We start from the raw sequence: 272,005 nt of genomic DNA on the forward strand, positions 1-272,005 counted from the left end.
CTGTTTTCCCTTGCCTTGAAGAAGCTCTTTAGTCTGATGAAGTCCCATTTGTTTATTCTTTCTATTGTTTCCCTCAACTGAGGAGTTACAGTGTCCGAAAAGATTCTTTTGAAACTGATGTCAAAGAGTGTACTGCCTATATTCTCTTCCAAAAGACTTATTGTCTCAGGCCTAATCTTTAGGTCTTTGATCCATTTTGAGTTTATTTTGGTGTGTGGTGAAAAAGAATGGTCAATTTTCAATCTTTTGCATGTGGCTGTCCAGTTTTCCCAGCACCATTTGTTGAAGAGACTTTCTTTTCTCCATTGTAGGCCCTCTGCTCCTTTGTCGAAGATTAGCTGTCCATAGATGTGTGGTTTTATCTCTGGGCTTTCAATTCTGTTCCATTGATCTGTGGACCTGTTTTTGTACCAGTACCATGCTGTTTTGATCACTGTAGCTTTGTAGTATGTTTTGAAATCGGGGATTGTGATTCCGCCGGCTTTGTTTTTCTTGCTCAAGATTGCTTTAGCAATTCGTGGTCTTTTGTTCCCCCATATGAATTTTAGGATTGTTTGTTCAATTTCTGTGAAGAATGTTCTGGGGATTCTGATTGGGATAGCATTGAATCTGTATATTGCTTTAGGTAGTATGGACATTTTAACTATGTTTATTCTTCCAATCCATGTGCAAGGAATGTCTTTCCATCTCTTTATGTCATCGTCAATTTCTTTCAAGAAAGTCTTGTAGTTTTCATTGTATAGATCCTTCACTTCCTTGGTTAAGTTTATCCCAAGGTATTTTATTCTTTTCGTTGCGATTGTGAATGGGATAGAGTTCTTGAGTTCTTTTTCTGTTAGTTTATTGTTAGTGTATAGAAATGCTACTGATTTATGCACGTTAATTTTATACCCTGCTACTTTGCTGTAGTTGTTGATTATTTCTAATAGTTTTTCTGTGGATTCTTTGGGGTTTTCTATGTATAAGATCATGTCGTCTGCAAACAACGCGAGTTTTACTTCTTCGTTACCTATTTGGATTCCTTTTATTTTTTTTTCCTGCCGAATTGCTCTGGCCAGCACCTCCAGTACTATGTTGAATAGGAGTGGTGAAAGTGGGCACCCTTGTCTTGTTCCTGTCCTCAGAGGGATGGCTTTCAGCTTTTGTCCATTGAGTATGATGTTGGCTGTGGGTCTATCATATATGGCCTTTATTATGTTGAGGTACTTTCCTTCTATACCCATTTTACTGAGGGTTTTTATCATAAATGGGTGTTGGATCTTGTCGAATGCTTTCTCTGCGTCTATTGAGATGATCATGTGGTTTTTGTTTTTCATTTTGTTGATGTAGTGTATCACGTTGATTGACTTGCGGATGTTGAACCATCCCTGTGTCCCTGGTATAAATCCCACTTGATCATGGTGTATAATCTTTTTGATGTATTGCTGTAATCGGTTTGCCAAAATTTTGTTGAGGATTTTTGCATCTATGTTCATCAGTGATATCGGCCTGTAGTTCTCCTTCTTTGTGTTGTCCTTGTCAGGTTTGGGGATCAGAGTGATGTTGGCTTCATAGAATGTGTTAGGGAGTTCTCCATCTTTCTCAATTTTCTGGAACAGTTTGAGGAGAATAGGTATTAAGTCTTCTTTGAATGTTTGGTAGAATTCTCCAGAGAAGCCGTCTGGTCCTGGACTCTTGTTTTTGGGGAGGTTTTTGATTACCGTTTCTATTTCCTTACTTGTGATTGGTCTATTCAGATTCTCCATTTCTTCCTGATTCAGTTTGGGGAGATTGTAGGAGTCTAGGAATTTGTCCATTTCTTCCAAGTTGTTCAATTTGTTGGCATATAGTTTTTCATAGTATTCTCTTATGATCTCTTGTATTTCATTGGTATCTGTTGTGATTTCTCCTCTGTCATTCCTGATTTTGTTAATTTGCGCTTTCTCTCTTCTTTTCTTGGTGAGTCTGGCTAGGGGTTTGTCAATTTTGTTAATTCTTTCGAAGAACCAACTCTTTGTTTCATTGATCCTTTCTATTGTCTTTTTTATTTCAATATCGTTTATTTCTGCTCTTATTTTTATTATTTCCCTCCTTCTACTGACTCTGGGCTTTGTTTGTTCTTCTTTTTCTAGTTCTGTTAGGTGTCGTTTGAGGTTGCTTACGTGAGCTTTTTCTTGTTTAGTGAGGTGAGCCTGTATTGCGATGAATTTCCCTCTTAGGACTGCTTTTGCTGCATCCCAAATGATTTGGTATGTCGTGTTCTCATTTTCATTTGTCTCCAGATAATATTTGATTTCTTCTTTAATTTCTTCAATGATCCATTGTTTGTTGAGAAGCGTGTTGTTTAGTCTCCACATTTTTGCACCTTTCTCTGCTTTTTTCTTGTAGTTGATTTCTAGTTTAATAGCGTTATGATCAGAAAAGATGCTTGATATTATTTCAACTCTCTTGTATTTATTGATGTTTGCTTTGGTTCCCAAAATATGGTCAATCCTTGAGAATGTTCCATGTGCACTTGAGAAGAATGTGTAACCTGCTGTTTTTGGATGAAGTGTTCTATATATATCTATTAAGTCCATCTGGTCTAATTTTTCATTTAATTCTATTATTTCCTTGTTGATTTTCTGTCTGGATGTTCTGTCCATTGGTGTTAATGGTGTGTTGAGGTCCCCTACTATTATTGTATTGTTGTTGATGTCTTCTTTTGGTTCTATTAAGAGTTGCTTTACAAATTTTGGTGCTCCTGTGTTGGGTGCGTATATATTTATAAGTGTTATGTCTTCTTGGTGGAGAGTCCCTTTTATCATTATATACTGTCCCTCTTTATCTTTCTTTATCTGTTTTGCTTTGAAATCTACCTTGTCTGATATTAGTATAGCGACACCTGCTTTCTTTTGTTCATTATTAGCTTGGAGTATTGTTCTCCATCCCTTCACTCTGAGTCTGTGTTTGTCTTTGGGGCTGAGGTGTGTTTCCTGGAGGCAGCATATTGTTGGATCTTGTTCTTTGATCCATCCTGCCACTCTGTGTCTTTTGATTGGGGAGTTCAATCCATTTACATTTAGAGTGATTATTGAGACGTGGGGGCCTACCACTCCCATTTTGTGTCTTGTTTTCCGGTTTTTTTCAGTTTCCTTTGTTTCTCGTCCCATGGTTTAATCTGTTCTGATGTAGAGCTGCTACTCTCTGTTGTTGTCCTTCTACTTATCTCCTCTGCTCTTGGTTTTGTAGCCCCTTTCCTTTTTTGGATTTTTCAGGAATGAGGGTTTTCCTGAGGATTTCCTGAAGAGGAGGTTTTGTGGCAATGAACTCCCTTAATTTTTGTTTATCTGGGAAAGTTTTTATTTCTCCATCGTATTTGAAGGATATTTTCGCTGGGTAGAGAATTCTCGGCTGTAGATTTTTGTCCTTCAGATTTTTGAATATATCATTCCACTCTCTTCTAGCCTGTAAAGTTTCTGCTGAGAAATCTGCTGATAGCCTGATGGGGGTTCCTTTGTAGGTTAGTTTCTTTTGCCTGGCTGTCCTTAATATTTTCTCCTTGTCGTTGACTTTTGCTAGCTTCACTACTATATGCCGTGGAGTTGGTCTTCTTGCATTGATAAAGTTTGGAGATCTATTGGCTTCTGTCACCTGAAGATCCATCTCCCTCACCAGATTTGGGAAGTTCTCAGCCATTATTTCTTTGAATAGGTTTTCTGCCCCTTTCTCCTTCTCTTCTCCCTCTGGTATACCTATAATCCTTACGTTGCATCTCCTAATTGTGTCTGATAATTCTCGGAGAGTTTCTTCATTTCTTTTAAGTCTTGCTTCTCTCTCCTCCTCTGCCTGCAACAATTCTATATTGCCATCTTCCAAATTGCTAATTCTTTCCTCCATATTATCGGCCCTACTGTTCAGAGCATCTAGATTTTTCTTAATCTCCTCTATTGTGTTCTTCATTTCCAATATTTCTGTTTGGTTCTTCTTTATCGTATCAAACTCTTTTGTGACATAGCTCCTGAACTCGTTGAGTTGTCGGTCAGAATTCTCTCTTAACTCATTGAGAATCTTAATGATGGCTGTTTTGAAGTCATCGTCATTTAGGTTATACATCTCATTTTCTTTGGGATTGTTTTCTGTATATTTGTTGCTTTCTTTCTGTTCTGGAGATTTAATGTATTTTTTCATATTGCTTGATGTTGTTGATTTGTGCCTCCGCATGGAAATAGAGTTTGGTTGCTCCTTTCACTTGTTTCAGCTGCTGCGGTGGGAGGAGCAGCTGTTTATATTTCACCAACCAGGAATCCTGTCCGTAGTTGCTAACTGGGCCTGGGCCCCTCTTCGTAGCCACAGTGGCCCTTTGGATTCCCTCCTCTGCCGTGGGGGCCGTCACAGGGGGGCTTCAGGCTGCAGGTGCCTACTGTTGCAGCCCACCTAGATGTGCTCTCTCCTTGGGGTCTGCAACGGTGTTATGGGCTTTTCCAGCAGCCGGGGTGGAATCACTTATATTTGTCGCTCCGTTGCTGTCGGCACCCACCAAATCTCACTTGTCCTCTATAGGTCGCAGGAGAGCTATTGGCATCTTCTACAGTCTGTGGTTAGTACACCTAGCTATGCTGCTTTTGCCCTGGGGTCTTCCAGCCTTGTGGCTGGCGGCTGGGTGCCTTCTACTGGTGCTGTGCAGAGGCTTTCCCTAAGGCTGCTGTGAGCCTGTAGGGTTTCCCCCTAGGCTACTAAGCTGGGTCTCTGGAACTCTCTCCAGCCCCAGTCCTCTCTGAGATCTCCAGCAATCCCTAGCTTCACGGGGTGGGCAACGGCAGCTGGGGGTCGCCCCGCCCTCAGGGATTCTCTCCGGGCCTCTCCCGGAGCCGTGAATGCTCAGCGTGGCCCCTCTGCTAACGGCAGACAGAGAGTTTTGTCTGCTGCCTGGGCGGAGCCCCGGCGCTTCCCCTCCGGGTCGCAGGACCGGCCTTTTGAAATTTCCCCCCGCCCCGGTCCTCTCCGAGATCTCCGGCAATCCCTAGCCCCACGGGGTGGGCAACGGCAGCTGGGGGTCGCCCCGCCCTCAGGGCTTCTCTCCCGGCCTCTGCCGGAGCCGTGAATGCTCAGCGTGGCCCCTCTGCTAACGGCAGGCAGAGAGTTTTGTCTGCTGCTCGGGCGGAGCTCCGGCGCTTCCCCTCCGGGTCGCAAAACCGGCCTTTGAAAATTCCCCCAGCCCCGGTCCTCTCCAAGATCTCCGGCAATCCCTAGCCCCACGGGGTGGGCAACGGCAGCTGGGGGTCGCCCCGCCCTCAGGGATTCTCTCCGGGCCTCTGCCGGAGCCGTGAATGCTCAGCGTGGCCCCTCTGCTAATGGCAGACAGAGAGTTTTGTCTGCTGCCTGGCGGAGCTCCGGCGCTTCCCCTCCGGGTCGCAGGACCGGCCTTTGAAAATTCCCCCCACCCCGGTCCTCTCTGAGATCTCCGGCAATCCCTAGTCCCACTGGGCGGGCAACGGCAGCTGGGAGATCTCCGTGCCCTCCGTGTCTCTCTCTGGGACCCTCCGGGCGCCCCGAGCACCAGGCTGGATCCCCCCGCCAATGGCGGGGAGAGACTCTCCCCGCGGGCTCAGGTGTGCAACTCCAAAGTTTCCCTCTGCGTTTAGGAGTAATTGCAGGGGGTTTAGGTAGGGTTCTGGTCACCTGTTTCCACCGTCGCTCCTCTGTTGTGTTCTCGCTCCTGCCCTAGACGTGCGTGGATCCTCTGGGGGCGTCCGTTGGAAGAAAGCCGCTTGCGGGTACCAGGCTGCCCGTCGGGGTCGGAGAGCCCTCACCTATTTCCACATCCTCCCGGAGGAAAGTCCATCCGCCTTCCGATGTATAGTCGCGTGGGTGTCTCAGACGTCCTGAGATGCTGTCTGGATATCCTTTGTCAAGCGATAAGTGTCCAAATAATTGTAGACTCGAAGGGCGAGAGACAAAGAGGACTACTCACGGCGCCATCTTGGCTCTTCTTCCATATGATTTTTGAGATGAGTTTCTCAAGTTCTATAAAAACCTCTGTTGGGATTTTTGTTGGAATTACATTGAATGCATAGATAAATTTTGGGAGAAGTGACATCCTACAATATTGGGTTTTTTCAAACATGAATATCATGTGTCTCTCCATTTATTTAATTCTTATTTTTTTCTTCAATTAAGACGTGTAATTTTCTTCATAAAGTTCTTATATGTTTTTGTTAAGTTATTCTTAAATAGCTTATAGTTTTCTTGCTATTGCTAAGGGAAATTTTTTAATTATTATCTTCTAAAACCTTTTTATTTTGAAATAATTATACACTCACAAGAAGTTGCAAAAATAACAGAGAGGTATTATTACTTTTTAAGTGGCTGTTGTGGGTATGTTATTGACTTATGTGTATTGATCTCATATCCAGCAACCTTGATGAGCTGTTTCCGGTTTTATTAGTGTTTCTAAGTATTACTTTCAAATATTCAATCATATTATATGCAAATAATAAACATTTTATTTTTTCTATTCCAGTCCTTATATCCCTTTTCCACTTGTTTCATGGTACTTTCTAGATCCTCCAGTATAATGCTAAATAGAAACAGTGAAAGCAAGCCTCCTTGCCTTGTTTCTTACTTTAAAGCAGAGTTTCTCAATCTCAGCACTATTGACTCTATATAGAAGGTTTAGCAGCATCCCTGGCCTCTATCCCCTAGATGCTAGATGCCATAGCACAGGGTCCCCACCTCTGCCTCCCCACCCCTGCAGCAAGAAATATCTCCAGGCATTGCCCAATGTCCCCTGGAGAGCGATATTGTCTCTGTTCCAGTTCAGAAACACTGCTTTAAAAGGTAGTGCTTCTAACATTTCATCATGAAGTTGGATTCTTGCTGTAAATTTTCCATAGATATCAATTAGGGTTTATGGTTACAAACAACAAAATCTGACTGAGGCTAACCTTATCACAACAGCAACAAAAGAGAGATATCAGGTTTCTAACAGAATCAATGAGAAGGCTGAAAAAGCAGGTTGAGAGAATGGGCATGAACCAAAGGAGACTATATGGGAACCCAGGGTCCAGGGAAAGTTCTAAGAACAGCCTGGTGAGGGTATTGGCTAGTTCCTTCTGCCCCTGCTACTGGAGAGAGCCCCAGACCAGGCCTGCTTCACTGTGAGACCCATTCCCCATCAGGGTCACTAGCAGTGCATCAATTGGCTAGGCTTAAGGCACAGAGTAGCTGGGAGGGGTGGGGAGAACAGAGGTAGGATCTGGCCTTTTGGGTCTTCTAGAGTGGGGGATGGGACTGGACACTCACTGAGACTCACAGAAAGATGGATTTCCCAAATGTAGGAAGAAGACGCAGATGCTGGGCAGCCTAAAAATATTCACAATTATTGAGATATAAAAGATAATCAGTACGCATTATAATGGCCTGTATCACCTTAAGGAAATACCTCTCAAATCCTACTTTGCTTGCTTGCTTTTTTTCATCATGAAGGGTGTGATGGTCAGTTTGATCTATCAAGTTGGCTAGGCTTGAGTCCCCAATTGTCCAATCCAACGCTAACTGAGGTCTGGCTGTGGAGATATTTTGTAGACGTGGTTAGCATCTACAGTCAGTTGACCTTAAGGAAAGCAGATGACCCTCCATAGTGTGGGCCAGGCCTCATCCAATCAGTTGAAGGTCTTAAAGCAAAACTGAGGCTTTCCAAGGAAGAGGAAATGCTTCCTCAAGACTACAGCACCAGCTCCTGCCTGAGAGTTTCCAATCTGCCAACCTGCCTACAGATTTCGGACTTGCCAGCCCCGCAGTCAGGTAAGCCAGTTGCTTGAAATAAATCTGTGTGCATGTGTTTTCTGTTGATAGACAGTCATGCGCTGCATAACGAAGTTTCATTCGACCACAAACCACATATATGACGATGGTCCCATAAGATTAATACCATGTAGCCTAGGTGTGTAGTAGGCTATGCCATCTAGATTTGTGTAAGTACACTCTCCGCACAATGACAAAATCGCCTAACAATGCATTTTTCAGAATATAACCTTATCGTTAAGCAACACATGACTGTGTAGTTTGAGTAGAAATACATACTGGTTCTAGTTCTGTGGAGAACCCTGACTGATACAAAAGGTGTCTAATATTATTAAATGTTTTATCTGCATTTAATGAGAGAATATTTTTTTCTCCCTTGGGGCAGAGACAGCTAGTCTTTCCCTATTATCTGTTCTCTTTTTCTTCCATAATAATAAACTTTCAGGGGACATATGGCCACTCAATACTTTCCTAAAATCCTTTGCACTGGATATGGTCATGTGACTAAGTTCTGGCCAATGAGCTGTAATTTGAAGAAATGTCTGCAGTTTCCGTGTCTTGCCCTTCAAGGTGCAGCTGGAAATAGGGGGTCATGCTCGTGGCTTGATCATTTCCTCCTTCTTGCTAGCTGGAATATATCATGAATGTAGAAGCTGGAGCAGCCATCTGGACCACAAGATGGAAGCCATGCGTTGAAGGGGGCAAGGTAATGATTGAGTCTAAGTCAATGTTGATCGAGAGTCACCATACCAGCTTTGGAATATGTGCCCAGAGTCTTGTGTGAGACATAAAGTTCTTCTCTGATTAACATGGCTATTATTTTAGATCTCCCTGTTCCAAGAGTCAAACTTACATCTAAATACAACTTGTTGATGTAAATTACACAACAGATTTTCTAATGTTAAACAACTCATATTTTTCAACGTACCGAAACATTCATTTCAGTAGTTGCTTACTTATGATTTTTACATCTATTTTCACAGGTGAGATTGGTCTGTAATTTTCCTTTCTTTTACTGTGCCTGTCCAAGTTTTAGTATTGAGGTCTCACTAGCCTCATACTGTTCTCTGGAAAATGATCTTCCTCCTTCTACTTTCTGGAATAAGATGTACACAATAGGAGTTATTGAATCTTGGAAGATAAAATATTTCCCATAATTGCTTGAGCTGGTGGCCCTTTATTGACCACTGATCCAATTTTTACAACTGAGTGATACATTTATGTATGGATGTAGTTCTGTTTCTTCTTGGGCCAATTTTGGTAATCGTTTTCCTAGAAAATTGTCTCAGTTCTTAGATGTTTTCAAGTATTTTGGCTCACACTTTCTCTTACAATTTTATATTTTCTACTCAGCTATAATTGAACTTCTTCTCTAAAATTCCTAATATTGTCTGTTGCTTCTCTCTTTTTTCTTAATCATTCATACCAAAACTATAGCTCTTTTTAAAAGTACTTTCAAAGAACAAGTTTTGGGGGTTTTTATTCTCTAAGTGTTTCATATTTATCTGTTTAATTTCAATTTTGTTGATTTCCGCTTTTATCATTGCTATTTTCTTCCCATAACTTCTTTTTTGCAATTATTGTATTGCCACTTTTGTATTAAGTATTTGGATCATTTTCAATCCCTCTTTTTAAATATATGCTTCTACGTTTACAATTTTCCTTCTCAGTACCCTTTTAACTTCATCCAGGAGTCTCCTAGCCCCTATGGCCCCTTTGTGAAAACTTTTTAAAGGTACTGTCTCTGGTGGTCTTAGCTTTCTGGATGTACAGCTTGGCAAGCAGCTGGTGCTAGAATAGAAAAGCTTCCCCTTCCTCTGGGCAGAGGCCACTCAGCACCATGGGGCATACTTGGTGACTGAATTTTCATGTCCCATCCCCTGCTCAGGTACCCTTGTGCTTTCAATAACCTGCACAACTGCATATTTTTGCCCCAGTCATATCCCCAAAACTATAATAGGCACATAAATTTGTATTCAATCCTACATATTTGTGACATCCATTTTGGCCTCTTTGACACATGAATTCTTTAAAGATAGGTTTTTCAGTTTCCATACACATGATAGTGAGGAAGGAAGAGTGGTTTTTTGGTTTTGTTTTTTGGGGTTGTTTGGGGGGAGGGCATTTATTTCTTTTTATATGTCACTGTGGTCAGAAAATGTGGTTCATCTGATAATCACCCTTTTGGTATTTGTTGATTCATGTCATGGGCTAAGCTGCGTCAGTGTTTATCAATGTTCCTTCTGTGCTAAAAGAAGAAAAAGAGACAGAGAGGGAGAGAGACTTAATTTTCTTTTTGTGTAGGGATTTGCAGATGTCAATTAGCATGAGTTATTAATTGTGTTAACTTTTCTGGCTTTAATTTTCTTTTTCCTGAAGTCCATCTCATAGCGATTTTTTTTCTTTAGATATATTAGTAGTAAAATCTCCATTTTTGACAGAAAATGCCTTTATTTCACCCTTATATGTTCAAAAACGTCTTTATTCTACTTCTACACTTAATGGATAGCTTAGCTAAGTAAAAAAGTCTAGGTTGGAAACCATAATCCCTGATAGAAAACTTCCTTCCTAGATACTGATACTGATGTTGAGAAATCCAATGCAATTCTAAAACCTGTTATTTCTTCTCTGCAAAGCTTTTAGGATCTACTCTTTGGCACAAATGTTTCAAAATGCCCCATTGGTTGGTGCGGCTCTATTGTCATCCAGTGTGCTTAGCACTTGATGGACCCATAAAATTTGGGAATTTATGTCCTTCAATTCTTGGGAATGTTCTTGAAGAATTTCTTCACTGGTATCTCCCCTTCCATTTCCCCCATTTTCATTTGTTTCTGGACCTTCGAGTTTAGGATGTGAACTGTCCTCTAATTTTATGATCTTTTCTTTCCTATTCCATCTTTATCCTTTTGCTCCGCTGACTAGGCGATCTCCTCAAATTTATCTTCCAACTCCCATTGAGAGTTTTCCTCTTCTGTTCTCATATTGTTAATTTCCAAGAGGTCTGTTTGGTTCTCTAACTGTTTATTTTTCAATAATCTCCTTCTTTTGTTTCTTCTTCTATCTCTGAGAACATTAACAATCGTTTTTGAACATCGACTCTCCTCCATTCTCTCTCAGTTCTCCTGAAGTTCCTGCTAGATATATTTGGGCTGCTAAAAGAGATCTTCATCTTCCTCGGATGAAGTCCAATTTTTTTTAACTTGGTTTGAATATTAGTTTCTTATTGCTGTGTAACAAATCACCAATACTATTTGTCCCATGATTCTGCAGGCTGAAAGACTGAATGTGCTGCTAAAGCCCTCACACAGTCACAAAGTGTCAGCCGAGCTCGGCCCTTATCTGAAAGCTTTGGGGAAGAATTCACTTCTGAGTTCATGCAGGTTGTTGGCAGACTTGGTTCCTTGAAGCTGTAGGATTGAAGCCCCACTTCCATGCTGGCTGTCTGCTAGAGACGCACACATTTCCTGACACACAGCCCCCTCCTTCTTTCAGCCAGCAACATGTTGCATCATTCTTAACACTGGCATCACTCTAACTTCTTCCTTCCACCAGCCAGAAAAAACTCTCTGCTTTTACAGGGCTCCTGGGATTAGACTGGACTCACCCAGATAAACTCCCTGTTCGTTAACTCAAAGACAACGGATAAGTAACCTAATTACATCTACAAAATCCGTTTTGCCATGAAATGTAACATAAAGAGGGCCATGAAGTCTCCTCATATTCACCATCCTGGGGATCAGGGCAGGAAATCTTGGGGGACCGTTTTAGAATTCTGGCTTACCACATCTCGTAAAGCCATTCATCATCTGACTCCAAATTATCTGGTCTTGTCTTGGTCAGCAACAGCTGCCATAATAAATACAATAGACTGGGTGGTTTAAATGACAAAAATCTATTTCTCACAGCTCTGGAGGCTGGAAGTCCAAGATCAAGGTGCTGGCCAATTCAATTCCTGATGAGACCTCTCTTCCTGGTTTTGAGACGGACGCCTTCTTGGCTTTCTTGCTGTGTCTTTACATGGCAGAGAGAGAGCCTCTATCTTGTATCTCTTCTCATAAGGGCATTAGTTCCATTCATGAGGGCGCCACTCTCACGACCTTACAACCTCTCAAAAGGCTCCGCCTCCTAATGCCATCACATTGGGGATGAGGGCTTCAATATGCTAATTTGGGAGAGACACAAACCTTCCATCCATTGCAAGTCTTATCCCTTTGGACTCTGCTGTATTGACCAATGTTTCCTTCACCAACTCATCATGCTTCTGCTCACATCCAGCCTCTCCACACACTACTTTCTCTCCCTGCAGCCCTCTTGCTCTTCCCATGTGGATAGGTCTTACACAGGATTCAGGTAGATTAGATTTCACTTTCTCTGGAGAGCTCTCCTGGTCCCTGAAGAATATGTTAGGTATCTCTTTTGCATGCACTCATTGCACCCAGCATGAAATTTATCCAAGCCCTTTTCACCCTGCACTGTGAGTGCCTGCCTACAAACCATTTTCTTTAATAGAAAATAAGTTCCAGAGGGCAGGAACTCTGGCACACAATAAGCATTCAACAAAAACTTGATGAATGAATATTAGCAATCATCAGTCAGTAAACTGTTGGAAATCTAAGCATACAATTACACCTTGCCTCCTTAGAAGATGTGTACCTTCAGTTCTAATTTGAATTCCAGGCTTTACTGCAGTGAAGTTGGAGTTAGGACTCCAGGGTCAACTTCCAGCTGTATGACTTTGCTATGCACTGAATGTTCGTGTCCCCCTCCCCCCAATTTCTTCTGTTGAAGCCTCTAATTCTCAACGTGACGGTATTAAGAGGTGAGCCCTTTGGGAGATAATTAGGTTTAGATGAGGTCATGAGGATGGAGCCCTCATGATGGGACTAGTGCCCTTATAAGAAGAGAGACCACAGAGATGAGCTCTCTCTCTACCAGGTAAAGCCATAACCAGGAACCAGGTCTCACCAGGAACCAAATCTGCTGGCACCTTGATCTTGGACCCAGCCTCCAGATCTGTGAGAAATAAATTTGTGTCATTTATGCCATCCAGTCTATGATTTTTGTTCTTGTTGTTACAGCAGCCTAAGCTGACTGAGACAGGCTTAGGCAAATTATTTAAACTTTCTGAGCCTCTGGGAAGGATGGTTTTAAATTTGGGGGTTTTGCTTACATATTGTTGTATTGGCAAATAATAAAGCTTTTTTTTTTTACGTATCGTAAGTGCTATGATTTAATGTAGCGTTCAAAATCCAAATTCAGCTAAAATTATAGAGAAATGAGTAAAAAGGCTTTGTTTCTGGTGTCTTTTGTTGGCAAGTCAGATCTAACTCAGTTTCTTCATCTCCAAAATAAGAAAGTTGGACCTGCTGACGTCCAAAGTCCCTCTCTTGTCTGACATTCTTGGCTTCTTCCCTGAGATGAGCAAACATTACTGAAAGCATTGCTGCCAAGGCACTAATAAAATATTATCTTAATTTAGGTGCAGCCAGATCCTCATCACCAAACAGGAATCTAATTGTTGAGTGCCAATTTCCATCTCTACTGACAAAGGGCATTATCCCCAAAGACTTCAGGGCCATAAGCCTTTTCAGACAATGAGAGAATAAGCAGAGGCATCTGTCGTCAAAACATTGGGAGTGGCCTTTCTCATACAACATTCCTGGTTGCAGGTGACTGGTGAGAAGAATGTTTTGTCATGGATCATAGACATTGGCCTTAACGTCTGAACGTACAAACTAGAATCACCTAGAATTCTGAAGATAGTCATAGGCATGGTTTTCCCACCTAAGTGATTCTCTTCTTACCTACCTTAGAGTTCTCTTCACAGGATAGTACACCTGAATACGGATTTCATCACAAGGGTAGAATGTTCCTTTGCTCAGTCACTCCTCTACGCGTAGAGAGAAAATCTTCAGGCCAATGAGAAGGGACTTGTTGATGTCACTGCTGATTTCTCCTTTGGCTTCCTAATAATCTAATGCAGGTCCCTTTGTCTGTTGTAAAGTGTGGATAATTCTAGTAGTTATCCAAATGGAAATTAAATGAAATAATGTACATAAATCAATTACTAACACACAGTAAATGAGTATTATTAGCTGACCATCTAAGCTATTCGGGATTAGTGGACTCACGAGCAGTAAAAGTAGACAGCTACTTGAGAAGTATGTTTTAAGAGGTATGCACAAGAGAGAATCTTCTCCCAAAGACATACACACACTGCTGTCTTTCGTTTTACCAGTACAGCTTTATTCCTTTTTATTTCAGAGCTTTGCCTAACAGTCTCTGTGGTTGGCCTCTATGACTTGGTCTAGGTAGCATTCTTTCCTTAGGACAAAGTATGCCCCTCTCTAATCCATGTGGTTCTGATGAGAGTGTATCAGTCTCCCTCTTTAACCCCTCAAGGCCACAGAGCCACAAGAATGGGCCATGACTCAGGCATGGCCAAGCTCAGCTCCTCCATCAGCAACATGAACTGATGTAAGGCATGAGCCTGTGACAGAAGCAGACCAATCAGAGAGCTTCATAGGGACTGAACCATAGAAGCTGGTACAGAGGCCCTCTTCTTTCACAGCCCCAGGGCCCACGGCCTCCATCACTGAGAGAGGACTTGATTCAGTAGGACACAATGAGATTATCTGCAAACAAAAGCAGGGGTGAGACTGACTGCCAGGGAGTCCTGGGGCCCTCTCCATTTATAACCCAGCTCGCCCTTTGATCCTGTGGGGTCCCTGGGAGCCTGGACAGCCAGGTGAGCCAACCAATTGTCCCTTCAGTTAAGACTAATTGAGGTCAGTTTCTTTTACTTACCATTAAAAACACACTAACTCAAGCGATTTTTTTCAAATTGGTATTTATATGAAGATCTACGTTACATCTTTATTAACTAGTAATATCTGAATAGAGATTGCCATATCCAGGGTGGGTAAACGCAAAGTGGTAAGACAAGAGACATTTTTAATGGCCTTGTCAGAAAAACTGAAAATCTGATGACACTATGTCAGTCCCCCAAAATTCCAGGGGCCCAAATGAGATAGACCATATTCCCACAAGGTCTTTGATGATCCTTTCCTTCCTATCTGGTTTCATGAAAGAGGGGTGGGTGGTCTCAACCTGTCTTTGAGACAGCCATGTGCCCTCAGGCTGAGGCAGGGAGAGGAATTCAAGCCCACTTGCTAAGTGCGTGTCACGTCACCCAGGGGAGCACATTCAGAACCCAGGGCTCCACATTTGCTCTAAGTCGCTGGCTGCAGGAGGTTGGTGCCTCACGCCCTCTCCTGATTGGAGCCTCCACCCAGTGATCCCACTACCTTTTAGTCTTGACCATTAGAATCACAGGCCCACCCTCCTGCTCATAACATCAGGCACACTTCGGCTCAATTCCCGCAAATCACAGGCTCATTCATTTGGTTCGGAAAAATGGATTCCTGTGTGGGAGGCTCTGCTTAAAACACCAAGTCTGTGGAGGAGAGAGGCAGTAGACGTAAACGTATAAGATGGGATCTGGAGGAGATGAGTGATATAAGGAAAAACAGAGGAGGAAAGTGGAGGGGACTATTCGGAGCTGGACCGCAACCCCCCAAATTCCTATGTGATGTCCTCAGAATGTGACTGTTTCGAGACAGAGTCTTTAAGGCAAAACGAGGTCATGTGGGTGGGCCTTAATTCAATATGACTGATATGACTGGTGTCCTCATGAGAAGAGATCAGGATACAGACACACACAGAGGAGCGACCATGCAAGGACACAGGGAGAAGACAGCTATCTACACGCCAAGGAGAGAAACCTCAGAAGGAACCAACCCTGTCGACACCTTGATCTTGAACCTCCAGCCTCCTGAACTGAGAACAAATAAATGTCTGTTATTTAAGTCCCTCGGGCTGTGGCATTTTGTTACAGCAGCCTGGACAGACTAATGCACATGGACACAGGTCATTTGACTTAGAGCAAGTGTCAGCGGAGAGGAACAGAAGAGGTCTGAGGTCCAAACCTCAGAGTGCTCCAAAATGCTGGTTGGGAAATCTGGGAAGAGGAGGTGGAACCAGCAAAGGAAACCAGGAGTGGGGAGAGAGGAAACACAGCCATGTGGGGTGTCCTGGAAGCCAGGGAAGGAGAGCCTGAGGGAGGAGGCTGGGTTCAACAGTGTCAGATGGCACTAAGGGCTCCAGCAAGACATGACTGCCAGCCTGATGGAGAGCGCACGTGCCTCCACCAGAACTACTCCAGTGCAGTGGTGAGGTGAGGAGACAGTGGGAGCGGAGGATGGGCGGCAGCAGGAAGACGGTTCTTTAGAGAGGTTTTAGGATTAAGGAAAAAAAGAGAAAGGGGGCAGTGCTGGAAAAGGAGGGAGGTCTAGAAAGTTGTCTCTGCGTGGGAAGTGACAGCAGGTTTGTGTGCTGTGGGAATGTTCTAGAAGGGAGGGAGCAACTGGAGCTGCAGATGAGGGGGAGAGGGAATGGTGGAGTGGTGTCTGGGAGGGGAAGCGGGAATGGCACGTGGGGCAGGACAGGCCTTTGAGGGGACCACAGACAGCCCCACACTGTCACTGGAGGGCAGGGAAAGCCCGGCTGGAGGATAGAAAAGAGCTGGTCAAGCATCCTTTGAAGACGCTCCCTTCTCTGCCCATCTCCAGGCATCCCACACTCCCCAACACACAGCCCTGCCCCCCGCACCGGGTCCCCTCCAACTTCAGTTTTGTTTCTGGGACAGGCTAGGGATGCAGCCTGCAAAGAGCATGGGCGGACAAGGATGTCCAGGTCTGCGGCACCACAGGAACGGTCGCAAACACACGCTAAAGGAGAAGAAAAACACGTCTATTTCAACCATTTTATTTCCGTTTAACGACACTTTAAAAGGTCAAGGATCCCATCGACACATCAAAGATAAGTTACCGTGTAGATTCAAAAGGTACAATCGTATCAATTCACAAGGCTTGATTTCCGAAACGTAAATGATAGCTTTTAAGAAATATAAATATACCTGAGAGAAAGAAAATTCCAAAGGATGCCTGTCTCATAATGCCCTGGGATTAAAATTCCCGACAGGCCACCACACCCTCACACTCACCCAGACAGTGCCCTACAGGTCGTCCACGAGTTAGGGCCCTGTTGTTTGGCTTCCAAAATCCAAGGGAAACAAGAAATGCCCATCTCTTACAAAGATAAGCACGGCGAGGTTGTTCAACATAGTTTTCTAAACATATAAAATCAGAGCTGAATTTAAAAATAGTTTCCCGAACACAAAATAAATATAGAAAACATCAATGTGGAATAAAAAAAAGATTGTCCAGTTTAGGCCTTCCACTGCTGACATTTCAAGAAGAGGACAAGTTTATCACATCTATCCACACCTTCGAACCAACCAAATGAAGTGCACTATGCTATTTTAATAATTTAATTTTTATTCAAGACGAATACCACTATTAATAAATCATAAATAAATACCTATGCCACTCCCAAAATACAATGGCTTAAGAGTCTAGTAGATTCTCTCAAGACACAGGTAAACAACATTTTCAAATATTTTAAATATAAAGGCATTAAGTAATTTCCAGTCATGCTGGATTTCTCTTGATGTCTTATTTGACCAGGTGTAAAATAAATCAATTCTCTCCCATGTGATATTTTCCAAAGCAGAATTCAACTAAGGGTCTCTTCTTTGGTTTATCTCTTTGTTTGGGGACTAAAGGACTGGACCGTTGAGACAGCTGATCTTGCACTGACCTCCCAGGACCATGTGTGGGCAGGAGCTCGGGGCCAGGCTGTGTAAGTGTCACCCTGGCCATCTAAACTCTGGGTGCACCTGGCACTCATTTCTTAAACCAAAGAACAGAGGTATCAGAACCAACAGACAACGCAAAACAATGCAACATCAAAAACTAGATGTGGCTAGGGAATTAATTTTTCCACTGATATCTAGGGTTGATTATGTCTGATAAGGAAGGAATTGTTTTTTAAAATTAATTAGAAGCTAATTTTTTGTTTGTCACTAGTCCAATTGGCAGGCACCGGGATGCCTTCTCGCTTCCCCATCTCGTGTGCTCACCCAGCCCTTCCTGGCTCTTTGCCCCCCACACTGGGGGCGGGCAGCTTCACGGCTCAGTTTCAGGGCCAATTTGAGAGCCACGGGTCCTGTCCTGTCGTCACACTTGAAAAGCAGGACTCATGCTTCTAAGTTCCCAGTGGCCACAAGCTAGAAATCCTTCCACAGATTCAAAACAGAGAATGTAAATACATTTCATATCCCAGAGACATAATTGAGAGTTTATTTCAAATACATCTCCCCTCATGATAAAGTTTCCTGATGTTCACATACAGATTTTTGAATCATGTAGAACCAAACAGAAATAAAAATAAGTGGCAATAACAATCTATAAGAGGCTTCAGGAATTGCTGTTCAAAGGGACCTTACAATTCTCTTAATCCTGTGCTCTACTCCGCCATTCTGCCTGAATAACTCCTGTGTGCAATCGCCTTAAAACCCAAGAGATAATTATCGAGGCTCTCCTCTCCATCAGGCACCATGCCAGGAGAATCTCCTGGGAAATTGCTAAAATGCTAGTCCTGATATGACAAGTGCAGAAAATTCATTCTTAAAAAAAAAAAATATCATGAGAAAACAAATACCTTCAAATGGAAGACATGGAGAAAAGGTAAACATCATCTCATCTATTTTAAAACGAGGAGGCACAGCAGCTGCTATGTTAAATCAGACTAGTTAATTATTTAATCTCTCACAGAGCCATAGAATCTTGGCGTGGGGAGCCAGCGAGAGTCACCAAGGCCTGGCCTTTTTCCTCTCAGCTGTGTATCCGGGCTCAGGGGAGCAGACGGCTCTAAATACTAGTGCATGCACACTTCTTGCTTGTAAGAAATACACCCATACTCAATAGGCTGCTCCACCTCTTTCACTCTATTTCCCGCTTTCTGAATATTCTGCCTGAAAGTTGGAGTTCAGGAAGATTTCTGAACAGCATGACTGCGAACCATTCCTGCAGTTGGTGTTTCCAAGACACGGGGTGGCACGCGGCACATACTTGTCTTATATTAGTGTGTAACTGATTGTGCAAAGGTGAAAATAATCGAGAGCTCTCAAGCTCCACACTGTCCCCCTGACGGCTGAGGAGAACATCGAGGGCACCTGTTTTCTCACATCCCACATAAGCAAACATCGCCCCACTCTTCTTACTGCCCTTGGTTGACTCTTGGGGAAGGCAGATAACAGACACAAACCAGCTGCCACTGAGCATGGTGCCCTTATTTAGAGCCTCGGATCACACACACACACACACACACACAATCTGACAGAAGCCACATGTCTGGAGTGCTGAATCCACGCTCTTGTGAGAGTTGGCTTGTTTTGCAAGAGCTTTAGGTACAGAGAGGTGGAAGGTGGGTTGGACTCGACTGGAGGGGTTCATGTTCTGAAGCCAGACACTTGTTTGAGCCGTGAGATGAAGACTCAGGTAACCTCAAGACAGGGCTGGCTGGGACAGGAAAGGTCGGAGGACCTAGCTACACAGGAGATTCTTGGGAACACCACAGATGAGAAGGGGCCAAGTCCCAGAAGGTCAAATAGGACCAGGAAGGAGCAGATAGAGACGCATGTCAACACTTGAAGTGACAGCAAGTAGGAAAAGGGACAAGATGGAAGGCTCTTTGGGTGAGGCCAGGCATGATCTTCCCTCTGAGTGGAAGACTCAGGATGCCTTGGCCATCCGTAGGAGGACTCCCCAACAATGCCATGGTGAAGAGCGAGCCACTGAAGGCCAAGGAGCTGGGTCTCAGCCACATCTGAGCCCGGGACAAGTCACTGAGTCCCCGTGAACCTCAGTTTCCTCAGCTCAAAACCAGGGGTTGAATTATAATAAGAATAGCTAGCTCGAAGGGCTGCTGTGAGGACTCCAGGAGACGGCAGACTGGAAATGGTTTACAACGTCTGTCCACAGACAAGGTACTGAACAAAGGCTTCTTTTTTCAGCTGCCAAGAGAACAGATGCCCGGATCACCTTCTTAGCACTGTGTTTACCCAGCTAAAGCTCTGTGCACAAAACCGCAGCCGCGAACCTCAGCTTGACCCTCATTCCTGATGTCCTGTGAAAAACCCTGAGCAAATATGCCCGACGAATGAATAAAATGAAGGACCGAATGACTGACAGGAGCTTTCTGATGCTGGTTTCCAATCCCGGAGATGCCGCTAATTGAAGGACTTGGCGAAGTCACTCTATTTTCCTAAGCCTTGGTTTTCTCACTTGAAAAAGGAGGCTGTTTTTTAAACCACAGATAATCTATATGACACTTTCCAGCTCCACTTTTTCTTTTTAACCTGTTCAGATTTTCATACTTGCTGAATTAACAAAGTCTAGAACAATGTGGGTCAAGGTGATCCTGTTGGAGAAGGGGGTTAACCCCAGAGCATAACAGGAAGTAAAATAGATGCTTTTAAGAAATATAATATGTGGAAGACACTACAGGGTAGGTAAAGGTTTCTAAGAAAAAGTGAAACGACTGTGCTGCATGAAAGAAGAACGGTTAGGATAATTTGATTAGCGCAGACTACGAAAGGAAGTTGTGCTGTTAGGACTTCCACCCAAATCACTGATGGGACTCATCATACGTCTTTGAGACTGGACAGCAAGGGGACAATTTTCAGTAATTAAATACAAGGTAAGCATTGCAGATTGCAAAATTAAAAAGTTCTGCAATTTCTATTTGCTGTCATATTATAATGGTTTATTCCAGAGTCCAGTATACATACATAGATAGATAGATAGACAGATAGATAGATAGATAGATAGGTAGGTAGATAGGTAGGTAGATAGATAGGTAGGTAGATAGGTAAATGGATAGATAGATAGATAGGTAGGTAGGTAGGTAGATAGATAGACAGATAGATAGATTCTTAGCTCCACTAGGACACATTTAATTAAACTATAGTCTTCCATTATTAAATATAGTCCTTGAAATCTATACAACAGGCTTGCTTATCAAGGAAACTGCCTCCTAAACCAAGACCTACTTTTGCAACCAAATCCCTTCAGTGGGGTCAGAACAGCCTCATAAGGTGGGCCCTTCCTGGGTAACTCGTGGACGATCCACATTCCCCACATGTGGGCCGACCAGGTCCCCTAAGTCCAGAATTCACCGACACAGCTCACCTACACAGCTCAAGAGAGCTGACACTGCTTCGTAGTTCTGATCTTGAAAAATAAACTCGACTATCGGCATTGTGTGGTCTTTACCGCCCACCGATGAATGAGCATGTGGTTATTTCATCCAGAAGACAATTGGACTGAAGTCACTTTAATGATCCCACACATACTTCCTGACAACTTGGTTTGCTGTTGTTAGTCTCCTGGGACCAAAAGTTGGACGCAGTTGAGGAGAAGAGGTATATTTCTCTAATCAGCAAAACAGAAGGAGGTGGTGGATGCGACGATACTAGCCATGTGGAGGCTGGAGGACGGGCACATGGAGGCATTACAGGACCTCATCTCCTTCTCAGCGTGTGAGGTTTCCCATTACAGCAGAAGGGGGCCTGAGGTCAGGAAGCACTGCTGGGTAACATTTCTGGGTTTTCAGGTCACGGTTTTCAGTAAAAACACACCCATTTTCCCATTTACCGATTCATTTGGAACCATAGTGTTGGCTATGTTTTAGGAGCCCCTCACCTTTCAGTCTAGATTCACCTATTCCCCTCTAGAACCACCTTCCATAAAGGTCCTTTCAGTTCCACTCAACAAATATCTATTGAGATCCACTATGTTCCAGGAGCTGTGCTAAGAATTTGAGGCACATCGGTGAAGAAAACAAAGATCCATTCCTCCACAAAGCTTTTGTTCAAGTGGGATGAAATGTAAACAATAAACAAAAGAGATATTTATAATAAATAGATATTATATACTTTGTTAGAAATTGACATGTGCAATAGAAAAATGTAACAAGGTAAGGGGACGGGGGGTGGCACAAGTTGCAATTTCATATAGGGTGGTAGGGTATACCTCATTAAGAAGGCAATATCTAACCAAAGACTTGATGGAGGCCAGGAGTGGGCCGTGAGAGTATCTGAGAAAAGAGCAATTGTGGTAGAGGGAACAGCCAGTGCAAAGGCCCTGGGGAGGTGGAGCATGCCTGGGATGGTCCAGGAAGAGCAAGGAGGCGGGTGAGGCTGGAATAGTAGTATTGCTGTCGAGGGAGGCCAGAGTGAGGGATGGGAACGCGTGAAGGGATGAGGTTAGGAAGAACAGAGGCAGCTCATGATATTAAAGATGTGGCTTTTACTCGGAGATAGGAAGCCACTGGAGGGTTCTGAGCAGAGAAGTGAGATGCTTTGATCCGTATTTTCAAAGGAGCACTCTGGATGCTGTGTTAGGAACAGACCAAAGGGATGCAATGACGGAAGCCGAGAGACCAGGTAGAAGGCCACCGCAGGAAAACAGGTGAGAGGGGATGGGGGCTTGAACAAGGTGGCAGCTGTGGAGGTCGGGGGAAGTGGCTGGCTTCCAGACAGAACCGGAAGATAGAGCCAACAGTCTCTCCTGAGGCACCAGCTGAGACAAGGGAGTCAAGGATGGCTCTGAGGCATTTGGCTTGAGCCACAGGAAGGATGGCATGACCCTGACCTGAGGTAGTGAAGGCTGCAAGTGCAGTGGATTCGGAGCCGGGGGAGGGGTTCGTCACAAGTTCAGTTTTGGATTTGCTCATTATGTGAAGTCAAGGAGGTGGTGGAATACACGAGACAAGCGCAAGACAGTGTTCTGGGCTGGAGATAAACGGGGCGTCGTCAACATGATGGAGGATATTTAACACCATGAGGCTGGATGAGACCACCAGACCGCTGAGTAAAACTGGGAATAGAGGGGCTGAGACTGAGCCCTGGGTGCCCCAGCATGAGAAGTCAGAGCGAAGACACGGAACAAGCAAAGGAGGAGCAGCAAGCAGGAGGAGGACCAGGAGCGCCAAGCATCCGCAAGCCGGTGACAAGCGCTCGGCAGGGAAGTGGGCCAGGTGAGGACCGAGAACTGACCACAGACCCAGCAATGTGGGTCATCACCAGTGACCTCAATAAGAACCATCTGTGGAGTGGGGTGGGGGGGGGGACCAAAGTCTGATCAGAAGGGATTTCAGAAATAGGAGAGGAATTTAAATACATAAAACTCCCTTGTGGGGTTGAACTGCAGAGGGAATAGAAACAAGGAGACAGCTGGAGGGAAAGGGAGTGTCAAGGGAAGGCGGCTGATGGTTTCAAAAGATGGGAAATGAGAATAAGCTCGTGTGACACGTGCCAATGGGGCAATCGGCAGAGATGGGGAAATGGACATGGAGAGCGAGGCCCCATGCAGGAGTCTTGCTCTCAAAGAGGTAAGAAGAACTAGGAATCAACTCCAGAAGTGGAGGGGCTGAGGCCACAAGAGTCCCCATCGTTCTCTTCTCCAGTCCCAGTGGAGGGCAGGATACCGGGGTTCAGAAGCTGGAGGGTGGACACGGGTGGTGGTTGGAGGCTGAAGAAGTGCCCAGAAATACAGCCTGAGCAGCTGATGCTATGAGCTTCTGCATCTCCCTGAACACTGGGAGAGGGGCAGCTGACAGCCCGGGAGGATGCAGGGCTGACTGTCCCCAACACGCACGGGGGCCCCAACAGCCTGGGTGCACATCCTATTCCTGCTAATTGTCAGTTATGTCACCTTGAGCTTGCTGTTCACCCTCCCTGGCTGCCTCAGTTTCCTCATCTGTAAATCAGAGATATTGCTGGTAACCTGCCCCACAGAGTCGTTGTGAGCATTTAAGGAGATAATAAAGCCCTTATCTCAATTCCCCGGCAAAGAGCATTTGCTATCAAAATCATTGCTCTCCAGATGCCTGCGAGGGAAGCCACTGTCCCACCAGCCTGGCTCCTCTCTGGTCCCATTCGGAAACTAATGTTGGACATTCTTGGAAAAGCATCGCTTTGCCTCCCAATTCACGCTTTCGCAGAGTTTCTCACTCTCACCCACAGGCAAGGTGGCGTGATGGGACACAATCTGAGCTGGACTCTGCCTTCCACAATGGTCAAGCTGGAGGCCTGGGCAAGCCTCTGGGTCTCTCTGAGCTTTCTTTTCATGCTACGTAAAGGCAGGACTGCATGAGCTCTAAGGTCGCTTCAAGTTCTAGAGTCACAAAACAATTTTTCCCCAGAGGAAAAAAAGTCTTCATGACATAAAGAAATAGAGTGGTAAAAAATGTTTTGCAGAAAACCCTTTAAGAACAGCAGAAGCTGTAGGTGGAGCCACGCCTGTGTCATGGGCTCCTGTGGCGGAGGGCTGTCACCAATGCTGAGAAGGCCGGGTCCTGAGTAGCCACACCTCACCCACACAGCCCGGCGGCCACAAAGACACTCACACCAGACAAGGCAGCCTTACCGCCAGACAAAATCCTTCACTCTCAAAACCCACCATTACCTTCAGAATCAGGGGCAGCCCACCCTATGGGACGGAGGGATGTGACTCTGGAAAAATCTGGCCTTCAAAAACCAAGCTCAGTCCCCAATTTTCCCACCTGAGAAGGAGGCTTTCTGAATGTGACCCAGCATGTTCAGAGTGGCCAGGATAAGAAAACATGTCTGCGAAGAAGCAGCTCGATCCAGGTACGAGAGATGCTGTGCAAAACAGGATGCCAGGGCTCATTGTGCATTTTAACATTGCCGCAACCATTTGCAACAAATAGCGCTTCCTGAGTTCAAGTAAGAGCTTAGTCTGACATTTGTAAGTCACGCAGCCACAAGAGGCCTTTGCTTTCAGTGCTGGTAAAGTCAGGTCTGATAAAGCGAAAAATAAGAACCAACCATTCCTGCAATCAGGAGCAAGGGGACTTTGCATGTGACATAACAGTGGCTGGATGGGCCAAGACACTTGCAAAGAAGGGCCTCGTTTGCAGACAGCCCTGCAGAACAGGCTCATACAAACCTCCAGGGAGAAGAAAACTGAAGGTCACACTCCACACCACAAAACTTGGTTGTTCCTCGGCCATCTGAGAAGTTCAAAGAAGATGAGCTTGGGTGAGGCTTGCGAGGTGGCCGCCCCCCTCCCTGACCAGGGCTCACTTCAGTGCTCAGCATCCAAGGAGGTCCTTGAGAGCGTCTTGACTTAAATCCAACTGAATTCCCAGAGAAGCTCCCAGAATCCTTCACAGACCGAGCCTTGTGCCCAACTGCCCTTCAGTTTGAACTTGGAGACCTAAAATGCAGACCAAGGGCATCTGGGGGTGCCACAGACGTCTCGGAGGAGATGCCACGCTCTTGGGGAGGTCAGCGTGGCCAAGAAGTCGGTACAAGGGGCCAGGCTTTGCAATGATTTCTGAGCCACATCTATAAAAACCGATTTCTGTCTGGAGCTGGCGTTTCTCAGGGGCTGAGCTGCAGGGGTATCTTCTGGGAGCTGCTTGGTGATGAGGTGAGTGCCAAGCTGCTACCAGGGACTCCGTGTCCAGCCAGATCCATCCCAGTGAATGAAGGCAGCTGGGGGCGCATCTGTTCACCCCAGTCTTAGCACTAAAAAACCCCAAGGATTGGGTGTTGAGGAGGAGGGGTCTCTCCAAAGGGACTGAAGGATGCCAGCAGCACGGCTTCCCTCAGAGCCTCTTCACCACAGTTCTCCCCCAGGGGAGGCAACATGGAGGGGTGGACCAAGTCGGGGGCTGCCGACTAGATTCTGAGAATGCTCCATCTTCATCCCTGCTCCCATGTCTGTTGGCTGTGAGCCTTGGGATGAGTTCCCGCACCTCTCTAAGCTACGTTTCCTCCTGCATAAAATAGGGATGGTCACACTCACCCCTTCAGATGGAGACGGATCTCTGAAATGGAAAAAGGAAGGCATCCATCGAGCATTCAGTGCCACAGTGTCCTCAAGCGATGGTATCTATTATTGCTCAGGCATCAAGTGGGAATCATCCAGCGCTTCCAATGAAGCTTACGTCCTAGTTTAGATTTGGAATGCCACAGGGCATCACTCTCAATCTTCTCCCTCTTCCTTCCTCACTCTCTCCCTCCCCACTGATGATCCCCAGCGGTGCCATCCGACGATCTTTCAAAAACTATCACGCGTGGGTCGTGGAGTGTGTCCAGATGTGCCACTGGGCTCCCCTCAGACAGCTGGACACTCTTCTCCCAGGGAACTTTCCAGAGCATGCCAATAGATCAGCATATCGTTAGGCTTGACAAAATGGGAGGCCACGATCTTCCTAAAACGGCATGTGGAAAAGCTTAACCCACCTGGGAAAAAGGTCTGCTCAGAGTGGAGCTCCTCCGGTTTGATCTTCAGTTTTGCGAGGCAGAGCCCCACAAAGACATCTTCCAGTTTAAGGAACGGAACAGTCTCAGAAACTTCATACACCTGACGTGCAACATCGCCAGAAAACACGTAGGCGGTGCCCGAGCAAAAAGGTGGGTACCTGTCCCACGGATACTCGTATTTACTGACAAACCACTTACTCTGCTTCATCCTAATCGGGTAGTCGTGCATTTTTAAGAAGCCAGTAAAAAACCGAGTTGTTCTGTTTTTCTTCAGAAGCAGCTCAGTCAAATAGTAGATGTTGATAAACATGTCAGAGTCTGTTTTCATCACAAAAGCTGCCTGAGGACAGAAGCGGTGGATCCACTCTATACCCATCATGGTCTTCAGAGTTAAATTGAAATAAACATCCAGAAAGTCCTTCTGGATGATATCTCGATATTGCCGGCCTTCGTGGGCCACCGCTTTCGATGTGGCCTTACTGGTGGTGGTTCCCAAGAGGAAGAGCGACTTTATTCGTTTTCCTTTCACAATCTTTTCTTGTCCCCACGTGTTCCGGATGACCGTGCGAGCCAATGTCTGTTCCTGGGATGAAGTCACCAGGAGGACAAGGAAGGGAGGATTCTGCCCACAGTCCACATCTGGGAGCTGAAGGAAGTTCTCCTGCCTTCTCTTGAAAACAAACGGCCCTTCTTTAAAAGGAATCAGAGTGTACATGCTCAAATACAAACAGAGGGCTCCCAGAACCACCAGTGAAAGACACAGCAACATCATCTTCACGTTGGCCATCTGAAATGGAACAAAATCAGATGTGTAGCCCTCAAAAGCAGGAAGCCATGTTTAGCTTTACCTTGGGAGGCTGAGATGGGGAAGAGACCCAGGTTTCAGGGCTTATGTTTCAGAAACTCTGGAATCTCACTGCACACCGAAGTGAAGAGCTGTGGTTTAACGTGGAGGCAGAGACGACTGCCAGCACCATTCACCCTACAGTGTGAGATCAGGACCACAGAAAACAGGGCACTGGGCCCAGCTCCAAAGCTAGCCAGCCCTTCACCAGGGGAGTCTCAGATTCCTCATTTAAAAAGATATGGGACCACATCTCTCACTAGGTCCTTCCAGCTCCACCCTTCTCTGACTCCATAATTAACTCCAGCTCAAGAACCTGCAACACTGGAAACCGCATGTTCTAGGTCTAAATCTATGGAGCATTTGCATTCTCTGATCGAATCAAGCACCATTTTACTACTCAAATAAAAAGCAGGACCCGTAGTCTGATCTGCACAACCCCCTCGGAATTCCATTCCGCTGGCAGTGATGGTTATTTTTGGTTTTTTTGGTTTCTTTTGTAAACCTCCCAATTGATCCTTCCATCTTTTGCCCCATCCATCTCTGTCATCCTCAATGAATCCAGGAGCATCCATCCTAATGTAATTACATTAAGAAAGCAAATAACTCACTTTTTCCTTGGTAAGAGGAACCTCTGGTTTGAAAGCTAAGCCACAGGGTAGATTCCAAGAGGACGTTTGTTCCTAAGAGCTGTCAGCATATGACATTCAACACTTTCACATTCTGGGTTTGGTTTGTTTACCAAAAGTGATGGTTCCCTTCGTCAAGAATCACTATAAGGAAACAACAAAAAGAAAAGTGTCATTCAAGTCACCAAGCCTGACCGGCAGCTCTTCATCATTTGTGCCCGAGTGTTTTCTGGGGTGCTGCTTCTGCAGTCACCTACCCACGTGACCTTGGGGAAGCATCTGAGCCCCACCCCCAGCCTCACTTTTGTCATCTGTAAAATGGGTACGATCGAGACAAACCAATTCCACCACATGGTTCACCTGTTGACAACAATAACAGCATGCAAATATCTGAGAGTCTTTTCAGGTCTTTCCAAGGGGTTAGAACCCCACGGAGAGCTTTTTAAGCAGACATGGTCACTCAGAAGTCAGTTTTAGTCCAATTTCTCATGCAAATAATTTACCATCTCTACATAACAGAATCTGTGGCTGATGCTTAAAGACGTTAACACAGAGAAGAACTCCATCAATTCTCAACTCAGTGTCTGTGTCTTCAAAATGTCATCCTGGGTGAGAGGACAGAGGAGCCAGCAAGAAAAGAAACTGACTGAGTGACGTGAAGAAAGGGTTGGTTGTCTTGATGGCAAAAGAGGACCTCGGAATTTCATTGTGTTAAAATTCTGTTCCAAATATATTCACTATAAAAGAAAGGGAACAATGAGGCTGGCCTGGTGGCGAAGGGGTTAAGTTCGCACACTCCGCTTTGGTGGCAGGTTCGGATCCCGGGTGCAGACCTACAGTACCGCTCATCGTCACACTGTAGCAGCATCCCGCATACAAAGTAGAGGCAGATTGGCACAGATGGTAGCTCAGGGCCAATCTTCCTCATCAAAAAGCAAAAAAGGAGAGAGAGAGAGAGAAAGGGAACAAGGATGGAGATTTCCAGAACGAGCTAACTTTCTGGAGACCAACTTAGTCCAGCTCCTGTTCTTCTCGGCCCCCGTGGAGCCCCTGCTCAGCTGGAGTTCCTGCCAACTTCAGAGAAGTCACCTCAGGAGGCAAACAGACAGTGAGAACGTGTCTGAACTGGCATGCAGGATGCTGAGAATTCTATTCCCTTCTTTCTCTCTTTGTGAGGTTATTTATTTGCACAGTTAGGATGTATTGTTTATTCTGGTGGAAGAAGGGTGAGGGGGACCAAACCGCGTTCTCCCACAATGCATTTTAGAGAGAGACGTAAAACCCAAATGCAAGAGAAAGATGACATTTCTCTACTTTGCTTCCTTTCTCAGGTAAGTTTGCTCTTCTTCGGGGGTTGCCTCAATGGTAAACCTTCAGTTCTCATTCCCCTAGTGTGCTTTTTCTCAGGATCCTTTGCACGGATCTCCAGCCCCAGGGATGCTCGCTCAGCTCACTCCTGCATTGGTCTCTTGCTGGACTCCAAATGGCACCCAGGAGGCAGAGCAAGTGGCAGGGCCCTACTGGCCGAAGCACATAACCCATCATGTCCCCCGGGGCCCAAGCCAGCTGGAGGGGCCATGTGGAGGATGCCGTATTTGAGCTTGTCCCTGCAGGGCAGGTGTGATGGGACAGGTGGGACTCAGGAAGTGGGCAAGCAGTCCAGAGACCTGGCAGCCACCTTCAGGATACTTACTCCAGAGCTGTGGTCACATATCTGGGAAAACTCTCGCCATCCCGCAGCCCGTGGCCCATCCCAGGGAATGCAGAACAGATGACATTGGGAATCTCCACCCTGAACAGCTCAGAGATTCTCAAACTCAGGGCCTGTAACAGTCACCCGGGACCCGGGTAAACATGCAGGTTCAAAGGGTCAGTCCTACAAAGATCCTGATAAAGCGGGTCTGGAGCCCAGGAATATGCATTTTTACATGTCCCACATGATTCTACTCTAGGCGCCTTTGAAAACACCAGTGGGCACCACATCACAAACCAGTGGGGCCAAAGACCCCAGACCAGCATGCCTATCCTGATTTTTAAGTGGACTAGTTGTAGAGCTGAAAATATCCCTTCCCCTAGGGGAGAGGAGGAGAGCAGGAGGGGAGTGGACGAGTGTGATGGGGAGTGAATTCCTGGGTCACATGTGGCCTGGAGCCAGAGATGAGCCACGCCTCCCCGAAGTCCACCCCATGCCAACACCACCTGGCCCAGGGTCTGGAGGTTAGGCCTGGGCCTTCTCAAGGAAAGACGTTTTATGAGGAGGCTATTCCATGAGACTAATGACGCTCTGCTACAGGACTACTCACCTCCACTGTTTTCTTTCTGTTCTCAACCAAAACTGTAGAAGCTTCAAGCACCGTGAAACCTGGCTCTACTCTTGGGCTCCAGTAGAGGGGAGAGTGTCCCCAAGAGTGAGCAGGAGCTGGGTGACCCCAGGTGTCCCCAAGGAATCAAAGAACTGCCGTGTGGAGGGAGGATCCCCCAACTGCCCCAGACCCATGCTGGACCAGCAACTCTGAGCTCCTACCTGGTGTCCAGCACCCCGCCCACTGGAGGAGGACCGAGCATCAGCATCAGAAGCAGAGGGAGCAGCGCAGCTCTTGGAGTCTGATGGCTAATTGTATGTGTCAACACAACTGGGCCACAAGGTGCCCAGGTATCTGGTGGAACGTTATTCTGGGTATGTCTGTAAGGGTGTTTTGAATGAGGTAAAAATCTGAATCAGTAGACTAATTAAAGCATATGTGCCTCCCTAATGTGGGTGGGCCTCATCCAGTCAGTTGAAGTCCTGAATAGAACCAAAAAGCCCACCCTCTCCCCAAGGAAGGGGGAACTCCTCCTGCCTGACTGCTTGAACTGGGGCATCAGGGGTTTTTTTCCTCCTTTCAGACTTGAACTGAAACCTCGGCTCTTCCTAGGTCTCAAGTGTGTCAGTCTTTAGACTAGAACTACACCACAGGCTTTCCTGGGTCTCCAGCTCGCTGACTACAGATCACGGGGGTTCTCAGCCTCCATAACCATGTGGCCCAATTCCTTATAGCAAGCCTCTTCTACCTATATCTTTCTCATCTCCCGTTGGTTCTGTTAGTCTGGAGAATACTGACTACTGCATGTGGAGAGCCCCTGCATCTTATGAACAGCCTGTCACTGATCCCTCAAGAGCAATTTAGTCATGGAGGGAGCAAAGGGATTCTTCTGGAAGCATTCAGGAAGAGGAGTAAAGGCCACCTGAGGAAGACAGCAGGAGTAAGATCCTCAAGAATACACCCCATCACAGGTTTCTCAACAGGAGAAAACACTGGGTGTGGGGGCATGAGGCACACAATAACCACGTCATGCAATTCAGTTTGCACCCAGATGACTCCCCCAAGCTGGATGGTGGCCCGGGCAAACAGATATCTTATACAAAAGCTGAGGGAGTCTATCCAATCTTTTAACAAAGTTCACCAGTTTCCTTTCCCAGAGGAATAAGCTGATGTGCATTTTAACTGTGTAAGAAAACTGGCACAACAACAGACAAATAAATCAATGGAGCAGAATAGAGAGCCCAGAAATAGACCCACACGTATGGTAGATGATGAATGCATCATGAGAATTTAGCGGAGAAAGAGTGGCCTTTCAATCAAGAGTGCTGGGTCAATTTGATATCCACATGGGGAGAAAGAAGTACCTGACCCCAACCTCACACCATACATAAAAATCAAATCCAGATGCATTGCATATCCAAAGGTAAAAGGTATAGCAATAAAGCTTCTGGAAGAAAAGCTTTCTGATCTTGCACTAGGCAATTTTTTTTTTTGAGGAAGATTAGCCCTGAGCTAACCACCACCAATCCACCTCTTTTTGCTGAGGAAGACCAGCCCTGAGCTAACATCCATGCCCATCGTCCTCTACTTTATATGTGGGACACCTACCACAGCGTGGCTCTTTGCCAAGCGGTGCCATGTCCGCACCCGGGATGCGAACTGGCGAACCCCGGGCTGCAGAGAAGCAGAAAGTGCGAACTTAACTGCTGCACCACCAGGCTGGCCCCCAGGCAATTATTTTTATACAGGACACAAAAAGCACTCCATAAAAGAAAAGGATGATGAATGGAACTTGAAAAGATACCATCAGGACAGTTCAAAAGCAAGCCACAGACTGGGAGAACATATGTGCCAAACATATAACTGGCAAACAGACTATTATCCACAATATATCAATAACTTCTGTGAATCAGCAAGGAAATGGCAAAAAAAAAACTCACAATTTTTTAAAAAATGAATTGTGAACAAGTTATTTTGCAAAAGAAATATCCAAATACCAAAAATCCAAGAAAGGACAACATCATTAGTCATTAGGGAAATGCAAATAAAACCACAATAGAATACCACTGCAACCCATTAGAACGACTGGGCACATACTCAACAGAAATGATTACTTATGTCCACCAAGAATGATGGCCAAGAATGTTCAGAGTATGTTGCTCATAATAACCAAAAACTATGGTCTCAGGGTCTATGGGTCCAATCAGGAGAACGAAATTACTAGTAATTCAAAAAGAGAAAGTTTAATATAAAGAATCCTAGCAGATATAAGGAGCAGCCACAGCCCCCAGGGCTAAGGAGGAAACCTTGGGGAAAAGCCCCCAACTCAGGGCTGAGATCCAGACCTCCTTGATGAGGACAGCATGGCTCACGGAGAACAGAGAATCACTGTGGGTCCAGAGCCAGTTTCATGGGGTCCAGTCAAAAAGAGTGAATTTGGAGCCAAGAGGCAATAAATTGATATAAATGGCACAAATGTAAATAAGAAATTTCCATCAACAGCAGAATGATCAATGAAATGCTAAACAGCCATTAGAAAATACAAACTTTTGGGGCCGGCCTGGTGGTGCGGTGGTTAATTTCACACATTCCGATTCAGCAGCCCAGGGTTCACTGGTTCAGATCCTGGGTGCGGACATGGCACCACTTGACAAGCCGTGCTGTGGCAGCCTCCCACATATAAATTAGAGGAAGATGGGCATGGATGTTAGCTCAGGGCCAGTCTTCCTCAGCAAAAAGAGGAGGATTGGAAGTAGATGTTAGCTCAGGGCTAATCTTCCTCAAAAAAAAAAATTTTTTTAAATACGAATTTTTGACACACCCACTATGTATTCATCCGACAGACATTACAATGAGTGAAAAGAGCCAGACATGAAAGAGTACGTACTAAAGGATTCCATTTATATGAAGTTCAAAACCAGGTAAAACCTACCAATGACGACAGGAGTCAGAATGGCAGTTACCTTTGTGGTGGGATTACTGACTGGAAGTGGGCACAAGGTCCCTTCCGAAGAGCTGGATATATTCTATTCTTGATCAGGGTGGTGGTCACATGGGCAGAGACACCTGTAAAGATTGATGGAGTCTCACAGCTAAGATTTGTGCACTTTGCCTATGTAAGTTATACCACATTAATATTTTTTAAATGATTTTAATTAAAAATAAATCTCTGGGGGCCAGCCCTGGAGAGGTAGAGGTTAAGTTCACGGGCTCCACTTCTGCAGCCTGAGGTTCGCAGGTTCAGATCCTGGGCACTCATCAAGCCATGCTGCGGCAGCATCCCACATCCGAAATAGAGGAAGATAGGCACTGATCTTAGCTCAGTGCAAATCTCCCTCACCAAAAAAATTAATAATAAATAAATAAATAAATCTCTGAAAAGATGATATCTTCTGTAGAACAGCCCAAATTTATTTGACCACAAATCTGATTTTTTTTCCACAGGGCATTTCAATGGCCAGCGTATCACAGAAGAGACCCACTCTGTGTCCAGGTCTTACTTCACAAAGGGGACTTGGTGATGACCCCGACAGGTCAATGTCACTGAAAGAAAAGTTGAATGCTATTTATAGTTTTCTCAGAAACAAGAGGCACGGCTGGCCACGCAGGACCACAGGAAGGACACTAGGTTGGGTCAGGAAGCAGAAGCAGGAGCAGGAGACAGGTCCAGGCCACGGCCTTTACTGAGTATTTTTGTGGAAAAGGCAAGACAGGGCAGGGTGAACAGCTTAGGAGGGGCTACTGTGAGATACTGCGGCGGGCTCTGGGAGACAGGGGTGGCCCCTCGCCGCCTGGCACCCAGCCCTGGGATGATGAAGGCAGAGAAATATTGTATTCCGAGGTGGGAGAGCCAGAGAGACGGTGTGACTCTGGGCTGGTCAGTCTGCATGTCCTTTGGCTTTCTCTGATAATTGGTTAGCCCTGGGAGCGGCAGTCTCTCTCCAGCCAGAAAGGTCTTCTAACAGATCAAACATTGTAATATACAGAAAATTAAAAATAAGATTACTACAGCCCAGGAAATAAGGTCTGGGCTTGCCTCTTCTGTAAACCCGAAAGCACTGATGGCTGCTTTCACAGATCACCGGCCAGATACGGAAGGCAGGCTCCCTGACCCAAGGGTGAAGTTTCTATCACGATTCTACAATATTTCATTAATTGTCAAATCAGTCCCTACTGCATTTTCCATTACGAGTTAAGATGCTGCAGAGCAGATTTTAAAAGCCCCCGTTTGTTCAGTTCAGGTAGCCTGCTGGGATGGAAAGACGGAGGCATTTGGAAACAGACAATCTCGCCAACATCCGGCTCAGGCACAATGTGATACTACTTGGCACCTGGCACTTGGATGCTCCAGTCCTGTCTCCTTGTCTCCGACTAGGGAGAGAACGCCCGCTCACAGGGAGGCCGGAAAGCATGGCCTGCGTGGCAGTGATCATTTCGGTCACAACTTCTAATCAAAGTGTGCCTTCAGTGGCATGGATGGCACCTACTAATGTCAACCCAGTTCCCCCCTTCAAGTTCCACCTGGCTGGAGGTATGCTGCCCACACGCTCCTGGTTACAGACAAGCGGGTGTGCACTGTCCATGGGATGACCTGAACCAAAAGCAGAGTGGGAGGAGTGTCTACAGGGGACCGGGAGAATCTCACTCCTGGCTGGCTGCTCACACCCCAGGCCACCCTAGATGAGGCCCGAGGGCACCGGGAGAGAACACGGTCTGCAGGGCGCCTGCCCCTTGGAGCACGGTGACCTTCCCTGGGAGAGCCAGTGAGAGGAACAGAAGTGGGCCTCCTACAGTTCGCCCGGAAGGAAGTTCTTCCCAAAGCCAGTGAAGGAGCCCCAAACCCCCCACAAACGTTTTTCTATCATGGATCCTTCTAACACAGTTTATAAAACCAAACATACAGGATTACAAAGGAAGGCAACGATGTTGAAATAAATGCATCAAAACATTTTTTGAAGTGTGCCCAAGTAATACGTGCACTTCTTCATTATTACATCTAATAACGATTTCTAGCTCCAGGTCTAATAACCACCTTCATTTTGAAGGCAGCAAGAGCTTCGCCCGTATTCGGAAATGTCTACATCTACTGTAATGTGATGTGAAAATGCCGGAAATTTCTTTCAGAGGTGAAGTCTCAGGCTCCAGACTGTCGAGATCAGTGCCTGTCATGGGCTGAATGGTGTCCCCCTAAATTCATATGGTGGAGTCGTAACCCCCCGTACCTCAGACTACGCGACCCCATTTGGAGAGAGGAGCTTTATCAGGTCATGATGAGGTCTTTAGGGCCAGGTTACCAGCCCTGCTCTGGCACTCAGGGACTTCCACAGCCAGTGGTGGGCAGGCACACATACCCGAGCTGAGGAATGGGCACACTTCAAAACTAACAATGGCACCGATTCAAGGGGAGGGAGAGTGGCATAACGGATATCCGAGGCACTGGGTGAGACCACCCCAGATTTCCACTCACTCTAAGGTTTTTTGTTGTTCTTACTGTCACTTCTTTCTAGTCTCACCTTCTGGCTGGGCCAAGGCTGAGCTAGGGTCAGGTGAAATGGGACATTTGACAGCTGCATGTTTTTTACCACTTTTTTGGGTAAAATATATTGTTTAATTTTATGAAAAAAATGGTGACAGTGGCTGACGATTTTTAAAACTTTTCCTACTCAAAATAAACCATCAACTCTATTTCAACCACTCCCCCATTTAAAAAATGTTTTCCCATCTACTCTGGCTCCCTGTGGCAGGTCAACAGAGTCCCCCACAAGAGACATCCTTTGGCTGTGGCCATTCACACCAGCTGCCCTTCACCACAGTGGCTGGGGTTGGCACTCAGAGGTGTTCAGAGGACCCTTTGGTGAGAAGGGAATTCAAGTGTTCCAAACCAGTAAGGAATGGTTCCTTTGCCTTTGACATCCTCTCTACCTTTGACATCACCTCATCAGCTCAAGCAAGAACTGTGAACCAAAATCTCATTCACCACTCACCCTTCATGCCGCCGGTGGCTGTGGGAAGTTGTGTTAGTGACGTGCCCCCACTGGCACGGCCTCAAGGGCATCTTGCGCCCTTCTTTGGAGGCTGACCAGCTAAGACAGGAACACATCCTGTTGGAAGCCCACGGCTGTCACAAGGGAGGACAGTTCGTGCCCTCATCCCAGGCCCTTCTGCTGCCTCGGAAAACCTCTTCTGTGTGTCTCCTCGGTGGCAGCGAGGGGTCCAGGTGCTTGGGGTTCAATGAGAAAGAAGACAAACCTTTGAGCGGCTCACAACCCACGGGACCAGCAGAGCAATAACCATGGAGCGATGCAGTGATGTGAGGTGAGCCTGTCGTGGACTCCTCCTGACCCAACTTCAGTCAGGCTCCCCTGAATGCCCTTCTCAGCTGGGCCTCAACCTTTGGACTCCCGTATCCATCTGTGCATCGCCCAGTTTTAGCAAGAACCCTGCCTAGTGGGTTTAGCCAGAATCCCCCACCCTCAATCTGATCAACTTCCTCACCCCCGAGGCTAGGTATCTGACCACCTGGCCTGCCTTCAGCAAGATTCCCATCGAGTCAGTTTAGCCAGAATCCGCTCCCCGCCCCAACCCCTGATATTTCTTCTCAGTAACTTCCCATCCCCCAACCCCGCCCTGCTTGACTACAAACCCCTGCTTGTCCGGGCTGTATTCTGAGGTGAGCCCGGCTCTGAGCTCTCATTTCCCCGACTGCAAGAGTTCCAGAATGAAATCTGGTTTAGCCGCTCAGTCTGCTGTCCAGCTCCAGCTCTTCTCTGACACAGGGCAGAGGAGAGAATGGAGGTCCCGCCTGGGGGCCGTTCAGAGCTGCCCTTGGGAGGCCCCCCGGCAGAGGCAGGGGATCCGGAAGGGCCCGGTAGGTTCCAGGAACAGGACAGGGTGCAAAGGGAAAGCCTGGAGTTGAGGTTGGAGAGCAGGCAGGGCGGGTTCAGCGTGGCCTTGAAGCATGTGAGGAGCCTGGCTTCTTCTGAGGACGTCAGGGGTCCACAGGCCTCCTCTAGGTCTTCGAGACTGATAATCCAGGGTCCCATGGGGCCTCCCTCTCCCATCCATGACACAGCAGAGAAGACTCTGCTTACTTTGAAGATGGCAGCGCCAATGGAACCAAGCGACGAAGGAGAGAGCGCCCGGGAATTCATACTAACGATCACTGTTCTCAGAATCGACGAATTTAGAGCTTTAGGAAGGCAACTTAGGAACCGACATTTCAGGAAGCTGGGGCTGCCAAAACCAAAGAGCACAGACGGGGGCGCTTAAACCCTTTATTTTCTCACAGTTCCGGGGGCTGGAAGCTGGAGATCAGGCTGCCAGCCAGTCGGGTGCTGGTGAGAGCCCCCTCTTCCTGGCTCGCAGCAGCCACCTCTCACTGTGTCCTCACATGGCAGAGGTGGGGGGGTCGAGGGGGACTCGCACAAGGGCTCTTGTGTTCTGGGGTCTCTGCTTACAAGGGCACTAATCCGATCATGGGGGCCCCACCCTCATGACCTCATCTAACCCTAATCGCTCCCAAAGGCCCCACCTCCTAACTCCATCACACACGCATGAGTCTGGGGGGACATACTGCAGTCCTTTACTGAGTACCTGGTGCCGGTCACAGGGAGCAGTCCCGGGGCCTCCTCAGATTTCCCTCAATTACATGAACTTTCTCTCCAGAGGAAAGCATTGCTCTTTTCCAGGCTGTCAGCTGGGCTTCCTGCTGGTAAGCTCCATTTCTGGACCTTCTAGACTCTTATTCCCTTGGGAACGGGCAGAAGGGAACCCCACCCAGCCTCGTGCCTCAGACTCTGAGACGTCAGCCTGCCACAGGGGCTCTGGACTCATTCCGGTCCATTCCCTCGCTCTACAATCTATCCCCTGCTGAAGCTTTCTCTATTTAAAGAAAAAAAGTGCTTTTACTTGCAGCTCCAAAACCTTAAAAAACACAAGAGCACAACTCAAGGTTTTTGAAACCTCATTCTTTTAAACCTCCAGAGCATTCTTTTCTGAACAGCCCAAATAACACCGAACGATTTTACTGAACAGTTTTATCCACGATGTCAAAAGGAACAAAAAGAATGGTGTCCATAGATTTAGGAAGGCCAATCTACCATGGGATTTTTTAAAAATAAGCTTTTGAGGGGGCTGGCCCAGTGCTGCAGTGGTTAAGTTCACACATTCCACTTTGGTGGCCCGGGGTTCACCAATTTGGACCCTGGGTGCAGACCTATGCACCATCTGTCAAACCATGCTGTGGCAGGGGTCCCACACATAAAGTAGAGGAAGATGGGCATGGATGCTAGCTCAGGGCCAGTCTTTCTCAGCAAAAAAAAAAAAGAAAAAGAGGAAGATTGGCAGCAGATGGTAGCTCAGGGCTAATCTTCCCCCAAAAATAAATAAATAAATAAGCTTTGAGGGGCCAGCCCAGTAACTTAGCAGTTAAGTTCGAGCTCTCCTCTTCAGCAGCCTGGGGTTCGCTGGTTCAGATGCCAGGCACGGACCTAGGCACTGCTTCTCAAGCCATGTTGTGGCAGGCGTCCCACATACAAAGTAGAGGAAGATGGGCAGAAATGTTAGCTCAGTGCCACTCTTCCTCTGCAAAAAGAGGAGGCTTGGCTGTGGATGGTAGCTCAGGGCCAATCTTCCTCAAAAAAAAAAAAAAAAAAGCTTTTGATTACTTCAGTAAGCTAAGAGTTGGGGCCTTTCTTCTGACCAAAAACTAAACAAATTAATAACACAGCAAAAAAGTAGAATGTCATTAATGAGGTTGCTGATTATTCTGTGCAATTAACCACTTTAGAAAAATTTGGAAAAGCTCTTGGATTGCCTGGGTCTGGTGACATTAAGGAAGGATAGTATTCTTACCCCCATACAAAACACCTTGAAAACAAATAAAGAGATTTCTCCCAGAGAACACTTCCTGCTTATTCCGGATGCCTATGCCCAAACAAATCTAGAGCCAGAGAATCTAGGCTGCTTGAGTGACATCTCAATAAAGAATTCGAAAGTGACAGGAAGTCAGCATGCAAACCACATGTACGGGTGGAGAAAGAAGAAAGAAAATTAAAACAAGGAAATGTCATCTTTCTGTAAACTATGGCCTGCCCAGATTCCAAATCATATGAAATGCCTCTTAAACAAGAGGCAATGAAAACAATAGCCAGCAATTCAGGTTGGACTGTGCTGCACGCAATGTGCATCTTGACTCGTTGAGGCATGAAATTTCATTTCTTGACTAACAAGTTCAGCCGATCTTTAAGATGACGATCCACGGATCCACCAGGCCCCCATAAATCAGCTCACGTCCTGCCGCATCTGTTCCAGCTGATCTCCCTTGGCCTCTACCTTCAGGCCACACTTGTTCTCTTTCCACTCCTTGAACAGGCCCATGCGTTCCCTCCTGTGCAAATGTCCCATGCTGCGCGCCTTTCCCGGGGCCTCCTCCACCTTCCACCCTCACCCCACTTCTGCTCAGCAAACCCTACTCACCCCTCACGCCAAGTCCTCAGCAGAGCCGTTCCTTCATTTACTACTCGCGGAACCCACTGTCTGGTATTTTATCAGTTTCATTAACAGGACTGTGTTTTATTATTTCTTTGTGCCAACCTTGGACTTCTGCCCACCTTTCCCACTGGTTGATAACGCCAGGACAGAGCAAGGGTCCTTTTCTGTATCTTTCATCACTGTAGCATCTGCGGATGCCCAGTATTTGCCACATATAAGCCCAAAGGAAAGTTATTTTTAATTGAGGTCACACTGGTTTATAATATTATATAAATTTCAGGTGTACATCACTATATTTCAACTTCTGTATAGACGGCATCATGTCTACCACCAAAAAGCCAGTTGCCATTAGTCACCCTACGCTTGTGCCCCTTTACAAAGGAAAGTTTGGAATGAACCAATGAGAAGATGTCCATGTCTCCAAAAGCCAAATCATGCTTCTTTGCAACATTTTCTTACACAAAATCTCTCACTTTATATGGCATCTCCTAGGGACCAAACTGTTTTGCAAAACTTTTCAGTGCATTAGGTATTTTTGCTTTATGTGCATTTCATAAGACTTCAATTATTTCTCAGAAGAAACGGAATCTGGCTTATTTCAGTGGAAGAGGAAGCAACATCAAGCGTTTCACCCCCTACTGCTCACACTGAAGAGGCTCGTGGGTTATTAGAGGCAAAGAGTGGAGCGTCATTAGGACTGTTCAGAAACACAAGTCAGGATGCTTTAGCATGAAGAGGAATGAAAAGCTGTGCAGAGAAGAAAGACAGGGGAACCAATGGCACATACAGAGCATTAATTCCAGCATTTGCCTATTTGTGCCAGGAGGGAGGCATAGAATGATCATGCGGATGGAAGATAATCTTCGTTCAGCAAATAAGGCATACACAATAATAAAGAATGGCTGTCCAGACACAAAATTCAAAAGCACACGTGATTTGTCAACACAGCAGAAGTGACACTCTCAGAAGCAGTAAAACCTCTGTAGGGCAATCTCCTGACCTTCCCTCTCCACGTCCCATGTCGACCGCCCTCAAGCTGCTGCTTCCTGGACTGCAGGAAGTGTTCCTCTCCACAAACAAGGACACTTAGCCATGCCCCTTCTTGGTACCACCACAGCCCCTTGCACAGACCTTTACCAGATCGCTGTCAGAGCACAGTTATTTGCTTATACATTGCTCCCCCACTTTACTGCAAGTGGCTTGGAACAGGAAATACTTTATTCATGTTTATTTAAATCTCCACACCTCATACCATAGTTTCACATAAGAGATGTTCAGGAAACATTTACTGGGTGCGTGAATAAATATTTACTATTCTGAGCTGAACTGTGTTCCCCCTAAATTCATATGCTGCAGTCCCAACCCCCAGGATCTCAGAATGTGGCCTTACTTGGACATAGGGTCATTGTAGATGCAATTAGTTAAGATGAGGCCACACCGGAGGAGGGTGGGCCCCTAATCCATGACTGGAGAAGAAATTAGGACACACACACACACAGAGAACACCATGGGAAGACGGAGGCAGGGATTGGGGTGGTGCTTCTACAAGCCAGGGAACCTCAAAGACTGACATCAAACCCCCAAAAGCTGGGGGACAGGCCTGGGGCAGAGTCGGCCTCACAGCCCCCAAAACCAGCCCTGCCCACACCGTGACCTCGGACTCCTGGCCTCCAGACTGTGAGACAATCCATTTCTGTCATTTCAGCCACTTGGTCTGTGGCCCTTTGTTACGGCAGCCCTCAAACACGCACACAGTTACTAAGTGAATAAATGGATAAAATGACTCAAAGCAGTTATTCCCTGAAGATCTGCAGTGCGCTTTTGGTGCGCTTGCTAAGCAGCAAGCACAATGGCAGTATTAGGTGGAATTCCGCCCACAAGGAACATTGTATTTAGCTCTCTAAGTACATGCTTCCTCCTCTCTCTATGAATATTTTGAAAGGAAAAATGTTTTTTTCCATATAATTTTTCCCCATTCGAGTTTTACTTCTGTTTGGAGAAAATCGACAGGCAGGGTCAGCTATCAAAGAGGAGACAAATTGTTACATTCAAGACTCGAAACCAGCTGGGGAGCTATTTCCATGCAGCTGCGTCCCATCCTTCCTTGGGTTCTTCTGCTGCCTTACCTCCCGGGGACCGCCTTCTCTCCTCTGGCCACCTCTAGGCAATCACAGCTTTGCAGTGAATCTATAGAAAGCAGCTTCCCTGAAATGGAAAAAGAAAATACAAACACGTAAACATCATCTCCTCATCAAAGGCAAGTCCTCCTCATGTCTTTCACTCTCTCACTTGAAAACCCAGCACAGGCACCAAGAATCGATGGAGGAAGGCAGAAATGTCTGAGAGAGAAGGTTCATTGACCCAGGTCACCAATGCCCAAGAAGTCCTGAAGGAGGCACTGTCCTGGGAGTGCTGGTGGAGTGTGGCTGAGCCTGTCAATGGGAGCATTAACAGAACCAAGACCCAGCTGCTCAGCAATTTCCCCCTCTGACATTTGGGTTTCTTGTGGAATCTGCTTCCAGCTTCACTCACATTCACTTTACTCAAAATCTGGCTGAAAGTAAATAGCTTTCATTAAAGATAACTTTGGCAGGAAAACCACAGATTTTAATGTGAAATGATTCACAGTGAAAATATGACACTTTTTAAAAGCTCGTTAAAATTGTTAAACATTGATGGGTTTATGAGAGAGGCCTACTGTTGCACTCAACAAACCACTTCATTTCTTCACCGGTATCTGGCTTTGAGCACTGTGTTACAGAACAAGGTGGGGCCACTGTCCTGTAAAAACCAAAACTAGCGATGTGCCCTGAGAATTTTATTGAGAATATATATCCTACTTGAATAATAAAAAGAAACAGAACATATCAGTTGGAGAAACAAGAACTCAGATTTAGACTAAAATAAGTGACTTATAAACACAGGTTTCAAATCCTAGTCATTTTCATTTTAAACCAGTATCTCCATAATTGTAACTACACGTGCTTCTGAATTTCAATGTAAGTGTAGACAGACTTAATAGGAAAACGAGAGGTCATCGCCCTGGCCATAGAGCACTACAGCTAGGAATTAACATTGTTTAATCATCAAGTCATCAAAAATCCCAAACAATGAGAAATAAAGAAAATTAACCTTGAGGTCAAAGGAGAAATAATAAATGTGCAAGAATAGATTACTTATAAAACAAAACAAATGACAACACTAGATAAGATTCTTTTTTTTGATAAATTCTTTTTTTTTTTCAAAGATTGGCACCTGAGCTAACAACTGTTGCCAATCTTCTTTTTTTTTTTTCTTTCTGCTTTTTCTCCCCAAATCCCCCCAGTACATAGTTGTATATTCTAGTTATGGGTCCTTCTACTTGTGGCATGTGGGACGCCATCTCAACATGGCCTGACGAGTGGTGCCATGTCCATGCCCAGGATCCAAACCAGTGAAACCCTGGGCCACCACAGCAGAGCACGCAAACTTAACCACTCGGCGATAAGATTCTTTAGGATGAGTTCAAAGTCACTTTCAGAGGCAAATGTAGAGCCTTATGTACTTTCATTATTAAAGAAAAGAAAGAAATGGACTAAGCTCTCAAAGAATTTAGAAACCAAACAAAAATTATAGAAAAGAGCGAGAATAATAAAACTAAAAGCAGGACTGAATTAATTCAAACATGAAACAAAGTTTCACAGATAAATATGCACCCATTTTCTCTCTTTAAAACGGACTAAGCTCTAACATATCTAATAAATATAGAAAGAAAAGGGCGCAGGAAGAAATAAAACGAGAAATGACACATATGGAAGACGGATGATGTTAAGAGTTCGGTATTTGGAGCCCCGGGGAACTGGGTCAAATCTTAAGTCAGTCACTTATTAGTTATAAGATTCGGGGCATGTTTACCGTCTTAAGACTCAGTTTTCTCTAGATGAGAAATGGAAAACTTACAAAATGAGAAAATAATACTAACTACCTCTGAAAGTTCTTGCGAAAGTTAAATAAGTACTTCACAGTACCCAGGAACTAGTAAACACTCAAGCAATATCCTAGATCACTCCTAAGACTTCTGTGATTTTACTCTGTTTGATTCATAAAGCCCTACAATTCCTTCTTCTCGGGATATAATCACTTGACGTGGCCCAGGTCCACCGGCCGGGGTGACATTTGTGATTTCATCTTCAAAATAATGCAATTCAGAGCCTGGCCGGGTGGCATAGTGGTTAAGTTCACACTCTCCACTTCAGCAGCCCAGGGTTCATGGGTTCGGATGCCGAGCATGGACCTACACACTGCTCATCAAGCCAAACTGTGGCAACATCCCACATACAAAAAACAGAGGAATATTGGCAACAGATGTGAGCTCAGGGCCAATCTCCCTCACCAAAATAAAAACGCAATTCATAGAAATTGGTGAAAGGTCCAATTCTTCCAGATTTGAAGAGGAACTGGTATGGCTGTGTAGGAGCTGGTGAGGGGGCAGCTGACATGGAGGGATTTGACAAGGGTCGAAATGTCCTCCAAAAAATACGTCCTTACAGCACAGTTTTGTGCTACAAGAAGCCTCCTACCAAAATGTAGAGTGGTAACCTGGTTAGAATCTGCCTGCACAAAGGGGAACATTGAAATGGCAGGCATGAGACAATGTCCAGGAAGAGAATGATGGAGAGCAAAGAACAGGATTTAGAAAACAAGAGTGAGAAGGGAGAAAAAATGGAGGTGAAAAGGGATCAATTGGATATATAAGAGAAAAACCAGATTAACATCCAAACAGTGGCTAACATGATACTCCCTGGTGCCAGTTACTGTGCTAAGCACTTATCACGTGATCCTTATTCAGTCCTCACCACGCATCTAGAAGGTGGGCGCTAATGTTCTCTCTTACAAGGAGAAACCCACAGAGTAAAGTAAAGCCTGGGTCCTAAAGTGAGACGCTGGTCAAAGGCAGCATCCGCATACACACAGAGCACCCCAGGGTCCACAGTGCTCAACCCCACTGCTCACTCCCCCTCCCCGTGTCACAGGGAAGCGTCCTCAGGGACCAAAAGAGGCTAAAGAAGGAAGGAGTCATCATCAATGTTCATCCTACAGAAAATTAGGGAGCCAGAAGCTCTCAGACTTCCAAAATGCAGCTTCAGTGGAGTAACTGTGGCTAAAATCAGAGAGCAAATGACAATCCTTTAGAAGGAGAAGGAAGGTGATGGGAGCGGTTGGCTTAAATAAAACTCTCCATCCAAGGAACCAACAGCTATAAAGAGATGATGGTCCAAAACCTGGGATGTGGAAACGAATGGAACAGAGCTGTTCAGTCAAGCCTGAAAACAGGACAGACCAGCACAGTAATAAATGATGACTGATGGAGGACTAGGGTGGGGAGCTGTTCAGTCAAGCCTGAAAACAGGACAAACCAGCACAGTAATAAATGATGACTGATGGAGGACTAGGGTGGGGAGAAGGAAGCAGAAAAGAGAGAAACGCCGGGCAACCTCTTTCCCAGAAGTAAAGCTCATGACTGTAAACATCTTATCTGTTAACAAGTAGGGATTTGTCAATAACAAAAAACAAACAGCCTTATTAAAAAATGGGCAAAGGACTCTTCTCCACAGAAGATATCCAGGTGACCCACATGCACATGAAAAGATGCTCAATATCACTAACCCCTAGGGAAATGCAAATCAAAACCACAGGGAGGGGCCGGCCCCGTGGCCGAGTGGTTAAGTTCGCGCACTCCGCTTCAGCGGCCCAGGGTTTGCTGGCTGGGATCCCGGGCATGGACATGGCACTGCTCATCAGGCCATGCTGAGGTGGCGTCCCACATGCCACAATTAGGAGGACCCACAACCAAAATATACAACTACGTACTGGGGGGCTTTGGGGAGAAGAAGAAGAAGAAAAACAGAAGATTGGCAACAGTTGTTAGCTCAGGTGCCAATCTTGAAAAAAAAAAACACAGTGAGATACTACTTCACACCCACTATGAGGGCTATCATAAAAATAAATTATTAAAAAAATTAACAAGTGTTGGCAAGTATGTAGAGAAATTGGAACCCGTCCTTGTGCATTGCTGGTAGCAACGTAAACTGGTGCAGCACTGTGGAAAATGGCATGGCAATTCTTCAAAAAATAAAGCATAGAAATTATCACATGATCCAGTAATTCCATTTCTGAGTATCTGCCCCAACGAAATGAAAGCAGGGACTCAAACGGATATTTGCACACCCGTGTTCGTAGCAGCGTTATTCACAAGAGCCAAAAGGTGCAAACAACCCAAGTGTCCACAGATGGAGGAATGGATAAATAAAATGTGGTACATTCATACACTGGAATAGTAGCCCTAAAAAGGAAAGAAATTCTGACACAGGCTACAACACGAATGAACCTTGAAGACAGTACGATAAGTGAAAGAAACCAGTCACAAAAGGACAGATACTGTATGATTCCACTTATATGAGGGACCTAGATAGTCAAATTCATCGAGACAGAAAGTAGAATGGTGGTCACCAGGAGCTGAGCACTGTGAAAAGAAGTGACAGATACAGGGTTTCCTTTCGGGGTGATGAAAATGTTCTGCAACTAGATAGTAGATTTGCTTGCACAACATTGTGAATGTACGAAATGTCATGGAATTGTGGCTAAAATGGTCAATGCAATTTATGTATATTTTACCAGGACAATGAAAAAGAATTTGGGGTTCACTGAATTGCAAACTTAGTGGGTAAAATTTATAATACTGATATTACACTTCAATAAAACTATTAATTAAAAAAATAAAAAGAAAGAAAAGAATCAAGAGTTGAAGGGAAGCGGAGATCAGAGCCGGAGGGACTGTGGAGTCCTTTCTGTCCGTATTGGGCAGGTTTTCCCTAACTGTGCCCCACCAGACTTCAAGAGGACCCGTGTGTGTTTGGGGGCAGTGAGGTGGGAGGTGGGAGAGAGGTGGGATCGCAGATTGGGGGACCATCGGATTCAACAAAATTAAACAGGCTTCTTAACTGTAGGACTTTGGGGAAACTTTACAAAATGAACATGTAGAGTGAATCTCAAAAAGAAGATTCATAGGCAGGTGGCCCACATTTCTTTGATCTTAGAACAGTTTGTGAGGAACACATTTTACAGACCCATTAAGAAATCAAATGGATAAAGAGAAGATTGACGGTGTGGCGGTGCAGCTGAATCAAGAGCACAGCTGAGACAGGTCAGCAGGAGAGTGAGAACCACCAGGCTCGATAAACCTGAATAACTAGGAACCAACCGCGTGAAAAATGCCTTCCTAACATCATAACTCTTCTTCCTCTAACCATTTAAATCTCCCACATGGTCTCTGGCATTATCGGTTTTCATTAGCCTGAAAAAGCTCCTCCATTTTACCTGATGGAAGAACCTGTGCTGACCACTTGGCTTCTGCACCCCACAATTACTACAGATGACCCAAAAAAGAGCATCAATCAGACAGGTGTTAACAGCATGTGTCAGAGGTCAGCAAAGTGCACATGCAACATTAGACTTGAGTGCCACACTCTAAGTCTAAAATGGGAAGCGTAAGTCTGTCAAAGAACAACTCAGAGAAAATTACTTCTTTTGCATGTAGTTTAGTTATCTTTCACGGAAACAGTTTTCTCCTGTGGGAGAGTCAGCTGGTAAAGTGACTCTCAGAGCAGAAGCAAAAACAAGATTTACAAGAGAGTGAGGATGGGGAGGAAAAAAACAACAGTCTTGGAGTAATGAATCTTATTTGCACATTTCAGGGGGGTAACCCGAGTTAATAACTAGCAAACCGGGAATTTGGGCATTTGGTCCCTGAGAAAGCCAAATAAAGTTATCAAAAAAAAAATCCAACATCAGTCATTCATGGATTCTCCAGAGATTCAGCTGTGGAGCATTCATGACAACTCGGATCCACAGAATGTCGACCACCATCCTTCCACCTACACCTCCATCTTAGTGAGGCCAGCTCCCTACCATTTATTTGCCTCATTCAAAATTCTCAATTCCTTAATTCATGTCCAATTATAATGGGCATCTGTTTCTCTCCAAAGATGCCAAACAACTCGGAATTCTGCCAGACTTTATACAAAACTGGGACATAGAACACCCGCTCTGACCTACTGCTAATGGGTTGAATAATGTCAGCAACTATTTTTGCTCAAATGTGTAATAGGGTATTGAGACATTTGTTTCTCTACTTTGTCCACACTGAAATGAAGCAGGAAGTTCAAACTGGCCAAAAACATACAAGCAACACCAAACCAAAGGGACACAACTCTTGGCATACCCCTTGAAAGTGGTGGCCATGAAAAACCACCAAAAACAGAGTTTTACACGTACCCTTTATGGGGGAGGTGAAAGTGGGGGAAAAGGTGAGGAAGTGAAATTCATAAGTCTTCCTTGCCTCCCTTCCAAGCCGGAGCAAAGGGAGCAGAGGTGGTCCACAGGAACCTGAAGGAAACGATCCTGTAGGGTAAACTGAAATTCAACCTGCAGCCTTGCCTTTGCACATTCCACAGAGAGAAGGAAGGCCCCACTGAAAGGAATCTTCTGCCAGAGCTAACTGTCTCCAACCACAACCAGGACTTACATCAGAAACTTATCAGAAAGTGGATGTACCAGACACCTCAAGAGGGTCAACTTAACCTTACAAGAGTTCTTGAAGAAAGGAACAGAAGGAACAGCAGAGAAGAAATATGAGAAGAAATAGCAGAGAATGTTCCAGAACTGAAGATATGAGTCCTCAAATCAAAACTGCACCCTAGGGGCTGGCCCTGTGGCCATGTGGTTAAGTTCACATGCCCCACTTCGGTGGCCGGGGTTCAGAGGTTCAGATCCTGGGCGCAGACGTACACACCGTTCACCAAGCCGTGCTGTGTGGGAATCCCACATAGAGGAACTAGAATGACTTACAACTGGGCTATACAACTATGTACTGGGGTTTGGGGGAGAAAAAAAATGAGAGAGCAGAAGATTGGCAACAGATGTTAGCTCAGGGCCAATCCTCCTCACCACAAAGCATTAAAAAAAAAACCCTGCACCCTAAGTACCCAGCATGATAAATAAAGATAAATCCACACCTCAACACATCACAATGAAACTGCAGAACATCAAGGACCAGGAGAAAGTCTCAAAAGTTATCAGAGAGAAAGGCAAATTATCCACAAAAGCCTGACAATTAGACTGACAGAAATGTCTCAGACCAATAATTTAAATCAGAAGATGATGGAATGTGATGTTGAAAATGCTGGAGGGAAATTATTGCCAATCCAGAATTTCATACCCAGTTAAACTAACACGCAAAAGCAAAGCCATAATTAGGACATTTTCAAACACACAAATAGTATGAAAGTTTACTGCCCATATAGCCTTACTAAAGAATTATAATGGATGCACTTCAGCAAGATGTGCAAACCCAGGCGTCTGTCAAGAGACACAGGACACAACAATAAGCACGGAAATTGACCACATATGTGATTAAACTTAACTAATTTATGTCCATAAAAATAACTAATTTTTCATGTTTAAAAAGTTAAAACCAAAAGCTAGGCAAGAGCTACAAAATAAAGGAGAGAAGTTGTTTGCTAATTAAAGTATGCTAACATCCTTGTCATGATAGGGAAAATGATAGAAATACTGAAAAACTTTATATATGGTTAAAATACATGACTCAAAATTGAGGATAATCACTAAAAGAATGGAAATACAGTCCACAGCTTGCAAACCAGCAAAGGGGGAAAACGGGAACACAGAAAACTTTATCAATTAACAGGAGAAAAAAATGAAGAAAAGACAACTAAAGGAAAAAGTTGGTAAGGAGAAAACACATGAGATAATAGAATTAAGTCTAAGTATCTCAGAAGCCACACTTATTATAAATGGACTAATCTCACTTATTTAAAAACAGAATTTATCAGACTGGCAAAAACAATATCCATCTCTATGGAGGTTAAAATGACACACCCAAAGGAAAGGTACAACGATAGGTGGGAAAGATGCCCACAAGAACTAGGAAGGTGGGCGGTGCTGAGAGGGACCCCAGTGCAGCCACATGACACAAGAGAGAGCTCAGGCCAAAAGCATCAATATGACACAGCATTCACCACATCATCTTATGACACGGAGCCTTGATAAACGTGTAAGCCTTCACAACACAGTCTCAAAACACGTAACACAAAAATTGACAATATTACAAAGATCAACTGTATTTTTCCACCTTCCTCTCAAAAAGTATAACAAGGGCAAAACAAAAAATAGTAATAATAATGATTTGATGAAGAAAACAAATAAACTTCATTTAATAAATACGTAGAGAAAAAGAGAATAACCATTCTTTTTAATTGCACATGTACCATTTATAGGAACTGAAAATCAACATAAAAACATAATGGGGAAAAATGCATGTTTTGAAACTTTTAAATCTATATGGGAAATAATTTATAAGTTAAAGAGGAAATCACAATGGATATTTTAAAACAAACAAAAATGAAAGAACAACTTATCAAAGCCTGTAGAATGCAGCAAAAATTTCTTAGGAATAAATTTATAGGGCAAAAAAGAAGGATTTAAAATAAATTAAGTATGTAATTCAGGAAGCTGGAAAAAGAAAATAAACATTAAAAGGCAAGAAAAGGGGAGAAATGGTAATATGAGTCGCAAAGAATGAAATGGAGAATAAAACAAAAAAGATCGCTCTATACTCAAAAACTATTTATTAGCAAAACTAATAAAATAAATAAAGCTCTAGCAAGATTTAACTGGAAAAGAGAAAAGATGCCAAAATAAATCAAATTAAAAAAGAAAAGGTCCACAACCAAAGAGAAATAAAATTTTTTTAAATCATAATAGAATATTATGAACAACTTTATGACAATAAATTTCAAAACCTAGATAAAATCATTTTGTGAAAAATCACAAATAACAAAGTTCACTGAAAAAGAAACAGAACTTGAATAAGCAAATAACAATTAAAGGCACTGAATCTGTAACCAAAATCCTACCTGCCCCCACCCCAAAAGACAACTCAAAAAGATTTAGAGGTGAACTTTACTGAGTTTTAAAGGAAAAAAAATCCTTTTTTACAAGCTGTTTCAGAGAAAAACAGAAAAAAATTTCAACTTCAGACAGAGATAGTAAAAAGAAAAGAAAATTATGAACAACAGCTCTTTCAAAAAAAAGTTCCTAAATAATTCACGAGATTATCATTAATATACTATGCCAGTAAATTAAAGGAAGAAAAAATACATGATTCTCTCAACAGATGCAACTAAAAAAAATCGATAAAATTCAGCACTGATTCATGAGAAAGAAGGGAACTTATTAACTTGACAAAGAGTATTCATTAAACACCTAGCCTAAGTATCATACTAAATAGTGAAACTTAAAAGAATTCCCATTAAGGTCAAGATCACAATACGGATGTCCACTATTACTGATTTATTAAACACGGTACTCGAGGTCCTAGCCAATCCAATAAGACCAGAAAAGGAAATAAGAGGTATAAGAATCGGAAAACGAAGAAATGAAGATATTCTTCTTTACAGACAATATTGTATCAGACCAAATAGTCTCGGTTATGCCACAGTTAACAAACAACCCCAAGAAAAAACAGCAAGTTCATTTTCACACAGGTCAGGTCTGCTGATCTAGACTACTTCTGAAGGCAGCTGTCCTCCAAAAGTTGATTTATCATTTTACGGATCTTACGACATGTTCGCATCAATATGTGCTTACACTAGCGAAGCAAAGAGAGCTGGAAAATCAAGCACCTACAAGTAAATCCCTCAGGATTCATCGCTTCAGCTCCCACTTCATTGGCCAGAAAAAGTTATATGACCGTGTCTAACTTCAAAAGTTTATGAGGCCAACCTGATGGTGTAGTGGTTAAGTTCGTGCACTCCGCTTCAGCGGCCTGGGGTTCACGGGTTCCCGGGCACAGATCTAGCACATCGCTCATCAAGCCATGCTTGATACCCCACACACAAAATGGAGGGAGACTGGCACAGATGTTAGCTCAGGGCCGATCTTCCTCACCAAAAAAAGAAAAAAAAAGTTTAGAGAAGAAAAACCTCCCACATGCTAGGAAGACACAAATAACCAAAATATCTAATACAATTATCTATGCAAAACATTCAAGAAGATATATATATAATCTATCAGAACCAATAAGAAAATTTATCAAACTTCTGTGGTATTATTACTAAAAAGGCGTAACTTCAATCTAATCGTAAAAAAAAGTCAGGCAGAGCCAAGCTGAGGAACATTCTACAAAAATAACTGCCCTGGATGCTTCCCAAATGTCAAGTTCATGAAAGACAAAGAGAAACTAAATAACTACTACAGATTAAAAGTGAATAAGGAGCCATGACAACCAAACGCAAACAGGACTCCGGCTGGGATCCTAGACCACAAAAATGACACTAGCAGGAAAAATGGCAAAATTCAAACAAGGTCTGAAGATTAATTAAGAGTCCTGTGTGAATGTTCATTTCCTCATCTCAATAACTGAACTATTAATGTTAACATATTAACTAACCATGTAAAGGGAAAGCTGGATAGAAGATATACAGAAACTCTCTCTACAATTTTTGCCACTTTTCCCTAAGTCTAGAATTCTTTCAAAATAAAGACTTTTTAAAAGCAGCAACAAAAATGTCAATCACAAGAGCATCAAAAACTATGAAAAAAAACTATAAAAAAGGTATCAAGGACTGAGTCTAACCAAAGATGTGCAAGACTGCTGGATTACAAAATGTTATTATAGAACATTCAGGAAGGCGGTTCAAGATGGCAGCACGGGAAGATCCTGAACCATTTCTTCCACCGAAACAACAAATCCGCAGCTACCTACAGAACAATTTCCCCTGAAAAGAGCTTGAGAAGTAGCTGAACAGCTATTCCACAACGAGAGATGAAAGGGGACATCAGGTAGGGGGCAGAGGCGGAGATGAGGTCTCACAAAAAACTCCACCCCTGGCGCACTGACCCACAATCGGGATGAATCTCAAAAAAAACGGAGCTTCTCCCTAAGGAACAAGGGGTTTGTGCCCCACATCAGGCACACCAACCCTGGGGACCTGCAGCGGAAGGAAGGACAAGCTCCCACAACATCTGGCTTTGAAAATCGATAGGGCTGATGTCCAGGAGAACCATAAGACTGTAGGAATGGAGACTCCATTCTTTTTTTTCAGACTGGCCCTGAGCTAACATCTGTTGCCAATCTTCTTTTTTCTCTTCTTCTTCTTCTCTCCAACACACATAGTTGTATACTCTAGTTATAAGTTCTTCTATGTGGGACGCCGCCTCAGCACAGCTTGATGAGCCATGCTAGGTCTGTGCCCAGGATCCGAACTGGTGAAACCCTGGGCTGCTGAAGTGGACTTAACCACTCGGCCATGGGGCTGCCCCAGAGACTCCACTCTTAGAGGAGAATCCTGCACCCAGATTCACTCGCCCAGGACCCAGTGCAAAAGTAGCAGTTTGAAAAGTGCCTAGACCTAAATACATTATAAAGAGAAATAAGGTGGGAAAACTTGTTCAATATGTCATGACTTAGTGTAAGGCCATACCAATTAAGTCAGTGAGTATTTGTGAAGTATAGACAAATAGACCAAAGTTATGGACTGAATTACATCCTCTGCAAAAAGCTCTAACCCCAACACGACTATATTTGGAGAAAGGGCTTTTAGGGGGTAATTAAGGTTAAATGAGCTCATAAACTGGGGTTGTAATCCAACAGGATTGACAGCCTTATGAGAAGAGGAAGAGAGAGCGAGCTCTCTCTCTCCGCCATGTTGAGGACACAGCCAGGAGGCTGCCACCTGCAAGCCAGGAAGAGAACTCTCACTAGGATCCGAGACGCTGGCACCCTGACCTCCCCCTTCCAGCCTCCAGAACTGTGAAAAAATAAATTTCTGTTGTTTACGCCCCTAAGTCTATGGTATTTTGTTACGGCAGCCTGAGCAGACCAAGACACCAATAAAACAGAAGAGACAGCCCAGAAACAGACCTACACATATCTGCCAGAAACGGCATTACGAATCACCAGGAAAGCACCGACTATCGATTTAATGATCTGGAACTACTGACTATTCCCATGGAAAAATCAAATGTGAATCTCTAGCTCATCACATACCAAAAGCAAATCCAAGGAGGATTAAAAACCTAAACGTGAAAAGCGAAACTCGAAGACTTTTAGAAGAAAATATATGACACTATCTTTAAAACCTTAAAGTGGGGGAAATTTTCTTAAGACAGAAAAAAGCACAAACTGTAAATGAAAATTTGGTAAATTTGACCAAATTAAAAAAAATTGGTCAACAAAAACGTAAAAACACAAGCCACAGACGAGTAGATGATATCTGCAATGCATATTATAGAAAGGAAGGATCTAGAATTTCTAAACGAACTTCTATAAACTAATAAGAAAGAGATACCCCCAGATGGAAGATGAGCAAAAGGTATGAACAGGCCATTCACAGAATGGTTTTTACATATATATAAACATACACGAACACATATATATTTTGTTTTTAGTATACATACATATATATGAAAAGACGCTTTACTGGAATCAGGCAAACGCACATTAAAACAGCCAGATACTATTTCATACCCACAATATTTACAAAAATGTAAAAGTCCAATAATTCTAAGTGTTGGTGAGGCTGTGGAGAAACAGAAACTGAGAGACCTGGTTATACAGCAGATGGGGGAATAAACTGGCACAGCGACCTGGGAGAGCATTCTTCAGTATGGAAGGATGGAGACACGCATGCCCTTTGACTCGATTATTCTTTTCTAGAGACATACGTAAAGGAAACTCATACGTGTGTGCGAAAGGAGACCCAGACCGGAAGGTGTATTATAGCATTTTTATATGAAAAATGAGAACCATCAAAACATCCATCAACAAAAGGACAGTCAAATCCATCCTAAGATAATCGTGTAACGTAATTTTACGCAGCCATAAAAATGAATGAACTAGACCTGTGTGTCTCCACATGGATAAATGTCAAAAAGACCACAAATGAAGAAGAGTTGCGGTAACAATAGGACAGTAGGAAACTATTTTAGAAAGCTTCAAAAATGGAACACAATACCATACATTCAGCCTGGATACCCGCATATGCAGTAGTGATGTCAATACACGCAGGGGAAAGACAAGTAAGAGTTCAGGAGAGTGAGAAGGGAAGAAAGGAGGTCCAGAGGCCTGGGGGGTGGGGTGCGGAGGGGGCATCAATGATGCTTTGAAATCGTGTTATCTTTAAATTAGAAGCAAGTACGTCAGAGCTCAGCAAAGCTGGGTTGTAGACTCATACGTGGTTTGTCTGTTACTCTTGACTCTTCTGTCTGGTTGAAATCATTTAAAACTTGAAAAAAAAATTAATACCTCCAAGCTACATCCTGAATTTGGAGGCACTCTGAAACCTGAGTGTACCCTGAAAGCCACGTTTAACAAAATTACAGGAAAAACGAATAGAGACTAAGTCTACTAATCATAATTATCCACGATTCAAGCCACACCCTTTCCTCCCTCCTACCCTCAGGCAAAAGAAAAGCAGGTACAAAATGATATCCAGCACACAGATTGAAGCTCCGAGAAGAAAACAGACAAATTTCACAGACGGAGAGAAGCAATCCAGGATAATTCAGCCAAATTATATCCAAGGAGACAACTGAACCTGCCCTTGTTAAATATACTGGACATAAAAAGGAATGGCAGAGAAAATATGCAAATCCACTAAAGAAAGCCAGGGGAAAGCAATGGGAAGGAAGTGTGCGAGAAAGACAAATAAAGAAGCCGGGCTGGAAGAAAATATACTCCTGGATGTGGGTTAAAAGCTCTCACATTGGTCCTGGTGAGAATCAGTAAACACAAGACAAACACCCCTGGATGGATATTTCTCCATCCCTGGGTCCATCCCTACATGGAACATTTTTAGCCTTGAGGTTGATGTGGAAGATTTCATTAGAAACTGGAAGGATGAGTACTTTGAAACAATGATCTTGAAACTGTCTGTGCCATCCCAGGCACTTACAGCTTTACAAACGTGGACCACACTCTAAGCAACCCAAAAAAAAAGTTTTGAGGGGCTGGCCCCGTGGCCGAGTGGTTAAGTTCGCGCGCTCCGCTGCAGGCGGCCCAGTGTTTCGTTAGTTCGAATCCTGGGTGCGGACATGGCACTGCTCATCAGACCACACTGAGGCAGCGTCCCACATGCCACAACTAGAAGAACCCACAACGAAGAATACACAACTATGTACCGGGGGGCTTTGGGGAGAAAAAGGAAAAAATAAAATCTTTAAAAAAAAAAAAAGTTTTGACACTAACTGACTTGCCGCCACAAGAAAATAAGAACGTGATATTGGTGAAACAAGAAAGGAAACATGGGAGGACAAGGCGAAAAAATGAGATTAAAAAGGGAACCTGCAAGAGGTCAGGAACCGATAGCCAAAACACCTCTATGAAAAAAGAATCCAGCAAATAAATTAGAAATAGCAAGAAAAAGAATAGACAGAGTTGTAAACTTAAGTGTAACGCCCAGGGATGGCTTCAGATAATGACGGAGAGTCAGAGATTAAATAAAATGCACGGGGACCAAAATTTAGACAACAAATTAAACTCTACGCCCCTGACATCAGTCATTTTATTCAAGCAATTCTTCTGTTGCTCAAAATAGCTTGGGAACATTTTTTGGCAATAACTTTCAAAACCAAGGTTTGTTTTTTTTTTAAATCATTAAAAGAAAACTAGTTTCCTTACTTTCTTTTCATACCTCATTCTTGATCCAAAAGAATCTTATTTGGCATGAGACAGCGCTTGGCGCTGAATCGGAAAATAATAACAATAGCTATAATTTATGTAAGACTTACATATCCTGGCACTGTTCTAAAGCTTTATCTATATGAAAGCATTTAATCCTCATAACCACCCCTATGAAATAAGTGCTGTCATAATCTCCGATTTCAGTTAAGGAAACTGAGTCATAGAGAAATTAAGTAACTTGCCAAACACCTGGCAGAGCTGGGCTATGAACCCAGGCATCGGGCTCCAGAGCCAAACCCTTTATCTCCATGTGAATATTTATTGAAGGAGTGAATGGATGATCAGCTACTTTATTGACCCAACTTGGTCCCAAACGACTTCAGGCTCTTTTTTCTTCTATTGAGGATATGGGAAAACGTTCAAAATAAGATATAAAAATTCTGGTTGATTTGTTTTTCAAATGCCTCATTACACAATACTCAAATCTCCTAATTCTGGTTTTCAACTGAAGGCGACATTCGTTGTCAAAATCTCTATAAATCATCTTTCCCACCCCTTCACCTTGCCTCTCCAGACACAAGCTCTTAATTCCTTCATAGGCAAAGAAAATTCTTGTCAAAACCTGCAGGAGCCCAGCCACGAAGCTTGAACGGACTTTAAGCTCTGAGGTACCCTGTCGTCATGCCAAGGGCAAAGGAGAAGAGTCTGGAATTAGGAAAGTTGGGAGGAGCCCTCACACACCCAAGGGGCTTTCCTGGGAGCAAGGAGGAGCAGCAGAGGCACGCCATGGGGAGCAGAAGGGGAAAGGTCAACCGAACACTACAGGAGGTTACAAACCTGGGGTGACCCAAAGGCACCAAGGGCAGGGGTGCAGAAACAAGGCTGCGAGCTCCTGACGGTTGAGTTATATTCAAGGGACAGGGATGTGGCAGCTCAAGGCCCATCAGGTTCATCCTTGTCAGCATCCCAGGCATCTGGAGAGGCTGACAAAGGCCAAGCAGCGTTTCATGGCCATTGGAACCAGGATTGAGGACCAGGATCCAGTCCTGGCAGAAAACCAAGTAGAAATTTGATCAGAAGCCGGGTCAAATGGATGAGCATCCTGGGGAGGCGAAGGTTTCCCCTGGGACAGCAGTGCCTGGCTCGGAGCCCAAGGCCAACTGCATGCCCAGGAAGGAGGTGATGGAGACCCTGAAATCCTTCCAGGGTTGAGCTGAACTGGCCTGAGTCTGTAGCCGGTCAAGCAGGACTGAGGAAGGAGGGCTGAATGCTGGCGATGGATGAAAGGATAGAGACTGTCACCCACGCGAGGAAGCTGGGCCAGGTGCGTACAATCTCATAAAATCAGACATGAACGATGAGCCTTGTTCATTCAAGCTACCTACTAAGAAATCCTACAAAAGAAAGGATGCCCTTATCTGGAAGAAGCTTTGCAAAGACAACACTGTCCTTGTCAATTTTTTGAGGTGACAGCTTAGTGAAACATCTTTACATTCTGAGTCGCGTTTCCAGGAGCTAAATGTCAGTGGACTCTCTGCACATATCAGAGTCTAATTATTTTTTGTTTTACCTAACAAAGGAATGATATAACATGAACTGACTTGAAAAAAGAAGGAAAATAGGAAAGAAGAGAGAAAACAGGTCTTAACAGATACGCATCCATTCCTTAAAAGGAAGATATAGATATTTTTTTTTTTTTGCCATGCTGTACATTACATCCCCAGGACTTATTTATTTCATAACTGGAAGTGTGTACCTTTCAATCCCCTTTACCCATTTCACCCACCCTCCCCACTCCACCTCTGGCAACCACCAATCTGTTCTCTGTATCTATGAGTTCAGTTTTTTGGGTTCTTTTTAGATTCCACGTATAAGTGAGATCACACAGAATTTGTCTTTCTCTGTCTAACTTATTTCACTAAAAGGAAGATATGAAATGCTCTCTCTTTGAAGCGATTTGTATATGACATGTACCTGTTTAAGAGGAAGCACCATAAAAGATGGGCGTATCCTAGACTACATAACTTAATTGAAATGTTACATGTAAGGATGGGCAGAATCAGCATGCATTTACCCACAAACATGACTCTAGGAATTTCCTGTCTATAAAACACTCTACACAGCAGACATTCCCCACCCCCAGCACTCATTGGAATATGATACTTCCCCAGAACCCTATCTTCATTAAATTCTACTCCTCCGTCTCAAGAAGCCAGGGCAGAAACAGCAAACGAGAGGGACATGGAGACAGGAGGTGATGTTAATATTTACAAAAGGCAAATTCATAATAAAGATGTTTTTCAGTTTGCCGTGCTAATACAAAGGAAGAGTGAAAAATAACTTCACAACATCTGATCACTGCAGATGTGGAAAGGGTTTTCCATAATTGGATGTTGTATTTATCCCCAACAAGTCAGACACCTAAACAAAAAAAAAGGTGAAACAGAAACACGATTTAAAAAAAGGTAAATGCAATATTTGTCGTGCATATTTACGACACATGTTACACACACACATACACACACCAATTGGTAGAAGTATTGTTAAAAATGTTGATTATAAAATCTTAAGGCGCCTCACTGCCTTGAGGAATGACCTGAAGAGACTCGCTGCCCGCCCTCTCTACGAAGTCAAAACCCTGCGGGCACTTCTTAGTGAAAAGATGTCTTCACCATATTGCCCGTCAGCCCCTCCACAACTCCCACACTCTGCGGGGAGCCTGTCTGTGCAGAATGATAGGCAGTTGATTTTTTTCTTTTTATATTGGGTTATTCATGTTAACTGTGAGGGGGAAAAAAAGGAAGATTGGCAACAGTTGTTAGCTTAGGGCCAATCTTCCTCACCAAAAGAAAAAAAAAAGACAAGCAATAAATGCAGGAAAGATGTGGAGAAAAGGGAACCCTTGTCCACTGTTGATGGGAATGTAAATTGGTACAGTCGCTATGGAAAACAGTATGGAGGTGCCTCAAGAAATTAAAAATAGAACTACCATATGATCCAGCTATCCCACCTCTGGGTATATAATCCAAAGGAAAGGAAAATGTTATATCAAAAAGATATCTCTACTTCCACATTCACTGCAGCATTCTTCACAAGAGCCAAGCTATAATAGCCAAGAAACAACCTAAATGTCTGCAGACAGATGAATGTTTAAAATCCGGTAGATATATATACAAGGAATATTATTCAGCCTTAAACAAGAAAGAAACCCTGCCATTTGGGACAACATGGATGAAACTGGAGGGCATCACGCTAAGCGAAATAACCCATAAAGAGAAAGACAAACACTGCAAGATATCACTTATATATGCAATCTTTAAAAAGGGGGGGAGGGTTAAACTCATAGAAACAAAGTAGCAATAGCCAGAGGCTAGGGGGTGGGAGAAATAAGAAGAGGTTCTAAGGATCTAATGCATAACACGATGACTATAGTTGACAACACTGTACTATATAACTGAAATTTGCTAAGAGTACAACTTAAACGTTCTCACCCAAAAATAAATAAATAAATACACTGTTAGATCAAGTTTGATGAAATTTGGTCTGTAACCATTTTCTTTTCCTTAATTTAAAAAGAAGACAGAGAACCAGCCTGCAATACGCGGGGATCAGAAGGGCCAGGCGGTCAAAAGAGCCCCTGGGCCCCCGCCTCACCTTTCCCAGGGCGCCGTCCCCACGCCCCCCGCGCGCCCAGCGCCTCCCGCGTTCCCCTCGCCGGCACCCCCCGGGCCCCCTCCCCCCGCGCCCGCACCTCCCTCGGCCTCCGCGCTCCCCGTGCCCCCCCTGCCCCGCCCCCGGCGCCGGCCCCGCCGGCACCCCCCGCGCCCCCCGCGAGCCCCCATCTCCCCCGGTCCCCGCTCTCCTCGCGCCCCGCCTGCTGTGTCCCCAGGGCCGGCACCACCTGCGACCCCCGCGCCCCCCACGCCCCGCGCGTCCGCACCTCGCCCGGCCCCCGTTGTCCCTGCACCCCACCTGCCGTGACCCCGGCGCCGGCACCACCTGCGCCCCCCGCGCCCCGCGCGCCCGCACCTCCCGGCTCTCACGGTGCGCCCGGCACTCGCTCGGCGGCCCGGCCGGGCTGCAGCCGCAGCGAGCTCACAGCCGGATCGCGGCGAGCAGAGCCGGGGACCCGCGGCCGGTCCTCGGAGGAGCTGGGCGCAGGCCGAGCGCCGCTGGCCCCTCCGCACGGCATTTAGGAGGTGGGAGGAGCGGCGCGGCGATGCGCGCAGGAAATCTGATAGGTTCAGGAGGCGGGCGGGCGGAGGACGCGGGGCGCTGCGGCTCGGGACAGGGGGGAGGGCTCCCCGAACCCCGCCGCCGCTCTCTCCGGGCTCCAGGAACTGGCAGGACCCTTATGCTGGGTGCCCGGGAAGGCGACAGGAACTGTCTGCAAGGTTCCGCCTCCATAGACCCAGGGCAAGAGCATCTTTCACCAAGCACCAGACATTCACGATGGTGGAATTTGCTCATCTCCCCTTAGGCCGATTCTTCGAGTTCCTCGTCCTGCCTTCCCCGTGGACGGTCCCAAAGTTAACTTTGAAAACATTCTCTGTGCCGGGAAGGCAGCGCGGTCCTGTGCTTCTCAAATTCAGTTGGCTTTGAGCAGTGTGTCACGTTCTGATAACAGGATGGGGCGTTATGGGGGCTGTGTTGGGGAGCCCACAGGTGGTGTATCAAATGAAGATTACGCAGATTCTAACCCGCTCAATGAAGAGGCACGAGCCCTCCACACGGGGTCAACAGGTAGTTCCCTCAGCACCCAAGCTCCCCGCTTGGGGAAGTGAAACCCCAGGGTTGATGAAGGCGCAATTTCAGTATACCCACACGAAGGGAGTCAAGTCTCCTGATTGATTACTTACAGATCCCAGAAAGAGGGGGCGGGCGCAGGCGCAATGAGCCAGGGGGCGGTGAAGCGGGCACGTGTGCCAGGAACGCTAACTCAGTCCTCGAGCGAGGAAGGTGAGGGAGTGAGCGGTGAGACAGACGAGATGCTGCCAAAGGGATGCCAGCTTTCTCTGGCGGGAAAAATATACATTTTCCATGTACAAAAATATACACATATATTTTTTAAGAGTTAGGGGCATATCATTGATCATCTAATTCATTGATTGTCAATCCTGGCTGCGCGGTACGATCGCCTGGGAAGCTTCGAAACTTCCCAATGCTCGGGCCCCCTACCCCAAGCCAGATGATTTTGACTTCTTTTCCTTAATCTCCTCTCTGCAGTAGCTTCAGAACAATGCCAGGCCTGATTTCCCCCACGTTAGCATGTGGTCCTTCTTGCGCAAAGATGAAGTGAGCTAATGGGGGGATGGGGCGTGAAGAAGACCCCCAAATATTTAGCGAGATGGAGCGCCCAGGCCCGAAAGGTGTAGAATCGTTTCAGAGAAAGGAAGAGGCCCGGGGAAGGCGCGGGGCGGGCGAAGCCGGCGCCCTGGGAAGAGGCTGATGAGGAGGAACGTAGGAGCGGGGCAGCGCAGCCGCCGGCCTGGGTGATTAGACTCCCCCGCGCTTCGGCACCGCGCTCCGGCTTTCCTGCAGCAGGTTCTGCAGCACGTTTCCTGGGGTAACCAAGTGGGCCTGGAGCGCTCTCGGCTGAGCGCTCTTACGGCGTAGCCAGGCAGGATGCAGCCTCGCAGCCCTCAGGTGGGGTTGGCGCCAGACCAGAGGGTGGATGAGGTAAAGCGTGCCCTCTCCTTCCCGGAATCCCCTCCCGACCTGCCTCCCTTCCCTAGCGCCTCCCCGTCCGCTCCCTAGCAACACCTCTGTCAGCCGCAGACGCCTTAGTTCAGACGGCTCCCGGACTTGCTTCAGGCACCCCGAGCATCCCGAGGGGCCCAGAGCCAGGGCAGGTGTGTTTTAATCGAGGTGAGGCGAGCTGGGATGGTGCAGGACCCAGAGAAGGGGGCCTGGGGAGGACGGGACTGAGGTGCGGAGGGGCAGCGTCCCAGCAGGGCCTCTGCAAGGAGATGACGTTCCAACTGAGCCCAGAATGATGAAAAGGCCACGAGAAGGTGAGGAGAGAGGCTTCCAGGCAGAGGGAAGGCCCTGAGACAGGAACTTGTCTGCCCCTGACTCAGTATTACCGTGTGGAAAGTGGGCTAATAGAACAGGCAGACGAGGTAGGTCCGGGTGCACAAAGGGCCCCCGGACGAGAGCTCATGTTCTAAGGCACTGACATTGGCCTCTGCTGGGCTGCCATGTCCCCTGCACAGTGGAGGGGATCTCACCTGTGAGCCTTGCAGACCACACCCCTGAGGGAACGATTTTGTGGGGGCAGTGGCACCACTGCCCCACGTGTCCCCCACCCCCACCCCGTACCTTCTCCAGAGCGTGGGACCCTGACTGCTGCTCAAAACGTCCAGCCTTCCCAGGTTACTGACCCAAAACAGGGGTTGCCAGAAGCACCGCTGACGTTTTTGGTCAGACCAGTGTGTTGTGGGGACTGTCCTGTGTGGTGGAGGGTATTTAGCAGGATTCCCCAGCCTCTACTCACTAGACGCCAGAGCACATCACACACACGTGTGCACACACACACAGACACACACATGCAAGTGGTTGTCTCCAGATGTTGTCAGATGTCCCAAGAGGAGCAAAATTGCCCCCCGGTTGAGAACCGCTGTTCTGACAGGAAGGAACGGGACCGAGTGCCCCACAAATTGCTACAGAACACATCATTATTAGTGATGGCCCCATGGAAAAGGGCCACCTTCCGGATACATAATAGGGCCCTGGCCAAAGTCCTCTCCCTCTGGTGGCACCAGCCTCCTTGTGCTCCTCGAAGGAGCAGCACTCATTCACATCTCTGCATCTACGTGCCTGTCTTCCTCCCTCTGTCTGGAATGTTCCTCTCCCAGATGGCTCTCTGCGGCTTCGCTCAGACCTCCACTCAGATCCGCCTCCCAGGCAGGCCTTCCCCCAGCACAGGCTAATGCACACGCCCTCCTGCCCTCGTCACCCCCATCCCGTGACCCTACTTGGCCCAGCATTGCTGCCCGACATCGCCGAGGCCATTTGCTCCTTTGTGTGTGCCCTGTCTCCCCTTCCAGAACAGGACTTCAGGCCAGACCACCACAACCCCAGCAGAGCGCTCGGCCTGGCAGAGAGTGCATGCTTGAACAATACCTGTTGAATAAATAAGCGGGGGAATGAACAAATGGCAGAAATGTGTGCGGCATCTGGAAGGAACGGAGAAGGCGGGGAGCTCTTGGTTGCCATTGGGTTGGGTCTTGGGGAGTTGTGGGAGGCACCGAGAGACCCCTTCCCCCTCATCCCGGCTGGTGATCACAGGAGGTGGGGGCGTTGCCCCCTTCTCACCCATGTCAGAGAGGTTAGAGCTGCTGCTGGCAGGAAACCCTGCATTTCCAATTACAGGACCTGGGTGGAACCAGCATCTGTGGCTGACAGTCCCAGGGACCCTCATGCAAATTTGAAGAACCCAGCAGAGGTTCTTTGAGGCCTGGAAAATGGCATTTCCAGGGAAGCCACTATACTGATTAGAATTACTGTGCCAGGAAGGTTTTTCGGGCCCACAGCAGTTTCTTGAAACGTTAAACAAAGCTCTCACAGAGCAAGGAGAAGGGCTGTGGGAACTGAGGTTCAGAGCTCAGAGGAAGTAGCTGCGGCTTAGAGAGTCTGGTGTACATGCTAGCTGTGTGGCTAACCCTCCTGGGGCCCCAGTGAGGCCCATCACTGCTCCCCTTGACATCTGCGGTGAATGCTGGAGCATCTAAACGAACCAGATTCTAAAGTCTAAAATAAGATGTTCGTCTTGAATCCTGAGGATAGAAGCTCCAAGCCAGGGAAGTGATGAAGAGGTAAGGACACAGAGAGCCTGGGCAACCTGGTTCTACAACCTTCTGGCTCTGTTAAATTGGCTCCACCATCAGCTTCCTCATCCACACAGTGGTTGTGATAATAGAGTTGTCCTGGGGGTCACATACGATAGTCCAACCAGAGGCTGGGGACGCGCCTGTGCTCTCTCTCTTAGTAACACTTACCAATTCTAAGGGAGTTTTTGTTCTCTTGTGTGTTTGTTTTAATTCCATGTTTCATTGTCATCTTAGGAAGCCGCATCCTTCTCTCAACATTGCCTTCAGAAGCATTTGCCACCCTCTCAAGAAACCCATTCCTTAGATGTACACACCGTTCTTGTCAGAGAAGCTATCCACCTGGTGCTAAATGAATTTTTTGAGGTGTGTCGAAAATCAACTTCACACTCAAAGGTTTTTCTAGGACCAAGGAGGTTTTCGTGTACACTGAGCTGTGCAGACGGCTCCTCAAGAGGCACACTGAAGAGAGGGTCAAGTCCCGGGGACCATTTGCAAGCGAGGACGTTCATTTCAAGCGTATAAATTCTGGAGCGTGGGCTCAATACATCGATCATCCTTTGAAGAGGGCACAAAAAAAGATAAAAGGCATTATTATCTTTCTGCTTCAGGGACACCCAGTGGCGGACGAGAAACCAATTTGCCAATAACTGACCATGTTAGGAGGTAGGCCTGGACTTGAATGTTGACAGAAGTTTAACCAAATGTGATGCGAGCACAGAGGAAGAGCCAGCTGATTGTCCCTGGGGGTTGTTGGACTTCATCCATTGTTTTTCCATCTTGCTCTAGCATTAGAAACTCCTTTCTCAAATGGAATGTGGGTGTACCTCCAATATTCGGAAACCAGCTCCGTCAGAGCTGTTCTGCTGGGGGGGGGGGGGGGCGTGCCCTCCAGCCCACTCGACACCTCCCTTCCTTCCATCACCCCAAGATACCGACTCTCACCCCAGGACTGTGCCCAACGCTGCTTCCATGTTTCCAGCCCCGAGGATGAGGAAGTTTCTTTCCAGTTCTAACCACACCTGTTGGTTAATGGGACCAAAGTACAAAACACAGAGGAAGCTAAAGCAAGTCAGAGTCCAGGCAGCTTCCTGGGTTTGTCCTGGGGCCCTTCTGCTTCTCCTCAACCTCCTGCCTTTTAGAAAAGTCCTTCCCTTTAGCCCGCCTGTGGGTGCACCGGGGCAGGGCAAAGAAACAGAATACTAACCAGCAGTGTGCTCCTTGTCAGCTCGCTTCCACGGAGCGAGATCACACTAAAACCAAAGCTACAGAGAAGTGCTGAGGACACTTCCTTCAGTGAACGCTACAGCTTTCAAAGCCCTTTTTATGTAAGCCATCCCATTCACGCTTCTGATAATCCCCCCTCCCCCAGGCACAGTGCCCACGAGGTGTTTTTATTTTCAGATGAAATTGAAACCCAGTGGTGCCTGACAGCATGGGCTTCAAAGCCACTTACTCACCCTCTGGCCTCTTGTCACCTCAGCGTCCCACCTCCGCAATGGAGATGGCAGGAAAGGTGTTGTGAACTATGCCTGGCCCGTAGGGAGCCCTCGGTCCACACCAGTCTGATGAGTAGGTAACTGACCCAGGAGCTCATCCCTGGGCAGTGGGGTGCGGAGGACCAGAACCCAGGCCTCCGATTCCCCCTTGGATGCCCTCCTAGCCCTGCTGTTCCACGGTCCTTTGTGTGGTCGTCTCAGTCCCCACAGAAGCACTTCTGATCCCCCAAATAAAGTAAAAGTGATGACACTGCTTAGTGAACATGTGAATAATACTGCGATGTGAAGGCTCTGTTTAACAGAATTTTTTGTCGCTGGTTTTATTGAAAGAATTAATCATAGCCAATTGATGAAAACTCACTTAAATCTCTTTTTTAGAAGTGAAATTATTATTCATTATTATTAAAGCTCTGTGCCAGTCATTATTCTGGATGTTTGACATGCGGTAACTCATTTATTTCTCAGTACAGTGTGGGGAGGGCGGTGCTGTTTTATCCCCATTTTACAGATGAGAATACTGAGGCACAGAGTTCTGATAATTAGCCCACGTAAAGCAAATTCTCGCCGACAAGAAACAACTTAAAGTTGTAGTGTATGTATGTGACTTTGTTAGCCCACCTGGTTCCTCCTCCCACCTGTTAATCCTAACTGTTATGAATCTAAAGCAGGGGAGAGAATTGAGAACGCAAACGCTGCTCACTTTAGCCCGAAGTGGACGGGGAGCTGGCAGGTGTTCGCAAAGGTTTGTTTCAAAGGAGGAAATCCGTAAAGCCATCATGCACCCGTGGGCTGGAAGAAGATGCGATACCTTTAAAAAAGAGATCAGGAACCGATTACCCTGCTTTCGTCTGAGGCAAAATATCTAGGAATAGTGGGGAGAGCAATACGAAAAGTTAATTAGAGACCAGGTAAAATGGGTAAGGGAGATAGTGCAAAAAAGGGTACGATCGTCTGTAGAGGCCAGGAAACAGACCTGTAGGCAGTTACCCGTTCTTCAACTTTTCTTCCTCTTTTATGGACTCAAGAGCATGGCTTTTAAAGGTTCTCATGGTTCCTGAGTGCTAGGGCGACATTTACAAAAGTCTGCCCCCTGGACGTTAGAAATGTATTTTAAAAAAACAGAATCCAGGGTCTCGTGTACGAATGACTTTGGGAGGCCCTGTCTGTATGGTTTTTAGTGCAGGACTTCTCAGAGCCTTTGTTGTGAATTGTGAATGCTCAAGAGTGACGTAAGGAATGCAGCCTGTTCCAAACTTGTCTAATAATGCAACCAATTTTTCAAAGAGTATGTTGTGGGACTAATGTTCCAAGATCCCCACGTTGGATAACGGTGTTCTAAAACTAAATAAGTCAAAGGGAAGTGAATAATGACGTGATACCTCTGTTATTCCTGCTATTATCTGACACCCATTTGGCAACGTGACATTTAAGTTGGAGCACACGGAAGGGAGGAAGGCTGTTGACGCACTTTGAGAAGTGAACTTCAGTTTTCCACATGTTATGGAATGCCTTTCGGGCAAGATCCCTGTCTCCTAGAACCAGGAGCACATTCTTTTCTCAGCCCCTTCTGCCTTGCCACGCCCCCCAGCGCAGCCAAGGAAGGACGGAGGTGTCACATGCTTTGTCCAAGGACAAGCCGGTAGAAAAGCAGGACACTCCAAATGTACCCAGTTGGATGAGATCCAGTCCCCAGTCAATGGAGCGACTCCCATTTATAGAGTGTCCAGGCTTGAAGACGCCAGCCCAAGCCAAAATTCCTGCCATGAACAAAGCGTCTGGGCAGGCTTTCTCCCGGCCACATCGCACCTCCTACTGGCTGCCTGTCCTCGGAGCCCAGGCCTGCCAGGGGCGGCTTGCACCACGGGCTGCCTCTTTGTAGAGTTCCGCCATCTTTTTGTTCTCTAACAATCGTCGAGGTTCACAGGACTGTGACATAGGCAGGACAAGGGGTGAGAAGCAGAGAAGGCGACAGATGCCTTTGGGATCCTTTCCTTCAGAGAGGGAAGGACCCATCCAAGTTCACAAGCTTCCCCACCAGCCAGCCGACCTCCTATGACCACCTTTCTGGATCTACAGTGTCACTGTCCAGCCTGATGCCCAGGTCAGTAGCCTGAGGTCCCTCCTCTCTCTCCTTCACAGAATCCATTTGATTCTCCCTAAGCCTCTCTGTTGAGTCCAGCTCCTCCTTCCACTCCCAGCTGGTCCAAGCTTCACCATCTCCAGCTGGTGCTTTGCAACCAGCCCATGAGTGGCCTCCTCCTGAGCTCCACTGTTAGAAGAATCTAATTAAATCAGGCCTTTGCTTGAAATCCATGTTTGCTCTTGGCAAGACACATGTGCACCCCGAAAGACAACTCATACTTTGGCCCCAACTGCTCACCTGGCCTCAATACCTGCCAGGTGCTGCACCGCCCCTCTCATCAACCATGCTGACAGTCTGCCACTTGTGACACAGCACCCGGGCATTATTTATTCCTCTCCTGTTCACTCTTCCCTTCCATGGGTCCCTAGAAAACTCCTATTCAGCCGTCAAAACCCACATCAAATGCCACCTTCTCTCCTTGCTCAGAGTTAGTGACTTCATCCCCCTGCCACGTTTGTCCCTGCCTCTGTAGCAGCACTGGCTACACTGTGCCGCTGGAGCTGCTGTCTGTTGGCTCGTGTGTCCATCCCCTCACTTGGTGACAGAGACCTCAGATCATTTGTTTTTATGTCCTGGAACCTCGCATGGTGTTAATGCATGTTTTAAATCGTGCATGAGTGGATGCTGAGAAAATCTCTGTCTGCCTTGCTGTGACCCCCAGAAGCCTCATGCAGGTCGAGAGGGAGGAAGAGGTGACAGCTCTTCCTTTTGTTCTTTGTTTCTCACCCCCATCGCTGGATACAGCCAGTTGTCAGTCATTCGGGCTAAAATATGGAAGAGCTGTGTTGGAAACTAGAGTATTTTTGCAGAAGGGGTAACGCACGAGGCTGTGTGCCGGGACACAAGACAGGTACATTTCAATAGAAGGCTGGGACTCAGGCCACGCCTGGCACGACCAAGGACAGCAGACTTAACTACATTTGAAGTCCCCGGATGCCAGGGTCAGTGGGACTGAGAACACGGGGAGGGAAGAGGTTGCAGCGACGGGGGCCCAGGAGGGACAACAAAACTCACATCTTGCTTCACCATTCTGACTCTAATCATGGTCCATTTCAGGGCGATGGCATTTTTGTTCATCCTGCCACTTACTTCAAGCCCTGGTCACAACAAAAGGACTTTTGGAAATTATTGGATCCTATGAACTCTTAGTTCTTACGTATCTGCTCCAAAGCAGGGGCATTGTCCAATTAATATTTCAACAGCGTGTCCTGCTGGGAGCCACGTACAAAGAAATCAGGGTCCCTTCTCCGAGTTCCAGCTACAGAACTCCAAAGAGGACGTTTTCACACATTCTCATAGAGAGAACTATCGTCAACTATAAAAGAACTGCCTCAGGTGACAAGTGCAGTGTCACACCCTTAGGGAATAAAATTCTGGAATGAACTGAATCCTGGGAGTTGAATCAATAAATTTAGAGAAGCGAGGAAACGGAACAGACAGCTTTCTTTATTGAAATGAAGGGAGGGGAGAGCTTTGCAGTGGACACAGGTGTCTGTCATGGACAGAGATTAAAGTAAGTCAGCCAGGTCTCAAAATAGGGACAGGAACACGTATTTTCCACAACAATGGTTTCCATCTTAGAAAAGAGATCATTTAAAAAAATCATTAATCTTATTTTGTAGCATAAGAACATGGGTTAATTGTTTACTGCCCAGATTTTTCAGTCTCTAATTGGAGCAGTAGGTTGCACTACATCTGTATTTTTAGTGATAATAACAGCTGCTCTGGAATTGGTATGAGTTCCCCGTTGGTAAAAGAAGTTGTTCTTCAATAATTTACACTGCCTAATTCTTCCTTGTAGGGCTCTATGAACAAGCAAGTACAGGACCACCATTTTCATAGTCTTTACACTCGACTTGCCTCAAAGGCTCTTAAAAGCGTTGGAACCAGCAACGTTTTTATTGGGCATCCCCTGCACTGACCCTTAGCTGCCACCTCAGGGTACCTGCCCAGCTGAATCCAAATTGAGCGTTAAAATCCATGCTACAAATTCCTCCTGGCTTTTCCCACTTCAGCCAGTGATTCCCCAAAACCTATTGTGCGTTATGAACAAAAACTGTAAAACTGAAGGCGTGATTTGCAAACTGTATTTCTTTGTATGTGGATGCATATGGATGCCCTGACAGAGAGACCTGGCCAATTCCGCTTCCTGGTGATTGTGAATTCCTTGATCCCAGGACATACGAGTTCAATTAACTCAGCAAATGTTTATGGGCACAGTCTCTGTGTAGTCTATAAGCTCCGTAAGGACAAGGCTTGGGTCTGATTCGGGTATCACTGTATACCGAGCACCCAAGACACGTCTGCCCAGCGTGACTTAGTCCCTCGATATATATTTGATTGACAGACTGTCAGGCACTAAGCTAGGGACAAGGACACCAGCCATTAAAGGTTGGAGTACAGCAAGGAGTGGCCACAATGCAATCAACGAGCAGCCTGCACTATACTCAGGTGGGAGCACAGTTCTCTGGAACAAAAAGGAGGATGTGATCAATTCTGCTCGGCCACTGGGAGGAGGGAAGCGCTGCTCAGGGGGACTGCCAGGAAGGCTGGACCTTAGAGGACAGGTGGAATTTCATCCTGACTGCAGAAACGGAGAAGAGGTTTCCTGGCAGCAGGATAGCATGAGCAAGGGCAGGCAAATGAGGAAAGGTATAGGGCATGGCGTTCTATTGCTGCCGAAACAAATTACTACAAACTCGGTGGTCTAGAACAAGACAAATTGATCCTCTTACAGTTCCTGAGGTCGGAAACCCAGTGCTCCTGGTTTCTTTGCTTCAAGTCTCTCAAGCCCAGAATCAAGACGTCACCAAGACTGAGCTCTGGGGGAGAATTCGCTTTCGGCGCACTCAGATTGCCGGCAGCAGAGTTGTGGGAAAGAAGACCCTGTTTTCTTGCTGGCTGCTGGCCATGGGGGGCTCTCAGCTTCTAGAGGCTTCCTCCCTCCCCTGGCTCGTGGCCCACTTCATCTTCACAGCCAGCAACAGCAGTCAAGACCCGCTCACACTATGACTGTCTCCTGCCTCTTCTTCCAGCACAGCTCTCTGCCTCTTCCGCTTCCCTCTCTCCCTTAAGGGCTCGCACGGTTAGATTGCGCCCACCCAGACAATCCATGGTAACCTCCCTATCTTAAGGTCTGTACACTGAACTGCACCTGCAAAGTCTCTCTTGCCATGTAAGGTGACATATTCACGGGTGTCGAGGATTAGGGTATGGGCATCTCTCGGGACCATAACTCTGCCAACCACCCACAGTGTCTCCTGGGAGACAGAATATGTGGAGAGGAAGGGATGCAGGAGGAGGAGGAGCCCAAGGCCGTCCCGCGGAGGCCTTCGAATGACTTTCTATAGTGTTGACTTATGATCTTGCAGCCACTGAGACAGTGGAACTTTACGAAGAGGCAGGGCGAGGAGTTCGCGTTCTCCTCCTCCTAACAGGGTCTTTCACAGAACAAAAGTCTTCCTTTCAATGAAGTCCAGGCTATCAATTTTTCCTTTTATGGACTCCGCTTTTCAAGCAGTCGAAGAACTCTTTGCCCAGCCCTAGATCCCAAAGATTTTCTTCTGTTTCTTTCTAAAACTTTTGTCGTTTTACGTTTAAGTCCATCATCTATTTTGAGTTAGTTTTGGTATAAAACGTGAGACTTATATTGAGCCTTACTCTTTCACCTATGGATGTCCAACTGGCCCAGCACCATTTGGTGAAAAGGTTGTCCTTCCTCCACTGAATAGCGGTTGCAACTTTGTCAAAAATGCCTGCTTGCGTGGGTCTGTTTCTAGGTTCTCTGTTCTGGTCCCCTGATCTGTGAGTCTATCCCTTTGCCAATAGCACACTGTCTTGATTCCTGTAGCCTTATAATAAATCTTAAGATACAGTAGACTGTCTCTTCCCACTTTATTCTTCTTTTTCAAAATTGTTTTAGGTATTCTAGGTCCTTTGACTTTCCATATAAATTTTAGAATAATCCTTATTATTTTCTTCCTTATATTTACTTTTAGCTTGTTTTGTTTGTTTAGTTTCTTTGTTTTTTAAGGAAATCCTTGCTTTTGCTTTTTTTTTTTTTTTTTTTTTTTTTTAAGATTTTCCGTGAGCTAACATCTGTTGCCAATCTTCCTCTCTTTTCTCTTTCCCCACCTCAAAGCCCCAGTACATAGCTGTATATTCTAGTTGTAGGTCCTCCTAGTTCTTCTATGTGAGCCACCACCACAACATGTCTACTGACAGACGAGTGGTGTGGTTCCATGCCCAGGACCTGAACCCAGGCTGCTGACGTGGTGGCAGCACCAAACTCTCACCACTAGGCCATCAGGGCTGGCTCTATTTGTTTAGTTTCTTTTGTGTGTGTGAGGAAGATTGGCCCTGAGCTATCATCTGTTGCCAATCTTCCTCTTCTTGCTTGAGGAAGATTGTCACTGAGCTAGCATCTGTGGCCATCTTCCTCCATTTTATGTGGGACACCGCCACAGTGTGGCTTGATGAGCCGTGCTAGGTCCACAGTGAGGCTGGACGAGTACTACTAAGTCTATGCCCAGGATCCGAACCTGCGAATCCCGGGCCACTAAAGCAGAGGGCATGAACTTAACTGCTACGCCACTGGGCTGGCCGCAATTTGTTTAGTTTCTTAAGGTGGAAACTTAGATTATTGATTTGAGACCTTTCTTTCTTCCTAATAAAAGCGTTTAATACCATAAAATTCCCTCTAAGCACAGCTTTAGCTGAATTCCACAAGTTTTGATGAGCTGTATTTTCCTTTTCACCCCACTCAAAATATCTTCTAATTTCCCTTGTCACTTCCTCTTTGATCTATGGGTTATTTATAATTTCCAAATATTTGGAGATTTTCCAGATAGCTTCCTATTATTTATTTCCAATTTAATTCTATTATGGTCAGAGAACACACTTTTAATGATTTCAATTCTTTTAAGTGTGTTAAGGCTTGTTATGTAATCCAGAATATGGTCTATCTTGGACAATGTTTTGTGTGCATTTGAAAACATGTATGTTTTACTGCTTTAGGTAGAATGTTCTATAAATGTCAGTTGTGTCAAATTGGCTTATAGTGTTATTTGGGTCCTCTATATCTTTCCTGATTTATTTGTTCTATCAACTACTGAGAAAGGAGTGTTAAACTGCCCAAGTAGATTTATGGATTTGTCTATTTCTACTTTCAATTCTATCTATTCTTGCTTCATGTATTTTAGGAGCATACACCTTCAGGATTGTTATTCTTCTTGGTTGATTATCCATTTTATCACTGGATATTGCCCCTTTATTTCTGGTAAGTTTCTTTGCTCTGAAATCCACTTTGTGTGATATTAATGTAGCCACTCCATATTTCTATTGATTAGGATTTTTATAGTATATGTTTTTTATGCTTTTAACCTAACTGTATGATTATATTTAAAAATTGGTTTCTTGTAGTCAGCATATAGTTAGGTTTTGTTTTATTAGCCAATCTGACAACCACGGAATTTGTCTTAGATTGGCACCTGAGCTAACATCTGTTGCCATCTTCCTTTTTTTCTTCTTCTTCTTCTCCCCAAAGCCCCCCAGTACACAGTTGTATATTCTGGGTGTAGGTCCTTCTGGCTGCGCTATGTGGGACGCCGCCTCAGCACGGCTTGATGAGAGGTGCCATGTCCACACCCAGGATCCCAACCAGCAAAACCCTGGGCTGCTGAATCACAGCACGTGAACTCAACCACTCGGCCACGGGGCTGGCCCCTGACAACCTCTGACTTTTAACTGGTGTTTTTAGATCATTTACATTTCATATAATTATTAATATGATTAAATACCATTCTATTAATTATTTGCTGTTCATCCCTTTGTTTATTGTTCCGGGGTTCCCCCTTCCCATCTTCTTTCAGATTATTTCAGTGATTTTTAGCTTCCCATTTTATTTTATCTATAGGCTTTTTGGCTATAGGTATATAGAGTATTATATATATAGTATAATTTAGTGGTTGCTCTAAGAGTTATAATATAACATTGCACAGTCTACTTAGAGTTAATGTTTCACTATTTCCAGTAAAATGTAGAAGATGACCCCTAACCATATAGTTAGATGTGGTTTATATGATGAACTTCACTTTAATTATAGTTGTCATATGGATTATATCTTCATATATTAAAAACTATATCAGTGAGTGCTATCACTTTTTCTTTCAACAGCCATACGTATTTTAAAACACCTAAGAAGAGAAGAAAAGTCTACTATATTTACCATTTTTTGTTACTTTTCCTTCACTCATGTTCAAAATATCCCTCTGGGATCATTTTCCCTCCACCTGAAGAACTTCCTTCAGCATTTCATTTAGAGCAGGTGTGATGGTGACAAACTCTCTTAGTTTCCAACCATCTGAGAATGTCTTCAGTTTGCCATCAATCCCAAAGAATGTTTTCATTGGATATGAATTCTGAGCTGAGAGTTCTTTGCTTTCAGCATTTTAAAGATATATTCCACTGTCTTCTGGCCCCCCCATGGTTTCAGAGGAGAAATCTGCAGTCATTTGAATAATTGTTCCCCGATATGTAAAGTTTCATTTTTCTATGGCTGCTTTCAAGATTTTTTTCTTTGTCTTTGGTTTTTATCAATTTTGTTATTTCATGTCTAGATATGCTTTTCTTTCATGTTATCCTGTTTGGGGTTTACTGAGTATCTTGAGCCTATGCAGTTATGTCTCACCAGATTCAGGAAGTTTTGGGCCACTATTTATATCCCTCTTTGAGTTCCCTCACTCTTTCTTTACTTCATCTTCATTCTACTATTGAGTCCATCCAGTAATTTTTTTTGCTAATGTCAGATAGTCACATTTTTCGGTCCTAAACTTTCCATATTACCTTTTACACTTCCTATTTCTCTGCTAAGAATTTTTAACTTTCCATTAATTTCAAGATTGTTTACCTTTACTTCACAGAGGGTGATTATAATAGCTGCTTTAATGTCTTTGTCTGATAATTCCAACATTTGGGTTATGTTGGGTTTAGCATCTGTTGATTGTGTTTTCCCTTGAGAATTGGTCACATTTTCCTGGGTCTTTGTACATCAAGTAGATATGCATTATATCAGGGACAGTTTGAATATTACATTGTGAGGCCCTAGGTCATGTTAAAATCTTCTGGAGAACATCGATGTATTTTATTATTATTATTTAGCAGTCAATCAACCTGATTAAGTTTAGACCCCAAGTTTTGTTTCACTTTCTGTGGCCGTGGTTTCAATGTCAGTTCCATTTCCAAATCAGAATTATCTCCATATATTCTTCAGCTCCCAGGTGCCCCCTTTCCTGTTCTTGTGTCCAGAAAAGCAAATATCTGTAAGAGTTTTAGTTCCTTGCATCGCTGCCATGCAGTTCTATGCAATTGGAGCTCTATTCAGGGCAAAGCAGTGAAAGAAAAGAGAGAGAAAAAATCACTCTTTGGAATACAGGAGCCCCTTTCTCCAGTTACCCCTGCCTGCCGGAAAGATGGGGTTTCTCTCATGGTTTAGCTGTCAATGTTGTCTTCACACCGTTCTACACTAGGGCCTCAACTTGAGCCACTGGCAGTGGCCCTCAACCCTGGGTGCTTATTAGAAGCAGGAGGGAAGCTGTTAAAACTCTGAGAAGCCCGGGCTGCCTCCAAGACCAGTTCAGCCAAAATCGCTGGGAGGCGAGCTCCAGGAAAAATTTAAAGTGCTACTAATGCTGACAGCCACTTACGTAAAGGGAAACATTGGAATGATAGTGAAGTCAAGAATTCTAAACTATCTCAGGAAAACTCAGGTGTTGTGGGAAGGTGCACGTGAGAATAGAGGTAGAGAAATAAAAATACCCCAAAGAGTTGTGGATTGCATCCTGGACATTGGCAGTCTTGTGTTTTGGAGATGGAGTTCTTTGCATTCCTCTGAAGAGTGTGGATGTTTGTTTGAGGGTTTGTTTGAATGAGCGATTAATATCTTTGGACTCAAGCTGCAAACTCTGTCTCAGCAGCAGAAGTTCATTTCTCGGTTGACTTCTTTCTTCCCTCCCCGGGGTCTGTCCCATCTATGGATGGTTCAAGGATTTTGAAGCTTATACTCAGAATGGGGACACCCCTCTCTAGCTCTCTCCTTCCCAGGTTCCCCCCTCACTCTCCAGTGGCTGTGGTTTCACCAAACTCTGGCCTCTGATTCTTCCGGCCAGAAAGGAATAGGGATATTTCTTGGGGTTTTGTCTTCTCTACAGCACTTGGCCTGCTGCCAGGCTGAAAGCCATGAAAATGGGTAACTCAGCCTGCGCCATTTTCATCTTTCAGCTCTGAATTGGCTTGCTTTTGTTCATGTCCCTGTGCCTTGAGGCAATTTTTGTTGTTTGTTCAGTTTTGCTTTTTTGTTTTCTGGTCCAGAGTTTATATTTGCCATCTGTTGGAAGATTGGGTCCCATAGCACCTTACTTGGCCATACTAGAATTGGAGTTTCCAGTAAGCTTGGATTTTAGCATAAATTGAGCTCTATGTTATTTATGAGAACACAAGAAAACGATGATACAAAGAAAAAATTGAAATAAAGCGGTGGGAATACAGACAGAAAGAAAGCTGGCATGGCATTAATAATAGCAGATAAAGCAGAATTCAAGGCTAAAAGCATTAACTAGGAAAAAGATTTTATGTGATAATAAAAGGTAAAGTCACAAAGCAAACATAGCAGTCATGAATCTTTACGTATCACACAACGTGGCAGTCAAATACGCAAATTAAAACTCCTCCAAATATGAGCCAGCCCTGATGGCCTAGTGGTTAAAGTTTGGCACTCACTGCTTCCATGGGCCGGGTTCGTTTCCCGGTCCTGGAACCACACCCCCCGTCTGTCAGTTGCCATGCTGTGGCAGCTCACGTAGAAGAACTAGAACGACTTACAATGAGGATACACAACCATGTACTGGGGCTTTGGGGAGAAAAGACAAATAAGAGGGAGATTGACGTAAGATGTTAGCTCAAGGCGGATCTTTTCCTGCCAAAAAAAAAACTCCTAAAAATCAAACAGACTTGTTAAAACCACACCTTTCAATAAACACTCACATTGTGCTAAACCGTAAGTCAGGCATCTGTCTAAGTACACACACAAATATAATCAACAAAGCCAGCTTGATAGACATGCATAGAATATACATATATACTAATGGATTTTAATTGAATATATGTCATTCTCTTATACTTGTTAAACAATTTCTAAAGCACTCATGTTTCTGGCCATAAAAAAAAGACCTTGACAAATTATGATGCTAGCTCAGAGCTAAGCTTTCTCAAGCAAAAAAAAAAATAAGAGGAAGATTGGGAACAGATGCTAGCTCAAGGTGAATCTTCCTCAGTAAATAAAAAAATTTACTGACTTTCAATTTCTGTCTCCTACAATTCATGTATTTTGAGATTCTGTTGTTAGATATGTATACATTTATCACTGTAATATTTATCTGATGTACTGACACCATACGCAAAAATTAACTCAGGTTAGATCATAGGCATAAATGTAAAACCAAAAACTACAAAACTTCTAGTTAAAACATAGGAGAAAATCTTGATGACTTTGGATTAAGAAAAGAGTTCTTAGATACAACACCAAAAGCAAGATCATAAAAGAAAAAAAAAGATAAATTGGACTACAATGACACTAAAAATTTTTGCACATCCAAAGACATCATTAAAAAAAGGAAAACGCGAGCCACAAATTGCAGGAAAATATTTGTAAATCATATATCTGATGAAGGATTTGCATCCAGAATATATAAGGAAACACACAATTCAATAATAAAACTCACAATCCAAATTTTTAAAGGATAAAAGATTTGAATAGATATTTCATCAGAGAAGGTATAGGAGCATGCACATGAAAAGGTGCCCAGCATTATTGCTCATTAGGAAAAGCAAATGAAAACTACAATATTGAGATACCACTACACACACCCCAGAATGACTATGATCAGAAAGATAGTAAGTACCAAGTGGTGGTGAAAATCTTGAAAAATTAGAATCCTCGGACATTGCCGACAAGAGCATCACTCAGTCTATAGAACCAAAAGAAATAGAGGATGGATGAGTGGAGACTGAAGGCAGCCACGCCAATAATGAAGCACAGGAGATTCAGAACTGAGGAGTTCGAGGAGATCTGGAAGGGGCGATAAGGAGCAGGAGGGACACCTGCCCCCACTCTGGTCCAGCAGAGTGTGTTCCAGAGGGTAAAGTGGGATGGCATAAGAAAGTGAGGAGGAATGAGAAATGCAGAATATACAGGGGATATTCAGACACCTCTGGGTTCTAGAAATGAGAAGAGCAGGAACGGCCCGGGATTCTCATGGTGACTGACACAAATGGGCTAAAAGATGCATGGAGATGAGTCACCGTGGACACAGCCAATGTTTGCTGAGGGTGTGGGTGTAGGAGGTGGAAAGAGATGGATGATTCAGGTTCCATCCACCCCCTGCAGATGGAGGCAGGGATATCGGGAGAGGGAAGCATCCAAGGCTCCCCCTGAGCCTGTTGAAATCCATTTTGATGGATTATAGAGACGAGGAAAGGCATGCTTCAATTCTGAGGGCAGGAATAATCTATTTCAAGCACTGAGGGTTCACCCTTGACCCTTGTCTATGGATGTCCATGAAAGATGACGCTTAGATGGGAAAACAGTAGAATAAATACATCCTTCTCTCTATATTAGCCTGTAAATGCAGTACCATTGCACTGAAATTTCTAGCTGGGTGTTTTGAGGAACTCAATAAACTTACTTTAAGATTTTTATGCAAGAAGAAATGTCTGTAAACGCTAAGTCAACTTTTAAAAAGCCATGCGAAGTAGTGGGCTTGTCCAAGTAAACATTAAAACACACCTCAGGGGTGCAGCTACACAATGCACTGGCGTGCATGTCCCTACTTGTTCCGGCCTCACTCGGAATCAGGTGTCGCCTTCCTTAACAGTCCCTGGTGGCTCTGCCACAGCCTCTGTCACACTGTGATCTGCACTATCCCTGGGGTTGTAGGAAGGACTCACGGGGATCCAGGAGACCTAGAAATGGACTCAGTGGCCATTGAGGATGTGACTGTGAACTTCAGCCCAGAGGAGTGGGCTTTACTGGATCCTTCACAGAGGAAATCTACAGAGATGTGATGTGAGAAACTTTCAGGAAGCTGGCCTAAATAGGAAAAACATGCGAAGTTCATGACATTGAAAACTGGTACAAAACCCAGGGTGAAAACTAAGAAATCATACAGTAAAGAGATTCTGTGAAAGACTACCCAGAGTAGTCAAATTCACAGAGACAGAAAGTAGAACAGTGGTGGCAGGGGGCTTGGGAGAGGGGGAATAGGGAGTTATTGCTTAATGGGGACAAAATTTCACTTGAGGAAGATGGGAAATTTCTGGAAATAGATGGTGGTGGTAGTTTCACAACAATGTGAATGTACTTAGTGCCACTGGATTATACACTTAAAAATGGTAAGACATGGAGACCAGCCAAGGGGCACAGTGGTTGGGTTCACATGTTGCACTTCCATGGCCCAGGGTTCACTGGTTTGGATCCCAGGTGTGGACCTGCGCACCACTTGTCAGGCCATGCTGTCACAAGTGTCCCACATGCAAAGTAGAGGACGATGAGCATGGATGCTAGCTCAGGGCCAGTCTTCTTCAGCAAAAAAAAAAAAAGGAGGATTGGTGGCAGATGTGAGCTCAGAGCTAATCTTCCTCAAAAAAAAGGTAAGATGCTATGGACAGCTAATCTTTGACAAAGGAGCTGAGAACATACAAAGAAGAAAGGAAAGTCTCTTCAACAAATGGTGTTGGGAAAACTGGACAACCATATGCAAAAGAATGAAAGTAGACCATTCTCTTATGCCATTAACAAAACTAAACTCAAATGGATCAAAGACTTGAAGGTAAGACCTGAAACCATAAAACTTCCAGAAGAAAATATAGGCAGTACACTCTTTGACGTCAGTCTTAAAAGGATCGTTTCAGACACCAGGTCTTCTTGGACAAGGGAAACAAAAGAAAGAATAAACAAGTGGGACTTTATCAAACTAAAGAGCTTCTACAAGGCAAGGGAAAACAGGGTGGAAACAAAAAGACAACCCACCAACTGGGAAAAAGTATTTGCAAATCATATATCTGACAAAGGGTTAATCTCCATAACATATAAAGAACTCGCACAACTCAACAACAAAAAATCAAACAACCTGATCAAAAAATGGGCAGGGGATATGAACAAACATTTCTCCAAAGAAAATATACAGATGGCCAACAGGCACATGAAAAGATGCTCAACATCACTGATCATCAGGAAAATGTAAATCAAAACTACACTAAGGGGGCTGGCCCCGTGGCCGAGTGGTTAAGTTCGCGCGCTCCGCTGCAGGCGGCCCAGTGTTTTGTTGGTTCGAATCCTGGGCGCGGACGTGGCACTGCTCATCAGACCACGCTGAGGCGGCATCCCACATGCCACAACTAGAAGGACCCACAACGAAGAATATACAACTATGTACCGGGGGGGCTTTGGGGAGAAAAAGGAAAAAATTTAAAAAAAAATCTTTAAAAAAAAAAAAACTATGCTAAGATATCACCTTACACCCATTAGAATGGCTATAATAACCAAGACAAAAAGTAACAAATGTTGGAGAGGATGTGGAGAAAAGGGAACCCTCATACACTGCTGGTGGGAATGCAAACTGGTGCAGCCACTGTGGAAAACAGTATGGAGATTTCTCAAAAACCTAAAAATAGAAATACCATATGATCCAGCTATCCCACTACTGGGTATCTATCCAAAGAGCTTGAAATCAACAGTTCAAAGAGACTTATGCACTCCCGTGTTCACTGCAGCATTATTCACAATAGCCAAAATGTGGAAGCAAGCTAAGTGCCCATCAACTGATGATTGGATAAAGAAGATGTGATATATATATACAGTGGGATACTACTCAGCCAAAAAAAAAGACAAAATCATCCCATTCACAACAACATGGATGAACCTTGAGGTTATTATGTTAAGCAAAATAAGCAAGACAGAGAAAGACAAACTCTGTATGACTCTACTCGTGTGTGCAAGATGAACAAACATGTGGACAAAGAGAAGTATTTAGTGGTTACCAGGGGGAAGGTGGGTGGGGGTGGGCACCAAGGGTGAAGGGGCAGACCTATAAGATGACCGACTAATAATGCACAACTGAAATTTCACAACGTTATAAACTATTATAACCTTAATTTTTTAAAAAATGGTAAGATGGTAAATTTTATGTTATGTGTACCTGACCAAAATGAAAAATTGTTTTTAAAGTTTTAGAAAAGCAAAGTTGGATATTTTACAGTAAAGTTACTCTAATATATCCTTTCAAAAAAGAAATGATATTTATTTCAGCCTTATTTTTGGCAGCAGGAAGCTGGAAGCAACCCGCCCCCATCACTGGGAGAGCAGCTAGGGAGAACCTTGCTCAGGAGAACGGGAGGCAGACGCTGCGGTGAGAAGCCATGGACCAGATGTGCGCAGAAGCGCGCAGAATCTTAGACATGCTGTTTATTGAAAAAAATAAGAAATAGAGATTTATGACAATAATTTTGTGCCTTTTTTTAAGCGACCATAAAACAATGATGCCCATTTTGTAAGAATGAATAACAAAATGACCTCTCTTAAACCCAGAGTTGGGAGGAGGAGGGAGGGAGAGGGGAGGCGGCGCAGAGCGGGGCTTGAGGCTCCCACGCAGGCCGGACCACCTGGGCTGAATCTGGCTCAGCAACTTAGGCTGAAGGTCTCACGGTAACGGATCTCACGACGTGGCCGAGGGTTAAATGAGTGAATAGTGCTGATACGGGTTCAGCGATTATTGTTGCTTTTATAAAAGGGAGTTGTAAAAGGAATTAAGGAATAAAACAAGGAGGTCCTTGCATGAACCAGCTCTGAAAATGTGCCAAGAACTGAGGATTGGGAATAACTTGAGCTTCTGAATGTGATGTCCGAGTGGGACAGAAAGAGAGATGGGGAGGGGGAAGGAGGGAGAGAAGAGGGAAGGAGAGGAAAGGGAAGGGGGGGGGAAGGGGAGGGGAGGAGAGAGGAGGAGGAGAGAGAGGGAGGGGAGAGGGGAAAGGGGAGAGGATGCGGAAGAGGGAGGGGGAGGGGAGAGGAGAGGAGAAGAGGTGCGGAGGGAGGAAGCAGGAGAGGGAGCGGGAGGTTGAGACCAGCTCTCCGTACCTGTAGTGTCAAGTAACGGGACTGGGCTCCTGAACTGTGACTTTATTACACTTTGGGGGTGAAACTATTGAACATCTCTTAATTCCCCCCACTCTTGGATGCTATTCCCTCCGAAGGCAGAATCAGTGCGTTGTTTTGTTTTCTCCTGGTTTCTCACGTTGTAGGCTCTGGCGCATCATGGATTTGCAGCAAGCCTATATTGCGAGGGAAAGGTCTGGGTTAATTGCGGGATTGTGTCAGTAATCCTGCAGTCTACTGACCAGTTACCCCTGTGCAGCACTCACTCTGCCCCAGGCCGGATCCACCTGCTCCCCCTAGGGGTCCAGCCAAGTCAGGAGCATTTGGGTTGCAGGTCCTGGTCCCATCTCAGCAATTACTCCTAACTGCCTGGACCTGTCCATAGCACCTGGACCTTCTCATCTCCCACGACGAGGACGTTCCCTACGGAAGGAGGGATGCCGTGTCTTGCCTTCCGGAGAGGGTAGCATTCAGACAAAGAGATGTTTAACCACCCTGTGCTGTTCCTCCAAGAGGACCTGCTCATTCTTTCATTCAGCACCTGCTGATCTGGCTTTATACACTGCTGCTCTCCTCACGCCCCAGCCCCAAGGGACCCCTCTTGACTTGCTCCTCCATCCACCCCTCTTCCCCCACGTTCCTCGCCTTCTTTGCATCAGCCATCCTGAAGAGCTCATAGCCCCTCACACCACCGATGGTGGCCCTCTCTCCGGCTCCTCTGCGCATGTCTGATTTGTTCATCCTCCCCTCTCTTGCCGCCTTCACCTTCCTGCCTAGCCAACCACTCAAACTTTAGGGCTGGCTCAGCTGTCACCTCCTGGGAGAGAGCCTTTCTTGACACCTCACACACACAACCCCACACTCTCCACTGGGCCAGGGCGACACCCTCCTGGGTGCCCCCATAGACCCTTTTTTCACTCCATTGGAGTCCTGTCCCACCTTCCCAAAGCAGCCTGCTGTCTCTTCCATCTTCCCAAGAGGCCATGAGCTCCTGGAGTTCCTAAAATTGTGCCCAGAGCCCGTGGACACACTGGACGCTCCATAAACAGCTGCTGAATCAGTGAATGAGCATCCTAGGCTGGACTGGAGAGAGCCTGGAGGGAGGTCCAGTTTAGATATAGAGAAGGAAAGAGAAGACTTTCCATGTGACCGATAAGTATGGCACAGGGCTGAGCACTGTGAATAAGTGTGTGGGCGTGGCTGGAGGGCGGGAGTTTGTACATGCAGGTGTGCTCTTGATAGGGGAGTGTTACTTGAAAATCTGGGCTCAAGTAGAAAGCCTGTGTTGGTCCATAGTGGGAGATAAATCAGGGACACAGTTTGAGCCAGATTGAGAGCTTGAACTTGACTTCTGAATTGCAGGTCAGTAAGGTTTCAGAACAATAAAGTGTACTGTGTTGGCAGAAGGGTGTGGAGAAGGCTGGAGGGAGCAAGATGCCATCCAGGCAGCCTGCTCCTAACGTTGTAGACTAGATCAAGGGAGCAAGTGGGGTGCCACGCTCATAGCCTGCACCCCTTCTCTCCACCTGCAGCTCCATCTCTTACCAGCCCCCAGGTCCAAGCAGCCTTCTGGCCCCCTTCCCGTCTAAGCTGGACACCCTGATGGTGCAGTCTACCTTCAAGAGGAAAGACTCAGGAAGCACTCAGGCCAGCCCTACAAGTGGCCTGGGGCATTTGGGTTGAGGTGTGCTCGGTGGTGACACCCCCAACCTCCCAGACTCAGGAAGTTGAACTTGAATCACTCATCAGCTACCCTGCCTGGAGTGTGTTAGGCTTTGGAGAGAGCTTCCACTAAGTCACCACATCTTCTGGAAACTGTCTTGTGGAAACCCTAGGGATAAACAGGCTGGTGGGAATTTAGGCAGCAAACAATCAAGGGATATTGAATCCTGTCCCAGATCTACTCATGCTCTAAGTAAACAGGAGCGCAGAAGAGGGTGGGACGCACGAAGGGGAAATGGACCAGTATTGCCCAGTGCCAACAAGTGAGACTAGATGCCATCCTGAAGGCTTCTCGAGGAGCCAGGAATTAACCTTTTGGTCCCTAGATTGCTGGCCTCCAGGAAGAGTTACACCAGACCACATCCCCTGGCAACAGGGCAGTTTTGATTATTCACATGACAGTAAGCACAGAAATGGTATCTTATTGGGAGGACTCAGGATGAGCAGTCTCGGGATATGGAAGTATCTGCAGCCATGACTGAAAGTGCCATAGACTGCAGTATTTTCCACTGCATTCCTTTATCCCTTGCCAAAGTGGGCAGATACCATAAGCCCATCACTGGAGGTTTGGTGGTTGTAACTAGAAGCTATGCCCATAGACAGTCATCCCAGATGATGCTGTGCCACCAGTTGCCCATCATTCAAGAGAACATTCTCGAATATTATTCTATAGGAGAGACAGTGGCACAATCTGACCCAAATGATAAAGAGTGAGTGAGATATCTTTCAGTGTGCCTCCCAAGACCCACACCCCAACTTTCTCCACCCCATTTCCTGCCCAAGGGAGTGTGTTTACATAGGGGCTGGGTTGACCGCACATGGCCCTGGCAATCAACAAGCTCCCTTGCTCTCTGGCTTCAAAACTGATTCAGCAAAGGGGAGCCCAGCAGGAGATTAGAAGGAGGAAAAAGAGTAAACTCTTGGCATTTATTCCCTTGACTGCCTCCTGCAAGGTAACTTGGGTCACTGGTCCCAGTAAGTCAGAGTAAATAATTCTCTAGAGATCTGACTGACTGTCTCCTTCCAGGTCTTTGAACCACTCCCTCTTTCTCATTCCTTTGATTGTAGGGTGGTGACAGCTGTGACACCCCCCTCCTGCTCTTATTGCTGCACTCACCCTGATGGTTTTCCTATACCCTGCTTATATACCTTTCTACCCAGTACTTTTGTTAAGTTGTTCTTGGGTTTCCCTAATTTGCGTGTGATATTTACTTCCTGTTGGGACCCTGACTGATTCTGGTGCCTTCTCATTATGATAAAATCCAGCTGTCTATAAAGTAAGGCTGGGCCCTTATACGGGCTCATTTTGTCACTTGTTTTTAAGAAACACCTGTATCCCCAAACATTTTCACTGTATATGCTGTGCTGGAGTCTTTTGTCAGTTCTTAAGAGTTTTAAAGCTGTCCTTTCTGGAACATTTACTATCTGCCAAGTCTGCACCAAACACTCCAGATGTATTTTCTTATTTAATTCTCACAAGCCCAATAAATACAGCACGTTGCCATCCTCCTTTTATAGATGATGACTGGAAGGCTCTTGCCAAGATCACTCAGTCTTTAAAGGCTGTGCTTATCTGTGGGAAGTTACCAAGAAGCTTTGATCAAGATCCTCATTGATTTTGCATTATCATTTTGGGGGAAAATTTGTCGGTGGTAAGTTTTTCTCAAAAAGGCTCCCTGTAGGACTATTTCAGATTTCAGTCTTGACACTGACAACTCTGCACCAGCTACTTGCAGCTCTCAGATTATCAGAGTATTGAAAATGAGTCTACAGTTACCTAAAGTTTTGAGATTTTGTCTTAATGGATGTAGTGGACTAAATAGTGTCTCCCCGAAATTCATGTCCACCCAGAAGCACAGAATCTTAGCTTATTTGGAAATAGAGTCTTTGTGGATATAATTAAGTTAAAGAGCTCAAGATGAGATCATCCTGGATGTAGAGTGGGCCGTAAATCCAATGGCTGGTGTCATTATAAGAGGAGGAGAGGACACCCACAGACATAGAAGGGAAGATGGTGTGAAAATGGAGAGAGGGATTAGAGTGATGCTGCCACAAGCCCACAAGTGCCTGGAGCCCCGGAAGCTGGAAGAGACGAGGGAGGATCCTTCTTAGAGCTCTCAGAGGGAATGGGGCCCCGCCAACATCTTGATTTTGGACTTCTGCCTCTTGGTACTGTGAGACAATAAATTTTTGCTGTTTTGTGTCACCAAATTTGTGACAGGAAACTCATACAGTTGAATTAAACATGGAGGCGTGAACCTGATTTGAACCATCACAGAAACACTTCATAACCTGAAGCAAGCAATCTGGAAGAACTATACAAAATAATACAAAATAAGGAAAACCTCAGAGACTGTGGTTTATTAACATGCCGTTCCATGTCTGGCAAGAGGGAGTCTGGCTGAATCACCAATGGGCCCCGTGTCTCCTGACTTGTCTTAATTGACATCCCTTGGGTTTACCCCAGAGCTTACGGGGTAAAAGGAAAGCATTTTGGAGGCTGCTCCCTCTACACCAATCCTTTGGGATTTTCACCAGAGCAGTTGTCTGGGTGGGAAACTCAGGGGCTGGATCAAGCAGAGCTTGTCCTATTAATTGAGACCAAGGTCCACATCACAGAACATTCAATAATTCAGGCAGAGCAAGGCGTAGGTGTCGTTTCTGTAGGAGACACCTACAGAGGCGTGCTCCTGCAGTGCGCTGATAACCACAGAACCAGAAGCATTCCCGGAGCTGTAGGGTGGAGACATTTCAGTCAGACTTCCTGAAATTTCTCCAGGGACATAAAGTGAGGCAAGCAGCCATTGTTCTGCAATGAGACAACTGCTTCTCCAAACACAAGACCTTCTACACCCATCGCTAAAATCAACCTGGGGAAAGGGCACTGCTCCCTTACTGTTTAAAGACTGCTGATCCCAGAGACCATCAAAGAGGCTGACAAGTTAACTCCACGACCCTTCCCAGCTCCTGCATGAGGAAAAAACCACAGCATTGTAACCAAAGTCAGAAGACAAGTGACAAATGATTAACTTCTTCTCAATAAGCATGGCATATGCAACAAGGACCTATTTCTCCCCTATACAAAGAGCTCTTACGTGTCGGTAAGAAGGCACCCAATGGGGAAAAACACATACAGGATCTGAACAGGTAGTTCATGTGAAAGCACAGGAAAAGAGGCTTAGCCTGGCTCATAATTAAAGAAACTAAGACAAAAATGAGTTACTTTCAACGTTGGCAAAAATTTAAAGTTTAAGTATGGAAAACAGGCATTCTGGGGAGGAATTTCACAACACATATTAGAAACATACAAACTAATCCAGCTTAAATTCTTTAAATACGGCTTAAGAATTTAGTTTATGGATATCTGCATAAATCTGCAGTAATGACTATACATAAATGTACAGGTAACTTTATTTGTAATACCAAATCAGTAAAAACTACCCCCAAAGTCTACAGTATAAGCCTAGTTAAGTCAGCATAGTAATTAATACTATATGGTTTTTCAAAAGAATAAGAAAAATCCGTATGTGCTGATATGGAAAGATTGCCTGGGTATTTTAAGTAGAAAGGAAAAAAGTCAGAACAGAGTGCATAATCTCATACTCTACTATATTTACTATACTAGACTCTTCTTACCATTCTACAATTTGCTTTTTCACTTATAGGAAATACACATTTGAATGCTAGAAGAATGTACAAAAACTGTGTTAATAGGTTTTATTAATCATTACCAAATTGCTAATAATCATTATTAAACGGTTACTTCTAAAGACTGGGAAGAAGATCAGAAAGAGAAAAGGGAATTTTTATTTTCTGTGCTGTTTCAATTTTTTTTTTATCATGAGCATGTATTATAGTTTTAATTTTTTTTTAAGGTATGATTTTTTTTGGTGAGGAAGATTGGCCCTGAGCTAACATCTGTTGCCTATCTTCCTCTCTGTCTTTTTTTTTCTCCCCAAAGCCCCAGTACATAGTTGTATACCCTAGTTGTAAGTTCTAGTTCTTCTATGTGGGATGCTGCCAGAGCATGGCATGATAAGCGGTGTGTAGGTCGGTGCCTGGGATCCAAACTGAACCCCAGGCTGCTGAATCGGAGCATGAGAACTTAACCACTACACCAGCAGGCTGTCCTCTATAGTTATAATTTTTTTTAAAGATGATGCTGATGTTGAAGGGGATTGAGGTGGGGAGGCCCACCTCGTAGGTCAGGGGCACCCATAGGTAAGATGCAACATTAAAGGTTTTGTTCCTCTAAGTCCCTGTTTGTTGATATCCCAACATAGTTCATACCCACATGCTGGGGCCGTTACCCCTTCGAGAAAGTTCTCAACCTTCTTTAGTTTGTTATTACAGGTGTGGGGGATGGGCATTGGCCACCCCAAGATATGTCTCTTTGGCATGAGGATTATTTGGGGCTGGTTACTTTTAATAAACTGGGGTGGGAAGGAGGCTCTGAGGAGTGGAACTTGCTTGCCCTTTGTTAGGAGACATTTACATTGTAAAGGAAATCTCCATCTGTAAAGATGTCTCCCTCTCTGTACAAGGAAGAAGAGGGGGATGATTTTATCTCTAGAAACTCTTAATCAATGCCAAAGGCAAGGACTTAACAAACCTGCATTTGTTTACTGTACTTGTGTGGTAATCTCCCAAGATCAACACCCCCTCCACCCCCGACATCCTCCTTTGTTGTTAGCTGATGATGATATTTAAGGTGGGGGCTTCAGCCATTTTGGCGAGTTGCTCAGCTTGCCTGAACCTCTCCATGTATACATGTCATAAAGCTGCGTTTAATTTTCTCCTGCTATTCTGTCTCACGTGAATTTAATTCGTTCTCCAGCCAGACAAACCCAGAGAGGGTAGAGGGAATGTCTTCCTCCCCTACATGGGTGTGAACAGTTAATTCAGTGTTTTTGAAGTCCGGAAGGATTTGCTCCTGTAGCTTTGTTGTGGCATAACGGAGAGAAAGAGATGGAGAGAAAGAGTGAAAGGGAAAGACAGACACAGAGAGACAGACAGAGACAGAGACAGAGAACTGTAAACACCTGTCAAGCCCCAGCCAGCCTTGTAGAGGTGTCGGGGGTCCTGCCATAGGGACCCCTGAAGGCATTAAGAGCCTAACAGCCCCCAGGGCAGGTGGTTACTTGTCCGAGTTGGAGGCCCAAGGAGACTTCACCAATTTTTGTGGCCAGAGTGGGTGGGGGAGGCAGTGCCCTTGTGCCTACAGCCTAGAGTCCCACAATTCCCCCCACACCCAATGCCAGCCCCACAGGGAACTTGCATAATTGGGAGCTACAGTGGAGAATTGGCAGGGAGCACAGGCCTTAAGACAGTTAGAGGCTCCCAAACCCCATTAGGTCCCATTTATGCCCAGTTTGAGCTGAGGGCTTTGGAGGCACCGTGAGCCGTGCCAGGCACTTCAGGTAGATTTTCGTATAATCTGCTCATCACCCCTGTGGGTTAGGCACTAGGATTCTTCACGGCTCTCCTGTTGACACTGAGGCTGCTCAAGGTCATGCTGTCACAAAGCAAAGAGCCAGGAGGCAGACCCTGCCCTTTCTCCCCTAGACTCCTGACCTCACACACAGCCCCTGGCAGAACCCACCCTTGTGACTTTAGGAACCAAAACCCAAGCCATCCACTGGAAGACACAGTCAGACCTTCAACTGTTTTCATTTTTGAGTTGAAGATGCACAGCACACTCTGCTGTCAACGATTTGTGGCCACGGTTCAAGGCTCCTGAGGTAGGAGGTGGGCCTGGATCCTGGTCTAAACCCACTGCCCTTGAATTCTCCTTAGTGCTCCCTCTTCCATGGTCTAGACCCCAGGCAGGCAGTTGCCAAAGGAACATCGGTCACCTCCAGACATTTTTTTCTAATTCTTCTTTGTTGGAAAAAAGAACATCCTTCTCCTCACCAGGACGAGATGCTGTGTACAGAGCAGAATGGTCTACCAACCCTGTTATGAGCCCTATGGTGATCTGTAAACTCCAGAACTTGATCCAACATCTTGAATAACTTCAAACATAAGCCAAGAATTGGGCTAACTTCTACTGTACCCTTCCATCACCACGTTCTATGCTGCAGTAGCAGTTTCCAAAGAAATATGCGCATGATCTGATTAGCTTAGCTGTGACTGAGCCATTAAGCATGTCCCAACGTTATAAAGCAGGTCCCTTACTCTCACAATGCTAAGCACATCACATAGATTACTTCATTTAATGCTCACAACATTCTGAGGTTTGGTGTTATTTTTATCTCCATTTTAGAACTCAGGAGTCACCCAAAAAAGGTTAAGTAATTCACCCAAAATCTCACACCTAGAAAATAAGGAAACCAAGATTGAACCACAAAGCCTAGGATTTTACCATTGTAACTTCTAACGTAGCTATTGTCATAGATCGGAAGGAACTGGAATTCAGGCACACTTTTACCATCACTAAAATTTCCAAACTAAGCACTCCTCTTTCTCTAGAATTCAAAATTAAATCTCCTTTCTGTCTCAATACATCCCATCCCAAACATTTTATTAACTTGAGATCTATTTTCTCTTGAATTTATAACACACTGATTATCTGATAGTTGACAATAAATTCCTTAAATGATGTAACGAAAGTAGACAACCTTGGGAGTCACGCATCATGGAAAGGGTCCTGTTTTGAATCCTGCTTCGTTTCTGAGTGGAGAACTGATGGAAAAACCAACCAAGACAGCACCTACAGGAGGTAGAATATGCTAATAGTGGGAGTTATTTAAAACAAATTCTGTAGAAACCCTGGAGTGTATAATCCCTTTTAGATATTCAAGACAGCTTTCATTACCATGCACTTTGTACATAGAACAAGAAATATTTTTTTTCAAATATTGGCACCTGAGCTAACGACTGTTGCCAATCTTTTTTTTTTTTTTAATATTGGCACCTGAGCTAACAACTGTTGCCAATCTTCTTTTTTTTTCATTTCTGCTTTTTCTCCCCAAATCCCCCCAGTATATAGTTGTATATTTTAGTTGTGGGTCCTTCTAGTTGTAGTACGTGGGACGCCGCCTCAACGTGGCCTGATGAGCGGTGCCCTGTCCGTGCCCAGGATCCAAACCAGAGAAACCCTGGGCCGCAGCAGCAGAGCGCGCGAACTTAACCACTCGGCCACGGGGCCAGCCCCAAGAAATATTTAAAGAACATGTCTGGACGGTGTGGACCATGAGCATTAAATGTGCTTATGTGGGAACAAGTCGAATGAAGCAAAGATACGGTTTAGGCGAGGAGCCCGAAAAATGTGGGGACATTCATCAGGTGTGCTCACATCATTCGCTCATCTTTTCACAAAATAATAAATGGTGTGAAGATTAAGACTCACATTTTTTCCCCACAGGTCCTCAGGGTGAAGGTTTGTGTGACCGCTGTCACAACGGCGGCTTTCCTGGGCCCACTTGAACACAGAAAACGCTTTGTTATAGGAATTAGCCTCCAGACCTCAGCACCCTGGGCTCTGAGAGCCACTTTGCTGTGGCAATGCTGTTGCCATGGTTACCAGGCCCTCCCGCGTCCATTTCTACATCTCGCCACAAAAGCCTCAGAAAAAAATAAAACTTAAAGTTGAGCCACATGCTGGCAAGTTAGCCTATATTATGAGTTTTTGATGTCACATATAAAAAAACTGTTTTGGAAGAGGAAAGAAATACGCAAATAGGATTTTGGAAAGCCATCGGTAATTACCAAACTGTTTGGATTTTTAAACTGAGTGACACAGTTCATCAGGGAAAATAGGGTGCTTTTCAGGTTACAGACACGGCTTGAAAACAAACTGGTTTCTTGGTTCCTATTCACACAATTTCTATTGGTTGTATTCTTGGATTCAAAACTATCGTCACCCTCCAACATCGAGAATAATCCACCTCAGTTCCAGGATTCAAGAGCGCTGCAAACACAGTGTGGTCTTAGTGACGTCATGCACACAGCTTGGTTTGGCCAATGGAATCTATGTTTTTTTCATGAATGTCTTTACATTGTGTCTAGTTCATGTCTTGGTGGGACTTCCTTCCAAGGAGTTCCATGATGAGTTACCTCAGTAAGGAAAAAAAAACACTCCTTTTCAGATATGTATTACTGATATAATAAAGTAAAAATAACAGTGACCAACTAAAAACCGTAATTTATGTTTTGTGGGGATAAATTCTTTTCCAGAGATTAGAAGTACTCAAGGTGAAGCTCAGCTGTACTATATTGGACCCAAGAGGAAAGCAAAAGCCGTCGGGAGATGGTCAGCATCACTTTAGCAGCTCCAGGAGAAGTCTCTCAGAGAGTCTGCCAGAAGCCGGCCCCGGGCACCAATCACAGTGAGTGATTAGCATGTGCGGAAAGACATGACCAGCTCCATGTGGGCACCAGCATCTCAACTGTCATTATGAAGGTAAGGTCAACCCAATCCGCATAAATACAAAACAATGCCAGGGACAGGTATTATTTACCTTGGAATTTTATAAAACCTATAGCAAGACCTGAGGACAACTGAACCCATGCCAAGAGGGAAAATTATGTGCTTTTTTCTGCACAATTAAGACTCAATGATAGGGGCTGGCCCCATGGCCGAGTGGTTAAGTTCACACACTCAGCTTCAGTGGCCCAGGGTTTCACTGGTTCAGATCCTGGGCACAGACACGGCACCACTCATCAAACCATGTTGAGGTGGCGTCCCACATAGCAGAACTAAAAGGACCTGCAACTAGAATATACAACTATGTACTGGGGGGCTTTGGGGAGAAGAAGAAGAGACAGAGAGAAAGAGCAAGAGGGAAGGACAGATACAGACAGACAGACAGAAAAAAAGAAGATTGGCAATAGATGTTGGCTCAGGGTCAATCTTTTTTTTAAAAAAAAAAAAAAGACAATGATAAGTGGGCATCATGCCCACAGTAGTTGGAGCACACAGCTTTGAAATCAGGCAAATCTGGCATCAAATCCCAGCCCCTCGCTAGCCGTGAGAACTTAGGTGAGTCACATGTTTCTGAGTGTCAGTTTCCTCATGGTAAAATGGAGATTATGATACCAATTTTATGACCTAAAGAGATTCCATAGGGAGACTGCTTGACACAACACTTGGAGCACAGTTGACACTCAATAAGTGGTAGTTAGAGAAATAATGAGAAGAAAAAGTGAAGGAGGAAATGGGGGAAGAAGAATGACAGGGAGAAGAGAAGGAAAGGAGAGGAGGAGAAAGAAGAGGTGAGGAGGAGGAAGATAAAAGAAGAGGAAGAGCCCTAAGCAGGAGGAAATAGAGAAGGAGAGAAAGGGGAAGGAGAACCAGAAGGAGGAGTGGTGGGAGGGTTTACAATATTTCCAGCATCTGGTCATGTATAGACAGAGCCAGGGAAGATGCGTCATGGTCATGGGATATGGAGTGACCTGGTTCAAATCCTGACTCTAACACGCACATATTCATAACCCCTGAAAGATCTCTGTTAGTTCCAGAATTTACCCTTCGGCTCTCCCTTCAGACCATACAGGTTTACTTTTTGGCTTATAGTTTGACTAAAGAAAAAAATCCACCCCAACCACCATCACATCAGGTAGGAGAAAAAACAATGCTCTAGCTTGAGGGGGCTTTAGAAACTCTCAGTCTGGTCTTGCTCGCTTTCTCTTCTTGTCTCTACCGAACAGTCCTTTTGTTCCAAAGGCCATTCTCCAGAGCAGAGCCGAGAAGGAGGCCTCAGAGCCTGGGTCATTACTCAGAATTACTTGGGGCCGTTTAACCACCATCCTCGTAAAACTGGCCCCTCCAAGTGCCACCAAGCAATAAGAGGCAGTAAAATCAGGTATTGGCTGGATTTTAAGGCTCAGGAAGTATATGATATGAGGTCATCTGCTGCCCTTTGCAACATTTATTGGCTTCAGAACTGGGCCTGGGAGGTAGGGAGTAAAGATTACCAAAGAAACAAGGCTTAGGGAAAAAATACAGCCCTGATTTTAACCTTTTGTTGAGACATCTCCCCAGAATGTTTTAAGCTAAGAACCAGAGTTATTTCTCTGATTCCAAGAACGGGGTAGCTGTGCCATTTTAGGAATTTGGAGTGGCTGCTCCAGCTGTGTGTGCGTGTGCATGCAAGCATTTGTGTGTGTGAGCTAAGCATTTGCCAATACAACTCACGGATTGTTAAAGATCAACTCTCATTTTTCACACACATCCAACACTTTATTCAATAAAGATACATACTGGGCAGAATAATAAAGAACTATAGACATTTACAGCCTCCAACGAGACAACTTGAAAAAGTCTAAAAGATATGTAGAGTAGTAATGCCTGTTGGTGTGGGCCAAAGTTTTAGTGAAGAGCTCATAATTTGGTCTGATCATTTTACAGTACACTTACTTGAGTGTAACATTAACAACCTGTGAACACCACAATCACCATATGACACGAGGCACTTTGCTATCTTCCCAGATCTGTTCAGCATCTTCATGGACTTAAGGTTCTTAGAGACTCGGCTTGTTCTCTCTGGCTCTTGTCATTGCTCTTAAGACCCAACTCCTCAATGCTTGGCCACCGCTCGTGTTGGAAACCTCTTCATAGATGGCCTCCATTCCCATTCCAGCAGTACCCTCAAATACTTTTGTGTTCCCAAAACAAGGCATTTCAGGGTTATTTTGGTCCCCAAGATCTAAGATCTGGTGTTATTTACCCTTCAGGGTCTATTAGCCATATCTTATTTTCTGTGGTCTGATGCGGGAGGAACTCCCCCTCTCAGGGTCAGCCAATCCCTACAGATAGTAAACAACTTGCATGCTTTTCAAATGCAAACCAACCATTCTGAAGCCCACACCTCTGACCACTTCCTCTCATACTCTGGGCCACTATGCCCCTGCCCTAATCACCCCAAGGCCAGGTCATCCCAGATAATTAGGAACAGTCCCTATGCCCCAGGGTCTACTGACATTATTCAAACAAGCCCACCCTAAGCCTATTTGCCCTGCCTAGGCTGTTCCTTCCCGCAGGAACCACAGTCAAGGCTCTTTCCCACAATGCCCCTCTCCCTCTGCCTCCTAACCCTCTGGTGCTTCCCCATGCAGGCGCCCAGGGCATGGCAGGCCCCCTCCTTTGGGAACTGTGAGTAACAAACCATCATTTCAATGGCACTTGGCTCCTGATCTGGTGGCCTTACTGAACCTCCAATTTTCTATGAATACGGTATATTTTAAAACATCAAGGAACTAAGTTTTCCTGAGGGGAGGAGATAGTAAAGGACTGAATGTTAGTTTCAGGGAACCTCACAGTCGTGGGCAAAGTGACCCCAGAAAGGAGTCTCCAGTTATTCGCTGAGAGTCTAGAGTCTTCATCTTACAAAGTGTGTGCTAAGGTTTTCAACCCAAACCCAGTTTCACTGAGTCATTTCTGATAGTCATCCAAAACAAAAGTGTCTCTGTTCTTATTCTCTTTTCCTCATCTGAGCAACCATCTTTTTATCATTTTTTTGAAATGACATCCTTGTGCCAGCCTCAATGTATAAAATAAATAAGTAGTATACTAGGCTGGTATTAGCAGGACAATGAAGCAGGAAAAGGACACAAGGAGTGGCAGGAGGATAGAGAGTTCAATTTCTTTTATGACAGTTTATTGAGATAGAATTCAAATACCATAAAATTCTCCCTTTTCAACTGTCCAAGCTTGTGGTTTCTAGTGTATTCTCTAGAAATTTCTCGCATGCAATCATCACCACTATCTGTTTCCAGGACATTTTTTTCATTGCCCACAGCAACTCCCCCCACCCCACTGGAAAAAAAATACCCATCACTAATCACTCCCCATTGCCTTTCTCCCCAGTCCCTGGCAACCACTAATCTACATTTTTTCTCAATGGATTTGCCTATAATGGACATTTCATATGAATGAAATCATTTAATATGAAGCCTTTTGTGTCTGGCTTCTTTCAATTAACATAACGTTTTTAAGGTTCATCCATGTTGTGTTATGTGCCAGGACTTCATTCCTTGTTACGGAGGAACACTATTCCGCTGTATGCATATACCACAATTTGTTTATCCATTCATCAATTGATTGAACATTTGGGTGGTTTCCACCTTTTGGCTATTGCAAATAATGCTGCTGTGAACATTCATGTATGAGTTTTTGTGTGTATGTCTGTTTTCATTTCTCTTGAGCTAACACCTGGGAGAGGAATTGCTGGGGTCCATGGCAACTGTGTGTTTAATTTGCAGGGAGAGAGCTCCATTTTAAATCGAGTGGTCAGGGGAGGCTTTGTTGAAAGGATAACGTTGAGCAGACATCTGAAGGAGGTGCTCCAAATAAGCCATACGTCGGGGGTGGGGGAGAGGGCAAGCCAAGCAGAGAACAGCAAGACCAAAGGCAAGGACGTACCTGGTGTGTCTGAGGAACAGCAGAGTACGCTGTGTGGCTGAAATAGTGGGAACAAGGAGGAGGCTACAGGTTGACCTGCAATGCTCACCACTGATTGAGAAACATCACATTTAAGTGGAAATCTGTTAATTCATTTTGGAGCGAATCAGGCTACATATTCCAGCCTGCTGAACTAAATTCTTAACTCAATTAACCCATCCCAGTTTCCTTAACTGTTTGATTCAGATTTCATCCAATTTCTTCTATGATTCCGGCTTCTCCTAACATGTTTCATAAAGTGATATGCAGGATATGAGTGCACAATGATTGTATAACAAAGACTAAATTATAGGGGGCGGTCTCTGTGTTTGGGGGCAGTGTGTATAGGTACACTGCTGCCCCTTCCAGATAAAGGAAGGTGAACTGGAAAGCCCAGCCCCAAGTTCTGTTATTGCCCACCATCTCTCAGCCCTGGTAAAGTAAACTAAGTAAAAATCCTGGAATAGCTACATGATCACAGGCAGCAGCAGGCTGAGCTGGTGGTCCTCCACGGTCTCTAGACCACCTCCTCTTCCTGTGCTGGTCAAACAAGAGAACTAAAGAGTAAGCAACTGGGCTTGACTACTTGCTTCTCCAGGAAGTCTCTTTTGCTGTGGCCATCTCTTGATTTTCCCAGGATGGCCTTGGGTTCATGATTTAAGAGGGCAGTGGGAGTTCTAAACAAAGAGTGTACAAACTGCAAAAGAGGCTAACTGGGCACAGAAGAGAGTAGAGGAGATCGGGGGAGGCTGCACTGAGGAACTGATGTCTCAGCTAAAATATGAAGGATGAGGTTTTTCTGGGCATGGGATGAGCAAAAGCATTCCAGGAGAGAGAAGAGCAAGGACAACACCTCGGAGGCAAGAAAGAACATAGGACACTTTAAAAAGCAATTAACTATGGCTCAAGAGTGATGAGGAAATGCAGAGAGAAGAGCAGCATTGGAAAGCACAGCCTCATCACCTGGAGTCTTGTTGGACCTATACAGTCCGGACTTCATGCTGAAAGCAATAGGCAGGAAATGAAGGGTTTCCAGCAGTGAAGTGACATGATAAGGTTCAGTGTGGCTGATAGTAATGGATTGAGCAAGGGCAAGATGGGAGGAAAAGTGCGCAGATAAAATTCACTGTTCTCTCCACGACAGTGGAGGGAGCGTCCAGGATCACCTGAGTGTGCCGCCTTGGGGTGTCACAATATCCAGAGTTGAGTCCCAGCTCTGCCACCCACTGTGTTTAATACAAAGAGCATAAACAGTCATCGAGACAACAAATATATTGCAGAGGGCCAAACATGTCACCCAAGATCAAACCAGTCCAAATTCAACCACATTGATACATAAGTGCTGTAATTATTTCAAAAAAGACTCATATGAAAGGGATTTGTTTACCTTCCAGCCCTTGTTGGGTCATTCTTTTTTGTTAACTTAAAAATTATTTCAATCTAATGAGTGAAATTATGCCACTTGTCTTATGAGGCAAAGCAACCCTGACAGAGACACGCGTAGGCACATGTTATATATATACATAACACACAATCATTGCAATTTTCTCTCCACTAAATAACATTTCACCAAGATAATATTTTCCCTTGGAAAATTCCCAGGGAGGGTCAGATTTCCTTCTGTGAATAAAACAGGAGTTTGAGCCAAATTTAAGTAAATCTTAAAGGACAGCTAACCTTAGCTGACATCAGGTTTATACTGGTAAAAGGAAAGAGGACTCTGAAACCTCTATTATGTTATTATTTTTAATAAAACCTTATCTTCAAATGCATCTTTGAGAAGAAACTTCCATCATCATGGATCAAAAAGAAATCTTTCTATTCTTAGGTATATTTCTAGTCTCTTCCTTTGTCTTCCCCAAGAGAAATCAAATGAACTTTTAACCAAGAATAGATGTCCACAAAGGAAATACTGTTCTAGGAAAATGATCGTGATCTTTTAGAAAACATACCCACCATTTACAATAATTTCTCCTTGGGTCTGTGTGTGACTGAAGGAAGACCCAGCGGCTCAATGCCCTGCCAGCGTGAGAGCTGTGCACTGGATCTGGAAGCGCCCTGCTCTCCATTTCCTGCTCAATGTCTCCATACATAAGAATATACATAGCTTAAGGACAAAAGCAATAGCAGTCTTCATTCTAAAACATGGGGTCTGCCCACACGCCTAATTGCATGAGCAGTATGGGATAGGTTGCAGAGAGAACTAAAAAAAGACCTGGAGACGGCGTACAAGACGTATGGTTTTATTGGGACTTACGTACAGGGAGTGTCCAGAGGCGGCTGGCTGGACGGAGTTGTGCATCCGCTACTGCAGGTTGCTTATATAGGCAGGCAAATAAAGACTACGTGCTTACCAAGAAGGACTGTCCTTGGTACGACCAGCGTTCCCAGGGACAGTAACTTACGTGGAAGGGCTCTGTGTTCCTTCAAGATGTGATGTCCTTTGAGTGAGATACGTTAACATCCGGGTTGGCCAGGCCCTGGATCGTTACAAATCCCAGATGGTTGGCGTCCTGCCCAGAAGGGGCCAGAGGGAAACATGGTTGTTATAGGGTATGCAGACCAGGGCTGGGCAAGCGTGACCCTACACCTAGAAAATGCAGGTAAGTTTTTTAAATCCAGCTGATGATTCTCTTATTTTCAACAGTAAACAGTAAACGACAAAATGGTCAGTGTCCCGGAGTTACGAGCTGACTCCTAGACTTCCTTGTGGCAGGATCTGACCTACTTTGGTGGCCACAAAGGCTCTGCTGATCCCATAGAAACTGTCTGGAGAATTTAAGCATGCTCCTGCAAATTGAACTGCCTTAACTGTTTGGGTAGGCAGCCAAAAATAGTAGTATCAAATAAACCTGGCCATTGGAGTCAAACAGAGGATTTGAATTCTAGTTCTACAGCTTGCTAGCTCTGTGCTCCTAAGCAGGCTGCTTAAATTTCCTGAGCCTCTATTTCCCCAGCTAGAAATAAAATTCTGTAAAACTAACACAGAAGTCTCATGGTCACCGGAAGCATTAAATAAGACAATATACGAAAAATCTGTTAAACAGCATCTGACACATCGTAAATATTCAATACGTATTAGTTCTCTTTTTTGACCAGGAAATTTATTTAACACTTCGGCTCAAGGCATTGTGTTCTGGGTCGCAAAGAGGAGTGACATGTGCATTCTGTCCTCAAAAACCTACAGTCTAAATTCCACTACTTTACAGGCTGATAGAAATGTTCTATATCTTGATAGGAACATTGGTTACATAAATAGACATATTTGTCAGAACTCATCAAACTGTACACTTAAAATGGGTGCCATGGTATAATAAGTATATCTGGTCTTAGTCTCCAGTTCCTGGCACAGAGCTCCTAAACCTCTTGGAATTTCCTTAGAGGAAATAGGAGTGTCCTTTGTTACTCATATTGTTACTCATAACTAGCCCCTCTGGATTATGAGATGACTCCTGAGCAGTAGAGGGGATCTACACAGCTGCAGAATGGAATCTGGCAGCCAGAAAAGCCAACCAGGTGATTAGAAGGTTGGCATTCTCAGCCCACGGCATCCCCATCCTCATCTCCGGGAGAGGGAGAGGAGCTGGAGACTGAGTTCAATCACCAGTGGCCAAGGATCTCATCCGTCACGCCTACATAAAGGAACCTCAGTAAAAAACTCAGAGGGGTTTGGGAGAGCTTCCTGAGGCGGAACACATTGATGTACTGAGACGGCGGTGCATCCCTACTCTATAAGGACAGAGGATCCTGTGTTCGGGACCCTTCTGGACTCTGCTCTATGTACCTGTTCATCTGGCTGTTCATTTGTATCTTACATAATAGCCTATAATAAGTACAGTACTTCCCTGAGTTCTGTGAGTCATTCTGCAAGTTGTCCAACCTAAGGGCAGGGGAGATCTGTGGGAACCTCTGGATTTGTAGTCCACTGAGCAGAAATTCAGGGAGCCTGAGGATCCCACTTTCAGCTGAAAGTGTCTGAAGTGGGGGCAGTCTTATGGGACTGAGCCCTCAACCTATAGGATCTTCACTAACCCCGGGAGTGAGTGTCAGAATTGAATTATAAGACACCCAGTTGGTATCAGAAAATTGGAGAATTGGCTGGCGCTGGAAAACAGTACAGGTGCATATTATCGTGTCAATTAAAACTCAGTGAAGTTGTTTTAAAAAGAAAAACCCACAACCAAGCAAAGGCTTTTCAAACTGTACTCGGAATTGAATTCCCTTGAGGGTCAAGGTCCCTGTTAACTATACACAGAGCAGCTCTCCTTTCATCTGATTTTTATACCAGACGTCCATTTGAACAATGCCTTCCATAGCTTAAAAAACATATTTGAAAACCATTGGTCCCTTTGTAAAAGTCCATTAGGAGTGGCCAATTTGATCGGCCCATACAGATGAGGGAGGAAGGACTTGGATGTTTCCCAGGGTCTGAATTCCTCCTGGCCAGCATTTCTTAAACCCAGCTGTACATCTCAACCATCTGAGGAGCTTCTAAAAACACTCTGGTGCCTGAGCCCCACCCAGGATCTTCCTGGTGGGTCAAGGACATCATCATTGTGCTGAAAACTTCAAAGGAATTCAAGCCTTGTGGAGAACCATCGACAGGTGCAGTCAGACGCCACCCAGACCTCCCATTCTCCTGCCTAAATATTTCACCTACCATGGAAATCCTTTTGTAACCACTCTGAAACACCATCAAGGTGCATTTTGAGCGGATTTGACCTAACCGTATCTCAAAGTTTACCTCTCTCTGAAGCTAGTTAAGGCTGGAGAAAGGGATCTCTACTCCTTAGAGAAAAATGAAACAAGGTTGCATTTCTCTGCTTCATTTTCGCAGAATCTGAGAAATTAATCTATGAGTTGATGTCTTTAATATGAGACTTATTTTCCTCCCTAGATAACTTTTGTTTCTTTCCAGGGGTAGACAAATAGACATTTTTTATAAAGGGACCTCAGAGAAACCTGACCTGCTAGAAAACAAGCAAACTGAAATTCATGTCCTAGGACTAAGGTGTATTTCACCTCATTAAATCATCGCCAGCCGGGAGCCAGAAGGAATCGTCCTCATGGCTAAAAATACCATGAGGGGCTGGTTGCTCTGCTGGTGCATCATTGGGTAGCAGTTGACAGCTAAGCCCCAGAGGATTCTGGGTGTATCCTTCAGCATCAGTGAGTGGGGTGCGCCCAAGGACATCCAGACTGGAAAAGGTAGATGATAATTTTTAGTTCTTTCTCTCCGCAACTACGACTTTGGATCTGAAGCCACTAACCAATTTCTAGAGGACTGTGGGTTGACAGTGGTTCAGTCCCCTCTGTAACTGGGGCTGCCATTGGCAGCGACAGTGAGCGGCCCACGAACTTGAGATGGAAGGGAATGGAATCGCCCTCTGATGGTCCAACTAAGAAACCAGCACATAATGGATCACAGCCGAGAAGCGAGAGTCATCTTACTCCAGGGCCTGAAAGTCTTGACCGTGGCATCAAGTCTAAAGACAGATTATGTGGACCAGAGGAGGGCAAGGAAGGAGGCACTCAGAGGGCAAAGTGCGTCCTACCCACTGCCCAGCCAGGCACTGTCCAGGGGGCGCAGCCGTGGTCCAGGACAGAGAGCAAAGGGTCTGTTGGGAAGGCTGGTCCTGGCTTTGGAGGTGGAGGCAGATAGATCTCAGTCCCGGCTCAGCCATTTCTAGGCTGTGCGGCCTTCCACAAGTACTGAACACTCTCAAGAAGGAATGAAACAGGGAAAGACGATCGGCCACTTCGCCAATCAGGGCTCCATTTCGACTTCTGTGAGGAGCTAAAAACATTTACAGGCTAAAGCAAGACCCTGTGTCTTTATCAAAATTGTCAGTCGGCAGTCCATTGCTGACTGAGTTTAGACTCTTCCTATGTAATGCCAGGGTGTGAAACTCAATCAGTTAGTGGTTTTAATGGCTTTTAAGAATGCACAACATTTTGCCCAAAATAAATTATCTTGGATAAAAGCTTTATAAATGATACACTAATTAATGGGCCGATTGGTGTGGAGGGGTTTTGTGTGTTTTTCCTCTGTCTGGTTGACAAATACCTTACACCCACCTTCCAATTTCCACAGCCCCCTAACTTGTACACGTGCCGGGGGACTCTGGCAAGAGACATTGTATCAAGAAGCTTGTCTTTTATCACCACCTAATGGTCCTTCTGTGTCATTACAATTCACTAAGGTTCCTTTACACTTAGCATGTTTGCACTTGTGTAAGTTAATCGGTTTTTTAAAGAAAACATTTTTAATTATTCCTCAAGAACTTGGCAGGCAATACATTTCATTCTCTTTCTATACCTCTCGCATTTAATTGAGAAAACGAAGAACTGAGTGACAACCACAAACCATCCTTATCACACATCTTGGATCCTTGTACCAAACGAAGATTTCAACCCAAAGAATGGGAGGAAATCCCCCAGAGAGGAAAAAGGCAGGGTGGAGAAGGGAGCATGTATTCTTCAGTGGTTAGAATAATGCACTCAAATTTTTATGTAGTTTTTTTCAAATTAAAAAATAAAAAAGAAACAGTTACTCCAAACGCTTAGGCTTTCTGTAGACTAAGAAATCAAACTCTTTGAACCTCTATTAGCTTCAGATCATCAAATAATTATTCCATTTATCTGGTCTTTTCTCCTTTTTTGCAAAATGATTTGCTTATTCACTTGAGTTTTTCTTTAGAGTTATTCTTTTTTACATATTCCCAATGCTGTTTAGTTTCTAGAAACTTCCTATATTGATAAAGCATGTGGATTTTTTTAACTATATTTTGCTATCGCACAGTCTATATTTGGGGACTTTCCTCACTGGGCCACTGGACCCGCTAGCCACTGAAGGTTAGAGTGACAGGTGACACCGAATCTGGTAGAGAACTGAGGCCAGGTATATGGTATTATTGATCTAAGTTATTTTTGCATTTTAATAGTAGTTTAGAGAAAATGAAATGTGAAAATAAAAATACTCTCCTAGAATGCTAATTTTCTGACTACAGAATGACACTGTGAGAAGAAATTAATTTAATTTAAATAAGTAGTCTATTGTTATCTTTGCTCATTATTTGCGCCAATATTTATTTTCACTTTAAAACAGGAGAAATACGAGGAAAATTGGCACCTAGCTAAATAAATCTATCTCCTTCCTCCTCGAGCACAGAAGAGCTAAAAGTCAGCCGAAGAACAGCAAAAGCTGAAGGCCTATTTGTGCGTGGAGCTGCTGGGAAAATTGTGTATGCTTTTTAGATAGGACATAACTTCATGCAATGAGGTAAAAAAACAGAAATTAATTTTTAATTATATGTTTCCATTTCACTGTAGTCTCTCACCTTATTTTTAGCAAAGGGAGAAACGTTTTCAAAGTAGTCGATTTGGAACAAAACAATCTTAATTCTCTTCATAATGCCTCTTTGTTACTAGGGTAACGAGAAAAGAGCTGTTTCCCAGAGTTCATGTGACCCACACGACTTCTGCCACTGCAGAATACATTCCCAAACGACCCAACAGGCTTAGCTGCAAGATCAATAGGCAGACTCAGGAGAGGAAAAGTTTACGGCCACTCCAAGTTGAACTGCCATGATTGTTATTAAATAGGAAAACAGCAAGGAGAGGAGCTCTTCTGACAGTGCAGAAGCAATGTTTGCTGCAAGAAAAATACAAACAATAGCAATTACGCAGAGAGGGGAGGAATGTCGATAATCTGAGGTGGCACAGGTGAGCAGAGAAACGCTTCAAACCTACCTGGGGAACAAGTCCTCGGGGCTGGACCGGCTCTTGGTGAACAGACACTCTGCATCAGGAGGCAAAATTACAGTAACGGGCTCTCCATGTAGCAGCGAGGCTGCAAATCAATCAAGGGCAGAAGGAACCGAAGCAGCCACTCCCTTCAGCTCAGAAATATGCAAACGGCATTGGGTGGCAAATTTCTTCATCTTTACCATCATCCCTACACATGTGGGTGACAGAGTTACATTTCGATAAGGCTTCAAAGATCATGCACACAGTGGTGTGTGTGACACAAAACATGACGTAACAAGATGATCAGCGTCATTTGAAAACGTGGACCAAATAATCAGGGCAACCAAAAGCATCCGTCCAATGCAGCCAGAAGTTCCGCTGAGGATTCAGACGTGGCCACAGACAGATTGAGTCCGGGCATCTAAAAAGAAGGGACTATAAATACAGAAATAATGCTCTTTGGGACAAGATATTTGCTATTAATCTTTATTGGTATGACTATTCTCTGGAAAGCCCTTCGTTTGCAAAGCTAATTCTGAGACAAGGAGCATAAGGCACATACAAAGAAATACTTTTGTCATATCACAAAGAGAAGTTCTCTACTTTGAAATCACTTTTTTCAGGGTATTAGTAAGAAGGTCTATTCATGCAGAGCAAATAAAAATAATAAGCAAAGGCCAGAAATGTCAGGCACATGAAGGTATGTATGTGTCGTCTTCACATTTAATTTCGTGTTGATATAATTAAGTAGATATATCGGTGTACATCTAACCATGTCAGATAGTACAATTCCTCGGTGAACCCCGGATGTGCTGAGAGAAGGGTGCTAGCTTTGGGCCAAAGCATTTGGTTGAGTTTGGTTTGTGGGGAGATAGTTGAAATGTTGCTTCATGCCTTGGGTTTTCTAAAAGAAAGAGAAAATATTAGGGAAAAGACTGTTACAGAGAGATAGAGAATGTTTACCACAATATTCATTATTTAACATGCGATATAGGGAATGACAAATAAAAATGGCAAGTAATAGGATATATTGGAATATATGAGGAAGCCATTTGATGTAAACCTAATTCGGCCTGACCTTGTCTTTCCAAAAGGGCCTGACCAAGGCCATTGAGCATGCATTGTATATCTGCTTTAGAGATTCCCTATGGCAAGAGCAAAAGGCCCTTGAGATAAAGGTGCAACTTCCCTCCCCCTCCTAACGTTGGCGTCTCCTTAAGGATTAAGCATCTTTCCTTAGGCTAGAAGCTGATTGCTGCGCTCACCTGTGACCACCCAGCTGGAGACAATAGACTTGCCTCCTGCTACCGCCCACCAAGATAGCAGACCCACTACCTGCTGTGCCCATCAAGCGCTGTGCCAACAGGGCAATCTTGTGACTATTGTGGGAGGGACATTTCAATCCTATGTGAAACACCCTCTTTGAGGGTATATAACCACCCTTATACCCCCACTTCTTTGGAGTACTCTGTTCCTTTGTGGAAAGACTCTCCTGGGTTATAATCCTAAAATTTAAGCTCAGAATAAACTCACCCAAATTTTCATTTATAGATTGGTTATGGATTATTTTCGTCGACAGGAAGTATTGCCTTTTATTCTATAAATCACTACTCATCGTTTGTTCCTAAGTGTAAAGAAAGGAAATTAAACTTTTCTTGTGGAAAACCAGACCAGGTTTATATCCTTTCTCCGAACCAGCACATATAAACTCCTTAAGAGAGTCAGCCTCTCCGATTCTTGTTTCCCCACTGCATCTTCACAGAAAACGGAGAGGCTGGACTTACAGCTTAGTCCTGGAGGAGGAAATTTTCATTGGCCATCGCTACTCTAGAGGACAGTGAATTAAGTAGCAGCCCTTTGGGAAGTAGAATTCAGTCTCACACTATATATATATTTCTCCCAGGGCATCAACTTAGCATCAATTTCAAACACGGGAAATGAGAATTCTTTCATAGTTCTATTCATTGCCATGTTCTCCCTAACACTATTTTTTCAAATAAAATGCCTGGCATATTCATGAGCTATGAGATGGATTTGTCTGTGGAAGCTGGATGCTTTGCTGAATGCCTGATTGCACTGCCATGTTGCATTTTCAAGGATATGGACTGTGTTCCGGGGTCAGGGGTCTGATTCACTCCTTCACTGGCAGGCACTTTGGCCTCACAACAAACCGCTATGGACTGGCTTCCAAACTAGAAGGCATCAGAGAAACAGGCAAAAGGTGCAGGCACAGCCATATTTGCCCTTTTTTTTTAAGGCAGCCTATAAAGCCATCTGGCCACATGAAGGATTCTAAGCTGTGCCATTCCACAAGCAGCATTTTGTTATAATTACCACATTAAAACTGCATAATTTTTTTTATTGGGGTCACATTGGTTTCTAACATTTAAAATTGCATAATTTTTAAAGAACTTGACAAGCAACATGAATAGAAACGGATTTAAACAGTACCTATGAGTCCTTTACTGTTTGGGGGTGTTTTGGTATAAGGGTAAATATCAGCATATTTTCCTTTTCCACCATTCTTCAGATAGAATTTCTAAAAGTAAACTTGCCGATTTTCTTTTTCAAAAATGGGTCCCAACCCATTCCTTAGATATGGGATTAGGGACACTAATTTGACTGACGACAGACTTCTCAATAGTAACAACAGAAAAAGACTTAAAACGAAATAAATGAGATCACTTCCAAAATAACCATCATTAGGCTTTTTTAAAAATTATTATTTTTTAATCTAGTTTCTTTTCTTTTTTTAATGCTTTTTTTGGTGAGGAAGATTGGTCCTGAGCTAACTACTGTTACCAATCTTCCTCCTTTTTTTTTCTCCCCAAAGCCCCAGTACATATCCCAGTTGTAGGTCATTCTAGTTCCTCTATGTGGGATGCCACCGCAGAATGGCTTGATGAGCACTGTGCAGGTCCGTGCCCAGGATTCAAATCGGCGAACCCCAGGCACCGTCAAAGCAGAGCGCAAACTTAACCCCTCGGCCATGGGACCAGCCCCTCATTGGGCCTTAAAGTAGAGGTCTCTGTGTCCAGAACGTGAAAGAGACCACCTACGAAAACATCAAACGACGGGCTGGACTTTGCTCTGTAATTTAAATAAATGAACGATGAAACTTTCATGGCCCAGTAATAAATTGTGATGGCTACTCTCACCAGCTCCTAAAAAGCGATTTCCTAAAAATACATTAATTGTTTTTCTTATATTAGCTTTCTAGTTACAAGTGTTAAGTATATAAGTGGGGAGAGTCACACTATTTGAGTTGGTCTTCGGGACACAGAGCAGTGCGGTGCCAATCTTCACAAAGCACGGGGCGGGGGGGTTCTTTTTCCTTCTCCAACTGAGCCCTGTGCCCACCTTCACCAGACAGGCTCCGATTTATCACAGAGCTTTGCTGGAGACCTACTGTGTGCTTCAACGCTTATTCCCTCATTCTCTCCTCCTTCTCTCCTCCCCAATGTCAACAGCCCAAAAATCTGTCCTGTGTGTTCCAGCGGAGACATAATATGGACAGTAAGGAGACTAAAACAAAATGTTTAATTTGAATTTGAATTTTTAAAAGGACCCCAATAGCACCAGAGCAAACTATAAACTTCACTGCCCTGGAGAATAAACTGCTGCCTCAAATTTGGTTGCAAAGTTGAATAATATTAATAATAGTACACCATTTACATAGCTATTTGCTAAATGTCTGGTAAAACCAGCTATTTTTATAGCACATAATGATCTTTAGATGTTGTCACACATCCCATCTATCTGTATGGCCCACAACATTTGAGTACGTCCCCCAGGTCCTCAATATCCACTATCATTAGACACTATCATTATCAATATATTGACACGGCACTTGCCACACTGTTAAGAATCACCTAATTATTTCTCATCGTCAGTAGAAGTTTACAACTGCAAGGCAGCAAGCGTACTTGTCCAAGGTTCCTAAAGCGACTTCCCCCTATTCCATGCCGTTTCTACACGAGTGTTCCGGTTAATATTGAATAAATGAAAAGGTACCATCAAGCACTTATCACTAAATCTCTAGCAGCCATATATTCCTTCATGAACAACAGCCAGCTTTGTGATTTTCAGGCTGTAATGTATGGCCATCATTATGAGCGTGGATTGTCATTCCCCTGCAGATATGCAAGTACACTGGTCAGCAGAGGAGTCTGTGCAATAGGGTGCTAACAACAGAACATTTCCTGTGCCTTCACTTAAATGACAGTCACAGAGAGAAAGAGGACGAAATAGGTACAAAACAAACTCTTCCTGGCCCCAAAGCTACACTTTTTCTTGGAAATCATATCAATCACAGCCTTCCACGCCCTAGTGTACAAGAAAAGGGTCCGACAGAGTTCACCAGCGCTGTGATTCCAGAAAGGGGCGTCCCAGGGCCTTGGGAAGACAGACCGATAGACCTGCGTTTGAATCCACTTCTCCTATTACCGAGTGAAATGTAATATAGACCGCACACTGTAATAAACAGGTTTTCAACCCCAGATTTATGCAGCTACCTGGAAAAGTTGGAGAAATCGAGCATGAAAAGACCTAAGAGTCGTCTTCTTCTTCTCCTGGCTCCTCCTCTTCTCCTTGTTCAGCTTCCTCTTCCTCCCCGTCCCCTTCTGCTCCCTCCTCGGTTACTTCTTTCGTCTTATTTTAACAAAAATTACATTATTATCGAGAAGTGTAAGGGTCAACAGACACAGTGAGGGAAGGGATAGAAAATCTCAGGCTAGAGTTGAGGGCCTCCCACACCTCCTACCCAACACACCTACCACACACCCAACACACACCCAACACATACACAACACACCACACATAACATATATGCAACACACACCAAATACACACACACAGAGCACATCTACCATACACAACACAACACACACACACACAACACATATACAACATAACACGCATACAACACAAAACATACATACAACACACAACAAACAAAAACAATGCACACAACATACATGCCACACACAGACATCATCTTTCTGAACACAGAGCCCGCAATCTGGACTGGTGATGCAGAGCAGTACGTTATTCTAACGAGTTTCATGATTTCTCTTCAGCATACAGTCTTTGCTCATATTAACAGATCACTGTCATCAAATCATCTTCAAACAATTCAGAAGGCAGTTAGAAGAATAAAATACAAAAAGAATCTCAGCAAATAGAATTTTCTCAGAAGGGAGGAAGCTTTTAAATTTACAAGCTGGCGATATTTTGTTAGAACTAGCTAATTTCTTCAAGCCAAAGTTATCGGCAACATATACATTTAATCTAAAATTACTTCCAAATTAATAGTATGTTTGTCTTATTTTTATGCATAAAAATGAGATTTTTAGAAACAGAAGCTTGCCTGACAAGAAAGAAACTAAAGAAAGAATTATTGGAAGGCTATAACTTATAGATAATGAAAAATCACAGCATAAAGTAAGCTAGAAATAATCTTTAGGTCTGAGAATAGGGATTAGTTTGATAAGTAACATTACATAATGAAGTAGATCTATACTTACTGCCACTCCCAAAAAAATATAGATAGACTACACAAAAAAAGTAGATTACAGAAGAGTATTCAGCAAGGTTTGATGACTATGTGTGTGTGAGTGCGTGCATGACGTGTGCGTGTGCGTGTGCAGTTAGTGGTTATCTCTGGGTAACAGGGTTAGAAGCTATTTTTATTTTCTTCTTTCATCTGTATTTTCTATAAAGATCATGAATTATTTTGTAATTTCAAAAATCAACAGAAGTTTCTTTGGGGGGTTTCTTTTGACATTTGGGACCCTCTTTAATGTTGATGACCATCCACAGAAACACCCAGATAATACATGTGACTTTTGGTAAATTATTCTCCCTACCCTTGAGCTCTCCATTTTAATTTAGCTCTCTGATTAGTATTTTAAAATGATTAATTCAAAAATGTTCAAAAACAACATTCTTAAAACTCTTGATTACAATGAAAGGAACAGATTTAGCTGAGGGGAGGGAATCCAAGAATGTCACTTTGGACCCGCCCTTAGAATTCACTAACATTCTCTGAACTGATTCATCTACACATTCCCATGATTAGGTCCCTATTAGGGTTTAAATTTAAAACTCCCCACATCCCAACTGATAAACAGCAGATTCAACAGGCAAACAGCCGAGTGAGAATCTCAATTCTGCTTCATTTTGACATGTAACGCCTCTTCCACCCTGTGAGCCATACGAAAATAGCATGCTGATCTTGCAGTGCTGAATTAATGAAAATTACCATAAAGCTCTTTATAATGAATCCTCCCCAATCCCTATTAGGAAGCAAAACAAAATTTCTCAAACAAGAAAAAGATCATTCTTTGAAGTTGGAATGTTTCAATATGCAGGAAAGGAATGGGAAAGAGAGGACTCCTTTGTGAAAACTGAAACGGAGTTTAAGAGCTCCCTCCATCTCTGCATTTGCTCTCTCTCCCTGCTTATTTCCCATTACTCATTTCAATCACCAAAAGAAAATCAAGGGCTTTCTTTTTTAACCAAACACAGGTTCTTAATGTAAAGTAAACGTTATTGTCTTTGAAATTAGATGGACTTTCTATGACGAGCAGCAAAACAGGAGGAGTCCTTGTAATCGACCTCCATTTGACAATGCATCGGATCACCTAGAATGTAGGTTCTAATCCAGTGGTTCTCAGACTTGACAGAGCACCACAGCCACCTGACGGGCTTGTGAAAATACAGTCTGCTGGGCTCCACCTCAGAGTTTCTGATTCCTGACATCTGGGAGCAGGCCTGAAAATGTGTATTTCTAGGGGTTCCCAGGTGAAGTTGATGCTGCTGCTCTAGGAACCCCACTTTGAGAACCCCTGCTAGAGTCTGTATTCTCTCTCTTAAATTATGCTGATGGATAACCAGAGCAGGGTGAGCACTTGCAACTGGCAGGTCTGGCATCACGACCCACCGAATTCTTCATTTACCAGCGTGGGTTATGTAAGTTCCCACATTTGTGTCCCATTGGAATTGCATAACTTAAATAAACAGCATGGAAATCAGTAAATATGAACATGAAAAGAACGTTTTTTTCTATGTAAACTTAATGCAATACTTGGGGAAAACCCAATACATGTAAGTCACCTTAAAAACTTGTCATCAAATGAGGTGCCAAAAAAGTTGGGTGACAGGGAAGGCTCATAAAATTTGGAGAGATTATGTAGCCAGACTGCTTTGCAGGTGTCTTTAAACTTCTGCTCTATTTTAAAGAAACCAGAACTGGAATTTCTAGATGGACAAATGACTATGTTTATGTTAGAAAGACAATAGGTAATTCTAATCATCGGACTCTGGTGAAAAGGTCTTTGTCTAGCATCAAAAAAATTGGCAGTATATATACGTTTACATATTTCAAGTCTAAATGTTTAAGGCCCCTACGTTATCATGATTTACCACTTTAACTGACTTCTTCAATTGGTCAAACAACCTCCAGTTCCAAAGAAGGCGTAGGAGGTCTTCTTCTGCACTGGGGATGTTGGTTATTATTTAAGCATAGACTCTATAAACAAACACATCAGCCAGTCCAACGACAGTTTAAATTACACGCGAGGAGAAATTTTATTGCTTTAAATTTTATCCTTAGTATTGTTTTCTAATTTTTCTTTTAATGTTATAATTGCACTTTTAAATCTTACGTACTCAGCACTCACAATTTTTGAATAGGTTCTTCTAATTTTGTATACTCCTTAACCTTTTATCCTGCTTCTCTTCTATTTCAGTTCTTCTTATTCTGCCCTTATTCACTTAAGACATTTCTTTCTTAAATTCTTCATCTTTGTGAATATATATGTTTCTTTTACATTCCTAATTTGAATTCTTTTTATAGTCTTTTCTTTCTTGTTGCTAGTGTTTCCTCTCATGGCCATTGTAGGGACAGCAAAGAGGAAGGCTAAGCCCCAAACAGGAAGTGAAGGCTGATGCATCTCGATATGATCTCTCATGCCTGTCAGTCCTGGCTCCTAAAATGAAGGCTCTCAACCTCAGCTCCATCAGACAACCTGAAGGCGTGCCAGCGCCCAGTCCTGGAGGGTCTGATTCACCGGCTGATGGAGGCAGGCTTCTGGAGGGTCCAAAAACACCACGGGTGATTCTAATGCACACACACACAGGGGATGAGAACCACTGTTCTAATATAACCTCAAGTTGGGGAGGCAGGTTCAAAGTTCTTCCCAAATCAATAATGCTCTCTCTGGATAGATCGCCACCAGAAACCCTGGAACCGTGGGGTTTCTTAATGTCATACATCTTCCAGAGACTTAATAATGAGCTGCATGTTTAAACTTCATGGTGTCTAAGACCTAAAAGATGCAAGACCTAAAATTAAGACTCAATATTGTGTGCTGCCCTGACATCTGGTAAAATCAGGAAGGCCTGAAATGGCTTAATCACTAGTTCCCCTCCCACTCTGCTCCTGCAGATTAGGTCTCCTATAGGACCAACCCTTCTCAACAAGGGACTAGGCACAGTGCCTGCGTACCCCTCGGAAGTATTCAAACAAGCCTATCACATCCTCCTTGGGAACCAGGGGACACCTCATCCTCTTGTTCCTACAAAGCCTGCCTCCTGTCATCTCTGGTTGTTCATGCTGTTCCCAAGCACAATCCTCGTGTGGCCCTGAACTGTGCAGATGTCCTCCTCCCCTGGGCTTTGAGAATATGTGACTAATAAACGACTGCCAATCCCATCTATCCACTGTCAGGTGTTGTGTATCAACCAGCCCCATAACCGTAAAGAGGGAATCACTCCCGCACCAATGATGTGAACAGGAGGTGACCATAACACCACCACCAAGCACCATGCAAGCTGCATAAACTGTGTGCTATTCAATGGGGTGGGAAGGAGGAATGGAGAAGAAGTCTCTACCTAGTGACCTGGCCCCACGTGGTCGGACGTCACTGAAGACACCTTCACCATAGGAGGCTCAGAAAAAAATCCATAGCCAAGCCCTATTTCTCTACCCACCTCCCTTTGATAAATTTATCTGTCTCCAACTTATTTTATTTGTCTTCTCAGCAGTCTAAAGGAGGATATTCTGGGAGCGTGGGTTGCATCAGCTTCTTTATACCATGAAGAACAAGGAGAATGTGGCTAAAGCTGCAATTCTCTCACGTCAAAGGTGTTTTTATTAAGTGCAACTGTTAAATATGTTACTGTACCTCTTCCGTTGCTGTCTCTGCCTCTTCTTCCTTAGTTCCAAAGTAAAAATTAAAGAAAAAATATAAATTCACATAAATATTAAGTTGAATCTAAAAATTAAGTGAACTATAATAAATGCATGTTCATCAAAATGAAATACATTATTTATCGATAAAATATATGTATAGCAAAGATACGATAACTCAGCAATGCCTACTTATTTCATGCATTATATCTCAAGCTCTTGGAATATTATGAGATTAAGACATTTTTCCATCACTCATATGCCTGAGACAATAAACTTATTTAATACTACTGCTTAATTCTACGTTTAATTCTTTCTCTATATCTAAAGCATATTGCAGATCTATAGAGAGATCCAGTAAAATTCAGACCATATATGTAAGCAGTTAGAAAACTGGAACAAAACTCTATCTTTTCTACCTTTATGTCCTTATAAGTATGCCTTTATTTCAGCTTTGAACCTATTAATAAAAGTAGATCAAAAACTTTCCTCCATCAGAACAAAATGATGACATTTCTGAACCATGTATTATTTAAACACAGATTTACGGTTAAAGAGAGAAACTTGCAAGGTAAGAGAGGGTGAGACCATCGCAGGCTCAAACAGGTCTCCACTCGGCCAACCCACTGGAATTTCTATTTCCTCAGATCAAAGAAACAGAACTAGACTATATCTCCTAAAAATGCAAGGAAATAGGAGCTTTTCCATCCCTTCCCAAAATGGCCCTAAGATAAAGCTTTCTGGGAGCAGAGTACCACAACTGCTTTAATGAAGTGGAGAGATGCAGTTCTAAAGAGCAGGCCCTAAAACTTCCGAAGGCCTTGCAACTCAGGCAGTGAGCTCGTGGCATCTTGGACTGCGGGCATGGAGAGCAATCTTGCAGCTGAGTATATGCTATCACCCAGTCCCTTCTTTGGACAGACGAGGACACCAAGACCACAAAGTTAAGCAATTGGCCAAAAGTCACAGGAGAAGTAAGCAACACAGTCAGGACTTGCTTCAAGGCTCCTGGTTCCTAATTGAGTATCCTTCCTACTCCACCATGCTGCCTCTCAAGATTAGTAACAGAAAAGGCAAAATCATGGAAGGCCAGTGATAGAGGACCCACCACACTGCCGCATTCCCTGGCCCAGCCTCCTGTTCTTGGCCAGTTCCAGAACAATACTCTCAGATCTCTGAGGTTGGCATAGAAAATGCAGAACATGAAAGTCTGATCCAGCTGGTCAAGGCTGAGTCAGCCCAAGAGGTTCTCCCAGCAACGAGAATCTCCAGACTAATCCTTACATTAAACACCACTGGCAACACACCAAGTTTTAGTGCTAAAACAATGTCCAGGAAAAGAGAGTCCTGCACTTGTTGCAAGATTCAGCAGTTGGTTTCTCAGCGAAGTGTTGACTGTACCTCTTTAATATTGCCTAATTCTGCTCATGCCTTGTCCCTCCCCTGCCATGACCACCACCTTCTTTCATCAGGGTTATGTTACCTCTAGTATTCCTCATCTCCAACTTGTTCCCCACATTGTAGCCAGAGATAGTGTTCTAAAAGACAAGAAACCATCCCATGCTACCCTTGTGTTTAAAAACTTCCATCCTTTCAAGATTAATCCATAATCCTTAGAATGGCTGAAAGGTCATCACAATCTGGCCTCTGTTTGCCTCTCTAGCCTCAACAGTCTTTATTTCAGCCATATGGATCACATGCAATTTTTGCACATTAGCCACACCTTCCAGGACACTGCTTAAAATACTGTTTTCAAGGAAGACTTTCCTGACTCATCAGGCTGAGTTAGGGGACCCCCTTATCTGCTCCCATAATCATCATTTACTTACTTGTCTCCCTGACTAGTCTGTGTACTCCCTGGGGCACAACCTGTGTTTTATTCATTTTTGGATCTCCAGGACCTAGCCACTGTCTGGAACCAAGGTGTAAGCTCAAAACATGTGTTAAGTGACTGGATAAATGAACATACAAAATCTGATATTAACTCTTGGATATCAAAAAACATTAATTTTCTTCTTATCCACTTGAGATCAAATTAAAATTCACAATACGCAACATAGAACTATCAACTACATAGAGTTTCACATTTTCTTGATCCAATTATTTGTATTAACTGTATTCAGCTGAAACAAATGCATTAACAAGATATGCACTATAAAAAACGGGGTTATCCTTAGAGCTAGCCTGGAGGGCAGTAGTGGGTTTTACAGAAATAAGTGCCAGTCTCAACTTTTACAGGTTAGCTAGCAGCAATTACCAAGGGACCTAGGACTCTTTATCAATATCTGAACTGACCTGAATTTCTTGAAAGAGACGTTAAAGAGAGAAAGTAATTGCTCAGAGAACTTATAAGCCTCAAATGGTCAAGTAAGCTTTGAAGAACCTTGGATATTACCATCACCAGCTCTACTAGCTCCCTGAGGGAGCAGGGACTTTGCCATTTTCATTGCTCCACCCTCAGTCTCTGGACTTCTGCCTGGCATGTGGCAGCACTCAATCTGTCAATAAAATGTTCAGTGAATGCATTTATGTATCCTACTCCTGCCTCAAGTCCCTCTTAGGAGGAGGTGGGATATATTAAGTAAGCAAGAACTTAAACTTTCATCCTTGGCTCACAGAATTATAAAGTATCAGAATTAGGCAGATCTTTAAAAGTCATCTACAAGTAATGTCAGCATCATGGTGGAGTGAGAGCTTCCCTTTGTCTCTCCCCTCTAAATCACAGCCAAACAGGCATCCACTGACCAAGAGAGGATTCCCTACATGGCACAACAGGATGCCTAAGAGATCCAGGCAGTTATATATCTGATGATGGGTGGACTGGACCCCGAGGAAGCAGTGGAACTAGGGAAGCAGCCCCCTCCCTCACCCCTGGTGGCAGCAATCCAGGATGCAGATCCTCCTGTAGCAGCCCATGAGACTGAGTGGAGGTGAGGGCAGCCCAATCCCACGCACCTGAACACCAGCAGGGTGGTAGCAGCCACACATGTACATACACCCAAGAGGTGGCAATAGCTTGCACACAAATGCCCAAGTGGTGGTAGCAACTGGGGACAGGCCCATGCTCACACAAACATGCCCAGGGCAGCAGTAGTGGTCAGCAGCAGCCCTGTGCATGTGTTCACAAAAACACCCCAGGGCAGTGGCCCCACATGCAGGTGGATGCCTGAGGGGTAGTGGCAGCAGCACAGTGGCAGGCCCACCCCATGATGGTTAGTAGGGCAGCAGCAAAGGGAGTAGCAAGACCCACACAACTGTGAGCAGACAGGGCAGGAGCACCCAGCCCCCAGTACAGGCACCTCTGACACTAACTCCACTGGCAGTGAGGGCTGCATACAAGTCCCCAGGTCCCCAGGCCCCCACCGGTGACAGCGGCACTTGTGAACCCAGTACCCCCAGCAACAGTGCAACCAGCACCCACAGACAACAGGAACAGCAACACAGGTGGTGCATGGGACAACAGCATCCGAGTCCATGGAGAGTCAGTGGAGGAACATGAGAGCCAGGTGACCAGAATAAAAGTAACCAAAGCCATACGCAAACAAGAGAAGGTGATTACTACCAGAAATGCGCCAGCAGAGGATCAATTCATCAAACACTGTGAAGAACTACAGTAACACTGCAGAACAGAAGGAAAATGACAACTCTCCAGAAACCAAACCAGAAGTCACAGAAGATTACAATCTAAATGATAGAGAATGCAAAATAGCTGTCACAAAGAAACTCAACAGGTTACAAGAAAACTCAGGAAAACAGTTCAATGAGCTCAGGAATAAAATTAATGAGTAGAAGGAATATTTCACCAAAGAGATTGAAGCTCTAAAAAAAAAAAAGAAAGAAATTCTGGAGATGAAGAATATAATCAATGAGATAAAAAAAATAATGTAGAAAGCATAAAAAATAGAGCAGACCTTATGGAGGAGAGAATTAGTGACCTCAAAGACAGAAATAAAGAAATGATTCAGGTGAAGGAGAGAGAACTAAATTTTTTTTTAATAAAGAAACTCTTTGAGAAATATATGACTCAATTAGGAAAAGTAACATAAGGATTATAGGTATCCCCGTGGGAGAAGTGAGGGAGAAAGGAGCAGAGAGCTTATTCCAAGAAATAATAGCTCAGAACTTCTCAAACCTGGGAAAGGAACTAGACATACAAATACATGAAGCTAATAGAACTCCTAATTACATCAATGCAAAAAGTTCTCCAAGGCATATAATATTAAAACTATCAAAATTCAATGACAAAGAAAAAATATTAAGAGTAGCAAGATGGAAGAAAATAAGCTACAAAGGAACCCCCATCAGGCTTTCAGCAGCTTTCCCAGCAGAAACCTTACAGGCTGGGAGAGAGTGGAATGGTATATTCAAAATACTGAAAGACAAAAACTACCAGCTGAAAATATTCTATCCAGCAAAATTACTCTTCAGATATGACAGAGAAATAAAAGCTTTCCCAAACAAACAAAAGCCAAGGAAATTGCCACTAGACCTGCCCTACAAGAAATGTTGAAGGGTGCCCTCCTACCCAAAACAAAAAAGCAAAGATTTACAGAGCTTTGAGCAAAGAGACAAAGAGACAGACAAAATCAGAAAATCACAGCTCTATATCAGAATAGGTTAGCAAACACTTAATTATAATGGAAAGGATAAAGGGAAGGAAAGCATCAAAAATAACTATAAACACTTCGATTTGGTCACAAACTCACAACACAAATAAGAATAATTTGTGACAACAAAAACATAGAGGAGGAAAAGGAAAAGGATGGAGCCTGCATAGGCTAACATGATAAGAGGCTACCAGAAAAAGGACTATCTTATCTATGAGATCTTTTATACAAACCTCATAGTAACCACAAAACAGAAAATCAGAACAGAGTCACAAATCATAAATAAAGAGAAAACTGAGAAAACCTCACAGAAATGGCAAACAGAAATACATGGAAAAAGAAACAACAGAAATATAGAACAACCAGAAAACAAGAGATAAAGCAGGGGTACTAAGCCCTCATATATGAAGAATCACTCTGAAGGTAAATGGATTGAACTCACCCATCAAAAGATACAGAATGGCTGGATGGATTAAAAAACAAGATCCAACAACATGTTGCCTCCAGGAAATACATCTCAGCTCTAAAGACAAACATAGGCTCAGAGTGAAGGGATGTAAGATAATACTCCAAGCAAAAGAAAGCAAGTGTAGCCATATTTACATCAGACAAAGCAGACTTCAAGATAAAAAAGATAATAAGAGACAAAGATGTGCACTATATAATGATAAAAGGGACATTCCACCAAGAAGACATAACACTTATTAATACAGATGCAACTAACACAGGAGCACCAAAGTATATGAGGCAACTATTAACAGACCTAAGGGAGAAACTGACACCAATACAATAATAGTAGGGGACCTAAACACCCCCCTTACAACACTGGATAGATCATCCAGACAGAAAGTTAACTAGGAAACAGTGACCTTAAATGAAACACTAGAGAAGATGGATTTAATAGATATATAGAGCATTCCATCCAAAAACAGCAGAATATACATGATTCACAAGTGCACATGGAACATTCTCAAAGATAGACCAAATGTTGGGAAACACAGCAAGCTTCAATAAACTTAAGAAGACTTAAATCATATCAAGCATCTTTTCCAACCACAATGCTATGAAACTAGAAATCAGCTACAAGAAAAAAGCTGGGAGAGTCACAAATATGTGGAGACTAAACAACACACTACTGAACAAACATCGGAACAATGAAGAAATCAAAAAAAGATACCTGGAGACAAATGAAAATGGGAACACAACATACCAACTCATGGGATGCAGCAAAAGAAGTACTAAGAGGGAAATTTATAGCAATACAGCAATATAGCAATACAGGTCTACCTCAACAAACACGAAAAATCTCAAAGTAATCTTAAACTACACCTAACAGAACTAGAAAAAGAAGAACAAAGCCCAAAGTCAGTAGAAGGAGGGAAGTAATAAAAATCAGAGGAGAAAAAAATGAAATAGAGACTGAAAAAACAATAGAAAGGATCAATGAAACTAAGAGCTGGTTCTTTGAGAAGATAAATAAAATTGACAAACCCTTAGCCAGACTCACTAAGAAAAAAAGAGCGAAGACTCAAATAAATAAAATTAAAAATGAAAGAGGAGAAATTATAACAGATACCACAGAAATGCAAAGGATTATAAGAGACTACTATGAAAAGCTATATGCCAACAAATTGGATAACCTAGAAGAATTGGATAAATTCTTAGAATCTTACAACCTCCCAAAAGTGAATCAAGAAGAAATAGAGAATTTGAAGAGACCAATCACAAGTAAGGAGACTGAAACAGTAATCAAAAACTTCCCAAAAAACAAAAGTCCAGGACCACACAGTTTCTCTGGTGAATTCTATTACACTTTTAAAGATTTAATACCTATCCTTCTCAAACTGTTCCAAGATATTGAGAGGACAGGACGCTTCCTAACTCATTCTATGAAGCCAACATTACCCTGATACCAAAACCAGACAAAGACAACACAAAAAAGGAAAACTATAGGCCGATATCACTGATGAACATAGACGCAAAAATTCCCAACAAAATACTAGTAAATAGAACACAACAATACATTAAAAGAATCTTACACCATGATCAAGTGGAATTTATTCCAGGGACACAGGGATAATTCAACATCCACAAATCAATCAGTGTGATACATCACAAAATGAGGAATAAAAATCACGTGATCATCTCAACAGATGTAGAGAAAGCATTTGACAAGATCCAACATCCATTTATGATAAAAAAAAAAACTCACAATAAAATAGGGATAGAAGGAAATTACCTCAACATAATAAAGGCCATATGTGACAAACCCACAGCTAGTATCATACTTAACAGTGAAAAGCTGAAAGCTATTCCTCTGACAACAGGAACAAGACAAGGGTGCCCACTCCTGCCACTCTTATTCAACATAGTACTGGAAGTTTTAGCCAGAGAAAGTAGGCAAGAAAAAGAAATAAAAGCATCCAAATTGGAAACAAAGAAGTAAAACTCACTGTTTGCAGATGACATGATTGCATATACAGAAAACCCTAAAGAATCCACCAGAAAACTATTAGAAATAACCAGCAACTACAGCAAAGCTGCAGAGTACAAAATCAACACAAAAATCAGTTGCATTTCTATACACTAAAAATGAACTAGTGGAAAGATAAGTTAAGAATACAATCCCATTGACAATCACAACAAAAAGAATAAAATACCAAGGAATAAATTTAACCACGGAGGTAAAAGACCCATACAATGAAAGCTATAAGACATTATTGAAAGAAATCGAAGAAGACATAAAGAAGTGAAAAGATATTCCATGAATAAGGATTGGCAGGACAAACATTGTTAAAATGTCCATACTACCTAAAGCAATCTACAGATTCAATGCAATCCTAGTCAGAATCCCAGTGACGTTCTTCACAGAAACAGAGCAAAGAGTCCAAAATTTATATGGAACAACAAAAGATCCTGAATAGCCAAAGCAATCCTGAGAAAAAAGAACAAAGCTGGAGGTATGGTAATCCCTGACTTCAAAATATACTACAAAGCTGTAGTAATCAAAACAGCATGGTACTAGCAGAAAAACAGACACACAGATCAATGGAACAGAATCAAAAGCCCAGAAATAAAATCACACACCTACGGACAGCTAATCTTCAACAAAGGAGCCAAGAACATACCATGGAGAAAGGAAAGTCTCTTCAATAAATAATGTTGGGAAAACTGGACAGCCACAAACAAAAGAATGAAAGTAGACCATTATCTTACACAATACCCAAAAATTAACTCAAAGTGGATTAAAGACTTGAATGTAGGACCTGAAACCATCAAACTCCTAAAGGAAAATGTAGGTAGTACACTCTTTGACATCAGTCTTAGCAGTATCTTTTTGAATACCTTGTCTACTCAAGAAAGAGAAACAAAAGAAAAAATAAACAAATAGGACTACATCAGACTAAAAAGCTCCTGCAAGGAAAGGAAATCATCAACAAAATGAAAAGACAACCCACCAACTCGGAGAAAATATTTGCAAATCATATACTTGACAAAGGGTTAATTTCCAAAATATATAAAGAACTCACACAACTCAACAACAACAAAAAATCAAACAACCCAATCAAAAAATGGGCGGAGGGTATGAACAGATATTTTTCCAAAGAAGATATACAGATGGCCAACAGGCACATGAAAAGATGTTCAACATCACTGATTACTAGGGAAATACAAACCAAAACTACAACGAGATAGCCCCTCACACCCGTCAGAATAGCTATAATTAACAAGACAAGAAATAACAAACGTTGGAGAGGATGTGGAGAAAAGGGAACCCTCATACACTGCTGGTGGGAATGCAAACTAGTGCAGCCACTAAAGAAAACAGGACGGAGATTTCTCAAAAAATTAAAAGTAGAAATGCCATATGATCCAGCTATCACACTACTGGATATTTATCCAAAGAACTTGAAATCAATGATCCAGAGATTTATGCATCCCTATATTCATTGCAGCATTGTTCACAATAGACATGCAAGCAACCCAAGTGCCCATCAATGGATGAATGCATAAAGAAGATGTGGTACATATACACAATGGAATACTACTCAGCCATGAAAAATACAAAATTGTGCCATTTGCAACAACATACATGGATGGAACTTGAGGGTATTATGCTAAGCAAAGTAAGCCAGACTGAGAAAGGCAAACACTGCATGATTTCACTCATATGTGGAAGATAAACAAACACGTGGATAAGGAGAACAGATTAATGGTTACCAGAGGGGAAGGGGTTGGGGGGAGGGTGAAAGGGGTAAAGGGGCACAAAGGCATGGTGACGGATAAAAACTAGACTATGGTGGTGAGCACAATGCGGTCTATACAGAAACTGATATGTAATAATGTACACCTGAAATTTACACAATGTTATAAACCAATATGACCTCAACAAAATAATTTTTTTAAAAAGTCATCTACACACAATGCTTAAATTGACTTTTACGGTTGGCAAACCATTATATTGGCAAAAGGTTTTTTTTTAAGATAATTATAATTACATGGTCAAGTAAGCCAAACTCTTGCAAGATCTTAAGACAGTGTCGGAACCATTGACTTGACGAAGCTACAACTGAAAATCATGTTACCTTGCTGTTCTTCTAAGAAAGTTAGTCAAGGGAAGCCTCCGAAGTGGGAAGTCTTAGAACCTTCACCAGCAGCTGTTTTTGTTGGGGACTTGGCCAGGAAGCAGGCTGCTGACGTGGCTCACGGCCAGGACTAAGGACAGGTGTCGGCCGTGGTGAGTGTGAGGCAGTGGGGAGTTAGGACAGGTGTCTGGTATGGAAGGAAGCCGAGGGCCAGCCCAGAGTGACCTGAGGAAGGCAGCTGGCCTCAGAATGGCTGGAGATCAGGGGCCAGAGCAGAGCTGTCTAGACGTTCAAGCACTACCAGGACCCAGGCCCAGACTCGCCAGCTCCTCGAGGACCTAAAGCAACGTCTGCCTCTTGAGAAAGCAACTCTCCTCAAGACGGATTTTGGAGGAAGCCAAGGGGGGTGGTTTACAGACGGTAAGCACGTAGTCGAGATCTGAAAAGATTCTGGAGAGGACCACTGAGTTGGCAAAAAATACACCTTAAAATAACTTTACCTCGATGAAAACCAACACAAGGATGAATAGGATGTGTTTCCAGCATTTCATAAAGTTCTCATGATGTCCCCAGTCTGCAGTTCCTTTCTTAGAGTGTGCCCAGAAGCTGAGGTGACCTCCTGCTTTCCTCCTTTACTCCTCAGGTACCATTCACAAGCCTCCTCTCTCCTCCTCAGCATCTCATCCCCCCTGGGTCATCAGAGAAGGGGACCATGAAGTCCCTTCTCTACAGGCGGTCTGAAGCAACAGGTAGGATCTTAGGCATGAATTAATGGTCTTTTCAGCATTCACCATCCTGCGTCCCGAGTGCTACCCCAAGCTGTCAGCAAGCAGGTGACGTACATCTTGACATCTTGTGCTTAAGAACCCTGGGGGCTTCGGGAGGCAGTCAGGGCAAGTCCATGTCATTAGAGGAGAGAACTCTGTCTCCATTCCTGATTTTTTTTAATCAAAATAATATTCTTAGATATATATTTCTCCCCGTTAAAATGGCATCGTGTGAGTGTTTACAAGTGTGTAGAGTGAACACGTGCAGTAGTTGAGATCAGATGAGCAAGCCCATGACTTAGACACTTAGCTGGTTTATCATGAGGTTTAACACTGCCAGCTGCTGGGGGCACTTGGTACCAGTGCACACTTGAAAATTGTTCTGAACACACAAATGAATGGCTCTTAACACACAATCGAAAGATTTAAAAAACACTGAATAAACACTGTATAAACACTGAATAAAGTAATAAAGTAAACACTGAATAAAGTCTGTAGTCTGCTCAACAGAGAGGCACCAGTGCCATATTCCTGGTTTTGATGCTGTACTGCAGCTAAGATGTCACCACTAGGGGAAGCCAGATGAAGGACACACAGGACTCTGAACTATGTCCCTGGAAGGCCATAATTATTTCAGAATAAAAGTTTAGAATATGTTTGTATTCCTTGTCATAAATAGTGTGGCTGAATACCAGGATACGAATTCATTTTTTTGTCCTCCCTACTACACAAAACTGGGGAGAGAGAGCAGAGCTACCATCCCTCCCCACACTCCAAGAAGACAGCTACATATTTGTGCCGGTTCTCCACCCCTAGGGAAGAAATTCTAGGCCTTGCTTTTCAAAACCCAGGGCTAACAGAGGCAACGAAGCTGGATGGTCCCTGGAAAAAGGGCTTGGAGCTTAGGGCTTGGAGTTGAGGAGATGGGAGCAGCCAGACTGAAGAGAGAACGGGCCCGAAGAAGCCAGGGACCACGGGGGCATTCAGGCAGCAGGGGCCCTCTGCACCGGGCAGCGGCTGTCTGCCGTCAGAGCCCTGGTCGCTGTGAGAGGCACAGCCACGTCCACCCAGGGCAGAGGATCTGACCCACGCGGAGGGACCAGTGCTTGATGGCTCCATCAGGCAGCAGAAAAGCCACGTCATGACATGCTCATGGCAAAGAACCAGAGCTCCCTCCCCTTCCAGTCCTCAGTGAAGACTCTGCGGGCACTCAAAGTCCCTAGGGAGGAGAGGGTCTGCGAAACACTGCTCACATTGCATTTCCCGCCAGCCAGGAGGTGGAGGCAGGAAGCAGACATAATGACGTCCACAGAAACAAAGGAAGCTGGCATGCCTTGCCCACGAGTCTTAGGAGCCAAATCTAGGCCCACTGAGACCACATTCTCCACACCCCTCTCGGCATGTGGGCTAAGGGGGGACGCTCAGGGGGCAGCGCTCTTTCCACACAGCGGGCTGGGAGGAGCAGAAAGCAAGGACCCAGAAGTCTCCTCAAGACCGCCTCCAACAGAGCCGGAGTTCTTGTCGTAAAGCTGTGGGTTTAGCTGAATTGTCAAATCTAGAAGAGCCTACTAGGATGTGTCTACTACTTTGAAAATCAGTGTTAAAAAGGTGAAACGCAGGGATCCAATTAGCCTTTCTGTTTACTCCAATTAAGCCCACCGAAGCCTGGGTGCCTGCGGGTAGAGAGGTGATGACAAGTGGCTGAGCCAGCAGTCCTATATCAACCTTTAAAAACAAACCCTAAAACTGTATCAGCAAACAGGTGGTCCTTCCAGCAAGGATTCTCAATATCAGATCGTCTTTGTCTCCTTTTTAAATTTCAGTCAATTTTCCTATATATTCAATCTCAACGCTAAGCATGTTATTATGCGATTTTCAACCTCGTTTACTGACAAATTGTGGCTTTTTTTCTTTTCCTTTTTCTTTTTTTGAGGAAGATTAGCCCTGAGCTAACATCTGTCACCAATCTTCCTCTTCTTGCTGAGGAAGACTGGTCCTGAGCTAACATCCGTTCCCATCTTCCTCTACTTTTTACATGTGGGACGCCTGCCACAGCATGGCTTGACACGCGGTGCGTAGGTCCACACTCAAGATCTGAACTGGCGAACCCCGGGCCACCAAAGTGGAACATAAACTTAACCACTACACCACCGGGCCAGCCCCTTTATTAATTTTTTAAGTGAATTAAAGTAAGTCAAAGAGCACGTATCCCTTGTCAAATGGGAAAAAGTCAGAATTCGCCTTTATGTAGAATAAATATTATTAAAGAGTTGAAAAGTGAGTTTGATAATTAATGTTAACAATATAGTCATCTAAAATAAAAATGTCTTTTACTTAGTCATTTATTCATCACAGCCCATGCAAAAATCACAAAAATGGTTTTCGTAAATTCCTATCAAGATGCACAGGATTATAATCTACTTTGGAAAGGGCTCATAATGTTAAAATATCGTAACAAGGAGAAGCCCAGGCTGGCTGGCTTATCACGTCATTGAACTAACCCGGCCCACCGGCTGAGAAGCTGGAGCAAACCTTGCCCTTGCTGTGGGAGGCAGGGTCTGGTTATAACACTGCTCCCTTCCTCTAAGTCTCATGGGTCTTACCTGTGTCTCTCCATCTTAAAAGAAGCAAATTGAATTTCAAAGTACAAATCAATAACACTGTAAAACTGCATTAGGCGATTCACGCAAAGTTTAAATTACAAAAACACAGATTTTTGTTTTAATTTCAAGATCATGAAACTGTCACTCTATTTAATTTAACATTTATTGTTTCTGAATTATACAGGCTGCTGTGAAGCCCCATCTAACTTCGAGGTCAAGATTGAAGATTTCATCTTTCTTCAAAACAATAAAAACTTCAGAGTCTTAAATTATCAACATTTTGAAATAGCAGTCTTCAAATAGGAGGGAATTTACTGCCCTGGCATCTCAGAAATTTAAATTCCCTAAGATAAAGACAAATTGATGCCCACTCCACACGCCTCATTTTCCCTAGCGTGGTTGTCACGCTCAGCACCCTTCCTAGTCACATTCCATCTACTCAGAATGAGGCTCCTGTCTGAAAAGCTGTCCGCACCTCTCCTGGAATCAATGAGTAGGTAAAAACACAAACCATCAGGGTTTGGTAGACAGTCTTTGCTACAGCTGGTCCAGTGCAGCAGCCCACTGGCACGCTCCTAAGAGGAGCCTCAGCCCCACGCCAGCAACCCCTCCGGTTCAGGTTCCCTCTGCACCGGAGTCTCCCCCTTACCTGGATTCCCAGCCACATTTTTAGAATTCCTTGATTAAGTGGCCCACCTGGTCCCCCATTATCTCAGCTTGGTGCTTCTAGAAACCACAGTGTCCTTCCCCTGACATACTCCCCCATCCTTTATCCTGTGGCTCTTTAATCGGAACCCCTTTAGAATTAGATGGCAGGCCTTGGATCAGCTGGGACCTGTGATTCCCCCAACTGGATTTTAATTTTGTGTCGGTTTTCCCTTCCAAGGGCCCCTTTCTATCCTCAGCTCCTGTTGGCTCCCCACAAAACACCCCACCCCCTTAGTTCTGTGTCCCCACTGGGTAGTGCTCGTGGTGTGTGTATGCTGGGAGTCCATCATCACCCATGATCAAGGAAGAAGGTCCTCGTTTTATAAAGAACTTGAACCTAAGCTAACCCTAACAACTCAGCTACAAATTCTTAAAGCCTTGTCTAGCCTGTCCCTCCGGGCCTGGGTTCAGGGTCCTTCCTCTGGCTTCCTTTTAGCCCTTTACGCACCTCAACCACAGCAGTTAACATGTTAAATGAAAATTGCCTGCTTCCTCCCTGGCTAAGCCCTCAGCTCATTCCTTTCATGCTCACTCTTATGTACCCAGAATGATTCCTGGCACCTGGTAGAAGTTCAATAAATGTTTGGTGAGCAGAATTGAATCCAGTGAAATGACAGTGAAAAAAGCAAACACTCACATTTTTCTCCTGGGATTCAGCAAGGTTGCCTGCATCTTCATTGTCCTCTTTTTGTGCCTCATTTTCTCCACTTTCTTCAGCCTTCTCTGTTCCCTGGTCATAAAGGAAACCCACAGCATCACTAACCTTAGATAAGCTTCCAAGAAAACACCAGACCACACGTACTGTGGTTTTCTTATTTAGATACACAGAATATAAATGGAGCAAACGTGGACCTCCTATTTATTAGATCATTATCCACTAGAGGATAGGATTGCTACCTCTCAAGATTGCTGATTCAATCTGTTGGTGTAAGTCAATAGATCTGACTCACATGCATGATGGAATAATAAACTCCCTAATCAGGAGTTTCAACTCACCCATTTAAGGCTTATGAACTCCAAAAGATTCAATATTTAGGTAGTGTTTGTTTTCTATTGCTTTCGGAGAGAGGCTTTATAATTTTAGAGTTTAAAAAAGATGGTTGGATGGATGGATGAATGATGGATGAATGATGAACGGATGATGGATGGATGATGGACGGATGATGGACGGATGGATGGATGATGGATGGATGAATGATGGGCGGATGATGGACGGATGGATGGATGGATGGATGATGGATGGATGAAAGATAGATAGATAGATAGATAGATAGAAACGGTAGACCAACAGGCAGACAAATAGATATAGAAAGATGAGAACCAAGTAGACATACTGAGAAACCTGGTCTGTGGGAAGATGGTTCGACATACCAACTCTTACCTCTGTGGTGCCCTGAGCCTCTCCCACTACGTCGCCATTGGGAAGGGAAGATGCTTCCTCGGGTGATTTTTTCACCTGCATCATATAAATTGAGAATGTTTGAGAATTTTCTTGAGAATAACAGCTTGAATGTCAACATCTTTGAACTATTCAAATTATGTTTGTCTTCATTCCTCATCTTAGCTTCACAGCAACACTGTAATCTAAGTAAGTAGGACACTCGCTACCACTCACAGGCTAGTGACAAGAACATAAAGGCAGCAAAGGTCACACAGCCAGTTAGGGGCAGGGCTAGGTCCACACCTCCTACTTTATGCTTTTTTTCCCTTACCCAGTGGTTCCAAGTCTTTTAAAATATTAGATTATTTTTCTCAACACACACACAAAAAATTGTAACTATGTGAGGTGATGTAACTAAACTTCTTGTGGCAATCATTTCACAGTATATACATATATCAAATCATTATGTTGTACCCTTTACACTAATACAATGCTAAATGTCAATTATATCTCAACAAAACTGGAAAAATAGGTTGTTTTTATTAAAAAGGCACTTCAGAATCGTGGGAACAAATTAACCCATATACGCACCCTCCAGTCCCATGCTCCTATGATAATCAACATTAAAAATCTGATACATACCTAACTCTATCCTAATACATTCATAGAGGCTATTTTGGGGGGGTTGGTTCTAATTTTTGTTCTATTTTTGTGTTTTTTTAAAACAGAAATGGGACCATACTATGAACAATTTGATTTTTTTAGCTTATTATATCATGGACATTTGTCCAGGTTAATTCGTATGGTTCTACCACATTCTTTTTAAAATTGCTTAATATTAAAAATATAATAATTTATTCAAATATTTCCCAGTTGATGGTTGTTCAGAAAGTTTACACGTTTATGCCTTTACAAACAACACTCTGCTAAACTTAATAAAATGGTGGGGGTTTTTTGGTTTGGGGGAGTTTTTTTGAGGAAGATTAGCCCTGAGCTAACATCTGCTACCAATCCTCCTCTTTTTGCTGAGGAAGACTGGCCCTGAGCTAACATCCGTGCCCATTTTCCTCTACTTTATATGTGGGATGCCTGCCACAGCCTGGCTTGACAAGCAGTGCCATGTCCACACCCGGATCCGAACCAGTGAACCCCGGGCCGCCGAGGCAGAACATGCGCACTTAACCGCTGCGCCACCGGGCCGGCCCCGGTGGGGTTTTTTAACTATATTTCTTTCCAAAAAAAGAAATCATGGCGATTCATATTCCCATAGTAATATGTGAATGTCCTCTTTTCCTTTATCATCATCGCAAATGATGATGATTGCTTTTTAATCTTTGTCAATCTGTTGGGGAGAAAATGTAATTTTCTTTTTGTTTTCATTTACATTTTCCTAATTACTGAAAAGGAAGAGCACGTTTTTCACGAGTTTTAGCCACTTACATTTCTTGTTCAGATAACTGCCTTCCTGTGTTTTGCCCATTTTTACTTAAGTTGTTTGTCTTTTATTATCAATTTTTTTATTAGTATAAATTTTTAGAGGTTCTCTATATATAGAAATATGAGCCCTTTGTCAGATTATAAATTTTTTCCAGTCTATCATTTTTTACAAATTTTTTTGTATTTCTTTTCAGTTTTTAGCCTTTTATACAAATAAATTTATCTAACTTGAATTCTCTGAAATGTAGTTCTATTATTTTACATTCGTTATTAACAGCTAGAGCTCTAATGCCTCTGGAACTTAATTTAGCATATAATGTAAAGTACATCTCTCTTCCCTTTCAAATAGATGGCAAATTATGCCTGAACTATTTATAAACCCTCATTTTCCAACTGAATTAAGATGTCATTTTTCTCATTTACTAAGTTCTATATATAATTGGATCTGTTAATACACTACTTTATACATCAATATATAAACATATTCGTGGATGTATTTATCAGTTCTCAAGCCAATATACTGCTTGTATCATCATCTCTTTTAACATGAATTTTAATATTCAGAAAGGCAACTTGCTACACAAAGTCTTCTTCAAAATTTTCTTGGCTCTTCTCAGACATTTATTATTCCAATAAATGTCAAGATCATTTTTTTCTAGTGTCAAAAATTTTTAAATAGACTTTTGATTGAAATAGCACTAAATCTATCTGTTTAGAAAATGTTCACTTCTTACTGTTAAATCATCCTATCCAGGAACATCATTGGTCTATGACTTTAGTATTTACTGGCATCCTTCAGAATAAAATTAAGTTAGGTTCTTCATAATATGAAGCCAAATATGTGTCTTGATAAATTTACTTGTAAACATTCCTAGATTTTTATCACTATTGTGAGTGAGATTTTTTTTACATTTTAACTTCCTACTTGTTATTGGTGATATAAATGAAAGTTACTAATTTTTGTATATTTTTCTTTTATCCAGAAATTTAATAAACTATCTTATTAATTCTAATGAATTTTATTGGGGTTTCTAGAGATTTCTAGGCATACAATTACATGATACAAAAATAAAGATAATTTTCAAATTTTTTTGTGCTCTTATAAATAACATATGGCTCAATCTTTGCTAAAATCTGATTTCACTGACAAATCCAATTCCAGCATAGCCAAGTAATCTTCTATTGAAATCACCCTCCAACAGAAAATGACTATAAACTCTGGACTAAATTTTTTTAAATAAAAATTAAAAAAAAGAAAAGGAAAAACAAGAGGAGAATAAACCAAAGCAAGAAGATTCAAGAGGGAGTTAACACTTAAAAGATGAGAATGATTTGCAAACCCACGTTCATAGCAGCATTATTCACAATAGCCCTGCCTCCCCACCCAGCTCACACTCACTGCTCTGCCCAGGGACAGGCGCCTCTGCTGACCGCTGACCGCTGCCTGGACTCAGGGCAGCATGGAGGTGGAGTGAGAGGGTTCCATTTGCCAGGCGGCTCCAAATCAATGCCCAGGGCCCCTTCTGCAGCGGAATGTGCCACCTGGGGGCGTGGAGGGCCCTTAAACCACTCCCACCTTCGGCAGGTGGCAGGGCCTTGGTTTCCTTCTTCAAACCAACGCCTTTGGTGTTCCAGCTTTCAGAGATTCTTCCATAGTGTCTGGTCCTCGCACAGCACCCTCTCTGGTTTTCCTGCGCAGTCGCAAGACCAGGGGCCAGAGGGGGAGGCTGCAGCAGCATCTTCACCTGAAGGCCCTCCGGTGTCTCCTTAATGACTAGTTCTCTCCGATCTGGTCTTTGTTCTTTCTAGAACTCCTATTACTCACATATTAGGTCTCCTGTATCTGATGTCCAGATTCTTGGCTTTCCCTCGTGATTTCTATTTCTCTGTGTTTTATTTTGTGTTTGATGTTTGTCCCCTGTGGATCTTCCTGACCCACAATGCGGGCCATGACAGTGTCCTTTCTCTCTCTTGCTCATCTTGCAGTTTTAAAGTAGGAAATTCCAGAATGTCTGTTTCCGCCCCAAATTCACGTCCTTTACGGTTCCCGTCAAATGTTTCTCCAAATCTCCCTCTGCTTCTTCCCTTTGTGCTCCCTCATTGGAAGGCACCAGAATCGTGTGTTCAGTGTGCTCTTCCTCCTCCAGGTTACAGGGAAACGCTGCCCTTATTGAAATATTTTTGCCTTCACTCAAAATTGCTTTCAACAGGAATTCACTAATCATATCAGAAAAGGAATATCAAAGCTTTTAATCACACGTCATTTGGGGCCCAAAGTTGTGTTACTCGGATGTATCATCTGTGCCTCATTCCTCAGACTCGGATGCATTCTACGGGCAGATCCATCCTCCACTGAAGACGCCGCCATGGCCTCAACAGAGGGATCTGAAGCCTCTTTTGAGCAACGTTGGTCTCGCTGTTGGGAATGTTAGAGTGTCGTGAGGCGGCCGCCACGGGGACAGGGCTCACCGGGACATTCAAACTCTGACCCTGAATAGTCAGTCACACCCCAAGAGCGTCCTGTAAATGCAAGGCTTTGACATTCTCACCACTGTACCTATGGCTACCAGTTAGGGGAAAATCTAATTACATGGATAACAGGATATTTCCCACTGGTATCTTAGTAATATTCCCCTGACTAAAATAATGTATAAAAGACACTGACTCTAGCGTTTCTTTGCCTGGTATTTGACGACAATGGTATAGGTCAGCAATCATAGCTTCAGTTATATCTTTACATGTTAACTTGGTCAAATCTTTGCTTCATTAATTTCAATCTAGCACATTCTAGGACAGCAGTTTTCAGTCAGAGATTCTCATTACCTCTCGTATCATTTTACTAATATACAGATATCTAGGATCTACTTCAGACATCCTGAATCTCATTTACTTGATTATTCTTGATATAGTCCTACCATATATGGTAAGAAGATGCTTGGCATTTGTGGTATATTGCATGGTACGTATGCTTAGTATATTCATGGCATATTATGGGTGATTATTATATCAAGATTTTTTCCCCTGTTCATCCATTTTATAGAAAAGATATAATGTTTGCTGTCTTCTTTAAAAATAGGCTTAGTGATTACATTTGTAGATATTTTGTCTAAAACTTTCTTGGATTGACTTTATTATTATCTTTTGCATGCCACGGAAACAACCAAATTTTCCTGTCAGGTGCATTATTCTGGGTATAATTCTCATCAATTCTTTCACCTTTGAAAATAATTGGTAAAAGATTAATCACAGTCACTTTAGGTCTTTTGTCACCCACAGATATTTTTCTTAGCTTGTTTTACTTTGACACTTTCCTGAAAACTTTTGCAACCAGCTACAGGCCAGAATGCTTCATCTTCCACATAGAAGGACCCAGAGCCCCAAAGAAAAGGATTATATGCCGGGTGCTTTTGGGTCTAGGCTTCTGATGGCATCACTTAAAGAACTTTGAGACTATACCAGTGGACTGAGCCAGGATTCCAGAACTCTAGTTGAGAAGTAGCTGGGTTCATCAGACTGCTAACCCCAGATCCAATGGAACAGGAATTAACTACATAGGACTGAATGAATCGATGAGGGGTAATTGTCATTTTTGTTTGGAATATTGTTGATGTTATTTTAATGTCCTATTTTCTGGATATAGAAAGAAGCCCTCTGTCTTTCCTCTTAAGCTTTTTATAAATCATGACCATGTAGTAGACTCTGCTTTTGTACGTTGAAATGAAACATTTGTAAATGATCTCTCTGCCGAACCCCTCCAGAGTTTGAAAATTCTTCTCAAATCTTTTTACATTCCATGGCAATATCATCATTTGCCTAGGTTCAATAAGAATCCATGTTTCTTGTTACCAGGGCATAACTGGAACTGGTTATGTAACCAAGGCCTTGCCTGGAGTGCGGTATTAAGAATGAGGCTCATTTACTCAGACACAACCAGACGCTTTTAAAGAACTAAGGTTGACATTATGGAGCCACCGCTTACTCACAAAGCCCTCTTGGGAAAACTGGCTCGATATTGCCTGCCTAAGACAAGAAAAATTGTCTAACACCAGTAATACTGCTCATGATGCTTAATACCATTTTATAAGCATACATTTCTATGTAATTGTCAAGAGTGTGTATTTTTAGCTTGAGCAAGATTAATTTCCTTGCTGACACGTCGCCACAATGTTGTTTACTAGAAAATGACACTGTGACAAATAATATCATTTCCATAAATCATCAAGTGTCTTCCCAAAGGATACTTGAAGGACTTTCTCCATGTACAGACGTGTAAATACCCATAAACCCAAGCAATGCTGACAACACGAAGGTTCTAGCACAGACTGTGCCGCTCATTAGTGCAGTATCTTTATGCAAATCGAGTAAACCCCTTGGGCTTCAAGTTCCTCCTCTGGGAAGAGAAGACTCTGGACTGGTAGGCCTCTTAGGTCTCTAGGCCATGTTTTATAATTCCACGGCCATCCTGTTCTTCCACTTAGTTAAAGAGTATGTCATGCAGTATGACAGCACCTAAGCACGAATCAGGACGCAAGCTAAAAACTGAGAGTACACATTTTTTTAATGAGATAAGATGACACACAGCAGAGGCTGAAAAAATAGATTTACACATATGAGTATGGATACATCGCAAAACATAACGCTGTTTGTTACAAAGCAAGTTGCAGAACATTCTAAAAAACAGGATACCAATTAGGCGTTAAAAATACAAAACAACACATGTATTGCTCGTGGAGGGAAGATAAAATAGGAATTTAACTAAATATCCCAGAAAGTAAAAAAAAAAGACAAAAACATGGAAAATGAGAGAGAAGAGATAAGAAAAGTGGAGAATTAGTCTAGGAGGCCCAACATTCAAATAAGAGAAATTCCAAAAAGGACAAAGAAAAGAAAACAGAAACTAATGAAAAATGAATGACCACAGAAATAGTACCCCCAACACTTTGCAGAACTGAAGGACATGACTTTCCAGATTAAAAGAGCCCAGCAAGTGCCCAGCACAAATAATGAAGAAAAGACCTACCCCAAGCACCTCATCATACAACTTCAAAACAAAAGATAGGATCCTAAAATCTCCCAGAAATGAGAAAACCAAAAACAGGCACAAACAAAGGATCAGGAGACAGATTGACATCAATTCTCTCAACAGCAACTCTGGAAGCCAGAAAGAACTCAGAGTAGCGCCTTCCTGGTTCCAAGGCGAAATAACATCCAACCTGGAATTCTGCACCCAAAAAAAACTGGAAAAGAAAGGTTCAATGTTCACGGTTAAGGCAGGGCCTACCGCTTTTTGTAATAATCCTTGTAGGACTATTCGACCTTTACAATAGTATGTACATATTAACTTAGTATTCAAAAAACTGTCTTTTCATAGATAAATGAAAGTACACATTGGGTTACAAAGATGCACTTAAGATAGACATTCCTCACACCACAGTCTCTCTTCATAGCACAAGAAAGTCAGAAACAAAATTTTAAAATAGAATCTGATGGTGCTAAAATCAAGGAGATTAAACATGCTCGTTGCTGGTTCAGGGAGGCTGGTCAGCCACGGTGCGGCAGGATAAATGTTATGATCTCACTGAAGAGCAATTTGGTGGCACATTTCAATCCCATAAAAATACTCATGCACTTTTATCTCACTAAAAACGCTACTGGGGATGCATCTTAAGGAAATATTCCAAAAGAAAATGCTATTTCGTGGCAACACTCACTGCAGAGTTATATACAATAAAAAAAACTGTCAGCAACAAATGTTCAAAAATACAGTAAAACTTATGACACGCCAATTTGATAGAATATTATACGAACTATTTCAGTGGCCCTTATGAGACTGTAACAGCATAAACAAGTTTATGATACAATAAGTAAAAATAAAAAATAAAGGAATGACAAGTCAATTAGGATACATCAATTTAAAGAGTATTAGACACAATTTTAAATGATCATTATGGAGACTACAGCCACACGAAAAAAAATCATAATGTTACAAGAAAAGGAATTAAAAAATAATAAAGAACATTGCCAAGGGAAGAAATGAAGAAAAGACGATTCCTGGGATTTGCCGTGAATTTTTCTACTCCCCCTCTCTCCATTCTGTTTATTGTGACCCTTGCTGGAGAGGGTAGCTCTAAGAAGCTGACCCATGAAAGATTAAAGGAAAACTCTCATTTCAAAGCTTTGCCAGATTATTGTTGACCAGGGATAGGAAAATCCCATTTGTTCTGAAAACCCCTGCTGAGTCTATAGTTGTAAAACTAGACTCCACCCTCCCACCATCCGCCGGTCTAGGGTCTGGGAAGAGGGGATTGAGAAGTAGTAGGAATGTGGGAGATGTCTACTGAGAGAGAACTTGGATTCAGAAGAGAGGGGAGAATTGTCTAGAGGGTGGGGAGGAGCAAGAAAGCTGGGAACTGGCAGCAAGGAGGGAGTGCAGGGGCTCTGCCCCATCTCCAGGGGCGGGGAATGAGTAAGCACTTTTAGGACGCCTGACACCTCCTCTTCTTGGGGAAATTCCCCGGAGATAACTGACTCTACATAAGCCTTGCTTCTCACCACCAGTTTTCCTTCGACCTCTCCCGCCTGGCTTCTGGCTCCACCCCTCCTCAGAAACTATTTGTCATGGCCACCAATGACCTCCACGTTGTCCAAGCCACGGGTCACTCTTTTATTCTCACCTGACGCAATCTCTCAACAGTGTTGGACACAACCAACCTCACCCTCTTCTGTGAAAAATACCTCTCTGAGGCAGCTTTCACACCACACGCTCCTGGTCCCCTCCTGCCTCAGAGACTCTCCATCTTAGCCTCCCCGGCCAGCCTCTCCTCATCCCCTATCCAGCTCTAAGCTTGGAGAACCCCCTAGCACGACCCTCTCTCATTGCGTAACCTCACCATACCCCACGACTTTGACTCCATCCACGTGCTCCTGGCTTCCACAAGTGCATTTTCAACCAGACCTCAATGAGATGCAGATCAGTCTGCAACTGCCTACCTCACTTCTTCACTTAGATGTCTTGTTCAAACTTAACACCCCCTGTATGTACGATCCTTCATGGAATGGACGTCTACACCCAATGGCTAGGAGTAACCATTCATTCCATCCCCACTCCCAGGTTCAGTCCATCAGCAAGTCTTATCAATTCTTCCTCCAAAATAGACCCTAAAATCCTCGGCTTCTGCATGGTTCTAGCCCCACTGCCCTAGTTCAAGTCACCGTCTCAACTACGTTACTTTCAGAGTTTGCAGCTCTGTAATCATTCAGCCCACAGCAGCCAAAATGAGGTGGTTTTTTTCCCCAACTCCCCCCAGTAGATAGCTGTATATTTTAGTTGTGAGTCCTTCTAGTTATGGCACGTGGGATGCCACCTCAGCATGGTCTGACAAGCGGTGCCATGTCCTCTCCCAGGATCTGAACCAGCAAAACTCTGGGCTGCCGCAGCAGAGTGCAAGAACTTAACCACTCGGCCACGGGGCTGGCCCCCAAAATGAGTTTTAAAGAAGGAAATAAGATCACGTCATTCCTCTGCTTAAAATCCTTACAATGTCCCCACTGCACCTAAGATAGAATCCGGAGCAGTGCTATGGCTATGCTGAAGCCATGAGACATTCAAAGTCATGATATTAGCTTTATTGGCATAATTCTCTATTTAATTAACATGATTATACATAAGCAAAGATGAAACAACACCAAAGGAAAAACCCTGGTGAAATTTATCTTGTTCTTATGTCTAGATCTTTCTTTTTCCCTCTTTATCAGACTAAAAAAGCAAAATTCAATTCATTTTAAATAGAAATAATTAATATAGGGGTATATATCATTATAAAATTAACTAACATAAGCTATACAAGAAGTCAAATCAAAACAAAACAATTTCATAAACACAACCTGAGAACTCATTTTTATAAATTTAATGAATCCACTTAGATTACTGAATGCAATGATATTTCTTAACTTAGATACTGGAAAATTTCCTATCACAAGGTGTAAACAGGGAAAAAATATGAAAAGCATAGTTTAGGAACATGTTTTAGTAAAAACCTTATATTTTTGCTATGTATAAGACTTCCTCAGAGTAAAGAGTGTATTAAAGCCATGTTAACTTAAATATGACCATTTATTAAACAGTCTTGGATGCTGACTTCTATCTTCACTTATTATGACCTGTATTGGGCCCAATGGCGTGTTCAGGCTTACCTTAGAGCCCGGAGGGGGAGCCAGACCAAGGAACGAATAAATAATATTCTCTTCTTTTGCAGAGAAGAAAGAGTCAAAATCCTGGAAGCAAAGAAAAAGAATGTTTGAACCCACTGCACAATTGTGAGCCAGTGTATTTACCCAAGCTGATCTTTTTTATTTACTAATTTTTATTTATTTACTTAAGTTAGGAGCTAACTCAAAAGGTGATCCCAGTTTGCTTTGTCAAAGATAACCAACTCCAAAATAAAAAATCTAACCGTGAAATTCACATTTTTACACACTTTCATTGTGCCTATTACAGTGCAGTGAGAATAAACATGCATGTGTGTGCGCATGCATGTGTGTGCATGCACACACACACACACAAACTCAGATATGCCCAGTAAAAGGCTTCTACAGATGTCTCACATCTTTAGCTGGTTTCCTTGTAATTTGGTACTATGGATTTGGACTCTGATCAGCTGAGACTAAGACAACACAGGATTTCTCTACTGTCATTACAGCAGCTTCTAGGGGCCCAGACTCATCTCAGGAACCTTCAGACACCAGGAGCCACAAGATTGTGGAGGGCTTAGAGCCGTGCTTGTTTTGGCAAAATGGGGAAAACTGTAGAGTGATGTGAAACCTGGTAGCAAATTGAAATCTGAAGCTTGATGAGGCTCCACCCCACACCCCAGACCCCACCCAGAGTGACCTCCTTCCCCAGGTGAGTCCAGCCCTAAACCAACTCTTCAGTCATGTGGTTGGCAATAGCTGAGAAGAGCTTCATTTTCTATCATTAAAACATAAACATATTCCCCCAGACTACTTAATTACTGCCAATCTTTGTCACTGCTGAAACACTGTTTCAACAGTGTAGCAAAAACCGCTCACTTCGAACAGCAGTGTGTCTGGCCTGGCCTGAACAGGAAAATTCTCAAACCAACTTAGTTGCGTTATTGCTTACCCTGCTCTTAACTGTGTGTTGAGAAGCGTAAAACCAAACACAGGCCAGCTATGTTGAGAAGAAAATGTTAGGTATTCCTGTGTGTTAATCTTATTCACAGCTTTATTCTTTTCTACCTGTTGTCCAGATTCTCTCAATGATTAATTTTATTCTTTTATACTAAATTCATTTTTGTAAGTTGCCTCAAAGCTCAGCCAAAGGAAATAGGGCATCATGAGTAAGTGATCTCTTGGTATCAGAAATTCTGACCGATTCCCAGAGCACACACTTACTAGGCATTGTTAAAAGATTACACGATAGAATACATTAGTGGCAGTGTTGGTAAATAGGTGAAATATAAGGAGGTAAATTTATGCTATTTTCCAAAAATTCCATAGACAAAGATCTAACAACTTTTCTAGTTGTCCAACACTGGAATCTTCCAAGTCAAGAATTTTCTTACAGTTGAGTAAATTGTCTTTTGCCTCAACTTAAGTTCATAGACCTTCTTCAGAATTTCAGAGGAGTGAAGAACAATTTGTCATTATTTTTGACTTAATGCTAACAAATAGATATAGAAAATAATGAGTATAGAATGGTTTTTGAGCTTCCATTTCTGTTAGCGTGGCAGATTAGATGCCCTGAAACACTGTCTTGAAAAAAGAACTTTTTTTAAGCCAGATTAAGAAAAAGTACAAATGCATTGCTGAGCTGGTACAAAAGGAAAGATGACAGCAAGTGAGATCAGGAATCCTGAGAGTGAGCACACACCAAGGGTGCCACCCATGCTGAGAGTTTCTGACAAACCCAGACCTTTATCTCCCACTTTGATACTGCAAACGGAAAAGGGGAAGTGGATAAAGCCCCGGGCCACCTCAAGGTTGGGAGTTTTATAACACACACACACATACATACATACATACACACACACATATGCACGTACATGCATACACAGTTGCATGCATGCATACATATACACACATGCATACACAAACACACACTCCAGAACCCCGTTGAAGGCTCTGCCCTCAATATAAATATAAATGAGGAATAATATCGCCATGCAGAACAAAATGGAAGAAAACTTTCCTGGTTCAACTTTGGTGTTGAGTGGAGGAGAAAACATTCTCCTCTGAGAATTCATAACCACAAGCCAGAATTCATGAGACTTTGTGGTCCAAATTCCCATGACATGTGTTGTCCAAAACATCTTCAAAGGAAATCTTAATTTAAAAGGGTTCTAGTTTTTATATAGCTCCCAGGAAACTAGCAGAAACAAATTCCAGGCCTCAAAGAGTATCCAGAAATAAAGTTTTAAAAAATGATCAGTTCAAAGTCAAAAAATCACAAAGTAAATAAGGAAATAAAAACATACCATGAGTGAATGCCAACAGAAATAACAAAAAGCAGAGTCAGAAATTAGGAGCAGATATTTGAATTATCAAGAAGAAAACATAAAATATCTATATTTAACTTACTAAATAAGTGAAAGAGAAGGTTGAAAACACAAGAAATAAACAAACTAAAGAGAACAATGACGCAAATTTGGAAAAGAACAAAAACTACTCCCCAAAATGAAAATGTAACAACTGAATTGTAAAAGTTAACATAGATGGATTAATAGCTAATCAGACACAGCAGAAGAGAAAATTAGCTAACTAGAAGAGTCAATCAAAGAAATTACCTAGAGAGAGAAAAAAGAGATGAAAAATGTGGAAGAAATATTATTATAGGAAAACAGAATGAGAAGGTCTCAGAAACATCTTACAGGTGCTCTAGAAGCTAACAGTGATAACGGGGGAAAGCCATGCTCAAATATTTTCTAGACTTGTCGAAAGATGCCAATCCTTAGACTAAGGAAGCCCAAACAATAATCATAAACCAGATAAATAAAAAAAAACCTCTAAACATAGACACATCCCAGAGAAAGATTATTAAAAGCAGCAGGGGTGGGGGGAAGGAGGGAGACAGTCAACTGGACGAGGTGGGGAGGAAAGGGGGAAGAAGAAAGACAGTTTCCCTACGAAAGAGCGGCAGTTAGAGTGACAGCTGGCTTCTCAGCGGCAACACAGAAGACAGAAGAAAATAAAATGATAATTTCAACGTGTTTAGAAAAAAAAATAACCATCAACTCAGAATTCTAGACCCAGTGAGACTATTTTTCAAACATGAGAGTCAGATAAAGACATTTGTCAGAAAAGGTCTCTTAGACAAACAAAAATTTAGAAAATAAATCACCAACAGACCTTCATTTAAAGAAACTTTTAATCTTTTTATTGATTTCTTCTGTATTTTCCTTCTGGAGTTTGTAAAACAGAAGTTTAAGACCTAAGTTGGAAGTAAGGTCACATATTTCAAACAAATAGATGGGGCTCCAAAATATTTGTATCTCTGTGCCTGAACTTGAATGGCCTTGAACGTGTTTCAGTTCTAACAGCAGAATTTTATTTGGGCAATATTCGCCCATCTTGGTGTAATTTATGTGACTCTGGGTGTTCAAAGCTGCCGTTGAAGCTAGTATTCTTACTCAGTTCCACAGCACTGAATACCTTATGCTGTCGAAGATGTGAATGAAGTGTGCAATGTGCATCTACTGCTGAATTCATTTTGTGCTATTTTTGTAAATACAGTAGTTTTGCATAACCTCAAAAAAAGAGAAGGGGCTGACCCGGTGGCACAGTGGTTAAGTTCGCACATTCGGCTTCAGCAGCCCGGGTTCACCGGTTTGGATCCTGGGTGTGGGCCTATGCACCACTTATCAAGCCATGCTGTGGCAGGCGTCCCACATATAAAGTAGAGGAAGATGGGCACAGATGTTACCTCAGGGCTAATCTTCCTCAAAAAAAAAAAGCTAAACATGCTGACAGCTATGACCTAGCTATTCCATTCCTCCTTACAGAACCAAGAGAAACTCGCATGTCACCGGGAGACCCACGGAGAGCATTCATTGAGCAGCCTCTTTGTAACAGCCAAAAACCAGACAAAAAACCAGACAAAAATCAGACACTGCTATGGTCTGAATGTTTGCGTCCCCTCCAAAATTCACGTGTTGAAATCCTATCTCCCAAAGATGGTTGGTCTTAGGAAGTTGCCTTTGGGAGGTGTTTAGGTCATGAGGGTAGAGCCCTCATGAATGGGATTCATGCCTTATAAAAGAGGCCTCGGAGAGCTCCCTCACCCTTCCATCACATAAGGACACAGGGAGAAGGTGCCAGCTATGAAGCAGGGAGAGGGCCCTCACCAGAACTCAACCATGCTGACGCCTTGATCTTGGACTTCCAGGCTCCAGAACTGTGAGAAATACATTTCTGTTGTTTATAAGCCACCCAGTCCATGGTATTTGGTTATAGCAGCCCAAACAGACTGACACACACACCAGTGTCCATTCTGGAGCAGTGAAAATGAACAAGCCATGAACACCACCAATCAACATGGACGTATCTTTAAAATATGTTGGTGAAAGAAGCAAGTCAAAGAATGCAGGTAGCACGAATCCAGTTATATAAAGCTCAAAAATAGGCAAAACAAAATGTACTGTTCAGGTATTTACACACGGGAGATGAAAGACAAGAATGGGAATGGTGAACACAAAATCCACTACGGCGGCTCCTTCCGGGGCCGAGGAACGTGGACATGACGGGGAGAAGCACACAGCGGAAGTCTCAATTTCTGGTGATATCATGCTTCTCAAACTGGATGGTGTGCACATGGTTGTTCATTTTATTATCCCTCTTTAAACTATATATTTTTATCCTATATGGCATATTTCATATTAAATTTTCAATGACATAAAATAGCTTGTTCAGCAACATCGATGCGTTGAGAGAGCCCTCCTCCTACCCTAATTGGGCGGACATCCTGCCCTCCCTCGCTGCCCTGAGGATACTGGCCTCTCTGCTGAATGGTCAAGGTCCCCTTTGGTTGTGTTCAGGCTCAGGTGGGCACCCCAGCCCTTACCTGGGCTGAGAGGCACAGACTGCAACTTGGCATCAACAGACACGTCTGCCACCTCCAGTTAGTACCCTCTGCCAGGCGGGTAAGCTGGCCTCCTCTGTGCCTGGCTTCCTGTCGGGTGTCTCCTTTCTCCAGCTACCAGCTGCCTGCCCTGCCCTTGGGATAACATCTTCATCTGTTCTGCAGAGAGCAGCAGGAGTTCACACTGGCAGAGACACGGCAGTATTCAGAACTGCTGACGTCCAGTCCTCTCACCGCCCTGGTGCAGAGAAATCCACTGCTTCTCCTTGCGGTTCTCTCTCCCTGCGGCCATCATCAGGGATGGCACACGGGTGACCATTCAAGAATCCTCAGAGACCAGTGATTCACTGTAAATCATAGAGTTATTCTTACAGCTCACATTTCAAGCACATTTCAATCTGGATTGACGCCATTTTAACAGATCCTTCAGAACCTTTGAGCCTCCTTTTAAAATCTGAACCTACAATACAAATAATCATTTTTAGCCACTTTCTGGAAACAACGCCCTCTGCCTCACTAATGCACTTTTGTTAAGAGTGTCCACAGACTGCAGAAAAGCAAATGCAGCAAAGCTGTTAGTAAGATAAACTACCAATACCTCTCTGAAGGCAGAACTGAAGGTATTAAAAACAGCTAAACATAAAATAATTTGTATGCTCATCTCATTAGATCCATACTTGTAATAATAGGAAAATACATCTTAAAAATAGAAGTCTTTTTTTTTCACTTGAAAAAACTTCTTTCTCCTCCACAACTAAAATTTAAAAATTGCTAGATCACAGCAAAACTGGATAAGAAATGCCTTTGAGGCTTTATTTTTATAGCAGAAGATAACTGCAGAAAATTTACCCCAGGCATTAGCACAGACTGCAACCTGCACACTGGAACATTGTCTCTACTGTAGCTGCCCTTAATGGGAAAGGGCAGCTGAAATAAGCAAAAGGAAGACATTTAAAATCCTACTTTCACTGGAGAAGTACTAGAAGAAACCATGACATGATTCTTTTGATAATTTTAGAGTGTAGAAAGCTTTTCTAAACAAGATGTGGGATGCAGGAACCATAAAGAAGAAAAATTAATAAATTTGTCCACACGAAAAATTTTTAAAGTTCTGCATTCCAAAAATGTCACTTTAAAAAGTCAAAAGACAAATAAGAAACATGGGGAAATATCTACAATATCTATGGTAGTGAAAGGGCCACTTTCCTTCATAAGTAAAGATGCTGGCAAACCATAAACGTTACTTGTAACCCAACAGGAAAATACAAGTCATAGAAAAAACACAGATAGCTTAGAAACATAGGAAAAGGTATTCAGCCTTACTCACAAAGACAGAAATCCAAGTCAAAGCCACAAAAGTACATTTTTCATCCAATAGATTGGCAAAGATTCAAAAGTTTGCAACATACAGGCGAAGTCTCAGGGAACTAGCCACTGTCAGACTAGCCTAGTGGAGACGTAAATTGGTACCACTGTAGTACAGGGCGATTTGCCAATATTTCTAATATGAGATGCATATATGCATTAACTCAGCACATCTTCTAGGAATTTATCCTCGATATATATGCTCATACTGGATACAAAGTCTGTATGGATACAGAGATTTCCTGCAGCATTGTTTGTAACGGCAAAAGACTGAAAACAACCTGAATGCTTCCCATCAGAGGACCGCACCAATAAATTATGTTGCATACGATGGAACGATGGAACATTTTATAGCCATTCAACGACTATGTGCAGGTACGCAGTGATCTCTGAGATACAGTTACCAAGTGAAAAAACGAAGTGTGTACAGTACACTCCCATTTTTAAGTGATACACAGTTGTAAACATACCCAGAAAATTTTTGGAAGGTCAATCAAGAAATTGCCAAGATTGGTTGGTCAGAGCAGGACCTCCTACGAAACTTGCAGGGCCCCCTGCAAAATGAAACACAGGGTCCCTTTTTGAAAATTGTTATGCGTTTCAAGACAGGGAGAGCAGAGCATTAAAACAGGTAGAGAGCTCCCTGGAGCATGGGGCCCCTGATGCCAGCCCACCTCAGGGGAAGGAACCAGAGTGACAGGGGTCTGAAATGGGAGGGAGAATATTTTCACTGGAGGTAAAATTTGAACCATTTTAATTTTCCAGTGTGCACGTGTATTAATTTTTCAATTATTAAAAAAATATATTTTATAAAAAATAAAATAAAAATTGCCCACCACCACTACACCACCCAAAAAACTTTATTCTCCCTTTCTTTATCCAACAGTTCCACAATTCTCAGAAACGTGGGTCACGGTGTAGGGGTGTTGGGAGGTGGGGAAGGTATGGGGAGAGCTGGAGGGGGAGGTGGAGGGGAGGACTTCCTCACAGAGGAAATCCTCTCTAACCTCTGGGAAGCTGCAGCTTAAATCCACAGGAGAGTTGGACTGAACCACACATTCCTCTAAATAAGTGCTGGCCACACTGAGACTGTTTGAAAACACTCCCACAGCCACGGGACTTTGAGCTAAGCCTCTGAAGAATGCTAACACAGCCGTGTAAACTCATGCAGCCCTGTACTGGGTTGAATAGAGTCCCCACAGATTCATGTCCACCCAGAACCTCAAAAAGTGACCTTATTTGGAAATGGGATATTTACAGATGTAATTAGTTATGAGGAGACCATACTGGATAAGGGTGGGCCCTCTTCCAATGACTGTTGTCCTTATAAGAAGGCACGGGAAGACACAGAGAGACATACAAGGAGACCACCATGTGACTATGGAGGCAGAGATGGGAGTGATATATCTAGAAGCCAAGGAATGTCAAAGATTGTCGGCAACCGCCAGAAGCTAGGAGAAAGGCACAGAACAGATTTTCTCTCAGAGCCTCCGGAAGAAACCAACCCTACTGACTCCTTGATTTCAAAGTTTTAGCCTCCAGAACTGGGAGAGAATACATTTCTGATATCTTAAGGCATGGTCATAGTCAGCTTGGGCTGCCATAAAAAAACACCACTGACTGGGTATTGACTGGGAAATACCGTTGACTGGGAAATGTATTCTGTCACAGTTCTGGAGGCTGGAAGTCTGAGACCAGGGTGCCAGCATAGTTGGGTTCTCTTCCTGGCTTGCAGACAGTCACCTTCTGGATACAAGCTCACCTGGCAAAGAGAGAGGGATCTCTCTCTCTTCCTCTTCCTATAAGGGCACTAATCTCATCATGAAGGCCCCACCCTCATGACCTCATCTAACCTTCATCACCTCCCAAAGACCCCATCTCCAAATACCACCACACTGGGGGTTAGGGCCTCAACACGTGAATGTGGGGGATGGACAAGCATTCAGCCCACAACAGCCACTGAGTTTGTGGCACTCTCATCCATCAGCCCTGGAAACTAACAGAAACCCCCAACAACTAAACCATTCATGCTTCAGATCAAAGGCCCAAAAGCTTTTCTGTAAACGGGCAGACAGTAAATATTTTTGGCTTTGTGGGTCTTAGGTCTCTGTTGCAAGCACTCAGCTCTGCCATGGTGCAAAATCAGCCACAGGCGATAGGTGAGTGAATCCATGTGGATGCATTCCTATAAAACTCTATCGACTAAAACAGGTAGCTGCAGGCCTTGGCCCTCAGGCTATAGTTTGATGACACCTGCTTTGGAGGAGAAAGGTATAGCAAAGAGAAGCTAACCTAAAGGGCCAGCAGTTTCATGTAGCAAGAAGAGAAGAGGTGAGTTAGGATTCCTACCCCTGGCTCCAGCCTTCTGCAGCACGACGGATCAGTTCCTGCTACCTTCCAGAGCCCTGCTTGCTGCATCTGAAAAACGACCTAGAAAGTTGATAAGACCCCTAAGATACTTCCAGTTCTCATGTTCTAAAGTCCTTTGAGTTGTTTTTGTTTTTGAGGAAGATTAGTCCTGAGCTAACCTCCACCGCCAATCCTCCTCTTTTTGCTGAGGAAGTCTGGCCCCGAGCTAACATCCGTGCCCATCTTCCTCTACTTTATATGTGGGACGCCTACCACAGCACAGCTTTTGTCAAGCAGTGCCGTGTCCACACCCGGGATTGGAACCGGCAAACCCCAGGTGGCCGAAGTGGAATGTGCTCACTTAACCGCTGCGCCACCAGGCCGGCCCCATTCTTTGAGTTTTTAAATGTTTCTTTTCAGCTATATTGATTTACTAAGTAGAATCTGTAAACTGTTAGGAAAAAGCAATTTTATAGTGAAATGAACTATTAAATATATAAAATGAAGTTGCTGTTGTGATCAAAATGTCCAGAACTGTTCTTAAACTGTTCAGATACATTCACACAAATTCGTCTTGAATCTGTAGGAAGACTTTCCTTCTGCAAGTCATCCTTTCTGACGATGAAGACTCGCTCTGTGTCTGTGTGGGCGCATGGATGTGTACACTGCCAGGCTGATTAGAATTCCTTTCCAACGAAATACATATTTTGTTTGAATGAGTGATCTCAATTCTTCAAAATAAAATAAGGAACTTAAAATGGTCCCCAGAACGTCTAAATTATTTTATTGTTTCCATCATTTTGTAAATCTTAAATATTGATTATTCACAATGGATCTACAATCCAGGTATTGGGTAGTAGAAATACATCATGACTTGAAAATTGTGAACAATTCCGAATACTGCCTCGAAATTGACCTGCTTTAAACAATTTCCGATGGACGCACACGCAGAACTTTCCAAGAAACCAAACACTCACCCCACAGTACTGCTCTTCGTTGAAGATTTGGGGAGGCAGAGGAATCCCATTTTGAGGTTTTTTCTCCCCAGGAACATTCTCTCTCATCCACTTCCTATTGTCTTCATCTCCAGCTATGTCTAATTCCTTAAAGTCAATTTTATTAGCTTCCAGAAAGCCCACGACTTCTTGCTGCTTCTTCCTAATCTGGTCAAGAGTAGAGAAAGATAACTATTAGAGTCTTTTTAAAAAATGTTTTGCTTACATTTACATAAATTAAATCTTTTCTACAACTGCACCATACAACACAAATAATTTTGCTAAGTATTTAAACAAGGAAAATAATAAAACCACACTGTATTTTAAAGGATCAGCAGAGTGATTATTGAAATTCTGAAACTGTAATCTCATCAATGTTTAAATCATGGTATAGTCAACTTAATAAGAACAGAAATGCTCTCGCAGAACTTCTATTTAAGATCTTCAAGATACTTTTAATTCTCTGCTAAGTTTTAATGTCAAAAAATAAATAAGAGGGGCTGGCCCCGTGGCCGAGCGGTTAAGTTCGCGCACTCCGCTGAAGGCGGCCCAGTGTTTCATTGGTTCGGATCCTGGGCGCGGACATGGCGCTGCTCATCAAACCACGCTGAGGCGGCGTCCCACATGCCACTAGAAGGACCCACAATGAAGAATATACAACTATGTACCGGGGGGCTTTGGGGAGAAAAAGGAAAAAAACAAAATCTTCAAAAAAATAAATAAATAAATAAATAAGAATTGGTTATGAAGAAAAAGGGTGTTTGGAAGAAGAGAAAGAAGAAAATTTACTATGAAACTCAAATACCAAGTATACCCATCCTAAAATACACTTCATTCACAGTTATGAAAATAGGAACACGAGTCACATGGAAGAAAAGTAGCTTTAGAAATAATACAGGACATTGAAAAGCCCACATGGAGATTACTGGAAGGGGAAGGACAGAGGAAAGGCTCGAAAAAGATATTTCTGCCAGCACATAAAAGAGTAAGGCAGTAAAATAACCCTGTTGTCCCACAGATTCTCCTTTCCCTTATCACACCCAACTCCAACTGAGAGCGGGGCGGCAGCCTTGCCTCAGAGAGGAGGCTGGAGGGCGCTTTTCTCCACCCGTGGGTCACACGCACAGACTATATCTACCAGCCATTTCTTACGAACGTGGCCATCTTTAAAGCTTAGAACTCCTTCCCTGGAAACAATTACAAAGAAGAATTCACTCCCAGAAATGCATGATGCCCTCTTTCGCAAACACTGGTAAACAAGTTACAGCAGAGTCTGCTTCCACAGAGATTTGTATTCATTTTTGCCTAAATGAATGATTCCATCAGTGACTTGTGTACAGTGTTTCTTTCTTAACATAAGGAAAAGTAAGATACATATAGATGCTTCAGCACCGGAATGAAATCATCACCAAAACCAAAATCTATATAATTTGGTTTTGGTAGTCACTTGATTCTATACATTAAATTAATTATAAATATAAGTTAATATTAAATAATTTTGAAATCTTTTAAAGAATCTGTAATTATAAATTACACATAAAATTCTATATATAAATTACATACACACATAAATATAAATGGTAATCACATAGTTACTTTTTATTTATTTATTTTTGCTGAGGAAGATTTGCCCAGAGCTAACATCTGCTGCTAGTCTTCCTCTAGTTTGTATGTGGGTCACCGCCACAGCGTGGCCACCAACGAGCTGTGTAGGTCTGCGCCTGAGAACTGAACCCAGGCCACTGAAGCAGAGTGCACCAAACATAACCACTAGACCACCAGGGCTGGCCCTACATTTACTTTTTAGTTAACATTTGTACTATCAAAATAACAAACATATTGCAACTACAAGCTTTAGATCAATAAATTAAAGGCTGCTGTTAGCTACAATATAACACTTAATCAGTAAGATTCAGGCCAAGATATGTATCTCAGTTTGGGGCAAGCGTGGACAAAAAAGGAAACTGAAAGTCATACAGAAAGGTGGAGGATGATGGAATTTCCCTTCAGCTTCTGGCATAAGCACTCTGGCACATTCCTGAGTGCCACATCTGCAGAAGCAAAGGAGGGGCTGCGTACTTGTGCACCAAGCTGCCCTCTCCCAAGGCGAGGCTGGGGGAACCCCCAGACCTTCTGCTCCTTGAAGAAACTGTACTCCAAATTCCACAGCTTCATGACTGATTTCTATTGCAAAATCCCATCAGACCTGATGACAGGTTGTTGGACTAAATTATTATCTTAATTAATCTTGTTTTCCATACATACTCTCTAACCTGTTCATAATTATTCATACCACTTTATAAATTACTTATTCTTTTAGATATTTTCAGAGATCACTTTGCTGTTTCGAAGAGTAGAGATGTCTTCATTTTAGGCAGGTTTACCTTTAATTAAACATTCAGAAGGCAACATCCTTTATTCTGCCCAAAACCATCTTCCTTGCTTCTCAAATACCCTCCCAGGAGCCTGAATAAAGCCTGGCAGAGGTCCACAGCCACCTCACCACCACTATTTCCATCTCTATTATTCATGCCTCGGGACTTGAGACAGAATGAAAAATGGATTTCACGCTTTTCCATGATTTCTAAATAGATGAAAAACATTTCCCTGAGTCCTGCCTTATGTGTCTTCTGTTAGAAAGTCAAAGATGGAGAAAATGAGAGCGGAAGACCCATTTACTGTTATTCCTCACAAGACAAGCAATTGCATCTACAGGAAGTTAACTGATATTGTGTTAAATGCTATTTCTCAGCCCCCTCCCCGCAAAAAAAAGAAAAATAAAATCTGCCCCTCTGTACTCCCCAAATCCCTGTAACTTAAACTGGGCCAAAGCTATCATTCATCCGGCTATTTGGACCACTTGAGTTCTGCTTGAGACTGCAGGGGGTCTTAGGATGAGCCTGTGGAGGGGCTGGGGAGTAGGGAGCAGGTGAGCTCACCTGGCTGGCATCGTCAGCTTTGCCAGCACCCTGATGCCCACCCAGAGTGGGGGTCCTCTCCCCTGCAATCCTCCCCCTTGGTGGGTCCCTGTTGAAGGAGCCCCCTTGGACCCTTGCAGGCAAAGTGCAGCTCTTCTCCAAGTGGCTCTTAAGCTGACCCCCAGGGACACAGCATCAGCTCCCAGGGGGCACCTCCCCTTTCTGGCCTCAGGGGGAGGGGCGTGCACAGCACCCCAACAGTTCTTGCCACAGACACACTCCCCTTCTCCTTCTCCCCCATCCAGGGCGCCATGGCCAATGCTGGCCTCACAGGATGCACCATCTGTCTGGGCAGCTCCTCTGAAGGATCTGGGGATCCTTGGGGTCTGTGTCATCTGGAGTCTTTGGGACCTCATCGGAGGCTCCGAGAGCTCTGTTTTCCTATCTTGTTACATTTACTCATAGGAAAGTGTGGTTCTCTGTCCTGAAGTCACCGGCCACTGTTGGTTACTGTGACGCATCTGAGTGATCTTGGGGTCACTCTCTTGGCACCTCCCGTGTATTGTTTTGTACAATTAGAGCCTTTCCAAGTGAGGTCACACTCTCCTGCAGTAAAAGCATGCTGCTTTTGAGTCAGAAACGGCCTGCCAAAGGCTGCTGTCCAAGCAGGGGCTCTGCTCTTCAGCTGCCTCATCTGCTAAATGGTTGGGCTGCAGCCTTCCTCATTCTTTTGGTTTTGGTGAGAACCGAAGAAAAGGCCGCATGGAAAAGCATTTGGTACCACAGATTGAGAACCTGCACAGTCAGGCACCCAACACGCCATTATCTCATCGACTCATCTTGAAAGCCAGGCCAGGCGAGTATTCTAATGACCGTTTTAAAGTAAGAAAACTGAGGCACCAATGAATTAAAAAAATTTCCAAGATTTACACTCAGATCCATCTAATTCAAGGGAAATGTTTTTCCCACTATCTTTACACTCAGTCAAGACTGGAGAAAGGATTGAGACACCCAGAAGCCACCATTAGGGTCTGTCCTTAAAGATGGTGGTCCCAGCGGCTGTGCATCTTGGAAACAATGAGGACCGTCCTCTCTCCTTCTGTCCCCCAGACCCCGTGGCAATGACCTTCAGGAAGAGAGGAGGGTCAGAGAAGAGGACACAGGCCGTCTTTTGTTCACAGGGTCTCTTCACCTAAACCTGCTGCAAAAATATGTAACAGAACCTTAGTGTCAACTGTGAAAACCCATTTGAGAGCTGCATGTGTGAAACCCCCCAAAAATCGCCCCCCCAAAAAATTACAGTTTGTTTTTTTCCTTTTTCATTTATTTCATTCATTCAACAGAAGTCATAAGGACCTCCTTGAATAGGTCTCAGGCAAGAATCCTAAATATATAGGCCAAAGAAGTAAGTAGTAAAGGTTTTGCAGACCCACCACCACACACGTAACAGAAGTCCTGACAGCTGCTCAGTGGTTCCCCTGCAAAGAAGCTTCTGGGTGAAATTCCCTCACCCAAGAAAAATCATTACCATGGACACCAGGGGAGTAATCAGTTCTCAATCTTTAGGATAAGAGAGAAAGTCTCCTATTTATATGGTTTAGAACAATTCTTCTGAAACATAATCATCATAGATTCACATCTACTAATATTTACTAAGTATAATAATTCCAATAATATTAACTAACATTAACAATTATAATAACTAATAATTATAATATTAGCTAGCCATAGCTAATAATTATAACCTTCACTAGTAACTATAACATTTACTGAGCACTGAGTAAGCACTCAACGCCATGCCGGCTGCCCCACACTTATTTCCTAAGTCCTCATGACAAGGCTATGAGATGAGTACTATTCTTATCCTCATTTTACAGCTAAGGAAATTGAGGCGAGGCAAGGTGAAAGAACTTTCCCAAGGTCACACAGTTCCAAGTGGCACCAAAACATTTGCTTAGGGAACCAGAACTAACTTGGCTTTTCCAAGATCCTGGAATGAATGACATCCCTGCACATCGTCCAAGGCCAACTAAATCATGCTCGCAAACTTCAAGAATGTCAGACATCAAAGAAGCCTAAGAAACCCTTAAATTTTTTCATTGTCTCCAGAGGGATGCAGAGGGCCACTCGGACCTGGTCTACAGAATATGTGGAGGATTGGCAGGTAAGGGGTATAAGTTTCCAGCAATGAGTGTCAACAGCACATTTAAAGCCCACGAGCATCATTTTCCTCAAAAAAATTATTTTTATGTAAATAATCCCAAAACACGCTCATTCTAGATCAAGTAAAAGTTTCTGAGGTCATCAAGAGCCACAAAAGATTTTGCAGTTTTACATTTAGAATTTTTCCTCATCTTTTTCCATTAAAAGATGCTCGAGAGATCATTAAAGAGTTGCTGATCAGTTGTGCTCAGAAGGGACAATCAGGCTCTTTCTTGTTTTCTTCTCGCCCTCTCTGGAAACCGCCTGAGCTGGTAGCATTCAATAGCTGCTGTTTGGGGCTATCCCCCGGCCAGGCCAGCAGCTCCCTGGGCCGTCATCTCTGGCTGGGTGACTGTTGGAATCCACGCTGTAACCTGAGCTGGTCCGGGACCACGATATAAAAGGAAACAGCCCCCTTTGCTGGTCTCCAGCGTTGAGAATTAAGAAAGCTCTTTTCTCTCCACGCCTCCCTGACTTCTGCTAAAACGCTGGTTGAAATGTCAGTCCCAGATAGGCACGACAAATTCAAGTCTAAAATCAAAGCCTGAATCACTTCCAGGAAGAAGTCAGTCTCCGCTACCCCTGTTTCTCAAGGCAGGTCTGTCTTGCCCAGCCTGAAGGCTAGAATGGAGAGGCTGATGGATGATCACGAGCCTGGTCCCAACGAAATTCCACAAAGCAATGCGGTGAGGGTCAGCTTTTAGCACCTATTTTTGGTCCATTGGAATTCCTAGAGCGTTTAAAACTGTGACCTCAGAGATGTTTGCTCTTGTCACTGTGACATCATTTTCCTCAAATAATAGGATGACACATGCAAACTTTACACTTTTGGTACGGTTACATTGCATACACGAGTGATCACACCCAGGAGTCATTTTAGTAATCTAGTTCATCCCCGGCGCCAAATATTGTTACACAAAGTGTCATTTATTTGCAACTCTAGATTAGTCTGTATTACAGAATGACTAGCAGAAACACTCTACGGAAAAAAAAAAGTCCCTGAATCTCTAATCAATGCAACACAAATCGCATGTTAAAAATTCTGGTATCAAACACGCCCCCTTCCTCAGATCCCCTTTCACACCCAGCTACCCCAGCTCACACATTTTATACACTTCTGCAACACTACTAAAACAATCTCAGAAAGCAAAGGCACACGGGCTTACTGCAGAGCCACGGTTTACTCACACACTCCTCACAAAGAAATTTAAGGCCAGCGCTGGGCCATACGCGCTCCTTCTACTTCCAAGGCTCAGTTATTCAGAAAATAGTGTAGGAAGACAGCCCCACAGACGCCATCAGACACCTACCGCTACGGACCCAGAAGATGTGGCCACAAACACTTTGATAACCATTTTGATAGTCGGAAAGAGGACTCCCCCCAACACACCCCAGTGAGGGAACGCGGCGCTAGACAAATCCTGACAGTGACACGGCCGAGCGAGTGCCAGGTGGGGGCTGGCGGGGGCCCCGGGGCTCCGCTGAGCTGCGCACCTCCCACTGCAAGTTAACCTCTGCCTCTCGGAGGAGCAGCCCAGGCATCTTGGGCTTCCCCCTCCATTGGCCCGAGAATATTTGGGGATGTGTCGGGAAAATATTTGATTGGTTGATAAAAGCAGTCACTGGCCCCTTTCCCTTATCACTTTCAATGCCCCACAGCAGTCCCTAAAAGGCAAGGCTGCGCCGCGCACCAATCGGAGGCCTGGGGGCGAGGCCCGGGGGCAAGGGAGGTGGGGCCCTGGGAGCCGAAGAGCGGTGGAGGAGGGCGGGAGGGAGGAGCTGGGACAGCCAAGAAACACCAGCTCGGTCTGGTCCGGAGGAGCCTGTGTTTAGGGGGCTTTTAGTATCGGAAGAGCCACAGCGGCCTTTAAAAAAATAAACAGCTTCTTTAAAATTTTGTGGCAGATTAAAAAAGCACTTCAGTGAACTGTCACCCAATAGATTCCTTTCTGAGTGGCCTGGTTCCCGTTTTCTCCCTTTACCACCTGTTTCTCCTAAAGAACAGGAGGTGACGGGCCTTGGACCGTGGAAGGTTTCTCTGACATCCCAGAGGAGGCAGGGAGAGGGGGCTGGCTCGTGGGTACCGAGGACTTGAACAAGCAAATTGTCCTCACTCTTTTAGAGACGTTGGGGAAAAAATTAACGGTCTGTTTGTAACAGGCTCACTCTGTCTTATTTATATAGATAATCTGAATTGTGTTAAAAGTTAGAGGAATTCAAAATCCAGTAAGAAGCCCAAATGCTGGCCGCCCGACTCATCTGATGGCTTTCGGAATCAAGATCAAGGGCAGTGAGGGGCAAAGGAACCCCAGGGATATTTAGTCCTCTTAGATAACTGAGTCTCTCTAATATTTTTTAATCCCCAGCTACTCTTGGAGGAGGTGGCACTGCATCCGCCCCTTCACCAGAGTCCCAGAGGCCTGGAGGTCTGCCCCCTCCCGGTCAGGCAGATGTCTGCAATGAGAAGGGACACCTTGTCCCTGGACTATAGCTCAAAATCACTTACAGTAGTCCCTCCTTTATCTGGGGGGGGATATATTCAAGACCCCCAGTGGATGCCTGAAAAAGTGTGGACAGTACTGAACCCTATATATACTGTTTTTTCGTATACATACATACCTGTGATAAAGTTTAATTTATAAATTAGGCACAAGAAGGGATTAATAACAATAATCATAAAATAGAACAATTGTAACAATATACTGTAACAAAAGTTACAGTAGATCTTAGCAACCTTAGCATACGATTTTTTTTCTTTCAAGTCGAGAACTTACACCTTTTCACTTAAAGGAAGCACTTTTGGGCTTCTCTTTGGCATATCTGAATTGCCAGCATCACGACTCTTGTGCTTTGGGGCCATTATTAAAGAAAATAAGGGTTACTTGGACACAAGCACTGAGATACCACCACAGTCGATCTGATAACAGAAGCTTACTAAGTAACTAACGGGTGAGTAGCTTGTACAACGTGGATCCGCTGGACAAAGGGAGGATTCACGTCCCAGGCAGACAGAGCAGGATGGTGCGAGATCTCATCACGCTACTCAGAACAGTGCAATATTTAAAACTTATGAATTGTTTATTTCTGGAATTTTCCATTTAATATTTTCAGACTGTGGTTGATCGCGGGTAACTGAAACCACAGAAAGCGACACCGGGATAAGGGGGAACCAACCCACATCGGGAGGAATGACTGAGAAGACGCCGCCACAGTTCAACTCTAGCCTCAACGTGCAGTTTACTCCCAAACTTGGAGCCTTGGAGAGAAGGATTATTGGTTCCCCAATTTTAAATCACTAGTATCATAAATTTTATTTTAAAACCCACCAAATATTATGTCATTTTTTCTTCTTTTCTATATTTTCAAAATTGCTACAGTGAGTATATACTTTTTGTCATAGAAAATACTGCTTTTCAACACCTTAATGTCTACCACCTGAGCATGCTATTTTCCTCCAAATATTATTTAAGAAAGTAATAAGCTAACTCTCGCTGAAAGATCTTTTAATTTACTACAGTGACACCAAGGACCTTCAAGATAATTAATGGGGATACCAAGCATTCCAAATGAGTCTTAAAATAATGCTCAATAAATCTCTGACTTAGAAAATTCACTTCAAACATGATATCGTCTACACAGAAATCGAAATATAATGATGTACACCTGAGACTTACATAATGTTATAAACCAATGTAACCTCCATAAAAATTAATTAAATTTTAAAAAAGAAGAATATTCACTTCAGAAATGAACTGTATAATCTAGTGAAGATTCAGAAGTCTGATCATTTCATATCTCTGGTCCTTGTTGTTTCAGTCAAGTAACAATAGTTTTAGATTTGACCTAATTTTTTTAACAGAATTAAGTTTTCCTTTTCTCAGCTTTATTGAGGCATAATTAACAAAGGAAACTGTAAGATGTTTAAAGTGTACATCGTGATGACTTGACGTGAGCATACATTGTGAAAGGATGATTTGACCTAATTTTATTTCAGATAAGAGTCTGAAATATTGGCTCCAGACTTCACAGAGATCCTCAGATGATCTTACGATAAATGATACTAGATGCTATGTTTTGGTTCACATAACTTTATGGGTAATCTAAAATGAGAAATAAAAGCATATTTTTACTATGTAGAATGACAGTGGTGACCATCATAGTAACTGTAATGAGCTGAATAGCATCCCCCAAAAATTCATGTTCACCCTAAACCTCAGAACATGACCTTATTTGGAAGCAGGGTTTTTGCAGATGAAATCAGTAGAGGATCTTGAGATGAACCCATCCTGGATTCCCCTAAATCCAATAACTGATGTCCTTCTAAGAAGAGGAGAAGACACACAGAGAGACAAGAGAAAAACACCATGTGAAGACAGAGGCAGAGACTGGAGAGATGCTGCCACAAGCCAAGGAAGCCTGGAGCCACCAGGAGCTGGAAGAGGGAAGGAGGGATTCTCCCAGAGGCCTTCAGAGGGAGCATGGCCCTGCCAACACCTTGATTTCAGACTTCTAGCCTCCAGAACTACGTGAGAACACATTTCTGTTGTTTTAACCCCTAGGTCTGCGGTAATTTGTCACAGCAGCCCTAGGACACTAACACAGAGAAATAAAGGCATATATTAATATGTAGCATGATGGAGGTGACCAGCATAACTACTAAAAGGCAGTTCTTCTACTTTGTACACCAAGGACCTCTCCCCCTTCCAGAACACACAGATGGAAAAGAAGCACCCCACTGAAAGGCAGAAACAAAGGCTAGAGACAGGGAAAAGCTAGCAAAAAACAGAGAGAGACTATTCAGATGGGAAAGGAAGTTCTGAGGAACCTCCATCTTTCAGGTTCCTCCAGTCCTGAAGACCAGGGTTGGGACGTTCCCGTAATAATACACTGCCACTTTTGTTACTGTTCTAGGAGTACCACCAGCCAGGAGGCAGCCATCTTTCCATGAATGTTAAGTCTAGGGTGACACGTGTCTAATGCATGTCTGCCTGGAGATGCTGCCCAGCTCATCACTGAAAAAACCACCACCACCCATCTTATAGGAATAACTCACCACCTAAGGTTGTAGAAACACACAACCCACTAGAATTGAGAGTGCGTACTCTAACAGCACGTGGAAGAAGGGGTGGTGATGTGAGGAGAAAGCCTTGCCCCCTACCCACCCCTACAACATGAGAATTAAACAGAGTCTGCTTGGACATGCCCACCGCCCCTATTATGTAAAAACCAAATGCAAAAATCATAAAGGGAAAATGTGATAAATTTGACTCTACAAAAATATCAAAATACACTGTAAACAAAACTAAAAGGTAATTGACAAACTGGAGGAAATATATGCAACATACACCACAGAGGAGTTTTCATATACCACAGGCCTGAGTCTCACAGGACATCAAAAGTTCTAGCAAATCAGTTTTTACAAAGATGAACACCAAGTGAAAATACCGGCAAAAGGCAAGAAAAGGCAAATCACAAAGTACACATGGTCACTAAAAATATTTAAAAATATGAAAAATGTCTATCCCTCCTAGTAATCAAGGAAGTGAACAAAATCAAAGATGTCAATTTTTGACAATAAAACAAGCAAATATTCTAAAAGGAAATAAGATTATCCCCAATGTCGGTTAAGGATTGGAGACGCGCGTGGCAGGCACACTTTCCTATGTCTTCAGAAAGCGTCTAAATGGGCACATCCTTTGACCCTGTAACTTCACATGTAGAAATTTACCCTAAGGAAACAGTCAGCGGGGATCTCAGATTCATCTACAAGGATACAAGGCATTCATACAACGGGGTGAGGAGGAGGCGAGGAGGAAGAAGGGGAGGAAGAAAAGAAATAATATAAATGTTAGTTATGCCTTGCAGTCAATAAAAGTTCCTCTGCAATCATTAAAAATTTAGAATTTCATCACCTAGGTGATTTTTTGCTTTCTCTTGGTACTTTCTTGTACATTCAAAATTCTCTACACCAAACACGCATTGCTGTGCGATCAGATTTTCTTATACCATCTTACATTAAAGAAATCCATCTTTATAAAGAGAGGTTAACAGGTGCGCTTTGCTCTCGATCCGTTCCAGGCAGGGACGAGGCGTCTACATCTGCCCGCCTGGGTCCACCCCCTTCCCAGGAAACCCGACGTTTACACCTGCCCGCCTGGGTCCACCCCCTTCCCAGGGAACCCGACGTTTACACCTGCCCGCCTGGGTCCACCCCCTTCCCAGGGAACCTGGTGTCTACACCTGCCCGCCTGGGTGCACCCCCTTCCCAGGGAACCTGGTGTCTACACCTGCCCGCCTGGGTGCACCCCCTTCCCAGGGAACCTGGTGTCTACACCTGCCCGCCTGAGTCCACCCCCTTCCCGGGGCAGCAGGCGTCTACACCCGTCGGCCTAGCAGCCTACTCGGGGCGCTCTTCTCTCGGTGCACGCCCCTCGCAAGCAGGGAACTAAACATGCACCCTGCACTCGGATTCAACACCCGGCGCGCGGGCAAGAGCGACCAGCAGACGCAGGAACAGTAGCGGGGCCGCCTCGTTCTCCACCAGCGCGGCGGGGTGCAGGCGGGGTCGGGGCGCAGAGGAGGGGCGTTGGGAGACTCGCCTTCGGACGTCTACCCACTCAGCTCGCTCCGCCCCCGCGAAAGAGAAAGGCTCAGGCCGACTCACTTCCCGGCCCTAGACGCCGGGCCACGGGCTGCCGACTCATGGCCCCGAGTGCGCATGCGCGCGGCCCGCCGGTCCCAGGAGGCTCTGCGCACGGGTTTCCAGGGCGACGCGTCCTAGCCGGAGAGCGCGGGTTGGCGCTGCCCGGGAGCCGCGCAGAGCAGGTAACGGCCCCGCCGCCGCCGCCGCCGCCCGAGGTCCCGGCCCAGCCTCAGCCGGAGCCTCCTGCGAAACGTCCGGGGCCTTCCGGTGTCGCCCGGTCGCTCGGCCCTGGCGCCTGCCCAGCTCGGGCTTCGGTGCCTCGCTCTCCCTCGAGTTGGTAACGTAGCCGGGTGGTCCGGCCGCCTCCTCCTGCAAGGCGCGGCCTGGGGAAGAGCCACCGGCGCCCTTCCGCTGCCCGGAAGGTGGGACTGCGCCGCGCAGCTCGCGGGCGGCCTCGGGACCCGCCGGCACCCCCAGTGGTCTGCCACGGCCCGTGGAAGGGGCCAGGCCCTCGGGCAGCCCCCCGGTCGCCCCCCGCTTCCCCCACCCCTGTCACACGGGCCCGGATCTCTCCCCTCCCAACACGTGCAGGCTTCAACCGCTCTCTTTCTTTTATATGTGAATCGTATACCTTCACTTTTGCATCTACCTACCTGCTTTTGCTTTGTTTTTCCCTTCCAACCTTAGCGCATTTTCCCCATCCCCATCCCCGCGGAGATCTGAATCCTTTGAAATGCCTGCTCCGTGTTTGCCCCTCACCCGCTCAGCCTTGGAGTTCCTTGTCCACAATTTCCCCTCAGTGCCACACGTGTGCCAACAGGTGACTTTCTTCAGACCAGTCTTTCACTGCTGGACATGATCTTGAACCTTTTTTCTATCCACATTCACTCCCTAGATGAATTGATCCAGTCTCCTAGGCTCAAAACCCATTGAATGCCAATGAACCCCAAATGTATATTTCCAGCCCTGACCCTCCCCTGAATTTCAGACCCGTGTGCTCAGCCGCCCGCCCACATCTCTTCTTAGCTATCTAAGGCATCTCCAGAGCAGCAGGTCTTCAACAGCTCCTAACATTCCCCCAGACCTGCTCCTCCCACGCTTTTACCCTCTCAGGTTACTGGAAACCATTCTCCCCGTTGTCCAGGCCTTAGTGTCCTCCTTGACTCCTGTTTTCCTCCCTCCCCACATTCAGTCTGTCAACACACCCTTCAAAACATACCCAGAATAGATACACAATCCTACCATCTCTCCCAACCCCCGCTATCGCCACCCTGGTCCAGGCCACCATCATCTGGTGCCTGGATTATTTCAGCAGCCTCCTAATTGGTCAGTCTCCCTGCTTATGCCCTACCCACTGCCTTGAGTATAGATGCTCTAATGCTGTTTTGTCTTTCTCTGCTATTTCAAGAGGATACGTTTTTTAAAGAGGTATGAATTTTATAGTTCCCATAGATAAAAATACAGTATTTTTAGTCTGTATTTTGAGAATTGCAACTTTTAAACCAGGTAGACAAAGCTACCTAAGCACCTTCCTGTTAACCAGCTAACACTGACTGTAGAGAAGAATAAAAGAATCCAGAGCCGCCTTCCGAGTGAGAAAAAGACGTCATGTGGGAATTTAGGCTGTTTGTTCCCCAGTCTTTCTTTTTTGGTTTTTTAGAGAGGCACCAAAAGAGGCAAGTTGAGATGGAGACAGATGGTCATCCCTGTGCTGATCACTTTGCTAGTAAGTACCTGGGGGCTGATACTCAGTCAGGCGCTCACGGAGTCGGGCAGCGGTTGACATGACAGGTCCCTGGCTCAGGGAGCTAATGGCCCCACACTTCTGTACCCTTGCCAATCTCAAACCCCCAGCCCCCTGTTTTTTCTCTTTTTCCATCGAATGAAACCCCAATTGACAAAAGTAACCCCGTAGGATTGCCACGACTAGCAGAGGGTCTACAGGGTGGGGCAGGTCGTACACCTCCACTTTCCTCAAATTTGACTCCCACCTCCCCCTCATGCTCTCACCTCATAAGGAACTTACAGCTGTCCGATGGGAACGCCTCACTCTCCAGCCACCACGACCGCAAGTCTTACCTACGTCTGTACCGTCTTACCTTCCTTCCTCCTGTCCAAGGCCACCCCTCCCCTCCTGCTTGTCCAAAACCCTTTGCTGTTGCTGCTAGTTATCTGTTCTCTTCCCTGTATAACCACCTGTTCCATCTCAGCTGGCTCTTTCCCTTGGCTTTTAAACATGCTCAAGTCTCCCATCACAAAAGAAAGAGAAAAAAAAATCCTCCTCGACCCCCCCATTCCCCTTCATTTTCCAGTTATTGCCCAATCTCTCATCCCCTTTGACAGGCAAGCTTCTTTAAAGAATCACCACGTCCAATGCATCCGTTCCTTGTGTCTCCTTCCTCAGCCCACTCCAGTCTGCCTTCCACCCTCTTCTCTATACTAAAGTGAAAACCGCTAATCGGACGCTTCCAGGCCTCATCTTGCTCAGCCTCTCAGCAGCGTGTAAACCAGACACTGCTGCTCCCATCTCGCTCTTGAAACGCTGTCTTCCCTTGGCTTCTGCGCCCCCACCGACCCCCAGCCTTCTGCTTTTCCTTCTACCATCGGGCTCGCTCTCCTCCCCTCGGCTCCTTACTGTTGCAGTTCCTCAAAGCTCAGTGTCTGCTCTCGTTGTGTTTTCTCCCTACACCCCCTGTATTCTGACATTCGGCACAAATCCATGCCACCATCTCTGTGTTCTTGACTCCCAGCTTGATCTCTCCGGCTTGGCCTCCTTTTCTGAGCTAGACCCACGCGTCCAGCTAGCTGCATGGCATTGCCTCTTCACACCGCTCTGACACCTCCAAGTCAACCCACACGGGACCAGTCTCCCAGCACCCCACACAACTGGGACCTCTGCCACTGGAAACCAGGGTTCCTCCTTGACCTTTCCCCTCACCCCGGCACCCAGGAGATCCCCAGGCCCTGATGACGCTGCCTCCTGGGCATCTTTCACATCTCTTCATCGTCACTGGCACCTTAGTTCGAGCTGTCGCCTGCCTTCCTCCAGCCTTCTGCAGTCCACTGTCTGGCTCTTGTCTGCCTGTTCTCTGCCCTGCAGCCAGGGTAACCTCGTCAGATGGCAGAGCTGATTGTGCCCTCCCCGCCCCATCCTCCCTCTTTGGCTGACTGCTAGCTTCCCATTGCTCTTGGATTAATCATCCAGATCGTAAGCATTCCCTCCCTGACCCTGCACCTACTCACCCCACTGCCTCTAGATTCCCGTCTGGAACCCGTGGCCCTTCTCACTGGGCCCAGCCAGACAGGCCTCCTCTGCCCGCCCGGCCTTAGCACTGTCTACTCTCCCTGTCCACAGTGCTCTCCCACCCTCCATCCCTCTTTGCCTACTTGGTTCCCACAGACCCTTCATATCTCAACGCAGGCGACACTTCTGTAGGAGAACCTAACCGGTCTCTGTCTCGGTCAGGTGTCCTTGTCACATGTCCTCACAGAGTCGTATCCCTTTCCTTTAAAACACCTGGAACAGCCATAATTGTGACTGTTTTATTACTGACATATAATATCCGTGAAAACAGAAACATTTCTGTTTGTGTTCGTTACGTCCCCCACACCTCACACAGCTCCTGGCCCGTGGTAAGTGCTCAAATATGTGTTGAAAGAATGAAGGACATGAATATTCTAACGTGTAAGATATGTCAAGTGTGGGGTATTTTAGTACAGTTTTATTAAAATAGAATGAAAATTCTAGTAAAAAATAATTAGGTCAACACCGAAAGTTAAAAAGAAATCTGGCAGTGGCCAGGAGCGGGGCGTAAAACTACCCTTCTGTAAATGTAGCACCAGGACTCCCCACACGGTACGTTGCATTTGCCACCACTTGGTGGGAGCAGAGAGGCACAGCTTCTCATCCTGAAGGCGCGTCTATGGGATGCTCAACCTGATGGTGAATTGAAGCTTTTTGTCAAAAATAAATATAATATATAAAATTGTTCAATGACCAAAACCTACATAAGTTGTCTATAACCATCTAAACTTTGAACGTGGGGCACTTCCATGTTAGCAAATAAAGCTTGAAATTTCTGACATAGATAGGTATATTTAATTTATGGATTTTCACGCAGGACTGGTTCTTAGAAGTCATTGAGAACGAGCCGCTAGTTTCGTACGTTAAACAACTAAGACCAGCAGCCAGTTGTGCTAGCAGAGCTGGCACTGTAATCAGATGTCTTGCTACACAAACCGTTTTTTCTTCTATAGTATATCCCCTCTCTTCTTAATCACTGTTAGTTCTTAATCTTCCCATCTTCAATATTAGTGACCACATTTCTGAAGCAAAAAATTGGGACACAGAATCTTAAAAGTGGGTGCAGTGTTTGAAATAGCGTTTTTGAGAGCCCTAAGTGATATGACCATCTTACCTATATAATACTATTTTTATAAGCTAAGGGGGGAGCTTCTCTGTTCATGTAACTTTCTGCTTAACTTTGTGTCAAAGAGTTTGTGTTAAAGGGTTCAGGCCTTTCGTTCTATAGGAAAACTCTCTACCTGGGTCCAGCTGATGTTTCTTTCTGACCCAACTCAGGCCGTGCTTCTGACAGGAAGACCAGAGAAATGACTCTGTGCTCTCCTCAGGCACAGGGAGGCACATGAAGTCCCCCTGTCCCATCACTAGTGATGAACCTTGAGGACCTGGCCAGGTTTCCCCACAAAGTCACCATCTTTCCCTTTGTATTTGATTAGTGTTACGCCAAATCCTGTCCCTTGTCAAACTTATATCCACTGGCCTTTAGTATCCATTGACGACTCCTGCCTGTTTCAACTACCTCTGTGCACTTGCCAAATACTCATTATCTATTTCCACCCTCCCTTGTACATTTATTAGTTGTCATTCGTCCATAAGGAAGAGCGCTCTCTTCCTTTTGTGTTTATTTATTCATTCATTTAAATCAGTATGGACTCGTGGATTCCTATTTTATTTAATAGGTTGTAATCCTATATCCTCCTTACTTATTTTGGTGCTCAGATTGTCCTAGATTTGACCAGTAAGAACTTCTTCATGCTGGCTTCTGCGTCCTTTTGCACCTACCAGCCTTGTCTGGTACTTTGCCTGCCCCAGGCCTGGAATCATCTATTTCTCCAAGGAATCCTGATTCCTTGTAGTAGAACAGGTATTTAGTGGAGATGGGGCTCGGTGTGCTTGTCATTACTGGGCCCTCTCAGAGAGCAGGGTTTGGAAAACTACGCACATAGATATGCATGTTCACACACAGATAGCTCTATGACTATTTCTATAGCCTCGTGTATGTGTACATATCTGTTTTTTCACCCAGTATTTCCTGTTTTAATCCAACCCCTCAGGGTTCTTCTAGCCTTCCCCCTTTCTGTGTAAGTAAAAACCCTTCCAGGCAGAAGGAAACTTAGCTCCCATGAGTCTAAATATCTTTGCTTATTTCCTCAATTAACTTATTTGCTCTGTCTAATTAATTTCCTGACCTTGCCAGCTACCTGTCACCTCTTGTCACCGCCTTCCCCTCCCCACGCCGGCTCCCCCCCACCCTGCTTTCTCAGGCTCCAGGCGTGCCTCCACCGTTGCCTCTGCACAAGGGCCAGCCTTCTGGCTTCCATTAAACCTCCATCCTGAAAGCTGACGAGCGTCTGCCGTGTTCTCCAGCTAGTTTTTCCAAAGCAAACAATCCCACCAGCTCCCACAGCTGGTCATCTTTTCCCAGGTGTAGGCCAGACAAGGTAAGGCAAGATGGTTTCTGGGAGTATCAAGTTACTTCTGCAAAGCGTTTGAACTCCCCCTCTTCTTTGACTTCTTGAAATTTATAATAGTGCGTTTCATTTACATTCTAATAGCCTGCTTTTAGTCTCATTTTGATTCCTGGTGTTTTTCAAAATAATCTGTATTAGTTTCCTATTGCTACTGTAACAAATACTACAAACTCAATGGCTTAAAATAATAGAAATTTATTCTCTTACAGTTCTGGAGACCAGAAGTCTGAAATGAGTCTCATGAGACCAAAATTTAAGAGTCCGCCAAGTCTATCCATCCATTCCCTTGCCTTTTCCAGCTTCTAGAATTGCCTGTATTTGGCCTGTGACCCCTTCCTCCATCTTCAAAGCCAGCAGCAAAGCCTCTGTCTCTGACTCTACTTCCCTTATCGCACTGCCCTGTTCTGACTCCTCCTGTGTCCCTCTCATAAGGCCCTCGTGCTTACATCAGGCCCACGTGGGTGATACAGGGTAAGTCAGGATAATCTCCCCAGCTCAAGATCCTTCAGTGGATCACTCTGCAGAGTCCCGTCTGCTGTCTAAAGCAGCAGGTCCTGTCCCCAGGTTCTGCGGGTCAGGATGCAGACATCCTTGGAGCGGGGAGCATTATTCAGCCTACCGCAGGAGCAAATGCAAGGCTTACATCTTAAAAATGGGACTTTAACTCCTTTCATTATGGTGGGTGCTGAGCAACATGTAGACATTGATAAGAAAATGAACCCATCTTGGAGAGCTTTACATGTCCTCACAAACAGAAAGACACTTCATTCTTTCATTTGTTAAGCAACTGTGCAGTACTAGTATTATTACTAATCATCAACACAATAACAATGTTTCATCCAATTCTTTAATTTTTGCCATTCTGATAGGTGAAACTGGAATCTAATTGTTTTAATATGCATTTCATTAATTAAGAGCAAGTTCGAACATCTTTTTGTGTCTTTCTTGTTTGTCTGTGTTTCTGTAATGTGCTTGTTCTGTAACGTGTTCATATCCTTTGCCCGTATTGCTAATGGATTATTATCAAAACTAGAGTGAATCCTTAAAATGTAAATCTTAAAAACAAATCTTAAAAGAAAATATGGAGTATGGCAAGAAATAAAGCTCAGGATTCACTCTTGTTTTGATTTCCAGACAGATGTATAGCCCATCCTCCTTCTATCCCTCATTGAATAGTCCACTTATCTCCACCTTCGTCGTATAGTCAGTTTCCATATGTATTCGTTTCTGTTCCTGAACTCTGTATTTCATTATATTTCTCTGTCCATTCAAGCACCGGTATCAGGCTGTTTTAATAACTATAGCTTTATATCTCAATATCTGATAAAGGTAGTTCCTTCTTATCATTCTTTTTCAAAATCCTTTGTATTTTCCCATATTTATTTTTCTGTATGAATTTAGTATCATTTTTATCAAATTTCCAAAAAGATTACTCTTGGTAATTTATTAGGAATACTTTGATCATGTAGATTACATTAGGGAGAATTTACATCTTTATCATATTGGTGCTTTATTATATAAGAACACAATGTGTTTTTCCAGTTACATAAGTTTTCTTTTATTTCATTCAACAGTTTTAAAGTTTTTTTCATATTATTTGATTAAACCTGCATGAGATGTTTTAGATTTTTTGGCTGATGTAGGTGGGACATTTTCGTCTATTTTCTAAGTCATTTTAATTTGTGTATAGAAAAGATTGATTTTTATATACATTTAGTAACCTATAGTTTTACTGAATTCTCTTTATTTTATAATGTTTTATAGGGCTTTCTAAGTCTGTAATCATGTCATCTGCATATAATAAATAATTTGCCTTTCCTTTTCCAATAGCTACACCTCTTCTTTCTTTCTCACGTCTAATGTCATTGGCCAGTACCTCCAGAACAATATTAACAAAAGTGATAGTAGGCATCCTCATCTTAATCCTTACAGCCGTGTAAGCTAATGTTTTACTGTTAAGCATGAGGATAGCTTTTATTTTGAGATACGTGTTTATTTATCGTATTGGGAAAGCATTCATTTAGGGCATTTCGAGTCAGGTCAGCAGCAGTGAGAAGTTTGTCAGGAGTAATGGAAATGGAGACAGGCAGTAAGGAAGCACAGAGGTGCCATGCGTGTTAGCTTATTAAATCAATGTTTATTGAGCACTCATTACTTCCCAGGAACTCTTCTAGGCACTTGGAATAATACAGAAGTAGACAAAACGGTCAAAACTACTGCCGTCATGAAGCATGCGATTTTAGTGGGGAAGTCAGGCAACAAGTAAACCAAATAGGTAAAATACGTATTGTGTTAGATAATAGTATGCACTAAGGGGAAAAATTAAGGGGGAAGGGGAATACAGAGGGTTGAGAATGAACAAGAAAAGAGGGAAAACTTGTATGTCAAGCCGTTGTTTCCCAGGACTGGTTAAGAATACTGTTACCTACCCACACAATAATTCGGGTTTGGAAACATAGTTGTGATCATCTGAAAACTAAATCGTCCCTATGAATTAATTATAACTTCACTACAGAGTATTTACCTTTAAGAATTCGGATTTTCTGGTGGTAATAATAGCAAAGAACCTGATAATTTGTGAGACTGATTGTTGAGCCAGAAGGGCAAATTTCAGTATATAATAGAAAGTCTGTCAATATCAGTGCTTCTGAAGTAAGAAACAGGGGCCAGCCCCGAGGCATAGTGGTTAAGTTTGGCACACTCCACCTTGGGGGCTCCGGTTCGCAGGTTTGGATCCTAGGCACGGACGTACACCACTCGTCAGCCATGCTGTGGTGGTGACCCACATACAAAACAGAGGAAGACTGGTAACAGATGTTAGCTCAGGGTGAATCTTCCTCAGCAAAAAATTAAAAATAAAATAAGATGCAGTGCCCACCAGCAGTACCAGGAGGGTCTTCCTTTTGTTACTTTTTGTTGTTTACAGGGAAGTAACACATAATTCAGAAACTTTCATTATTCGTGTTCAACTTTGCACTGGAAAGAAAGAACAGGCAGGTTCACGTGATCTTTTCTTCTGCCCTGAAAATTCTGAGAGGCATTGCTCTGTTGTGGTTTCTTCAAATCTTATTTCAGCAGGACTGCTTGATAACTACAACCAAGAATTTCCCAGTCAACTGCCAATTGCTGATTCACTTTGATAGAGAAAAAGCCTTAGTGTGTGAAGTATACAGCAATCCATATGCAAATTAATATATATTAATTAATACCAGTTCAAAACTTTTAATTCTTTTTTTTTAAAGATTGGCACCTGAGCTGACATCTGTTGCCAACCTTCTTTTTTCTTCTTCTTCTTCTTCTTCTTCTTCTCCTCCCCAAAGCCCCCCAGTACATAGTTGTATATTCTAGTTGTGAGTGCCTCTGGCTCTGCTATGTGGGACGCCGCCTCAGCATGGCTTGATGAACAGTGCCATGTCCACACCCAGGATCCAAAGCAGCGAAACCCCAGGCCACTGAAAGAGAGCGTGTGAACTTAACCACTCTGCCATGGGGCCAGCCCCCTAATTTATTCTTATTATAAATGTTTATTTGTGCAATCTTAACATTTTCCTTTTGTAATATCATTCTAGGTTTTTTGAAATATATTCTTTCCATAAAAAGAGACCAAAACATGTCAAAAAATACTACCCTGGAAACCTCATAAATACTATAGTGTGAAGAACCCTCCACTCAGAACATACTGTTGGTCCTCATACATCTCAGGAACAGGAACATTTGATAAAGAACGGCAGGTATGCGTTACTTCATTTTAAAACGTTTTAGCATACGTTTATTCTTTCTGCCTTGTTGCAAAACCAGAATTGACAACAACTACACAAAAGTGTAGTATTCAGATGATTCAGATGCACATCTTGATCTTGAACATTCTTATTTCTACTTCTATAATTAAACGAACACAATGTAGAAATTTGTTGTTCTGATAGACAGTCATCCCTTTTCACCATGGTACCTTCCAGAAAAACGTATCTTCAGCTGGATCACGTGTTTCCATTGGAACGGTATTTTTAATTGTAAGGTTCTCTTCCTGAGTCATAACAGCAAAGAAACTGCTGTAAACCCTGTAATGATAGAAACAGTGAAATTATGGTTCAAGTGCCCAAAAAAGACACTGTTTTAGTGTAAACACTGATTGTTCAAAATATAAATGCTGCCAAAATCTGAACAATACACTACCATAAATTTGGTATATCAAAAACTAGTGTGCCAACTGTATAGTAAGCATTAATTCCATAATTACTACCTTTGCTTATTTTCAAATCCTTGAAGGTGGAAGTTTGCCTTCTCCTTAACCCCAGTGCCTGGTAGACACTAAATAAATGTTCTTTGGCTGAACATTATAATTAGTTAATTATTCAATTAGTTAAGAAGAACATTAGGCTGTTCGCCTAAGACCTAGATTTCCCAATAATGCGCCACTTAATAAGAAATCCATAAACGTGGAGCCTGCGTGCATTTTTTTTATTGGTAACAAGGTGTAGCCTATTTATATTAATACAAAAACACTCTAAAACAATTAATCACTCAGAAGCGTAAACAGAGTCCTGATACCACTCATCACTCAATCTTAACGGATCAGTGAGGAAACTGGTATTTAACAGGCTGAGTAGTCCAGGGAGCTGCTTGAGAGACGCGTCCAGGGTGCATCTCATTGCTGACTGGTAACAGCCAGAAATCAGACTTAGTTTTTGCTGATGATGTCTCTCAGACTCAGTTTCATGAAAAGGAATGGAATTCTCACAGGTGAACCCAAACAGACCCACATTCAGGTCTTATAGTTAGAAATTTTAGAACAGGTCTGGGGTCCTGGGAATTCCAGAATTCTAAGAATGTTCTGTCTAGCATTCCAGAATTCTAAGAATGTTCTGTCTCTTGGGTGAATGTGGTTTATCTTACGCTCAAGTAATTCTTTTGGAAACTGAACCACCTTGAGAAGATACATCTGAGTGTGTTATCTATGCCTGTGTGACAAATCACCCCAGCATTTAATGGCTTAGTGGTTGGCCACCACTCCAAAAAACTACTTTGATAAGATCATGATTTGATTAAAATTAATAGATTAGAGATAGAGAAAATATGACACTTTATACATTTTTTTCAAGATGAAGTAAATAAACATTAGAGGAGAGGGGGCGGAGCAAAATGGCGGGGTGAGCTGACCCGGGATTCTCTCCCCTCCAAAATACAACAAAAGATTGGAAGAACTGAATTTCAGAGAATAAACATAATGCCAGCTCGTTAGAGACCTACAATACCAAGAAGGCGGAGATCATAAACCTTGCTCACACCCTTGGAGGCACTGGAACGGTAGGAGAGAACATCGCTCCCTCCCCTAGAGTCTGTGATCGCTGCGGCGCAGGTCGGGAAGGAGCGGGGGAGGGGCCGCGTGACCGGGGGATCATCCAGGACTCCTGCCGCTGATTCAGTGGAGACCCGCTGATGGGAGGAAAGCTTCTGTCCACGGGGACCCCATAAATCAAGGGCCTTGGGAGACCAGAGAACAGAACTGATCTGAACCCAGGCACGTGTAACAGCCCCTCCCCCCCAGCAAAGCCAGTGGGCGCAGCCATCTTGCCCCGAAGGCGGAGAGCTAACACGCCGCTCTCGACCCCCATCTAGTGGCGACAGGCTGTAACTGCAACTGAATTCTACCACCATGAGAAAAAACCGCTCCTCTACCATCCAGCAATTTATAAAAGCCCCAGACCAGAAGGAAAACAATAAAAGCACAGAATTAAGTCCTGAGGACTTGGAATTAGGTAAACTAAGTGATAGTGAATTCAGAGCAGCTATAATCAAAAAGCTCAGTGAGGTAGAGAGAAAGATAGAGAAACAAGCTGAGTTCTGGAGTTACTTCACAAAAGAGATTGAAATCATAAAGAAGAATCAAACAGAATTACTTGAGATGAAAACCACAATGGACCAGATAAAACAGAATACGGATTCCCTGAATGCCCGTGTAGACAACCTAGAGGAGCAAATCAGCATAATCGAGGACAGACAGGCTGAATGGCGCCAGACAGAGGAAGAAAGAGAACTAAGAATTTAAAAAAATGAGGAAAATCTCCTAGAGATAATGGATTCAATGAGGAGTAAGAACATAAGGATCATAGGAATTCCCGAGAATATGGAAAAGGAAAATGGAGCAGAAAGTGTGCTTAATGAAATTATTGAAGAGAACTTCCCAAATCTAGGGATCAACGGAGAAGTGTGTGTAGAGGAGGGTTTTAGATCTCCTAGATTTGTCAATGTAAAAAGACCCACCGCACGGCACATAATAGTAAAGTTGGCAAATAGGAATGATAAGGAAAGAATACTCAGGGAAGTAAGGAAAAAAAGAGAATAACCTATAAAGGAGCCCCTATCAGACTGTCAGCGGATTTCTCTACAGAAGCCCTACAAGCTAGGAGAGAATGGAGTGATATATTCAAAGCTTTAAAGGATAAAAACCTTCAGCCAAGAATACTCTATCCAGCAAGAATTTCCTTCAGATATGAGGGAGAAATTAAATCTTTTCCAGACAAACAAAAGTTAAGGGAATTTGTAACTAAAAACCCTCCATTACAAGAAATCCTCAAGAAGGCTCTCATACTTGAAAAAATAAAAAAGGGAGAAAGGGGACACAACCCACAGACTAGGGAGACCAATGAATAGAACCAGAACAGGATAGCAAATATTCAATTATAGCATTAGGGTAAAGGTAAGGAAACTACCAAAACAAGGACGATCTTAGCACTCTAACTACAAATGAATAAGACGAGTTGGAATAAAAAATGAAAATAATTACTTAGGAGGGGAAGAGCAAAGGGTCTAAATCAGTATTGGTCAAGTAGGTAAGAGACCACCAGAGAATAGACTATATTATACACGAGATTCTAAATACAAACTTCAAGGCAGACACTAAAATAAAGTACAGAACAGAGTCACAAATCATAAATCAGGAAAAATCTAAGAAACCCAGCATAAGAAATTGCAGTATTAAATGGATAGTCTAAAGCACACAGGAAAAGAAACACAGGAAAACAAGATAATGAGCAACAGATTAACAGCATTAAGTCCACATGCATCAATAATCACTCTCAATGTGAACGGATTGAACTCTCCAATAAAAAGACACAGAGTGGCAAAATGGATTAAAGAACACAATCCAACAATTTGTTGCCTCCAGGAAACACACCTCAGCCCCAAGGACAAACACAGACTCAGGGTGAAGGGGTGGAGGACAATACTTCGAGCAAATAGCAAGGAAAAAAAGGCAGGTGTTGCAATTTTCATATCAGACCAAGTGGATTTCAAAATAAGACAGGTAAAGAGAGACACAGAGGGACAATATATAATGATCAAAGGGACACTTCATCAAGAAGAAATAACGCTTATAAATATCTATGCACCCAACACAGGAGCTCCAAGATTCATAAAGCAACTATTAACAGACCTAAAGGAAGATGTTAAAAACAACACAATAATAGTAGGGGACCTCAACAGCCCACTCACATCAATGGACAGATCATCCAGACAGAAAATCAACAAGGAAATAGTGGAGCTAAATGAAAAACTAAAACAATTGGACTTAATAGACATATATAGATCACTCCACCCTGAAAGAGCTGAATACACATTCTTCTCAAGTGCACATGGAACATTCTCTAGGATAGACCATATGTTGGGAAACAAGGCAAGCCTCTCCAAATTAAAAAAAAAAATTGAAATAATAACAAGCATCTTCTCAGATCATAGTGCTATAAGGCTAGAAATTAATTACAAGAAAAAAGCTGAGAAAGGCACAAAGATGTGGAAACTAAACAACACACTACTGAACAAGCAATGGATCCTTGAAGAAATTAAAGAAGAAATAAAAAAATACCTGGAAACAAATGAAAATGATAACATGCCATACCAACTCATATGGGATACAGCAAAAGCTGTATTAAGAGGAAAATTCATCGCAATACAGGCACATCTTAACAAACAAGAAAAATCCCAAATAAGCAACCTTAAAACACACCTAACTGAACTAGAGAAAAAAGAACAAATGAAGCCCAAAGTCAGCAGAAGGAGAGAAATAATAAAAATCAGAGCAGAAATAAATACTATTGAAAGGAAAAAGGCAGTAGAAAGGATCAATGAGACAAAGAGCTGGTTTTTTGAGAAGATAAATAAAATTGACAAACCACTAGCCAGACTTACAAAGAAAAAAAGGGAGAAAGCTCAAATAAACAAAATCAGAAATGAGCGAGGAGAAATAACAACAGACTCTGCAGAAATACAACAGATTATAAGAGAATACTACAAAAAACTATATGCCAACAGAATGGATAACCTAGAGGAAATGGATAAATTCTTGGACTCCTACAATCTCCCAAAGCTCACTCAAGAAGAGGCAGACAATTTGAACAGACCAATCACAAGGAAAGAGATTGAAACAGCAATCAAAAACATCCCAAAGAATAAAACCCCAGGACCAGATGGCTTTCCTGGGGAATTCTACCAAACGTTCAGAGAGGATTTAATACCTGTCCTTTTCAAGCTATTCCAAAAAATTAGGGAAGATGGAACACTTCCTAACACATTCTATGAGGCCAACATCATGCTGATACCAAAACCTGACAAGGACACCATGAAAAAAGAGAACTACAGGCCAATATCACTGATGAACATAGATGCAAAAATTCTAAACAAAATTTTGGCAACCGGAATTCAGCAATTCATCAAAAGAATCATACATCAGGATCAGGTGGGATTCATACCAGGGACACAGGGATGGTTCAACATCCGCAAATCAATCAACGTGATAAACCACATCAACAAACTGAGGAATAAAAACCACATGATCATCTCAATAGATGCAGAGAAGGCATTTGACAAGATCCAACAGCCATTTATGATAAAAACTCTGAACAAAGTGGGCATAGAAGGAAACTACCTCAACATAATAAAGGCCATATATGACAAACCCATAGCCAACATCATACTCAATGGGCAAAAACTGAACCCCATCCCCCTGAAAACAGGAACGAGACAAGGATGCCCTCTATCACCACTCTTATTTAACATAGTACTGGAGGTCCTGGCCAGAGCAATCAGGCAAGAAAAAGGAATAAAAGGAATCCAAATAGGGAGGGAAGAAGTGAAACTCTCACTGTTTGCAGACGACATGATCTTATATATAGAAAACCCCAAAGAATCCATTGGAAAACTGTTAGAAGTAATCAACAACTACAGCAAAGTTGCAGGGTATAAAATAAATTTGCATAAATCAGTAGCATTTCTATACTCCAGTAATGAACCAACAGAAAAAGAACTCAAGAATACAATACCATTCACAATTCCAACAAAAAGAATAAAATACCTTGGGGTAAATTTAACTAAGGAAGTGAAGGACCTATATAATGAAAATTACAAGGCCTTTCTGAGAGAATTGGATGACGACATAAGGAGATGGAAAGACATTCCATGTTCATGGATTGGAAGAATAAACATAGTTAAAATGTCCGTTCTACCTAAAGCAATCTACAGATTCAATGCCATCCCAATCAGAATCCCAATGACGTTCTTTACAGAATTAGAACAAAGAACCCTAAAATTCATATGGGGCAACAAAAGACCCCGAATTTCTAAAGCAATCCTGAGAAAAAAGAACAAAACGGGAGGCATCACAATCCCTGACTTCAAAACATACTACAAAGCTACAGTAATCAAAACAGCATGGTACTGGTACAAAAACAGGTGCACAGATCAATGGAACAGAATTGAAAGCCCAGAAATAAAACCACACATCTATGGACAGCTTATCTTTGACAAAGGAGCTGAGGGCATACAATGGAGAAAAGAAAGTCTTTTCAACAAATGGTGCTGGGAAAACTGGACAGCCACATGTAAAAGAATGAAAATTGACCATTCTTTTTCACCATTCACCAAAATAAACTCAAAATGGACTAAAGACCTAAAGGTGAGACCTGAAACCATAAGGCTTCTGGAAGAAAACGTAGGCAGTACACTCTTTGACATCAGTATTAAAAGGATCTTTTCGGACACCATGCCTTCTCAGAGAAGGGAAACAATAGAAAGAATAAACAAATGGGACTTCATCAGATTAAAGAGCTTCTTCAAGGCAAATGAAAACAGGCTTGAAACAAAAAAACAACCCACTAACTGGGAAAAAATATTTGCAAGTCATATATCTGACAAAGGCTTAATATCCATAATATATAAAGAACTCTCACAACTCAACAACAAAACATCAAATAACCCAATCAAAAAATGGGCTGGAGACATGAAGAGACATTTCTCCAAAGAAGATATACGGATGGCCAATAGACACATGAAAAGATGCTCATCATCGCTGATCATCAGGGAAATGCAAATCAAAACTACACTAAGATATCACCTTACACCCGTTAGAATGACAAAAATATCTAAAACTAATAGCAACAAATGTTGGAGAGGTTGCAGAGAAAAAGGAACCCTCATACACTGCTGGTGGGAATGCAAACTGGTGCAGCCACTATGGAAAACAGTATGGAGATTCCTCAAAAAATTAAAAATAGAACTACCATACGATCCAGCCATCCCACTACTGGGTATTTATCCAAAGAGCTTGAAGTCAGCAGTCCCAAAAGTCCTATGCACCCCAATGTTTATTGCAGCACTGTTTACAATAGCCAAGACGTGGAAGCAACCTAAGTGCCCATCAACAGACGAATGGATAAAGAAGATGTGGTACATATATACAATGGAATACTACTCAGCTGCAAAACAGAACAAAATCATCCCATTTGCAATAACATGGATGGACCTTGAGAGAATTATGTTAAGTGAAATAAGCCAGCGAGAGAAACGTAATCTGTGTATGACTCCACTCATATGAGGAATTTAAAATTATGGACTAAGAACAGTTTAGTGGATACCAGGGGAAAGGTGGGGTGGGGGGTGGGCACAAAGGGTGCAGTGGTGCACCTACAACATGACTGACAAACATTAATGTACAATTGAAATTTCACAAGATTGTAACCTATCAATAACTCAATAAAAAAAAGATAAAGTAAATAAACATTTGAGAAAGCATCTATTAACCCAAATTAAGTTGTTTCTTGTAAATCTTCTTCCATTTTTCTGCAAGATCACGGTTGGTTTTGTAACCTCCTGTGGTAGATTCACACGGAAGTTTTCTGTTCTGTGTGTCTCTCTCCAGTTTTCACATGAACTGGAAAAACTACAGCAACAAACATTTATTATGCTGTGGTCAGGAATCTGGGCACGGCGGGGGCCTTTGGCTAGGGCTGTCTCTCAAGGCTGCAATCAGCATGTCACTTGGGGCTGCTCTTATCTCCAGACTCATCTGGGGGAAGGTCCAAGCTTCCAAGCCCACTCGGTGGGGCCTGGCAGGATTCGGTTCCTCACAGGCTGTTCCGCTGAGGGCCTCAGTTCCTCACTGGCTGTTAGCTTGAGGCCTCAGTGTCTTGCCATGTGTGCTTCTCCATGGGTCACCTTACAACATGGCAGTTGGGTTCCATCAGTGTGAGCAAGTGATTAAGACGGAAGTCAGAGTCTTTCCGTTACCTCATCTTACAACCATCATCTGAGTCACACTCAAGGGGAGAGGATTACACAGGGCATGGATACCAGGAAGTGGGGATTGTTGGGAGCCAGCTTAGAAGCTGCCTGCCACACAGGGTGTGCATTCCAGAGAGCCTGGGAAGGGTGCATGATAACTCCCCTTACCACTTGGGGCACTGGGGCCTAGGGAAGGAAAGGTGACCGTCTGTGGAGGAACCACCTGGTTGTCTCCCCAGCTGAATGGGTGTCTGCAGTTACACGATCCTTACCCTCTGGTAGACAACAGACAATAGTGCGGTCCTGCCTCTGCCTCTTGATAACCAGCAGAGGGGCCTCTAGTCTTCCAGAGAGTGCTGAATGCCCCTTCCTAAAACCAAATGCAATACAGACTGAGTCTAAGGGAACTCAAGGGGGTCTTATGGAAGCGCTCAGGAATAGAGCCAGTTTGGGAAATGGAAGCATTGGTTCCTTGTCCTAGACGGTAGTTCCTGACTGTACTTGTAGAAGGGGGAGGTACTGCCTCAGCCTGGATGGACAAAGGGTTTTCCAGGTGGATTTCCCTCGGCCTTCAGCAGGAGCCCCAAATGGACTTCCCTCGTTTCCTAACTCTCTCTCTCTCTTCCCTTTGTCTGTTCCCTCTCTTGATATCTTCTCTCTTCCCACTTCTTCAAGATTTGCATTACTTCCCCAGACAAATGATGAATAGAAGGGAACTTCCTCAGCCTGATAAAGAGCATCTGTGGAAAACCTACAGCCAACATCATAATGGTGAAAGGTGCATGCTTCCCTCCTAAGATCCAAAACAAGACACTGACGTCCACTCTTACCACCACTTCTGTTCAACATGGTACTGGAGATTCTCACCAATGCAGTCAGGCAAGAAAAAGAAATTAAAGGGTCCATCTTAGAAAAGGAGAATTAAACTCTTTGTTTACAGATGACGTGATCATCTGTGTAGACAGTCTGATGGAATCTACAAAAAAGCTATTAGAACCACTAAGTGGGTTAAGCAAGCTTACAGGAGGGCAGGATCAATATGCAAATATCAATAGTATTTCTATATACTATAAGCAAACAATTAGAAATTGAAATTAAAAGATAACACCACTTACAATAGCAATACAACACCAGTTCCCATCAAAAAATATGAACTACTTAGAGATAAACCTGTAAGAGACTTGTGTACTGAAAATATGAAACAATGCTGAGAAATCAAAGAAGACCTAATAAATGGGAGGTGTATCTTATCCATGGATGGGAAGATTCAATTTTTTCATGGTCTCGATTCTCCATAAATTTATCTCTAGACTCAATGGAATCCCAATCCCAATCCCATTAAGCTTTTTTAAAGGAATTGACAAGCTGATGCTAAAATTCCCATGGAGGGGCCGGCCTGGCGGTGTAGTGGTTAAGTTTGCATGCTCTGCTTCGGCGGCCCAGGGTTCTCGGGATCGGATCCCAGGTGCAGACCTAGCACCGCTCGTCAAGCCACATTGTGGAGGCATCCCATATAAAATAGAGCAAGACTGGCAGAGATGTTAGCCCAGGGCCAGTCTTCCTCACAAAAAAAGAAAATTCCCATAGGAAATCAAAGGACGTGAAATGGCCAAAACACCTTTGAAAGGGAAGAGCAGCACTGAAGGACTAACACTCCTTCATTTCAAGATTGATTGTAAAGCTGCCATAACCAGGACAGTGTGGATTGGTGTGAAGTTGGAGAAATTGATCAGTGGAGCAGGAGAGAGAGCACAGAAACAGATCCACATATGGACATCTCAATTTTTATCAAGATGCAGAGGCAATTCAGTGGAAAGGGATAGTCTTTTCAAGAAATGGTGCTGCAACACTTGGATGTCCGTATACAAAAAAGTGAATTGTGGTCCATTGATCCATAATAACTCAAAATGGATCAAAGTACAACTTAAACTATAAAACTTCTAAAACAAAGCAAGGAGAAAATCTTTGTAGCCTCAGGTTATGCAAAAATTTCTTAGATGCAACACCAAAAGGATCATTCTTAAAAGAACGTATTGATAATTATGCTTCATCAAAATTCAAAATACTGCAGACACTTTTAAGAGAATAAAAACACAAGCCACAGACTGGGAGAAAATATTTGCAAACGTATCTGATAAAGGACTTATGTCCAGAATATAAAAGAACTCTGAAAACTCAACAATAAGAAAACAAACAACCCATTTTGAAAATTAAAAAAAGATTTGAACAGACACTTCACCAAAAAAAAAAAGAAGAAGATATAAGGATGGCAAATAAGCATGTGAAAAAATGTTTAATATAATTAGTCATTTGGGAAATGCAAATTAAAGCCATAATGGGGGGCCAGCCCTGTGGCGGAGTGGTTAAGTTTGAGCGCTCCACTGCGGCGGCCCAGGGTTTCGCTGGTTTGGATCCTGGGTGCAGACATGGCACTGCTCATCAAGCCACGCTGAGGCAGCGTCCCTCATGCCACAACCAGAAGGACCCACAACTAAAAATACACAACTATGTACCGGGAGCTTTGGGAGAAAAAGGAAAAATAAAATCTTAAAAAAAAAAAAAACCACAATGGGACATCACTACATAGACCTATTACAAAGCCTAAAAAGACTGACCATATCACATGTTAGCAGGGATGTGGAACAACTGGAACTCTTAGACCCTGCTGGTGGGAATGTAAAATGGAACAGCCACTTTGGAAAACAATTTGATGGTTTCTTAAAAAGTTAAACACGTATCTACCGTGTGATCCAGCCATTCCACTCTAGGTATTTGCCCTAGAGAAAAGAAATCGTATGTCCATACACAAGACTTGTGTGTGAATGTTCCTAGCAATTTCATTTGTAATAGCCAAAAACTAAAGATAGCTGAAATGTCCATCAACAGGTGAATGGATAAACAAATTATCATTTATTCATACAATTGGGTGCTGCTCAGCAGTTAAAAAGAAGAATGAACTATTGATACATGGTAACATGGATGAATCTCTAACTATGCTGAGTTGAAGAAGCCAAACCAAATAAAAGTACATACTGTATGATTCCATTTATATGAAACTCTAGAAAATGCAAACTATAGTGACAAAATACAGCCAGTGGTTGTCTGGAGTGGGGGTGGGGTGCAGGGAGGGACGGGAGAGAGGAGTCACCCAGGGGTCCAGGGAAACTTCGAGGTGATGGATGTGTTCACTCTCTTTTTTTATGAGGAAGACTGGCCCTGAGCTAACATCTGTGCCCATCTTCCTCTACTTTATATGTGGGACGCCTGCCACAGCACGGCGTGCCAAGCGGTGCCATGTTCGCACCTGGGATCCGAACCGGCGAAATCCTGGGCCGCCCAAGCAGAACGTGTGAACTTAACTGCTGCGCCACCGGGCCAGCCCCTGTTCACTCTCTTGATTGTGGTGATAGTTCCAGGAGTATATACAGATGTCTACAACTACCAAATTGTATACCTCAAATATGTGCAGTTTATTACCTCAATAGAGACGTTTAAAAAAAAAAAAAAAGACTTGCATCCCAATAGCTAAGGAACTGGTTTTCTTATAAAATATATACTCTCAGTAAGCCAAAAAAATTGACCTATTGGATGCATTAAAAATGACCATTTAGGAGTCAGCCCATGGCCAAGTGGTTAAGTTCGCTCGCTCCACTTCGGCAGCCCAAGGTTTCGCGGGTTTGGATCCGGGGCGCGGACATGGCACTGCCTTGTCAGCCCACGCTGAGGCGGCGTCCCACATCCCACAACTAGAAGGACCCACAACTAAAATATACTACTATGTAGTAGGGGGATTTGGGGAGAAAAGAAAACGGGAAAAAAAAAAAAGAAGATTGGCAACAGTTGTTAGCTCAGGTGCCAACCTTTAAAAAAAGACAAAATGACCCTCTAAATGTTGGTGAACCACCCACTAAATTCATTTGAGTGTTGATTCCGTTGTTGCTGAACTACTTAATGTGGAACCATCTGGTTCCAGTTCTTCTCAGGACCTCCTCCTGTCGAAGACTATGCTGTTATACTGGGAATAAGTGTCTTCCTATTTGTTATAGCAGAGAGGAGCACAGCAAGTTTACCCAAAAGCTGATTCTCATGACACTGACATCAGTGAGTTCCGACAAATCACTGGGCCAGCCAGGGCACATACTGGCCTTACCAAGTTGTAAATCGATTGTTTCAAAACAATATAGCACTATCGTTTATGACAAATTTTAAGTTTAGTAAATTCAAAAAAAAAATCAGTGTCTTAGATTGAAATTGTAGTTCCTAATTCTTGGATATTTGGGCCTGTTTAATTATAAGATGATGATAGAGCAGTGAACCCAGTAATTAACCTGAAGTTGCTGATACTTTTTATGTGTGTGAAATAATGATCAATAGTAGAATGTGCCTCGTGTGTTTTAGAAATTTAGTGAAAGCAAGCTGACAGCACATCCACTAGATAATTGGTGGCAATAAAGAATTTTCTACCCACCCATCCCACCAAAAAAAATAAAATTTTCTTTATAATAAGACTACTTTTTGGTCCATCCTAAGGGAATTCTATCTTTTGTATTAGGTAAGGTAAATTATTAGGCAGGAAAGATTATGGACAATTTTGCTAATAAGGTATCTTCTCATTGCGGCATTTTTAATTGTACGTGATTTTTGAAGCATTTTAAAGGAGCTACAGTTACTGCCTCCTAGTGATAGAGACCTTGCAAAATAGAGACCCACAGGAGACAGTACACACGGGGGCTGTCCAGCCGTCAACAGAGGCTGGCTCTTGCAGATCCACACGAGGAGGGCAATAATGACTTCAAATCCTTCTTCCTTACAGCTAATCTGCAAAGCCTTCCATTGGGGCACATTTTAATCTGCTAGAATTGTTTTAGGAGTGAGGTGGTTTATAGTTAGCGTCTTATGTGGCTCCAATAGATTTCCATTAGAATTTTTTTCCTTGTTTTTCCGTGTTATATCAATGTTTATTAAACAAAAAGACCAGAATGACTAGTTCTCTACTATATCAAACATGGGACAGTTAGAGCTTGTGTTAGCCCTCTGTGAGCATGTGATTCAGAGGGAATCTTTTAAAAAAACTTGTAAATGGGGGCTGGCCCCGTGGCCGAGCGGTTAAGTTCGCGTGCTCCACTGCAGGCGGCCCAGGGTTTCGTTGGTTCGAATCCTGGGCGTGGACATGGCACTGCTCATCAAACCACGCTGAGGCAGCGTCCCACGTGCCACAACTAGAAGGACCCACAACGAAGAATATACAACTATGTAGGGGGCTTTGGGGAGAAAAAGGAAAAAATAAAATCTTTAAAAAAAAAAACTTGTAGATGGGGTACAACCACATCCTCAAACCTCAATACTCTAATTTAGGAACGGAAGAGAACGCCGCTCCCCTAACGTCCTCATCTTCATCATTTCACTGCTCCTATCATGTCAAATTCAGAGTGAGTCATGTGGATTAATCTGAAAGATTAAGGGATTATTTTCAACATAATCTAGGATTTTGAACTCTAGAGCAGAGGCAAAACAATGAAAAGCCAAATAGGAAGTCACTCCTGTCAGCTTATCCCAGGTTTGGACAAAACATTTTAAGTTTGCAGTGATAAATAAGTTGGGTCAAATTCTGTCCATTTGGGGTCAACCAGTATGGTGTAGTGAAAAAACTTTAAAGGCAGACAGAGTCGGATTCAAAACTCAGTTCTCCCACTCATTGGCTTTGTGACCTTGGACAAGTTACTTAACCTTTCTGAGCCTTAGTTTGCTCATCTGTAAAATAGGGTTATAATACCTATTTCTCAGGACTATCGTCATGAGTAAGTAAACTAATGTACGTAAGCTCCTGCCTCTGTGCTTGGCGTACATAGGCCATGGTGGTCATGGTGGTGGTAGTGATTCTTCAAGCCTTTAAGAATAGCGGTTGTGTGGCAGCACTCTGCTAGGCCTGAAGTTGCGACAGGAACAAGACACACTCTCCATCTTCAGGGAGTTTTCGGGCTAATGGGATTAGTCCAGCACTTGTTCCCACTAAAACAGTTGATGGGTAAACCAATGTTACCTCAATAAAAAAAGAAACTTTCACTACAAAAAAATAAGAATAAGTAAATAAGTAAGACAGTTGATGGGGAAATAGACTGACTCTTGGTTGCATCTCTCACGTGAAGACACCAGCAGAGCCCTTGACAGTTCTGGGGTTTGTCCCAGCCTGACTTCCAAGAGGGGAAACCAGTGTGTGTTGACTGCTTGCTGTGTGACAGGTGCCATGACAGGTATTTTATGAACACGGTCTCATTTCCCCTGGGATAACCCTAGGAAATCCAGGCCGTTATTCACATTTCACAGATGGCCAAGATCTCCTCACTCAGTCAGTGACAGGCCCAGGCTCAAACCCAGGCCAGTCTGCCTTCAGATTGTCTGTCACCGTCTACCTTGTCACACTCCCACTATTGTAGCTGTTGGGCAATTTGTGACCGTAACCTGAAAAACACTGTCAAATTAAGCCTTCATTCTACAATGCCGGCATGAGATTTCTCAAAGAAGTATTCAAGGTGGGGAAGGAGGAGGAATTTTTATAGGGCTTTATCAGGAGTGGTCAGCCCAAATTTAGCTTGTGTCAGGAACGACGGTCTGAAACAAATTCTTATGCATTAGCAACCGTTGTTTGGGCAATCTGGACTTATCAGGATGGGTGGGGAGGGAATTGGGGGCAAAGGTCATGAGCAAGAAGGTGTGAGGAGGAACAGCTCCCAGGGACAAGGACAGGCGAGGATTTGAGGGCGACAGCTGAGCATTTTTGGTCCTTCAGGGCCTCTTCCGGGTTGCCAACATCTGGATCTCTTCTTAATCCAGGTGCAAAAGTTCAAAAATAGGGATGTTTGCCTGTGCTCTGCCCACTGTTACATGGCAGAAGGTGCCTGGAAAGATCGGTTCTTTGCTTTAGGCTTGTGTGATGGTCCCAGCGGTCTGTCGTTTTCAGTCGTGATGCTTCATGGCCTTGAAGCCGGAAACCATGGACAATCACTTAACCTGGCTGCGCCCGTTCCCTCCGTGCGGCCAGGATCACATGATGTGAGCACAGTTTGCAGAAAATCAAAGCACTGGTTGAATACTGAGGATAATGCTAATGTTACTGATCAGTTTATTCGGGCTAAGATTCCTGGAGGAGGAAGATTATGAACTGGCTAACGTATTTCATGAGGAGAGGAGAAAGCTGGAGAGTCGAGCAGAAGCAGAAAGAGGCAGGAACTGAGCACAAACCCCCTCTCATTCGAGAGTCCTGCCAGACTCCTGTTGGGAAGCATCTGATGCCGGCTAACTTCCCTTTGCTTTCTTGATAAAACAGGAGAATTGAGAGCACTCAACGAAAAAATAACCCTTTTAAAGGCCCCCGGGAGATGAAGTCCTCTGCTTCAAACTGCTGTTGAGGCAGGCTGACCTGAAGGAGACGCTAGTGGCGTTACTGTGCCTCAGTGCAGTGGCATTACAGAGAAATGCGGAACCGTCTGGTTTGTAACGAGAGTTGGTTCCATCGAGGGTGTGTATTGGGGGTCCTTCTTGTGTTTGATTTCTTATTCTCTCCATTTTAAATTCTCGCTTCGGAGAACTAAGAGGCTTATCAACTATCAAAAGTTTGTGTACGTTGGAACCCACCATTTCTAAATCATCAAGGATGAGGGCTATGTGAAAAGCTCCTGTAGTAGCTTCGTGTAGTAGCCTTCGCGAGCTCTCTGGGAGCGGGACTCGTTGTTCTTCATGGAAACTTCTGGATCGTTAGGGAGTGTGCCTTTAACCGTGGGCTGTCATCTCTCCCAGAGTCCTCGGATGGAGACAAGAAGTGGGTGTAGGCTTGCGGACCTCATGGGGCATATGTGGGAGCGTCAGTGTGAAACAAATAGGAGAGACGTTGTCACCTAGCCTTGTCTGTCACACAGATTACTCAGTTCAGTCAAGTTGAATACTAGTGCCTACGCCCTATACCAAGAGTTTTAAAATAAAGTGGAAGTAAAATACAATGATTTTTTTTCACTGAATGTTAAGCAAGGTGCTAGGAGCAAAAAGCTGAGGAGTCATTTTAGCTGCAGGGAGCTCTGGAGCAGCTGGGGAAGTTGCTTTGGGGAGTAATCCACTAAACGCAAACATTCCTGATCTACAAATGAAGGAGTACTATGGTTGAATTACTCTAAATTGTTCTTAATTATAATCAAATCCACCCTAAATAAAGGAAGTATGGCTCTGTGTAGGTCTTCATTCAGTAAGTTTTTCAGACATGGCCTTTAGCTACAAGGACTTTCAACTGTGTGGTATCATATGCCCTTGATTAGAAATCAGGATCACACCATCAAATTTCATTTTCATTTTTAGTTTTAAACACATTTCTTTGAAGTCTACCCTACTCTCTTGTTTAGTTCTCAAATAAGATTTTAACTATTCACATTGTATAAACTGAAAATAATTAGACAAACTTAGTGTTGATTTTTCCAAATCCATTATTTATAAAAGTTTTTTGTGTAGATGAAGATATGATGAGTTCTTTATTAAACAAATGTAAATTTTCCATTTGGTGATTTTCTTCAAAAAGGTTCCAATCCCTGGATGATTTTCCTATGTAAATCATGTTTTTCTGAATTGTCTCTTCTGTCATCATGTAGTATATAATCAAGGAAATTATACTCATGTTATAATAGTCTAAATAAAGCATAAAAAGGAATGCAAATTTCCTGAATTAAAATATAAAGAACCTTATAATCATGGATCAAGTTTACATCACTGTAACCCACTATTTCTCTTAAATTTAGAACAAATATTAGCTCTAGAAACCTAGATTAATTATTTTCTACTCTATATGTTTAATCTGAAAAGTATGTGATTTCATCATTAGTAAATAAAAGTGTGTGCATCTCCACAAACATGTCTGAATTTCATTTCATAAATGATGCATTTCATACCAGCCATCCAAACTTGCCGCATACTGTCATTTTCTTCAGTTCTGATCAAGGCAAAAAATCCCAACAGCCAGCCAGCCTTAAAGAATGAGACTGTAGCCCACTAATTCATAAATTATTGTCAATATTATTATCTGATAGGCACTTGATCTTGTATTACCTGTAAGTATAATGTCACCAAAGTTTGGTCTCAGGGGTTTTATAATTTATGTAGAGAAAGTGTAAAAACCAAACAAATTTTTTCAGAAAACACTTCAAACTAATGTGTGGTTTCATGTTCCTAATTATCCCTGTGGAGTTCAACATCATAAAGCATAGGTTTATTTTAATCTTGATAGCTATAAAGCTAAAAACTCTTTTCTTCTGTCAGGCTGTTGACCATGTCTTTGGCCAATGCAGCGGAAACCCACGTGGATGAGCGTTTCCCCGGGGTGGCATTAGAAAACCCCAGGAGGTCTGCGGAGCTCGGGAGCCACCCTGGCACAGGCACAGGCGACCATCCAGGGACCAGCAACGCCTCCGACAAGAGCGTGGATTACAGCCGCTCGCAGTGTTCCTGCCGAAGTTCTTCTCACTATGATTATTCAGAAGACTTTCTCTCCGAAGGTTCAGAAACACCTGTTAATAGAAATTATCTAGAGAAGCCTGTGGTAAAAGGGAAGAACGAGGAGAAGAAAAAGTGTAATGTTTCTAAAATCTCCCAACCTAAAGGTAAGAAGCAGAATTTCCCACCTGAAACCAAATTTCTGGTTATAATGACATTACCCTTTAATGCACTAGTTTTTGAAGAGCTCCATGTGCTGTTTTATTGTTTTCTCATATTGTAAATGTGTATTGTGAGTGAACGTTTATAGAAGGAAATAGAGAAATTAAGAATAATTACAAAATAACAGAAAGTTGGGCATAAAATGTAAAACCTAGCCCTCTTGCATGGCTTCCCCTGCTGGAGCCCACTAGTGAGGTTAGTTCCATTTTTAGTTAACAGGTGGCCTTGTTACAGAGTACCAGAGTACCTGGATTTCACTGGCATCTTGCCTTTCATCCTAGCTGAAGAATCAAGGTTTGAGTCGCCAATGAAATGTAAAGACCTGTCTCAGCTCCCCAAGAAGATGGTCTCCAAGTCCGGTGAGGCACGTCGGCAAAGCCAATCTTTTGAAACAGAGGTGGTTCAAAAAGCTATTAATAATGTCATTTCCTTGTAGATTTTAAAAGTACGAATTCCAAAAACAAAAAAGTACCAACACCAGCAACTCCTAAGGATCCAGATTGGAATTAGCCTTGTGGTATTCTTGATCTTCTTCCTCCCTGCCTCCCTGCCCGGACCGTGACTCCTTCCCATTTTAGGAAATCCGGGGCTTACAAATGCCCCTTATGTAGAAATAGCTGGGACTCTTTTCCACTGTGACTATCAGAACTGCTGTCAGTCAACAGCTGGAAGATAATTAAGAGCCGCCTATGTGTGGGGCACATCCACTGTCACATTTACCCAGTCTCTCTCACCCCCAGCCTGCTGTGACTAGCTGTGCCTCGCACCCATGCGCTCCTTCTGGATCACCTAGAATCTTCAGTTCCCCTTCTTCTTAGCTGTAGAGGAGGATTCTTAATCTGAGACCCACGTCCATGAACCCCATGGAGTTCTAAGCATTTCTGTGTCTATTTGCATTTGTGAACTTTTCCAGAGAGAAGGACCTATAGCTTTCACCAGACTCTCAGAAGGTGAAAAGCCCCTTTTCCAGAGATGTGGGAGTCCTACACCCACCGGCAAGGCCCAGGGCAGTAGATGAAAAGTCCAGGTCCTTCCCTCGCAGTGGGACTCTGTCCAGAGAAGTCTGTTGGTGGCATTTAGACGAGAGTTTCACCACAGAACACACACCGTGGTTGGGTTTTACAGTTACACAATCCCTTATCAGCATTTGAAATTTACAAAACTCTGAAAACCAAACATTCTTCATATCCTTTGCACCGAAACTGACTTGGCAGCAAGATCTTGATTTGAACTGACATGAGACTGATCTTTATTTATTTCACTTACTGCGAAGTCATATATTTCACTACAAAAATATTCTTTGATTAAAGTGTGCTGTCCCCAACCCTACTGGGAATACTAGGGAAAATACCATATATGCACCATAAACAATGAAGCTATAAAGGTCCAGAGACAGTCTGGCCCCAGGGGTTTATGACAAGGGACCACTGATCCATACACTACACTGTATATTGAGTCTAGGCTTTTGTGGGACTGTGCGAGAAGGCACTTGGCGTTCATAAAACTATTTCTGCAAGAAATGGACTGTGTTTTGAGTTCTAAGCACCTTGTAACTTAACTTTTTAAAACTGTTTCCTCATTTATATATTCCACAAATATTTATTGTGTCCTTTATGCAAGATACCTGGTCATAAATTAGGAGCAACCTCAATTAATTCAGCCACTTCACACTGGGCTAGAATCCTAAATTCCGTTATCTGAAAGAGTGAAAGTTTCCTCCCACTTGGGTACTCTTTTGTGTATGAATACCCTGAAATTATTTTAAATAAATATGGGATGCATCTTTAACTTAAATGTTATATGTCCCTGAGGATCCTTCCACCAGTGTATGATGAACTTCAAACACTCATTGTAGCATCAAGGTTTGTCACAGAATGATAAAGTATTCCCTGGGTTTATTCTGTTGTTCCCTTACAGCTCGTGTTTTGCAAGCGTTTGCCAAAGAAATTTAAGCAGCAAGTAACTAATTAATTAATGCTGGGGTAATATAATTCTAACCCAAAACAAAGAGGCTTAATGTTTTAGCCAGTGCCTCCCTTCTCCAGAGAAATGCTCAATGTCTGTTCAGCTTCCTGATACATTAAAAGTAGACCTCGGACCTCAGGGCCTGGTAACACCAGGTTACAAACCACCAATACAGACCCAGAATTCACTAGCGAACAGTAACATCGATTATTTTCAACTCCCCTCTTAGAAAAGCAAATTTTATGCAGAAAAATATTTCAGAGAGAAATTATAAGAATAAAACGAGTACTTCAGTTTGATAGGATTTTTGCTTTGGTCAGATATTGGAGATTTACCTAAATCAGTGTAAAGAGCAAGCAGTATATTTCTACAATTTGATTTTCAAAAATTGGTTATTCCTTCTTTTGTAGAAAATGTAGTTTCAGAACTCTATTAATTATATGTCCTTCCTTGACTTGTTTTGTCAATATAATGGCAAAACCTGTGATGGTCATTCAAAAAATTGGTATACCAAAAAAGGAGTGATTCTGCTGCGTTCAGACAAGATGGGGCACGTTCAGGGTGGTATGGCCGTAGACTCTGCTGCATTCCGTCGCTTGGGTCACCTCTTGCCCCGTTGTCTTTAGTCAGGAGGGGGTGGAAGACCCAAGGGAGCGCTGAAGGGCTCCCTCTCCAGCAGGCGAACCCCGGGAACCAACGAGAACAGAAGGGGAAAGGCCTTCCTCTGAACCTCTTCTCACCTGGTCCTTGGAGGAAGTGGGCCATCTCTTTTTAGGTGAATACAGCGTAGACTGGGAAGAGAGAGAGAGAGAACCTGGCGGAAGAGGGCAGAGCCAGCACGGCTCAGGATAAGGAGCAGAACCAGACCGAGGGCGGGGAGATGGCGGGACTGGAATGGACAGTGAAAGCAAAATGGAAAATGACCAGGAGACGGGACTGCGATGAGACCAGGGAGGACAGGGGAGGAAGCAGCACGGGCAGAGAAGTGTGACAGGAGGACAGCAGTGCTTTAAAAAGGAGGGGTTGTGGTCCAGCGGGTGAACCCAGGGAAATGGGCCTGGGAAGGAGGACGGCAGGAGACGACAGAGCGGAGAGTGCGGGGGCGTTCTTAGGTCTGTTCAAAGAGCACGTCTCACTGCAAGTAATGAGAAGGGTGCCTTTGTGGCTAACTGTGGGCTGAAATGTATACGTTTCTGGTGAATTCACTTGTTTGAATAAGTGTTTTAGCTCAGTGGTTTAAAAATCAGGTATCCTAAGAGTAGTTTAATCATCCAGCTAAATCTGGCTTATTGTGTAAATGGGACAGAAATTGTAAATTTTACCAAACTCATTATGTGTAGGTTAGGATAATGAGATATAAAATGTTAAGGATTAAACACCATTTCAATTTTCCATCACCTTTATAGTTATACAAGAAAGCATGGTGCGTACGGTATGAGTTTGTTCTCTCCCCCTCCCCTGCAGTGGTGTATTTACCTTTCTGAAGCAAACTGGCTCATCCTCTCCCACACACCCACTAGGTAAACAAGAAATTCGATCTCAGGTGTGTCTGGGGAATGGAGGGAGTGTGGGGGCCCTTACACAGACAAGAACATTGGGGAAAGGCTTCTGGTCCTTCATTTTCATCACTGCGTGCTCCTGGTCCAAGCCCATGTGGTCTTTAAAAGGCTGGCACTCCTCTTTTCAAAGCATCCGTGCCCTCTGTGCACCCTGGCCAGTGCTCCCTTGGCCGTGGGGTTTAGTCCCCAGGCACCCGCTCATGCTGACTCTGCCCTCGCATCATTTGAGCACAGCATGAGGTGGGGACATAAGCCTCCAGTGCCAGTGCAACCCACCACCCTCATCCTTCTAGTCCCAGGGAGCTCCTTCTCTCCTGCAGGATCACACCACCCAAGAGCTGGAAAACATTACAAGTTGGAGGTCAAGTTCAGGCATGCTGGGCAATGGCGTAGAACATGACAGCCCCCACCCACCCCTGTTTTAATCTGGCTTGATCCACATTGCCTGCATCTAGGGCTCCCCTAGCCAGTGCCCAAAGTATTAAGGTGTCTGGCCTTGACACGACCACAGACACCTCTTCACTGGCCTTCCAGTAGGTGTCTCAGAGTCTGACCTGCTCTGCTTTCCAATTTTCAGTGTGCTCAAAAGCCAATTCCAAAATAGTAAAACATTCAACCATAGCCCCTACTAAATTGCTCCCAGTGGGAAAATAAATACCATTGGAGACATAGTTGTAAAGAGCCCATCAGTGACTCATGTGATACAAATGCTGTGATCGTTGTCAAATCTATGTGGCCTGTCATAGTTAAGATTCAGATGCCTTATCCTCTGTTTCTTTTGGCTCAGTGTTTCCGTCACAGGCAGAATTGCCTTTCCCTCCACCTATACCAAACCCATTAAGCCATGTCTCAGATGACGTATCCACACTTGGCCAATAGCTTAAAGTTAGGACTCCGGTGACATTGACCACTACTTTCCCTTCTCTCTCCAAGATGAGGGCCAGATTTTTTTAGATTCAAGAATCCAGATTCAATCTCTCTTTCTCAGAATATAGACATACTAATCTGTACACATGCACATACATATATTTACACACGTGCGCACAGATACATACATATATATCATACAAATGCACGTGCATATGGGGCAGAGCATAGGCACACAGCAGAGCTGGGTTCTGTCTCACCACTTATGAGCTCTGTGCCCACTGACAATGACATCGCCAAGCATCAGTTTGTTCATCTTTAATGTGGGATAATAGGACAGCGATGTTCACACACATTTGACATGCTCAAATCCAGTTATATGAGCATGGTGTAATATTGTTTAGATACTTTTTGTTTAAAATAGACCGCTGATCACAAGCCACCTCACTACTTCATTCAGTGTGCAGCCAAAGTAACAAAGGACAGATTGGCTGTGTTGAATTTATTGAGAGACAGAATATCTGTATTTACAGTCTAAGCAGTTTAATGGCTTTTTATGAGTCCTCTTGAATACACGAGATCTTCCTATATAACGGCGGGCTCTCACTTTACACTCTAATTACCTCATAACATTGTTAGAAGGATTCCATTAGATCGTCTGTATAAAGCGTTTAGCTCAGTGTCTGACGTATGGTAAGCACCTAGTAAATGTTATCTATTATCGTGATTTTTAGTTTAGCTTTTCTGTAAGAAATAAGTCCAGTTTTAGAGTCAAAGAAGACCTGGTTTTCAATCTATTCTGTGTCACTTTGTGGTTATGTAACCTTGGACAAATGATTTAAAATCTCCAGCTACAAAATAGACTATTATTGACCTTCAAGAACGGTATTAAATGAGATACCTCTATATAAAGTGCCAAGCCTAAAGCACGATATTCCTTAAATGTTAGCTCCTTCCCTTTCTAGTGTTGGTGTGTCTGTACATGTATGCGGGGAGGGGATGTTATACATACGTGCATACTTACATGTCTGCATATCTGTCTATATATGTGCCTAGTAACAAAGTGAATTATCTGCTTACACAGGCCAGAAGGAAATCCCAGTTGAAAAAAAGCGCAGCTGGAATGCACCATTTTTAAATTCTCAAATCAATATGACCACCCAAAGAAGAGGCGTTATGGCTCATCGCATACTCTCGGCAAGGCTTCACAAGATTAAAGAACTGAAAAATGAAGTAGCGGACATACATCGGAAACTGGAAGCCACAGTAATAGAAAACCAATTTTTGAAACAACTTCAGCTTAGGCACTTGAAAGCTATAGGAAAATATGAGAATTCACAAAATAATCTACCTCAAATTATGGTTAAACACCAGAATGAAGTAAAAAGCTTAAGGCAGCTACTTAGGAAATCCCAAGAAAAGGAAAGAAGCATATCTAGGAAACTCAGAGACACCGACGGCGAGCTCCTGAGGACTAAAGATGCTTTGCAGGCGCTGCAGAAACTTTCTGAGGACAAAAATCTTGAAGAGAGGGAAGAACTTACTCAAAGATTGTCTATTCTTAAGACAAAAATGGAGGCAAATGAAAAACAAATACAGGTCTGTATTTCAGAGGCCTAGAAATTTTCAGGTTCCAAAATTAAGACAGAGACGGTGGCCGTTTGCCATATTTGCCCCCGTGTAAGGAGCCTTACCAGCCGCTTTGCTCGGCAGGCCTGCGAGCGATGTCGTCCGGCGGGCGCTGTGCGCAAGGGCGCGTCCTGTGGCGAGGCTCATTTATCTGGAAATGACCATCCAGTGTTAGGGGACTTCTTTCATGGGCTGGAAAGGTTGTGTTGAGTTGGGTTGTGTTGTGTGAAACCTCTCTTAGGAACTAACCCTCTCCTTCAAACTCGTTATGAAAAGGCTGCTCCCCGACACCCTCAACAGTCCGTGTCCTCCGTCCCTTTCCTTGTGTTGTCCCTCATCACGGTGTCCAATCGTCACCCCTTAGACATTTTTGGCATTTTAGAAATAGAAATTTTTCCCAGATAATACTCCTGGGGACAGAGAGGGAAAAGGAATGCAAATGCTTGAGGAAATGAATGGATTGCTGTTCCTCACCGAGATCTCATTGGCAGGGCTGATTGGGAGAACAGCTTGACTGTATTGAGGACTCTGCCTGTTTTGCATTAGTTAGTCTTTGGTCTCTATGAACATAAACAGAAACGGAATTAATTTATCGTTTAATTCCTTAATACATGACGGTGGGAGAGAAGTATTTTCTATGATCTTGAAATAAGAAGGAAATTCCAAGTTCATTTCATTGACTTTTTTATCTCAGTTATTTCTTCCTTGGTGAAATCCTCTCTTTTCAGAGAGAATTTTCTCCATAAAATGTATGTGAGCTACAGAAAATATGAGCACCCTCGTCTCCCCTCGTGGGAAGTGCGCCGCAGTTCTCTGGTTTGGCCTCTTAGGTCCTCTTGGATCCACCTGAGGACATGTCTGTCGTGTAGCAGTGTGTTTTTATTTCAGCTACATATTTTTACATATATATGTTGAAGTAGTTCTTGTCTTTGTTTTAGAAACAACACCAAAAAGAATTCAAGAACTAATTAACTATTTCCTTAACAAAAGCACTTGGTTGTATGGGAAATTTCTTTTGGTTGTAGGGCATTTGGTGGGGAAAAACATTTGTGGGCCGGAACAAGTAGGCATTTTTTTAATGTTAATATTTTAGGGGGTGGGATTTTTAGTCCTATTTCATCCTTTTAGCTTACCCTATTTCCCACTTTTCTTTAACGAGAAAGTATCAATGTTATGAGGGAAACCACGCTTTATGGAAAAAAAAGAGAAAGAAAAAGCCTTTTAGCCAAGCCTCTGTCAACGTCCAGCTCAAACGGTTCTCCAGTGAAATCATTCTCGTTCCAGAGAGATGGTGAACATGCAACAGGAGCCCTGTGTGTAGACGGTTACTGTGCCGAATCGTCGTTCCCTTGCCTTAGACTCCGTCTCTGTGGGTGTGGCTCTGTGAGTGCCTGTGTCACCGTCTGCTCCCAGCTATCTGAGAACCACAGTCCTGGACGGGCTGTCTGCACTGATGCTGAACACACTTCAGCGAGAGAGGCTTGAAAGGTTTTTAAAGGGCACGCTATGCCGAGTGAGCAGAATTCTTCCTTTCAGCATAACTGCTCAGGTTTCGTTTTAAAGTAGGACATTGGTATTTATTGATTTTCAGGATCTTTCCAAAATTTTTTTTATCAGATTCCAGAGTATAAAAAAATGTTAGGTTCAAAACATATTTATTCTCTAGAGTTGGGACCTGGGATTTTTTGGTGTGTCTGTGTGTGTGTGTGTGTGTGTGTGTGTGTGTGTGTATGGTTATATTTAGTTCTAATATACGTCCCCTATACAAGCCATCTACTAAAGTTGTGTTAAAAATCTGCACTTCTCATGAATGTAATTAGTTCCATTATAACTGAAGTTTTTACTAACACTACGTTGGTTACAGAGTAGTTGAAATGTATCCTGTTTTCAGAGCTTGGAACAACAACTGAGGTTGAACAGGAAAGCCTTTAATCGCCAGCTGGCCATTGAGAACCACAAGACTTGTGCCGCTCAAACAGCCACAAAGACTTTGCAGATGGAAGTAAAACGCCTTCAGCAAAGACTTAAGGTACTTCTTGTAGAGCGAAATTTAACAAGATTTGTGAAATTCTGCTTCCCAAGATATCAGAGCTATTTATGCCTATTATGTCTTTAAATTATTTAACTTCAGAAACATGTTTTTCAAATCAACTTTCTTCCCTACAACCATATGAACAGATAGGGGATCTGAAATTATTAGAATGAGATAACAGCCTGGTAAATGTGTGCCATAATTAGAAAAATTAAAGCTCTAATCTATTCATTAATAAGACTTCTTGTTATTATTTTTATTTCATCACATGAAATAATATTATTGTATTTTATTACCTTTTTTTTTTTTGGTGAGGAAGATTGTCATTGAGCTAACATCTGTGCCAGTCTTCCTCTATTTTGGAGGTGGGATGTCACCACAGCATGGCTTGATGAGGGGGGTGCAGGTCCGTGCCAGGGATCTGAACCCACAACCCTGGGCCACAGAAGCACATCGCACAAAGTTAACCACTACACCACTGGGCTGGCCCCTTTCGTTAACATTTTAATGGAACCCAAAATAAGTTTTTTAATTGAAAAATTAACCTATTAAAATATTTAGAGTAATTTTAGTGGCCTATAGATTTATTTTAAAGTCTCGCTCACAAATATGCTTGCAAAATGGTCTTTTAAAGTGTGTTTTATGGGGCTGGCCCCATGGCCGAGTGGTTAAGTTCGGGGGCTCTTCTTCAGCGGCCCAGGGTTCGGATCCTGGGTGTGGGCCATGCTGAGGCAGCATCCCACATGCCATAGTTAGAAGGACCCACAACTAAAAAAAACATACAACTATGTACTGGGGGACTTTGGGGAGAAGAAAGAAAAATAAGATCTTTGGGGGAAAAAAAAGTGTGCTTTAAAAATGGGAATTTAAAATATTTATTTTTTCAGACTTTTGCTATCGTTCTGCCTTCCAGATTTCTAAAATGTCCAAAAGTTGGAAAAACTAGATAAAATCCTTAAGAATTATAGCCCTTTCAAGCCTCAAATTAGTAAACGTTAGGCTTGATGCGTTAAGACAGGAATCTGTTTTATGACAATAGGGAGTTCAGATTTCCAGGGAGCCCTGAGAGCACTCAATGGCAGGGGGAGGGTCTCAGGGGAGAGAGTGGGATCTGAATTCTCCCTTTGTGAAGCAGGAGAAAGAGTTCGGTGTCTCTTCTCTGGAGTCTCAGGAAACTTCACAGAGAAGACTATGCTGGAAGATGGGCGTGGCCAGAGCAGCCAGCTTAGAGGTCTAACAGCAGAGGCTTCAGGATCCACTGGGCCAGGCAAACACGCACACATCTGGAGACATGCTCTTGGAACTTTAAAATAAAAACTTTTAAATTTTAAAATAAATTTTGTGCTTTCATATGCAGCCATATGCATGTAAGTAGTATACAGTCATTAAAAAACAATTTTGTCAGAAAAAACACTGGGCCAGCCCTGGTGGCCTAGTGGTTAAGTTCAACATGCTCCGCTTTGGTGGCCTGGGTTCAGTTTCCTGGCATGGACCTACACCACTTGTCTGTCAGTGGCCATGCGGTGGTGGCAGCTCACATACAAATAGAGGGAGATTGGTAGCAGATGTTAGCTCTGGGCAAATCTCCCTCAGCAAAAAAAAAAAAAAAGAAAGACTATAGTAGGATAACAATGGAAGTGGGGAGAGAATAGAGAAGAGACAGTTACAGAACCTGGATTTCCTTGAATATCTTTTTGGTAGATTTGACTTTGGAAGCCTGTAAACATTTTGCATAATTATGAAGCAGAATGAAAAGTAAAAACATTGAAAAGCATTCCCTAAAAAGCTAAAGTAAATGAAAAAAATGAACCCACCTTGTATTCTGGTGGTGGCATAATGTCACAGACACCATTCCAAACGACTGAAAACACATTAATTTCACTATGTGCCCAGTGAAATCCACTCTTGGTGGTAGTGTGGGTACGGTTATTTTGAGACTGTTGTGTATATCTCATGGGATTAAAGCACAGGATGAATTATATTGGTCACTGAGAACTGGGATTGGGGGATGGAAGAAAGAAAATACAGAAGTAAGATAAGGTCGAACAGGAACCCTGCAGTCCTGACTGTGAATTGAAGTGAAAGTGTGAATTTATGATATATTTTACCTTTAAAAATAAATACATGTTTCCTAATGTGACCAACTCAGTAGCAATGAAAACCCCTAGTGCCCCGATTAGGGACTTCAAATTCCACACCCCGCTGAAAAGAACCAAAGCACCTAAAAAAATTCTAAGTCTGGAGCATAAAATATACTACGTGAGCCTAAGACATATTGTCATACAAAAGCAGGGAAAGTATGGAGAACGCTCAGGGTGGTATCAAAGAGACTCGGTAGCCGTCTGGAATAGGATCTTCCTGGCCAGAGATGGGGCCATTTGAGAATCAATACAGTAACTGCGTGGACTGAAATTAATCAAATATATAGAAATCCCGAAGTTCACAATGATACTTAAAAACAAAGCACAACACCTCAGTGATTAGCCCTCACCTTTACATGATACTAGGGAACCAGCACACTATTTCAAACATTGGTCAACAGAGGATAAGAAACTATTATTTTTATCTTTCCTATACTCAGAGTAACCAAACCTGTGAGGAAGGCAGATCCTCCGTGTGAAAGCATTCCGGTTAACAATGAGGAGGAATGACAGGGTCAGAGCATCACTATTTTGGAACTCCTCATGAGTTAATGGATCTAAGCAGTGGCCATCTTTGGCTGCCAGCATCACAGAAGGGAAACATCAGCCACTGAGTACCTCCTGACTGATGGGCACACCACCACTAGATCTGATTAAACATTTAGATCTAGCCACCAATTTAAAAGAAGGGTAGAGGAGAGTGGGACATGATAAACAACACCTCAAGGATGCAGTCAGCAACATCAGACTGTGGGAAACTCTACAGCACAAACAACTCAGTTTCTGCAACAAACAAAAGAGATGAGGGTGGGAACTTCCAGATTAAAAGAGACTACTAGAGGGGCGGGCCTGGTGGCTCAGCAGTTAACTGTGCGTGTTCTGCTTCGGTGGCCTGGGGTTTGCCGGTTTGGATCCCGAGTGCGAACATGGCACTGTTTGGCAAGCCATGCTGTGGCAGGCATCCCACATATAAAGTAGAGGAGGATGGGCAGCAGATGTTAGCTCAGGGCTAATCTTCCTAAAAAAAAAAAGAAAAAGACTACTAGAAAAACTCAACAACTGAAAACAAACAACCCCATTCAAAAATGGACAAAGGATTGGGGCTGGCCCCGTGGCCGAGTGGTTAAGTTTGCGCACTCCGCTGCAGGTGGCCCAGTGTTTCGTTGGTTCGAATCCTGGGCGTGGACATGGCACTGCTCATCAGACCACGCTGAGGCAGCATCCCACATACCGCAACTAGAAGGACCCACAACGAAGAATATACAACTATGTATTGGGGGGCTTTGGGGAGAAAAAGGAAAAAATAAAATCTTTTAAAAAATGGACAAAGGATTTAAATAGACATTTCTCCAAGAAAATATAGGAATGGCCAATAAGCACATGAAAGCTCAACTGGTCATTAGGGAAATGCTCAAGAGCACAGTGAGTGAGATACCACTTCATACCCATTAGTATGGCTACTATCAAAAAAGAAAAAAGAAAACAAGTGTTGACAAGGATGTGGGGAAATGGGAACCCTTCTGCACTGTTGGTGGGGATGTAAAATGATACAGTAACTATGGAAAACAGTATAATGATTCCTCAAAATATAAAAAATGTATGTGGTCCAGCAATTCCACTCCTGGGTGCATATGCACAAAAGAACTGAAAGCAGGTTCTCAAAGAGATCTTTATACACTCATGTTCATAGCAGCATTCATCAGAATAGCTAAAACGTGGGGCTGGCCTGGTGGTGCAGTGGTTAGGGTTGTGTGCTCCGCTTCAGTGGCCCAGGGTTCTCTGGTTCAGATCCTGGGTGCAGACCTACACACAGCTCAACAAGCCATGCTGTGGGAGCAGCCCACATGCAAACTGGAGGAGGATTGGCACAGATGTTGGCTCAGGGCCAACCTTCCTCACTCCTCTCCAAAAAATAGCTAAAGAAGCAACAAATGTCTCTCAACAGATGAATGGATAAGCCAAATGTGGTCTATCCATACAGTGGAATGTTATTTAGCCTTAAAAAGGAAGGAAATCCTGAAGCCAGCCCCGTGGCCGAGTGGTTAACTTCACGCGCTCCGCTTTAGCGGCCCAGGGTTTTGCTGGTTCGGATCCTGGGCGTGGGCATGGCACCGCTCACCAGGCCATGCTGAGGTGGCGTCCCACATGCCACAACTAGAAGGACCCACAACTAAAATATACAACTATGTACCAGGGGGCTTTGGAGAGAAGAAGAAGAAAAAGAAAAGAAGAAGATTGGCAAGAGATGTTAGCTCAGGTGCCAATCTTTGAAAAAAAAGAAAAGAAAGGAAATTCTTTCACATGTTACAACATGGATGAATCTTGAGGACATTATAAGCCAGTCACAAAGAGACTAAGACTGTATTATTCCACCTAAATGAGGAACTTAAGAGCAGTCAAATGCAGAGACAGAGAGTATAGCGGTGATTTGCCAGGAGCTGGGGGAAGGGCAGGATGGGGAGTCATTGTTTGATGGGGACAGTTTCAGTTTTACAAGACGAAAAGAGTTGTGGGAATGGATGGTGGTGATGGTTGCACAGCAACCAGCAATGTCAGTGTATTCAACACACTGAACTGTGCACTTAAAAATGATTAAAATGGCGAATTTTGTTATGTGCATTTTACCACAATAAAAAGAAAGGAAAAAAATTGGATTGTATACTTTGAAAGGGTGAATTGTATGGTATATGAATTATATCAATAAAGCTGTAAACAAATTTAAAAGAAGACTAAGAGACATTAATAAATCTCAATGTTTTGGACCTTGTTTGGATCCTGATTGAAACGAACTTTAAAAAAAAATTATAAAACAGTTGGAAAAATGTGAAACAAGCTGGATATTTGACGATATTAAGAGATTATTATTGACTTTTTTGCTAGGTGAAGTGTTGATATTGTGGTTAGGTTTTAAAAGTGATGCCATTGTCTGTTATACATACATACTAAAATATTTACAGATTAAGTTCTATGATGTCTAGGATTTGCCCCAAAAGAATCCAGGGCCAGGGAGTGGGGCGAGAGGGTGGGTGTGTGAGGGAAGCAGACGGGCGTGAGTTGTTCATCGTGAAGCCAGCTCATCAGTTCCTGAGCTTCACTCTACTATTCTCTCTACTTTGCATATTTTTAATATTTCCATAATCAAAGTTTTTCAAAGGGAAAAATTACGTATTTTATGCACAAAAAAAGAGTTGAAATAGATCAAGAAGATGGGCTAAATACACCCTTTTCATCCCTTCCTGCCGAAACCCCATGGAAATGACAGAAAACATTTTTAAAATAATAACGCGTAACCCCAGAAAGGATACCATGATTGTACCAGAAATGCCAGAGAATTTCTGGAAGATAAAAAGCAGGGGTTTTTTGGGATTGATGGAGAAACCAGACAGAGATAATCACAGCCCAGAAAAGGTGGTGGAGAGGTACCAGGGACAGGCAGGGAGACCCCGTGCTCCGCATCAACACAGGTGACCACCAGGAGCAGAGCGTCAGGCACCCATCTTCCTGTTTGACGGAAGCGAAGGTCCTCAAACTGGGGAGCACAGAAATCATCTGGGGAGATCTGAAAACTCCCTTGCCCGGCCGCACCCAGTCCCCTGAAAGCGGGGTCTCGGGGGTGGCAGCGGGCGTCCGTAGAGAGGCGTTTGTCGGGTAGCAGGCGGTGGGGGGGGGACAGAGGGAGAGCGCTGAGCACAGGCGAAGGATTCAGCCATCTCTCCTGCCCTCCTGCTCACCCGCGCGCACAGCATCAGACAGCCCAGCATCTCCCACGGGCAGAAAGGGGCTCCTCCCCTAGAAAGTGAACGAACCGCTTGAGAAGAAATGGGGCAGCTGGTCTAAATAGTGGCATCCGAGGTAAAGCCCCTCACAGAGTAAATTCTGGAATCTGAGAGGCACTCAGTCAAATGACCCACCTCAAAGCAAGACGTGCCAGTGAGCAAGTCCCACTGATTTACCCAGAGCCAGCCTGCCCTCCCACCTAAGAGAGGAGCCGGCCAAGGAAATGAATTTCCACACAGAAGACCCGGTAAGTAATCAGTCCAGCCCCTCATTCTTAAATACGTTCAGGCAACCCGATCTATGCGGAAAACCAGCAGCGTGAAGAGTAACAAGCAGAACGGCTGACCCCGTAGATTCAGTTAAATACCGCAGGATAGAAGATTTTGTATCCATAAAATAAGAATGTTATGAAAATGGAAAAAAAAATCAGAAAACAATCAGTGAACATTACAAGAGGGTTGCCAGCATACAAAACTCAGTGGAAGAGCCGGAAGATAAAGAAAATCTAGGGATGTTGAGGAAATCTCCCAGAAAGAAAGAGCCAGAAGACAGATGAGAAATGCATGGACACACAGACGGTGTAATGCAAAATAATTGAAAACAATCCATGGGTCATTTCCCGTAAGTCTGTCATTAAACCCATGGCCCATCACCTCTAGTTTCTCCCTGCATTCAGGATATACTCCTGCCTTCCTCCAGGGCTGTTTCATAAGGAAAACTGAGATTCCCTTTTACGCTTCCTCGTCATCCTTAGTACTGACCCACAGGAAGAGGAATGGAAACTCTAAAGATGTTTTAGAATCCCGACTGTTCCAGTTACTATGGCTGCATGACATATTACTCCACAGCTTAGTGGCTTAAAAAATGACAACATTCATTTTGTTCACAAATCTACAATTTGAGCAGGGCTTGCCAGGGATAGCTCATCTCTGCTGTTCTTGGCATCAACTAAGGTGGTTCAAAGTCTGGGGGCTGGAATTACCTGAAGTCTCACCCCTATGTCTGCAGTTGGTACTAACTGACAGCTGAGCTCTTAGAGTGTTGGCTGGAGCCACCCTACATGCAGCCTCTCCGTGTGGTGTGGGCTTCCTTACAGCATGGTGGCTGGGCTCCAAGGAGAAGAGTCGAAAGATAGAGAACCAGTCACACAGCCCCACGTCCACCTCACTCCCTTCATCAAGGCAGTACAAGGGGAGGAGCAAGACGGCACCTCTTGACAGGGAGTCTCAAGGTTCTGGAAGAGCATATAGGACCAGAAATACTGCTGTAGGAATTTTAGAAAAATACAATCTGCCACATTAACATAAGTCATTACTACTTGAGCTTGGGAGGGTATGGTCCCAAAGATCAAAATTTCTATTTCTGTACCCTGAAACTCATTTTCAAAGCCACCCAACACCAAGTCTAGGCTCTGCTCCAACTCTAGAGCATAGGCCAAAGTGAGGGGATGGACGTCAGCCTTCCATAGCTCCCAGATGGGTGCTGCAAGTCCAGCTTACACCCAGGCTACAAGCTTATCCCTGTCAAAGGGCCGGTGTCTATCCAGACATCGTTTCCTATCTAATTTTTGGAGGCCATCTATCTTGACCTTACTATGTTGCCACACCACGATCCTACTTCCTATTTAACTCTGACCTGATACCCTCTGAGCCGTGAGTAGTCATTCTTTCCTGTGAGCATTCCACAGGATTTCATGAGCATTCCAAGGTGTAGATTTTCTCTTATTGTTTCTCTTGATTAACTAATTGAATCACACAACCACGCAAGTATCCTGGATCGTGTTCTGAATCTGTTGTCTTCGATTTTTGGCCCACCTCTGTGGTGGGTACACAGACTTGAAGCCTGAAGGAGAACTGTCCTTCACGTTACTTCCTTCTGACCCCAGCCATTGCTGCCCCAGCCACTGGCCACACAGCAGTTCTCAACCTGCCTCCTTCCTGCTCTCTGCTGCTGAAGTACGTACTGACCCTCTGAGGATGGAGATCAAATCAAAAGACCCAACTGAACTTTCCAGATAGCGAAAACTTGCCCCTCTAAACACCAGAATCTTCCTTGTCTTAACCAGTGTGGGTGAAAAATCTTTCTGAAATGTTCTAGACAATATCCTTCTTAAACATAATACTTGGAATATACTTGCCCAATTTTTCATGGTAATAAACTGTCACCATCACTGTTCTTTCTAGCTAAGTGAAGTGTTATCACAATGAGACAGAAATAAAAAGAGAAAAATACTGTAACATTTTTGCTTCTAGAAACCTAAATTCTAGAAAAGATTAATATTGTCATATTTTATCCATTTATGTACCTCTAATAGCAAATTGATTTTATGATTACAAGTGCAAAACCAACACTCTACAATTCAGATGCGCAAAAATATGTAATATTCTTTATTTTCTATAACTGTACTTCCTTATGACCCCCATTCCCACAAATTGGAGGTGGAGATAGGGAGGCACGTGGAGAAATGGACAGAAGCTTGTCTCAGTCTCTTCTAATTAAAAACAGTCCTATTTTAGGTTGCCTCTCAGACCTGCAGAGTTTTTTCCCCGTCCCCATCCTCCATCTCTCAGTGGAGACAGCATCCAGGCATAAGGGAAAATGAGCACGTCCTATTGGTGGAGGAGAAAGAGGCCGTGGACCCATGCGCTGTCCTCTGGATCCTCTAGAACTAGTTCTATGGAGAGCGACTGGTCTTAACTAGTGAGATTCCCAGGACCTGTCCGTTGTGTACTGAATGGGGCTGCTGAAACTCATGGCCTCCTCTCGCTAAGTCAAATCTTGGTGATCTTCCCTTGCTGATGGTTGATGCCAGTGTCTTGAGATGCACCCACCCTCTGATTCCTGGCTAGACTCTATCCCCAAGCCTGTGCTATGGGATCACCTGGATCTGTAACCTTGAGGACTCCAGAGAGGGTTCCCCAGCTCTCCACACAGCTCCCCTCCACAGGCCCCATGTGTTGTGGAGCTGAAGGACGCAGTATCTTTGGCTTTTGGTCTAGACATTGCATCGAGCTGTTTCTAACTGACTGGGGCAATACCATCTCACTCTAGCTCCATGCTGACCATGGGGGCTTGTTTATGGGGTTTGAATTTCCTGGGCCATGCCAAGGCCTGAGACTTTTCCATCTGATTTCTCTCCATCTCTCTCTTTCCTCCTTGGTCCTCTCTCCCATCCCAGGGCCCCTTCCTCTTGGGCTGTCCTCTCTCATTGCACAGTGGGAGACACCCTTAACTCACATATACCCACCTCTCCTGACAATGGTTTTGACTTAAACTCAGTGGTCTTGGGTCTAACAGGCTTGCCTCTTGATGTATGTGTAACAAAGAGTGTTCCGTATTTAATAAAAGCTTCGTCTTTTTTCTCTACGTGCAAGGATTTCAAACCTTTTTTTCCTTGCCAAGACTTTAAAAAGTCAATATTGAGATTTAAAGCTGAACAACGATGTCTTTGTTCTGGGCTTTACCCACCCTGCACTTGTCTAAATGCAGCCCTGCCTAGTAGAACTTTCTGCGATGATGGAAATGCTCTGTCTGCACTGACCAATACTGTGGTCACCACTCACATGTAGCTATTGGGCACTTGACATATGGGTAGTGTGACTGAGGACTGAATTTTTAACTTTATTTTAATTAGTTTAAATAACGACGTGGCCAGTGGCCACTATATTGGAGCATGCAAAAGAGCGATAAACTTCATGGCACAGTGAAAAATACAGTGAAAGAAGCTGGCTTGCAAACTCTTCAAAAATATCATTCCCAACACAATAGTTTGTCACTCTGTTAAAAAATACTTTTTGATACCAGGAATGCTATATAATGATATGGCCTGTTTCTGTTTCTGCTAGAATCTATAGATTCTATTCAAAGAATACTGAGCTCACTTAACCTGTTTTTAGAAGAAATCAAGGATGATAAAAGCAAACATTTATAGAAGAATTGGTATTGTGGTTCTCTTTAGGAGAAGGATCGAGAGCTTGAAATTAAAAACATCTACACTAATCGGATACTTAAAAATTTACATGAAAAAGAAGATTATCCAAAAGGTATGTTTCAATTATTTTTGCTCAAAATTTATTTTTAAGTAACTAGTCAGATTTTCCTAATTTATGATCACCAAAACTGTGGATACTTTAAAAAGTCATTTTATCACGCATTGAAACCCATTTTGTGATTCTTGAATAATGAAACTGTGATATGGCTGAAACAGCCAGAAAAGACTAGAAATGCTTTCCTGTCTTCTCATCTTCCGCTTGGTCCTTTCTGTCCTTACTTCAGGTGAAAGGAGAGGATAACTGTTCAGCTTCAAGCAAAATGCCTGCCAAATATTGAACTCTCTGGGTGTATCTGTTAGCCAGTGTGTGGATTTTTGAAATCAACTTTACTTATGCAAAAAAATGCACCTATTTTAGGGACCAGCCCAGTGGCATAGTGGTTAAGTTCGTGTCCTCCGCTTCAGCAACCTGAGGTTTGCAGGTTCAGATCCCGGGTGTGGACCTGCACACCACTCAAGCCACACTGTGGTGGTGTCCCATATACAAAGTAGAGGAAGATGGGCACAGGTGTTAGCTCAGGACCAATCTTCCTCACAAAAAAAATAAAAATTAAAATATACCCATTTTCAGTGTGCAGTTCAGTGGGTTTTGACAGATGCTCATACCCATGTAACCACCACCCCCATCAGGACACAGAGCGTTTCCCTCTCCCCAGGAAGTTCCCTCAGGCCCCTCTGCAGTCAGTTGCCGCCGCCCTCTGTCCTGGCCAGAGACACCCACTGATTTCCCTCCTGCCACAGCAGCTCTGTCCGCCCGTTCTAGGATTTCATTTCAGTGGCATCATACGGCATGTACTCTTTGGTTTGGTGTAATGTTTTTGAGATTCATCCATGTTGCTGCTGCTGTCACTGGTTTGTACCTTTTTATGGCTGAGTAGTATCGTTTCCTTCAAGACAGGATGTACTTATTTTTCGCCCCAAGATCTGCCAGTGTAAGATTCCGCTCAGAAGAGGTACGACAGGAATCCTCACCTGTTTTGGCAGAAGAAGTAACTAACCACGCGATTACTCTTAAAGGCAACAACCTCAAATTTCCTTGCCTTCCGTTGTTTGCTTCTGGATTATAACCCAGAATAACAGCCAGCAGAGATGATAAAATCAACCGTGGGGTCATTTCAATGGGTAATACTTCAAGGAAAGTGACCTCTAGACTTAGTGGCCATGCTCGTTGGTCATTGATAACGGAGCACTGTGACACAAGAGATGGCCGTGGCTCGCTCACAGCTGCACGGCGACAGTGTTGGGTCCTTTCAGAGAGCAGGAACAGCATGTGTGCCAACAGCCCCGACCTGGCGCCTGCCTGCTTTGTACTCCAACTCTGTGATATCCCTAACCTATGTCATCCAAAATAAGACAAAATGGGTGAGACGGTAGGGGAAAAAATGAAATTGGAAAATGTCCTACATACGTTGAAAATGTTTAGAAAATACCTAGTATACTTTGTTTCATTATTACATTGCAAACTTCAGTGTTATTTTATATTTGAAATCAATATTGCTTCCAAATGTAAAATATGTTTCTTACATATAATGTACCTGTTCTGTAGTTTCTTCAACAAAATCAGTCCAAGCAGTCAGGAAAAGTTTTTCACTTTCAAGTGTGAGACACCAGGAAACCCAAAAGTCGGAAGACAGCCCATCTTTAACAGCCAAGGTACAGCACGCTTGATTCCGGCAGCGCCTAATTAAAGATCCCTTTACAACAATGGGCTATAAAGTCACTTGTTCTTTACAAAAAAGTATTTGTCTTCATTGAATAAAATACAATTTAAAGTTATCTGTACCCAAAACCTGTTTTTGCTGCCTTTCTAAATTCTAGGGTAAAAAGACAACAGGAAGCGTTGGCCATAAAGCGAAATCAAGGACCGTCATCCAGGCGGTTCCTCACCTTCTCAGCCAGGTGGCTCCTCACGTTCTCAGCGACCCGCCGAGCCAGGGCGACTCCAAGAGGAAACACGAAGGTAACTGTGACCACTGTTGGTCGTCTCCTTTACTCTGACTTGACTTTTTCTGAATCGTGAATTAGTCTACATGTGTCTTATCAAAGTAAACATAAAACACACACATACCACGGAAAGCAACATTACAAAAGGAACACCTGTGTCAGCAGTGGCTTAAGAAAAAGGACACCAGTGTCCCTGGAGCCCCCGGGGCCCTTCAGAACCACACCCCTCCCACCTCCACGAACCTCCCCGTCCTGCACAGGACCCAGTCAGCCTGTCCTCCCCTCACGACTCCCTGTCCTTGTGTGCCCTTAAACAGCATGTTCAGTTTCGAAAAACTGAGCAGCAAACCCCACCCAGCTGAGTGAAGGGCAGCGCTGCCCCCCGTGAAGGCTCGGCGAAGGCTTCCAGAAAGGACGAGCTGGGGAGACTGTGGCTTCAGCTTCCCTGCGTGTGCACGGGCCCCATCAGGGCGAGGTCACGCTCATCCTGGGCGTGGAGGTGGCACCTGGCAGGGCCCCTTGCAGGACCAGGAGGGAGAGGTCGGGGGCCATGGGCCCAACCTCTCAGGGCTCCCCTCCCGCTCTCGGGAGCAGGTCAGGCGGAACACCTGTGTGGGGAAATGAGTGTCCGCAGGCAGCCCAGGCGGCTGCGCGGGGAGAGGGGCTTCCCCTTCATCAGCCACCCTCGGGATGGCCCAGGGACATTCGGGGCCTGGGAGGTGGGGCGGAGAGGGGTCTTGGTGACGCCAGCCCTTAATGCTGAAGCCTCTTGGTCTCTGACCGGTGGCCCTCTGCCCGTGGGTGCGGCTCCCATGCCAGGCTCTCGCTGCAGGTGCCTATCCCCTCTTCCTACCAGGGCTGGTTTCCCAGACCAGGTCCTCCTCTTTCTTGGTAAATGCCGTCATGACACAAGAGCACAGCCCCTACGAGCTTCTTGAGAATGGGTGCATGAAGTTTGTACACCTTCCATCTGGAAATGCCATTATTCTACCCTTATACTCGGTTAATAATTGGGTACAAAGAAAGTTCTAGGTTGGAGATCTTTTTCCTTCAGAATTTTGAAGACACCGCCCCATTGTTTTCATGTTAAATTATTGCTAATGGGAAATGTGGGTGAAACCCCACATGGATAGGCAAGCACAACCTCCGTGGAAAGAACGGTCACCAACAAACAATCCTCAAAGCTCACCCAGCACAGGTCACCTGCGTCACCCGCGTTCCCTGCAGCAGAGTGGAGAGGCCTGCTGAGAGGGCCTAGCGGGGCCACCCCTTAGATGCGGGGCCACATGGCCTTCCAATAAAGTTGAGCGAACACAAAGGTGCAGCAGAACTCGCCAGGAAAGCCCTCTGTTTGGGGCCATTTGGCGGGAGCCGAGGACAACTGCATTTTCAGTCACTCGTCTATTTAAGTTTTCCATTTGCTTTTCAGTCCATTTTGGCAATCCCTATACTGTCCTACAGTCTATGCACTCACGTGACAAATATCTTTTAAGCACACACTATCTGTCAGCCACTGTTCTGGGCACCAGGGATACAGCAGTGAAGACAAAATACCCTGCCCTGAGGTGCTTACAGTCGAGTGACAAACATTACATGAGATCAGAAGGCACGTGGTCTGTTAGGGGGTGAGGCACAGAGAAGAGGGGAAGGAGGGGGCTGAGGCAGGGCTGGTGGTGCGAAGTTGGGAAGATGGCACCTCAGCAAAGACCTGCAAGGAGGGACGAAGTGATCCACGTGGACACCTGGGGAAGGGCATTCCAGGCAAAGAATGTTCCACAGACCCCATAGCCTGGACGGGGGCTGTGCCAAGGGGAGGACTGAAGTAGGAGATGGGGGGAGGGGTGTCCCCAGATGGGGCCTGGCTTTGTAGCCATTGTAAAGACCTGGGCCTTCTCTCTGAGGGTGGTGGGGAGCCATGGAAGGTTCTGAGGAGGGAGCAGACCTACCTCCCTGGGCTGCTGCGAGGGAAGGGCGGCAGCAGGGAGACCAGGCAGGAGCCCACTGCCACAACCTGGGCGAGAGACGAAGGCACCCGGACTGCGGCTGGGAGTGGTGGAGGAGAGAAGCAGCAATTTCAGCACGTTACCAAATTTCACCATTTGCATCAAGTATCATAGGGCACAATATTAACAGTTTTTTAGAATTAACTAAACATTTTGCTGGCTTCTTTGCTCACCACTAATTCTTGAAACACACTTCTTTGTCTTGCAAGAATTCCTTTTTTATTTTCCTGGAGTATAAATGAGTAGTTTTATTTCAGAATGTGTTCATTTAAGGAAGTTTTCCAACTGTCTGCACATGCGACACTGTCCCCATTCTCCCTCACAAAGGACTGGCCACTCAGATTGTCAGTGGTGCCTTGCTGACCAGTATGGAGGTGGCCCACGCAGGTTTCCTCAGGGCGCGTGCGTGTCTGCACCTGCGCGGGCCTTTCCTCTGGAGAGGGAGGGTTAGGGCAGGGCTGCCTGAGTGCTGAAGAACCGGAAAGGAGGCTCCTCTCCAAATGGGCTGTTCGTGCCACAGTGTGCCTGGAACGTCTATTCCTGTCCATTCGTGTCCGTCACCTCCCTCTTTGGAGCAGCTGCCTAGCACGCTGCAGGCTGTGCACGCGATAGGTTATTTAACCACGACTCCCTCGACAGACATTTAGGTTTCACTGTTACTAAACCACGCTGCAGTCAACATCCTTGCACCATCTTTGTGTACTTTTGTGGGGTTTGGTCCTAGAAGTGCAGTTGTTGGGTCTGAGAGTATGTTCACTTAAAATTTTGATAGATACTGCCAGATTGCCATCCAAAAAGAGCTAGACCAATTTATAACCCCCGCAGTGGGGAACACAAGTTCCATTTCCCCATATTCTCGTCAACTCGGCAAGTTATTTGCCAAGTGGGTGGGTAAAAAATATTCTCTTGTTTTCACTGGCATTACATCCAGCTAGCGATGTTGAACATCTATTGATAAGTTATTGGCAAATTTTAGTTCTTCTTTTATGAATATCACTTTTCTTTGATTTCATAATTCTCATTTATTTGGTATGTATAACATTTTCCTGTATTCTCGTGGTGACGCATTTATTTTCGTACCTTTTTTGTCATCTTAATGTGCTTGTCAGGGAGTGTAGATAAATGTGCTAAACATGCCACCTTGAAATAGAAATCCATTCATTTTAAAGACCACTAAATTGACTATTCCTCTCACATAGGTTTATCCCAGGAAGAGGAACACTGGGAAGTGGAGCCACCTCTGAAGAATACTGGAAGACAAAGAGAGAACAAGGAAGATCAAGAAGAAAAAGCCACTTTAGTGAAAGAAGAACTACCACCAAAAACAATTCAGGTAACTCCTGAAAGGGAAGGCAGTCAGGAGGAAGACACAGTGAAAGAGAAGTTTAAAGGGCGTCTACACATAAGCGACACGGACGAGAGACGTGATAAACAGGCTGCCCCAAACAGCAAAACATCCTTCAGACAGAGAAAGCATTATTCCTTCACAGAAGCCATCGAAAACCTGCATCACGGGCTCCCGGCTTCGGGCGGGCCAGCCAACGCCGGCATCCTGAGATACGGTCACAGCACAAGCAGACGTCGCGGCAACGCGCAAGAGCTGAAGCTAGAACCCGCGGCTAGCGGGTATGAACCCTCCTTCGGGATCTCTTCCAGAACCAGCGCAAAGGAGACGACATTCCGAGATAAGAAAAGCAGCCTAATGGAAGAACTCTTTGGCTCAGGCTGTGTCCTAAAAGATGAGCAAACAGGTACCGGAGGGTCTGAGGAGACTTCGAGAAGTAAGAAGATGCTCCACCTCCCTCCCAGCCAGGCCTCGGCCAGCAACGCGTTTGGAGATTCTAAAGTAACTATGGTAAATTCTATGAAGTCCTCTTCACCCACAGAAGGAAAAAGAAAAATAATTATTTAAATATAATCAATATCCTAATACATTCCGGTTTGATATTCTAGTTCTTATGTGCCTTTAATCTTGTAATTTTAATGTGTCTGTGTGTGTGTGTGTGTGTTTCAGTAATTAAATTGACTTTGGATAACTAAGGTTTTATTGGTAATCTAATAAAAAAAATCCATTGTAGGGGCTGGCCCCGTGGCCGAGTGGTTAAGTTCGCGCACTCCGTATCAGGGGGCCCAGTGTTTCGTTAGTTCGAATCCTGGGCGCGGACATGGCACTGCTCATCAGACCACGCTGAGGCAGCGTCCCACATGCCACAACTAGAAGAACCCACAACAAAGAAGACACAACTATGTACCGGGGGGCTTTGGGGAGAAAAAGGAAAAAATAAAATCTTAAAAAAAAAAAAAAAAATCCATTGTATATTGGCCAATGACATTTCAAATACGAAATTACATCTTTTTTTTCCCCACAACTGAAACATGCCCATTGTCTTTTGGAAGACTGATTTATTCTGTGGGTTTAATATTCTATGGGACTCCACAGCTTGCAAGTCTAATTTAATCAACCCAAGACATACACATCTCAGACATACAAGAATTTTAGCATCAAACTGCGCTGGAACTTAAAAACATGGAAGCAGCATTGAAAGGGAACAGTATGATCAGAAGACTCTCTTTACTTAAAAAAAAAAAAGCAGTGATTACCAAGCTTGTTTTTATGAGAATTATTTGAGTGTCTCTTATTCAGCTAAACTGGGCATCTGATATTCTACCTTTGTGATGATACTGTCCTCACGTATACCTAAGACTCAGTAGTTTTTATTTACGTTTGTTGCATACCTGTACCTTGACCTTTTTTCTGTTAATCTTGTTCGAAAAAAAAAAAAGCATATCAGTATAATTAGCGTCCACTCAAGCTAGCTGCTCAGTCCTAATTAATCTATTCATTACACCTAGAATATTTTAAACTAGACCTGTACAAAGAGGAGTATACTCCCAATGTTAATCAGTTAACTTACCTTCATTTATTTATAAGGGCAACTGATTAATAATTTAGACTATACTGGGGCCAGCCCGGTGGCGCAGTGGTTAAGTTCGCACGCTCAGCTTCTCGGCGGCCCAGGGTTCGCTGGTTTGGATCCCTGTGCGGACATGGCACCACTTGGCAAAAGCCATGCTGTGGTAGGCGTCCCATGTATAAAATAGAGGAGGATGGGCACGGATGTTAGCTCAGGGCCAGTCTTCCTCAGCAAAAAGAGGAGAATTGGCAGCAGTTAGCTCAGGGCTTGTCTTCCTCAAAAAAAAAAAAACCAGACCTAAAGGCAGAACTTATGACTAGAGACAACATGGATTACTATAACGCAATAGAGAGTTCAATCTACCAGGAAGATATAAGTTCTAAATGTACAAGCTTTAGCAATAACTTGAAAACATAAAACAAAAATTGACAGAACTGCAAGGTGACACCACAGCGGGAGATTTTCACACTTTTCTCAGTGATGGACAGCTCAGCAAATAAAAAAGCACCAGTACAGATGAACGAGACAACTGGTAACTCTGACCTAATGGACATACACAGACAATCACACCCAACAACTTCAAAACTTGTATTCTCCATCACATATTGGGCATTTACAAAAATTTCACCCTAACATATTTGAAAGTTGAGAAGAAATGGATAAATCCCTACACTAAAATGCCTAATACGACTCAAGAAGAAATATAAAACTGAAAACCCGATAATTATTAAAGAAATTTAAATCTTACAATAAAAATAAAAGAAAATGCACTCTTTACCAGCAAGTTCATCATATATTTAAAGAATAGAAAAATTCGGATCTTAAAACACCTGGTCTAGAATATAGAAAAAAAGGCACACCCTCCAACTCATTTTTCGGAGGCCTGTATAAGCTTGATACCAAAACCAGATGAAGAAAAAAACAGAATGTCCCCTCATCACTCCTACTCCGCAGTGACTGGAGGCTCTAGCCAGAGCAATTAGGCAAAAATGAAATAAAAGGCATTCAGGGAACGAAAGAAAGAAAACTATCTCTATTCACAGATGACATGATCTGATAGGTGGAAAATCCTAAGGAATCCACTAAAAATTATTCAAATTGATAAATGAGTTCTGCAAGGTTGCAGAATACAAGAGCAATGTACATAAATCAAGTTCTATACACTTGAAACAAACAATCTGAAATGAAGTTTAAAAAAAATCTTATTTATAATAGCATGAAAAAGAATGAAATACTTATGAATAAATTTAACAAAAGAAGTGCAAAACTTATCACCTGAAAACCACAGAACATTGTTGAAAGAAATTAGAGACGATCTAAATAAATGGAAAGACATGTTCATGAAGTGAAGTCTTAGTATTGTTCAGATGGCAATACTCCCCAAACTGACAGATTCAGCGCGATCCCCATCAGAGTCCCAGCTAACTGCTTCGTAGAAATCGACAAGCTGATTCTAAAATTCCTATAGAATTGCAGGGACCTAGAAGAGCCAAAAGAATCTTTAAAAAGAACAAAATCGGAGGATTCACACTTCCCAATTTTTTTTTTTTTTTTAGATTTTTTTTTATTTTTTCCTTTTTCTCCCCAAAGCCCCCAAGTACATAGTTAGTTGTATATTCTTCGTTGTGGGTCCTTCTAGTTGTAGCATGTGGGACGCTGCCTCAGCGTGGTTTGATGAGCAGTGCCATGTCCGTGCCCAGGATTCGAACCAACGAAACACTGGGCCGCCTGCAGCGGAGCACGCAGACTTAACCACTCGGCCACGGGGCCAGCCCCTCACACTTCCCAATTTTAAAACTAACTACAAAGTAACAGCGATCAAAATACTGTGGTGTCGGTGTAAGGACAGACATGTAGAAGAATGGAACAGAACTGAGAGTCCAGAAGTGAACCCATGTATCTATAGTCAACTGATTTTTGACCAGGATGCCAAGACCACTCGATGGGGAACAGTCTTCTCAACACACGGTGCTTGGACAACTGGATTATCACACATAAAAGAACAAAGTTGAAGCCTTACCTTACTCTGTATATAAAAATTAACTCGAAATGGATCAAAGACCTAAACATAAGAGCTAAAACTATAAAACTCTCAGAAGAAAACTTAGGTATAAATCTTTTTGACCTTAGATTTGGCAATGGATTCTTAGACATGACATCAAAAGCACAGGCAACAAGAAGATTGGCCAAAGCCACCCAGTCTTCATTCAACTTAAGACTGAACTCACTGGGAAGAAAGAGTCAGTACTCCGAGCATTGAAAGAGGGATGCACACACTTCACCGTCCACATACGCAGGCAGAAAAGCTGACTCACAAGCAAGAACAGTGAGCCCAGAGAGGACGAACTGCCGCCCTGGGCTGCACAGGGTGTGCAAACCAACCACACATGCAGCTTTGAATCTGGTGATGCCACCCGAGGGCTCTGTCCTGAAGGGCTAGTCAGCGAAGAACACCCTAGAAAATTCTCCTAACAACTGGTGGTTGGTAACACCTCAGTTATGAAGAAAATACACTCCCTGTGAAAGGCATGCATGGCCCCAGTGGAAAACTATTACGTGATTTTTTTTTTTTTTTTTAGTTAAATATTCCTGGGTATTGACTGAAGACATAGCGGGAGGGGTATAAAAAAGTCTAAGAAGGGGCCGGCCGGTGGCATAGTGGTTAAGTTCATGCTCCGCTTCGGTGGCCCAGGGTTCGTGGGTTCAGATCCTGGGTGTGGACCTAGCACCACTTGTCAAGCCATGCTGTGGCAGCATCCCACACACAAAATAGAGGAAGACTGGCACAGATGTTGGCTCGGTGACAATCTTCCTCAAGCAAAAAGAGGAAGATTGGTAACAGATGTTAGCTCAGGCCAATCTTCCTCATCAAAAAGAAAAACCCAAGGAACAGTCTCTGGCCCCAAAGGCACTTGCAGCATGGATGGAAAGAAAACCTTTTATCACAAAAAAAAAGTATCTAAAACATAAGGAACAAAACCACAAGAGCAGACACCACAAGTCAGTGCAAAATTAGTTGACAAATCAGTCATATAGATGTTACTTAAGATGTTCAGACAAGGAGGGGAAGAAAAAAGAAATCAGTATCATCTAAAGTGATCAGGGAAGGCTTTATAAACAATCTCAAAGGTCTGGTAAAATATAACCAGACTGGGGAGAAGGGTCGGTACACACACACACACACACACACAGTGCCCCCATGGAGAGCTGTGTGTGTGTAAGGAAAACCATAGGAGGCCAGAGAGCCCAGCCAGACAGGGGACAGCAAACGAGTGTGCCCGGCATCCCACCCACTTGGGCCGGCGACAGGAAGGGTATACTAACCCCATACAAAAGTGACTGTGGATTTGTGTATACAAAGATTTCCCCGCTTCACTTCCCATAAATATAAAGCAAACAAAACTGGCATGAAGACAGCTTTAGATGTATTTTAAATCAAACAACAGATGTCTATTTTCATGTAAAGCTATAAACTTTATCTAGTATTTTTTAACAGAAACAAAACCTATAGCTATCCATATGTTACACAGAAAAAAGGAAAAGCACAAATGTCCACACCAGTAATCCCAGTTCTGTGGAATCACAGGACACTTTGCTTCCTGGCTCCTTTTCTATACTTTCCAAGGAGGAAGACTGGCCCTGAGCTAACATCCGTGCCCATCTTCCTCTGCTTTACATGTGGGTCGCCTACCTCAGCATGGCTGGACAAGCAGTGCCATGTCCACACCCGGGAACCAAACCGGCGAACCCCGGGCCACCGAAGCAGAACGTGCAAACTTAACCGCTGCATCATTGGGCCAGCCCCCTAACTTTTTTTTTTTAGGTATTACTTTTATAATTTAAAAAACTTTTATTTTAAAAGCACATGTATCAACATTCATAAATGTATGGAATATCATTGGGAGAATCGTAAGGAACTGGTAACAATGGTAAACTTTGGAAAACTGGGTGACAGGACTGCAGTCAGAAGATACACTTCTCAGTAGACCCCTGTCTGTATCTTTCGAATTCAGTACAGACAGGCCTCGTTTTACTGTGCTTCGCAGATACTGTGCTTTTATAAATTGAAGGTTTGCGGCAACCCTGCATGGAGCAAGTCCATCGGCGCCATTTTTCCCCCAGCTTTTGCTCACTGCATGTGTCTGTGTCATTTTGGTAATTCTCGCAATACTTCACACATTTTCATTGTTATGTTACAGTGATCCATGATCAATGATCTTTGATGTTACTGTTGTAACTGTCTCGGGGCGCCACGAATCACGTCCACATATGAAGGCAAACTTCAATAAATGTTGTCTCTTGACTGCTCCACCGACCAGCTGTTCCCCCGTCTCTCTCCCTCTCCCAGGGGCCTCCCTATTCCCTGAGACACAACAATATTGAAATTAGGCCAATTAACAACCCTACGATGGCCTCTAAGGGCTCAAGTGAAAAGAGTCACCCGTCTCTCATTTTAAAACAAAAGCTAGAAATGATTAAGCTTAGTGAGGAAGGCATGTCAAAAGCGGTGACAGGCTGAAAGCTAGGCCTCTTGTGCCAAATAGTTAGGCAAGTTGTGAATGGAAAGGAAAAGTTCTTGAAGGAAATTAAAAGCGAACACACAAATGATAAAACAGCCTTATTGTTGATGTGGAGAAAGTTTTAGTGTTCTGTGGAGAAGATCAAACCAGCCACAACACTCCCTAAGCCAAAGCCTGATCCAGAGCCAGGCCCTAACTCTCCTCAATTCCGTGAAGGTGAGAGGGGTGAGGAAGCTGCAGAACAAAGTTTGCAGCTGGCAGACGTTGCTTACTGAGGTTCACGGAGAGAGGCCATCTCCATGACATAAAAGTGCAAGGTGAAGGGGGGCCAGCCCTGTGGCCGAGTGGTTCAAGTTCCACATTCTCCACTTCAGCGGCCCGGGTTCGCAGGTTCGGATCCAGGGCGCGGATCTACTCCACTAATCAGCCATGCTGTGGAAACATCCCACAAACGAAAAATAGAGGAGGATTGGCACAGATGTTAGCTCAGGGCTAATCTCCCTCAAGCAAAAAAAAAAGAAGACTGGCAACAGGTGTTAGCTCAGAGCGAATGCTCCTCACCAAAAAAAAAAAACAATAAAAAGTGCAAGATGAAGCAGCAAGTGCTGATGTAGAAGCTGCAGCGAGTTCTCCCGAAGATAATTCATGAAGGCGGCTACACTAACAGATTTTCAATGCAGACGAACAGCCTTATATAGGAAGGTGCCATCTGGGACTTTCATAGCTAGAGAGGAGAAGTCAATGCCTGGCTTCAAAGCTTCAAAGGACAGGCCTACTCTCTTGTTAGGGGCTAGTGCAGCTGGTGACTTTCAGTAGAAGCCAATGTTCATTTACCATTCTGAAAATCCTAGGGCCCTTAAGAATTATGCTGAATCTACTCTGTCTGAGCTCTATAAACGGAACGACAGGGCCAGCCCCGTGGCCAAGTGGTTAAGTTTGTGCGCTCTGATTCGGCAGCTCAGGGTTTTGCCGGTTCAGATCCTGGGTGCAAACCTAGCACCACTCACTGGGCCATGCTGAGGCAGCATCCCACACGCCACAAGTAGAAGGACCCACAATTAAAATACACAACTACGTACTGGGGGGCTTTGGGCAAAAGAAGGAAAAAAATCTATTAAAAAAAAAAGGAACAAAGAAGCCTGGGTGACAGTACATCTGTTTACAACACGGTCCACTGAATATTTTAAGCCCACTGTTGAGACCTACTGCTCAGAAAGAGATTCCTTTCAAAATGTGACTGCTCATTGACAAGGCACCTGGTCACCCAGGAGCTCTGATGGAGGTGTACAAGATTAATGTTGTTTGCAAGCCTGCTAACACAGCGTCCACTCTGCAGCCCATGGATCGAGGAGTCATTTTGACTTTCAGATCTCATTATTTAAGAAATACATTTCACAAGGCTATAGCTGCCATAGATGGTAATTCTTCTGATGGATCTGGCCAAAGTAAACTGAAAACCTTCTGGAAAGGATTCACCATTCTAGATGCCATTAAGAACACTTGTGATTCATGGGAAAAGGTCGAAATATCAACACTAACAGGAGTTTGGAAGTAGTTGATTCCAACCCTCACGGATGACTTTGAGGGGTTCTGGACTTCAGTGGAGGAAGTAACTGCAGATGTGGTGGAGACAGCAAGGGAACGAGAACTGGAAGTGGAGCCTGGAGACGTGACTGAATTGCTGCCATCTCATGATAAAACTAAGGGGCGAGGAGTTGCTTCTTATGGATGAGCCAAGAAAATGGTTTCTTGAGACGAAATCTCCCGGTGAAGACTGTAGACATGACAACAAAGGACTCAGAATATGACATAAACTTAGCTGATAAAGCAGTAGCAGGGTTTGAGAGAAGTGACTCCAATTTTGAAAGAAGTTCTACTGCGGGGAAAATGCCATCAAAGAGCGTCACACGCTACAGAGAAATCGTTCATGAAAGGAAGAGTCAAAAATGCAGGAAACTTCACTGCTGTCTTATTTAAGAAATTACCAGAGCTGCCCCGACCTTCAGCAGCCACCACCCTGAGCAGTCAGCAGCCGTCAACATCGAGGCAAGACCCTCCATCAGCAAAAAGATGACAGCTCGCTGAAGGCTCAGGTGATGGTTAGCATTTTTTGCAATAAAGTATTTTTTAATTAAGGTGTGTCCATTCTTTTTAGACATAACGCTGTTGCACAGTTAACAGACTACCGTATAGTGCAAACCTAAGTTTGATATGCATGAAGAAACCAAAAAATGTGTGTGGCTCACTTTATTGTGATATTCGCTTTATTGAACTGGTCTAGAACCAAATCCACAATACCCCCGAGGTATGCCTGTACCACGTTTATTATTTATTTAAAAACAAATACAGTTTTGAAAAACCACAGTGATGTGAAACACAACATTTAAATTTCCCCTCTTTAATCTTCACAAACTATTAACGTCCGTGGAAAGAATGAACAGCAGTGAACTGTAAATCTTTTCCTCTAGCCTCAGTGAGATGTGTCAAAATCCTTGCAGTCATCAGTGAAAGAATCCATCCTTAGGAGATAAATAGGGGTCTCATCAGGGAGACGTCATACTGGTTAGTGATCCAAGGATGTCCCTGGGCAGGCCATACCTGGCTGCCCGATCCTCTACTGTACAACCTGCCAGGTATGCCCGCAGCTCACTAGAAATGGACGTTAGGCATGTGGCCTCTAAGGGACCCCAGACCCTGCAGTTTCCTTGTGCTGCTATGATCTCCTCCTCAGACTGGCTTCTCATCCTTTGTGGCCAAAATGCACCCTGTGTGGTAACTGAGATGTTGGAAGCTCGTGTCCAAGTCCTCCATGATGCTGTCTGTTATAAATACGGCTGTGTTCCCTGTTTGCATCCTTTCTTAAAGTTATGTCAGCTGGGTGCTGGGTCAGTGAGAATGAGGAGGGGAACCTGAAACCCACTCTGGGGATGACACAGTACAGCAGCACAGCACTGCGTCCTTTCATGGGACAATGAGCAGAAATCACAATGAGCTACTTGTTAGATCCTTAGGGAACACAAGAATACCAATATGACCTTTTAAAAACTAATCACGGAATGTAGCTTTAAGCTGCTATGGCCCACTTAGTTAATGGTTAAAGCCCTCTGCCACTTGTCACAGTTACAGATTGGTCACAGCAAATAAGAGGCTGTAAAGAAGGAAGTCATACAAGCACTTGCAAAAATTTAATTAGAAAAAAGTGTTTTAAAAAATATTTAGCAGAATTATACTCTATGGGCCAAACATGTACCCACTCAAATTAAGTTAATCAGACTCCCAAGTTTGTTTTTTAACTTTGTTTCATTCTACAGAGCATAAATATTAAATGCTTATAAAATACACTTCATTTGAAACGATTTAAATACAAAACACAATTCAAGCACAAAACAATGCACTGTGGTCTCATGAACACATTTACAAAACACAGTAATGAAAAATTAACAGCTTCAAATAAGTAGATAACACAACGCAAAGGCTTGCCCAACAAATGACACTTTAAACAGAGGAAGAAAAAAGTACAAGGTCAATTAGTGTTATTCTTTAAGTACTACCGCATGAGATTAAAAAATAAAGTTTTAAGTTCTAGTAGTGGTATTAAATAGCTAATCTGGATTAAAAATAGCAACGAGGTCTTTAAATTACTTAAATTATGAGAAAATTCTGACTTTCTAGTTGGCAATGTGACCTTTAAAATAAGCTAAGAGTGCAAATCATAAGTAACAACATGTAGACGCTGAAAATGTCACACATTTCTTATACTAAAGCTGGTACTCTGCTGGCCCATACACACGCAGGACAGACTGACCTTTCTGGTTCAATGACGAGAGTAGAAAATTGTGATTCTTAGAAGAACCTCACATAAAGTCCAAGAACAAAACATGTTCGACAAAAAAACTAACCTGTGCGCTTTTGTTTCTTAAAATAAAACAAAACAGTATAAATCAGATTTTTAACCTACTAGGTGAAAATCCGTTCTTAAAAGTGTCACAGTCGGATTTGTCGTCTTTTTCAGCTGAAGGGGTGAAGCACGATAGCCACAACTTTGTTACAGACTAAAATCCAGCAGGTAATCCCAACACCACCTAAAAATAAAGACATTCAACCTAAGAGAGCACGCCAGGAGTTCCGCCCACGGCGCCTGCCTCTGCTCCCTTTAACTTAGAGGAAAGGAGAGCATTTCATGTCTCGTTGAGCAGCGCTGGGCTAAGAAAGACCAAGTTCGTGTTTGGTGGCTTCAAATTCATCAGACTTTTACTGATTCACAGGACTCCCTTCTGTACTCAGCAAGAATTACTCAGAATGGGCCCTGATTTGAATTTCTCACTCCTGCGAGAGATATGCAGCATTATTTATGATATTAGTGGACTGGAAAACCACCCTGTGAGACTTTGTTTGTCCCTTCTCGGAAAAGCACTATGAACGAGGCAAGGTTTACCACCCACACCTTCCTTGCCCCACTGATAACTGAGACAACAAGACAGGCTGCAAGAGGGGCCCACAGCCCGCTGGATGCCTGGAAGGGCAGCCTCCAGCCCCTCTGCTGGGCACCACTGAGAAGCCGCCAGCAGAGCCCTCACGCTGTGTCTGGATAAGGGGAGGGGGGAGGGAGGGAAGGGGGCCTGGAGAAATAGGAAATCTCTGAAACAGTCATTCCTTAATAATTCACTTCTAGCACTATCACAAATCACAATCAAAGACCGCCTGACAAGGACGTGTGCTGCAGTATTACTCTCGACAGCAAAACATTAGGGCCTAAACAAACGTCCTTTAACAGGGAAATTAGTAAATTATGACTCATCCAACAGCTATGCAAAATTCCTTAATAAAAATGTTTATTGATATGGGAAAGGGCCTAGAATATAAAGTAAAAAGGGGTAAAAAATTTTATGTGCCAGATGACCTTAACTGTATAAAAACAATTAGAAAAAAAGACTGGAAAAAATATAGCACAACGTTAAGAGGGGTTATCCATAGCTAATGAGACTTTTTTTAATTGTTCTTACATTTCTAACCATGCTACAGTGACACGTCCTACCCTGTTAACGTCCAAAGGAAATTACCTTTCAAAAATAAAGGACGGCCGTTAGCAGCAAACGCTGCCGAGAGGCTAAGCAAGACAGGAACTGAAAGGCGGTCACGGCACTTGGGAACGAGAAGTGGCGCTTCAATAAACAGGGTCAGGGACCTCAGGGACCAGGCTTGCATTCTGGGAGCAGACGCAGGGTGACTTCAGCTCTGCTAGTTAGCACCTCGGTGACCCTGGACAAGTGAAGCCACTTCTGTAGACCTCAGTGTCTCCACTGCGAGCCTGTGTGAGGCTGAGACCCAGGGCACTGCCCACTCGTGACATGGGCCGTGAGGATGACGTCAGAGTGACCTCCTCTTCCCCTACATCCCTGCACATAAGCCCACCCGTACCCTTCCGCGGCTCCCAAGGGAGCTCTTACCTGCCACTCTCGTCGGGAAGGCTACCAGACGGTCTAGCGGAGTGATCCACTTGCTCGGCACCACAGCCACAGGCACAGAGTAATACTTCCAAATGAGCGAGACCATCAGGGCCGCCTGTAAAGACATGCCGGTGAGGGGGACAACCTGCCAGTCCCGGAGCCGACCACCACAGCAAGAGGGGGATGGCGACAGCAAACCAAGGAAGCGCTCCAAATCCACGACCTTGAGCCCTGGCAATCCGTCACCAATAACACATACACACCATTAAATTAACGGATAAACCAAGCGCTCCCATAACATAGGTGTTCTGTCCTCATGGAGTGTCTCCTTTAAGGAGCCAGACTAGGCTAAATACACCTTATTAGTGACAAAAGCAATCAGAGGCCTCTAAGATCCTTGAAAAACTAGTTAATTCTCGCATCCGCACAGGAGTGCTGGCAGGAGTGCAGAGCGAGCCCTCTCCAAGTTTAAGCGGTGGGCAGAGGAGCAATGCTTTCTCCTTCCTCCTTTCCCTAGCAGCGTTCCTTCACTTGTCTTCTGTTCACTTCGGGGCCTTAACATGCCACTCAAATGAGCAGACCTAAAAGAGGGCATCTGGCTTCATTCCTGTCCCTGAAACCTATCTCACAGCAGTGACAGCGCCTCAGGATCCCTGTACTTAAATCTACCCGACAACCTGGGCTTTGGGGGGCAGGCTCAAGTCCTTTGCCCCAGTAAAGCTCACACGTAGTACAGAAACTCAGAGATCACTTACAGCGGCCACTGAAGTGTGGCGCAGCATATCCACCACCTCAGGGTAAAGAGCAATAATTCCACAGGCAACGAAACAAGTAAAAAGCCCCCGGACAGGAAAGTCGGAAATCAGTGGCATTGGACTTAAACGAGGACAACGGGCTCCCTACCCAGACAGGAGACAGTCTCTGACACAGCCGCACACCACGGAGCGAGCAACGGCCAAAGTGACCACCATCTGAGGAAACCCCAAGTCGAACTACGCTGCTCCCACCTCAGCCCCCAGGCCCCCAAACCACCCTGGAACAGAGGCCGCATGAAAGAACTCACTTCAACGTCCACCTGCTACACAACCCCATACTTAACTACTCTAACCAAGAGGAAGGCTTTCTTTAGGTCTAACTTACAAATCCAGAGTGCTCAGAGTTGCACGCTGGCCGGACTACGCGGCACGGCAGCTGAAAGCAGAAAAGCCTGAACTCCAGACCTGGATTCTGGGGGCCACACGGCTCTGGAGGAGAGTCCACTATCGACTTTAATGACCCAAGGTGACACCAGAGCGCACTTACTTGTAATATGTAGAAAGCAACACTTATAACCCATTTTATCTTGGCCAACTGAGCTGTCCGTGCTTTCACTGAAAGGAAAAACAGGGTGAAATGATCACGTGAGTCCTTAAAAATGAAGAAAACATTCAAGCACACAGAAATGTTATTCCCTCTCATAAAATATTTTCTCATTACGTAACATTTGCTCAATATTCATAGAAAATATAAAACAGACTTTCTTAAAAGTCACCCACTATGCCATTATTTAAAATAGAATCACACAGATTGTGAGACTTGAAGCTTTCGCTTTGAAAACCCTTAAAGCTATTCATCTAAATCCGAGATTCTTCGTATGACGCCCTTCCCAACAGGACTCAATTCTCCTCCCTGATTTTGCGGTCTACACAGCGCACTAATCCGTAAATGGGAGTCTAGTCTGTCTTGGCCGGGTAGCCCAAGAGTTTGACCAGCCCTGGAGACAGCTCTCACCGTGCACACTCAGCCCACGGGCAGCCCTGAGAACGTGCTCTCCATCCTAGAGACCATCAGGAACAGCAGCAAACATAAGGATGAATAAGCCTGGGCCCCAGCCTGAAGTCTACACTTGGTGAAGGACATTGCTGGGCATTTTCTAGAGAGTGTTCACAAAAGCCCCTGAGAATCCACTATGAGACTTTTTTCTAGGCTTTTCTCAGAAAAGTGTCGGAATTTGAAAATGACAACCTACAGTAACAAGTTGGCTCTGAAGAAAACCTAAGAGGATCCTGGAGGGTTCTGTGTTTAGAAAGCAAAGCTTCACCAGCAAATAAGAAAGTAACAATTATTATTGGGTTTCTTCTAGACAATTTAAACGTTTATATCAACATTTAAAACATCCAGAAATCAGTGCATATATTCTGTGAATCTTTATATAAAGGTTTCCCTATTAATCAGTTCTCACGAAGCTTTCCACACTATGAGTGAGAACAGTACCATGAGTTTTGAGCTTATCCGTCATCTTGTTGATCCTTCTCTCCAGCCGGGCATATCTGGCGAACTCGTCCATCATGTTGACGGTGGAGAGCTCTTGCTTCATATCCTGGATCTCTGCCCTCATCTGTGACTCCTGCTCTGCATCCTTCTGCAGCACCCTGGACATCTGGCGGAGCCGACAGACAGCTGAGATCAGCGCCTTTCCATGGGGGGCAGACATTCTCCCCCACCTCCTCCACCATCCTATCCGCTGCCTCTTTCAACTGGGCAAGCTGCCCAGCCAGCCTCTGCTGCCTTGTCCTGCCCCTGCTCCCTATAACAACCGGAAAAACAAAACTCCTTCCGATTTGAATTGTTATTCATACAATATTTTTCCTTTTGCAGACATGCCCACGGACTGCTATTGTACAAGTATATATCTTTCACTATAACTGCAAAATTGTAATTATACAATGAAAAGCGATTCCATCCCCAGAGCTGTCATTCAGGTGACAAGGACCACGCATCCTCTTCCTTCCTTTAGAATTCAGTCGTAAATTAGGTGGACAGAGCAGGGTAGGGGTGCAGGGTGCTACTGATGAGGCGGTGGCCCAGCACAGGGACTCGGGGCCCAAGCACAGTGAGGAGGGCATTCCTGCGGAGGAGCACGCTGGCAGGGGGCGGGGTGTCAGAGCCAAGCACTGTGATATGGGGTCTCCAAGAAAGGGTAGCCTGCCTGGGAGTCAGAGCCGGAGCAGAGTGAGGCCGGCACACATGACAAGAGGAAGGCACCCAGCCAAACAGGTGTCCGAGCGCAGGTGAGGCAGGCGGGCAACCACCCTGGGGAGGGGGCAGCAGTGGAGACGGGAGACTAGCTATAAGGATTGATCAAATAGAGTAAGCATCTTGAGGATGATGGGGGCCAGCTTTCTCACTGTCAGAAAAGGGAGAGAGAAATACGGATGGGGAAGAAACTAGAATGAATCCTGAGGTGTTGGATTAGAATTGGAGGTATGGTTGTGAACTCGCGGTTTTCCATAGATGCAAAGACATAAACATAAACGTAAGTGTTTGTAAAGAGGCGCTTCTGACAGCCAGACCCTACACAGAACTTGGCTGGCCCAAGCGCCCTCCAGGAAGCCTGCAGAGGGGACTCAAGTATGGAGCCCCTCCAAACCCCCCCTAACCCCCTCCCCGCATCTGCCCGTACGCCGCCCAGTGTCCCTGAGCCAGGGACGAGATAGCAGCGGCCGCCAGGTGGCGTCGGACAACCGGCCAGGACGGGCCTGGACCCCCGGACCAGGAAAGTGCACCGGAGCGGAGAAGTCCGGGAGCAGGCTCGGGAGGACTGAGAAGTCCGCGAGGCATGCCTCCGGGAACCGGCCCCGAGTGCCGAGTGAGCATCCCCAAACTGACGCTCACGGCGCTGGATGAGATGCAGAGCACGCAGCATTCCTCTGTGCCATCCCCGCCAAACATCGGACAAAGATGTCCACAGAGGGCCATTCTGCAAAGTCACTGCCCTGCGAGAATCGGAAATGCCAGCCAAGCAAGCCAAGGAAAGACGGAGAATCCTTCCAGATTGAAAAGACACGGCAAGTACGTGCAATGCGCGGAGCTGACGGGGTCCTTTCGCTATAAAGGACGTCGCCGGACTAGCGAAACCCCCTAACGGGAGAGGAGCGATACAACTGGACTGCTGTGCTGTGGACAAGGCCGCTGCGTGCACGCTGAAGAATCGGGGAGTGAGGGGGCTCAGGGTGACAACTTACTTTCAGATGGTTCAGGAAACAAAATCAGTTCTTTGTACTGTATGCATAACTTGTCTGCACGTTTGTTTGTTTCAAAATTTTAAAAGTAGATAAAAAAAGGATGAAAGGGGATAATGTATTTAAGTGTACTGACACGTAGCAAGCGCACAATAAATGAGATTGTCCCTCTAGCTCCCGGTCCGCTCTGAATGGCGCGCAGTAGGACGACTTCAGTCCGAGACAGAAATCGCGCCCCCCCCGGGGGGGGGGGGGGGGGGGGGCTGGCCTGCCACGGGCGCATGCGCAGGTCCCCGGGATGCCCGCAGAGGCCCCTCCCCGGCGCCTGCGCAAGGAGGGCTTCAGCGCGGGGGCGGGGTTGGCAGATCTCTATGGCGCCTGCGCAGTAGCGCAGTGTGTTTGCTACTGCGTAGCTTCTTGCAGGCCTCGAGCCTGGATCCGGGGTCTTCAAACCCAGCTCCGTCTTCGTCCCCTCTGTCTTGACCTGTACCCAACACTCTAACTAAAGGACATATACTCCAGCCTGACCCACCCTTGAGAAGAGAATAGGGATGGGCCAAATTCTCTTAAAAATTACAGAAGCATCTTTCAAGAGCAAGGAGTCTACAGATTCTGCTTAAACTTTGTACAACAAACACGTGCAAGGTGGGGGAGGGACTTCTTGAGGTGGTAGAGATGTCCTTTATCTTGACCGTGGTGGTGGTTCCCATACTGAGGAAGTGGGCCAAAACTCACCACGTCACCCAACTGGGACGAGTAAATTTCACTGAATGCAAATGACACATCAATAAACCAGACTTTTAAAACTAGATTTTAAAAAGAAACAGACGTGCAAACACATTCTTTAGCTTCATAGAGAATATACAAAACGCTTAAAAAGTGAACAGGCCGAAAACGGTTCCTCAGGAGTGGAAGGTGCCTGAGGGCGGGAAAATGAACATGAGGGGAACTGAAGAGGATTGTGGTTAAATCAGACAACCGTAGTGCTCAAAAAAAAGGACTGTATATCACATCTATAAGTACACTGAAAACCTTTAGAAGTATTTAAGTTTGCAAATAGGTACCAACATTAATCCAAAGTCTCCTCATAAGTGTTAAAATGTGCTAGAAGTATGAACTGAATGGTAAGATTTAATGAGATTGAATTTAAATATAATTCAAATATTAATTTTTAAAACAGTAACACATTTCTGAAACCTTTATGGACCCAAAAATACCTTCCAGGACTTTAAACCTCTCACCTGACAGAAACAGATAAGCTGTGCTGAGTACAGCTTTTCAAGGTCCTGGAGATGGGTCCACCAAGACTTCTGAAGCAGAAAATGAGTTTTTAAAAAATCTTATCACGATAACTCAGACAGTGGGAGAATTTGAGGAGAGAACCAACCCTTCTTTTTTTTTTTTTTTAAGATTTTATTTTTCCTTTTTCTCCCCAAAGCCCCCTGGTACATAGTTGTGTATTTTCAGCTGTGGGTCCTTCCCGTTGTAGCATGTGGGACTCGGCCTCAGCATGGCTTGATGAGCGGTGCCATCTCCGCGCCCAGGATCCGAACCTGCAACACCCTGGGCCACGGAAGCAGAGTGCAGGAACTTGACCACTGGCCATGGGGCGGCCCCAGGACCAATCCTTCTTGTTACTCTTGCGTCCAGACGCTGGCCGTCGGCCTACGTGAGCTCAAAGTATCCTCCTAGCAGTCACCCTCGGATCCTGTCCAATGCCTTTGCCGACAGACAAAATGCCAGGGCTTGACCTTGGGGTCACACCAGGGGGACTCAAATCCCCACTCCGCCACTCACTGGCTGGCACCTCTCTGGACCAGATTCATCTGGAAATCGATGCCCGACGAAGGAAGGCCAGCCCCTCCTGGAACACAGGGGGCACCTCGGGAATGATGAGCTCGGGTGCCCGCTCGGGTGTGTCCCTAACATTAGGGACGGACTCCTCATCCCAGGACAGGGCCAAGGCCCCTGCGAAGCTGCGGGCCCAGAACAGCCCCACGTGCCAAGTTCTGCCAGGGCCGCCCAGGGAACCCCTCCTCAGGGCAATGGCCCCCGCACGTGGACAGCCCCACCTGCATGAGCGCACTCAACCCCTACCACCCGCTCAGCCAGCCCCTAAACTAATACTTGGGGGCCATGCTGATGCCTGGTCCAGAGCAGGAAATCGCTAGGTGACAGCGCTCCCTGGAAGGAGGGAGGCTCTCGGGAAGACACCCACACGGGCAGGTCCAGCAGCGTCCATAACTCGGCTCAGGGACCCGGGCCCCTAGAGGAAAGGCAGGCGGCCACTTTTTAGAGCAGGAAATTAAGGTAATTTCGAACTCGTCCAATATAAAAATCGCAGTGAGCCCCACAACCCAAACCCCGGACGGCAGCCTGCAGCATGCCACGTCCCGGGTCTACACAATAGGGGTCTCTGCAGAAGGGGCCGCTGCGCTTGCGCAGTGCGAGGGGCTCGCGGAACCCTCACCGCGCCCTCCGCCGTGTCAGCCCCATGCGCCTGCGCAGTGCGCCTCCCTGCAACCCGCGCAGAGCCAGCGTTCTCCAACCAGCATCCTTGTCCCCCTCCTCCTCCGCCTCTGGCGGAAGAAAGTCCTGGCCCGCCTACTAAATGAACTACGCTCTCTCATGTATGCGTCCAGTGAGCAGCTTGAAGGGAAGAAAGAACTCAGGAAAATTCCAACCAAGTCAGCAGCAGGGACTGGGGTCTGCTTACCAGGCACCCACCACACCCCAGTATCCGGCTGAGACCCCTTCCCAGGACCTTGAGAGGCTTTGCTGGGCCAAGGGCTTCCGATCCTTCAGAGACTTCCTGACTGCGCCCCTCCCTTGCTTCTGGCTGGACAGAAGAAGCATCATAAACACTGTAGGGAAAGTTATAATCTGAAGTATAGGGGCGTGGCCCATTCCCAGTCTAACTTTCTGTTTGTGGTGGGGAGGCTTTCCTGCTTTAGTGCTCATCTCAGGGCCTGTGATGGGGCAGCCTCTAATGGTCGTGAAGGAGCAGCACGGGACCACGGTGTTCCTTACAGCTTTTCACTGACCCTCACCCCAAACTCAGGGACCAGGCAGGCCAGATCTCTTCATTATTTTCCTTGTTTTGAACGCCAACAAGGGGGGCTGCATTCTGCTAAAATAACTGTTTTCCTTTTGAACTTGGCGAACAACTCCGACAAACAGTGTTATGTGCCATCAAAGCGAACCAGATTTAAGAAAGCTAACTGCTTTGAGAGTAGAGAGGTTATACAGCCTGTAGGAAGCAACACAGATCTTCACACAGGTCCCAGGACAAACCCAGTCCTCCTTCATCTAAATGATGAACAGCCACCCTAGATTGCGCAAGCCTCAGCCGTGTCTAGGCTGCAGCAATAACCTCTTGTGGCAGGGGCCTAGCTGCAGAGCACACGCTTGGCGAAGGAGCCTGAGATGACGGCTGGTCTTATTTATAGCTGCTGCCATACCCAAACACACACGCCTCCTTCCCCCGCAGCTAATGAGAAATTATGAACAATTCATAGAGGAACATAAAACCCACACGGCCTCTTTGAGCAAATGAGATTAGTTGCATGTGGCTCCAACATGAGGTGAAATAGGATGGGGTAGATAGAAAGAATAGACGTGATACTGCAAGAAAGATGGACAGGCAACCCAGAGAATGGGAGAAAATATGTGCAAATCATCTATCTGATAGGGAGCTGATATCCAGAATATATAAGGAACTCTTGACTCAACAACAAAAAAACAAACAGCCCCTCACTCCCGCTGTGGGTCTACAGAGGGCGCCCTTCACCTGGGGACAGCTCCTGATGCCCAATTAAAAAAGGGGCAAAGGACGGGAATAGACTTTTCTCCACAGATGTACAGATGGCCAATAAGCAAATGAAAAGATGTTCAACATCACTAATCTTTAGGAAAATGCAAATCAAAACCACAATGAGATATCATCTTGCACCTGTTAGGATGGCTATTATCTAATTTTATAAATAAAATGACAAGTGTTGGAGAATGTGGAGAAATTGCAACTGTTGTGCATTGCTGGTGAGAATGTAAAAATGGTGCAGCTGCTGTGGAAAACAGTATGGCAGTTTCTCAAAAAAATTAAACGTAGAATTACTGTATGATTCAGCAATTCCACTTCTGAGTATTTACCCAAAAGAACTGAAAACACAGACTTGACCAGATCTTTGTACACCAATATTCTAGCAGCATTGTTTACAATAGTCAAAAGGTACAAAGTACCACAATGTCCATCAAAAGATGAATGGATAAACAAAATGTGGTATATACATACACTGGAATATTATTCAGCCTTAAAAAGGAATGAAATCCTAACACACACTACAACAGGGATAAACCCCAAAGATATTATGCTGAGTGAAATAAGCCAGACATAAAAGGACAAATGTTGTATGATTCCACTTATATGAGGTACCTAAGTAGTCAAATTCATAGAGACAGACCGTAGAAGGGTGGGTGCCAGGGAGAGGGAATGGGGAGTTAGTGTTTAATGGGTACAGAGTTTCAGTTTGGGAAGATAAGAAAGTTCTGGAGATGAATGGCAGCGATGGCTGCACAACAATGTGAATGTACTTAATGCCACTGAACTGTACACCTGAAAATGGTTAAAATGGTAAATATTATGTTATGTATATTTTACCACAATTTTTTAAAAAGAAGAAAAAAGATGAGCAGGGCCAGCTCTTCAGGGGTCTTGTATGCAGTGCTAAGTACTTGGTACATCATCTTTAAGACTAGGAGGCATCAGGAAAGATTCTGAAGCGGGGGACAGGGACTAAGAGAGAAGTCCCTATGCCTCAGAACAATAGGGGTAGTAAGGCCCTAGAATAGACCTTGACACAAAACAGGCACTCAGTGAATGTTAGTGCCCTGTAGGCGATTCCGGCTCAGCACCGATATGTACGGCAGAGCAGAACCCTGCCTGATCTTTTGGCTCCATCCTCTCACCTTCCAGCGATACATAAGAAAATGCTCCACAGCTATTCACTATTCATAGGGTTTCCATGGCCAACTTTCTCGGATATGGGTGGCCAGGTCTTTCTTCCTAGACTCAATGAATACTGGTAGAATAAAACATAAAGAAGTAGAAATCCCACCTAGTCTCAAATACACCACCACCAGCAGCAACTCACAGCAAGAGAGAAAAGCAGGGAGAACTGAGTTTCCCAACACAGTGCTACAACACATGGGCTCAATCTTTAAAGTCTCAGTCTGAGTCAGAGCCTCACACTGGCCCTGGGCAGAGGGCGCCCTCCCCCGGGGCACAGCTCTCTGTTGCCCATACACACCCCCATCCAATTAGCCACCAAACCCCTATGCACGCTGCATAAGGCAAAGGGGCAGAACTAGGAGAATCACAAACCAGGGATCCAATCTCCACCGCAACAGTCACTAACCGAATGACTTAGTGCAACGACTAGACCCTCTTGAGTCAGACTCCGCCCCTGGGAGCTAAAGGAAGATGGGGTAACATTCACCTCCCAGAGCAGCGCTAACAACTGGACACGAAGTGATGTACTCGTGCCTGGGCAAACGCCTCGCAGAGAGAGTGCTCCTCAGTGTCGCTCTCTGAGACACAGGAAGCATCACACAGTACCGAGATTCCCTGTCTACACTGTCTCCCACCCCACCCCAAGAATGGGGGCCCCTGCACTCAGAGATCCGTCTCTTCCGCAGCTGGCACAGCTGGCACCGCGTGCGAGGAAGGCCAAGGCCTCCCGCAAACCCTGGACGCCGTGCTGCACGAGGCACTGTTCCCCAGCAGCCGAAGTCTGCTTGACCACTCCAGAGTCCGGGGAATAACGGAAGTGGGGGCGGCTGGCAGAGGGACACTGAGGACGCCCAGCCTGAGGACTGGGGCCACGTGAAAACGTGGCCAAGTGTTGCAAGGGTTTTTGCTTTTTTTTCTTTTCCTCTCCCAGAATCCAGAAATCCGGATTTGAGGGTAAAGCTTTGCAGCTTTTAGACGCTAGCAACTAGCTCAAAAAAACCTTAAAACAGAAAACAGCCCAACCAAGACCCTTCTGGGAGCCGAACGCGGCCCTCACGCGGCCAGTTTGAGACCCCTGTGCCCACGCCAGGGGACAGAGCGGCGACCCGCCGGCCCCTGGAAGGCCAGGCTGCACTTACGAAAGACGAAAAGGACGGGAGGAGAATCCTGAGGACATTGCACCCAAACACGAAGCTGAGCACCAGCAGCCACGCCCAGCGGTCGGCCTCGGCCGCGCTCATCCCGGACGCTCCCACGGCGCCGGCTAAGCCACCGCAGGGACTCCGCTACCAAAGCTCCATGGGGACCACGCCGGCGGCCGCGCCTGCGCAGTGAGGCCCCAGTGCCCTGCAGAGCCGTGCCGCCGCGCCTGCGCGCTGCGCCGCACTCGCAGGGAGGCGGGGCCGTCTTGCCCACGCGGTCCTGAGTAACGCGTTCCAGCCTCCTGCTTGGCCTTCCCGGTTTCCGTAGCCTTTTCGCGCGCGCCCCAGGACTCGCGCGGAATAAGTTCCAGGGCCTCGTGGTTTGGTTACCACCGATGCTCTAGTTTCGTCGTTTCTGCAAATCACTTGTTATGATGTGCTTAGCGCTTTTTTTATGGTGCATTAATTCAAAATAAACTTTTCCATAAATAGACAACTACTGTAATTAGAGTAGCAGGTAACAGTAAAAAAAATGTTTTGGAAGTAATCATATGTAAAATGTCTTAAGTTTATATTTCAAAACTAAGCGCGGCAAGAAAAATAAGCAATATACAACACTGCATACCTGAAAAACAAGTATTAATTTGTTAACCTAAAAATAAAGAGCAAAATGAGAGGGATAGAGGCATTTATTTTGGGATCAAAGAATTGCAATTGAGAGAGCACAGATTCAGGTAAAAACCCAAGTAGTGCCCTGATTACAGGAGAGGGGCTCAGGGTTTTTATGGGCAAAAGGAAGGAAGAGGTAAGTCGTGCTAAAGAAGAGTTCATTGGTGCTGGATGAGGTAAGGCTAAGTTTGTACTTCATAGATTAGTTAGCAGTTCCATCATAAGCAAAGTCCCGTTTCAGCAGTCCTTACAAGCAGGAAATTCTTGTCCTTACTGACTTCTTGGAATGTTGGCGGTTTGCTCCAGTTTGGAAGATACAGAAAACAAGACGTGCAAGACAATTCCTCTGCGATGGCGGCTCCAGCTCTATTTTAATACGGCTCCAGTCGTGTCGTAATTCACAAATTGAAAGGCACTGTTTACAATCACCGTGATAAAATAACCTACATTTAGGTGAAGATGAGGTTTTGCAGCAAAAGAACCCCAATTCACAATGATGTATAGTAAATAAAGCAAAAGATGTTGAGCTGCCTCTTCTGCCGTGGTTGGAGTCTGGGAACCAATTCCTAATCAAAATGAATCAAGGACCCAGGTTCTACGAATTTCTGTTTCAAGAAAACATGTGAAGCAAAGCTATTCAATAGCGCTAGAGTAAATTATTTATATGGAAGGATGTCTTGGCTCAGAGGTGATGCTGAACTAACCAAAACCAAAGACAGGCTTGTAGCCTGCATCTCCTCCATAGCCTTCCCCTCCCGCTGGACCACCCAAATCTGCAGCCCGGCTACTGGCTCCTCTACTCACTAGAGATTTAGAAGAATTTAAAGGGAGAAACCACCTCATGGAAAGCAATAGCAGCTCCTCCTGCCTCTCCTCCACCGCCCCCAGTCTCTGCTTTCAGGCTGAAGAGGAGAGGATCAGCTGTTCCCTACTCCTACCACACCCCACCGCACTACCGCATACCCCCGGAGCAGGATCTACAATTCCTGGTGAGGTAAGAATTTGACAAAAAACACCGGAGGATGTCCTTATCTGTGTAGCAGTGGTGGGAGAGGACCCGCAGTACCCAGCCTTCAGAGGTAACCCAATTTGAATAACTCAGCTCTCTCCTATTGCTTCATTTGGGCAGCTCTCAAAAAGGGCACTAACAGGAGCCGGTCCGGTGGGGCAGCAGTTAAGTGCACACGTTCCGCTTCAGTGGCCCGGGGTTTGCGGGTTTGGATCCCGAGTGCTGACATGGCACTGCTTGGCAAGCCATGCTGTGGTAGGGGTCCTACATATAAATTGAGGAAGATGGGGCACGGATGTTAGCTCAGGGCCAGTCTTCCTCAGCAAAAAGAGGAGGATTGGCAGCAGATGTTAGCTCAGGGCTAATCTTCCTCAAAAAAAAAAAGGGGGGGGGGCACTAACAGGCGGCCCCAAGGCCTAGTAGTTAAGTTCAGCTGGCCCCACCTTGCTGGGTTTGGTTCTGGGCATGGCCCTGCACCACTCATCAGCGGGCATCCTGTGGTGGGGACCAACAGACCGACATACAAAATAGGGAAGATTGGCACAGGTGCTAGCTCAGGGCGAATCTTCCTCAGGAAAAAAAAAAAAAATGGGCACTAACAATTGAAGGCTGAATTATTCTACTAACATGTGGAAAGAAAACGTGGAAGCCAAGACAGCTCAGTATGAGTCAGTCTAGATCTAGTAACCAGAGATATGCTCAGAACTGAGTGACTTAAGGTCAGTTACTGAGGGTGGCCAACACAGGTGGCTTCCTCAGGCACACCCAGAAGGCAGCACTGATGCAAGATGAAAACGAAATTGCCTCAACTATCCTAAAACAGTGAAAACAGAGGGGACAAAGAGAAGAAACAATTTAATGGGAACTGATATGCTCAGTTTCCCTACTTGGTTTTACTAAATGAAGAAGAAGAAGAAGAACATGATGAAGATGATGATAATCACATACAGGGTCAAATCAAAGAGCGGAATGACAATCTTTCCACTGGGTGCTGGGGGTACTGCAATATTCAGAATGAATTAAGTAAAACCTGCAGTGTTTTCTCTGTAACTGACTGGCACAAACTAAGCACAGGCCGTTATCTCCCATGCTGAAGTTTTATAGCCACGGCATTGCTCAGTGGCTGTCAGACACCTGGACTTCTATATGTTGGCCTCTGTTTGAAGATCCAAGATCACTAACAATGGATGAAGTATTAGGATCTCTTGGAATATTACATTTTAGTACAGTTGAATATTTAAGCATTCTTGTGTGTGTGTGTGCACGCATGCACGTGTGCATGTATGTATGTAGGTGTGTGAGAGGAGCTACTCAGAAAGAAAAATATAACATAATTTCAGCTATTTTGCTGTGTTTTTGTATCATGTTTAAAAAAAGCATTTATGCAAAATTTTCAAATGCAAATGTTAAATTATCCTTAAAGGCAACACTGTTAATATTGCTAGATGGTGGTCATACAACATTTTGAATATACTAAATACAATCGAATTATACACTTTAAAATGGTTAATTGCATGTTATGTGAATTTCACCTCAATTAAAAATGTATATATTGGTGCCGGCCTGGTGGCGCAGCGGTTAAGCGCACACATTCCACTTCGGTGGCCCGAGGTTCAGTGGTTTGGATCCCAGGTGCAGACATGGCATCGCTTGACACACCACACTGTGGTAGGCATCCCACATATAAAGTAGAGGAAGATGGACATGGATGTTAGCTCAGGGCCAGTCTTCCTCAGAGATAAGAGGAGGATTGGCAGCAGTTAGCTCAGCACTAATCTTCCTCAAAAAGAAAATATATATATATATATTGCTAGAACCAAATAACCTTTAAAATGTTTTTATTTTAGTATCTTTGTTATGCTAAGCCCATCTGAATATGCAAAATTCAGTAGGTTAAAAATTAATCTTCTTATTGTTATTAGTGCAGTAGACTTCATTTGAATATCAAATTTTCACAGACTTTGTACTATGTCCAGAAATTTATTCCTAAATAAACCTTTCATTAGTTTTTCTTTTTTAAATAATTTCAAACCTATAGAGATGTTGCAAAAAATAAAAATGGTGTCAAGAACACCCAACACCCTTTACTTAGATTCACCAACTTTAACATTTTATCCTATTTGCTTTATCATGTTTTCTCTCTCTCTTTCAGTATAACACTAAGAATATTCTCTTATATAATCACAGTGCATTTATTAACTTCAGTAAAGTTAACATTGATGCAATACATTCATCTAATCTGCCATTTGTGTTCCAATTTTGTCAGCTGACCAAATAATGTCCTTTGTAAGATTTTCCCCCTCTGGTACAAGATCCAGTCCAGGGTCAGGTATTGCATTTAATTGACATGTCTCTTTAGCCTCCTTAATGTGGAACATTTCCATTGCCTTTGTCTTTTATTACATTGACATTTTTGAAGATACAGTTCCCCTACCTTAAAAAAAGGCTTTTAAGAAACTGCTAGGGGGCCAGCCCGGAGGCACAGCAGTAAAGTTCACACGTTCCACTTCAGCGGCCTGGGGTTCACCAGTTTGGATCCTGGGTGCAGACATGGCACCACTTGTCAAGCCATGCTGTGGTAGGCGTCCCACATATAAAGTAGAGGAAGATGGGCATGGATGTTAGCTCAGGCTCAGGGCCAATCTTCCTCAGCAAAAAGAGGAGGATTGGCGGCAGATGTTAGCTCAGGGCTAATCTTCCTCAAAAAGAAAACAAAAAGAAAGAAACTGCTAAACTATTTTCCAAGGTGGTTGTACCATTTTACATTCCTACCAGTCGTATATATGTCCAGTTCCTCCACATCCTCGCCGATAGTTGGTATGGTCAGTCTTTTAACTTTTAGTCATTCTAATAGGTGTGTAGTGGTATCTCATTATAGTTTTCTGCTGTATTTTCATTTCCCTAATGACTCACATTGAGCAGGTTTTCATGTACTTACTTGTCATTCTTAACTCTTCCTTGATGAAGCATCTATTCAAATCTTTTGCCTCCTTTTTTACTGAGTTGTTTATTTTCTTAGTATAGAGTTTTGATTTCATTCTGGATACAAGTCCTTTATCTGGTATATGCTTTGTAAATATTTTCTCCCAGTCTGTGGCTTGCTTGTCTTTTCATTCTCTTAAAAGCATTTTTTTTTTTTAAGGATCAGAAGATTTTAAACTGCAGTAACAGAAAACAGATCGGTGATTGCCTGAGGCTGAGGGTGTGACCAAGACTGGCTGAAATGGACAGGAGGAATCTTTCCCAGAAGATTTGTGTGTTCTAAAACTGGATTGTGGTGATGATTGTAAAACTCTGTAGATTACTAAGAACCATTGAATTTTACACTTACAGCAGGTGAGTTTTATGCAATGGTTTTTTACTACAATTAAAAATTTAAGAATAAAATTTTTTAAGGCATTTTTTAAACCTTCAGTGTCAGGCACTTTACCATCAGCAGGGTGTAATGCCATGGTGAACCAAACGTCCCCAGTCTTTGTTCTCCTGGGGCTTAACTAAACAAATGACTATAGGGGCTGGCCCCGTGGCAGAGTGGTTAAGTTCGTGCGCTCCGCTGCAGGCGGCCCGGTGTTTCGTTGGTTCGAATCCTGGGCACAGACATGGCACTGCTCATCAAACCACACTGAGGCAGCATCCCACATGCCACAACTAGAAGGACCCACAACAAAGAATATACAACTATGTACCGGGGGGCTTTGGGGAGAAAAAGGAAAAAATAAAATCTTAAAAAAAAAAACAAAACAAAAAAACAAATGACTCTAAGTACAGTAAATAAATGCCAGCATGCAAAGCGTTTAGAGGGGACACATAGGTGTATCTAGGTAACTGTCTATGACCTTGTTCCAACAGTGCGTGATGGGTTAATGGATGCTCATTAGATTGTTAGTAAATAATATAAAATAAAAGAGGATTATGCATGAAATAATGATGGTATGCGCACCGTTTAAAACTTTTTTCAAAAATGCTGTACAGGATGCTATTAAATACGGAGGAGTTTGATCTAATGTGGGGGCTGAGCACTCGGGGATTAACAAAGGATTTCATATACTTCACTTTTTTCTTCTCACGCGCAGGGAAAAATACACCAGATTTATTAATGGGTGTTAGAAATTTCCAAGAGAAAAATGCAACCTACTGATTCCCGTGGCTTCCCCCCAACCATGAACTCACTATTGTTGCACTGGAAGAGGCAATTCTCCTTTCCCTTTAGATTGGCTCAGATGAGCGAGCTGGAATTTTCCACGCTGAGTTTCACCAAGACTATGAAGGTATACAAGACAGGCACACAAGTGAAATAAACTAATCTACAAGTCTGAGGCCACTCCTCCCACTTAGCGTTAGTAATGGCTAGAATAACTCTGCTGGCCCAGCCAACAGGACAGGTATATTTTGATGACGAGAAAGCTTTTTTTAGATCAAACCTAAATTTATGGTATTTCACAAACAAGTGGTAGGCCGAGCTGACTACATAGCCTGGCACCACCGAAAGGAGCAAAGAGCATTTTACAATGTGCACATGTGATCAATGCTAGCAAAAGGAAGATGACAGAAAAACCGTGGGACAATCAAGACCATAAGTCACAAAATAAAACCAGATTACACTTAAGCTCTCTCGGCAGGAAAAAGTATGTAAGACTCATCTATTTTTGCTAATTATGCTGTCTCTGGTTTCTCTGAATGGAAAGGAAAATGAGAAGTCATTCAGATGGAAATAACATTTTATAATCATTTAACTATAATGAAATGTCACGTTATGTTCCCTCTCCTTATTTTTTACCTTAATGAAAATTACACCAAAGTGAACTCTTCATCAATTACAATGCTATTAAGAAAGGATTCAGAAAGAAACCTTTTTTATTTATTTTTTTGAAAAATAGAAAAGTAGCATTAGGAGAACATTTTTTTTCTGCTTTTGTTGTTCTGGCCAACACTCCTAACCACAGAGGTGGGACAACATCCAACCAGACTTGAGACAGCTTCCTCCTGTAGATTTATGAATGGGGCATCCCTCAAACCGTGTCAGCTGAACACGTCTATACCATTGCCTCTGCTTCTACAGAAGCCAGGGAAACCCTGAACCCTCTCACGTGATTTCAAGAATCAGGTACAAAAAGTGCGCTTAACACTGCAGTAGATTGTTTTTGCTCAAGTCTGGAATATCATGAAGGGGCTGTCCGTTCGAGGGGCTGATTCTCTTCTGAAGCCACAGAAGCTGAGTGAGATGGAAGAGACGCAGAGAGTGTTCCTGCTGTAGACTGAATGTCTGTGTTCCCCCAAAATTCAAAAGTTGAAACCTAACTCCCAATGTGATGGTATTCGGAGGTGGGGTCGGTCTGTGGGAGGTGATTAGTACCCTTCCTTATAAAAGAGACTCCAGGGAGCTGCCTTCCTCTTTCATCCACCTGAGGACACAGTGAAAAGACAGCCTTCTGTGACCTAGGAAGTGGGCTCTCACCAGACACCGAATCTGCCAGCACCTTGATCTTGGACTTCCCACACTCCACAACTGTGAGAAATAGATTGCTGTTGTTTATAAGCTACCCAGTCTATGATATTTTTGTTACAGCAGCCCTGAACAGACTAAGACACTTCCTTTCCATATTTGGAAAGCCAGGCTTCACTCGAGAACAGGAATGAATAATGTGACCAATTTCTAACTGGCTTAGAATTCTTTCTGAAACGCCAATCAGTGCTATGGACTGCTGGAAGGGAAAGCTTGCAAAAATAATAACTCCAACAATCTTATCCAATAACAGTTATAAAGTCATGTATCCATAAAGGCTAGAAACATACCCTGCCTGCCGAGTTCTATGTCTTTTGGTGGTCTTTTGGCTCCCTCTTTGTGTTCTGGTGTTTCTGGCCAACTCACTCATCGTCGTGACCATGGAGAACTCCCGTATCAGAGCCTGTATTTTTGCTCTCCTCTGTGTCCCTTGCATCTCATCCTTCTGCAGCAGCCTGGATGTGCAACAAGGTGGTGAACAGTAGGCATTCAAGTGTTCTGACATCACCTCCCCTCACACCTCCTCTTGCTCACAGGCCTGTTGCACACCTACCCTAGTTTATCTTCCATCTTCACCCATGAACAAATTGGCCCAGAAACTGGGCTTCTTGAGATGCAGTCAGGTACAGCCCAGCACAGCAGGGTCTAGCACTGTTTCCATGTCTTCCCCTCCCTTCAACTCCATAACTTCTGTCTGGTTTCCACTCTACCACTCACTGAAACTGCACCATCAGGACAATGGGTGACATCCTTAGTTTTCAATGTAGTAGGCACTTTACAATCCCTATTTGACCTATCCACTTGCCTGTCATTTCAGCCCTTACCTGCACATGTCTTCTTTCACCTACATCCTTCCCTAAAGCTCCAGGCCTGGAGATCCAACTGCCTGCTGGATACTGGATGTTCCCTAAGCATTTCAAACTCACTATGTCAACAGAAAACCCATTTACATCCTCTCAAGCCCCCTGTATCCCTGGCTCGCCATCCACACAGCCTAGTGGACACAGATGATTATCAGCCCACATCAATTCCCCTCTTGTCCTTCCTGACAGAGCCGTTATGTTGTTTAGGCATCTACTCCCTCCACTCCTGTCCCTACCCCCAACTCCATGGGTGGGCTTGATTTGGTCAAAGTGGTCCATTCCCCTTGTATGTGACCCGATTCTAGTCAATGAGTAAAGCCAACCGGCTGAAGGATTCTGGGAGAAGAGACGTTCTTTCCCTGGATGCTATAAACCGGATGTGACACCTAGAATTTCACTTCCAAACTGAGGATGAAGTCAACTTGGAAAGAGGCACAACAAAAGGGAGAAAAGAACCTGGGACTGTGTGAACACATTAAGCTGCTGAATCCCCCAGTCGAGAACATTCTATAGTGGGAGATAATCCATTTTCTCATTTTTTACGCTAATTTGGGTTTCTGTCACTAATAGCCAAAAGTCTCTCTCCTCTCCCTCGCACTGGACCCACCGAAGTGTCCTGTCAGTTCCCCTCACCAAAATATATCTCAAACTCCCCCTCCACAGATCTCCACCCCCAGAGGCAACATCCTAGCCCAGACAACTTCAGAATGTCCCATTCTGGTCTCCTATGCTTCTTCCCAACAACCTGACTTCACATCCTGACCTCTCAGCCTGGCCTCTACTTGGAGTCCAGATCACTGACATCAGTCCCCGCTACCGCCCTTCACTGCTTCCTCGCTGCCCTGCACGTCCTGGCCACTGCTTTCTTTTCTAACCACAACACATTTCCCTCCTTCAAGGCACCGAGGTGATCCTCTCAGGACCCTTGTACTGTTTCCTCTGTGCAGAAGGTCCCTCCCTCAGATACCCCAAAGGCCCAGATCATCTCACCCTTCACGTCTCCCCAGAGGCCCTCCCTGACTGTCCCATCTACAGCAGCCCCGTCAGTTTGCCTTCCCCACACTCTACATTGTGACACTTTTTCTTCCTCCAAGGCACGGTCACTATGTGACAGTATCTCATTTGTTTCTTTGTTGTTCTCCCACGAGAACGAAAGCCCCACTGAGGACAGGCAGCTTGACTCTTGTGTGCACCGCTATATCCCCAGCACATAGGACAGCGCCTGGCATGGGGTCGGCCAACTGCTGCCTGGAGTTATTGATTGCACCTCCTCGATTTCCCTCTGAACCCTGTCTCTCACCACCAGTTCTGCCCTAGATGAGGCTCCGGATTCTCCTCTCTCCAGTTCCTGCCATCGCCTCCTCACCAGTCAAGCAGCCTGAATCAATGCAGGATTTTCCAAAGTGGGGCATGTGGACCTCAGGGTGGAGTGGTGATGAGGCTACGCGTGTGAATGTATACAAAGGCCCTGGGGGTTCTTTGGGGACTGTTTTAAATTTTATGTTTTCACGTGATCATCCGACAGTCTCACTTTTGAGCGAGCACTGCCTATTTTTAGGGCCTGTGCTGGGTGTGTGTTTAGGTTTAGCACCAAACAGGACCAGCTTTCCAAAGTTTTACAGGAAACGCACAGAGATAACTTTAATTCATAAATATCTGTATCACGTGACAACCAAATCACACTACAAAGGGCTTAGTGAATGGCTTGTCAATTGTGCAGATGGAGAAAGCGCCAGAACAATCTCCACTTAGATCATATGAATCTTTACCATATGCATGCAGGAATTTGCTCTCAGCAAAACTCATTTTTCATATTAATGCTGTTGATTTGAATTTCATTATTTTTGCAAGGATTTTTGGATGGAAAAATTAATTTTGGCTTTATAATTGTTTAAAAGCCCTAAGCATCAAATGTTTTAACGTCATTTTAAGTTTCAAAGTTTTGCGTGAACTTTATATTAAAAATAAGTCAACATTGGGGTCTGCAAGAACATTCTGCTGTTTGAAACAGTGTGCCAAATGACATATATGTACATGGTTAATCACTGCAGCATCCTTTGTTTTTTGTTTTGAGGAAGATTAGCCCTGAGCTAACTGCCGCCAATCCTCCTCTTTTTGCTGAGGAAGACTGGTCCTGAGCTAACATCCATGCCCATCTTCCTCTACTTTATACATGGGACGCCTACCACAGCATGGCTTTTGCCAAGCGGTGCCATGTCCGCACCTGGGATCTGAACCGGGAAACCCCGGGCTGCCGAGAATCGGAACGTGCACACTTAACCGCTGTGCCACTGGGCCAGCCCCTGAAGCATCCTTTGTAGGAGCAAAAGACTGGATACAACTTGAATGTCTAATCGATAGGGAATTGGTTTAAAAATATTTGGTACCTCTAGACAGTGGAATACGATGCAACAATAAAAAGGAGGAGGAATCTTAAAAGCACTAGTAGGAGATAATCCCCATTATTAAGTGAAAAATGCAAAGTGCCAAATGGCAAGAAAAATATAAGGGAAAGAAAGAATATATATATATATATATATATATATACACACACACACACATTTGTTTGCATATGCCTAAAAAATCTCCAGAAGGATACAGAAGCAGCAGCAGCATTGGTTTCTTCTTGGGAGAACTAGATATCTGGGGCGACAGAAGTGGAACAGAGACATCTCTGGAAATTATTTTGTACCTTGGGAATTTCAAACCACATAAATATTTTTTCGAAAAATAAACAGAAATATAAAAGGTGGTGTCTATAATTACCCACACTTACACACAGCATCACAAGCTGAAATGCCTTTAGAGGCCAGGCAGGAAATACAGGTGAGACGAATCAGCAGGGCTGGGACCCTGGCAAACTGGAGAAAGGATGCCTCCTTACAAGTGACAAGGTCAAGTGCTGCCTGTGGAATGTGTGCGCAAAGGCAGCTGGAAGTTGAAGAGCTGAATTTGGATGTGAAATCCTCTGATTTTTGACATGTTGGCAAAAAAAAAAAAAAACTTTAAAGTGTTATTGATGTATCCAGAAATATATATGTAAATGCAGAGCTCAATTAATATTCACAAAGTGAATACAACAGTGCAGTCAACATCCCGATCAAGAAACAGAACATGACAAGCTCCCTAAGTCCTCAGTGCACTCTCCCAGTCACTAGCTCCCCACCCCCAATCAGGAACCACTGTCTTGACTTCCAACAGACTAGATTCGTTTTGCCTGACTTTGTACATCATATGAATGGAAGCACACAGTATGTATCCCTCAGGGTTTGGCATCTTTCTCTCGACACTGTGCTAGTGAGATTCATTTAAAGTTGCTCCCAGTTTGGGCCTATAAAAATAGTTCAGCTATAAATATTCTACTTCATGTGTTCTGGTGAACAGATGTAAGCATTTCTGTTGGGTATATTTCTAGGAGTGGAATCACTGAGTCATAGACTAAGTGTCTGTTAAAAGAGGCTGCAAGTTTTCCTACTGAGTTCCAGTTGCTCCACATGCTTGTGTTGGCAGCTTAAAAAAACAAATCCGTACCCCACCAGTTTGTCACCTCTGGCCTAGTGCATCTTCATTTCTTACGGGAGAAGGATCTGGTTGAGGTGAGTTCAGCTCTCAACAGCCATTCCCTTGATTAAGACTTTGCAACGGCTCCCAATCCTTGGAAAATGGCCAAACTCCTTCGCCTGGCATCAAAGGCCTTCTGCAGGCTGCCCTTCCAATCTTTCCTGCCTCTTTTCTATAATCTTCACTGTCCCTTCTCCGTCCCTGCCCCTTTGAAGGCCCTGGAGGGCAGAAACATTCTAAGTCTGCAGGCCTTGGAATGTGCTGCCCCCAACCTGTGGCTTCCCCTTTCCCTTACCACGCCAAATTGCGGACTTGCTCTTCTCACTAACCTACCACCCCCAGGCTTTGGGATACGTGCCCTGTCTGCAGTCTCTCTACCCCAGAGACTATCATAATGCCTGGCACAGGGCAGGCACTCTGTATATGTTTGTGCCACAAACTTGGGCACTCTTCTGATGTTAATTTTTTTTAAATGCAGATGAGAGAAAAAGATAAATTTTAATCTTACCCAACTTTCCCCTATCGTACTCCCTGGAGGCAAACACTTGTACCACCTTCTTGTGTATTCTTCCTGAGATACACAACAAACGTATAATTTTATGCTCAATGGACGTTATGGGGAAAACAAGGCAGAGAACGAAGATGGGGGTGTTGCAATTTTAAATAGAAAGTCAGGAAAGGCCTCATGGAGAAGGTGACATTTGCACAAAGACCTGAAGGAGGTGACGGAGAGAGCCGCACTGGTGGAACAGCAGGTGACAAGGCCCTGAGGCAGGGAAGGTGAGACAGGGTAAGCAGCGGTAAAATCACTGAAGTGGGCCGAATGCAGAAGGTCTTATAATCCACTCTAAGGATTTCCCACCTCCTTCAGCGAGAAGGTAAGGCACTTGAGCTATTGATCAAGTTACATAATCTGACTAGTGGTTTTCAAAACTCACTGCCTACATAAACAGCTGCCTCATTCTTTTTTGCAGGAGCTCAGTATGCCACTATGTAGAGGTACCATAGTTTATCTGGGCCTCTCAAATGATGGACGTTTGGTCTGTTTCCAATCTTTTGGACTCAAAAAGTACTCCAGCATTTCTTCCTCCCCAAGAAGTCCAGCTGGCAATTTTCCGATGAAACACGTTTTCTGTAGCAACCCAACTCAATTCGGCCTTTTAAATCTAATTTTCTTCTTCATTAAAGAAACAGGGTAACTTGCGATCTCACAGGTTTCGGGGTTCCCAGCTCAGAACCCCCGGCCGCCGAGCCTTTTGCTACTTTAAAAAGGTGCTCAGGTGAGCACGTGGTTAACAACAGGCTGGAGCTGGGTGGGCGTGCTTCCCGCTTCACTTCTGCGCATCAGGGGTCGGCCAGCACGGGGTCTGCGAGAGGACACGAGAGGGGACGATGGGGGCCAGCACTTAGGAATGCACCACTCCTGAGACCCCTCATAGAACCGACGACCTAAAGAAAACTACACAAACAGATGACCCCAAGCAAGCCAGCAGACGAACCCGGCCGCCCGCCAACCACCAACCCGGGGGCGTCGCAAAGACCCGCGCCTGCGCAGTGGCGCCGGCGCCGGCGCCGGCTTTACTTCCCACGACCTCCGCTCTGGCGCCTGCGCACTAGGGCCGTTTCCCGCAGGCCTGCGGAATTGGGATCCCTAGATAGCCTTTCTTGCCCACTGCAGTGGGAGAAATTGGCTTGTGCTTAAATCCATTGTCCGTCCCTTCCCAGTCTACGAGACTATAAATGCTCCATTCCAATTCACCCTAGAGGGGAGGGATTCGATGCTTTCGGATTTCAGGGTGCTGGCGGGAGCCCAGCTATCCAGGAGGGTTGTGGGTGAGATCACGTGGCAGGCCTCCGCCAATCAGCGCGCAGACCGCACTTTGCGGCTCGGCTTCAAACAAACTACCGTGAGGCGAGAGCGGCCTCTGGGGCCCCGCCCCCCTCGCCTGGGTCGGGGGCCCCGCGAGACAGCGGGAGGGGGTGGGGGCGCCGAGAGCGGGGGCGGGGCGTAGTGGTCGAGTGACGGCCCTTCTCACCTATTCCGGGCGAGGGCCGCGGCGGGGTGGACCCCTCAGCCAATGGGCGGGGGCGGGGGGCGGGGGGCGGCCCGGCCGGCGAGGAGGGGGAGCCCGCGGCCGGGGGACGCGGGGGGAGGAGGGGGCGGGCTCCCAATCCGGTTCCATCCGGTTCTCCCACCGCCCCCGCCGCGGGTCCCAGCAGCTCGGGCGGCGGGAGGAGCGGCAGCGGCCAGGCAGCCCAGCTTCGCGAAGGCTCTCGGCGCGCGGCGGCCCGCAGGCACCCGGCACGCGCCCGGCCCGCCGCCACGATGCCCAAGAGGAAGGTGAGCGGCGGCCGGGGCCCGCAACGCCCCCCTCCCCTTCCCCGCCCCGGCCTCCCGCGGTGCCCCAGGCCCCCGCCGCGTCCACGGTGGCGCTGGGCCCGGGAGGCGCCCCGGGACCTACGGCGGGTGGGCTGGCGGGGCCGCACGCACAGCGGCCGGAGCGCTGTCTTCTGGAACGTTCTGCGCCCGGAGGAGCCGGGTGGGAGATTCGAACGCGGCGGCGGCGGCGGGAAGCCGCTGACGTCACGCGGCCGGGCATTGTTCTCGCGGGCGGGCGGGCGCCGGGTGTGCGGGCTGCGCCCACTCGGCCGTGTGCTTCCCCCCGCAGGTCAGCTCCGCCGAGGGCGCGGCGAAGGAGGAGGTAAGAGCCCGCCCGCGCCCCGGGGGGGTCCGCGCTGAGCGCCGCGCTCGTTCGCTCACTGTCCTTTTCTCTCCCCAAGCCCAAGCGGAGATCGGCGAGGTTGTCGGCTGTAAGTAAACCCGCCCCGTCCCCGTGTCCTTCCCGCGGGATCCTTCCCGGGGAAGGAGACTCAGTGCCACCTCCTTGCCTTGCAGAAACCCGCGCCTGCAAAAGTGGAAACGAAGCCCAAAAAGGTGGCGGGAAAGGTAGGTTTCCAACTTCCCCGTGGGAACCGAGGTGGCTTCCATGCTGCGCCCCGGCCGGCGACCGAGATCCGGACTTTGAGTGTCTCGAAATAATCAAGTTAGGTGTCATACCGTAGTCTTGGAAAGTCGAGGTTTTTTCTTACTTACATATTTAGAATTTCTATTTTAATAACTTGAGTGAACAGTTTCTGTTCTGGGTAAGAGGTAATGGATGCAGTCAAGCTGGCTTACGGGAATCTAATGTCAGACGGTGATGCTGCTGCAGGATTTAGGGGACTTAAGACGTTTGGAAATACTACTAATGCGAGCTTCCGAAGGAGATCCATTCTTTGTGTTGGGTACGTGGTGGTTAGGGCCGGTCCGCTCCGTGCGTGCGTTTCCTCCTTTCAAGGTAACAGCAAAGTTAGGACTGAGCCCAGGAGGAAAGGGGTACGTGAAAGTGTGGGGTGCAAAGTCCGCAAGCCAAGGTAGGGAGTGATATCTTATGTGCGCGGGTGGATCAAGAGGTGTGCTCTCAGATCCTAAGTAACGGCGTTCTGAAAGCGTGTTGTGTGCAATTGTGTGTACCGGAGTTCCCTAAACCCTCTTGTGCTAGCAGATTTTGGTTTATCATAAGTAGCGTGGTGGCAGCGTTGCTGTGGAATAGATTCCTGGTTGCATCGTTCACGTTGCAGGTCTCTGGGAGGGAGTGCTTGGGTGTCTGTCGGTTGAAAGCTTAAGTTGGAAAAGCAAAATAGTTATAAATCGTTTGTAACTTTTTGGGGGGGTTAGTGTTGAACCTGCCCTCTATGAATGTGGCGCTGTTCGTGTTCTTCGGGGAAAATTCATGGTGTGGTTAATTTCTGTTACCTCAAAGCTTAAGTAAGAATTTGCTGTTTGAGGTCTCCTCCCCCCAAAAATCTTTTAACACCAGCATCTCTTTCCTAAAAGCGTGGAGGAAGCTTAGCGCTGCATGATCGAAGCTGGGTTTTGTTCTCCATTTATTTTTTTAAACATTGTACAGAGCTGAGTGTAAAAATCTTAATTTCTCTTTAATAGAAAGTTGTTCTGTGGTCTTTTTTTTTTTATTTAAAGTGTTTAAGGAGGAATCAGCCTAGTACGTTGCTTAGAATTTCTCATGTGAGAAGATAATCGAGTAATTCTCTGCCTACAAAGTAAAGTACTTCACACAGTTTTTGAGGGCCAAAAAAATAGCTGCTCTTGTTGCAAAATGTTGGCGTGAGCAGTGTACTATTATCCATCTTTTATTTTTGCTTTTTTTATAGACCAGTTAGCTGAAATACCATGCCTGTTTCCCTCTTGTTTTTCTTCCTTTTGCTGTTTACCTCTGTCTTTGTTTTGATCTGCCTTAAAGTTTTTTTTTTTTTAATGAAAACAGTTCAAATTTTAGCTCCAGTTGGGTTTGGGACGTCAGATGTGATCAGGATTTTTCTTCCTCTCAGTGAGAGGCCAGCAGGTAAGTCTTCAGAATGTCAGTGTTCCTTGAGGAGCAAACCTGTCCGTTCCGTTTTCCCAAAGGAAAAATGATGAGGGGGGGTGGAGGGTCTTTTTTCCCCTTTAGTTTGTCTAACACCTTTCTTTTCGTAGTTGATCCATTTTAAAGCCTTAAACAGAAGGTAAAGCGTTGGATGTATTGATTATAATGTTACAGAATAGTCACTGTTTTCAAAGCATGTATATCCCAGTGTGTGCTTCTGACTTGTATAATAATATCATTAGAAGTAAATATTTTGAAGATTGAACTATGTTTAGGAAAACAGGGTGATTTGTTTCATCCAGCTTTCCAGCTATTAATAGTTAAAAGTGGTATTATTTCCGTCCAGGTTGTTATTGTGTATTCTGTTTTCACTTTTAAAGTTTTACATTTTTTTGTTACTGTGATAGTACTTATAAAATTAGAAAGCTGAAGAAATCAGATGACGAAGTTTTTAAGTACAGAAGCGCTTGTGACACTTTATGGTAGCAATATATGTAGCAGTGTTGTTCCAAATATGTTTATTTCACATAACTTAGTATCTTAAAGACATTGAATAGTTGTCACGTGGTCCTTCTAGGTGGAATGCCACCAGCGGTACAGAGTACATTGCGCTGATTTTCCCCCCCTTAGTATTGAAGTCTCGAATCTACCTGTGTGTCTTTGTTGCTATGTAACTCAAGTATTGCTCAGTACCTACAGGGGTCTTTTTTACAACTCGGTGGCAATCCAACGTAATTTAGCTGTTGCTACATTCTTTATTTACAGGATATACACGTAAATATTTGTCACCCTTCTGCTTCTCCATTGATGGATGGGATCCAAAAATACTGTTCTATATTGCTTTAAAGTGGCTTAAGTTTTGAACCTCTTTTATCGTCATACTAATACCTGTGCTTTTCAGATTCTTCAAACACCTAAATGAAAACGATAAACTCAAAATTGATCCTTTTAGCTACTCATTAGATGATATCAAGGGATTAACTGTAGCAGAATAGTCAAGCTGACCATACAGCATGGTGCTTTGTCCAGGTGAATGGTCTTACTGTGAGGGGAAACCTCTCGTCAGGACAGTGGTTATTTGACAGTTGGATTATTGTAGAGCTTAAAAGAAGTTTGGGGGTGGGTGGGGTTATGGTGGGAAGAGATTACTCCAGCTGTTCTTCACCTCGCTTGTTCCGTCTTGTGGAACGTGGGAGAAGAGTGGGTGATGGAGAGGTGGTATGGCGCAGGCTTTAGGCTTAACCCTCACACGGCTAATGAGGCTTGACAGGCACCGACTGTCCCAGTGCTCCTGAGCGTACTTTGTTGTCCTGAGTCCTGGGGTGGACTTTAAGGTGTCTCGTGTACAGGCGTGTCACATAACTCAGGCTGACGTGTGACATAGTATTAACATCGCAACTGTTGTGGATGCTGTCTCTATAGCAAGTCAGAAAATGTTGGCAAGTGTGAAGGTTTTATTTAAAATATGCTTTTACTCTATCATAGGATAAATCTTCAGACAAAAAAGTGCAAACAAAAGGGAAAAGGGGAGCAAAGGGAAAACAAGCCGAAGTGGCTAACCAAGAGACTAAAGAAGACTTACCTGCAGAAAACGGAGAGACTAAAAACGAGGAGGTCAGCAGTGTGTGTGGCTGATGCTGAATGGACAGGAGATAATAAATTGTATGCCTTTAATGTCGCAGATAAGACAGTGTTTATAATATTGAACAGTTTTGTACAGTAATCCTCAGTGAATAGACATTATTTTACGAATTAGATCATATTTGAAAATATGTATGTAAATAGTCCTTTTTTAAGCGAGTGAACAAGAAATTTTAATATATTTCGAATTTTGGCAGTAACAGATCCGCTGTCTATGTCATACACAGGATTCATTAATATAATCCTGGTGTGAGTTTTTAAAAGGTGTAATTTACTAAATGGTATAACTTTCTTCTTTCACATGACCTTGGGACTTTGTTTAAACAAATGTTCTCATTTTGTTTTTATGTTCTGAATATTGGCTTTAATATATTTTTTTAATTCATTCCATTCATTTGGCACATTTGTCCCACTTTCATTTCTAGTGAAGGTTTATTTTTCCTAGAAGTAGTTGGTTGTCTAGGACTAAGTAGTAATTTAGATCAAGCAAAAAGACTGGTGTCATTAATCTTTGTCATTAATCTATGCGGAAAAGAGTTTTTCTTAAAAAATGAGCTGCAACATTTTGATAAACAACTTTTCTTAAGCTAAGTCTCTTTTTACATTATATTGGCTAAACTAGAACAAATAATTGAGGGTATTAATTTTAAAATTTCTATGTTTACACATCAAATTTTAAGGTATAATCAACTACTTATTCCTAAATTGTGAAGTTTGCAATCGCAATTTTCTTTTAATTCCTAATTCTAACCACACATCATATAGTATGTGATAACTAGGATGACGTTACTAATCCAGTTATAAGGGAAGAATTTGACTTTCTAATACGTGTTATCAAACTATGGTTGATTGTTGGTATTCATGATGGTTATGTTCTCTAAGGTTGCCTGAAACAGTTGCATCTAGGAGAAATACAGGGTTAGATTCCTACATCACTAATCAGATTTCCATCAGCAGATCAATACATTACGTTATTTATGTGTGTTCCTGTTGATGATGATGATGATTAGCGTTGAACTCGGGGCCAACAGAAACAGCACGATAACTCATGCCCGAGTGAAGCTATCCGACATATGTGTTTTCTCTGTAAGGCACATCACAACCTTGCACTTAGCAGTGCTAGACAACACTACAATTGTCTCGTCAGCATCATGAACAAACAAATGTGAAGTGTATAGTAGTAAACAGGCTGCAGAGAGGGCGCTTGTTGACAGTGTTAGAGCTGAAACAGGAAGGCAGAGCAGCCTCAGCTGGGAATGTGCATGTTGGGCGACTCAGTTTTTGCTGCTCTGTCTGCACCATACCTTGGAAAGTGCCATGGCTATTAATTTGGGGTTAAAAATTTTAGTGAGTAGGTCAATTTACAAGTGCAGAATCTACAAATAATGAGGATCAACTTCTTAATACCTAGTAGTTATATATATAAAGTAAAGCTTAGGTTGTTAAATGCTGAAGATCTCAAAGATCATAGCAATAACAGAGAAATCAAATGTTTGATCCTTATTTTTTCTTTGCTTTGCAGAGTGCAGCCTCTGATGAAGCAGGAGAGAAAGAAGCCAAGTCTGATTAATGTCCTATACCATGTCTTATCAGTGGTCCCTGTCTCCCTTCTTGTACAATCCAGAGGAATATTTTTATCAACTATTTTGTAAATGCAAGTTTTTTAGTAGCTCTAGAAACATTTTTAAGAAGGAGGGAACCCTGCCTCATCCCATTTTTTAAGTGTAAATGCTTTTTTTTAAGAGGTGAAATCATTTGCTGGTTGTTTATTTTTTGGTACAACCAGAAAATAGTGGGATATTGACTATGGGAGGCTTTGATTGTCTCAGGCATCAGCTCGACATTCCATAGATGGGGGTAGTTTTTATATCCTGTAATACAAAGCATACTAAATGGCAATTTGGAGTCAGTCGTGCATTTAATATGTCTTGAACGTTTTAAATTACTTCTATTCCCAGGTTATTTTTGGTAGAAGTGTTTGCTAAAGAAAACCACTCCTTGATCTTGGCTCTCCCTGTCAGAATTTTGTGCACTCTATAACATCTTTGGTCGTGATAGTCCAGTTTTCCTAGTAATTTCGTCAATGTGCTGTGAAAGATTGAAAATTTGTAGTGTATATGATATTAAATTGTGAATTAGTGGGACTTATGATGTTACAGGTGTCAACATTTGAAGATAGTGGTACTTGGTATCCTTGGACTTGATATCCTGTTAAGGGAAATTTGCCTCCAAATTGTAAGCTGGAAAGTCACTGGAATAACCATTTAGAAAAGAATCACAACTACATGAGTTTTTAGATTTTTGGTACGTATGTTAAGAATTGTGTACAGATTAATATGTCTGTGTGCTGATCCTCAAAACAACCAATAAAATCTGAATTATGAAAGAATTTCTTGAAGCAGATGAATTAAGTTCTGGCTTAAGTTTTATTTAAAGAATTTCCAGGGGCCGGCCCCAGGGCCGAGTGATTAAGTTGCATGCTCTGCTTTGGCAGCCCTCGGTTTGGTTAGTTCAGATCCTGGATGCAGACATGGCACTGCTGATCAGGCCATGCTGAGGAGGCATCCCACATGCCACAACTAGAAGGACCCATGACTAAAACACGACTATGTACTGGGGGGCTTTGGGAGAAAGAGGAAAAAGTCTTATTTAAAAAAAAAAAAGTCCACATTTGTTCTTCCATAGTTTTTTTGTTTTTTTTTTTTTTGAGGAAGATTAGCCCTGAGCTAACTGCCACCAATCCTCCTATTTCTGCTGAGGAAGACCGGCCATGAGCTAACATCCGTGCCCATGTTCCTCTACTTTATGTGTGGGATGCCTGCCACAGCATGGCTTGCCAAGTGGTGCCGTGTCCGCACCCGCGATCCAAACCGGGGAACCCCGGGCCGCGAAACCAAAGGTGCACACTTAATCGCTGCGCCACTGGCCCTGCCCCCATAGTTTTCTTAAAATTTCAAAGAGTGATGGGGCAGCTAGAAGGGATATCTAAAAAACAAACTGATGGGAGGGAAACTAACGAGTCTTAACCTCTAACTCTTCTCGCACCATTTGTTTGTGCTGCCCAACCCTCTCACCCCTAGGAATGGTGATAAATGTTTACACTCACAGGTTTTCTCAATTGTGAACTCATTGCTAGTAATACCTTTGAAGAGATGTATTATTTTCTCTAAAAAATCGTATAAGGGAGTTTTTTGACTTATATATTGATACTTAAAAGAAATTGGCTTCTCTGGAGAAAATTGGAATGGAAATACTTCCATTCCATGCTTGCCTTGAGCTTTATCCTTCTGTGATAAAATGAACCCTCAGCAGAATGCTCTGTTCAGCTGTCAAAGGAAAACAATTACTCTAAAAAAAGAAAAACCCACTTTGAGGCATATTTTCTGAGATCAGTACTTAGAAAAAGTTAATCTCTTGTCCTTTCAACAACTAGTTCTGAACAGCGAGAACCGAGTGATCAGAATGGTGGACTGCACGTCCATGCAGACACCCTGAAAGGACAAGGCAGATCACTTTCTACTCATGGTGCAGACAAACCAATCTGCAGTTTGTTAACTAGAAAAACCAGCAAACGAGAGCCATGTGTTCTCTTGGCTTGTCAGGGGTTGAATTTGACCTTCCAAATGTGGATTAATCAGAGGGCTGAAGGCACAGAACCTGGGGCCTAGTATAAAGACTCATGATAATCATGGAGCCCCAGGAGAAAAGATCCTCTGTTGAAGCGGAGTGCAGGAAGTGTGTACAAAAGTGTTTTTGGGAGTGGGGACAGGAATTAGGGGGATCGGGCCAGTGAAGCAGAAGTGTGTGTGTGATTTAAGGACAGGAGCAATTCATACTCATAGGGGGGAAAACTCAGAAAATGCAGACCAGCCAAAAACCCGTTATTCAGTTGCTAGACTACTATTTAAAGATGCATTTTTCCTCAGATCCTTTTCTATGTTTATATGATTTTACAAAAATGGTGTCATTATACATCCTATTTTGTAATCTTTCTCAGAGAGCCTTCGTCTGTGTTAATGAGTATACTTCCGTGGCATCTGTAAGCACTGCACAGTGCTTTATTTTGTGAATGTAATTTGTTAGGCATTTTTCCTGTTAAAACAAGCATTGCACAACTAAAATAGAGGTTACTTCTAATCCTTACACACAGATACTAAAGATGTGTTCTATGAGTTTGCAGTAAAAATACTTAATTGCAAAACAGTTGAAAGTTTCAAAACCTTAGGCTTAAATAGGTGAAGAGTTTTAGATAATGGGAAGCAACTCAGTAACAAATTGGTTTTAGATCTTGAAAGTTTAGGATTACATTAAGAAAAAAACTGAAAAATAAAGTAAAATCATTTAATCCCAGAAGCTAAAAGTAATTATTTTAGACATGGTGAATTTTCTTCATACGTGCTTGCATTTTTTCTTTATTTGTAAAATGTTTTAATACTTGTGTAATAATAGTTCATCTTGTGGCTATGCCATAATTTGGCCATTACAGTTGTTTTGTTTGTTTTTTATTTGGGATAATTTTACCTGTACTCCAAAGCCCGACAGTACACTGAACCCCCACGTTGCGGTCAGCCAGTCCCAATAGCCCTCAAACCATTGCCAATCCTGCCCGGCCATATTATTTTGAAGCAAATAAGAATGGATATTTTAAAAATAACTATAAATAAGAAATTAAAAGTGAACAAAACGCACAGGAAGCAAATATTTACATTAATAGTAAAAATTCTAAATTTATCTTGGAAGTTTTACACATTTTGTTATAGTTGGATGCGGATTCAGTTTAACAAGAAGCTGCTTTTTTTTACACTGTGGCTACTTCCACCTTTAGAATCAACATACTACCTTGCAGATGCTGATTCCACGTTGCTTTAAAAAGAGTAAGTGGGTGTTTTGAAATGTTCTGAGAACATGGAAATGTGAAACGATGTGATTAATGGTTGAAAGGCCCTGGGGAGGAGGGAAAACAGCACAGGGGCCCAAGACATCCTCTCCACGTGGTGCCACTGCAGGTGGGAGCAGGGCGTGCCAGCAGCTGCTGCTCCCGGCGCACCGCCTTCTACTGCAGGTGAATGTCACCCCGCAGGGGAAGGGGTGAGAGAGACGGCATGGGGCTTAATTGAAGTGACAATAATGCCTGTGTTGGAGGGTCTGAGGAGCAATGCAGTGCCTGGCACAAGGTGCCCTATGAAGGATGCTGTTCCTCAGTGACTTTCAGAGCTTATGAGAACTACATTCCTGGTGGATTTTCCCCCTTTACAGCAATATATTGTTGAGGAAAGCCTTGGAAAATACATTTGATCTCACCAACTTTAAGTTGAGCATTGTAGTTGAGAACTCTCTCTCCTAAGATCTGGCCGTGGACTCTTACTAGACATGGCGTTTGTTAAGTCCTTTGGTGCTCCCTGACATCCTTACTGTAAAGATTACTTTTGCATCTTAGGTTTAATTCATAACTATAAATTATGTTAATATTAAATTTTATTTCTGAAAGCACTTTGTTACCTGTAGAAAATTCAAGTTGAAAACTGCATACGAAGACTAGTAATAAATTCAAGTTATGTGTGAAAATTTTAGAATACACTGATCTGTTACGCATGGTTCATAGAGAGGAAACATTGAAAGTCTTGCATGCTTGGATGTGTCTGGGTAAGGATGTGGCTGCATATTAAAATGTGCTAGATTATAATTCCTACCAGTGCTGGTTTGGGTTTTCACAAGAAATGTATTTAAAGACAGTCTTAACTGTCGCAGCATGATTTCTCACTTTTTGCTTCATTTCTCCTTATTTCATTTATCTTTGAAGCCAAAATATTAAGTTCAACACCTCAATTGAGCTAAGAGGAATAAAGTGGGCTCTTAGATATCGTGATAAACAGATCCTCGTACTTGGCAGGGGAGCGCACTGCTCTTCCGAACTTCTGGGACTCAAAATGGTCTGGGTCAGCATCAAAAATGAGCATTTTTCTCCACAAAGAAAAATATAAGACTTGACTGGAGGACATAAAAGAACTGAATAGACGAGGGACACCGTGTTCCTAAAAGTCAACGTTTAAGGGTATCTGTTTTCTATCTAAAAATGTAATGCAATTCCAATCAGAATCCCAGTAGAATTTCCCTTAGGAATTGGAAGCTGATTCTAAGGATCATCAGAAAGAGAGAATTGTGAGACTAGCCAAGAATTTTTTTTTTGCCATACAATCAAACATGGTTATGGTTTAATGTTAGGTGGGTCAGGAGAGTTTTCTCCACAATGCCTTATGTTTTAATTTCCATGGATATTGTTGATGAATATAAAATTATCTGTAATCTACTGAACATTTTAAAGTATAATATTTTCAATAGCTGACACCTGAGTATTTAGCCAAGAATTCTTTGATAATATGAATAAGAAGAACCTTGCCCTACCAGATATCAAAAGGTCCTATGAAACTACAGTAATAAAGGCAATGTGATTTTGGAGCAGAAACAGACAAAAAGATCCATGAAACAGAATAGGCCGAAACATTTAATATGTTTACAGTAAAGGTGGCACTCCAAATCCCTGAGGAAGAGACCATTCAAAAAAGAGTTTCAGGGGCCCGCCCTCTGGCTGAGTGGTTAAGTTCGAGCGCTCCGCTTCGGCGGCCCAGCGTTTCACGGGTTCGGATCCTGGGCGCCGACATGGCACCGCTCATCAAGCCATGCTGAGGCAGTGTCCCCACATGTCACAACTAGAAGGACCCACAACTAGAATATACAACAATGTACTGGGGATTTGGGGAGAAGAAGGAGAAAAAAAAGAAGATTGGCAACAGATGTTAGCTCAGATGCCAATCTTTAAAAAAATAAGAATAAAAATCCAAATATAGGAAAACTAAAACTATCAGAGAAAAGTGTAAAATCGTTTTATAATTATGAACTGGAGAAGACTTTTCTTTCTCTGCAAAGTAATAAATCCAGAAGCCATAAAGGTAAAGTCTCAATATTTGATCTCATAATATTTTTAACTTTTACATGGTTTTATTTAAACAAATATGTGAGAAATGTTAGATTGAGAGAGAATATTTGCAATATGTATAACAAAGGCTAACTGTCCAAAGTGCAGAAAGAATTCCTATGGTCAATAGGAGGAAGAACTCAGTAAAACTAGGAGCAAATGGTATAAAAAGACGATTCGCAAAAGAAACAAATTTTAAAAACAGTTGGGTTTTTATTGTGGTAAAACATAACGTAAAAGTTACGTTCCTTCATTTTTAAGAGTAGAGTTCTGCGGCATTGAGCACATTCACATTGTTGTGCACTGTCACCACTATCCAGCTCGAGAACTTTTTCATCTTCTCCCACTGAGACCCTGTCCCCACTAGACACTAACTCCCCATCCTCCACCCCCCAGCTCCTGGTACCCACCCTCCTGCTTTCTGCCTTTATGGATTTGACTATCATAAGTGCCTCGTATAAGTAAAATCATACAGTATTTGTCCTTTTGTGACTGGCTTATTTTACTTAGTGTCTTCAAGGTCCATCCACATTGTGGCATGTGTCAAAATTTCTTTCCTTTTAAAGCTGAATAATGTTCCATTGTATGGATAGACCACATTTTGTTTATCTGTTGATGGATACTTTTGACTACTGTGAATAATACTGCTAGGTACACAAGTATACAAATATCTGTTCCCGTTCTTGCTTTCAGTTCTTTTGGGTAAATACCCGGCAGTGGAATTGCTGGATTATATGGCAAATCTAAGTTTAAGTTTTTGAGGAATTGTCATACCATTTTCCACAGTGGCTGCACCATTTTACATTACGACCAGTGCACCAGGGTTCTGACATCCCCCCACTGTCTTCATCGACATTTGTTATTTTCTATAAAAAATAGTTTTAACTGCATTAGAGATTAGTGCAAATAAAAACAGCAAAGATACCATTTTTGCCTATGGATTGGTAAAAATTTCAAAGAATGATAACAGTTCATTTTGGTAACGATGTGGGTTAAAGGGCGTGCCTATACACTTGCTGAGTGGAAGTGTAAATTGGAATGGCCTTTTTAGAGGGCAAGTTGGTAGTACTTTTCAAAATTTTAAATGAACATATCCTTTGTGATGGTTACTTTTTTTTAAATTTTATTGATGTCATAATAGTTTACAACATTGTGAAATTTCAGTTGTACACTATTATTTATCAGTCACTATATATATGTGCCCATTTACCCCTTCTGCCCACCTCCCAACCCCCTTCCCTTCTGGTAACCACTAATCTGTTCTCTTTGTCCATGCATTTGTTTATCTCCCACATATGAGTGAAATCATACAGTGTTTGTCTTTCTCTGTCTGGGTTATTTTGGTTAACATAATACCCTAAAGTTCCATCCATGTTGTTGCAAATGGGACTAATTTTGTCTTTTTTATGGCTGAGTAGTATTCCAGTGTGTGTTTGTGTGTGTGTGTGTACGCACCACATCTTCTTTATCCATTCATCAGTCAGTGGAAACTTGGGTTGCTTCCATGTCTTGGCTATTGTGAATAATGCTGCAGTAGACAGAGGGGTGCACAAATCTCTTTGAATTGTTGATTGCAAGTTCTTTGGATAAATACCCAGTAGTGGGATAGCTGGGTCATATGATATTTCTATTTTTAACTTTTTGAGACATCTCCATGCTGTTTTCCATAGTGGCTGCACCAGTTTGCATTCCCACCAGCAGTGTATGAGGGTTCCTTTTTCTCCACATCCTCTCCAACGTTTGTTGTTTTTTGTCTTGGTAATTATAGCCATTCTAACAGGTGTAAGATGATATCTCATCGTAGTTTTGATTTGCATTTCCTGATGATTAGTCATGTTGAACATCTTTTCATGTGCCTGTTGGCCATCTGTATATCTTATTTGGAAAAATGTCTGTTCATATCCTCTGCCCGTTTTTTGATTGGGTTGTTTGTTTTTCTGTTATCGAGTTGTATGAGTTCTTTATGTATTTTGGAAATTAACCCCTTGTCAGATAGATGATTTGCAAATATTTTCTCCCAGCTGGTGGGTTGTATTTTAGTTTTGTTCCTGGTTTCTTTTGCCTTGCAGAAGCTCTTTAGTCTGATGAAGTCCCACTTGTTTATTTTTTCTTTTGTTTCCCTTGCCCAAGTAGACATGGTATTCGAAAAGGTCCTTCTAAGACCAATGTCAAAGAGTGTACTGCCTATAATTTCTTCTAGGAGTTTTATGTTTTCATGTCTTACCTTAGTCTTTAATCCATTTTGAGTTAATTTTTGTGTATGGTGTAAGATAATGGTCTACTTTCATTCTTTTACATGTGACTGTCCAGTTTTCCCAACACCGCTTATTGAAGAGACTTTCTTTTCTCCATTGTATGTTCTTAGCTCCTTTGTTGAAGATTAGCTGTCCATAGATGTATGGTTTTATTTCTGGGCTTTCAATTATCTTCCATTGATCTGTGCGTTTTTGTGCCAGTACCATGCTATTTTGATTACTATAGCATTGTAGTATATTTTGAAGTCAGGGATTGTGATGCCTCCAGCTTTTTTCTTTTTTCTCAGGGTTCCTTTAGCTAATCAGGGTCTTTTGTTGCCCCTAAACAAGGATTTTTTTGTTCTAAATCTGTGAAGAATGTCATTGGGATTCTGATTGGGATTGCATTTAATCTGTAGATTGCTTTAGGTAGTATGGACATTTTAACTATGTTTATTCTTCCAATTCATGTGCCTGGAATCTCCTTCCATTTCTTTATGTCTTCACTGATTTCTTTCAGTAACATCTTGTAGTTTTCATTGTACAGGTCTTTCATCTCCTTGGTTAAATTTATTCCTAGATATTTTATTCTTTTTGTTGCCATTGTAAATGGGATTGTGTTCTTGAGTTCTTTCTGCTAGTTCGTTATTAGAGTATAGAAATTCAACTGATTTTTCTAAGTTGATTTTGTACCCTGCAACTTTGCTGTAGTTGTTGATTATTTCTAATAGTTTTCCAATAGATTCTTCAGGGTTTTCTATGTATAAAGTCATGTTGTCTGCAAACATGCAAGAGAAAGTTTCACTTCTTCCTTGCCAATTTGGATACATTTTATTTCTTTTTCCTGCCTAATTACTCTGGCCAGAACCTCCAGTACCATGTTGAATAAGAGTGGTGAGAGTGAACACCCTTGTCTTATTCCTGTTCTCAGAGGGATTGCTTTTTTCCCCATTAAGTATGATGTGAGCTGTGGGTTTGTCATATATGGCCTTTATTATGTTGAGGTACTTTCCTTCTATACCCATTTTTTCACCGTTTTTATCATAAATGGATGTTGGTTCTTGTCAAATGCTTTCTCTGCATCTATTGAGGTGATCATGTGGTTTTTATTCCTCATTTTGTTAATGTGGTGTATCACATTGATTGATTTGCAGATGGCGAACCATCCCTGTATCCCTTGTATAAATCCCACTCGATCATGGTGTATGATCCTTTTAATGTATTGCTGTATTCAGTTTGCCAATATTTTGTTGAGGATTTTTGCTTGTGATGGTTAATTTTATATGCTAATATAGCTAGTCCATGGTGCCCATATACGTTGTTAAACATTACTCTAGATGTTTCTGTGAAGGTGTTTTTGGATGAGATTAACATTTAAACTGGTAGACTTGGGGTAAAGAGCTTGCTCTCCATAATGTGGATGGGCCTCATTCAATCAGTTGAAGACTTGGATAGAACAAAAAGACTGACTTCCCCTGAACAAATGGGAATTGTGCAGCATATGGCCTTCAGACTTGAACTGCAGATTTTGGAATTGCCAATCTCCACAAATCACATGAGCCAATTGCTTAAAATAAATTTCTCTCTATATATTACACATCCTATTCTTTTTCTCTGGAGAACCTGACTAATATATCCTTTGACCTAATAATTTATTTTCTGTGAACCTACTCATAAGAAAATTACAATTGCTTAAGGATATATGTACAAGAACATCCCCTGTAATATAATTTGTAATAGCGTCCAAATATCCAAAAAAGATTGTAGTACATCATCAACAATCCATATTGTGATATAACTCTTGGCTAAAAAAGATGACAAACCTCCATGTGTTGACATGGAAGAAGGTGCAGAATACATAGTTAAGTAATGCCAGTTGCAAAACAATATGCACAACATAATTCCCCTGTCATAAGTACATTTATATGAGCGTGAAATAAGGGCACTCGCAAGCTGTTAACCTGGCTATCCCCAAGGGAGTGGGACTTGAAGACGAAGGGAACAATGATTAGAAAGGGAATTTAACCCAGAAATAAACCCACACATCTATGGACAGCTAATTTTCAACAAAGGAGCCAAGAATATACAATGGAGAAAGGAGAGTCTCTTCAACAACTTGTGTTGGGAGAACTGGACAGCCACATGCAAAAGAATGAAAGTAGACCATTATCTTACACCATACACAAAAACTACCTCAAAATGGATTAAAGACTTACATGTAAGACATGAAACTTCTAGAAGAAAACATAGGCAGTATGCTCTTCGACATCCGTCTTAGCAGCATATTTTCAAGTACCCTTCTGACCAGGCGAGAGAAACAATAGAAAAAATAAACAAATGGGACTACATCAAACTAAAGAGCTTCTGCACAGCAAAGGAAACCATTAACAAAATGAAAAGACAACTTAACAATTGGGAGAAGATATTTGCAAACCATGTATCAGATAGGGGGTTAATACCCAAAATATACGAAGAACTCATACATCTCAAAACAAAAAAACTAACAACGCAATTTAAAAATGGGCAAAAGTTCTGAAGAGACATTTCTCCAAAGAAGATATATGGATGGCCAACAGGCAAATGAAAAGATGTTTGACATCATTAACTATCAGGGAAATGCAAATCAAAACTACAATGAGATATCACCTCACTCCCATCAGAATGGCTATAATTAACAAGACAGGAGACAATAAGTGTTGGAGAGAATGTGGAGAGAAGGGAACCCTCATATACTCCTCGTGGGAGTGCAAAGTGGTGCAGCCACTGCGGAAAACCGTACGGAGATTCCTCACAAAATTCAGAATAGATCTACCATATGACCCAGCTATTCCACTGCTGAGTATTTTTCCAAAGAACATGAAAACACAATGCATAAAGACACATGCACCCCTATCGCAGCATTATTCACAATAGTCAAGACTTGGAAGCAACCTAGGTGCCCATCAAGGAAGGAATGGATAAAGAAGATGTGGAATATATACACAATGGAATACTACTCAGCCATAGGAAATGATGAAATCTGACCAATTGTGAAAACATGGATGGACTTCAAGGCCATTATGCTAAATGAAATAAGTCAGAGGGAGAAAGTCAAATACCATATGATCTCACTCATAAGTAGAAGATGAAAACAACAACAAACAAACACATAGAAACGGACATTGGATTGGTGGTTCCCAGAGGGAAAGGGGGAGGGAGGAGGCCAAAAGGGGTGATTAGGCACATGTGTGTGGTGATGGATGGTAATTAATCTTTGGGTGGTGAACATGATGTAATCTACACAGGAATCGAAATATATAGCAATGTACACTTGAAATTTATATAATGTTATAAACCGATGTTACCACAATTAAAAAAAAGGGAGTTTAACTTTTAAATTTATTTATGACTATATGATTTGAATTTGTTAAAATAGGCATATAACAATTTTGTAAAAATTTTTTGAAACCAAGGAGAGAAAACAAAATCCAAGTTGGGATTAGTTTTTTTCAGTTTAGAGCTGAACCAAAGATTCTCAAAAAAGGTCAAGAGGTTGGGGTTCCTGTTTGAGAACAAATTGGACACATCCCTCATGGGGTCTGAGGGTCCTGAACAAAACTGGAGCTGTGGACCTTCTCTAGAGTAATTCCAACCCCCCACCCCACCCCCATCACTACCCCCCCCCCCCCCACCTCACCCAGAACTGGCCAAGAATCGGAGCAGTGAGGGTTGAGGAGAGCAGGATTCCCTCCTCAGAGCACTGAACTGAGTTGCACATGGTGTGAAGTTACATACTCCAGCAGCAGCACCAATTTATTGATAAGTTGAGGAAGTTTCCGAAAAAAATCTTGCAGTCACCCACTGCTGACCCATGCCTTGGCAGCTAAGAGGACCGGTATTCTTCAAGACAGTTTGTTAGGAAACTGTAATGTGCCATCTGTGTTTGAATATGGATGTCTCAACCATCTGCTCTGTCACAGCTCCTTTTGGATGAAAGGTTCTGGAAAGAAGTCTTCAAGGTTCCACAGAAATGTTGTCAAGGATGAGTTGGGAGGCATTCAAGGAGATGAGGGCCACTTGAAAAGAGTCGATTCCAATCTCTTACAGTCCTTCACGCTTCTCTAAATCCCTTCAAGAAGAAGTCCCTTTCACAGAGGGCTACAGTTTCCACTTAGACTGACAAAAACGTGTGAAAGGGCTTACCATGGCTGGTGAGGAGGAAAGGCATCTGAATCTCCAAAGATAATTTTGTTTTACATCTCCAGCTGCAGGATGTAGGGGAGATATTTTGGGATTGGGTTACTTTTTTAACTAGTTCATGACTAGTTTGGGGACTCCCCACCCTCAAGTCCTTAACTTAATCCCACCTGCGGAACCCATTTTGCCCTATAAAGTACCGAATTCAAGCTTCCTGGGGATAAGAAAGTGGACGCCTTTGGAGGCCATGTCTCTCCATAGGACAGTGGCTAAATTAACTTCATCAAATCCTGCTTTATAGGCCCAGGACCTCCTCTGCATTCATCACTGCTGTGATGTTTTGGGGGCCCCTTAGGAAAAAAAATGGAGGGATGAACAGGCAGAGCACAGGGGATTTGTAGGGCAATGAAACTACTCTGTATGATACTATAATGGTGGATACATGTCATTATACATTTGTCCAAAGCCACAGAATGTGCAACACCAAGAGCGAACCCCAGTGTAAACTATGGGCTTTGGGTGATTATGATCTGTCAATGTAGGTTCATCAGTTGTAACAAATGTGCCACTCTGGTGGGGATGTGGATAGTGGGGGAGGCTGTGCATGTGTTGGGGCAGGGGATGTATGGGAAATCTCTGTACTTTCCCCTCAATTTTGCTGTAAACCTAAAACTGCTCTAAAAAAATAAAAGCTATTAAGGAGATTTTCTTTTTTAAACCCCAAACACTTGTACTCTCATTCTCAAGTCAATTCCACCAAGAACTGTGTGTACCTTTCTCATAAATAAACCAAGAAATGGTGACAAATGGAACCTATTATGTATGTAAAATTTGTGGGAGAAATCTTAGTTTAAAAATTATGCCAGGGGTCGGCCCAGTGGCGCAGTGGTTAAGTTCCCACATTCTGTTTCGGTGGCCTGGGGTTTGCCGGTTCAGATCCCGGGTGTGGATCTATGCACCACTCGTCAGGCCATGCTGTGGCAGGCGTCCCACATATAAAGTAGAGGAAGATGGGCACGGATGTCAGCTCAGGGCCAGTCTTCCTCAGCAAAAAGAGGAGGATCGGCAGCAGAAGTTAGCTCAGGGCTGATCTTCCTCAAAAAATGGATAAATATATAAATAAAAATTAAAAAATTAAAAATTGTGCCAGCTAACTGTTCAACTTCACTACTTTTAAATAAACAGTTGCCTTTTGAATGAACTTAATGCCATTGAGTTGTACACTAAAAATGGTTAAAATGGTAAATTTTGTGTTAAAATGGTATATTTCACCACGATGAAAAACAAAAACAGTTGTCCTGCTAATGAATCCCACCTGGAATGAGGTGGGGCAACCTGATCAGGTCACCTCTGCTCCAGGAAAGGTTATAAAAAACCCAGTAACCTTCCCACCTTTGATGAGACTGGGTTGCAGGCAAAGCCCTTCTCCCATCATCCTGGAAATCTTTACAGCAGCATTCATTGTTCATAACAGTGAAAAGCTAGAAAAAGCCCAGAGATCCACCCACGAGAGAATGGATTAATAAATGGTGGTGTAGCCACCCAATGGCTTATTAAATAAGAATTAAAAATGAATTAACCACAGCCACACACAAGGATGAACCTAAGAAACAATACTGTATTGAGTGAAAAAACATTGACTAAAGATAGATGGGTTTTCCTCTGTTTGCTTCCATCTGCCCACCCAGATCACCGTGTTTTTCTTTGCTCTGATCTGTGTCCCAAGAGGCTGAATCCGATGAACTGGAGCGCTGGGGCCTTTTTTGCAGCTGGGTTCCAGCTAGATTCCTCCAAAGGGAGACGCCAGCAGGACACCACAGGGCAAGAGGAGAGAGAAGCTGGAGTATTTTTTCCAGTGAAGAATTTTGGCAGTGGCTGCGAGACGGTCTGCAGCTCCAGCTCCTCGTCCATGAGCCAGCTCTCACTGGATCTGGGAACAGGTGTGTCCCCTGCTCCATCGGACCTAGGCAGGTAATGGCTTCCACTGCTGCTAGTCTGTGGGAGCCCAGTGTCCTTTGTCAGTTCCCTCAACTTTGGCCACAACTTGTAGCTCCTTCAACACAGTCTTTTCATTTGAACCATAAGAGTGGACATTTGTTTTCTGGAGACATCCCAACTGAGACAATCTACATATGGGATGATCTCATTTTTACAAAGCTCAAAACCAAGGAAACTAAACAGTATGTTACTGAAGGAATTCCACGTCCCTAATAAAACTTGTTATAAAAAGCAAGCAAATGGCTGATAAACATACAGTTCAGGCCAGTGGGTGCCTCTAGGGGCCAACAGGGGTGCAAAATTGGGAGGGTAACTTCAACACTGTCCATAAGGTTCTAATTCTTTAGTTGGATGGTGGGTTCAAGTGCGTTCATTTTAATATTGGGCTTCATAACTTACATCTATAGTACATATATTCTCTTATATGAGTCAAATTTAAAAGTCAAAAGGTTTGGGGGGGTCAGATCTGCTAAAGTATAAAAAAGAAATAAAAATCTCACAGGGGCGACCCCGTGGCTGAGTGGTTAAGTTCACGTGCTCCCCTTAGGCGGCGCAGGGTTTCGCTGGTTTGGATCCTGGGCGTGGACATGGCACTGCTCATCAGGCCATGCTGAGGCGGCATCCCACATGCCACAACTAGAAGGATCTGCAACTAGAGTATACAACTATGTACTGGGTGGTGCTCTGGGGAGAAGAAGAAGGAAAAAAAGAATAAGAGAAGATTGGTAGCAGATGTTAGCTCAGGTACCAATCTTTAAAAAAAAAATCTCCCAAGCAGAAGAATGAAATAAGTGCCATAACATGTTATGCAATAAAGTATTTGGTACAGCCCAGAGGCAGAAGAAAAATCCTTTTACTAATGTCGAGGTTATTTGATTTCCTGAACTTTCCAACTCACTGCTATTTTTTTTTTAAATTTTTTATTGAGTTAATGATAGGTTACAATCTTGTGAAATTTCAGTTGTACATTATTGTCTGTCTCACTGCTATTTTTAAAAAAATCATGTTTATTACATCATTCACGTATACTAAAATTCACTCTTGTTAACCAAAGTTTGATGTTTTTATTTTTATTTTTATTTTTCCTTTTTCTCTCCAAAGCCCCTCAGTACATAGTTGTATATTTTTAGTTGTGGGTCCTTCTAGTTGTGGCATGTGGGATGCCACCTCAGTATGGCTTGATGAGCCATGCCATGTCCACGCCCAGGATCCAAACCAGCGAAACCCTGGGCCGCCGAAGCGGAGCACACGAACTTAACCACTCAGCCACAGGGCCAGCCCCTTGATGAGTTTTGACAAACACACACAGTCATGTAATGACAGTCAAGATGTAGAATATTTCAATTACCCCCAAAAGCTTCCTTCATGCTACTTTGTGTTCAACCCCTCCTCCCACCCCCAGCCTCTGTCAACCACTAATCTGTTCTCTGTCCTTATAGTTGTGCCTTTGCAAAAAGTGCTATGTGTGGAATTGTTAAGTATGTAGGTTGTTGAGTCTGGCTTCTTTCACTTAGCATAATGCTTTTGAGATAAGGCCAGGTTGTTGAGTGTGTCATCAGTTCCTTCGTTTTTACTCCTGAGTACTATTTGCGTTACGTGGTTGTACCACAATTTGTTTATCCATTCACGAGTTGAAGGACATTTGAGTTGGTTGTTTCCAGTTTTTGATGATTTCATCACCAAGGCCCTTATAAATATTCACACATAGGTTTCTGTGACAAGATGTATTTTCATGTTTTTCCACCTAGGAGTGAAATAGCAGGGTCCTGCCGTGTGTTGGGGGTCCCCAAGACAACCCTCAGGCCTGATGATGTACTAGAAGGACTCATGGGATTCAGAAAAGCTGTTGCACTGATGGTTTATTTATTTATTTATTTACTTTTGAGGAAGATTAGCCCTGAGTTAACATCTGCCACCAATCCTCCTCTTTCTGCTGAGGAAGACTGGCCCTGAGCTAACATCTGTCCCCATCTTCCTTTACTTTTTATATGTGGGACGCCTGCCACAGCATGGCTTGACAAGCAGTGTGTAGGTCCACAGCCAGGATCCAAACCAGGAACCCTGGGCTGCCAAAGCGGAATGTGTGAACTTAAACCTTGTGCCACTGGGCTGGCCCCACTTGTGGTTTATGTTATTGCAGTGAAAGATACAGATTAAAATCATCAAAGGGAAAACGTGCACGGGGTGGGGTCTGGGGGAAACCAGGCACAAGCTTCCAGTTGTCCTCTCCCAGTGGACTCTCACAGACAGCCCTTAATTCTCCCAGCAATGATGTGTGACAACATGTGCAAAGTGTTGCCAACTCAAGAAGCTCACTTGAGCCTTGATGTCCGGGATTTTTATTGGAGGTCAGTCATGTAGGCAGGCAGAACTCAGGTGACTGACCTCAGCTTCTCAGAACTCAGCTGCCCCGAGGTCAAGTTGGTAAAACATGGCCCAAATCCTTAGGCACCCAAAAAGGAGTGTCCATCATAGATAAGGGCCTTGGTGATTAGCATAAACTATCTGCTGGGGTCCAAGACCTCCAGCACACAAAGACACTCTTATCAGGTGAGGTACTCTGAGGGCTCAGAGGTCATCTCCCAGGAGCTGGACTAAGGCCAGTCCTGAAGCCCTGGGAACATTCAGGGTTTGAGCAGCCCAGGCCTGCTGAGTTAACGTTTTCCACACATAATGTAAGCGCGTGTTTAACTTTATAAGAAACTGCCAAACTGTTTTTCAAAGTGGCTGTATCATTTTGCATTCCAACCATCAATATGTGAGAATTCCATTTGCTTTACGTCCTTGCCAGCATTTGTTATAATTAGTATTTTTTTTAATTTCAGCCATACTAATAATGGGTGTGGTGGCATCTCATTGTATTTTTTAATTTCTTTTTATTATTTTATTGAGGTCATAGTGGTTTATAGCATTGTGAAATTTCAGGTGTACATTATTTATCAGTTTCTGTATAGACTGCATCATGATTACCACCAATAGTCTAATTTTTGTCCATCACCATATATAGGTGCCCGTTTACCCTTTTGCCTACCCCCCAACCCCCTTCCCCTCTGGTAACCACCAATCTGTTCTCTTTGTCCATGTGTTGGTTTATCTTCCACATATGAGTGATGTCATGCAGTGTTTGTCATTCTCTATCTGGCATATTTGCTTGACATAATACCCTCAAGGGCCATCCATGTTGTTGCAAATGGGGCTATTTTGTCTTTTTCCATTGTGGTTTTAGTTTTAATTTTCCTAATGATTAGTGATGTCAAACATCTTTTATGTACTTCTTTGCCATCCTCGGTGAAGTATCTATTCACTCTTTTATCTATTATTAAAATTGGTTATTATTTATTATTACATTTCAAGTGTTCTTTATATATTCAGGATACAAGTCCTGTATCACACACGTGTGTCACAAGTATTTCCTCTCAGGTTGTGGCTTGTCTTTTCATTTGGTTAACAGTGTCTTTCAAAGTGCAGAGCTCTTTAATTTTGATGCAGTCTGAGGAGGGCAGACTTTAAGACAGCCCTCGGTGATCCTAGTCTCTTGGTATTCATGCCTTTGTGTGATCGCCTCTCCTTGAGAGTAGCCAAGATCTGTGACATACTTCTACCCAATAGAATACAGTAAAGGTGACAGGTTATCACTTTATGATTATGTTACAAAAGACTGTAATTTCTATCTTGCTAGTAGACACCGTTGCCTTCTTGGCTTGCACAGTTTGATGAAGGAAGCAGCCATGTTGTAGAAACCCATGTGTCAAGGAACTGAGGACAGCCTCTGGCCAACACCTGGCTAGCAACCACGGCCTTTAGACCAAAAGCCCTCCAGGAACTGAATCTGCCCCAAACCACATGAGCCTGGAATGGCTTCGTCCCCAGTTGTGCCTTCAGATGAGACCCCAACCCTGGCCAACACTTTGATTGCAACCTTGAGAGAGACTCTGAGACAGAAGATCCAGCTAAGCCATACCCAGATTTCTGATCCATAGATACGGTGAGATAATAGATGTGGATTGTTTTAAGCCACTAAGGTCTGGGATAATTTGTTATGCAGCAATAAATGACTAATAAAAAGTTTGACTTATCTAGTTTTTATTTTGTGGATCATGCTATTTTAAATTTTTTGGTATCTATGAAATCTGCCTAACTGAAGAATATGAAGATTGGCTCCTAGAAATTTCATAATTTTAGGTTTTACATTTAGATCTATTCTCCATTTTGTGTTAGTTTTTATATATGGCGTGAGGTACTTTAGGATCTGGATGGCCACTTGTTGCAGCGCTGTTTTCAAAGACTATCCTTTCTCCATCGAATTTCCTTTGCACTTTGTTGGAAATCAATTGGCCATATTTGTACAAGTCTCTTTCTGGACTTTCTATTCTGTCTGTTTGATCTATGTGTCTATCCTTTCACCAATCCTACACTGTCTCAGTTACTATAATTTACTACGGGAAGTCTTAAAATCAAGTAATGTAAATCCTCCAACTTTGTGTTTTTTTCAAACTATTTTTTTAGTTGTTAAATTGTTATTAAACAACTAAACAAATTGCTTAGTTGTTATTTTAATTCCTGTGATTTTATATATAAATTTTAGAATGAATTTGTCAATTTCTACAAAAAAAAATCCCACTGGAGGGGGCCGGCCCTGTCGCCGAGTGGTAAAGTTCACGCACTCTGCTTCGGCGGCCCAGGGTTTTGCCAGTTCGAATCCTGGGCACGGACACAGCACTGTTCATCTAAGCCCTGCTGAGGTGGCATCCCACATGCTACAAGTAGAAGGACCCACAACTAGAAATACACAACTTTGTACAGGGGGGCTTTGGGAGAAAAAGGAAAAATAAAATCTTAAAAAAAATAATGCTGCTACGTTCCTGCTTTCAATTCTTTTGGGTATATACCCAGCAGTTGAATTGCTGGATCATATGGTAATTCTATTTTTAATTTTTCTGAGGAACTCCCATACCGTTTTCCATAGTGGTTGTAGCATTGTACATTCCTATCAATCGTACACCAGGGTTCCAATTTCTCTACATCCTTGCTAACACTTGTTATTTTCTGTTTTTTTGATAGTAGCCATCCTAATGGCTGTGAGGTAGTATCTCATTGCAGTTTTGATTTGCATTTCTCTAGTGATAGGTGACGTTGAGCATCTTGTCATGTGCTTATTGGCCATCTGAATGTCTTCTTTGGAGAAATGTCTATTAAAGTTCTTTGCCTGTTTTTGAATTGGGTTTTTTTGTTGTTGTTCCATTTTAGGAGTTATCTACATACTGCATAGTAATCCCTTATTAGTAGATAACCTTGAAAGATTATTGCTCATTTTCTCGGGTGTGGTTATGGTATTGGGATCATGTAGGACAATGTCCTTATTCTTAGTGGGTACATATGGAATTGTTGGAAGTGAAAAGTCATGATGTGTGCAGCTTAATTTCAAATGGTTTGGTAAAATAAATAAGTAAAAATAAGCAAGTGTGGCAAAAAGTTAACAACTGATAAACCACATGAAGGATATATAAGATTTCTTTGTACCATTCTTTCAACTTTTCTGTAGGCTTGAGAATGTTCAAGATAAGAATTTGAGGGGGGAAAAAAGCAAAACAACACAAAAAGAACATCACTCAGTTAATAAAACACTTATGCTTGTGCTTTGACATTGCTAAACTTGGCATTGCATTTATTTGGAATCTTGAAATAAATACTTTAAAAATCTGGATACTTTTGCTGAGGTATCTAAATTTAGATTACCAGGTAGCCATGGAGAAATATTTGCCCTTTGAATTAAGATGTTGAAAAGGTAGAGTTGATTTTGGCAGGGGGACCTGACCTACTGGCTAGAAGAAAATGTTCTCTTTATGCTAATCATGTTTGAATTTTACAGTACAACTATTCAGAAGGCATGTTTACTATTTACCTAACAGTTGGGAGTTAGGACATAAGTCATCACTCTTCTTGAACGGAGAATCAAGAGGAGTCCAAAAGAGGAGATAAGGATAGAAAACTTTATGGAGAGGGTGACATGCATGCTTAGGCTTGGAAACACAGAAAGGATTCTAAATATTTCAGTGTAATTTGCTTTCTTCTTCTTCTCCCCAAATCCCCCCGGTACATAGTTGTATATTTTAGTTGTGGGTCCTTCTAGTTGTGTCATGTGGGACGCCGCCTCAGCAGGGCCTGATGAGTGGTGCCATGTCCGCGCCCAGGATCCGAACCAGCAAAACCCTGGGCTGCTGAAGCCGATTGTGTGAATTTAACCACTCGGCCACAGGGCCGGCCCCTAATTCTAAATATTTATTCACATGTGGAGGAGCAGAAGGTAGATTGAGGACCTTTTAATTGGAGTCAAAAGAAAGGGCTTGTGAAAAAAGACAAAGGTTTTATTGGGGTGCAGTTGTTTTAAAAATTACGTGGAAGTTTATTGTGCATGACTTGGCAGACACAGAAAAACTCAAAGAAGAAGACACACCACTGACATTCCCCCACAAAGGCCAGCATTTAGGTCTAAAAATGCTGTCAGGCTGTTCTCTACACATGAACAATAACAATGACAATGAGCACATGTTTACTGTGGGCTTGCCGTGAGCCAGCAACTATTTTAAGCAGGTACTTACATTCTCTAAGTCGTCATACGACGACCCTATGAGGTGGGTAAGAACGATCACTCTCTGCTTTTACTAGCAACACAGTCACCATGTTCACCGAACTGGCCCCCTCGGCTGGTACGAGGTGGAGCTCAGAGACAAATCCATGCTGTCTGACCACACAGCCATTTTCTATAAAATACTAAAATACTTTTTTTTTTCACAAAAAAAGGAACCGAGCATCGAATTCTGTTTTGTAATCTGCTTTTTAAAATAAGCAGTCGCTATAAGGGGGGATGAAATTTAAGTATCTGTATTTGTGGCATTGGGATTTTGTTCTACAGAAATGGAAAAAAGATTTATGATGTTATCCCTAATCTTAAATTTGCAGTTATGTAATAATTCTCTTTTACCATGTCAAAGAGCTAATTAACTTTATGAGTGAAACATTTAAACCAAAAGCACGTTCTTTGAGGGTCTAAGTTAGTAATGGGATCAATGAACCAATTCAACAAAAATTTGAGGGTCTTATTTTCTAGGTATGATGCCTAGAACATATATATTTCATTTAATTCTTATGAAAGTCCAGGAGTAATTATTATCATTTAAATTTTTCAGATGAAGAAATTTTCTCCAAGGTACGCCAGCTAATAAGAGTACAGCCACGTGGTGGCTTTCTAACAGGCCAACTTGGTGAGCTGAACTGCATTTCCCAGAATTCTCCTCCCTGTGTGTTTTTGCATCAGAGTGGGAAGGCAGGAGCGGAGCCAGAGCCAGATCACCTCTTAACACTCAACAGGCCGTGCACGGCATCCAGGTGCTGCTGGAGTTCACGAGCATCATCGTTTACCTGCTGGCCCATACCCAGAACTCCAGAAGCGTCCCTCTGGTCACCATCCCCACCAGGCATAACCACTATCCTTACTTACAATGCCATAGGGTAGTTTTGCCTGGCTTTGAACTGCCCATCGATGGAGGCATACAGTATGTACCCTTTCATGTGTGACTTCTTTGGTTCAATCCCTATGTTTATCGGAGTCATTTATGTTGTACATTCATTTCCACGTCTGTATAGTTTACCATTATTATGAATAAACTCCAATTTATCTATCCATTCTACAGTTGATGGGCATTTGGTTGTTTCCAATTTGGGGCTATAAACAGTAGCTCTGCTATGAACATCCTCGCACACGTCTCTTGATGAACACATATCTGCGTTTCTGTTGGTATACCTGAGAAATGGAGCTGCTGGGTCACGGGATATGCATACATTCAGCTTTAGAAGGGACTGCACAGACCACAATCCAGCTCCACCCACATCCCTCCCGTTCCTGTCCCTGCCCCTTATCCCCAGGCTCCCTGTTATTCCCCACCCCATGCCCCAGGAATTGGTGATGGGGTGCAGTTCACTATTGGAATGGGGCTGAGGGAGCAGATGAACAGATCTACTTCATCTATGACTTGGTTGGTTTTCAAAATGATGCAACTCTAATGGTCTATTTTGCTGTGGGCTATCAAAATGGTGTATTTTGGGTCAAAATTGTGTGTTAAAGTGGCTGCTCCAAGATGGCTGCATTACAGGATGTATTCAGAAAAATACTGGGGTGTTTTATACTTGGTGGCTGGACAATAGAGCCTCCAGAAGTGTCAGGTGGGAATGAGGGTCGGAAAGGTTAAAAAAACCCAGGAGGGGCTGGCCCCGTGGCCGAGTGGTTTAGTCCGTGCGCTCCGCTGCCGGCGACCCAGTGTTTCGTTGGTTCGAATCCTGGGCGCAGACATGGCACTGCTCATCAAACCACGCTGAGGCAGCGTCCCACATGCCACAACTAGAAGGACCCACAACGAAGAATATACAACTATGTACCGGGGGGCTTCGGGGAGAAAAAAGAAAAAAATAAAATCTTTAAAAAAAAAAAAAAAAAAAACCAGGAGATGGGGCCGGCCCGGTGGCATA

At 43.7% G+C, this 272,005-nt stretch overlaps 5 protein-coding genes across 5 annotated transcripts; 2 read left to right on the forward strand and 3 right to left on the reverse strand.

Moving 5' to 3' along the window:
- Positions 1 to 25,648: 25,648 nt before the first annotated feature.
- LOC124234349 (beta-1,3-galactosyltransferase 5-like) lies at positions 25,649 to 60,090 on the reverse strand. The gene is made up of 4 exons (XM_046651687.1): positions 60,008 to 60,090; positions 41,421 to 41,499; positions 27,482 to 27,643; positions 25,649 to 26,813 (listed from the first exon to the last, which is right to left on the reverse strand). The coding sequence occupies exon 4, from the start codon at positions 26,811 to 26,813 to the stop codon at positions 25,878 to 25,880; it is 936 nt and encodes a 311-aa protein (XP_046507643.1). The 5' UTR covers positions 27,482 to 27,643; positions 41,421 to 41,499; positions 60,008 to 60,090; the 3' UTR covers positions 25,649 to 25,877.
- A 43,945-nt stretch (positions 60,091 to 104,035) lies between these two features.
- Positions 104,036 to 153,269, reverse strand: LOC124234320 (SH3 domain-binding glutamic acid-rich protein-like). The gene is made up of 8 exons (XM_046651635.1): positions 153,083 to 153,269; positions 146,635 to 146,820; positions 137,041 to 137,121; positions 127,411 to 127,485; positions 126,667 to 126,759; positions 112,754 to 112,783; positions 108,080 to 108,215; positions 104,036 to 104,469 (listed from the first exon to the last, which is right to left on the reverse strand). The coding sequence occupies exons 1-7, from the start codon at positions 153,125 to 153,127 to the stop codon at positions 108,114 to 108,116; spliced, it is 612 nt and encodes a 203-aa protein (XP_046507591.1). The 5' UTR covers positions 153,128 to 153,269; the 3' UTR covers positions 104,036 to 104,469; positions 108,080 to 108,113.
- A 5,446-nt stretch (positions 153,270 to 158,715) lies between these two features.
- LOC124234322 (lebercilin-like protein) lies at positions 158,716 to 209,332 on the forward strand. The gene is made up of 10 exons (XM_046651637.1): positions 158,716 to 158,837; positions 160,076 to 160,141; positions 167,760 to 167,921; positions 185,035 to 185,375; positions 190,906 to 191,420; positions 193,342 to 193,479; positions 203,359 to 203,443; positions 204,998 to 205,104; positions 205,270 to 205,411; positions 208,598 to 209,332. Exons 4-10 carry the CDS (start codon positions 185,045 to 185,047, stop codon positions 209,308 to 209,310), a joined length of 2,031 nt encoding a protein of 676 aa, XP_046507593.1. The 5' UTR covers positions 158,716 to 158,837; positions 160,076 to 160,141; positions 167,760 to 167,921; positions 185,035 to 185,044; the 3' UTR covers positions 209,311 to 209,332.
- Positions 209,333 to 217,139: 7,807 nt separating this feature from the next.
- LOC124234321 (guided entry of tail-anchored proteins factor 1) lies at positions 217,140 to 230,607 on the reverse strand. Its single transcript, XM_046651636.1, has 5 exons — positions 230,429 to 230,607; positions 222,534 to 222,699; positions 221,583 to 221,650; positions 220,281 to 220,395; positions 217,140 to 218,915 (listed from the first exon to the last, which is right to left on the reverse strand). The coding sequence occupies exons 1-5, from the start codon at positions 230,528 to 230,530 to the stop codon at positions 218,842 to 218,844; spliced, it is 525 nt and encodes a 174-aa protein (XP_046507592.1). The 5' UTR covers positions 230,531 to 230,607; the 3' UTR covers positions 217,140 to 218,841.
- A 13,578-nt stretch (positions 230,608 to 244,185) lies between these two features.
- On the forward strand, positions 244,186 to 250,490 carry LOC124234352 (non-histone chromosomal protein HMG-14). The gene is made up of 6 exons (XM_046651691.1): positions 244,186 to 244,377; positions 244,706 to 244,738; positions 244,818 to 244,847; positions 244,933 to 244,983; positions 247,946 to 248,074; positions 249,624 to 250,490. The coding sequence occupies exons 1-6, from the start codon at positions 244,363 to 244,365 to the stop codon at positions 249,669 to 249,671; spliced, it is 306 nt and encodes a 101-aa protein (XP_046507647.1). The 5' UTR covers positions 244,186 to 244,362; the 3' UTR covers positions 249,672 to 250,490.
- The last annotated feature ends 21,515 nt before the right edge of the window (positions 250,491 to 272,005 follow it).

The sequence above is a fragment of the Equus quagga genome, unplaced genomic scaffold (assembly GCF_021613505.1).
Source record: "Equus quagga isolate Etosha38 unplaced genomic scaffold, UCLA_HA_Equagga_1.0 73442_RagTag, whole genome shotgun sequence".
Classification (NCBI taxonomy): Eukaryota; Metazoa; Chordata; class Mammalia; order Perissodactyla; family Equidae; genus Equus; species Equus quagga.

Excerpts from the sequence above, each read along its gene's own strand:
- LOC124234349 (XM_046651687.1), bottom strand. The coding sequence starts at position 26,813 with ATGGCCAACGTGAAGATGATGTTGCTGTGTCTTTCACTGGTGGTTCTG.
- LOC124234320 (XM_046651635.1), bottom strand. The coding sequence starts at position 153,127 with ATGGTTATCAAAGTGTTTGTGGCCACATCTTCTGGGTCCGTAGCG. Across the intron at positions 146,821-153,082 it reads CATCTTCTGGGTCCGTAGCG|ATTAGGAAGAAGCAGCAAGA; the intron begins GTAGGTGTCTGA and ends ACTCTTGACCAG. Across the intron at positions 108,216-112,753 it reads CAGAGACAGCAACGGAAGAG|ACGAAAGAAGTAACCGAGGA; the intron begins GTACAGTAACAT and ends TGTTAAAATAAG.
- LOC124234322 (XM_046651637.1), top strand. The coding sequence starts at position 185,045 with ATGTCTTTGGCCAATGCAGCGGAAACCCACGTGGATGAGCGTTTCCCC. Across the intron at positions 193,480-203,358 it reads GCCTTCAGCAAAGACTTAAG|GAGAAGGATCGAGAGCTTGA; the intron begins GTACTTCTTGTA and ends GGTTCTCTTTAG. Across the intron at positions 203,444-204,997 it reads AAAAGAAGATTATCCAAAAG|TTTCTTCAACAAAATCAGTC; the intron begins GTATGTTTCAAT and ends CCTGTTCTGTAG.
- LOC124234321 (XM_046651636.1), bottom strand. The coding sequence starts at position 230,530 with ATGAGCGCGGCCGAGGCCGACCGCTGGGCGTGGCTGCTGGTGCTCAGC. Across the intron at positions 222,700-230,428 it reads TCCCGTCCTTTTCGTCTTTC|ATGTCCAGGGTGCTGCAGAA; the intron begins GTAAGTGCAGCC and ends CGGCTCCGCCAG. Across the intron at positions 221,651-222,533 it reads GGATAAGCTCAAAACTCATG|TGAAAGCACGGACAGCTCAG; the intron begins GTACTGTTCTCA and ends TTTTCCTTTCAG.
- LOC124234352 (XM_046651691.1), top strand. Across the intron at positions 244,739-244,817 it reads AGGGCGCGGCGAAGGAGGAG|CCCAAGCGGAGATCGGCGAG; the intron begins GTAAGAGCCCGC and ends TCTCTCCCCAAG. Across the intron at positions 248,075-249,623 it reads GAGAGACTAAAAACGAGGAG|AGTGCAGCCTCTGATGAAGC; the intron begins GTCAGCAGTGTG and ends TTTGCTTTGCAG.